The sequence below is a fragment of the Aulostomus chinensis genome, chromosome 2, assembly GCF_037954235.1.
Source record: "Aulostomus chinensis isolate RoL2024-O1b breed Wild chromosome 2, RoL_Achi_v1.0, whole genome shotgun sequence".
Taxonomy (NCBI): Eukaryota; Metazoa; Chordata; class Actinopteri; order Syngnathiformes; family Aulostomidae; genus Aulostomus; species Aulostomus chinensis.
The window spans coordinates 19,512,661-19,721,000 of NC_141321.1; the positions used below are offsets into that span (position 1 = coordinate 19,512,661).

The 208,340-nt window shown below is 40.7% G+C and overlaps 7 protein-coding genes across 15 annotated transcripts; 3 read left to right on the forward strand and 4 right to left on the reverse strand.

Moving 5' to 3' along the window:
- Positions 1–4,735: 4,735 nt before the first annotated feature.
- Positions 4,736–105,699, reverse strand: sbf2 (SET binding factor 2). Of its 3 annotated transcripts, none has more exons than XM_086183056.1 (42): positions 105,564–105,699; positions 90,409–90,494; positions 68,500–68,637; positions 63,420–63,554; positions 61,991–62,101; positions 60,770–60,875; positions 55,548–55,680; positions 54,223–54,331; positions 53,778–53,891; positions 53,215–53,292; positions 52,924–53,037; positions 51,981–52,109; positions 51,607–51,705; positions 51,310–51,514; positions 51,073–51,182; positions 49,872–50,021; positions 43,138–43,206; positions 33,869–34,039; positions 33,381–33,652; positions 31,778–31,950; positions 31,436–31,509; positions 27,813–28,008; positions 27,284–27,408; positions 26,332–26,507; positions 26,067–26,200; positions 25,738–25,939; positions 25,169–25,365; positions 24,243–24,383; positions 22,193–22,276; positions 20,241–20,315; positions 19,056–19,234; positions 18,342–18,518; positions 17,849–17,950; positions 13,520–13,705; positions 12,416–12,542; positions 10,952–11,079; positions 7,811–8,035; positions 7,622–7,729; positions 7,352–7,542; positions 6,563–6,650; positions 6,357–6,488; positions 4,736–6,108 (listed from the first exon to the last, which is right to left on the reverse strand). In XM_086183056.1, the coding sequence occupies exons 1-42, from the start codon at positions 105,616–105,618 to the stop codon at positions 6,010–6,012; spliced, it is 5,703 nt and encodes a 1,900-aa protein (XP_086039182.1). In that variant the 5' UTR covers positions 105,619–105,699; the 3' UTR covers positions 4,736–6,009. The 3 variants fall into 3 exon arrangements, with proteins under 3 accessions (XP_086039182.1, XP_086039172.1, XP_086039191.1); XM_086183046.1 differs by having other exon boundaries at positions 7,352–7,545; XM_086183065.1 differs by lacking the exon at positions 20,241–20,315 and having other exon boundaries at positions 7,352–7,545.
- A 3,444-nt stretch (positions 105,700–109,143) lies between these two features.
- Positions 109,144–111,674, forward strand: adma (adrenomedullin a). The gene is made up of 4 exons (XM_086194562.1): positions 109,144–109,292; positions 109,876–109,984; positions 110,109–110,234; positions 110,358–111,674. Exons 2-4 carry the CDS (start codon positions 109,890–109,892, stop codon positions 110,659–110,661), a joined length of 525 nt encoding a protein of 174 aa, XP_086050688.1. The 5' UTR covers positions 109,144–109,292; positions 109,876–109,889; the 3' UTR covers positions 110,662–111,674.
- Positions 111,675–118,156: 6,482 nt separating this feature from the next.
- On the forward strand, positions 118,157–125,970 carry ampd3a (adenosine monophosphate deaminase 3a). 2 transcript variants are annotated; one of them, XR_015109842.1, is made up of 15 exons: positions 118,157–118,629; positions 119,853–120,075; positions 120,180–120,348; positions 120,490–120,655; positions 120,745–120,964; positions 121,068–121,197; positions 121,270–121,464; positions 121,878–122,009; positions 122,086–122,249; positions 122,638–122,764; positions 123,184–123,347; positions 123,530–123,650; positions 124,018–124,211; positions 124,294–124,404; positions 124,503–124,548. XR_015109842.1 is itself a non-coding variant. In XM_086183129.1 (15 exons), the coding sequence occupies exons 2-15, from the start codon at positions 119,855–119,857 to the stop codon at positions 124,677–124,679; spliced, it is 2,271 nt and encodes a 756-aa protein (XP_086039255.1). In that variant the 5' UTR covers positions 118,158–118,629; positions 119,853–119,854; the 3' UTR covers positions 124,680–125,970. The 2 variants fall into 2 exon arrangements, 1 of the variants encoding a protein (XP_086039255.1); XM_086183129.1 differs by having other exon boundaries at positions 118,158–118,629; positions 124,018–124,191; positions 124,503–125,970.
- Positions 124,841–128,993, reverse strand: lyve1a (lymphatic vessel endothelial hyaluronic receptor 1a). The gene is made up of 6 exons (XM_086183147.1): positions 128,800–128,993; positions 128,537–128,720; positions 128,309–128,448; positions 127,388–127,540; positions 127,181–127,253; positions 124,841–127,042 (listed from the first exon to the last, which is right to left on the reverse strand). Exons 1-6 carry the CDS (start codon positions 128,885–128,887, stop codon positions 126,859–126,861), a joined length of 822 nt encoding a protein of 273 aa, XP_086039273.1. The 5' UTR covers positions 128,888–128,993; the 3' UTR covers positions 124,841–126,858.
- Positions 128,994–130,083: 1,090 nt separating this feature from the next.
- Positions 130,084–156,971, reverse strand: irag1 (inositol 1,4,5-triphosphate receptor associated 1). Of its 6 annotated transcripts, none has more exons than XM_086183076.1 (25): positions 156,840–156,937; positions 156,693–156,745; positions 155,932–156,622; positions 154,283–154,466; positions 150,800–150,837; positions 144,963–145,163; positions 141,861–141,967; positions 141,703–141,764; positions 141,058–141,231; positions 140,388–140,453; positions 140,195–140,244; positions 139,928–139,984; positions 139,155–139,610; positions 138,996–139,062; positions 138,059–138,179; positions 137,906–137,936; positions 136,901–137,041; positions 136,539–136,670; positions 135,424–135,577; positions 135,192–135,241; positions 134,853–135,047; positions 134,208–134,269; positions 133,505–133,627; positions 133,206–133,334; positions 130,084–131,920 (listed from the first exon to the last, which is right to left on the reverse strand). In XM_086183076.1, the coding sequence occupies exons 3-25, from the start codon at positions 156,394–156,396 to the stop codon at positions 131,758–131,760; spliced, it is 3,228 nt and encodes a 1,075-aa protein (XP_086039202.1). In that variant the 5' UTR covers positions 156,397–156,622; positions 156,693–156,745; positions 156,840–156,937; the 3' UTR covers positions 130,084–131,757. The 6 variants fall into 6 exon arrangements, with proteins under 6 accessions (XP_086039202.1, XP_086039227.1, XP_086039210.1 ...); XM_086183101.1 differs by having other exon boundaries at positions 156,693–156,706; positions 156,840–156,929; XM_086183084.1 differs by having other exon boundaries at positions 156,836–156,872.
- Positions 156,972–163,090: 6,119 nt separating this feature from the next.
- Positions 163,091–170,774, forward strand: ctr9 (CTR9 component of Paf1/RNA polymerase II complex). The gene is made up of 23 exons (XM_086183160.1): positions 163,091–163,269; positions 164,089–164,187; positions 164,319–164,558; positions 164,641–164,758; positions 164,847–164,936; positions 165,566–165,822; positions 165,913–166,020; positions 166,110–166,346; positions 166,425–166,643; positions 166,762–166,945; positions 167,020–167,108; positions 167,191–167,376; positions 167,464–167,551; positions 167,631–167,779; positions 167,869–167,985; positions 168,077–168,222; positions 168,304–168,375; positions 168,699–168,834; positions 168,977–169,126; positions 169,213–169,361; positions 169,440–169,533; positions 169,629–169,741; positions 169,821–170,774. Exons 1-23 carry the CDS (start codon positions 163,225–163,227, stop codon positions 170,206–170,208), a joined length of 3,474 nt encoding a protein of 1,157 aa, XP_086039286.1. The 5' UTR covers positions 163,091–163,224; the 3' UTR covers positions 170,209–170,774.
- Positions 170,775–172,408: 1,634 nt separating this feature from the next.
- On the reverse strand, positions 172,409–185,224 carry eif4g2a (eukaryotic translation initiation factor 4, gamma 2a). Its single transcript, XM_086196244.1, has 21 exons — positions 185,102–185,224; positions 178,953–179,059; positions 178,766–178,822; positions 177,652–177,777; positions 177,381–177,483; positions 177,159–177,290; positions 177,006–177,072; positions 176,768–176,919; positions 176,565–176,675; positions 176,151–176,333; positions 175,903–176,041; positions 175,648–175,811; positions 175,447–175,554; positions 175,217–175,315; positions 175,016–175,120; positions 174,720–174,935; positions 174,374–174,632; positions 174,081–174,285; positions 173,796–174,004; positions 173,590–173,711; positions 172,409–173,441 (listed from the first exon to the last, which is right to left on the reverse strand). Exons 1-21 carry the CDS (start codon positions 185,222–185,224, stop codon positions 173,376–173,378), a joined length of 2,853 nt encoding a protein of 950 aa, XP_086052370.1. The 3' UTR covers positions 172,409–173,375.
- Between the last annotated feature and the right edge of the window lie 23,116 nt (positions 185,225–208,340).

Consider the following 208,340-nt stretch of genomic DNA (forward strand, 5'->3'; position numbering starts at 1 on the left):
TGTAGATTCTCCTTTCTTCTCTTTCTCTGTCTCCACGGGTGACCATTCTTAAATGATGCACCGGGACATTTGACAAACCCTCCATGCTGTGAGTAGTGCAGAGGTGAAAGGTGAAAGACTCCAGTTTGGTTTAAAAAAAAAAAAAAAAGGCTTTATATTTTGAAGTATGATCCTGCTCACAGACAGATTAACAAAGAAACAGAAGGAATTCAGTCGGTATTCAAAAGAATGAAGAGCTGATTATTGATATAATTCAGAAAGACCATTGCAGTATTTGTCTCCATTTGTTTTTCTGCTGCCTGATTAGCAGATTGCTCACATTTCCTCTTAAAGATTTATTTATATCCCAGAAACGGTGGCGCCATTTTTCAGACTTTCTCAGAATTTGAAGTTCTTAATCTCCGCGGCTAACTTTCACAAGCCCTCGGCATCCCAAAAATAAGGATACATCTCACTGTCTCACCCCTGTCACATGTGTCCGAAAAGAATTCTAATGCGCAGAACCAATTCATCTGAATCTGCTTCAAAATATCCTCATGGAAACTGATTTTGGAACATTCTTGAGGATTGTTTGCTGGTGAAAAAATGTCTGGCAGATGTGTTTTTCGCGGCTAGATGACTTCCCACAGTGACCTCACAGCTCAGAGCCGCTCACATGGTTGAATGGACTCTGGGTTTGAGAAACTGCGGGTCACTTACAAATGAAAAACATCCGGGGATGGGTGGGTGGGGGTCAGATAAATAGGTGCACCAAGGACGCATGGGTTGGAAGAAGTGCCCCCTACAGCCATGAATCAACTATATGATTGTGATTTTCTATTCGTGGCTGAGTGGGCGGCATCCGGAGAAGATCATCTCCCAGCGAGACCCCCGCTGACATCATTCTGATTTCAAGACACCCAGGAAATGGAATCTGCTACACAGCCTGCATTCATCGTAGCTGCAGGGCTACATGGATAATAGGATTTGGAAGACCAGTAAAATAAATCAGTATCATCTGTCATTGGAATATTTTGGGGGCCGCGGAAAGGCCAATCAGCTTATTTTTCAAGCTGCATTCTCGGACCAAACGCGTTTGCTGCAGCTGCGACTGTACATGAGCCGCGCAGCATCCAAAACCAACAGATACGTACAATCTTTGAATTTACAACCTGCTTTTGATTTGTCTGTCTTTGTTTTTAAGTGAGACCTTTTCCAGCCGAGCGAGACTAATCACACTGATGTTAGAGAAATATTTAGGCGTGTTACACAAGACAGGAATCACACAGCGCCGCAGTTTAAAGCAGCGCAAGGAGACGAGGCGCTTTAATCAGTAATTTGTCTCAAACTTCACTGGAAAAACCCGCCGGTGGAGGCTGAAGTGCGGCCTAACGCACGGCATGGTTATGTAACTCATCTGACATCTCTCAGATTGGATGCTAAAGTCATTTGCATGAATCTGGAGTGATAGTTACAGGAATTTAACGAATGAATCGAATGTCTTTTTGAATGAAACCACAATGTTCTCCTCCTTGGAGGACTTGATTCCTGTCGTGCCATACCACACGATCCTGCCGGAAAACTTCCGCTGCACTCATCTACTCGCGGGCAGACGTCCTAATCTCCGTACCCGAAGGAAGAGGCTAAATATGGAGAGAGGGTCCAGATGTGGCCGGGCCTGCACCTGCTGCGGGTACGAGCCAGCTGGGATCGTGTCCTCTCTCTACCCCCCCTCTCAGAGACAAACCTTCATGGGAGCTCGGGAGTCAACACCGCCAACCGGGCGCCACAGAGCCTGAGCTGAGGCTCATATTCGTCGCTGACGCCCATCATCATCCTCTCCAAGCTGGGCCGTTGGCTCTCGCTCGCAGCAGTGTCTGATTACCTTTGATTGGGAGGAAATCTTTAATATCTTGTAGGTATTTGGCCATAAATTGTTGCACAAATTCAAAAATATGACCCCATCAGGGGGGCAGGAGGGGTCTGTACCAAACTCACTTGCAATCAGCTGAAATGTTTACAGCCATCAGATGGATTTACTCAAGAGAGACTTGAGTATCACTGAAGTAGAAGAACAAAAGTGAATGCCTGTTCAGTGTTTGCTCAGTCGATAGTGACATCAGGAGTGGTAGAGAAGTTACAGAGCAGGTCAGGAAGGACCACTTTGGCTGCGCGGACGAATCGATAGAGAATTACATCTTAATCTTGGTAAGAAACCTGCTGAAACAGCTGTGCACGTCCTCCTTTCATCCCCGGGATGTGTTAACCTTGAACAGCTGGCAAAGATATCAGTCTGGATAAAGCTGATGTTTCCATCTCTGGAGCCATTAATGTTTAATAAAAAACATCATGTTTTCATGCGGATTCTAATTGTAATCTTCTTCTTCTTCTTCTGTGCACCACTTGGTGTCTCCGAGTCTGAGTCTGTCTCTGATTGCATGTTTGCCACAGTTGTGAATGGAGGCACGAAGGAAACATTTCTTGGAAAGTTTTCTGGAAAGTGGATTTGTGCAACGTCTGGAGGGAAACTTGACGAACGAGCCTGCTAAACATGTTAAAAGTCCATTTTTACAGCATTTTAGTGTATTTATACATATTAACGTTTATAACCTTATCGATCTTATTGAAAAGAATCACAGATGCACTGCTGGGGGAAAAAAATGCGAAAGTCCTACCATAGAGGAAGAATACAACCCATTTTGGCAAATACTTAAGGAACTTTCCTGCACGCGTCTCTCCCTGCATCTCATATATTTCTCTGAACTGCAGTGATACCTGCGGTAAATTAGTGCTGCTGTGCAAGATCAGACGAATCCAGCACCAACGTCCCCACATCTGCCAGGAGTCCCTGATATTCTGTCAACCTGAAACTGAATAAAGAGGATAGACAAAATATTAGGCCTCCAGAATGACAATTAGAATAAATCAAGGTGTCTCAAACTGATTCATCATGGAGGCGGATTTATGACTGGACAGTTTTATAGCGCTGTATTAGTTTTATCTACGGGTACTTAGGTTGGGGATGATTGGGAACTTTTACACGTTTGTAGAGCCGCTACACACACGTGCAAGTGCACAAAGGCTATTATGTGTGTGACTGATATTTGTGATGTCACAAATCCTGCTCATAGGCCCGCCTCTTAAAATCGGACCCACAAGGAGCTCGGAGAGAACTGACGCTTTCGTGAATGATTTTTTTTTTGTTTGTTTGTCCTGAAACCAGATGATTTAGTAAACAGGTCAAAAACATACCAACAAAACATAAAAGTAATGATTATTTACAGCTTCTGCCTTAACCAGGCAGGCAATCAACCGACTTCTAACTCGGTCTGACTGATCAGAGCCCCAAGTGTTGATTCAAACATCCAACATTACAATGCAACAAGTTTTACTTCTCCGTGTTTCTCAGATGAATGAGCACTGACAGTTCAAAAAAGATACAACACAATTATTTTCAAGGAGGAATATCAAGATCCTGAGTGAGAAACGCTTTGACACACAATACCAGGCAAACGTGATACATTATTATTAGTCAGTATAGGAAATCTGCCTCAAACCATTTGGTGCCTTTTCATTTTGATTATGCCTGGCTTGCTGTTTGTCACTTGTAGGGAGAATTATGCAAAAAAAACCAACCAAACAAAAAGCACCTGACAGAGTTAAAGAAAACTGGGAGGAGGGATGGCACAGGAGCCAAGAAAGGACCCACTCTGAATCACGGGTAGAAGCGTTCTCTCTTTTGTTCACACTGAGATAAGACATTGAGTTGAAAGAAAGTTCAGACGCTACACCGTCCTGTGGTTGAAGTATTGTTGTGAACGTATCTTCTCACACAATGTAACTGCTGAAGTACAAAAAAAAACGGTACGTGTTCTGCCTCATGGCAGCTGCACGCCAGCCTTGTGATCTCAGGGCTGTCACGAGGGAAACGAAAAGGAGTATTTTTGTTCAAACTCAACTTATGTCTTACGTTTTTTTGGCTTCTACAACATGATTTACGTTGAAAGTTATCAAAGTGGAAGGTGAAATAATATCAGTTATCACACCACATCATGAGCATTAATGTCCATTCAAGACATGGTTGATCGATGGAGGAGTTTGAAGGGAATTATTACAGTTTATCCCACTTTGCAAGTGTGAGAAACCAATAAATGACTCAAGACCAACTGTGTTTGTATATCTGGAACTCTGAAGTTATGTGAAACGGCGATATTAGGCTGCACAGTCAGCTACCAATGGCTCCAATAACATGATCATGACCGTATATCCAAAACCAAATCTGTATGTAACGAGGTGTCGCTTTGGCTACGGGGGCTCAACCTCACATTCTGATTGATTGATGACACTTTGTCTCACCCTGTATAAAACTGAGGTTACTAGTTTCAGTCTGAATAATAAACCGGGTTTTAAGAGGTCACGCTAAGTGAAATCTAAGCAGTTATCGTCACCATAGCAACCTTTAACTGCTGTTGGAACCCCCCCCCCCCCCCCCCCCCCCCAGACTGATTTCTGGAGTTCGCTGACTTCTCTGTCAATTCCGATTGTTTTCACTCAGTGTTTCTTCAACTATTTCTTACTCCCATGGTAAACTCAAAGATAGCCTGAGAAAAAGTGTCTCCTTATTTTTTGTTGAAATGATTCTTATTTTATTTTTTACACGATATTCCTCCTACTTTTAATTGCACAAACAATCTGGCCCACTTTCCCAACCGGTGACAGGAAAATAAACAAAACATTTACACAGAACTACAGGTGGTTTCAAGTATGTTTCATTTATTTCCAAAATTTAGTGTCCTCACAAAAACATGGCACAATGATACAGTAACAAAAAAGAAAGTCTGATATCTTTTCATGAGTAGTTTCATTCTATTGTTTTTTTCTTTTAAATGAAACTTCATCGGATGCAAACAAACAGAGCAGAAGAGATGAGCCCCTCTGAAAACCACACGGTTCCACGCCTCGTGTTCATTTTTGCTTCTTTAAAAGCCCTTAAAAAGAAGACAAATATGAACCTGCCTGGATAACAACAAACGACAGCAACGTCTCCATTTCATTTTCAGAACAATGGTTCATCACAAACGAGGAAGAGGCCACTCAGGTATTTGCACCAAGTAACGACACATTAAAAAGGACTTGTTGGTCACATTAGAATTAAGGTTAGAAAAGTATATCCATGATCAGTACATACAGGATTGTAAAATGAAATGTCACGTTGGGTATTTACAGAAAAACATGAAGCCACCAGACTCACACAGTTACATGTTTAATAAAATAATTTACATTACATGAGACAAGCTTTGTTATGCAGACGTCAATAAACATTCAACAAAAAACAAGAAAAACTCCACGTATTTAAATAGAAAACAAAATGTCAGGTAACTCTTTTGAACTCACTGTGCAAATGTTTTTTCTTCTTGTCTGTCTTGAGGAAACGTCTTCTGTACATTGTGAGTGTAATGCCTGTAGCCTCACTGTCTGCATCTGGTAGAGAATCGGTTAGGAGTGCATACGTTTGAGCTAAGTGCAAACAAATTGCTTTTTTTTTTTCTCATGTTGTGCATTAAAACCTCTGAGTTTTTGGCGGTTCACACAATAAGCAGCAATAACCTTCCTCGTAGCAAAATAGAAATTCTTTGATAGGCTATCGTCTATATTTTAAATTCTAAAATTGAACCCACAGTTTGAATGGCCAGTGATATTGCTTTGATCTATTTACAGCTTAAGTAGGATAACCTTTTCCTTGGTAGTGCAGCCTCCTAAAACATCAGCTTATCTTCAGGTCCTCCCTGCCGGAGGCGCGGCACAGGGAGCTGACAGCAGAGAGCTGCAGAGAGACGACAGCTGACGGCAGGTGGATGAGTGAGGAATGGACAGGATTCACCCTCCGCTACCAGGCACTTGCTTCACTGTGGTCCCCGAAATTAAAGCCATCTGAGCTGAGTGGTTGTCGTGTCTCTGCTATCACCCGCCTGATGTGTCACGTCTAATGTGCGCCATACCACATGATAACCAGGCGCCGAGCGTTGCCTATCACGCATCAGAGATGCAGTTCTGGATCTTGTCCATCCACAGCTGAGCGCTGGGAGCGTCCGAAGCACAGAAGTTGTAGACACGCTTGCTGGTCTTCAGCTAGAGACATCAAAAACACCTCAAATATAACGCAGAGTAGAAAAGACTTCAAACGTTCCCGTCGTAACCCATGTTCACCGCCACGAGCAGTTCGACTCTACTTTCTTTATGCATTTGTTGCTCAAGCTTCAACATACAGATGTGAACCTGTTATTATAACAGCAATCTACCATGGATCAGGCGCTGGTTAGAAAAAGGTTGGCGCCTGATATAAATGATGCAGCGCAGCAGCACCCAAGCATACTCACATCAAAGAAGGCCTTCTCACTGATGTGTTTGGGTGCTCCGATTGTGGGTGCAGCCACCATCACAGACTCCACCTCCGCCAGGTCGATGTGGCCTCTACAGTTCGTGTCCTCCCCGGTGTCGTAGTACCTCAGCTGTGTAAACACCCGCGTTAACACTCAGCTCACCATCGGCGAGCTCCACCGTGAATGTAGCGCTGCTCACTCACCTGGTGTTTAGTGATGTCCAAAACAAACCAGCGAGGTTTCCAGCCTTTCAGCAGCGCGCCGCGTTTGTAGAGGATGCCCTCGTACGACCTGCGGACACACGTGGCGACTAAGTGAGTCTTTACATGCACTCTGCTGCGGCCATATTCAAACTGGTCTCTCATCAATGGATGTATTGAAGGCAGAAGGAACTCTTTTTGTACATTGTGTTCCAGATGTGTAAAGAGGCCAACAGTGGGTGGCTGGAGAGCTCCCATCTGTTCTTTAGAGATTTACATCTACAAAAGTGCTAAAACCAGCCAGAACCCTTCAACCTGCCAAGATTTTACTTTTTTTATATCCAAAAAGACAAGAATATCAAAGCTGTGTGGATCAGTGATGAGCTATTCACAGAGAAGTTTCCAAAGATCCCATCAGGTATGTAAGAGGAAAAAAAAGGATGGATGAAGTGATTTATGACTAAAGTCATGCTGATACAATGAAATACAGAAACTGTGGTGGAAGTTTCAAATATTTTTATCTGCAAAACACGATTTGGAATGTGAAAGAGGAAGAAGAAACTAAGTAAAAACATGACGTAGATGCTAATAATCACTGGTCCGATTCAGAGAAAAACATGCAGCTATTAGAGCCAAGAGACTGTACTTTAACCTCCCACACCCGCAGTTTAACAGAGTACAGACGATCCTTGCAGTCATGACACACAACATACCACTGCGCTGAGTCAAACTGGACCCCGCTGGCCTCCCAGTGAATCCAATGTGAACTTCTTCTGAGGGTTCACCACCCACCTGTTCTCCTCGCTCTTGGGGGTGAACTGGTTGTAAAGGGTTGCAGCGCGGCGGTTGATCCCGTTGGATGTGGTGGTGCTGTGGTCTTCGCCCAGTCCGCTGTCTGGCAGGTGCAGCATGGAGCGCCGCTGGAAGGCCTGTAGGCTGGACGTGGGGATGAGGCCTGAAATGGATACCGACTGCTTGTGGAGCTGCTGAAACACAAACAGATGAATGAGTGGAGGGAAACATACGGCGTCAAAGAGTTTCATTCAGGTTGTTGAGATTTACATTTCCTTCTTGCTTGAGGTCCTCCTGGATGCTGATCCGGACTCTCTCCAGGGTGGTCTGCCACCTCTCGGGGGTCTGGTTCAGCTCTAACTCCAACTTCTCGATGTCCTGCAGCAACAAAACCAGAATGTTAGCAGGTGTGACTTCTGTATCACAACAAAACAGACACAGAAGTAGGCGGGCGCTTACAGAGAGTAGTTTGGTGATGGCGTCGGGCTGGGCGCGGCTCACGCTGCTGTAGCAGGGCCACACGATCCTCCTCCTGCTGTTGGAGATTGTTTCTGCCTCCTCGGCGCTCTCCGACCTGGCGGCCATCATCCTCCAGTCGTAGCACGGCCCCGTCGACAGCGTCTCATCCGTGAACAAGTCCCATTTATTCAGGCTGGGGATGCTGATCGACGGCTTCAGGATCACCTGCAGGTACCAACGCACCAGGCTGGATTTACAGTCCCACGTCACAAGTACAGGGGCTTGCTGAAGTATTCATACCCCTTGAACTTTTTTTCATTTTTTTGTCACATTACGACCACAAACAAATAGATTTTATTGGAATTTCATGTGAAAGACCAACACAAAGTGGCAAACAATTGTGAAGTACAGAGAAAATTATACATGATTAAAATTTTTTTTAACTAATAAAAAACTGAAAAAGCACGGTGTGCTGAAGTATTCAGCCCCCCTGAGTTAAAACTTTGTGGAACCGCCTTTCGCTGCAATTACAGATGCAAGTCTTTCGGGGTTTGTCCCTCCCAGCTTTGCTCATCTAGAGACTGAAACTTTTTCCCATCCTTCTTTGCAAACCAGCTCAAGCTCAGCCAGATTATATGGAGGGTGTTTGTGAACGACAGCGTTCAGATCTCGCCAGACTCTCTATATGATTTAGTCCTGGATTTTGACTGGGCCGTGCTAACACATGAATATGTTTTGTTTTAAACCATTCCATTTGGCTTAACGTTTGGCTCGTTGTCCTGCTGGAACGTGAGTCTTTTGCAGACTCCAACAGGTTTTCTTCCAAGATTGCGCTGTTAGGCTCCATGCATCTTCCCATCAACTCTGACCATCTTCCCTGTCCCTGCAGAAGAGAAGCATCCCCAGAGCCTGATGCTGGCACCACCATGTTTGTTAATGGGGATGGTGTGTTATGAGTGATGTGTAGTGTTAGTTTTCCGTCACACATAGATTTTTGCGTTTAGGACAGACGTCTAATTTTGGTCTCATCTGACCAGAGCAGCTTCTTCTGCATGTTTGCTGTGTCCCCCACATGGCTTCTGGCAAACTGCAAACGGGACTTCTAATGGTTTTCTTCTAACAATGGTTTCCTTCTTGCCACTCTTCCATAAAGGTCAGATTTGCAGTGCACAACCAACAGTTGTCCTGTGGACAGAACCCCCCTCCTAAGCTGTGGAACCACAGTTCGTTCAGAGTCACCATGGGTCCCTTGGCTGCAACTCTGATCAGTGCGCTCCTTGTTCGGCCAATAGGTTAAGGCGGACGGCCGTGTCTTGGCAGGTTTGCAGTTGTGCCGTACTCTTTCCATTTCCGGATGATCGATTGAACAGTGAGATGTTCAAAGCTTGGGAAATCTTTTTAATACACCTGCTTTAAACGTCTCCACGACTTTACCCCTGACCTGTCTGGTGTGTTCCTTGGACTTCATGATGCTGCTTGCACCCAAATATTTTCTTAACAAACCTCTGAGGCCATCACAGAACAGCTGTATTTGTGCTGAGATTAGATCTCACACAGGTGGACTCTACTGAGTCATTAGATCAACATTCGATCATTCAGCAATCATCAGGCAAATTCAGAAGGCAACTGGTTACACTCAGAGAAAAGGGGGCAGGATACTTTTACACACTGCACTTTTCAGTTTTTTTATTTGTAAAAAAAAAATTTAAATCATGGATAATTTTCTCTCTACTTCACAATTGTTGTGCCACTTTGTGTTGGTCTTTCAAATAAAATTCCAATAAAATATCTTTATGTTTGTGGTCCTTGTGTGACAAAATGCAGAAAAGTTCAAGGGGTATGAATACTTTTGCAAGCCACTGTAAATCGGCCTATAATCAACAGCAATGTCTTTTCTACCAAAACCATTTGTAAAAGCCCACAAATCATATGTTTACCACACTGCATCCTAAACAACAGATGATGAGCTAAGAAGAGGAGAAGATGCTTCAGGTTGATGCTGAATAACATTCACAGATTTCTGCCGACACTGATGAGGTACCAATACATCACGCATCTCTCAAGTGTCACCTTTAAACTGGGAATTTGAGACATGCTCCCCACCCCCCCCCCCAAAAAATTTTCTTGACATTTTACAGACTCAAGACTCATTGTGAAAAATAATTATTTCATATCAATCAATGACGAAAATAAGAGAGAGAGAGAGAGATCGAGATCCAGTGCACGACACACATGGACCATCATGTTAGCAGCAACCACTTCCAGTCAAACGGGAGGATAAAATCCCTCAGCGTCCTAAGGAGAGCAGACCTGCTGCAGACGGAGTCGTGTGGGAACTTGTTGTGTTGACCTGGGATGTCAGTGGCAAAACAAGCACTTGTAGTAGACGTACGTGGATGCGGACGAGTGCCCCGTGGGATCAGCGTGCAGCTGTTACACACTTGCTGTTTATAGCAGTGTTGCTCAATATTGGACTGATCACATTCATGTGTGTCCCCATTTAGGCCCAAAAAGTAGAGCCTGGGATTGAGATATTTGAACTCTAATAATATGTATGTACTTGTTTTAGAATCCTGCAGACAACATGTAGCCAGATCTGGAGATGATGCAGGAACAAGAGCCACTTAATGGTTTTAAGACGTATACATAATAAGTGGATTTTGGAGGATTCTTTAAACTCATATTAGGAAAAAAAAAAACAAAACCTATTTAAGAGTTTAAAATAACAGAAGTTTTACTGAAATAAAAGTGATTGACGTGCAAATAAAAATGAGCAGCTCATGTCAACGCTCAGGCTGGTGGTCTAAAAATGTGAGGAGACTTATTCTTTATTCCAAAACACATCACAACACCACTGAAACTCCAGCAAGATTCTTTTTGTTTTCAATCAGGCTGAGAAGCAAATATGGGCAACCAAACGACTGTTCATTTCCTCCAGTCATTCCTCTACAGAGAAACAAGTACATTCTCTCACTGAAAGCTGCTCAACCGATGACAGAAAACAAACAGACTGAAGCAAGATGATCTATCTATCTTATTGTTTAGAGCTTTTTCTCAACGGGAAGAAGAATGTGGTTTTATTCATGTCAACACCTCTAATGCTGAATATTTATCATCCCTGACCGAAGGCCAGACACTCACGTCGATCTCTGAAGGGCTGTAGAGATAGTTGAAGAAGATGGGGCTCCTCCGGTGCATCCTGTTGATGCACTCCCAGATACAGATGCCGCTCCGGGCCTGCTTGTCACCTTTATCCTCGAACAGCAAGCCTGCCGACAAACACAAGATGTCTGCATTAATGTAATACAGTAGAACTGGAATTGATCTGAGGGTGAAGAGCGAGCGTGAATGAACATAAACACATTCTTATATGTACAGGTAGCAACATATTCAATAGGAATAAAATGAGCTGTTATGGCTTGTTTACTGATCAACAATGTTAATCTTTTATATTTCATTTGTGTTCTATTCATCACTCACAAATTTTTGAGCTGCTATAACATGAATTTCATAGTTGAACAACCGACAAAGTCCATTGTATCTTCATGTTTTTAATTCTTGAAAATCAAATATATATTCTGAGATTTCTCCCTTTACCACACAACAGTTTTCAAACAGGACTAACTAGTAGTGTCTTGAACTAATCTAGAACTGACAGTTACACTGCCGCCTTGATGCTTTCGCCTCTGCCTTAAACATGAAGGATAGATGAGATTTGATTGTAATGAATATTTTTTTGATGTAATTAGAATATGTTTTGATTTTAATTACTTTCTTTTCTATGTTTTTGTAAATCTCTCTCTCTTTTTTTTTTAACTTATTCTAAGAATGTATTTCATTTGTTTGAAGAAATTATGTTTTTCAGATTTTGGTCCAGAGAGATTCACATTTTGTTCCATCTTTCATCAGATCCACTTCTGTGTTGTAAACAAACGAAACACGGTCGTAGAGTTCGTTCTACGGGGAGAAAACTTGTGAGGTGGAAAATTCCGTTGTATCACAGACGACACCTGCAGCGTGTAGCGCTCGCTCTGCTAACTTGATTATCTCTGGTGTTAGCATCTCTGCTCGGTACCTTTGAACATCTGGGTGTGTTAAGTGTATCAAATACAGCATCTCCTGTAAAACCCACAATGCATTGCAGTTTCTGTCCTACATGAAGTCCATCACTGTGGTCCAGGGGAGCTCTCACACCTTGAAGTTCTGTTTGGGTCAAACTGAAAAATCGGAACCAGATTCTGCAGGTGTGAAAACGCCCTCATCTCTATCATGATGAATAGATAGTGGATCGTCCTGTGCTACGGTGCTACTGGCAGGAACGATGCTGACCATTCATTTGCATTTGAACTGATCATTATTCATTTTGACACTGATCGGTTCTTCAACTCTATTAACCTTCATGTCTGCCGGGATATTCTGGCCGAGAGCTCCTATCAAACCTCAGTAAAAATGTTGTTTAGAAAAATTACAAAAAGAGATGAAATGTGGTTAGTTACACCACAACAGTATAAAGCCAATGGTAACATAACTTTTCCTCAACATAATAAAAAGAGATTATATTAAAAAGAACAACCCCTGCTGGTTTGGATGGGAATGGACACTGACCATGTTCCAAGCGCTCATAGTCAGAGTCCAACAGGAAGTTCTTGAAGCGGTTAGAGATGTGATGATAGGCCAAGAACTTCAGATAATACTGATTAAACTCAAACTCCAGAGGATGTTGTTCCAGAATCTGCAAGGACACAAAGATAAAGACAGTCAGATCGAGAGTGAGAGAGCAAGAGAGCAAGAGAGAGAGGGAGAGGGAGCGATGGAGTAGGAGAGAATGCAACAGCTGGATTGTATCCTGGCGTTATAGCTTTACATCTCTCTAGAGTATGAATGACCTATTAGGAACAGGAAAGAACTTCTCCTGTCCATGTGGGGGCAAAGTTTATATCAAGTGAAATCATCACCACCAGACACAATCCAGACTGAGCCAGCGGGACAGCAGCTCCATTGTTCCCGTCCAGCGGTGTGAAGTGGCCATCAAGAGAGACGTGTTGAATATTTGAGGCCACCTGGGTCTATTGGCAAAAACAACAGCTGTTTTGGAGATGAGGCACATCTATTTTCAGCTCTTGTCCGAAACCCCTCTCCCCTCTGTTTATAGCTCTCCAGACCCCAGGACCCCGGCCAAACTGTCATTAGCTGCCAAGACTACACTTTCAAAAGACAAATGCAGAAACTATGTGTTGATGTAAGTGTATGGGAGTGGGTCTGGAAGTCCCCAAAGGCACCGTGAAATACACGAAATCCTCTAAAGTTAGTATTTCAGCGTGGACACCCCCCTGCCAGCACACCCCACCATTCCTAGATTCCTCTCAATCCCCTGAACTGCAGTTTTCCACATGTTGTTCTAAACATGCACAGGGATGTGAAGGGATGCTGAAACACGCGAGAACAGACGATTCAACGCTGATCTCTGGGTTCACGGACCATCTGGGCAACAGGCTCCCTGCACGCTCCCCGCTGCACTACACTGTTGAAATTACATATCGAGTCAACAGTATGCAACGCGCAAAACTAAACCAAATGTATAGATGATGACAGCTGGGTTTCTTGCCTTCTTCACCCCCTCTCGCTTGTCCTCTTTTCAGGAATGTGATGAGCTCATGTCAAAGATATGAATGCTGCTGAGGGGAAAGTGGGCAGTGTTTGATGCCTCACCTGATGAACACAGTCCAGGAACTGCAGGAAGATGGGGGTGAAGCCACTACCCTGGCTGCTAGGACTCAGGTTGCTACGCTGGCTGAACTTGTGGCCGAAGGAAAGCCATTCCTTCTCCAGCAGAACCTGAAAACCCTCCAGAGTCCGGTAGAAGGGATCACTCAGCAGCTGCACCAAAGACACCACCTGCAGAGAGGGAGGGAGAGAGAGAAAGAGAGAGAGAGAGAGAGAGAGAGAGAGAGAGAGAGAGAGAAGAAAAAAAAAACAACACACAACTGTGATATCAAATAAATCTGTTCATAACACAGATAAATGGAAAAGACAGATAAGATGCCGCAACACTTGGCAGAACAATAAAACAGAGTAAGGTTTTCTCTTGATGAAAATAAATAGTGTTTCTACAAAAACAAGGGGGCGGCACAGTGGTGCGGTGGTCAGCACTGTCTCCTCACAGCAAGAAGGTTGCGGGCTTGAAACCTGGCTCGGGCACGATATCTTTCTGTGTGGAGTCTCCATGTTCTCCCTGTTCCTATGTGGGTTCTCTCTGGTACTCCAGCTTCCTCCCACAGTCCAAAGACATCAAGAGGGGATGAGGCTGATTGATACTCTAAATTGACTGTAGGTGTGACTGTGAGTGTGAATGGTTGTCTGTCTCTATGGGTTGGTCCTGTGATGGACTGGTGACCTGTCCAGGGTGAACCCCGCCTCTCACCTGAAGGCTGCTGGGATAGGCTCCAGCCCCCCCTGACCCTTAACAGGATAAATGGTAGAAAATGGATGGATGGATGGATGGACAAAAACAAGGCTTGGTCAAGCTTGTGGGTGAATGTGTCCCAGGTGTCGTCTGTGGGCCATGAGGGAATTTTCTGCTCTTTTCAATTTGGTTGCTGTTGTTGAAGTGTACGATTGTCACATGACTTATTACAATGATAATTACTTATATGATGATAATGATAAAGGTGTGTGTCATTAAGATTCAGATCAGTTTAACTGGCCACTTCAAGACTGACCCAAAAGCAGATGCTGGAGCACACAATTCACTCTAGTACTTTCATGTAAAGGTGCAACTGACATTTCGGCAAACTGCTTGTGACTTTCATTCATGTTTGGTGTTTCTGATGAGTAATCAGAGATGTATTGTAGTTCTAAGCAGGCCACTAAATTCATCAGCCTTGTTCTGTAGACACTATTCTCTGTTGATAAATTATCCTGAACCAAAAACATCAAGGACGACATCAGCAGCTCTAGATGAACAAGAGGAGAATCTCATGTCATGAAGTGCATTATGGGTCCATTAGAGTCCAGTCAAACAATCTAACTCGATGCAACTTGTGCTGATTAGACACATGGCCTGTGGCCACCCAGCAACATCCGTGCTGATAAGGCTGATCCTCCCATCCAAACAGAAAGAGCGTGACATGTGTGCAAGTATTCAGGGAGCAAATCTCTTATCGCAGGACTGGATTTGTCAGTTATCAAACAGAAACATACAAACATATTATTTCCTGTTTCATCTCTAGTTATTTGTCAAATACATTTGTTACTATAGTTGATATTGAGCATTGTACTTGTGGTAAAATATTCACGCAGTAATCCACTGTTGAGGATGATTGTCATACTACTTATGGTGGTAAAAATAAATCGTGGGTGACATCAGCAGATATGTTGTTTGAGGAGCATTCCAGAGAAGAAGAAATTTAGGCATGCAACCACTGCTTTATTTTCTCCTAAGTCATACAAGATTGTGATGCAGCACACTTGTGTGTTACAAGCCCTCTGAAGTTGAACCCAGTGGTCCAAAATGTCAAAATGATCATCTGCTATCAATAACATTTATATAACAGTGGAGCTCAGAACACTTTAGCTCAACCCACAAAACACCAGTTGAGAACCCCTCATCTACACATGCAATACGTTTGGCCCGCCTCCCTGCCTGTGTCACCTCCAACACAACTAATGAGCCCTGACACGTGTGGAATGAGCGGGATCATGCCGTCCCCATGGGGTTAACTAGTCCATCCAACCCTGAGTGATAGGGAGAGCCGCGTGCACCCCGGAGCAGCAGTAATCCTGCTAGATTACAAACAGACTACAACAAACGGAGAGGAGAAGCGGAGCATGAGAAAGGAGATGGAGGGTAGGATGGAGGATGAGTAAGAGAAACAAAAACCAGGGCACAGAAAATAACTGCTTTGTTTCTTGTCTGCTGGGGGTCTAAGGTCAGTGGACAGCAGCAGGGGAGCCAGATTGTATGGAGTCCATTTTCCTGTGTGTGTCTGATCAGACCCTAGTACGATGGAGTCGGGGGCCCATGGAGAAAGATGCTCCGGGTCTAACACGTGCCTGGCATAAATGATCCACAAACTGTGCTTTTAAACAGCAGCCCAGGGCTTCACAATCCCTGTAAACACACTTTCAACACACACACACACACTTGCAACACAAACATGTGCTCTCAACAGATCCACATGGAAAACATGAGCAAGTAGAGCAAACATGCGACGAAATGCTGAACGCGGCAGCAAAGGGATACTGACAAGTGATCAGGATAGAAGCAGACTTGTTGTTTACATACCATAAAATCAGAACCATAAACCTCGCTGATTAAAATCAGCACAAATCGGTGACATAAGACTCAAAGACTCCAAACCTTTTCATTATCCATCTTTGCTTAGTCAGGTCAACAGTGACACAACTGATTAGAAGATGAGTAGAGAATGCAAAGGGGGGCAGATTTATGAGTCACACAAGGCCCATTCATAAGTGGAGTCAGGTCCTTAAAATCCCTCAATACCTACTGGTCCTTGTTTAACTCTAAAAAGTTACTTGTTTCTGCTTTGGATCTCCAGCTGATCATTTGACATGAGTGTAAGAATGTGTGGTGGAGCAGACTTTGACTACTGTCTCAACATCTGTTTAAATACAGGGACTGTATTAGAGATGAACAGGTATGAGGCAACATCCAGGGAGTTTAAGAAGAAAAACACTTGCAGCAGGATTACACTAAAACTACCGGGTCAAAGTTCCCTACACTTGGTGGAGGTTTGAGAGGGTGAGGAAGGAGCCCACTAAAGTCTGCAGCAGATCTGCATCACAGGGCGCATTAGCTTATGCATTTGGAAACATTGTGAAATATGGTATTGAAGTAATACTGCGAATGGAAGGGTAAGACAAGGTTTCAAAAAGTATTGTTGAACTCATCTTTACCGAAAAGATTTTGACTATTGCAAATAATTTTGTGCCATGACTCCAACTGACGAGATGCTACCTCGCACAAACTAAGCAGTCAGCATTACCACGGCAACCCTCCACGCTGATCCGGATCTAGATGTGACTGATTCTCTGTTGTCTGTGGTATTAATCAAACACTTAAGTGACGTTTCTATCACTTCCTTGTCCATCTTAATGCTTGTTATTGGTGAAACACACAGTCTCATCTCATCGAAACAGTTTATAGCAAAAAGTTTATTGAAGTATTTTGTTTGTTTCTGTCTTTCTTGACACTTTGTATTTTTCTTTTGTTTGCTTGTGTCTGTTCTCTGGCAGTGAATGATGGGATTTCTTTCCAAAATGAAAAACAATAAAAAAGTGCATTAAAACAGTTACCCAACAGTTCCATTTTTTTCAAATACATCACAACAGGATAAATACTTAATAGAGTGGCAGTAACTCCTCAGGACTTTTATTGGTTTCTAAGCAAACAAATGAGTATCTTTTGATCCAAGTGGTCCATGTGGTCTTTTTTATCAGCTGCGATGCTGATTAAGAGGTTGGCAAAATGTAACAACATCTGGACCACTGGGTATGTTTTGGTTACATACACTAACTTAACACATCCCTCTCTTCTTATTCATTACTTTTACCTCCGCCAAGGAAGTAAAACTGTTGTTACCCACATCTGGTGGTCTGACCACAGGATTATGCCAAAAATACCATGGTGGTTTGCTGAAAAAAATAGGTGGAAGGATGTAAAAAGGAAAAAGGCAATACATTTTTTCGGGCAGCTCTATTGAACTTAATGAAAAATGCATTCTTTTTGACACGGGCCTTGGCAGAAATCTGGGCTGCACGGAGCTTTGACAGGAACTCTGAAAAGACAATTTCCATATTTCTCCTAATCTCTGAGGTGTCACATTTGCAACTTAAGCTGACCCATTTCACAATATTTCAACAAATTTTCAAATGTGAACTGAAAATGCATGTACAGACAGACTAAGCTTTGCACCATTTTTCTGACTCACTTCCTTCCGCTCTTACACATTGTAAACTTCTATGCCTGTCTGTCTTACTGCGAGTTTACTCATAAAGATATGTGTGCATGTTTCTCACTTGTGTAGTGATGTCCCAGCCATCCTCCAGGCTGAGGAGAACAGATGAGCCGCTGTCCAGTAGCTCCACCAGAATCAGTGCCAGCTGCAGGATCTTGTGAAGCTGAGGGAGATTAACATATGTGCAAGTGAACACACACACACACACACACACACACACACAACCAAAATTAATCTTAGCTGTGCATGGACTACCATGTTTGGTCTGCTGGTAAATTACTAACTGCTTATGGTGGGTTTCCCACAGACAGCATTTTTTGACAGTGGATGATATGTTCAATGTAAGGACAAAGGCTGCAGGGGGTCAATCAGATAACCAGCATGAGAAGAGCTCTGCTGATATTTCATTGTTGTAAATCTGGTTCCCTTGGGAAAATGGCTTCACAGTGGATTTATCCATCATGTGAAACTAGCACACAGAGCTGGACTGCGGGGTCATTCTCACACTACTTTCAGGGGCCAATGCTGGTAAAACATATCTGGGGGTTCCTCACCTGCAGGATCCACTCAGAGTCCTCCAGGTCTTTGAGGAATGAGTCCTCCAAGACTGATAAGTTGGAACTGGGAGCGCTGGCCCTAAGCAGCTTCTTGAAGGACGCTTTCACCTGCCGTGTGTCTATAAAGTCCACCGGTACCAGTTCACAGTTCAGAGAGGAGTCTACTCTGAGGCCCTGCACAGACACACAGACACACAGACACACAGACACACACACACACACACACACACACAGAGTGTGATCAAGAAACATACACAATGTAGCACAGTTCAAAGGACTGGAATACAAAGGACCATCAAGAAAATTCTGCTGCAAGAGCCTCTCAGGGACTGCAAACAAGGAGGGTGGGGAGTGACCCTGGATGAGTGGACATAGCTGTGTGGCCTGGGTGAGGGTGTCCAATGAATCAAGACCTGACAACTGTACACCCCCTTGTTCATCACAGGTTGCACCAGAAGCTGTATGTAATACTAGCTAACTGTAGAGTATTTGTTGAATTACTACTCTCCATTCTGCTATTGGAAACAAATGACAAGATCCTGTAAGAAATGTCTATGGATTTTTTTTTGGGAGGCTGCTCTTGCCTCCATAGAATAAAGAATAATGTGAAATCAAATGACAGTTTTATTTTGTTGTGTTAGACAGAAGTGGGGCACAGCATATTTTCTTGTTTCTAATTAATGATGATGATGTCTTTTTCTTCTTTCTCACCCTTAGATGGGACTTTTCTCCAAAGATGTAGAGGGCAGCTTGCTGTTTGAGGAGCTGAGCCTGCAGACTGCTGCTTCCTGCAGGGGGCGCCAAATCCTTCCCTGCCAGTCTGGCACCCACGTCTCCTGTGGACGGGTGCTGGCTGAGTCTGCTGCTGGAGCGCAGGCTGGCCCACATGCCTGCAAGCACACAAATGCAGACCAAAGTTAGACACACACACAAACACACACGTGGAAGCTTCAAGTACAACACATGCTGTCAAAGAAACTAAGACTGAATGTTGAACAACACATGCTAACCACATTTACATGCACAGCAGTGCAAGGGCGATTAGGTGAACACCTTCAGTCTTTCTCTCCACCAACAAAGCAGCTGCCTCTGTGAAGGCGGGAAGATATTAGAAGCAGAAGTTCCTGGCAGTTTTTTCAAGCAACTCCATAAGCCATTTCTCTGGAATTCAGCATGCAGGGAACGTTAAGTCATTGTTTGGAAGGCCTTTCACATTCAAGCCTTCTAAAGTTGCATTCCTGTGTTTGTAGCATGTTTGCTGGCTCCCATGTTTTTACCAATGTCAGCTTCTGCAACTAGAGGGGTTTTGACTCTTTGATTTTGTGCAGACATCTTATAAAAAAAAGTCATAAATTGTGCATTTGCACATTCCACGTAATTTATTTACTGTCTGGATTGGCTATGAATCAGATTAAGTGTTAAAAAACAGAAGTCATGACACACAAAAAGTGCATTTACATCAATTTCACACATTAACAGAATCACCCTCCTTTTGAGCCAGATTTACAGATGATAGGAGCTGCCTCCGTGCTGAAGCACACGGTCAGAGGCGCCTCATTTTGTGTGATTCATGACTGGTCTTCCATGACGAACAGCTTCCTTCCCTCCTCCGTCTGGACCCGGTTCCTAACTGACCACAGTCGGCTTTGCTGAGCCAACACATTAACAATGGAAGGGCCAAATTAGAGCAGCTTCTCTGGTTTGTGAACAACCACAAGTCCCAGAGGAGCACTCCTAAAGTCAGCGGTGATTTGCCTCACGAGGAGTTTTTAGCATGGTGCAGTGTAGTACGTGACCTGGTTAGTCCACTGGCTGTGCAGGTTAGAAAGAGGAAAGATGATGAAACTCAGGGGAATGCATTAGAAAGAGGAGGAGGATGAGACCGTTACACTATACCTGGATGGTGGATTCTCTCCTTAGCGGCAGGTTTTTGGTTTGAGTGTGTGAATAGTTTATCTCTGTACTCAAGCACTGGGCAGTTGTTGTGTACAGGGGGGAGGGGGGAGGTAGAAAAGAAGGTGAGAAGGGCATGAAACAATCATGTCAACATCATACAGACATTTGAGCCTGGCATACATCCAACCCTGTTAACCCTTTCAAACCACAGACATAGTTGGGCTTCAATGAAGGTTTGAAGATGAGGGTCAAAGTTCACAAAAATGACAGGATGACACATTTGCTAAAATGATCAAAAGAATGATTGTGTGATTGTGATGAATGCATGAATAATGAGTCTCTGAAGATATGATGGGTGACGAGGCAACCAGTTTGTCCGTTGCAGGTGTCACGTGTTCTGCTCCAGCGTCAGGTGGGTATCAGACTGATTAGTAGTCATGCAGGTTTGTAGACGTTACTGTCAATCATCAGAATGAATTGAAGGTGGACTGAGTCCCTTTGCACTAATTTCAGTTACAGCGTTCACTTCTGCAACAATATTCTTTGTCCCAGAAGAGCTGGCAAAAGAAAATATTGCTACAAAATCCTATAATCTTGTTTTTTGAGATTAAGAAGTCTGGTAGAAAGATAAGCAATATAACAAGGGAAAGTAATCAACCTTTAGAGGCAATCCAGATCGAATTGTAGATGCTGGCTAATGAGGACCGTTCTAAGCTATGAGGGGTATTAGCAGTCCATGTGAGACGGTAGAGAGAAGAACTTTTCCACTTTCTGAAATCCTCTTGACTGAACAGTCATCTAGATCTAGATCATCTAGATCTAAAATAAGCTTTCTGAATCACTAGATCTAGATGATCTACATCTAGTGATTCAGAAAGCTTGTTTTACCCTGCTGAAAAGAAACCTTATGGAGAGATTTTGATGACCCAATTTTGCGTCCATTCTGGTTGTATGTTTAGCAGGTGTGTGACATGTTCTGCTGTGTTGTTCCAGATCTTTTGAGTTGTTGGTCAAATGTATGAAATGCTTGGTGTTTCATAGAACAATTTAACTACAAACTTTATCAAATTACAGATATTTCAATTTTTCTTAGGTGGAGTTTAAACTGTCTCTGGAGCAATATCAAAATGATCGTATATTTTCTGAGTTTGATATAAATCAAACCAATGAATATGTTCCATTTTCTGGTCAGTGTGAAACAAAGTATCACTCCTTCACAGAGGAGCAGCGTCAGCAACTTCTCAGTTTAACAGTAAGTAACGAGTGTTGTGCTCAAAAACTAGAAGTTATACGTCAGCTCCTTCAATGTTTTGAAAGTCAGTTTAAGAAAGCTTTCCACCTTTGACCTTCATCTGAAGTCATGACTATCCTCTCGGACACATCAAGACGAGAAAACACTGAGTACTCATGGTTTCCTTTGACGTTTTCACATTCCTCTTCACACAGTCATCGTGACTGAATGTTGCTGCGTGTTAAGATGATTAAAGAAACACACAACAGGTTCCTGTGACTGGCTCTGGATTTGTTCTCTAATCAAAAAACATACAGATCAAAGCTGAAAAAAGTATTCTTAATTTGAAAAAAAAAAATTCAACCAGGAGGACACAACTGCACATTACTGTATGTGTCCTAACTTTGCATCTATGCCCTATGCAGGGAGGTCAGATTTCTTTCTCTTCTTACTCTCACTTTCACTCCAAGTGATTTTTTTTGGCTGATATTCACTTGCCATTCTTGTGCTTTAGAGAAGTTCATGTTTGAAACAACTGAAAGTACTTCTGAAAGTTCTTACTAAATGCAACATAAAGTATATGCACGTTAACAAGATTGCAATCATTTGTTGCCCATGCTCCTTTAATATCATACTTCATGAGTTGCAAGCTTGTTAAAGCTCTAAGTTTTGCTGTTTTAGCACCAGGACGTTTGACGTCATAATCACACAACACACTCACCTCCTCTGGTAAAGCTGTTTGAAAACGGGATGTCTAAATGGACGGGAGCCATCTTTGGTATCCTGGAAGTCCTCCTTTCACTGCCTGCAGACAAACAGGAACACAAGTGTTAGTCAAGGTGTTTTTTCAAACAGTATTACCATCAAACAGACTAGATGACAACTGTGCACCATAAAATAAGTGAAGTTTATATACGCCTCTAAGATGCTACCAAATTAGCTGTATCAATTTCATCCTACTTGCTTTTTAATCTTCAAAATCCATTATTTGTATTCAGCACAATGACAATAATAATACATAGAGCTTTAACTTTCCTACTGGGTAAATATACCAAATGGTTAAACGTATGTGCACATCCCGGTTTTGGTGCTCTAAATGTTCAGGCTGTTCAGGATACAGTGGAGTCAGAGGAGATGGATGGGCCGCACCGTGACCCCGGCTTGTCCTGTGATTCTTACATAACCTTTTATTGTACAAATTTCCTTCCAAATGTTGCAAATATCAGATACAGTATTCCTTCCACACTGTCTGTCTCTGTCTCATAAACACACACAGCAGCAAGATAAGTAGGTGAAAAATAACCGATGACCGGGGCAAAAAACAAAAGGGATGAGGAAGAGGAGAACAAAAATAATTCAGAAGAGTGCAAGTTTGCAGTTTCTGTTGTTATCAAAAGAAATGCACTCTACATGGCCTCTTGTCCCTCACAAACAAACACCAGTCTTTCTTTTTTCCCACGGCACAGTCAAGGCCACACATCACACAGTGAATTCAGGTCGGGCGCGAGCACGAGCAGTCAGGTGACATAACTTTGCTTTGAAGTAACCGAAGCCCAGAGTTTTGTCTTACGGGCGGTAGTCACATTGAAATTTTCATTCAACATTGTGATGTTCTGTGTTAACATTTACCAGTTTATACCTGTATATTAATAGTGCTATCATCAAACAATTGGTTATTTCAGCTGGAGTTTTTATTTCTAAAGGTGATCAGATATTTTAAGAATATCGTATTAGGATCTAATATGATATTCTTTTACCATTTTAAATTTGAACCGAAAGTTTAACAAATGAAAAAACAAAACAAAACAGGGACTTCTCAATAATTAAACCCAGCCAGAAATGGACAATTCAAGATACATAAATCAGGCTGACTGTTACTGAGAGACCAGAGCAGGTTGATCCAGACTTGACACGTCCGCATTAAGTGGGAGCACTGAGCAAAGAATTACAACCCAAATGAAACCAAACAGGACGACAAAACAGTCACTTCAAATAATAACATGAATGATATCATATTATACTTTTGCCTGATACACTGCAATACATCATGAGCGCATGAATAGATCATAAAAACCAGTTGACAGAGAAAATAATTTGTTACTAAGAAGACTGGCCAACATGGTCTTACGCATCATTTAACTGAATTAGTGCAAAATATGATGTTGCTACTTGAACAGCCTGACTATTTCAGACACCGACAAGCACAACATATTTTAGATTTCAGGGAATTATTACTGTTAAATAGTAACTACCCCTGAGAAAATTGGTCCGCCAACTTACATGTAATTCCACTTACATGTTGACGGTGTAAAGCATGGCATCCAGGTCTGTGGTGCCTTTGAGGCTCCGTTCAGGGTAACAAAGTACTCTGTTTTGTTTGATTTCAACAGACCTTTCTCATGTCAGACAGTTTGACTTGTCAAATATAAAAGACATTGATATTATTGATGGTTGCATTCCATTTAGGTGTGCCAGCTGCAGGTCACCAGGACTCAATGGAATGGGGTCATATTGAATGAGTTACACCAGAGATTTTCTTTTTTTCCCTGGCAGGAGAAGAAAAATGTCTTGTTGCTAAACGCCTTATCGGAGACGTAAACCAAGAAAAGTCCTAAAAATATAGCAAATTAATTTCTTCCAGACATGAGGCGCCGCTTTATCTACATCTCTAAATGATCTGAGGAGAAGATGAGAACTGTGAAGAGAGAACAGAGGTATTTAGCGTCATCAAGATAAATAAAAACAAGACGTGAAGATTATTATCCGTGTACCTGGTGAGAAGCCAATGAGGGAGCGGTTGGACAGGGTGTTATGTCCGTTCATCTTGAAGTAAATAGGGATGGAGTTGAGGATGGCCTGCAGGTACTTCTCTTGTTCAAGACTGCTGGATGAATCGGAGGATGATGCAGGGGCTACAAGCAGAACTCAGCATGTTACTTAATCAGGAAGAAAAAAAAACCCAAACTTTTATAGGCACTAATTTACAAGGCGAAAGCTCCACTGTTTTGAAGCCAAAACATCAGATTGTTGGGTGTAAATTTTTCCTCTAAGACACAAGAGTTAGCCAGCTTTTTTTCTTCAACTTTACCAGTTGGCTCAATCAATGAATAACATAAAGCCTGCACATGCCAAGCCACAGACATTTATTGGATCACATTTTGATCCATCTTGGATCTTCGTTGGATCAAAATCATTTCATTTTCACCTGACGAAGATCCAAGACCGCTTAAAATGTCAAATAAACTGCTGTGGTTTGGAGTTAGAGTGCAGGCTTTATGATACTCACTGATGCTGTATTTTCAATCTTGCACCTACGTCATGTGCGTGGAGCTACTCTCCTGCAGTTGGCTGAATCCATCATAACATAGGAGGCTTCTGTCTGTATGTTCCGAATCACAGCAGAACAAAAAGACCAAGGCACAGGAGTCTGAGCATAAATATTCATAATATCTCAACTTCTAAGAAAGGCAATGGAGGGTTGAGGTGAAAAAAACTGAAAAACATCTTATTTTCTTCGAATGGAAAAGCACCAATGTTATGTACACTGATGCAATGAGGACAAAAACAAGAGGAGAACATCGCTTTTTTTGTCATGTCATTAAGAAATTATTTATCTCTGCCAGTCTGCAGTTTTGCCACTCATCATATTTGCGCACGCGCGCGCACACACACACACACACACCTCCCTGCTACCAACCTGTTGAAGAAGGGTTCTGTGACTTGAACAATCCCACCACACTCTTGCCGTGGAAGCCTCCAGAGCGCAGCAGGACAGCTTTAGTACGAGGATGTTTCCAACACACAACAGGCAGCCGGTTGTGTCTGTAGCAACGTGCTACTTTGTGTAAACTGCTGTCCTGTACAGCCTGAGGAACCACCAGCAGCCCTGGGTAACTGAAGAAAACAAACAGAATATTTATCACTAACATGCAAGCATCTGAAAAAAGCCAGTCTACAAATGATAAGCCACTAAAATGCATCTGTAGCAGATGGATGCAGCTGATAGATGCTTTCTTATATCTAATTTACAGAGAAATGGGATTTTGACTGTTCATCACAGCATCTGTGTTTCTGATTAAACTGCTGGATTCAAAGCTAGCTGTCTCATCAGTTAAGTCAAACATCTGTCTGCCAGGTAAAGGAAGACTCCCACTTGAGATACTCAAGCTTCCGACAGGCAGCAAATCCTGGGAATTTATACGCTCGACATTACTGGGTCAAAAAGATTCAGCTGGCAGCAGATATCCAGCACGGGAGGTGGTATACCTGCGGCAGAGAGAGTACAGTCTGTTCACGGCTGTGATCCTGAACTGCTCGCCTGACTTGGAGCGAGATGAGCTGGCAGTGATGGTGCCAAGGCCGAGACGCTGGTAGTCACGGAAACAGGACTGCTCCACCAGCTGCTCCATGGTGGACTTCTCTGATGCTCGCAAAGTGCTGCTTGGTGGAGGCTCACCATCATCTGATACTGGAAGACAAATACAGGGTTAATAATCTACATTTTCTTCTGTCAGCTCTTCTGTGTCTCTCACACACACATCCAGCAGTGGATCTCCTGCAAAGGTTCCTGCATGTGTACATGCTTTATTTCTCACTTGAAATGTCATCGTCTTCATGCCAGGTCATTCTGCTGCCTCTGTCATTCTTCTTAAGTGTGGTCTGGCTACCGCGGCCCATTGTGATCTTTCCAGCCCTCTTTGCTCCCTTGACAATGGTTTTGGATAACGTTCTGCAAGGAGGATGGAGCAGCAGCTTAACATTGGGCTTTAAATGTCACATGCATTTATTGACACGATCTAATATTTGAATCAGCATTCTGTTTCTAAATCCCTTTGCAGTTTGTAAAGCTGAAGTAGAAACCTGAAGCCAGTGTTCCTCTCTTTTTGCTTTGGGAGGATGAGCTGAGGGGCAGTTTGTCCTGCAGCGAATGCAAAGGAGCTGAAGATGGATTGTGGGTAACGGATCCGCTGGAGGTGCTTCCTGAAGATCTCCACCATCTCTGAGCTCACCTCCTCATCAAAAGCAACCTTTATCAACTGTAAAGAAATATGACTTAAACTTAACATGATTCTTTTAGCAAAAGGAACAACTGCTTATTATTTTACTTTAATGTTCTCCCTGACACAAGCCATCTCTAAAGGCAGCTGCTCAGATCCCTTTCCATCTAACACCCAAACATTTGCAAAAACACGAGTACCCTCTATGTATAAACTCAGGATCAATTAAACAGTCTGTGTATGTTTTCCACCACATACACCAACACACATATTCCAGACTGAGTGTGGAGGAGATCGTGAAGTGACCAGCTTTTAAGAACACAACATTATTCATCATTGTTAGTAAAAAGACAGGAATGAACCATAAAATGTTTTGAGTGTTGAGCTAACAACTCAAAACACATGCTTGGATGAAGAATTTTGCTTCCATTCTGAGAATCAAGCTCAGGTCCTCAGCATTGAGCCCTCCAGCAGACGAGCTGTGCGAGGAATAGCAGAAGTCACAAGATCATTTGAAGATGTAATTATTTGATCAATAGAAGATATGACATCTTATACCTGAAATCTAAGGAAATGAACTAAGTTGCTCAACATGCTTAATTTGTGTCAGTACTGGACTAGAGATGATGTACTTCTAGAGTGCACGGTGCATGGCCAGATCTTGTGAGTTTCTGTGACACTTCAGTGTTAGAATGTTAGGAAAATATGAAGCTCATGACCATGATGTGAAAGAAATCAGTCATAAACTGTGCTCAGGACCTGCAACCTGGTCTCTTGAAAAGGGAGCGGAAGTAAAGACAAGTTTCGGTGTTTACCTGGAAGGATGCGGAGCGGAGCTGCAGGCCTTCCTGCATGATCTGCAGTTGATTCGGGATGCTGATCTTCTTCTCTTTGGTTAGCGTGGACACTGGGAAAGCTCTGATCACTGCCTGCTCCCCCACTGAACACAGGGACAAAGACCAGCATCACATGACAGAAACAATTTCAGCAGTTTTGATAGGGACACAACACATTAGACCCCCAATGATAATTCTTATGGTTTAGGAGAGTAAAATCTATGGTTGCAAATCATAGAAGGCTTCTTACCAAATGTAGGAAATATGGAGACATTATATAAGAAAATTGGCAGGGAAAGATGATTTCAGCTAAACATAAACAGATGGGATATTTTGAAGAGCCGGCCAAATTAGTTTGAAATTTATGTTTGGGTCTCCGATTACATGACAAGGGAAAAAAAACAAAAAACAACAAGGTAAAAACAAGACTTTCAAACACTAAAAGACAGATACCGATTACGTTAGGAGCAAAATTTAGCCAGCTAGGGATGTTGTCTTCGTGAGTTACCCAGTGGATCATGAGGGATGCCTTTAAAGATGATGCGGTAAGTGGTGAGAAAGAGTGCTCCCTCTGCTGGCAAGATATGTGGACCGCCCAGCAGACCTCCAGTGGCCTCCTCTCGGCCATCAGGATCCAGAAGCACCCGCAACCCCTCCGACACAAACTCTTCTCCAGGAAGCAGCGCTGGACGCATAATTTTAGGCTGAAGGGAAGAAACATAAAAAAGCCAATCATAACCAGCTACATACACACAAACTGAAAATAACTGTATGTTTAGTGTCAATCAGGTAGTCAAAATGAATGAATCTGTGAAAACGTGAGTCAGTAAATCAGATTAAAGGAAGGAAACTAATCATCACCATAATGTCAAATCACAGCACTGCAGGAGCTCCCTGGACACACGTAAGCTTCACACGCACACAAGCGTTTTGAGAAAGAAACTCATGCTGCCTGTGAGGAAAGATTCGGATGCTCGACTTTGAGCAAAACTCAAACTTTTACAAGTATAAATGGTTCTCTTCATTCAGTTTAACAGGTGTTATTTTAATGTTTGTTAATAAGCCATCAACCTGTGAAGATCCGCAGGTGAAAAATTCATCTATGTGCCTAAATCTGGCCCATTTTTACATGGGGACCCAAGTGCTCGTGTTTATTAAAGTGCATTTTCCCTTCATTAACGAGACAGTCATCTCATATGCTCATTAATTTGACAGGTTCTTAAGTCATTCTCCCCCAGGGGTGGAGCTATTCAGTTAAAGTTAGCTAAGTACTTTTACTACTTACTAAGATCCTTTCAACTATTAACTTCCTTCATATTGCAGCGGTTGGCCAATTTAAATATGCAAAAACATAACTGTATAATATTCTTTCATCAGTCTTATTGCATATCTATGTTACATGTATGCAGCATCTTGCATTCATAATTCTTAAGGCACACTACATTAGGCTTGGAATCAGTCAGCAGGCCGTTCCTCAAGAGAGCAAAATTGGAAATGTTATAATATATATATGACTAAGATCTTGAATGTCCCCCATATTGTGTTTTCTCAGTGGACAGAAGTTACCATATGGCAGATAGTAGAAACAAACGATGTAAAGTAGGACTGTTGTAAGCCACTATATGTGTCTGCACCTCATGTTGCTTCAGCTCCTTCTGGCCTCTAAAGCCAGAAGAGAAACACTCAGTTGTTCCACTGTCACATACATGAATGAAGAGGAACATTAGATCATTCACAGAATTTCCCATTAAGGCCACAGCCAACCTGTGGGAGTTGAAGTCTAGCCAGGAGATAATAAGACTTTCATGAATCCAAAAAGCCTGAGAAGAGAGTCCCTCAGTACCTCATTACTGCTGCAAGCTCGGCTTCCTTTTCATTTCATACCGAGGTCCAACCAGAGTTGCAGCCACCTTGATTTTGCGTTTGAATAGGTCAAAGCACTTTGTATGACTCAGCTCCACAACCCACCTGGATCTTATTGAACACAAATGAACTGTTAAGATGTCCCAGTTTGCTGCAATCAAATGCTACTGTGTTGTCAAGTCGTGTTGAAACAGTAAACTTTTCATACAAGTCTTATTAAATGCATTGGTGCAGCTCTGCAGTTCACATTACGTGGAGTTTTTAAATTTTGTGTCTGTGGCAACACTGAGAAAATAATTAGCTGGTGTATCTAGTATTCACTAAATCTCCCCATGCCAGCAAAAGAAAATCTAGTTTACTTTGCCACAACATGAAGTACTTTTACTGGTCGATATGTATTTAGAACTACCATCTGTGCTGTTGTGATTACTTTCATTTCAAATAGGGGGAGACAAAAGCTGCACACAATAAATAGCTTTAAAGTGCATTGCAGTTGTAGCAACGAACGATGATGGCGAGGGACGCAGCTCATCTGAATTGTTATTGGCTACAACTGGAATTCCATGTTAATATGTCACAAAACTCTGTGTGATTTTTTTTTTTAAGTTATCAAAACACGTGAAAACAAAAGTATGTGAAGTGTACAATACATTCATTGTCGCTAAGCTAACTAGCAGTCAGCCATCTGGTGGTGATCTGGGGCTCCAAAATGCACCACAGAGAGGAGAGAAGGGTATCGATTTGCTTGTGTGGCTCCAAAAATGATAGACAAGAAATGTGTTTCCCATCGTGCATGCTGTCAGTGATGAGGTTTGGTTTGAGTTACCATGGTTACAAATATCAAACCGGGAAGGGAATGATGTGATCACTGGAACTGACAAAGAGGGGTTGATACCAGATCTGACCCTTGTTATGGGTTTGAAACAGGTAGTAGAGCGCACTTTCAATGCATTCACTGTTTTAGTATCATTGCTGGCATTTCTAAAACGAATCTGTCTTGTCATTAAGCCAGAGCTCACATTGTTTATGCACTTCTTAGTATTTGGCATGGTGCTTACAGCTATAGCAGTCCAGGTATGCCACTAATTCTAGCTGTTGATCTATCCAGACAGCTCACCACGGTGTCCAAGTTGCTCCCAGTTGCTTTGTCTGTGTGTATGAGTGTGTATGAGAAGGATGATCAGAATCTGGCAGACAGAGCATAGCAGCATCCAAAAGACCAACTGGTAAAATATGAAAGTGCAATGATGACTTGAAAACATTGCAAGAATTTAGCTTCCTGCACACTAGCAGCAATCCAGACAAAATATAATGACCAAATGTGAGTAAAAACATTATGAAAACAACTGCTGCTGAATACAATACCTACACTGAGTATCGATCGAGTATTATCCTTTTGACTTTTTCTGAAGTCTCTTCTGGACTCCTATAATTTGGTGCAATCTCCTGTACTATATTATAAAGTTTATTTATAATAAAACCCATATACATTTAACCATCATCCTCTTTTTATCACTGATCTACATAACTCTCACTATAAGTGCAATGCAACTGCAGGATAGATGCATTGTTCTTACTGTTTGTCTCAATCATCAACCGTGACTGAAACAACCATATTCCGGGACATGAGGAAGACCCATCAGAAAACAAAATAATTGCAGTGTCTGGGTTTCAAAACAATCTCCTGAGGCAGTTAGATGTCTAAAACTGATGTGAAAAATTATTTTGAGTAAGCAGCTGTTGAGACAATGTGACCTTCACAGTAATTTTGAGGAACTGTATCAGAACTACTGCAGCTTTCAGCTTAACATTTTACTGTAATTTAACTGCAATAAATGAATCAAAACAAAGCCGTTGCAAGTACACCATGATGCTGATTTTTACAAATGAACTTTTATGGTTTGTTAAGTCCTTCCATAAGACAACAAGAATACTACTTTTGAAATCCAGTTTTTGTGAATGGATTTTGGATTTGATCAGCTACAGTTTAACATGGCACAAATCTTATATCTTGTTGTATATGGCAGAATACACATCCAACCGTATTCAAATGGGGACTAAATGTTATATTCATACGACTTCATGCAAGTAGTTCAAGCTTATGATAAATCAAAGTCTCTGTCTTTTCAAAACAAACATATTCAATTAACAATAAGATGTTGCGAACATCATGTTGAAATATTGCTGACAACAACTACTGCTCGTTCATCTGAGTCCAGCACACTAGTGCACAAAGAGCTTAAGTCCCTGCGGTCCAGCGGCACTCACCTTCTGAATGGGTGGTAACCTCCTGCTCTCCCTGTGAACTGCCTCGAGAGCTTCCATCTGCATAGCAACGATGCCTGTGGGTCAGAAGTTGAGGTCAATTACCATATGTCCACACACAAGCGCACGCACAGAGCTGGTACACAGAAACACATGTACTTACACACAGTCTTACAAGCAGAATGTGTATTTAGAGATTTGAAGGTCATTTAACGTGTCAGGAGTTAATCAGCTCAGAGGCCTGTGTTACTCTTGGCCTGAGCTGAGAATACACACCTTACTCTTCACTGAGCTGAGAGAATTAGGACAGCGGCAGAATGTGAATGAACCTGCTGAGTGATGTACCTGGGATCATGCTGTGAAGGCTCTTGATGTGTTCCTGAGTTACTCCACTCTCTGTGCACACCTTGTCAATGAAGCGGGCGACAAACCTAACCACAGAGTTGGCCACGTCGCTCGTCTCCGAGTCCTCAAAGCCACTTTCTGTGTCAAAGCTCTCTGCCACGCTACCAGCAATGCTGTAAAACACACATAAAGCATAAACATAATGTGGGTCACGCCACCGAGATCTCATCTGAGAGCTGGGAGCGGTGTGTTGACAGAAATGGATTTGAAAGTGGACTGTGATGAGCAGTGAAAGTGAGAGTCATTTTTAGTCAAAGTGTTGTTGCCTGGATCCGTCATTCAGATTCTATTAGCCAAGAGGAATTTTTCACATGATGCAAACTTCCCACTGGATTTACAAATACTCAGTGATGAGATCCAAATGTCCTCTGTGAGAAACAAACAAGTCTGAGACAAAAATGAAAGAAAAAAAGAAAAGAAAATGGCCACAAACAAATTCTTGGCTGACTCCTCATTAGAACAAGAAACAAATAATAAAATATTGTATTCTTCAGGTTCTTTGAGAGTAAAATACACCAACATTAAAATGTTAACATTGTGTTCTTGAGACCTGCTCTTCACAGGTTTATTTTAATTTACTGTTTCTGAAACATAAAATCACCTCCGCTGCTATTCTGTTTGGTTTGGGGGAGTACAGTGCAGGCCCATTACACACACCCTGAGGGTTCAGGCCCCTCAACCACTGGCCAGATGCTTGGCTGCAGGCCAGCATCAGCCTGATGGTGAACATCTGAGGCCAGAGTCTTAATGTTGTGTCTCGTATGTTGGCATTAGTTGGTGGCTTTTTTTCATCTGATTGAGTCTTTTTTGAATCGTGGCAAGTGTGCTTCAGCAATCAGTGCCTTAAAATACCAATACTATGATTATTAATTATAACAATATCCTTTTAAGGAATTGAAGTGACCAGAATGGCAAATGAATTTCTTCAAGAGGTCAGGTTCAACTGCAATTTTTTTGGCAACACAGCAGTCAGCCTTCATTGGTGCAAGTACTTAGTGGTTGGTTTGAAGTGTCTTTGCCTTGAAATGCCCCCTACAAATAAACTAGCCTCAGGACGACTATGGGGCTGGACAATGAAGACCTCCAGTGTCCCATTTGGCTATATAGAGCAGTATCATGTAGACGGTGAGTTACGCCACAGCCGCCCATGTACTTATCATCACCTTATTTAGACAGGAACAAATAATCCCTAATCACGAAACCTTGCCCAGAGGCTTCCCCCATATAAGACTGATCGTTCTACCTTACAAGTGCTGAACAAGCCATAAAAATGGTCAAGCCAAGCAGGTTTGATCACATGGATGTTGAAAATATGGGAAACACAATGTAATAGATCCTGTCACATTTAATGTGATGGAAATCTTTTTAGTAAAGTGGGTTGTAGAGAGAATCGTGATCCACTGCCACAGAGCAGTCAGGGTTAAGACTCTTGTTGTGGGAATGAGAGAAGGCATAAAGCTACTCCTTCATTAATTAGGTGAAAATAATAAATCAACCCCCCTCTCCTCATCAGTGAAATCTGATACACCATCACCCTCCTGACCTGTTTGTGACAATGCTGTTGCTGCCACTCTCCCAGTCAGCAACTGGAGTGTTGCGGAGCAGCTTATTCTTGCTGGTGTCCAAAGGAACTAGCAGGTAGACCATGAGGCTGGCGTAATGGATGGCCTGGCTGAACACCGTGCTCTCTTCATTTTTTACCAGCTCCTGTTGTTTCTCTTTACTCAGGCAGGGCCACGAGCGAAGCTGCTCTGCCGCCAGGTCCATAGCCGTCTGCTCCTCATCTCTGGCTACTGCAGGCACAGGGCCCACATCCTGTAAAGGTCAGAGAAAACAGCTGGAGCGAAGTAGCAGGAAGTGGTCAAAAGCAATGTGGGACTTTTAAAGTTGAGATTCGTTTATTAATTCCGCAGAATTGAACAGTATTTTTCTTGTGACCCTGTTTCAATACTGCTAAGACTAGAAGTACTACTAAGTGTTGCTTTATTGATAAGTTAACAACTCCAAAATTGGAGTGTTTCCTCAGCTTACCTTATGCCTGGCAGTGATGCCCCCCTTCTCCCCTGGGGTGTTCAGATACAGGGCTCGGATCTGGCCCTGGACTTCGCTGTAGAAAGTGGCTTCCCAGAACTGCTGGTTGGTCCAGACGGGATGGTCCTGTATGCAGGTGTACGCAAACTGGTTCACCCCAACAACCAATTTCTGCAAAACCAAAGTCGTACAGACAAGACAAATTAAGGAAGCCACATAAAATGGATTACAATGTGAGGCTGGTCAGTTTCTGACTAATGCAGGGCACCCTAACAGATCCTCCCATTCCCCCTCACAACAATGTTTTCTTGGGAAAATCTGTGTGACACATGTAGTCCTTGTAAAAATGTTTCAATCCAGAGAAAATGACTGATTAATGAGCCAATTTAAAACATGTGAGCTGAATTTGTGCCTTATGAAATGCCTATTAAAGGTTTCAAAAATTGAGAAAAGTTTAAAAAAAAGTTGATACATGGCATCCATCTTTCTTTGATAGTTTATGTCATTAACTGTTGCAACAGATAGAAACCAGATGTACTGACATGCTTCGGAGGAGTGTTATTGTTCACTATTTAAATTGGGGTTAGAATGGAATTTGTGTTTCGAGATACTGACACTTCAATTCAATGTTTAATCCACTTTGCCCTTCCTCAGACCTCACACGTGCACAGTAGAGGAGAAGAAAAAGAAAATGTGCGTCTGTGTTTTTACCATCAAAATCTGATCAGTTCACCCTTAAGTCCAAGTGAATGTTTGTTTTAAGAAGTTCCCTTCAGGCATCACTAATCCATTACATTCAAAAGAATGGGACGGAGATTTAAGTGTTCTGATGGATAAAGAAAATACCATGATGCCAATTCAAACACGGAAAACATACAAAATCATTTATAAGGGAACAACAAGATACAAGTAAGTAAGCAAGTATGAAAATCAATCAAGGAATAAGTTCAGAAATGAACAAAGAGCTCAGTCAGATCTGATCTGAAAAGGGCCGTCATGTCCTGTTCAACAATATAATTATAGTGTTTAGTGAGGTAGCAGGGTTTGAAATTATAATACTGGATTGTCTGCATATAATGATAATTTGTGGATCGTATCAAATCCGGTGATGTCATCAAATTTGTATTTCTTAAGGCAGCAGATGGCAAAAAGCTGGATAGCAGGCACAAAGAGGAGGGATAACCACAGGCAACCCTGTCTTGCCGAGCTGTACAATGAAGAGGCAAGCAAAGGTATATTATTGGGACTGTTTTAATGGATTTGCACAATTTAATGTAAAGCATTTAGGAGCAAGATAAGCCTGCTAGTACAAAGTGGTCATATCTTTTTTTAGGTTTTCAGTTATAGTTACCTCCAGCAAGGTGGTCGTCAGATGGCTATTTTGAAATTACTCATCTCTTGCAGAGGTGCATTTCTTGAAGAAAAACAAATCACATTTCATATGATCTAAACTTGACAATATTCTGTTGGCTGAGTGATTTCCCCTTTAATATTCCATGAAACAAATCTGGTATTATAATTTCCCCTGCTCTTAATATTCATGTTCCAAAAAAAGCAAGAAAGAGGAAAGAAAGAGAGGAAAAATATTGCTGAAAAAAGGCTATCAAAAAATTGACAAGTATCCCATAAAACCCCCTCACAATCCCTACAGGATCAAGAAAACCAGCTCCAGTGTCCCATGCACTTGGTGCCATAAACCTAGCGCTAACACAAGTCACACAGGCCTCAGTATCACTATCCTCCTCTCACCCAAGAATACGTGATTATAATATACTGGTGCAGCCATGAAACCGTAATTAATTTGATTTTTCTCTTAAATTTACTATGTGAACAAACAATTTGATACAATATTATGTATATATTTGTACCTTAAAAGCTACTTAATGGTTACAACCTCTACAGTCTCTCATATATTCCCTGATCTGATTTCTTTTGCAGTGATGAAACTGACAGCTGCTGCTTTCTAGAGAAAACATAACCTTTGACAACACTACTTTTGTTCAATCCATTAGTTACAAATGTCACTTTAGAATCTTTCTTGTGGGGTCAATACAGGATCATTTTTTTATCAAGTATTTTTATCATCAAACGTTTAGGCTGCTGTGCATGCTTCTAGACGAAACAGCCAGAACTTTGAGAAGTGGGAAACTAAAAACCAAGCCAGCTGTATCTAAAAGTCATATTAATCATTTTCCAAGCCGTAACTTATGAACAGATAGTGACACATCGTGGAGCGACAGACCAGTCTTCTCTATTTCAGTGTCTTGGTGTATTTCGAAACAGCTTTTTTTTCTTTTTTTTTTTTAAACCAGTGGGGGTTGGGGAGAAAAGCACCTGCTGCTTGCAAAAACAACCCTAGAAGGTAATGTGTGGTCCTCAGCTTAAGGCATGGAAGCAGATTGATAGTGTATAACACCAAGGAGCAATGTGGAGGACACCACAAAACTGAGTCTCAACCAGAGTGACACAGTGTAAAAAAACAAAAAACTTGCCACAGAGGAACATTCGCCAACTGTCCTTCTCCCTGTAGAGTCTGACACGAGCTTGATATTAGATCAGCTTCTGCTTTCTTTCCCCTGAGCCTGACACAATGCAGTGGTTTTCATTATCACTTCATAGTTTACCCTTGAAGGATGAGAGCTGGAGGGGTTACTCTAATTATTACAGACAGAACAAAAACAGCTCCATTCCCAGTATGATGGGCCAGAAGCCACGAGAGCGGAGAGCTGGGAGGACACGGGGTGAACACTGAGCCAATGCCCATTAAACCACTTACATGCAGCTCGGCTAAAATGCGGGACCTACTTGTGCTTTGTCTTGGGTCATGTGAGTTAATCGGTGTTCAATAATTTAATGAATAATATTAAAAGAAATATGTTGAAACTAGAAATACTGCATCGAGGATGTTTGCCTCCATTGAATGTGTCTTACTTACTACTTACTAGTGGGCGGCATGGCTCAGGGGTAGAATGGCCGTCTAGCAACCGAAGGGTCGCTGGTTCGATCCTCGACCCCGGTGACCATGTCGAAGTGTCCTTGAGCAAGATACTGAACCCATAATTGCTCCTGATGAGTAGGTTGGCACCTTGCATGGTAGCCTCCACCATCAGTGTGTGAATGGGTGAATGAGATGACACTGTAAAGCGCTTTGAGTACCGCTAAGGTAGAAAAGCGCTATATAAAATTGAGTCCATTTACCATTTGAGTCCATTTACTGTTATCAAAATGTACTAAAATAGGCGATAGGCTCGTTCATACAGTTTCCTTTATTAGTATACAAGTATACTTTATTGCCCCTAAGGGGAAACGTCTTGGGGACAGTGAGGGTCACTGACTTACATGAAAACACGACAAAGCCCGAGACCAGACGTGTGTGACGGATTTTAAAAAAAACAACAAAAACCTACCTCAGACATTTAACTTTTTAACACTAACACAACATGGATATCTTTGCAAATACGGATTGTTTCAAAGGCAAACCTGCCCAAACACACTATCTTACAATCCAATCTGCTCCTGCCATAAATAAAAATTTCTGTCCAGTGAACACTTGTGCCATGTAATGCAATCTTCCTCCAGGCATACCTGAGATAGGTTGGTGTAACAAACCAAATCTCATCATTAACCATGTGTGGTCTGCTCCCATGGACCTGACAGTAAATAATCTGCGTGCTGCAGTGCAGTGGTCGCCAACCGACGCATCTCTGACTGACATCGGGCCTTGGGCCAGGCTGTGTAAAACAGGTTGCCCCCATTTATCACGTTATTCAACATTAGTCACGTTCCACACATACACAGAGTATACAAGGGAGAGATGCTTGCACCTGACAGCTCTGATGCAGCAGCACTGTCATCGGAGGCCGAGGGATACGTAACCTCCGTGACTCAGGGCTCACAATGATGGTGAGTTTAGTTTTGATTTTCGAGTGTTTTCTACAGAAGGTTGAAGACTCTATTATGCTTTTACTGTGCCTATAACTGTACTATAAGGTGTGCAGTATATGGAGAAATGCATGGTTCATATGCTACAGTAGTAGGTGGTTATAAGGAAAAATACAAGTTTTAATCTAAATAGAATTTTCTAATGTGTGGTTTTTCATATTGAATCAGTGTTGATCTTGACCTGTGACCATCCAAACATGTTCAGTTCATCCTTGAATCTAGTGGTCATTTTTGAGTTATCTGATATCTCTAACATGATAGTATACTGTACAGCTACTGCTCTATTATTATTATTATTATTAGATTAAAAAATTGAAAGTGACCAAACCTGGTGCTGTGGATACATCGTCTCACTGCAGGCTGCCCACACGTGTCAAACTTAAGAGGATAAATGATATATAATCAGAAATAAATAGTGACACATATGCTAAAGCGAACTGCATGCCTTTTGTGTGGAGTGGTATGTGTTCTGTAGCAGATGATGTGGGTGTATTTGCCTGTGTATGTGTGTAAGCAATTTGTCAGTGTTGTCTACTCTCAGCCTGGTTGTACTTTTCTGACTTCTCAGATATGTGCAGGTCATTTTGACCGAGGTATAAAAATACAGTGATCTTACAGAGACATTCGCAAGACAGATGGGCAAGGAGGAGGACAGGGAAGGGGAGAATAAAGCAAAGGGAGGAGGAAAGGATATAAGGAAGTAAAGATGAAGGGGAAGGGGGGAGTATAGCACTCTCAGACCCATCTGGTTGTGTGACTTGACTCGTGAAGAGGAGGAATGTGGGGTTGAGGGTGAAAAACAAGCCAAAAAACCACAAGGGGAGACAGAAAGGAGAAAAGGCTGTGTTTAGGTCAAAAGGAAAGAGGCTATCGGGGTTTGGAATCTTGTTTTGAACTTTGGGACATGATCCCAAGGTTCATAGTATGATTGACTGCGGCCTCCAAACATCAGCTGGACATCACACATGTCAAACAGGTCTCCAAGAGACTGAGAGGTGGTGCGTGTTGTCACTGTAGGGGCCGTGTGCTGGTGAGTGAAGGCAGTCATATCTGATATGTCACCAGCCTTGAGGCGGCGACATTATTTAGAAGCGTTTTGAAAGAATTCACAGCATTCCTGAAGAGCAGATACAAAAAAACAACAACACTCATTATTTCTGGACAAGTTCTCTTTCGGAATGTGTTCCTGACCTGAACACAATCCATCTCCTCCTTCTTGCAATTCAACAGTCAGTCGAGTCAGTGTTTCGTGAGGAAAACTATTCATGTGCTGAAAAAGCTTAAATTAAAACAATCGATGAACAATATTCAGTCATGCAAAGGCCAGTTAGACTGAAAAACAAACCTATCATGGTATCTATAGGACATAATCCTGTAAAACACAGCGTACAAGTAACAAAAATGTTCCAAATCCAAGTAAACACAGATACGATAAGTCAAGAGCTGGACATCTCTGAGATATGCAAGGGGTCACCCAGTACGTCATTTTCCTCACTTCCTCGAGCTGCCAAATCTCCTCGTGCATAAACGACAGCTGAAAGAATGCTAACAGTCAAGTGCTCATCCACACTGGTGTTTGGGTTTCTCAGTTGATGTTGTAACCAATGTGATGTTCCCGAAACCGAGACATTTACTACGGCAAAACATTCAAATGTAAAACGAAATATTACACATGGCTGCAAAGGGCAAAATAACAACTGACTCAGATGTCAATGACATCCATTCATCTCCTGATAAACCCATCCATCAGTAGATAATGAATGCCAGAGGAACTGATCACAGATTAGGGAATCACAAAAAAATATAAAAGCTCACCTCTAACAAAGAGCCACTGTACAAAGGTCATGTGGCTTTTAGATACACTTTACCCACAGTAGACAAATGGCACCATCCATGCATGAGCTGGACTAAAAGATAGTTTGCAAATCAGTTTCACCTTCCTCTCTGTTGGATATTAACTTACATCTATCAAACGCTCATCCATAAGAGGGGTCAAGCAGAGGGGACACCGAAGAAATGGGAAAACCAGCTAAAGATAGAATGTGGGTCAATAACATAAGTTGTTCAGTGTCAACATATTGCAATAAAACTAAACACTGTCTGTCTCTGGCAGTGAGGACTCTGGGAGCAGACAGTTGTCGTGCGGTGGCGCTTCCCATGTTCTCTGACCAGGAGACTCAAGGGCCATGGGGACAGTACCAGCGTAAGCATGAACAGTGTGAGCTCGCCAAGTTCAGGCAAGAATACCAAACAGGGACTTGACCAAGGCCTGACTCGAGAACTTGGAAGACTTTGACATGTGGTGTCTGAACAGAGATTTTTTTTTTGTTTTTTCAACAAATGTTTGTCCTCTGCAGGACCAAAATAATCTTATTCCTGATTAATATTTGCAAAAAACTGGCCATATGACGCAGGCACGGATGGGTCTGCAACTGCTGATTAAAGAATAACAGAAATTGATTTATCCTCATATCTAAATGTCTTGCATCACGAGGAATCAAGAGGAATCAAGGGAATCAAAAGGAACACTCCTACTTCAGTTCAGTTTTGAGATAAACTGTGCAATGTGGTTCAAAATTAATTTGGATTTGTTTTTAAGCGTGTCAGAGCAGGACATCGTTTTAAGCAGGTCAATGATTTGATTTTCAGCACAAAAAACCTGCTGACTTCGAAAAACTTGACATCAATGTCACATTTCCTCATAATACTTACAAGTAGTCCAGCCCTCTGGAACAATGAGTTAATCCATTATGATCTTATTGAAATCAAAATATGCACCTCAGGCTTTATTAGCAGTTTGAACACCGAGATGTCAAAGTCGATCAGTCCGACTTTAGCTCAGCTGTGAAATGCAGGCTGATCGCTACGTTTAACATCCAAGAAGACAGCTCTTATTAAAAATATGCATTTCGAGCGACAGCACGACAATAATTTTGACCACATGTTCCATAACAATGGTGTCGCGACAGGTTTTTAAATTAACAACCGAATATATAAAAGTCACAAAGGAGCCCTGTACTGTATTTCCTGTGATTTTCCAGGCAGAACTCCCAACAATGTCCCAGCGATTCCTTCTGGGGTGAAAAGAAAACAGCACCACAAAGAACTGAGTTTCCTCACTCAGTTCCACTCACAAACATTAATTATTTTCAGTGACTTTCAGTCTGGCTGGATTCAAGTGCTGGTGGCTGCTCATTTGTCAACTGTTTGCAAGTGTCGCAGTTGTATAAAGAGTGTCTCTGCCTATGTTGATGTCATGTTAGAAAGGACACAGAGGCATTGGAGAGGTCTTTTGAAACATGAGATACTACATTATGAATATTTTAAATGCTTGTTAAAACAACTGCCAGCTCTCTTAACTCATCCTGTTATGCTTGCTGAAGTGTGGTGGTGCATATTGTTCTTTGTAACGCATCCAACTTATGAGACCAAACTTCAAAAGTAACATTATATAATGCACGCATTTGCTCATGTGGAAAATAAAAGAAGCTGGATGGAGATGTAAAGAACTATGTTAAACAGTTTAAGGGATCAATGGCGAGAATTCTGCATCAGTGCGTTTCAATCCACACCCAAGATGACAGCTGCTGGGAACCAACAAGGATGCTCCATTACCAAACTTTGTTTTTGTCACTTTCCACTGCATGATCTTTACGCCACTAAACCAGAGATTACAGAATTTTTTTGGCACTTCCCCTCCTGACCTAAGTTCACTTTTCACTCTTTGGGTAAGGCAGAACTCAATCTCGTCATCGGTTCCAATCATTCGTAATTAACCAAAAAATGTGTGCTGCAGTCTCAAAATATACTTCCTTCTTCTAATTCATCATTTCTGTTATTCCAGCAAAATCAGTATAACATTGCTTCATAGTGACTAACACAGGAAAGTTGTTATTTTTATGAAACAGAGGTATATGCCTGTGAAATGATGCAACAAATCTGCGCAGCGCTAGAAACACTGCCATTATTGATTAACATCCAACACTGGCCACACTAAAAGCAACCATCACAAACAGTTTATCTGAGTGAGTTACATCAGCTTGTGGCATGTGAACAGCATGAGTCATGTGGTGCCAGACAGCAGGCCAGGTCCCAGTCCGGCCCATCGGGGTATGGCACTGGTACCCAACAAAAAGCCAATGCGGACAGTTGTGTCTGTCCCCATAGCAACAGGCGAGCTGCGGGGACATAGTTGCGGTGAGCCCTGCAGCTCCCCTCTGTTGATAGTGTGGTTTGGAAAGCAAAGGCCACGGCTAGTTGTCTGCACTCAAAGGCTACAACCTCTTCTGCACTCCAGAGTCAACAAGACTCTCTAGATTTTTGAGGCTGATCTGATATGAAATTTGGAGAGGTACAAAAAAATATCTGATATTTCACTTCTTTCCGTGAACATAAAACTAAAATACTCCGTTGCCAGTGTTCCCTTTTCTTTATTTTTTTGGAAAGTTTTGGGCCTATGACGTAGAACAAAATCCTACATGTCACAGGTGGAAACTTTGCTTTTCTAAATGACTTTAAAAAAAAAAAAAGCAGTTCATCGAATTTCATAAAAAGTTCATGCACTTTGTGATTAAGTTTGGTTGTGGCAACTATTTAAAGTTGGAAAATAAAAAGACCTTTCACTTGCAAGAAGAACATGCAGAGATATGTGTCTGAAATGAGGGTGATGGCAGGCTGTGACATGAGGGCAAAAAAAAACAAACGAGAGCAGTAACTTAATAGGGATCTTGATTGAGCTGCTGAGTACAGGTTCATACACAATTTACCAACAGATTTCCATGATTCTGCCATATGTTCTCTAAAGTCCCTGCTTGCAAGTGAAAAATAAGTATAAAAATTCATTTCAAAATTTACCACAGTATATTTAACTAGAATGACAATGAAGACATAATGACAGTCTTAGGTTTGCTACAAAATAAACATGAAACAATGAACCAATATAGACTCATCATAGTGGTTCTTGACTGAACCACATATACTGTACTCTAATGTTAGTACGCAGATATTTGTAAGGGAAAACAACATTTCCAAATATGTCAAGCTTTATTTATTTTACTTAACATTTCTCCAGGCCTGGAAATTGCAATTTTCCAATTCGATAACTTTTCCAGTTTTTTTTTTTTAATGACGATATAAAGCTCATGAGTAGTCCAATTTGACGCAAGCTTTAGTGTGGACTGAATGAACAAAGAAGCGTGTCTGACTCTGGAAAGAGGAGAAACAGCAGCACGTCGCAGCAGTACATTGATGCTTAAGAGAGACAATTTGAGAAAGACAAGCCTTAAATTGAACCCACACACCCATATCTTTCTTTTTAATTTCCTTACCCTGTAAAAGGCTGTAGACAGGGGCAGCAGTGCAGCAGCTACTGTGTATTCCTCCGAGCTGGAACAGTCCTGTGGGTTAAACAACGGGGAACAAGTGAGAGCAGGGCAGCACACAGCAGGATGCATGTTACATGTTACATGGCTGCATTAACACCTTGCTCTTCAGTGGAGGCCCAAAGAAAGCATGTTCCCAAAAGTGAGGTCTGTCACTCACTCACTCTCACACACACACACACACACACACACACACACACACACACACACACACACACACACACACACACACACACACACAAGGGCCTGACAGAAAAACTGCTTGTCTGTCAGTTTTAGTGAGTTGACAAGGAACCATTGCTGTAATGTGTTTGTTTTTTTTCATGTGTTAATGAAACAGATGAGGAAATGTGTCTTCCAGCAAGTGACTGATAAAACTACAGGTGGGGGTGGGAAAGAATCTGTCTGAGGCAAACAGAACTTCCTGTTACATTAAGACACCCTGTTCCTGGTAAATGTCAGAGAAAAACTCCAGAAAAAGGTTTCAAAGACTCGCTGTGCCCTGCCCCAATGTCTAACATATGCTTTCAATAGCCTTATATAATCCCAAAAGAACAAAAGTGCAAAAGAATGCACCGGTCTCCAATTTTCGTTTTGTTTTGCAATCTTTGAACTACACTGCCATATAAGTCACATGATGTATCATCAAATTCATAAACTGCTATGTCCACTTATCAAGCACACACAACTAGTTAGAAAACAAATTGAAATCTCTTTTTATATTTTGTTTAAATCAAAGAGCAGTTGTGAAATAGTCTGTATTTGACACACTAAAGCCGTACAAAAGTCATACCTGCCAACATTCCAGTTTTTCCGGAGTTTCTTCCAAATTTCAAGACCTTCTCCAAGCACTCTCACTATTTTATTTTATTTTTTTTGTCTCTTCTGGGAATCTTCCTTGATTTACATGGGGCCTTGAACTTTTATTATCAGTGCTTGTCATGTGTGTCTGATGTTACAAATCTATGAAACAACATACACACACAATCCTCATACTACATATAATTTGAACTCATCTGTCACACTAAAACCTGGCAACACAAACTGACTCTGCGCTGGATGAATTAGCTTGCTAATTTAGCTTTTGTCAATATCAGGGCAGCATGGCGTTGTACCTAAAAAAACAAGTAAGTCTCCAAATTTAAGCAGAATTTAGCTGAAAGACATAGTCAAGGGCCAGTTCAATAACTAGAGCTGTGAATTTATTTAAAAAAATGTTATCAACTGAGTCACAATATTTTTAGATGAAAAGAGTAGTATTTAGATATTAAGTTAGTACACAAATATATGTGTGGGTTTTGGAAAGCAAGAAAACCAGTTAAAGGCATGATTTTCTAAAAACTTCATTAATATCATCTGAGTTTAGACTAGAATCTCAATTGCAGAGCAAAAAAGTCTCGGGCAGTGTTGTGCTTGATTCACTTGGTCAATTCCAGAGCTGAATACAAGAGTGAGCAGCGAGTGACTGCTCCTTCCTTGTGAGAGACTCACTCAATTTTGAGTTCCACAGTGTTTGCTGGATAGATTGAAATTCCTGACCATTTGACAGAACACGGCTAAAGGGCAGTCAAACCTAGTGGGATCTGTTAGTGTGTGTTGCATTAGGACGCTCTTCCTACCTTCTGCTAAACATCCATGTTTGAAAGAGAAGTCACAGTCAACCTTGGTCTTCTGATAACTTTCCTTAAAGTTAAAATGAACTCATTACCTATGTTTCTGAGACTCATATAAAATCCCACATGTTGAAACCTAAATATTTGCAGGTTTCCAGGATTTTTCTATTTTCCAGGTAGAAGAGGCGGCACTTTCAAGAGGGCGAAATTAAGATGAAGAGTACATTAAGAGGTTTAGAACAGGGGACTTAGGGGCCCAGACAAAAACTTTAAGAGATCACAGTGAACCATGAGAACAGGAGAAAAGTTGGACTCTGAAGTACTTCATTCACAGGAAATTGGTACTTATCTGAGCTGAGCTTTGTTGGGATTTATTTGTTGAACTCTAGTGAATGAGCATGGCCAGAGGAAACCTGAATTAAGACCATGTACAAACAACTGCACTAATTCTGACATACCCCCACCCCTTCCTAACACCTTATTTCTTTAGATGTCAAGTGAAAATGCACACATTCAGAAGTCTGCAGGTCAGGATTTGAGTTTTTCTAAACCTGCAACACACTACAGGAGTGTTTAATGTTGGTGAGATAAGAAGAATGCTTCGCTTTCTGATAGTGGCCTGTAATGGGGGCCTCTGTTACTGCCATTACTCACGAGATGAAAAAAAAAAAAAAACAACAAAAAAAAACCCAACCAAAAAAACACAAGAATGTACAGAGAAGAGAAAATGCAAAACACAAGTTCCCCAGCTACAGATGAAAGTCAAACCCCCTGCAGAGTGATCAACACAGTTTCTGTTTTATTTTTCTTGTCACTTGCATTTTTCTTTGTTGCGATAAAATGTCCCACTTTGGATCAGCACCAAAACACTGTTTACCAGCAGGTCGCGGAAGTTCACGGAGCCAAGTCAAAACAGAACAGCAAGTGGAAATGCTCACGCAAAATAAAAAAAAGGTGGATATTTAACAAAAAAAGAAAAAGAAAACGAAAAAGAAAAAACGACTGGAGTTCAGTATATCACCTCATCCGTTCCCTGGAGCAGAAACATGAGGTTTTCCATACAGCAAGAGGCCATCAGTCCCAGTTCAGATACGTAACGTCACAAGCTTTGACCTGATATCAAAGCTGCTTTAACATGTCACATTTCATGTTGAGTAGACGTTATCAGGTTTACTTAAGCTAACCTTGTTATCACCTGAAAACTCCATCTTAATGTACTGAAACCAGGACTGATGACAGCTCAAAAGCTTTGGAGATGAAATAACAAAGGGGACTGATAAGCTGTAACCTCCACAGCAGACGGAATGAAAAGTGAAAGTTGAGAAGTCAAACAGAGCAGCAACACATGAGGAACTAGACTAGGGGTGCCCAAGCTGCAACTACTGGAGAGCCAAAACGGAAACTTAATGGAGTAAAATACTGTGTTATTAAAATACAAAAGGTATAATAAAATTAACATATATAGCTTAACAACTTGACTCTGCATGCTTCAGTCCCAATAAAATATAATTTTCTATGGTGCTTCTACGATACCAAATGTAGATAACCAGGAGAACACAAATGTGCGGAAACATACTAAAACCAGTTCTTTACTTAAGCCATGGCATGTATATTCCAGACTGATGTCCTGCACAAAGTGTTCCCTCCTCTGACTGATCTAATAAAAAAAAAGTACATTACAAAGAAATAGTTGGATTTACAGTATATCTTTTATCTTTTTTGTGTGAATTATTAAAATGTTTTTATTATTACAAATGTGTTCTTAACCTCAACTTGTTGAAGGCAGGCCAATTTGGGCTTGGGGGGCCCACTTTGGGCAGCCTTGAAACAGACAAAGGTGAGTGTATTGTATTGGGACTGAGCAGGCAGGACAGATCCACACGGTGCAGGGTGGGGAGAATGTGTTAGTTTATTTGGAAGTTCAAGGATTGGCGGAGAAGAGGACAAGGACATCCCGCTGTTGTCCTTTCCTCCTATTATTTACTGTATTTCTCACCATTCTTGGCCTCATACTGGAAGCAGCATACAGGCTATGATGACTAACGCAGCTATTCTATCTCAGACACGTATACAGGAGGCAAAAACAAGAAGGTTGAGCATGTGACAGAAATGCAAGAGGATGTGAACAAAGAATGACTTCCTGTATGCTCCTGAGAGTTTTGCACTACCTGGGAATGCTATAAAATGAAGTGGCACTCATGCCATGCTTTAACAAGACTTGAGTGGTGAAATCGCTCAGCTCATAGGTGTTTACTGTGAACTTGAAACCTGCATCACTAATAGGAGAGCAAGCTGCATATTGGAAATGTGATGAGGACATGTTTACCTGGCCATGCTGGACATCCTCGAAAAACAGACATCTTAACATGGGAATGATACCCAGTTGTGATTCCCACTGACCACGTTACATAAGGCAGTCCATCAAGGCCATGAAGACAGATGGAGCCTGTGTTCTCACAGAAAGGGGCTAATTTATGTTCTGAAAAAATGTACAATGAAATCATCTATTCACTAAGAAAGAAGATGTTCTGAGCAGCAGGGCAAATGTGACATGGAGTGAAACTATTTGACAAGTTGCCATAGTCTTTCAGGCTCCGGGGGGGGGGTGGCAAAGGGTACAGACTCCACTTCATCGGTCGTCTGTAATTCAGACTGGAGGACAATCAGATTAATTGGCTTCCTAAAAACACGTTTGTAAGGTGTGTTCTTGCAGTGTTCCATGTCAAGTTCAAGATCATGTGGAACGTATGGACCCCATGAAACTCCCACCCCAATCCTCTCACAGTAAACTGCCGTTGCGCGTGTGTTTTTGAGCACCATCATGAGGCCCTCAGCCATGAGAGAGCAGAGCACAGAGGGCTCATAATCCTATCTGACAGGAAATGTTTGGGATGCCAGGATACATCCACAGCAGGACTCATTCCCCCACATGGCTTGTGCAAGAGCTAGGACGCTGAAGACTGCGTGCGCACACACGCATGCACACACAAATAAATGTGCAATTAGCTCAAATACCTTCATGGGGGTCGTTAGTGTGAATGATTCATGGTAGAGGAACAGAACAGATAAGGATAACAACCACTGTTTAAACAGGAAAAATGTGTTACCGTAAACTTTTTCAAACTCAATCCAGAGAATGTTTCAACATTCCTTCCGAAGACTGGCAAACTATAAAGAGCAACTATACGAAAGCAAAACAATGTCCTGACAAGGTACAGGACCACCTGATTCTAATATCCTAACATTTGACCTATTGTACATTTTTACATACCACTACCTGTCCTGCAAACGTTGATTGCAACCAGAAAACTCTTTTGTAGCCCGTGGGTGACAGTTTAATGATAAATGTTGCAAATGGTCTCATAATGATGATGTCATTGTGAGTCAATGTGTCACATCAACACTGATGCCAGAAATCCTAATGAGGCATCATGCTGTCATTGCACAAAGAGCAAGCAACATTTTTTACAGAATAGGTCACTTTGGCTTCATGAGGAACTGAGCACACACCCACACCCCCCACACACAACTGTGATAGCATTTTGGGGGTCTTACGTGGCTGGGCGTTGAGAGAAAGGGCAGATTGCAGGATATGTAAGTAATTACTGGCCCAAGAAGCTTCTATTTATATTTCTTTTACAGCTCATCTGAGACAAATCCTTCAAAATCAAGCTGATGGGAGAAATGAAAGTCCAGAACAAACTGCTCGCTTCAATCTAAAAGAAATAGAAGGGATTACAAACCATGCACAATAAAACAAGCTAACAAAAACCTGTCCCATAGAGGCTGATCGTGTCTGTTTACCAGAAGTTCACCAAATCTCTTCTCCATGTGTTAAATTATGACTTTTTTCCACGTGTGGCTGTGAGTCTCGAGGGTTATTCTACAGCATGCCGGCAGGAGTCAGATTATTAAGAAGAGATCAATTCAGCAAAGATGATGAATTACTGTGTTAATACCCCCTGGTATCTGTAACATCTGCATTTTTTTTCCAGATGTGCGTGACAAGTTTTTAAAGGTGTCCTTCATTAAAAGTGTGTGTGTGTGTGTGTGTGTGTGTGTGTGTGTGTGGATGTGTGTGTGTGTGTGTGTGGGGGGTGCTTATTTTGTGCACCACCAATTTCATATGCAGTTTTTAAACATAAAAAAAAAAAATCGAAGGACTTTTTAATCTTAGGCTTTTTATTGTCTGCCTGCAACGAGGGACGCCTAACTCCATTTGCAAATCAATAGTTTTTCCATGTACACAGGCCATCAGCACTGCACTGACCGAATGAAACGTCAAACGTTCTTGTGAGTTCCTGGCCTGGGCAGATGGTGCTTTCTATCACTTGGGGAGGAAAAAGAATGACTGGAATCTAAAGTCACTCCATAAAAGCTGCACTCTGCAAGGACTGCTTAAAATGATTCAAATCCCTGGAAAGGGGCTGATTCAAGGCAGTAAAACATGAAGAACTCTCAATAAAGTCTCGTCTGCTCTGGTTGAGTGAAGCCTTATATTCCCCCTTATGAGCTGCACAAAAACATCACTTATTGTGACTCCTCCTAGTGCCCTCACGCCCTCGGCTACATTTCAGACATGCTATTTAATTGATAAACAATGAGCAGTATTGTTAGGAGTCATTTATGACATGCTGCCAGACTTATGTAAACAAAGACGAAGTTAAATAACGGAAAAGATGCAAAAGATGAAGAGCAGGGTTGAACTGCAGGTTATGTGTGGAATAGCCCAACTTACATCTTGGTTTGGCTCAACTACAATTAGACCTGTTGATCATCAGGCCATTATTCACTCACCAATGCCTGCTAAACAATGAAGCAAGGCTTGTATGAGATACTTAAAATAGTGTAGAAGTCAAAAATCCAACATGGCTGCAAATTGAAGTAACAAACATTGACAAAAATGACAGATATCAAGCTGAGTCCAGTCACATGGACAAACATAAAGATGCTGCTGTTGGTTGCCAGGTGCTACATGCAAGTTCATGACCTGTAAAGATCCTGGGTGCATGTGATGATTGAGGTACGTGATTCATATTCACATGGTTTCTCTGTATTGAATATTACCTGGAGCGCACAATTCATCATCCGAATGATGTAGTCAAACTGCTGGTGGTCCAGTATGGCACGATTTTGCTGGACATGAAGACTCAGCTCCTCGGTCAGACATTGGCGAGCTGCTTTGCCTTTGAGGGCGCGCAAAGCAGCTGGAAGAGTCTGTTAATAGACAGATGGACAGAGAATGTTTAGGGTTAAGAAACACTTCACATTGCTTAATCCTATCCATCTGAATAGTACCTCCACAGAGGAGGTTATGCTTTCACTTGTGTCAATTGGTTCATTTGTTTGGATTATGTAAGATTACCACAAACATTTTCAATTGGCGGAGGGCAGCATAAAAGCCAAGGAAAAGGCTATTAAATTTAGGAGCAGATGGAATTAACATAGCAAAAGAAAAAAAACAACTATTTTGTCATTGACTGCGGCATAGAGCCCTAGTAGTTGCCCTATTGAACCACGTCTTTAAAATTAAAAAGGTTGTGGTTAATTAAAAAAGAACAATGACAGATACAACGATTAACACACTAGCTGGACTGGAAAGCATCTTGAGAAAGATGGCTTTTTTTTTTTCTTGCTGCTAACTGATGAAAAGACCAGATTAACATCACAAAGTTAAAACAATACGTACTGACACAGGATTCCCAGAATTTACTATGTATGGTTAATAGCATTCACACTGACCATTTGGCAGTGCAGGATTTAGAGTCTCATTGGGAGTTATGCATGAATGTTATGCATTCATTTACACAGAAATGCAGGCTTGGATTATATAACTCCTATATGAAGCCAGTGGGATGCATAAAGCATAACTGGCCAACTAAACATGTTCTACACACTGGATACATACTGGGGCTAATGTTCACCTGTAACCTCACAAGCGTACATGTGGGACACAGTGAGGAAAAAAAGACATCCTAATCAAATACAAAAACAGAAGCAAGGCCTGATTACACTGGATGTTAAGATGACCTGCTATGGGACTTTAGCAAGACAACAACAACATGGGTTTATGGTGTGCCTGATTACCACCTTATTCTGACTGTGAGATGTGTGTGATGCCAGCTGGGAGACATTGCGTTGACAAAAGTGTAGAGAGATCTACAACTCTACCACAGCCTGCTGGATGAGTGCAACCCAAAGGACGGATTCCTGCAGCCAATGAGCCCTCTGAAAATGAATTCTCTCCCTCGATGAAGGACAGTTTCACCTTTTCAGTCTCCAGGGTCTTGTTGTCAAAGATGAAGGAAATGCAGTTCCTCACCACCTCTAGCCTGCGAGCGCTGTTAAAAACGGAGCCGATCTTACCCATGATGGATGCTGGACCGCACACACAAACAAGATTGTGTGAGAAATCAATGCACAGACAAAACAGATTTTATGAGTTACAGACAGATTCTTCTGGGTCATTCTGGGGTCTGATCATAAAGCAGCATATGGTCCGTACCGACGGGTGGTCCAGCTGGTACAACACACTTCTTCTCAGTTCGTGTCGATGGAGGAGCATTGGTGTGCTTTGCCACACCCTCCTGCACCAGCATCTCCACCTTATCATCACCCAGCAGGGGGAAAGGTACCTGGTGCACCCGCAGGTGAGATCCCTCTGATGGCCGAGGCACTTTCTGGAAAGCCATATGGGGGTTTGGGTTCTCCTGCAAGTACATTTGCCGATACATATCATAAAAAAATGAGAATATTTGTCTTCGTCAACAGTACAACATACACAAATGAACAATGATCTTACATTTCTGTACAGCTGCTCGGAGAGTTCCCTGATGTGCTTCTGTAGCTTTACAGGGTTGACCTCCTCCGCCCTAAAGCTGTCTATGTCTAAGGCCACCAGCTGCAAAACATAGAATAAACAAACAAATAAATTAAAAAAAAAACCATTAACATACAGAGTAAAATGGGATTTGATCATCTGGCAGAAAGCATTCAAAGTTTTTATTGATGAACAGTATTTTGATACTGACCTTATCAAGCAGTAAGAGTATCAACCAGATGTGACCAGCACATGTTCAAAACAGTTTCTACGTCATTTCAGTATAAAAGATGGTGTAAAATGCCTCATAGGTGTTGAGAGGTGAAGTGGTGTGAAGCTATGTTACAGTGCAGTACCTCATCAAAGAGATCGCAGGCTCGGTAAGGTGGACCTCTCTCTGAGACAAAGCCAGCGAAGGCCATACCATCCAAAACCTTGGTCAGGAAATCATTCTCTATGAGGCCTCGCTGGCCCAGAAAGGCAGTCTGGATCATGTCAAAATTACAAAAGTTAATCTCACTAAGATACAGCTGATACAAAATGTTCCATATGGCTATCATGCAGCAAACATTAACTAAACTACTATAAAAAATAAATATTTTTTGCACGTTAAAATCTGCCATAAATATCTCAAAAACACCTAAGACAAGTATTTTTAATGTTGAAATCAAGGTTAAGTTCTTCAGAGAATGCAAAAAGGCAAATAAATCTGTTTCTAAATGACTACATGCAAATGAATTTAATTTACTTTATGTGTAATTATTTGAGCTTGTGGCTGGAGGAGATAAAACAAACTTCACTCAAGCCTTCCCCACTCAGTGATTCCAGGCAAATAAGCTGCTTCATAATGGAATCCATGTGGGGTACTTTGAGGGTGATGTGATGAGGGGTTACCATGGATACACCACAGACACGAACAAACAAAAATCCCGGTGCAAAACAAAAATGTAACCCTAATATGTTTCATATGGCTTATTGCCGGGCCTTGCCTAAGGCCTAAAGTGAGAGGACTGTGTCCGAGGTTTGCAAGAAACAGTATCATGACGCAGGCACATTTAAAACAACATGCATGAACAGACACACACACACACACACACACACACACACACACACTGACAGGTTTATCTATTTCAATGTAATTCCACCCTCACTGCTGGTCTCTAGCTAAAACATTCCTGGCAGATTAAAGGAACAATGTGTTTACTGAGCAGTTTAATCAAAGGGTCACAATGTGGAAAAATACCATTTTGTGAAAATTTTGAATGCTGCACCAGGAATTTCATGCCGTCGTTATTTTACCTTGTGAAAGTGAATAACAGGTTCGGAATGGATGCGGATGAGCTGCAGGCAAGACCTGTAGCCCTGGAAGAGTTGTGCAAACAGCTTGAGAAAGACAGCCCTCACCTCCTTGTCCTGGAAAAACACACACACACACACACACACACACACACACGTACACACACGTGGTGCGTTGTTTTATCTTTAGGGTAACAGGTTACAGTCAGTTAGTGCTGTAACACCAAAATTTCTGGGATGAGATGCCATTTCTGTGAAAAGGAGGAGGAGGCATGTGATAGGACACTAACTTACCAATAACTTTAGGTTGGAGGGTGCAGTGCGAGGCGGAGGGAACGCATTGTCTGCTATCTCCAGATCTGGGTGCAAAACCTAAACAGAGAGTGAGTTTATCTGCAGATTATTTATTGGACTGTCACGCAGGAGTTACTCTTATCAAGAGAAACTTTTAACAAATGCAACATTCCTCGAATGTGATGAGAAGATTTAATGGAAAAATAAAGAGCATCAGTTTTATTGAGAGGTCAATAAAGCTTGTCTGGGGAAAACAATTCAAGTTCAACAATCCTCGAATGGGTTGTTTTTAATGCTTGTGTATCTGTGTGAAAGATGAACTCCTCGACATGTACTGATTCTAAAAAAGACACGCATGTTATTTGGTGTTTGATTTTAGGTTTGTGAGGACCGTTAGAGGAAATAATGACACTTCCTTCCACAAAGGGCAGTTTGAGGTTTATGAGTAGACTTTAGGTTAAGTTAAGGTAAGGAAGTGGCCTGTGCCGTCGTGGTTTACCTTGGGTGCAGTTTGTCAATGATTGTCCTCACAAAGATGGCTGTGCAAATATGTCTTTGCTTACCAGGGACAGAGCAGTCTGTGTTTGATGTAGCAGAGGTTCGGGGAGGAGAGACAAGTGGATGCACTCTGGGATTTTGATTGTTCCTCCATCCAAGTCAACAATAATAACATCCAACTGGTGAACACACACAAAACACTGACAGGTCAGGTGGTTTGAACGCAGCAGGAGCGAGGACCGTGAGGAAAAACACGTAGGCCTGGTGAACCAAAACCAGCTAAATCAACATTTAGTGGAAGGGCAGATGACTTAATGCTCAAGTGTAAAAAAAAAAAAAACCCTGAAAGCAAAGAGCTGGTGAAATTGAGTCTCTGTTTCAGGTAGGTAACCACGGATCAACACTTGGGATTCCAGTATTTGTTAATAGCTGTCGAAAGAAACTAAGCTATCTATTATCTTTAGCTGTAAATGCAAGGGAGAGATACCAATATTACACATCGGTACCCACCAGATCCTGGATCTCAGTCTGAAACATGGAATGCACTCCGATGATGAAGGGAGTGGGTGAGCTCAGCACCTCCAACAGCCGTGAAGGAAGAATAGGGATGTATGGGTAACTAATCATACAAGAGACAGATGATAAAGTGTAAGTACAATATGACAAGAAAGAACTGTAAAATGAAAAATACTTTCCTGCAGGGAAATGTTTGTTTGAATTCACCTTATGAGAACATGGCCACTAAAATGAGTAAACACACTATTTGTGATAAGAGACTGCATGTGGAACTCAGATGATTATAAACTTTGCAATGAAACTGCTTACAAGCCCTGGAAATTTTATATCATCATCGTTTACCAGAAAGACCAGCACCCAGCAGGAAAAATCAGACATCATCTTTGACTAGAGGTAAAAAGGATGTGAGTAAGTAAGTAGAGTGATGAACGATAGACAGACAAGTAATTACTTCAAGTGGGTAAATAGATAAATAAGTAGGATGTAGAAAAGATAATTATTGCTGTTCATTTGCAATACACTAACTGAGCCTCAACATACAGGATTATGGGATGCAGAGAAAAGAAAAAGTTTAGATGAAGCAAACCGGATGACCAAATACTAAAATACCAGGATAAGAGTGACTGGGGAAGTAGAGCAGGCTGCTTGATGGCAGACTCAAGATTTGGTCCCATACTTAACACAAACAATCCCAGATTCAGTGTCTTTCAATAAACAGCCACTTGCTACAGAAATTGCGATGTGCTTACCAGCAAAATACAAATTTTGGTTCATCCATCCATCCATTTACTCTACCACTTTTCTGTTAAGGGTCACGGGGAGCTGGAGCCCAGCTGACATTGGGTGAGAGGCGGGTTTCACCCACCCCCCAGTCCGCAAACTTTAATTCACAAATTCTAAACGAATGTTTATCACTTTATAAGGAAGACATTTTGACATAATGCTTTAGGAAAATGGCAAGTACATAATATATTCCCTATCATATATCATCTGTTTTAGTGCTATTGGGTGAACACAATAATCTGGCACAATGCACTTATTTCATAAATATATAACTGAAAAAAAATGACTCAGACTTCCTTCTCAAACTAATTTCCTGTCAGATGGACAGTGATTAGTGCAATTTTGGACAGGGAAAGGAAATTAGTCACATGTAAAATTTCTTCAGAAACAGCGTGTTGGAGAATTCATAATCTACAGAAGTTATAAATCAAGTAGCAAACATCTCCAGGAAATGCAGCCGTTTCTGGAACTGAATAAAGCAATTAACAAAGTTAATCATCAGATTCCCCAATCACAGGGGTCAAACAAATACTTACCTGTATTTAAGGGGAAACATAAGAGCTTCCAGGGCACGACATGCCTCTCCAAGCCTCTGGTAACTGGTGGAGTGGAACAAAACTTTGTGTTCTGTCAGAACCGCAGAAAACAGGCTTAGCACATTTTGGATTCCTGGATGGCGGAAACAAGAGAATATGAAATTAATGAGGAATTTGTTGAAATGAGTCTGCCACATTGTTTCAGATCATTCATCAAACAAACATTCAAATCTATTCTTGGGGGATTGTGAACCTTAAACACAGATTAAAACAAACAACATTCCTATGGGAGAGCTGAGCCTATTTATAACGGCTTAAATAGTAAGTACCAACATTCGTAAATATACAGTATTCTGTAATTTTGGCAATGCTACGCAGAGAAACCATACCAGTCATTATACCCACGGTTGTTGTGCTACTACTGTACATCAGATTTTTTTCAAAATACTCAGTTCTGTAAAAACAAATGATGTATGGATCAATAATCTGCAGATTGGCTTTACACAATTCATTCAAACTAACTTTTTAACTATTTTTACATGTCAAAATAAAGTAACATCTGTGAGAAAGCTGTCTAAAACATCCAAAAACCTGAGCTGTGCCAATCAGGAGTAAGTTCCAAGTAACTGCTCTCCACTGATTTTTAAACGTAAGCATGTTTCTTGTGTTCCTCCGCTTCTGTTCACTTCCTGCCTGTTGGATTTATGTTGCAACTGTGTGGCTGTGATTTTAGCCAAGACATGTTAAAACAGATCCATCTATACATTTGACACATTGCTGCAAATGATTTCTTGTACGACACAGTTCAATGCTTCAATACCTTCATGTATTAGTGATGCTGAAAGATCATTACCAATAGCAATGACAAATAAATGGCATCATGAGCCTGTTTGCTTGGTTATTATACAAATACAAACAAATTACTGATTATTTTGTGATGTGTATTTCTCAATTCAAACATTCAAACAAACTAGCACTAAAACCCCCACAAAAACAAACCTTTGCAAAGTATTTTTTTAAATAACATTTTTTTCAATTCAATAAATAGCAATAACAAAAAATATCTTACAGAAAACCTCTTTTTGGCAATATCTAAGCAGTCTAACTCGAAATAAAAGATTTTAGTTTTTTTAGTTTTTTTTTTCTTTACTGTTATATAATATCACAAATGATGTCAATAATCACACAGCATTTTTGTGCCAGTGCATCTGTCATAACTGGACTATGTGCGCACTTTACCACTTAAAAAGTAACATTATTTATGAAAGTATGATTTATGAAAGTGCTGAGTCAATCCAGACAACAACCCTGATGAGCGTTATAATCACGGAACGCGATCGGTGACATGTACACGGCTATTTACAGCCACGTAACCTGCTGGACCGTGATAACACATTTTCACAAGCACATGCGAGCAGTTCATGTGATCCGCTGGATGTAAGCCTATGGGAAAAGACCTCTCGGAGAGGAAATCACAAATTCTCATATGGTATAAATAATGTTTCAAATACCTATGAAACAATAAGGAAGAATTCTAAGTTTACAGTTCCTGTTATTGTTTCCCTTTGAGCAACTGACAGACCAATTCATCACACATCGGAGCGATTAAGAGAGGAACCCTGGCAGACGTATCCGTGCCACTGGGGGCGCATGGGTCTGGATGTTTGGCTGCGTGAGAGGAGCATTTCACTGATAAACAGGAAACTGAGCGCAAGCCTGAACACAAATATCAAAGATTATTAAGTAGGGTTCATCTTACCTAAACGCAGCAGGTCCAAATGTGATTAAAGACTCTTTTTAGCACTTTTTCTGGACTTTGCTTGTCTTTATATGTCTCTTTATTTGTCAAAAATGCATGCAAAGTGATGAGTTTATCACTCATCTGACCATACTGAGGTTAGATTTATAATCCAAATCTGGTGTTTACTTATCTAATGAAAACAATCAAACATTTCCGGGACCTAAATTAAAAAGGACAGCAACAGTCCTGGACAACAGACGAGTCCAAGGAAACAAACAACAAACAGCAGGCCTGTTGATGGCTGGTTTTATCTCGCCCAGAGGGGGATGTACTTCCTGTGCAGTGTGACATGCTCAACACACACATTCCTCTCTGATGACTCGGGTGACCTGCGTGCACAAAACGATGTGCCGATCGGCCAGGCTGCACACATACACGTCAATCCTTATATGGACAAGAGAACGACGTAGTAAATGGAAATGGTAGGCTTGCAGTTGATCAGCTGACCTCAGGTGTCTCCCTACCTGCTAGAGGAATTCATTTATAAAAGCTGAAAAATGATTTACTTTTATTTATTTATTTATTTGCTACGAGGGCTCGACTTTCTTACACAATAAAAAAACATATATATGAAGTGGGATCCCATAGTCAAAGTGGGATTAAGAACTCAGCCAGTAAACAGTCTGTCCTTGTTGCTACAGCAACAGGAGGACGGACAACAGAGATCCGTCTGTCCCTGCATGATCAGAATGGCAGACGAAGCCATTAAATGTCAGCGGATGGAAGAATGCAATAACACCGTTCAAGAAATAGGTTGGTATTTTAGGAAATATGCTTATTCATGTCCTTGCTGCGAGTTAGCTGAGAAGATCAAACCCTCTTGTGTGTCTGTAAAAATACATGTGACGCATCAAGAACGCCAGGAGACAGAGCATGCAGCCACTTAGCACCAAGACTGGACAGCAGGAGTAACAGATCCTCTACCACTGTTCAAAGGCAGGGAATATGCCAAACAACACTTCCATAGCTCAAGTTAAAAATTATGTCTTCTTTGTTTAAAAAAAAAAAAAAAAGGTGGAAAAAAACAAAGGTGTGAAAATGGGATGAGGTCTGGGGCAACCAGTTTCCCCATGGATTTAGCATTTATGCTAAGGTAAGCTACACTGCTCTAGCTTCAGCTGGGCATTTCACTAACCCAATAGAATTTTGCTCAGCTTTCTCTGTATAACCAGAGAGAACAGTACATGGTGGTTATAATCACCCCCACTCCCATTCAATCATCATGGCTGGAGTTGAGTGTGATTTGAAATGTATGATTCAGAGAGATTTGTGAATTCTTCTTATTGATTCAGATATTTTCTTAAAATGAATTTACAATATACAAACCAGGTGGTCATGTAATATTCAAAAGATATACAAGACAAACAGAAATAAGTTCATTACTCAGGACTGGAGTGTTGCTTCTTCACGACAAGATCATTTGTATTTGGGATGAAACTGAGCAGCTTAGATTCCCATAATGAAGTAAAAGTGTCCACTGCAAACAAAACTATGCGCTGCCTACAGGAAGAGCATCTGGCAAGAACAGGACGGCCATAAGCATAAAGCTTCTCGAAAGACCGACACATACTCAGTGATTGTTCCAGCCACTGTGTGCTCAAGCAGTACATGTGAGGGAGAAGCTGCAGCGTAGTTTTGACTGCAGGGAATTTAAGTTCATTGCATTGTGGGCAACATGCAGCTCATCCCAGATTCTTGTATTCACACATTTGGTAGATCCTCTCATCTAACATTAGCAACATGTGAGTGAGGTGTTTTCAGGAATTTCCCACTATTCCTTTAATATTTATGGAGTATACGGCCATATTGACCATAACACATTCCACCTCTTCAACACATATGAGACAGGAGAACTGCCAAGACATCGATAACAATAACAGATTCTGTGCACCTTTCCAACACATAACTGTTCTGAAGCTGCTTTGAGGACAAACAGGAATGTATGTTCAGTGCTGATAAATGAAAACAGGCTTATGAAGATTGAAGGGACGTGGTCAGGTATCATGCCAAGAGTGTTTTGTTTTGCGTGTGCAGGCTGGCTGCAGACGCGTGACTGCTACATGACCTTAATGATACAGTATGTGTGTGTGGAAGTACCCCCCCCCCCCATGCACTCTGTCCAAACAAACAGTGTTTGATGGTGTTAATGAATGGAGGAAATAAAATCAACTCAGTGTTGAGGCACATTCTTCCAATCAAATGAGGCTAGATGAGGGCCAATTTTCCATTGCTAGTCAAATTTCAGGTGAATCGTATTTAATTTAACATTGAAGGCTGACTGATTATTTGAAAATGAGATGCAAGTCTAACAAAATGAGCACTAGCTGCATTTACATCCTACTGCCAAACTTATATTTTAGAAAGCTGAGTAGAATCATAGCTTTCTAAACCCAGTTGAGCTCTACACGAGTCACTGTGGATCAGGAATCTATTACCTGTACAAACTGCTTGTATTATATACAGTTCACATACAGTATTGCACAAACATGGCAACGTGAAACCAGCAAACTGTATCAAATCTTCATCATGTGCTTGTTCCAGCTCAAACAAAATTACAAAAACACTGATGGGACTAAACCGCTAAATCTTGCCTGAGACATGTTTGGTGTAGAATTAATCAGAGTTCTTAAAAGCTTGTTGTAAAAGTCTTAACAGTGCTGCAGTTCACCACCATGTGATTTGCAAAGTAGAATAGGGCTTCTAAAAATCTGAAGAGGATAAAGACTGAATTAATGGAAAACACGTCATGTGTCACACACATAAAGCTGCTCTATGAAATCAACTGAGGAACATAAGAAACTATGAGGAAAATATTCAGATCTGTTAAGCATAGCAAAAAAATAGCATTTTTTTAAAAATACTGAGTTTGGCTAGGGCCACCTGGGAGGAGGAACGCACTCTCCAAGTGGATTTTTCACCATGAGACCAGAGGATCTTCCCATCAAGGCTCAAATGCACTAGAAGCATCTTTGATACATCAAACTGCCTTGGTGCATCTACTGCTTATGTCCTGTCTTTGTTTGCGTTGATTACCTTAAGATGCTGACCCAAATTTTAATTTTATTTTTCTGCCCGTTAAAAGTGACAAAGAAGACACCTGCAATTTTCTGAGAAATCCTGAGATTCTTGAGGTGAAAAAGCAGCAGCATAACAGAATCACAACCCTGTCTGCAGCGCTTTTTCTCATCAGAAACAACTGACAGATGAAAATGCTATGTGGACATGGGTCTGATGACAGTGATTCCAGTAATGTGACTCTGAAATCTGATTTTGAGCAACACATGCTCTGTTACTGCAACATGGATATTGAAAAATTTTAAAAGAGCTAACACACCCACTTCATGTTGTGACTCATGATGGTTCCTTCCTTTTTCCTTTCTCATGATTACTAGTTAGTAGTTAACAAAGTGAGGGAACCAACCCAGCTGCTGGAAGAGCAGAGCAACACTCTTGCATGTGACAGGCAATGTATCATTCAGAGGCGTCTGGATAAGCTGCCGGTCTCCTGCTCCCAGGCTAAACAGCTTCTGTAGGAAAAGGAAAGCAGTACAGGTCAAGAAACAGTCATGGAAAAATGTTAAACCGCAAAACTACAAGGCAGAGCAGCTCTGTGATTGACACTCAGCCATGTGGTTCGACAGAATAGCGTCTTGTGGCTGTGCCAGATCAACATTATGCATGTTGTTCAGTGCTACACAGACACTTCAGCTGCACAGATTAAATATTAGAATAGCAATTACATTTATTTAAATTTGTGAATGAAATAAGTCATTTAAAATGATCTTTGCATAAAAAAACCCGAAGAATACTTTGAATGAATGTGCACTCTGTAGGCGTGCAACACTGATCACTAGTTGAGTCAAACTGCTGGCGCAACTGTTGCACTTGTCTCTGAATAGAGGTTTTCCAGAAATTACAAAAAAAATAAAATAAAAGGTCTTAATTGATACAATGACATTCCTGTATGTTCAACAAGTTGGTTTTTCTTTTGACAAATGTGTCTGTTCTGATAATGAAGTTGTGCCGAAAGGCAAACTTGAGGAGTTGTGAGTGGCGTCATGCTGGCGATTGAAGGACCATACCACACTCTCCCCTCTGACAGTGTTTAAACTATCGTTTAAACACAATGTGAATTCCTACCTGTGATGAGGATTTTTCCACAGTGGCAGCAGTTAAGATGCGGTTTCATTTTCCAAAATGATTGAGACATGATTCAATATTTTAGGGAGGAAATAGGTCATCAATTGCGTAGTTTACTGCAATTACAGCCTCAAGTTTACACATTTGGCCCTTGAATTGCATTTTCAGCATGCATTTGTCTATAGAACTGCAATCACACTTTAATAGCTCTGTTTTCTTCTGCCTCCTCTAGTCTGACGACTTCACTGTGTAACTACGGGGGGGGGGGGGGATTTGAGGATATGTTTAAAAAATTACTGTCTGAACATCTGGCAACATCTGCACAAGACATTCCTGTAGCTGAAGCATTACGCTGTAGCAATCACGTCCACACATAGTCAGATTGACTCCTCTGTGTCCTGCTCTGGTTTGTATCCCCCCCGCCAGGTAAAAGCCAGTAGCAGCTGAGTGGCTGTGGACATGACTGAAGTAGTTGTCTTGTAAAAAAGTAGTTCAGACGTACCTGGGATCCACCAGCAACAGGAACCTGGAATATAAAGAGATTGGCTACCAAACCCTCCAAAGGGAAACTCAGGCTGTCGATGTGCACCGTGTAGATCAGACCTAAACAGCCCTGTGGGACGACGAGTACAGCAGGTGTTATGGAAGGTTTACACTCTATACAGTATATCATGATGTATGAGCTTCATCTCAAAAATTTGAGCCTGCTGGTTTATGAATATGTGATGGCATACACCAGGATAGAAGTATTGTTTATGTAAAGGTGGGTCATATGCTTACTATTTACTACTATTTGTACTTTTTACAGTATTCGTATACTGTAGATGAAGAAAAAATTATTTTTTTTTTGGCCACAAGTCACATCAGCACTCCCTTTGAGAGAATGGCTGCACAATTTTTGAAAAATATAAAGTAATTGTGATTATTTTGTCTCAATTTTCTGAAGGCATTATTCTTATTTTCATTGAAAAACATTTAAATGATGATGTGATCGAACAAAGATGTTCCCATATGATGTGAATGTCTCTGAAGCGCAGCAATATAATTAAAAATTGTATTTCTATACACATTTAGCATGTAATAAATATTCCTGAGATTAAAAAATTGCAGTCGGCCATATCAAAATTTTAATTACATGTCGCTTAACTGTGCAGCCCTTTTTAGAGTTGCACAAATACAAAAATTAATCTAAAACAGTGACTCTTTCCTGTCTACCATCAAATACTGAACAAAACCAGTTAAACTGGCTAAAGAAAAAAGAAACCTGTAGTGAAAATGTACCAATACCATCAGGATTCATAACACAACGCAGGATAAACACACAGAACGGTGTAAAAATACTGTAAAAGTGCAAATAATGTTTGAATAGTAGAGGTACAATATTGAGATATGAAGTATTTCTTTTAATACAGAGAGTATTTTTAACAACATCATGGACAACACAATATGGCACAGTTCAGTCATATTGCTTTTACAGCATTTTAAAAAAGAAGTCTATCACCCACCAAGCGGTTCGTGAAGTAACACACCGGTGATCTTGAAGAGCACGAACACGCCATGTTTGATTAGTGTGTGATATTCAGTTGAGACTCTCTAGACTCTATGGTTGTGGCCTAAGAGGAGCAGTAGAGCTACGAGTGTGGCTGAGTCTGCTGCGTCCGTGACCAACTTACGTGATGGAAAGATTAGGAGTGCTTATGCCGCTGCCTCTCACTGACTTTACTGAGGTGTGTGTGTGTGTGTGTGTGTGTGTGTATGCCTGTGTGTTTATGTACAGCCAAACTCAGTGGATAGTACAAAGCAGATTAACATCATCTCCAAAAGGCTAGATAAAAGCACAGATTTTTTTTGAGGGGGGGGGGGGGGACCCCAAGTATTCCTTCTAACAAAGTATTTTTTAATGAAGATTTAATCATATGGTGTCTTCTTACCCTGAATATTTCAGGATAATCCAGCCTGGACACGAGAATGAGGCTTTTTGGTGCAAACACTTGAGCTGGTTGGATCAGGCCGTCCTCCTCTGCATCTTCATCTTCATCTCCATCAGCCTCGAGACTCTTTGATCCCTGAGACATTAATAAAGAAGCTATTTTAATTGAGGATTTCAACAATGTGCCATGGACTTAAGACTGTGTTCCAAAGCATGCCTGCACAGCTGAGCTCCCAGTTTAGCTCAAAGATTGACTATGTACCTTGCACACCTCACATTTTAAGTACCGTATGTGTCCAGAGGAAAATAACTGGAATTTAGTTCTTTAGTTCTTCCAGTGTATTCACACGTGGCTACATGGAGCAGTTGTTTTAAAGTGGAAGGTTTTGCTCCAGAGGTTCCTTCATTTGGCCAAGCACGAGCACGGCAATCACCCTCAGATGTGGGACAGAACAAGGAAGCAACTTAAATTAGCGAGAACAAAAGCTGGTCAGGCCATAAAATGGTGAAAATCCTCCTTAATACAGATTTACGAAAGCATGAAATGATCTCATTTCCCAGTCCATCCACACAGGACACAGTTGCGTATTCCGTTGGATTCACTGGAAGAACACAATGGATATTCTAAAATTATGATGTTAATAAAACATCTTCCACAAGGAGCCAAAGAACATATGAGTGGATTTCCTGACTAAAGAATCAATATGAGATTAAATTAATGTTTCTTCTCTCCCGGTCCCATACTAACACAGCAAATGCAAAACATCATAGACTCCAGGGGCGGAACAAAAAACAAACAAAAATGCTTGTGTTTTTGATTAGCAAGATAATCTATCGTTTCCAATTAACATTTAAAACAATATCGTTAATCATAGATCAAAAGACTTTTTAAACTGCTTCTACCCTAAATTTACTGAAAATTCCTCCCATGATGTATGCATGGATGTCCTGATCAATCTCAAAGACCAAGATGGGGTTCAAGCAAGGCCTGCTTAACTAATCTGAATCTGATCATTTTATGTCACGTCAGGTGTCCCACAGAGCTGCAAAATTATGAGTCCATCAATAGAACATTAAACACCCAATATCTTGAGAATTGATCTTTTAGGGCCTTTTATCGGCAAACATGCTAGTTTTCAATGCTTTAATGTAAGGCTTTTGTGGAAGTTACGACAGAAAATAAAGATTCTTTGTGTTTTAAACAGTTGGATGACTGTTTAATTTGTCACTTAGGGAAAAAAAAAACCATTCATACAATGGGGTTTATACAGTGGTTTCTATCAGTGTGTGCATAAAAAGCACTTTCATGTATGAAAGTCTGGTACAAAAAAACAGGAATGTCTCTTTGCGAGGGTGCATCTCTAACACGGGGCTGTGACCTGGAGGTCTCCCTAGAGTCTACCTTCATGCTCTCCACTCTTGAGTTGAGTTTTGACATTCTGGAGGTAGGATCGGTCATCATGTAGTGAAAAGGTCATACAGTTGTATTCTAAGTCACAGCAACGGCTTCAGTCTGGTTCTAATTGTGTCCATCATTGATCCTCTATCAGGACTCTGATTCACCCACCTCTCCGTGCTCATTCCTCGCTAAAGCCCTTATCAAAATCTGGTATGTTTCTCCAGACAGTGAAAACATGCCAGAAGTTCTTCAGCATCTTGGGACTAAGAAGTACAGGATCAAAATATCCCATTCAGGTTGGGGTTATATTGCACCATTATTCTTAAGATTTGGTTCAATTATTAGACAAAACACATTCCTCTGCCGCCTGTTGGGGCTCTCTCTGGAATCCAGCTGGGCAGATAAGGATGTCAGTTTAGACAGTAAAGACTGCACAAACACCCTCACGTTTCCAGAAGTTCTTCAGTGCCGTACGCTGAATCCAGGAATGTGTGTTTGTTTTGCTGGAATATAATGCCTGAACAAGGCCAAATATAGGCTCATTTCATTGTTAACATAACTGACAGAAAGGCACAGAGGTAATGCTACTTCTCTCCTACGTATATTTATTTTCAATTTAGAGAAGAGAATCATTTAAATTGCAAAAATAGAAACTTGTATTTACTGAACAAATTGAATTTTTAAATTTGTATTACAAAAGTTGATAGGCACCTTTTCACACAATAAATCTTCTTGGGAATGGGATGCCCACATTACACTAGAGCTTACTGTCTACTGATGTTTTACTCAAATTAAACTATCATTACTGACAAGCTGCATTTTCTGTATTTGGAGCAACTTCCTGTTTCTGGAACAGAGGTTGGGCTCAGATCAAAAGTTTTGGCTTACTTGACAAATCTGCGAGTTTCCTGTAAAAGACGAAGACAGTAAGACAATGTAGGAGGAAACTACACACTGAATCAAAATTTTGTTTTAAGTCAACTTTTAGAGATTTCTGATGTGCTGTGCAGATGTTTGATTCACTGCATAATTATTCAACTGTTCCCACAAAAATTACCAACATGACTCATGTGAAAGATTGCAATTGTTTGTACACACTGTAAACTCATTCAGTATTACATACCGAAGCAAAATGAACAATACAACTGACTCAACAACAGTACTTCTGATGGAAACAAGTGGGTTCTGAGGACTTTATTTTGTCCTTTTGTAGACCTAAAATAAATATTACACGTGTTACATGTGAAAACTTTTCTGGCAAACAAAAACACTAAACATCAGGATGCGTAATCAAGTACAGCTCTTCTGTTGACGACAATTTATGCTTCACTAAATCCACGTGTGAGGATGGCAGCAAGCAGAACGACGAAGATTAATGTTGTGCTGAATAAGACCAAATGTGTACCTGAGGGACTTAAGCAACCGGGGACAAGCAACAAAGATGTTTCTACTACTCAGTTCTCACCCCATTTCAGAGAACCACTGGGCTATTTTTGGTTCCTTTCTATCTTTGATGTGGCAATTTGCCTCAAATCCTTCCTCTTCTGATGTTTTTGAAACACTGCGGAAAAATATTATTGTGCAAACAAGAGGGATGTCAGTAGTTAAGTTCTGATTCACACGACAAGCTTTAATTGTTACATTAAGAGGAGAAAATAATGTCTTACTTGCATTTATCCGAAGAATAAATTCCACTGAGGTGACTTGTGAACTTTGTCAGAACTGACATGTATTTTCTTGTGCACGACTGCATTTCAAACTAAATTTGAAAATGTTCCTAACAGGAATGTGATTGATCACGGCCTTCCATATGTGAAAGGATGTGAAGTCACGGTGGGCAGAGTGACAGAAGTCATTTAAGGCCTCTTACAAACACAGTGAAACAATTAGCTGTGTACTGTGGGGGTTGTTGGCGGCTAGAGACTTTGACGAAATCATTCATAATTATAAAATAATTGAGCCCAAACAAATCTGTTGTAATCTATAATTCATTGGGTTTTTCCACATTCGTGACCAGTTATTGGTAAATCAAATGAAAAATACTGAAGGGAATCACAGGTCAATCATCTCTTTTATATCATCATCCCTTGGCTATTTATTTGGCTGAATCCAAGCAACCTTTTGTTTTCTTCAAATGCCTTAAATTCTGGAATACGTCATCCAAATACACAAATTCCTGAAAGTATAAAAGTGCCAAAGAAAAAGCAACCCCCCCCCCTCCCAAAAAAAACCCATAAAACGTTGGAACAAGAAGAACAGAATGATAATCATCTAGATGGCTAATCATGATATCCCTGATGGCTTCTAATAGTCATAAGAGACACACACGAGACTGAATATAACCTTACGCTTATCATGAGGGTTCATAAAATTCAAACGTATCCACATGATGATCATTTAACAAATGCCTCTGGCTGGTGTTATACTTTCTGTGTCCACGAGGGTTCAGTTAGAGAAATGTCCTCATCAGCGCATGCATGCATACGTCTGTGGAGACTTCTACACACTGGATGACAGCAACAGTATGTACTCATTAGGGACTGAATAAACTGTAGACAGTCTATTCTGAATACCCTCTAAAACCACAAGCATCAGAGAAGCTATGGTATGTTTTCTGCCAGCAGGTTCCAACATATTTATCAGTGGATCAGTCATCAAGCCTGTGTTTTTTGTTCCCAAGTGTTCTGCCTCCTGAATCATATGACTGGCTTGAGTTGTGGATGCTGTAGAAAATGTTTGTTTGCATATCTGCAACAACAATCAATACATCCATTCCGTACATGTGTGGAACACGGACTCTAGGACGTGTAGATAATAATATTAATAATACGTGTCCTGGGGATCTGCAGCTGTCTTTGCTAGTTTCTAAGAAGAATACCAGCCTTATTAGGAGGAAAGGGAGGAGTTTACAGTTTTGACTACAACAAGAATGATGAAGCCAGCAAGGATAATCAGGTGTGAGCTGGTTGACTAAAAATTACATGGGCTCCTCTTGTGTATGGTTTTACTCTCCATTTAGGATCCTTATTTGTTCCAACATTTCTAAAATTGAAATGCTGAAAGCAGGATTAGGATACTTACTTCAGTTATGACAGTTGACTGGTGTTGTGATGTGTTTCAGTCCATTGAGTTCTTAACAAAGCAAACAATTTATGTTGTGTGCAACACACATCACAAAGCCAATATTTGCCTTACTTTATAAATGGGAGTTGGCTCACTGGATCATTTATCTTTATTACCACCTGTATTTTTACATTTATCTTATCGGTAATTATCCATCCATCCATCGTCTGTACTGCTTTTCCTGTTGAAGTTCACTGCTGGAGCCCATCCCAGCTACCATCTAGCTGAGAGGGGGCACCAGTCCATCACAGGGCCGGCATTCAGAGACAGACGAACTTTCACCCTCATGTTCAAACCTATGAGCAATTCAGACCCCAGTTTATCTAACTGGCATGTTTTTAGACCGGGAACCTGTCGAAAACCCACGCAGACACAGGGAGAACATGCTATCTCCTCACCGAAAGGCCCAAGGTAAGCTGCTGATTCAAACCCAGAACCTCTCAGTTCTGATACAACGGATGAAAACATCACAGCTAAGTGCTCAAACTCATTCACACAAGGATAGCAGGTAGTTCAGGATCATACAGCTTGGCTTGAGTGTGTATGTGTCCAATCCTACCTGCAAATTGACCTCAGCCTCATAGAAAGTGAGGCAGGAGCAGTAGTGCCTGTCTGAATCGATGTCGGTCAGCACAACCGTGAAGAAGGTGGGCGCTTTCCTCTCCCTGGACAGCCTCCAACCTCCAGGCTGGCAGAACTGCAAAGACATTCAATAAATAAGAATCCATGGCCAGAAATTTACAGCTGCAATAAGAAACCTTTGTGATGCATGCTGAAGTTTAACATGATCAAGTTTATTTTTCATTACTGTTGATTTGAATTGTTAGGAGCAATACGGTTATGAAATCCCGAGTGACGTTCTGCTGGTAACCTTCCTGAACTTTAACGGGACAGGACATCATGCTTTTGCCAGTATATTCCTACGGCCCCATAGAGAGCACTGACGGGAAGTCCTGTTTCAGCGCAGCCATTCATTACACTTGCTCATCAGAGTGGGCAGTGACAAGTTCTGGCACTTGAAAGTCATCAGTGAAGGTTCAAGGGAAAAATGCCTCATCTAATTAACTTTCTGATTGTAAAGGAAGCGACAACAACCCCAAATACTCATAGGAATATGGTGATTTCCTCCTATAGGTCAGCCTGAGAATTGAGCAGCATACCAGGTGGGAGAAGCATCAGGTAGAACAGTAGAAAAAAATTAAGTTAAAATCTAGAGTGGAAAAACAAACATTTATAAACTCCTGTCATGACCAATCAGGGGAAAAGATATTGAAAATGTTATAATATTACTCTTAAAGTGACTGCTCTGATTGCCTCTGATTGGATTCAAGTTTTTGGTTTTTTTCTTTTTTTTGGTCATAAACCCACGGTCTGAACTGTGGAGAATACGTGAGACGGGATTGTATTATAAAAATATTATCCAGCTCTTCCAAAATCTTCCTGGAAAAGCTTACTACCTCCATTTCCAGACACTCAACACAAATCAACTACTTTCAATGTGTGACAAAAACTGAGCCCTTTTTAGCCAATAGTGTGGACACTGAAACTCAGAAGGACTGTTACCATAATAAATAGCATCTCAAACAGGTTTAAGGTCTCGAGGCAACAGAGTGTGTGAGTCATAAACTATCCTGACACAAAACATCTGCTACATTTGAGAAAAAAAAAAACAACACACACACACAAAAAAAAAAAAACCCACACAAAAATTTGTTGGATACAGTTTATCCGTGAACTGATACTATAAATGATTTATCAGAGATACGGTCCTCACACAGAACTGACAAATATCATTTATTTCATTTGATAATATCTCTTGCCTACTGTGGAGGCCAATTAATAAAACCGTCTCCTATAATATTGTTTCAGTCATTGATTATGAGGATTATTTACAGACACAAACTGGGAAGGAGAGTGTAGCGATGAAGACAGGCCAAAATATGGGAAGCAGGCTGGCATTTGTTTGTGTCTGGTCTGTCTCTGTTTTTGCTGGAGGCCCAACTGGCTCAGCTCCACAAGGGTGTTTAGACTGCTCCTCCGGGGGTTACACGGGGGATCATGGAGAAAGACAGAGGAGATTGGCTTAAGGAAGGGTGAGCTCCAAACAAATGGACTGATGGACAGATGGATGGAACGCAATAGGGAGAGAGCGAGAGAGAGTGGGGTGAAGGGGGAGGATCAGGATGCCACCATCTTTCAACAGATACAATAGCTCACAGGAAATCTGTTAAACCTGCACTGGGGTGTTGCTGTGTGTGCGTGTGTGTGCGTGTGTGTGCGTGCGTGTGTGTGTGCGCGCGCATGTGTGTGTGTGTGTGTGTGTGTGTGTGTGTGTGTGTGTGCATGAGACCCAAGGACAAGTGCAGATAACTGTGATCCTGTGCTAAACTATTCCAAGTATGCCATTCATTGTTGTCAAAAACAGATAAACAGCTTTGCGACCACATACCTCTAAAGATCACAGGCGATGTAACATCCTGTGTGTGTTCTTTGTGTGTGTGAGTAACACACATGGAGGAGCAATGGTGAGGAGCGAGACACCCCTGATATTAAATCTGTGTTTCCTTTGAGCCATTATCTGGCTTGGGGGTCTGCAGGGAGAAACTAGAGGACTGGAGCAAGTTCAAAGACACTTAAAGCAGTCCAGTGTAAACTACTGTATTTTACAAGCAACTTACAACTGTCCAACCAAAAGAGGACTGATCATTCAGCCTGAATGTTGACGGAGAAACCCTACGCAGGGGGTCTGGAGGGAGCGGCTCAAAGAAACAAATACAAACCAGGCAAAGTGCCAAATCCATGTACTTCTCCATTTCATTTTCATCTTAACATGTTTCATGCAACATAACATGACATGCTTGAACTATGTTTTCATATTATCGGTTAATTACTCTCGTGATTACTTTCAATCAATATTCGAAGCATGGACATGTTTGACAGCATATAAACTATTTAGATTTCAGATTTTTTTTCTTGGTTCTCTAGAACTTATGTAAAAGCAGTAGGATTGCAAATGCCTTTTGCAAATGTTGTTTATCATTTGAATTCAACTCAGTACAACTTGCGTGTAAACAGGGAAAATATGCTTATGCTATTTGTTTAAACATCCCGACTTGAAAAATTAAGTCATTTGCATTTTAGTCAAACATCGCACCACATGTGTAAACACACACACACACACACACACACACACACACACACACACACACACACACACACACACACACACACACACACACACACAGCTACATAAATCCTGGCACACAAAGGGGATTAAGATGCGATGATGAAGATTTGTAATATATGTGACACAACAATGGAAGTTTATTACGTCAGGTCAGTCTGCAGAACATTTATTTACCTTGATGTATTAGGGGATGTTTTCCTGAGAATTAGGCACACAAAACACCCATGTCATTCTCACACATTTGCACCTGGAAGTAGCCTGGTAGTAACACAGGCTGACCTGTTGCCCACTGAGCTCTGAGGTTTATAAATCTTGTTCAAAGGTGCATCTGATGTGCTGCTGAACTGATATCTGATTTTGCTGGTCAAGTGTATAAGATGAAATCAGTATGATTTAAAGCAAACCAGTTGGTAAGACTGCAACGTTCATGTGCTTTTTTGGGGTGACAAGACCAGAGTTAGTCTCAACAGAATTTGGGGGGTTTGAATCAGATGGTAAAGTGATCTGAAATATAATGGTACCATGCTATCTGAATTCCAAATAAAACTGTCTAAATTATATAGTTTTCTGTTTGCGTTTTGAGACAACAGGACGAGAATGAAATAGGGACTGAAGCAGGTTTGTGTACACAGAACAAAACAATGCCCCCCACTGTGATCTGAATTATACAGCACTGTGGTGTTCTGTGAAATAACTCATGACATTTAAACTCAGCAGCATCAGTGTCTAGAGTCAGTGAGCTGTTCCTGTGTTCCCTTTTACAAATGTTGATTTGCCAGTGGCATGTTTCGATCCTCACTGACTCCACGTACCTATACAGAAAACAAGATGCAAAACTTGAACAGGCTGTGTCAAAGGGGTTCCTAACCAAGCTGCTGATTTTTATTACACTGATATTGCTGGTCAAAATCACGATATCAGTTTCATAGGTACTCTGAATTCAAAAATGAGAATATGTCTTAAGTGCTCCCTCAGTTGCTGTTTGGAGTGATGCTCTTCCCCGCCTTCCCTCAGTGAACAAAAGGGACAGAAGGCCTTCCTTTGTCCAGACAGAAGTTTTTGAATGGTTGAAGGTACAGCAGTAGCTTACAATACCCTCGTTATGTTTTGTGTTAGTGGTAAAGCTCAAGCCTAGATTTGCACTGTTAACCTTGGACCTGAAGCTCAAAAGTTGTTTAGGGCCTTTATCTTTCTCTAAGTCACTAAAATACTCCTTTCATAATATTCACACTAGACAAAAAACCCACTAACACCCACAAACATCTGGCTTTTGTCTTCGAAGGGAATGGGTACAATCGCCATTCATTCCCGGGTCAAATGACTGTGCAGTCGTCAAGGGTATTTACAGGCTCCAGCTCTGATCAGCAGGGACAGAAACGGGACACCCGGTTGGACACACTATTTTTTGCTCCTGTTCTGGCATGAAGACTGCACACAAATACCACAAACACACCTGCCTGTCACCTGCCAAGCAAAGCACTGTAAAACACGTGCCTTGATTATTTTTTATTTCAAATACAGTCTACACCAAGCGAGGTAGGGCTGTGCTAACCATGCAGGCTGAATGGCTGCTGGGCTCCGACTCTGACAGGAATACCAACCCGAACATACAAAGATGTAACAGATCCGTTTTACAGGTCAGTATGGCCACAAGGCGTCACATAGAGCACACAAGAATTATAAAAAAACAAAACAAAAGCCAACTGGTTTCCTGGCAGTGTGGGAAGGCCGAGCTGACTAAGGCCATCAAACAGAAGCTTTACTGTAAATTCCGCTATAGTGTGACATACTACAGTAGAACTGGTGCAAAGTTCAACACGTAGGAAGGATAGCCTTTATGCAGCACACACACGCGCAGCAGTGGGAAATGACATCTCCTGTTCCTAAATTAAACCGTAGTCAAGTGACAAAGGAACTCTAGGACACACTGCTGTATTGATGTCAAAGCCGAGAAAATTGCTGCCCTCCAGTTAAATCCTCTGCATCACATCATGTGCTGCAGACCAGCATGACTGACTCCCACCCAAGTGCACTATTCACCTCCTCAGCCAGTGACACAGGATCTGCAGTCTGACCTGCTGAGCATCGTAACAGCGGAGTGCTGGAGGAGCAGCACCAATAAAAAGAGAAAACCCACCCCAGCACTGCCTGATCAGGACAGAGCGGCATTCTTATACTGTGACGACTCTAATGCCTGGCCGGGCCGGCCCAGGCCAGATATAACTAGGCCAGCAGCCCTTTCTGAGGATGACTCAGGACAACTGAGAAAAGAATAGTATTTTATGGCTGTTTCTGATGCAATACATCTTTAACATGAAACAGGAAACTGGCCTCTTTCAAAGGGATTCATACTCCTCTGAGGGACTAACCGTTCTAGAATTCCTATGAAGTAAAAATGCGCTCAATTCCAGAAAGCTTGTAAAAGAGGCTCTTTTTATTTCACCATCTAAATAAGTTACAACTCAGGTACAAGAGTTCTTCCATGATGTCACTGCACAGCAATTAAAAAAAAAAAACACGTCATACATATTAATCTTATATAGATAAAAACACCAATTTGAATACCTGACACAATAACCCTGCTACAAGTTCTCATAACATCTCTTCCATCTGCTTCATAAAACAAAAATGCAGTATTTATTGAGATGTAAATATCAAATACAATTCAAAAATATTGCCCAACTCCTAAGTTTAATAAACTACTTTTGTAGCCGTTGAGCAGTTGCTGATAGCATTTTTCCTCAAATTTGGATCTTGGTCCCCATCAATCATTCCACCCAAAACACGTCAGAAAGTAAGGCCCAGGCTGAAACAATAGCACAACTATCCTTAGAACTCCATAAATGAAACACGTCCCTGTCAGAAATGTTCAGCATTGGTTCATATGTTATGGGTTCTGTGGAAGATTAAAAATGAATGTGGATAAACACTTGAGAACATATTCCAACATTTAAAAAAAAATCTTGTCACTGAGCCAGAAGATGTTGGAATTAAATAAAAACAACAACAACCTGAGAGGGTTATCCATGCCTGCAGACCATATGCCTGCAGCCAGCACCGGTGACCTCTGAATCTAAAGGAACAACCAAGACAATGTGGCCAGGAAAACATGCACTAAACCATGCGCTTCCATCATCCTCTTCCTTCTACCTTGTACTTTCCCCACTCATTTGGAGGAGTCGCATGCCAGGAAGACAACACAATGACAGAAAGAGCATTGAGAAGTGTCAGGGGACAGTGAGGGACCCGGCAGGGGGGTGGGGTGAGAAGGTCAATGGCGTGCTGCCTGGTCAGCCGTCCTGCTTTATCAGGTCTGCAGGATAAGTAGCGGACAAAACAACCAGAGACGGCTGCTCTGGCCAAGAGCGTCTGGCGGACAAACATGCATGCAATTGTCCTGACCCCTCCCCCTGCCCCTCCTCATCCACCTCCTTTGCTGGAGGTCAACATGATGAATGCAAGAATTAAAACTGTCACCAAAGCAACCCTAATTGAACTGTTTAGCGGTTGCGGTGAACTGATTTGTGGTGCCAAACTTAGCTCCATCATCAAGTACTAAGCTGAGGTGGCATCTCCACCTCCACCTCCATTCCTCAGCTTCCCCGCTGTCACCAACACTCCTGGTTTCCCTTTGCTGATCTGTTATGCAATGCTGAGCACATGTGGTTCATTTTAGGGATAGATATTTTTAGATGGCCATGATGGACTGGACCACAAAAATTAAAAAAATGTCTAGTCACGCAGGACAGCAAGAGTCATCTAGCAAAATTGAAAACTGTTCTGAAAGCAATTTCAAGCTTCATAAATGCCATATGTGTAAGAAATGTAACACCAAGCAAAAAAAGGTTTTAACTTTTAATGTAAATGTAGAAAATGTTTTTTTTCGACCGACGAGCTCATAAGGACAGCTCCCCAAACCCCCACCATTTCCCCGACATCCCTTGGGAAGATTTGTTCACTTCAAGATGAATACTGGGGTTGATTTCAAAACACAGCATAAATTAAAAGCATACACTTCACCACATGCAACCTAAACACAGAAATACTTCAGAAGGAGATTGTTGGGTTTTTTTGTTGTTGTTTTTTTTAAAAAGCCCCTCTATAGAATTAGACGCTCCTATACTTTAATCAAAGCACTGTCAGATCAATTCATCCAGTTAACTCAACATGAAACCTGGAGCGCCTTGGTGATGTTTATGGTTGGCATGGAGGGCCTAAACATAAAACGGACTTCATTATGTGAAAAGGAGGTTAACAAACACCATATTTTCCAAAACACAAAAAAGTTGAATCACAGTTCAATTACAAATTTGTGGTTAAATATAGACATATATTGAAATTCTCTTCCAGAAATTCTGAAGATTTTCCCAGCAGATTCTGGTTGTAAAATTGGGATTAAAAACATGCTTATTCCAATAATTCTCCATTGCCTTATCAGAAACTGTTAAAACTGAAGCCAGAACAGGGATGTGGCATTTTACTCCGTCAACCTACGCCACTATCCTAGAAAAATTCAATGACATTTGCAAAAGAATGACCTGGCGTACTAATCATTTACTTGTCAGCACCTTTACAAGATTAGATAAGATTCGTTTCATGTCCAAGCTGTTTGATAACTGCAGAGCTTCACCAATTCATGAGAGGTATTTTATATTAAAGAGAGTGTGTAGTCTGGCTTTGCAGTTTAAACATTACGTATGTAGCTGAGGTAGATAAGTGACACTGACTCACTGCAGTGCACGTGGTTACACAGATTATAAAATTCAAACAAAAATATATCCGAGGTACTGGAATGCATTTTCACGTGATACACAGCAACCACATGTGTGCTGCACCAACAGAATTATACTGATGGCTTCTGGGATGAATGTGTCTACTGTATGTGTCACTTCATTAAGCTGTAATGCAAATGTTTACAACCAACCCATACTGTGACCTGCCACGTGACCACAGGTTGGGGCAACATAATGCAGTGCCAGCTGGTTATCTGACAACCTGATGCCCGCTGTGATTCCAAGCGTTCCATGTCCCCCTATGCTATGTGCACAGCTGCTATATACAAGTGGGAACTCATAAACCATGATTCATTGAAAAGTTAAGATATTGTGATTTGATTAATGTACCACATTGACTCAAACATAACCCTCTTTCAGACTAATGAGAAGTTATCAACCTAAGACAGATCACTCCATAAACACCCACAGATGGAAAATATTTATGCAAAAAGGGTTGTGGTACCAATATTACTGTATAATATAGGTACTATGAACACAACAGCAATAGTGATTTTTTTTAATATCACAATTATTATCAATGTTGATATATCATTACAACTGTCGTCCAGAAGAGCCAATCCAGTAAAGTGTTTTGTCTAAAACCCACTTACACAAATACACACGGCTGTCTATTGAGTCAACTAAAATCAGCTGGCAACTTTGATTACTATCCATTGTAATCAGCTCATGTTAACTGTTTGGCATCCATAGCAGCTGCTTCTGACCACTTTGGAGCCACCCTCTTGCCAAAAAAAAAAAAAAAATCACAAAAATGACTACATCATGCCATTTACATGGTTTCTACAAAACTATACCCTTGTGCAGCAGCAAAAATTTGTTTATGACTATAATGAAACTGACACCGTTTCTATTTTTAAATATCTCTAGATATTACCGCTCCTCCCTATTTTGAACTAAATTCAACAGCTCTACTGAATATACTGTACAAGGCATGAGACACGTGAAGAAATGGTTGGCACCAGTCACATTGGAAGCCTCAGTAACTCGGATGGTGCTGAATACATCAATAAAATAGTCCTCAGTAATGGTGAGAAAATTCCAGAACCCTGTGTTCTTCCAGACCACAAATAGATTTAGTTAATGTCCAAATGGCCAGGATACAAATCCTTGGATGCATGAAAAACCTGCAATTATTTAATTGTGGCATGTGATCCCCTTGGAATATTAAACATTTTAAGCTCTTCTTTTCTACTGCGCAATAACTCCTCCTCATCTCTGCTTCTTGGCCCTTGCTCCTCTCTGATGGGGCTACACAGACATCCGTCAATTTCGTAAAAAAGTAAGATCATGGTGGCCTGTAGACATACAGTAGGCGACACAGGATGCCTTCATTACAGTTCAGTTTGATCTCCACTATTGTAATCGCATCTGGCAAATACCACGTTGCTGCAGCTTTTTTTTTTTTTTCCTATTCCCACGTGAAGATCCGTCAACATTTTTATTCCATCTATAAGAAAACACAGAACATCAAAACAGTCTCGTGAGCACATGGAGTGATGAATGAAAGCGCAGGGTAAACAGCTTTATCCTGATGTTGTAGACCAGTACAATGGCTGTCCTACGTCAGCGTGCTGAGCTCCGGCCTCTACAGCGCAGTAAGATAATGGCTGATAATGACCTGGCTCTGAAACAGGTGCTTCCTCCAGCGCCTTGTGGGGGCCCTAACTCAGTCATTCTGCAGAGGCCAAAGTTTCTCTTTTACTGTAAATCAGCCAAGTTAAACCACAGCAAACTGTGTTTCTCCAGAGTCATGAAAGCTGTGTGAGGTGTAGAAATGACCCAGTGTGCTGTGTGTGCTCACAACCAAGGGTTTTCTCACATAGAGCTTCATCATATATCGATCAAAATGGTTTATATCGAGGGGTTAAAAGGAGCCTTATTCATAATGATAGTAAGTAGAGAAATGACAGACCTCCCTTGCTCCAGTAACAGTACGTAGTAACCTTTGGAAAATAACATGGAAAAACAGTATTCAAATGCTGAAATCACTCTTCAAATAAGTATTCAGTCACATGTTTACTGGCTATATTGGATATCAGTCCTGTTGCATGTGAAAACAAACCCTTTTGTAGATATTGAATGAAAATTTTTTTTTAAACGCACAAATATTATTGAGCATGAAAGCTATCGCTGGTGTTAAATCCACATTTATCTTATAGCAGTATATTTTTAGCATAGTATTATATAGAATCAATAAGGTAAATATTGATTAAAAGGCTGAATATAGGCATTAAAAATCTAATCATGGCAACATGTCTTTAATCTGCAGAGCCAAAAGGAGCAATTGTTTTCCCAAAAATGTGTCACAGCTGAATGAGGAGGAGGAGTGTCACTCTTCCTGGAAAGAAAAAATAATGCACAAGCTAGCTAGCTGAGGAACCTTGGCACATGGCCACAGGAGTGACACATATAGTTTGTTGTTCTCAAACAATCACAAAGAATGTCGGTTGTGACGTGATTGAAATGGGATGTCCAAACTCACGTTCCTTCTCACAAGCTGCCACATCATATGTGAATGCAATTAACGTTACTTTCCACAAACGTTTGAGGATGAGTGTTCCAGTTTCAGTTCATACTGGATTTAACTTGCTATTGAGTGATAATATATTGATGCATTTGACATCAAGTCCAACTTTCACTCTGAGGCATAAGGCACTAATGTTCTTCAAGTCATGGAGGAGGTAGTTTTTTCATGTACTCTAAACACTCCAAAGAAAACTGAGATCCAAAAAGCATCAAATGACATTTTTTATATTGAACATTGATACCTATAGATGTTTGCTCAGTACCCTAGACTGTTGAGAATACCTTCGTGAAAAATATAATTTTCTGACAACACATTATGGAGCTAGCTAGTTTGTTGTTAGCTTAACTGTTGCAATGAGAGAAAAGAAGAAGCGAAACGTTGTCAGTCATGTCGCAGCATATTTCTGGTTTAGCACAAACACACCTAGTTACGACTATGCAGAATGGAACCACACTTGTGGTTTTGTAATGTTAAACAGAAGCTGAGCGTAAAAACCCTCTACCAGACCTCAGAGACCATGCTGTGCTTCAAACCCTCAAAACCTAACAGGGTTTGACAAGCAACTAACACCGCCATCCTTGGAGCCCCACGCTACTACCAGAACAGCTAAAAATGTCAATGAATGGCAGTGATGCGATGTACTACAACACCATGTTATTATGCTGTCAGTGGATATGAGTGTTCCAAAAGAATCTATTTTTCCCATAGAATTCAAAACACCTCGCCCAAGTCAATACCAATACCCTGTCTTAAGTGAACCGCACAGTTTTGACCATACTTAATATGTAGAATGCAAAAAAACCAAAATCAAAATCAAACCAATACTAGAAAAAGTTGCTGACAAGTCTTGTTTAAGTAGCAAGGATGACTAAAACTGGGCAGGCATTGATCAGCTATACAGAGGCACTGGGCCTCATTCATGAACGCACAAATTTATTCTCACTATTGTACTTTTTTAACCCTCAATTTAGTCTTACAGACAGGAAGCAAAGCCTGCTGGATACTTCTAACTCCTTGTTCCTGACGTCTATTGTGTACCTCTTGTAACTGGCAATCACCCAGGCTTGTAAAGACTTTAATGTAGCAAGAGGTACAACAATAGAGGTACAAATAGCCATCAGGCTTTTTTTCCTATCTGTAAGACTAAATTGAGGGCTAAAAAAAGTACTGCAGAGTCGAAGAACAAATTTGTGTATCAAAACATTTCATGAATGAGACCCAGTGAGAGAGTATATGGATTTTTCATTTAGGCATTTGTACTTTAAAAAAACGACATTATATGTAGAGCAGGAACACAGCGTTATTCAAAAAGACTTTAAAATACAGAAATGAAGTTACATTTCCAATGACCTTCTTGTAACATCATTGAGATGCAGGAGATTAACAATTATCAGTATCAACTGAAACATCCTTATCATGCGCCCCTAGAAAGAGCTGCATGCCATATTTGCGAGTTGGAGGGCAAAGGTAAGTGAAAATGTTCGTAAGGCAGTCACTTCTTGATTCCTCAGGCCGTGTCCCTGATGGGCCTTTAACCTTTTTTGACAATGCTCACCGCCACCACCCCTCACAGTCAATCTACGGATTCAATTTAACATCAGTTACATCATTTTCCATACAAGGAAAGATTTACAGGATACACATTTCATGTACTGCCGAACACATTATTACCGAGTTTGCACAAGGCTTCTTTACTGCTGTAACAATGTGGTGGTAACATATCTTTATTGCCTGATTTTAGAAAAGTCTCAAAATACAATAGCGTCTTTCATAGTACATTTTATTTTATTTGTGTAAGAGATTAATAGGGATTATTCCTTTCGTACATAAATAATAAAAGCCTGTCAAACAAGGGTGTCTCTCTCATTCTCTTATCACGTTGCTCCGTACATTCTGCAAGCACTCAATAAAGCTTTTACTCTGCTTTAAGTACACTCTACTGTGGTTTCATATCATCCTGTCTATTCCCATTTCTGGGACAGCTCACGGTGCTTTTTCGACATGGAAAAGTCCTGCCTGCTCAACAGCACCAGTGTTGTTTCCTGATGTGTTTTGCTGCACTGACACATCAAACACTGATTACTCGTGTGGATCTTCCTGACAAACACACGATCCCATTCTCTCACTGGCTGAAACAGCATCCTGCAATCTGGAATGCACTGTTTAGTTCTTCTCCTCAAGTTTTACAAACATCTTAGGACCGACGTGCAGTGCAACACATCAAGTCATGGTCACCTGAATGAATCAACCAAAACAATTGGGCTGCATTCTTTAATCTGCCTGCGGCATGGAACAGAGCCTAAAAATGACTAACCATATCTGCTGGGGATGAGCAATACCTCTGAGAATTGCCATGAACTGCTTATTCAACCTGCTACAAGACCAGATGAATGACTCCTTGCAGCACCGAGGCTGATTCTTTCTCCTGTGACCCTGACCTTTACCCTAAAGCTCAGGTCATGTTGGATTCAAGTCTAGAATTACTCTGTGAAAAATTACTATCTAAATATCTGATTAATTTGCGCAGTGCCAGCAGTCACGTAACAGACACATACGACATCATCAGTTTACACATATTCTGAATAACTTGAGCACTCTTGCCGGAGGTGCAATCCACGCGCTTGATTACAAGAGTGAATGTGGGGAAGGGAAGAGTTCAAAGAGTCAGAGTTCTTGACAAGAGAAATGGCAGTCATGTTTACAGTCTGGTCAAGTCGGGTCAAATTCCTCCATCGGAGGAAGTGAGGCCTCGCGAGGAATTTTCAAAATTCGATGTTAATACATTTATATTACAAGAAAACAAGCTGGGGTGGGAGGTGGTGTGATGAATACAGTACAGGTGTGGATGTTCAATTTGAGGTGTTCAGCCTTGTGTACACAAGGCTGAACACCTCAAAAACAGAACAGTAACTAAGTAAATTCACCTTGCATTCATACAAATGATTGAATTCTCACTGATTTTGTTTCGGAGAGGTGGCTGAAGGATTCATGTTTATTTTCATTCATTGCAGAAGCAGGGATCATAATAATAATAAATATAAATTAGAACTGGAACCTCATGGTTCTAGTCCTCCTCCAATCACTAGGACTTCGGTTCGTAGCCCAACAGTTAAACTGAGTTTGCCATCGAGGACAGAACTGACTGATCTCGTTGTCATTCTTCCCAACTTCACTAAAAGTTTTAATTTCAGGAATAGTTTTTTTTTTACTTAAATTTTAGATTCGTCACCAGTGCGATATTATTGATTTTTGACATATAGTGACATTGCTGTTGTAAATCTTACTCATTTGGCTGAGAGACTGCATCTTTTTGAAACCTACTGAATTGTAGAGATTTGACTGATCTATGTGAAGATTGGAAACTTGGTCTGATGGGAAAATGTACTGAAATCATAATAACAAAGAATACAAAAAATTTAAACAGGAAACACAAAATTTAGGGAAAAAACAGAATCTGGATTTTAAAAAATATGTCTATTTAGGCTTTTCCTAAGTTACCTCAGTAAATGTGCTAAAAAGTGTCTTTTTTTCCTCTGATAAAACTCTATGTCACCATAAAATTTAACTTTGATCATCACCTCATAATCCTATTAGACATTTATGTTAAGTTTTGACAACATCAATGCATGGATTGCTGAGTTACAACCAAAAACTGGTTTTGTGAGATCATTGCTGGGTCAGAGTGGACATAAACATCAAATTGGAAGACACTCCAATGAGGTGATGGATCAGATGCATACAACTGTAAATTTATACACATGCTCAAAAAGAAACCTCAGTGTTGTTTTCCTTCCCAAGTGCCTAAAACACAGCTTTATAAACATTCATAGTGAGTTTAATGTGTAGAATTATTTTTTCATTTTATTTAATTGTTTTCCTAGTTTTGTTTGCTCTTATTTCCTGGACTCTATACAACCTTATGAACACAAACACAATCTCCCTATAAAGAGCTCACCATGATGCAGTGACTTCCTGAGCCCCAACTGCCTCTTCCTTGGTGGATCTCTGTGAGTGGGTGGAGCTGCAATGTGGGGCACTTCCATATTTGTTTTTGGTTTTGACCATTTGTATCAAATCTCTTTTTGTCAGTAACAATTATGGCTACCGGTGGATGTCTGAGTAAGCAGTAGGACAAAAAAGCGAATGACCGTCATGGTTTGTGGGCAGAGGAACAGCTCTGCTTGAGTGGAACAGAAAACCCACAGCACATACTGCATGTTTGACTGGGCTGGTACAGGATTATTATTGTTCGGCGCTGCAGCATCTCACCCACAGCCACAACATGAAGGCCAGAGGAAAGAGACAATATGACGCAGACACTCGCCTTTTTCACTGTTAAGACACCTCAAAATAAAGGTTGCAAAAGGTGACAAGAGGTCACTTCAAACTTTGAAAACAAACTAAGAAATACGTCAAGGGGGGATGGCGTGCAATATATGGAAGGTCAACAAATCCCTTGAGGATGTTTCAGTATCTGTGCTCAGAGGGGTCAAACTCACTGCCGACTATGGTTTCTCATCATAAATACCTAGTCAGCAGAACTACAACAATTATTTGTATGGCTGAAAATTCAGTTATAGCTGAGAAAAAACATAAAATTCAATTTGAGCTGCAATAAGCCACAATGTATTTTATTGCTTATTCATTATTTTTCCAAATAATTTAGAAAATGATTCCCAAAACCCAAGGTTACATTTAAAGCAAATACACATTTCATTTTACATTATATAAAGCTGCAAAAACAAACATAGCTTCCCATATGAGAAACCAAACAGCCAATAATTATACCTAAAATGATGAGTCAATTAACAATCCTCCCATAAGCTGACAATTTTTGAAGCACTAAATTAAATACGGCTACACAGCAGAAAACGTACAGACCTTTGACCTACTCAGACAGTAGGTGAAGATCTCTTTACACTGATTTCCTGTTTGTTCCAGGCTCTTACGACTCTACTGTCATCTTGAACAAATTAACTGATTAAGGTTCAAATCAAATTTTCCAAATTATCAAGATTGACGCTGTGTAATCAGACAGACATTTTGGTTTTCCTGCTGGGAATCATGAGCTCGGTGGAGACAGCAGGAATGAGTCTGCTGACAGCACATTGTCTGCAGGCTACATGTAAAACTCTGACCCTCATGTTCAACACTGAACTTTGCAGTGCTTTGGAATGTGTTTGACCTCCTAGGCTACGTTGACAAGACATCTCTCTTCACCCAGCACACACACACACACAGTGAAGGCCAAACCAAGCATAAACATAAACAGCTATCCATTTCCATTGCATGGTACATGGCGTCATATTTTAGAGACGCTCTCGGCTCTTTAGGTTATGATGAAGTGGTTTTGTAACCAAACACATTTGTGTGGTCAAGATGAGTAAAGTATGTCAGCGTCTCTACATGATGTGAGGTCTGTTTTCAAATTAATGATTCTGAAGATACATGGACTTGACATGCAGACAGTTTCCAAAACCATACGTTATTTACAGTATGTGTATTTCTCAACATTTAGCTGTCAAACAAATAAGAGACATTTCTAGTTGTGGTACAAGCAAAATCAATCATTAAGACAAAGAACTGAGTGAAATCCCTTAAATTAATCTAACAACTTTATGAAACGGCATTTTTTTAAATGATCAGCAGTAACACTATTAATTTAAATTTTATGAGGGAAAAAACTTCATACATGATAAAACTAAATGTAAAGCAAGGGCCACAGAAATATGACATCATCCGATTCCAATCCGTACTGTTCTGAAATATTGACTGTTCCGCAACCTAAGTTGTACGACATTTCATCACAATCAAAACAACGTTATCCCGCTAACAGACGGTGGTCAGATTACCTCCTTGAGAGAGGTAATAAATCATTAAACAATAATAATAAAAAACAATACATATGCCATATGTGTTTTTAGATTTCAAAACTTGACATTCCAATAACATTAACTAGCATGGGGTAGGAACACAGATTTTAATTAGTGCTACAGAGTTTGTGAAGGGGAAATCTTTTTAAAATGTGAGCTCAATTTGTTTTATGCACTTCTAGTATTACATGCAACAAATGGCATCAACGAAAAACCTGTTCTCATAAAGTGCAGGCTGCTTGTGCTAAAATACAAAGCATTCAGGTTTAACTGAAGTTGGCTTGGAGATTTACAACTCACTCTGCAAGCAGGTGTTGTAACTCAGAACCTCAGATAGGAGTCTGTGTGTGGGACTGCAACTTCAGTCACTATAGACTTAACAAAAGAAACATAGTCGTTACAAAGTGCAACAGTCAGAAAGAAAATGCCCATAAGGAAGAAGATATCACGATTTGATTTGATATCTTTTCATTTTTGCTCTTAACATTTTAAAGGTCTCGAATGTCCCTCAACATGTGAAATGAAGCATACATATATACGTATACACACACACACATATATGTACTGTATACATGTGTGTATATATGTATGTGTATATATACACACATATATGTACTGTATACATGTGTGTATATATGTATGTGTATATATACACACACACACACATATATATATATACATACAGTATACACACACACGTGTAGATATATAGATAGATAGATCGATAAATAGATAGATAGGTTCAAGTGTGTTTATTGTGGCATGTGTGCTGTACAATGCAGCAGCTCTGACACCAATGCCAATTTACCCAGAAAAACAATAATGTAAATCATACTTTATTGTGTTGGTACTTGTATGGCATATGCGTACTATTTCTTTGCTATATTTAGCAGTAATTAGGGCCCTATAATTTCCGCGATCGCGGAATTGGGCAATAAAAACGGAATTAATTTTTAATGCGGAATATCGCGGAAATGCTGTTTTCATGAGACAGAGGAAAATAAACCTGGGGAATTGTTCCCGGGGGTCGCTATTCAGTGTGACACAACCCCTACCCCAGTCCCTTCCGAAAACAAGATGCAAACATGGCGCTCCCCCCGTCTGCTAAAAAGCTGGGCAATACGACGCTAACGCCTAAATACAGAGCTGAGCAGTACCCCGTGACTTCTATGTGTCAGGTGACACGTAATTTTGTACATTTTGTCAACACTCTGTTGACTGGAAGCGGAAAAATACGTGTGATCACCTGCTGTCCAAAAGTCATATAAAAAACAAAGAAAATCATCGCGCTAACGCGAGCCAGCAGAACACGATGATGATGATGCAGCAATAAAGTATTGAGGAAAAGTGCAATAATGTGTTGCCTCAATGAATATAAGGTCATTTCTATTTAATTAGTGTGCATTTTATTCATAAACATTATTTAAACACACTGTTTTGTGGTAAAATATAAGTAAAAGGTTAAAAAAAAGGAATTCCATAAAATTAAAATGGAATTTGGGAAAAAATAAAATGGAATTCATGGGGCCCTAAGTAATGTAAGTCATCTCCCTGCATTTCAGCAAATGACTTTTCTTACTTAAACTGAGCTCAAATCTCATTGCAGGGGTCATTCAGCAGGCTAGTTTTGCTTTAATAAGTCATTATTAAATCTCTGTGGTTGGAAATGCATGTGTGCTGTGTTTAGAATAACCTAACAAAACAGTAAGATGATCAGATTCAGGGGAAACACCTGCAGCTCTAGTACAATCATCTGAAATCAGTAACATTGAAAAAAAAGGGGCCTGTCATATAATCATTAAATTAGGTTCAAGTTAACTCTTAGTTATCATTTAGCAAAGCTATCATTTAGCTCAGCTATATTTCACGTGATCTAGTTCTCTCCAAGGACGGAGAAGAACAATACAAACCAGAAGCGTGGAAACTTTTGCGGTCATTTTGAGTTAGGGGGAAAAGATGTTAACGTTGCATCAATGTACCAAAAGAAAATAGGTCAGCATGAAGAAAACACCACTCCAGATAGATGAATATGTTTAGTAGCAACGATTTAGAAATGTTGCGGTTGCCATTTGCTTGCTGTATTTGTGCGGTTTTATATTTTAATATCTCCCATGTGACAATCCTACAACCTCCAGAACGTCCCTTAATGGTATTCAATGAGATTTGTGCCTTCATATTGGAGGGCGAAGAGCTGGAAATGCACTAGGTATGCAATATACTGACCTCCATCTAAAGACATAGCTCATCCATAACAGATGAGGATTTGAGCTGGTTCCTATCATCACTTGCCTGGAAAGATTAGAAACACATTTTTTGCTAGCACAAGTTGTAAACGCTCTTTCTTGGTGCATTCCTCATCTGTGGTTATTTAGTTTGCTGGGGGCCTGTTGTGACCACAGAAAGCTTTTCGTGCTCAACTTCACCCACTGTTTTCTACAGATGTGTTCTTCAGTGTTTGTAAATGAGTCATTTTCTTTTTCATGGAGTAGAGAAAATCTGCAAATAATAATGGTTTACATACCAGCTCAGAACAGAGCCAAAATGCAAATTGCTTAGTGGGTCTGTTAAACACTATGGTGTATCTTCATTAAAGCTTCAAAGTTGGAATTCCAGTCACTTGGCTCCTGACCAAAGTTTGTCACACATGACCAAGTAGTAGGAAAGCAAATTTTCTGGAGCAGCCCCCTGCTTTCCTCTTCTTGCTTACTCCACAGTGTACGTGTGATTGGGAAGTGACGAAGAAAACATATGAAGCTCATTCAGCATGTTATCCAATGTTCTACACTCCACTCCTACTTATAGTTTCGTTCAAAACACAATCTGCCAACATTCTTTGTAAATATGCAAAACATCTGCCAAAAATATTCGTTGTAACATGCAACTATAAAGAAAACTTTTAATACATCCTCTTGTTTCCACCCGGAATATGCCTTATACACCCCTTGCACACACTTGGGATTGTACTGTGTCTCAATTTCAGTCAACACTGACACATAATAAAGAAGCATAGTCTGAATCACCTCAGTGAAAAGGAATACACACACACACACACACACACACACACACACACACACACACACACAATGGTATGCAGGTCCTGAATGACATCTGGAAACACTAAGCTAATAGATTTAGCTTAACTTGTGGCAGTGTTTCTATATTTAACCTCTATGAAACCATGACAGGATGCTTGAGAGATGATGCTGAGTGGAGAGTCACTGAGAGGTTGGAGGCCAGTCCTAGGGTTTCAAAAAATGTAGTGCCCTTAAATTCATTTGACACTTCATCTGAACAAACTTTTTTTCTGTTCCTTTTTTTTTTTTAACTGATTACTGGCTATTAGCTTCTATGAGACATTACGCTCTGCTGCAAATCTTTAGACATTAATAATCAAGACAGTCTTCACGGCGACCAACAGGCTCAGTGGGCTACACAGGAAGGAGTCTGCATGCGATTAACACCACCCACTCACAATATGTCTATTTGTGTTGGAATAACAGGCTCACTTGTCCTCAACTGCCTGAAATAAATACCACAGCATAAAGACGCCGTGTTATAATAGTATCTCTTTGACCGCATCTGGACACAGCCAAGATTTCGGTTTAATTTTAGTCTGCGGGCTGTCATTTATCAATCACTGAGGGAAAATGTTTAAATTCAGAAAATCCGATGGTACAATTACAACTGTACAAAACACTCAAACACTGTGTAAAAAGTCTCACATATATATGCCTTTTTGCAAGGGCTCTTTTCTTGGCTGGACCAAAAAACAACAGCCCCTCACGCCTTGTGTTTGGATTTGTTCTCTTCATTTGTCTTGCAGCATGGACATCTGACCTGTATTATGCAACTTGTTGACCTCTACACCTGCTGTGTAGAAGTGCTCTCTCCATCACTTTGGCCCCAACACAAAATTTCTCCAGTTGTGATCTCTGACCCATTAAAACATCGACCAAACACAAGAGACACTTTACATAAGAAAGAAGAGCCCAGATTGATAATAATCCATCAAAAAGTTGTTTGGATGATTGAGTCTGGTCCAAAGTGGTGAACTTAATGACTAGCATGATGGGATCAAATACATGAAAAGAGGACACCTGGCTTTAGCTGCACCCATAGGTGCTCAAAACGAAGTTAGGCCCGTGAGCGAAGCCTGAACTGAAGATGATTTAAACCAACATTTTCAACAAAGATTTTTATGGATTTACAGATTCTTACCCCTTTGTTCTCTATGTGCATCAGAATAAAACTATAAATAAAGAATAACAGCATTGCAGGCCATCATCTGAAAGTGTTACCAAAAATTGAGTAAGACAGCAGTATGTGATGATTAGTATTTTTGAGAGATCAAGTACTGTGCTGGGATCTGGAGTCGTCTCGCTGTTTTCGCTCCTCGCTCACTGCCAAACCCAGCGTGCTTACTTATCTGCAGAAGCCAATATAAATGAACAAAACAGCTATAACACAGGCACTAATGTCCTGCTGTACGATACTGTTAACTGCTAATGTTGCCCTGGAGATGGACAGTTTTTTTGTCAGTCCTGATAAGCAAATATTTGTCCATCCATTGCCCTGTCCATATAAGGGTAACAGACCCCCTGTTATAGACCCACAAGAGCTGCTGTCCAGAAGAGGAGGAGGCAAGTCAAGCTGAATATTGCTGAAGAGGAAAATTGAGGCTGACTGACATGGAAAGCAGAGAGAAGAGTGGTTGTGATGTAAAAAAAAAAAAAAAAAAGAAGGAGAAAACAGGTCTCCTAATTAGTGAGAGCAGAAGGCTATGACAGAACCTTGAGTAAACAGACACGAATTTATCTGCAGCAGGAAATGCCAGTAAGTGCTGCTGGAGGTCCAAAAGGGGAATTTAACAGGGTGTCATCTGTTTTTTTGGTTAAAAGTTGTCATAATTACACAATGTCACGGAAGTGTATGCACAGCACAAGTTGGTCAGCTGACAAAAGGTGAAGAGATCCTCACTAACCAGAGAACACTGTACAACCACTGCTCATCACACATTAACTTACAGAGATGTTCTATTAATAAAAAACAAAATGGATGTTGGTCTCAACAACAGACAGCGCAGACTTTATTCACATACAAAGTGATACAATTTCCGTTTTCACAGTCAATTTCAATTTAACAGGTATTCGGGGGGGAAATCCATGATTTTTCTCAAGTTTTCTCGCTTTATTAAAAAAAACAAAAACAAGACACACCAGGCATGGAAATTCACACCTTTTAAATTCCTTGAGCTGTTGCAGATTTTTCATGACTGAACTCTATAAATCTTGTATTTTTAATGAAAATTCGACATTCAGAGGCAAAACAGACGGTAGAACACTAATTTTTTGGGGCACATTCATCTTTGCCAAATCCTCTCTGAAGCTGACCAAAAGTCTGTCATCTCACTGAGCTCCTGCAAAGTTTTGGCTGATGTCACAACAACTTTGGGAGCTATTTTGTGTTCATGACTGATGACATTCTTCCCAGGGATTAACCAATGACTGTCTTCATCAGGTTTTCTCAACAGGGAGTTATGGTATTTGTATTTCTCTTATAAATAGTGGAAATGTTGTTAAGAAAAGACAGACTTAAGTGTATCACGTCAATCTGAATAAAATACTACCAACGCTGACGAGCCTCCTGCTGAGTTGAGCAGTACATGTCAACAGTGGGCAGGAGTGGTGGGAATCACACAGTCAGAATACAATACTTCGCCTGAGATAGTACTATTAACACAGTAACTGTAATAATGGATATATTGCTGGATGATTCATCTACGTATGTTGCGTCATGCTATCTGCATTACTGAGAAAGAAATCTACGCCTATATATCGTATACTCATCATCTGCTGTTTCTGTGGCACAGAATTTGATAATTGAAAGTGAAAAAAAAGTGTGTTGTTTTAGATCAAAGCTTCTTTAACACACCAAATGCCACACGTCAAATTGAGTGAATCCACAAAAGTTTAATAACAACATAGATATTTACTGCCAGTGTATCCATATCACATTACATGAGGATGTACCATCTTGGTGTTCCAAACCTGGTGAGCTGAAAATATATGAGACAGGTATCACTCACCATCTCCACCCCCTGAGGGAAGGCTGTTCCCTCCCAGTCCTTCTTGGGGAATCGCTGAATGATCTTCCCACATCCCTCTCCTGAACCTGAGGGTCAAGAAAAGATGAAGATCATGGCGTCAAAAGCATATAATTAAGCCCCATAAACAGTATATGGTGGGGTGCTAGTTTCACATTATTAGAGCATTTTTTAACATCAAATGATCAAACCAATGGATAATGATCTATGATGGAATACAACACTTCTTCAAACAAATCCTGAGTTTGGACAGGGTGAATTTCAAGAACAATAAGGCATGATTATACATACAAGTCAACATTTCAATATCATGTTAGAGCTTGGTGAATAACAACAGCTTGGTGGCCATCCAATATCTGTATTTTCATTCAGAGATATCACCTCCATAAGAATTGCATCTGGCTCATTAATATAAAAAAAAGTAGTGATCCAACTTCTACTTTCCTTTCGGAAGCTGCTTCTAAGAGTCACACTTGCTGATTTTCTAACAGTAAATTAAGTAATTGCTGGTGAAATCTGGGAAAGTCCCTGTTATGGTTTTTGACTGAGTTGCTCATATATTGGGACTTTCTCATATGTTCCATTAATACTACTATACGAAAGCAAGACAAAATCGGTTACATTTCAGCTGAAACTTGAAATTGTGGAAAGACAAAGACTACATTTAAATGCACATCATATATTCCTTTATCAAGTGGATTACGCTTATATTCCGATCGTGCACCAGTCATGAAAACACCTGCCCAATTAAGCTCATATTCCAGTAATTTAGATTTCAACATTGGGTCTTATTCACACATTAATCGGAAAATGCCCCTTAACAGAATATTTCTTTAGTATGATGAAGGATTCTGCACACGTTCAACTTACAAGCAAACATTTCCAAACCTTTGGTGGAAATGAGAATTGTGGTGCTGCCGCTAATTTGAGTGGTATGTTTTACATGTTGCCATGACAAAACCGAGATCAAGGTGTGGGATTCTAACACAACTGTCAGGGAGTGTTTATGTAATTACATTAGATGTTCTCACTGTATTTGAGACTGTCTGTTTATTATTTTTCATGTGATGTCTGCATTTTTGTTTGCTTGCATGAACCATAAGTGTAGTGAAGCATGCTATTTCCCCATGTGCAAAGAATAGTTTATGCAGAATACGCCAAGTAACATGTGAACGGGAATATTCTCACAGCTGTGTTCCAAATAAACACCTCATTCGGAATATTCCCTTGACCGGAATTTAGACCTTAATCGGAATATGCCGTCAATCACAGCATAGATTATCATACCAAATATCAGTGAATTGTTATATGTTTGTGCTTTATGAGCAGTTCTTCGTGTGTCAACTTTTTAGGAAATGAAGAGGAGAGATTGTCGTGGGAGAGTGTGCGGTACTTGTTTAGTTTGAGAAATGGAGTGGGCATCATGCCACTCAGAGAGTAGTCTCACACAGCCAGACATCCCTCCACTGCACTGTGCCAGCACAAGGGACACGTCTGGTGCTTGTTTATATACTTCTGTTTGCTGAATATCTTTGCAACTACTCACAGAAAGACCTGAGAAGGCCTGCCTTCTTACATTTTCACAGGTCGCCTCTAGCTAGCTGAGACATAGCGTGGGTGCAGACAGAAATAATCGCCTGATGGCTTCTACTTACTTCATAGTGTTCTGGCAAATTAACTACTCAGACAGAAAGAGACGAGAGTGCAGAGGAAGAGAAAACAGAAAAAAGTAACAATGACAGTTTAATGATGCCAAATTTATCCCTTATTCACCCACAGATTCAGGCTGATTCAGTTGATGTAGCTGCATATGTACATTAGGCCTGATGCATCTCCAGACATCAGTGAATGACAGACTATATATACACACTTTGTACAGTACACACACATGAACACACACAAACACATTATTACTGTCAACATATTGATATACGACTTGAACATTTTTAGCGATCTGAAAACCTTATTAATGGAAATTGAGTCCAATTAAGGAAAAATACCCCTTATTTACAATGCCAAAGAAAACAGCCTTTTAAGGGTTGTTTCACAATATGTAATTTGTCAAAGTGTATTGTCTGACCCCATGACTTCACCTCACCGTTAGTCTAAACTCTCAGTCACACTTTGACAGTTGGGAGAGCCTATCTATTTAACGGCCAAGAGAAAATGGCCTCCAATAATGAGAAATTGAATCCATGTGCCCCACTTATATAAATTCACTCAGCTAGTAGGGATGATGGGTTTATGTTTATGTAACCAATGGAGGCAAAAATTTAACACTGAAAGCAATCTGGCTCAGTGGTACCGTCACCACATTCTGTATGCCAATTTTAAGATTCTTCATTATTTTCGTTTAACATTAAGGATTTATTCTGATTCAAAATGCAGGTCTTATAAAGAGATTTCAACAAGAACTACTGGCTTGCACTGAAACCATGTCAAATTACTATGAAAATGGCAGAGATGTAACAACATGTGTCAGATTGTATGTGCAAAATACAGCTTCATTGATGCAAGCGGACAGATGGTACTGGTAAGCGGCTGGACATCAATGGTGGATAAATCAGTGTGGTGCTAAGTGTTTCAATGCATCTCAATTTGACATGATAGCCAGAGTAAAGAAATGACATGACACTAAAACATTCATAATGAGAGAATGTGGGAAACATTTAAAAGACGGATAGAAAACGTTGCTGCAAAATGTGGGGAAGAGCAGAGACATACAGCCTCACTGATGTCCTGATCCACATCCCAAGAACCCATAGAGCCTCACACCTTCAAGTATCAACAGGAAGCATGGATAACATCTTCCTCTGCATGGTCAGATATCACGAAAACACAACATGCTTCACATAAAACACTTAAATCTCATTAACGTCACTAAAAATCTCCCGTCTCTCTCGATCGTTACTGGAGTTAATCTATATATATATATCTATATCTAGCTATATCTATATCTAGCTATCTATATCTATATCTATATCTATATCTATATATATAGATATAGATATCACGCTCTCTCTCTCTCTCTATATATATATATACTGTATATATCCCTGCCGCCTGCGCGCACACACACACACACACACACCACACACACACACACACACACACACACCCCAGGACAATCATCCGCTACACATCATCACAATGACCATGTTTCTCAGTGGCCGGCTGCAGCCCTCCTGCTGTCAACATCTCACTAGAAACCTTGACCTCAGGCAAACACGGTGACTAATTCATCATACTAAGACTGCTGGACTGGTGTAGCTTGTATCTTTCTTGTGTCCGTGTGTTGGTTTGCATATGTCAGAGCTGCATGATGGTTCTACTTTAAAATTTGTTCACCTGGAGCATGTCAAGACACAGCACGGAGGCGGTGCTGGTAGAGCACCAGTCTGTCTGACCGTTACGTGTCTTCAGGTCTTTACAGCTCCTCTAATTGAAATCGTATGCTTCCACTGCTCCAAGTTCTAATTTTCGACCACAGATGAAAATAAATGACAGAATTCCTAACATTCCATGAGGCTACTCACTTGTATTAAAGCAAGCTGTGCTTTCAAATGCTTACCCCCCCTGATATAAAGAACCCCATCATTGAGGATAATAGAACCCAGGCCCGAAAAGGAACATGTTAATTTGAACATCCGCTGGAAGGATGAAGAAGAAGAAGAAGAAGAAGAAGTTTCAAATAAAGTTCATTTATTTATTTATTTTTAGGCATAATCTTCATAAACCACAAGTACAAAACCTGTCAAGGGTCAAGGCACGAGTGTAGGTGTTTAAAGATTGTGGCTCATTTCCAGCTCCATACTGAACAACCTGTGCGCGCGAAGTGGGACAAAACAGCACACAAAAAAAAGAAGGGAAAAAAAGGAAGAATTACAACTGATTTAGAACAACCAGCCTCAATACGAGATTTGAAGAAAGAAGAGTACGTATGTATCCTTTAACATTAGCATTACCTGCCACTTCAAACTCTTCAAACCTAAAAAAACAAATACAGTTAAAATCCATTCTTGTAATACATTTTATGATGTCTGAATGCCATCTGTTTTGTGTATCAGTGAATAAAATAAAAGTCTTCTTGGAATGATCCTTTTTAAATGATGGATTATTCTATTTTCCACATCGATGAAATAATCGTTCCCTTTCAGAACTGTGATAGCCCTTCAATTACTCTTCCCACCTGTTATCTCCTGACAAGACTGTGCGTCATAGCAACATGAGGGAGTAAAGCAGATACGATGCTTTGCTGTTGGTTTTCACATTGTTTCATTTGGAATGATTTGTGACCACAAATCTGCAAAATATACAACATACTGTAAGTCTAGTCATTTTAGACATTTTAATATGGAAATGTTACATATTTCAAGCATGAAAGTTCTTAATAATGTCATATACTGTTGATTGATTACACATAGTTATAGCAACAAATGAATAGCCATCAAGGAAAGGTTGCTCCTTCTTTCCTCCTTAGAAGAGATGTTTCTCCTCTTGGGGAAAAAAAAATCATTTTGCTAATTTATCTTAACTGTTGATACTGTTGATCAAATCAGCCAAATGCTTGTTTTACTATGTATGGCCAAGCTAGCTGGAGATTCTGCCAATTTATGTAACTTTCTCGTCAGCCTCTGACCTTACTTTGGCTCAGTCATGCAGACACGCATGCGCACGCACGCACACACACACACACACACACACACACACAGTATTCTGGAACAAATTCCGAGATGATGAAACAAAGAACTGAATTTACATCACACCATTTCAGCAATATACAAATGGATGCATGAAGTCTTCAGGGCCATTGACAATGAGAGATATCGCATACAAATGAATTTGTGGCAAAAAATGTTGCTCAGTATAATCATGTTTGTTCTGTTCGTCACATAGAGAAGCTCCCTGTAACCAAATGAAACTGACACATGTAAATTCTATATCAATCGGGTCTTCTTCCAAATGATTGTTATAGTGAAACCCTATTTAGTCTCAGTATCACAGTTCAGTCATTATATGCTACAAAATGTCTTTTCCCCCAGCATCATTATGAGGAAGCTAGAATGTTCTGCGTGGATTATAAGCAAAGCAACGTGGTGGGATGCTATTTGCATGGCGAAAGCATATCACAGATTAGCACACTTGTGGCATCATGAAACATTTAGGAAGCTTTCCAGCTTCCAAACGGAGCTGCTAGGCAGGAAAAAAGGCATGTAGAGATACCACTAGAGGTAATGGTAAGGTCAAAATACTGAGAAGAGTCATGTTAGGAAAGTGGAAGATTCCAGACATAGCACATGTACACAGAATTTCCTTAGTGACTCTTTTGTTCCTTGCCATAAATATGTTGTTTGTTTTCAATAGAGAACAATACATTAATGACAGATTTTTTTACCAGGCTCTCAAAAGTAAAAAAAAAAAAAAATCCATTTTCCAGCTTTCAGACAACAATGTTGCTTCATTTGTACAGCATCTGTTAAATATACTTCGATTGATCACATTCAGGATGAGGGGTGCCTCATGCATGACTGTGTTCGAATTTCTCTCATAGATTTGTTGTTAAATAGTAATGACAAAGGAAAATATGAGAATTCTATGTGTCATTCATGAAACTTGCAGTTAAATCACTTCTGAGCCCAATTCTGATTAATCCTAAACTGCCTGGCAATGTGCTATTATTTTTAAACATGAGGGCTGCAGATGTACGTGCCAAACCACAAACCATCAAACAATCTGACGAGTGTGTTGAACGGCAGCAGGTAACATAGACGAAAGAAATGAAAGGAAAATCAGACAGGAAAATACCATCTAGGGGTAGCAAATTATTTTCTCCTCTGCTACTGAAAGTTTTCATTCAAAAAATAAGTCTGTTGACTGTTTTTACATGGAGTTAAATATCCAAGTTATGAGCCTCATCCCTGTCTTCGTCACATTCAGGTTATGGTGTTTACATGCACACACAGAAGCCTGAATACTGATATCCCAGCATGCATGATAAGTATTAGTATTCCAGTTTCTGATTACAGCATCTTATTTGTGGAGGCACTGTAATGTTTATAACTTCACAGAACAAACTGCAGTTATTTTAAATCCAAGGAAAATGAGACCACAGTGGCTTAGCTCTATTAACATGGTATATTCACCTTCTGATGGGTCGGAGGGTCCATGAGGGTTATAATTAGGGGGCCGCAGCAGTTCAGTTTGTATTGTGTTTATTGTTTTTTCCTGAGAGGTAAAAATGCACACTAATGAATGTTCTATCTTAATATAACCACTGAAGTGTCGTGCAGTGTGAATATGTGTGTGTGTGTGTGTGTGTGTGTGTGTGTTGGGGGGGGGTGTTTAGAGATGGAGCCTTGACGTGCATGGGGCAGTCCAGCAATGTCGCAAACATCTTTTTATCAGGGTTGTCAGCTGGGTTATAAACAAGACCAGTGATAATCATCTTAAATAAGTATGAAGATTAACAACTTTAAATTAATTTACAAATGTATAAAAATTGTTGTCAAGTCCATTTTATTCGTATAGCGCCAAATCACAACAAAAGTTATCTCATGACACTTTACAAGTAGAGCAGGTCTGGCACCACGCTCCTTCAATGAATTTACACCCAAATATTCTCCATGAGCAAGCACATCCTGCAACAGCAGCAACCAAAACCTTCCTTTTAACAGGCAGGAACGTCGAGCAGGTCATGTGTTTTCTCTTTCCTTTTATCACCATTATAAATGTCAAAAGCTTTGGCTGGTCAAGAGAACTCTCAATTTAGGTCTTACCCAAGAACAAACAGGAGGAACTGATGAACGCTCCTGAAGCTCTTGACTCGTTTGTGTGGTGTAGATGTGGGTCACTTTGACTGTCACTTCATATTAGCAGCAATTACATCACCTCAAATTATTGATGTGGGTCACATGCTTTGGTGACATAAAGGGATGACCTCATGTTTTATTTTATCACCCGCATACTAAATGTCATATTTTACTCTGAAATGTCATGACTAAAACATCCCCATCATAAATTTAAGCATAATTTGCATAACCATTGAAGTCACAAAGGTCTGATTGTACACAGCCTTATCACCAGACTGAGCGTTGAGCTACTGGAACAGTAGCCAGTGGAGTTTCCCTAGTTATCAGCTGGAACTCACAACAAAGAGGAAGGAACTCCTTCATTGTGGTCAGGATACCACTCACCACAAAATCCAACCATGAGCTGCCAAATGTTAAAACACAAAACCATCAATAAAGGAAGAAAGACTAAGATGTAGTACTGACTCTTGTTTCGCTGCTGGTGTTTGATTTGCAATCAATGATTGGCTTTCTTGATACAATCTTCAAAAGAATACAATTTGTTACTTCACTGTTTATCGTTTTACTAAAATTACAGCTGCACATTAGTCAGCATTATCAAAATTACAATATGGACAAGTACAATATTTAAATTTGATGTATGTCATGTGTCCCAAAATTAGATTAGATTAGATTCAACTTTACTGTCATCCTACATGTCACAGGTACTAGGCAACAAAATGCAGATCGTATCTAATCAAAAGAGCATAAGAAGGAACTGAAGAAAATAAATAATAAGCAATGACTATGGTATACAGCATGTATAACTATACAGTAAGCTGTTAGAAAGGAGGCACATGAAAATGCAATGCAGGTGACTGCAATGTCAGCGAGGGTCCAGAGGGCATGAGGCCGTGATGTGTGTGAGTGATCACCTTCATCAAATCAGAATCCAGTTCCGGATCAACTCCAAAATCAAATTGACTGCTCTTCAAACTAAATTATCAGCCTAATACATTTCACCAGTATCAATCCACAATTTTTTAAGTATGTCTGCAAACAGACCAACGCTGGTGATCAGGGGGCCTCATTCGTGAAGGGAATTATGGTCTGAATTCTAAATGATTTTTGGGCCCTTGAAAATACATTCTTCAGCCAAAGCCAATGGGAGAAAAAGCCATAGTTTTTCTATGGTGAATAGGTCTGACCCAAATACCATGGGTTTTCCAAGGTTCAGGTGAAAATCTGCCTCTTAGTTTGTGCTTAATGCAGCCAACTGACAAACAAATGGCACAGATTGCATTATCTGCTCGGCAGAGGTAGTAAGAGGTAACAAAGATGTTTATCACTGAATAACAAGACACTGGGAAGCCCAATCTTGTACTTCTGACATTAATTATTCTTAATATCAATTTTGCCAAATTTGCAAAAGAATAATGCAGACAGACCAACCAAACCACTCTTCCAGAATGAGTTTAGGTCACTGCTGAAAGACCGATTACACAACTTGACTTGATTTAAACAACCAATGATGGAGAAAACCAACCACAACACATGGCAGCACTTCAAGATCTGGTATCAAGAGATCAACATCTCCAGCTGCTGGAGTTTCTGCTCCTTAAAGCCGATACATTCAACCAATATTGACTTTGTGGCCTTACTTCACCAAGTTTAAGTACTTGCTAGGTTAACAGATGAGTTTCACCCATCACCTTAGCATAAGTAAACACATGTCAAGTGTAATCTTGAACCCATTATGAGGAGATTTGTGAATCTTGTTTAAACAACCCACTTTCAGACAGAGGTTTAGAGAGTTTATAAAATTTAATCTGATGATTGATCAGTCCAAATGCTTTATCTATTCTTAAATGGAGAAGAGATTTCACATGGAACCAAGGATAACTCACCAAGTGGTCAGACCACAGTGGAATTCCTGCAAAATGAATTGAGTATTCATTTTTCTGAAATAACTATGTTTGTATTTTGTTCTGGTGTATTCAACTCAACAAAAGCGTAAAAGAAATTTCAGTTTCAAATCTCACATTTTCATTTCATGGTTGAATTATTCAAGGCTAGAAAAAAAAGACCAACCCCCCCCCCCCCCCCAAAAAAAAAACCCTGTTATTTCAAGTAATTGCTGATGTACGTCCCAACTGTGGAGTAATTTCCTGAACTGCCTAGATCATCGTTGTGTAAAGAAAATGCTATGACAAGCTAATCAAAAAAATACGCTAAATTAAACTGCGAGGCCAAACTGGTGCAAACCGGCACAAGCTTGAAAGTATTTTATTGTTTGAATGACAGACAAGAAATGTTCAGATTGTTAGTAGCAAAATTAACATATTTAGGAAGACAAAGTCAAAGGGCAGCTATAGGAACCGCTCATAAAATTTCCCATTAGATGCAATAAGGGAGCATAATGGCAGACAAACCTCTCAGAACTTCACGGGTCTTTTTTGGTTTAAGAAAAGATTTTTTTTTTGCCCTTGGGTGTGACAGATGAGCCAGCATTAAAAACAAGCAAATAAGTTTTAACAGAAAGCAAATTCATGAATTCTTCAGAAGATAAAAGCTAGCAGGGTCTTGTTTTCGGTACGACTATTACAATAATGCTCCAAAGGCATTTATGAATTTCAGTCACGCCACATTACCCTACAGGCTGGTCAAGGATTGACTCCATGTTGAAAGCGTCTCTACAAATAAACATCTTATGACTCATAGCAAGATCACACAGTCAACAGATTTGTGCAGATGGAAGTATTTTCTTGTAGTCAAGGTACTTTTTTTAAATTTTTATATTGCATGATTGTGATTGGTTACATAAGCCATTCCCCAAAATCCAATCCAGAGAGTAACACAGAGTACGGATTGGGTTGTGCGTCTGTGAAACACATTCCAAAAGCTGTTTGATTCAATAAAGAGTGGTGATATCTATCCAATAAACTGAGAAAAGCAGCTGGGCAAATTCCTTCACTTGGCAAATAACATGGTGAACAGCATGCCAGACCAAATACAACGGCTTGCCAATAAACAGCATCCTACTGCAAAAGGAAATTACAGATTTACAGGTTTCAAAAAAAGTTTTTTGTCGCTGGAAAGATGTTCTTTTAATAAAACTAGGCTACAGTGTATCCATGCAGGGAAAAAGGCTAAAAATATGGCACAAATATTTTTAAACTTGTTGTTTCATGACCAGAGGGGTTGTCATATTTGGCAAAAACCAGAATGAAATGCGTAGAAGCCTGAGAATTCTGAAAGGCTCATAACATTCCTGTTGTGCCAGGATCAAACTACACGATATTTCTGTCTTTCACAATGGTTTTGTCAGATTTACCATGTCAGAATTGGCAATTGTGGTAAAAGCCTAAAAATTCTTGCCATGTCTTGGTCGGGTGACTGGAAAAATCTGCAAGACCCACTGTAGTGCGCCGTCGACACAAAACCTTACTCATGTTCTGGTCATCAAGGAGGAGGGGCAAGAGATGTGATGCTGGTGGCCTTAAATTCCCAAAAAAAAAAACAATAATAGTGCGCCTGATGGCATCAAATAGTCTATTGTACAACGATATGCAAATGTTCAGCACGAAGGTTACAGAAGACTGCTAGCCCAGTATAGCTTAGCCAGGCAGTTGCTCACTGCGTCCCTGCTATTTCTGGCCAACAACTATCCTTCTCGTCTCTGTCTGACATCAGTGGGGCAGGGTATTGTTGCCACTGTTTAACAGACTAAACTCCTGTTTTGCTGATCTATGCTCATAATCCAGCATGGAAGTCAAAGTGTGTCAGTCAAGAATCAAGACCAAATCATGTCTCAATCTGGTTGAATTTGTGTACTCTTCACCTGGGATCAGATTTTTAACAATACTGTCATGGCTGGTTCCTATTGTCAATTGCAGGTTCAACAAAAAATGTGTGATGCATTTTTTTTGCTATCAAGCAAACTTTGAAACAACACAAAGTTAGAAAATGATGAACAATTATTAAATTTCCCATGTCCAAAAATATCACAGTTTCCCACAATGCTAAATTATGTAATTATTTATTTCAGTTACAATGACTCTAAAAAAGAATAAAACTTTTTTTGCTGTGGGATGGAAACAAAAAGTCTAAAAATTTAAGAGAAAATGAAAATGAAAATAATTCACTGGTACGTAGCTCACGACACTTAGCCAGAGGGGAGCACATCATGGTCATGTTCCCTTTTAACTTACAAACAACATTCTTGTTCATAAGTCGAACAGAAAGGAAAGAACAAATAGCATACATTTGATAGGTCAGCAATAAACAATCAAATCCAGTCTTCATTTGTTTTAGATCACATTAGCTTCCAACTCGCACATTGATTCGACCATTATGTGCCTTTCCAATTTTTCCAAATAGGTCACCTGTCTTACATTGAAAATATCACGAGGTTCTTTCATGAGACATATTCCTTAGATTCATATTCATTCCCAAAGGGCTACGTTTTTTAGAAAGGACAAAGACACTTTTCTGCATTTGCAAATTCATACAACGTAATAAAAAGAATCTAGAGAAGATATTAAAAAGATTTAGTCTATATTTGCTTAACAAAATCTGCACCACTGGTTAGATGGTACACGTCAGCATTTCTTCAAACCAGATTTGGGCTGCATTAACATGACAATAATCTCCTTGTATAACTAAGGTCGCTATTTCATACGAACAGAACTCCATTTCCTGTGGCTGTGATTAATGCACAAGCTCATGTACGATATAGGATTGGATTTTTCTGGCACTGATTTAACACTGACATTCTGATTCATCACAAATTGGAATACAGCCTGTTCCTCAACAGATTGCATGCTTAGCAGTGTTTGCAACTGATCCCTCCATGGTAAGCTAACAATGAGAACTGGGTCAAGCCAGTGGAGCAAAAGCCAGAGCCGTGCAGGAAGCTTGGTGACCCATGTTGGGATCCCTGGTTTAAATTAACGAGCAAGGTGGAGAGAAAAAAATCTGTTGTCTAGACGACCAACTGCACATTACTGACACAAGTAGTTGCAATAACTCTTAATGAACCGCTCTGAAAGACAAAGGAAGTAATATTCAATCATTTGATTTTTCACACTACTTAAAATTACGGGCTGAAATCAATTTTCCTGTCTTTTGATCTCCTGTTTACAAACAAGAGCATCTCTGCAGTGCTCCTCCGCTCAGGAATTAATATGCTTCATTACATTGAGGAAAACATAATAAAAGCAGACAAGCACAATTCAATAGGGAGTGGGGGATATTTTGGTCCTACTGAAAGGCTTACTAGTGGATGAGGCTTAACCCTGTCACAACATCCTAACCAAGCAGGGAGCAGATTTTCAGATGGAAGATGAATGAAATGAAAAGACAACATAAAGTGTTTCAATAAGGCCACCATGAGTCCCTGGAACTACTTCAATGCACCTTGGAACAGATTACACAAGTCTCTGGAACTCTACTGGAGAGATGGAAAGTCATTCTCTCTAAAGATGCTGTGATGATGGATGGTGGTGGAAAGCGCTGTTGCACTTCTCTCTTGAAACTTTTCCTCAAACAAAAATACAAATCATTGAAAACGTAAAGTAAAATTCTTGACATCATTACAGAGCTGTATTTCTAGAGTTGTGTGGCAGTGGCTGTGTGTTTGTTTGTGTGTGTGTGTGTGTGTGTGTGTGTGTGTGTGTAGGCACCTATTTCAATTCACCACGAGCGTGAATTGCGCTCCACAAGCATGTATTACACTCCATGCGCCAATGGAACCTCCCATGTGCGCACAATTCAGTGACCAAGAGCGCTACTCTTTACTGCAGACACAAAAGTCAACAAACGGGCGGATGAGTTGCCGCTGTCAACAAAGCAGGAGCACCAAGCAAAATATGGCAATATTTTGCTTCATAGCCAATAGTCATGGCAAGCCCAAGAACACCACAATGCCCAATATATAACAATGGATTTGTTATTTGTGTGATCTGTTTCAACAAGTACACCTTAAAGCATCTCACACACAGACATGCCAGCCAATGACTTTCTAACCTGATCAATAGCCTAATGACATTATGACTTTCAGTCAAATGAGTAACAGATTCTGTGACATGTGTACTGTTTTTATAGCATTTAAGGTGTAACATGTTGCACTGTGCACAGGTAGTAATCTTTGTGAGGATTTATTTTGGTTACAAATAAAATGTGCTGCTGTGAAGGAAGTAAGTCTTATCAAATATTTAATGACTTATATTTAGGGAATTCTAGTGTTTATTTTAGATTATTAAACTTTTTTAGCATTATGATAAATTTGTGACCAAAAAAAACTTACAATCATGAACAACACTTAAAATGAACCACAATGCATAATCAGTGGATACCTTAAATACCACTTAAAATAAGATTAGAGCAATGTTCCGATCCAACTTTTACCAGGTTAAACGCTCTCACCAAATACTGATTCCACATTATTGCCAAAGATTCAAGGCAGTTTTGATGCTGTTTTTGGAATCCGAGCAACTCTAAATCTCTCTAAGTCAGGTGAATGCCAAGGCCATACCATGTGACTCACATCATCTTCACTTTTCTTTCTCATAGATGAGGGCGTTAGAAACCAATCATTATAGGACAAAGACACTCTCTAAGAACAAAATGCCATGATTCCTCCCTCTATAGGGACCCAAACGAGGCAGCAGAATACCGTAGTCATTAAAGCATGACAGATCTACTAGTTCCCCTCACTGTAGGGGTCAGGCAAACCTGACAAAGAGTCACGTGGATTAACCCATATCATGGGTTTCAAGTGTGCACTATGACAACCTCAGTTTCTGGCCCTTTTACTGATGTCTTTGTTCCTATTAAAACACTCGCCAAATGAGCATCCTTATGATTGCACTTCCTGCCTCCAATCCACAGCAGTAAATCCCCTGTCAAATTCCTCTTTTCATTTCACCATCTTATTCCAGAGCTGATATCAACTGACCCCTTCTGAGGGTTTTCCTTAATTTATCATCCTTCTCTGTGTCACTTTGTGTCTCTACCATCAACTTCACATCACCATTGGCCAGTGGATTAAAAAACAAACTCGTGGTCCATGTATCTTTCTGTGGTGAGACTGTCTGGATTCAAATTCATTCAGACTCCATTGATGTCGCCAAGAACATTTTGTTACTGGAGTACACACACACACACACACACACACACACACACACACACACACACACACACACACACACAAAAATAGAATAAAATAAAATCATTTGACAGTTGGCGCTGTGATGTATCAAGATGATGAAGGACACTGTTTATCTATTGTGCATAGAAAGCTATGGTGACTGAGCGGATTCAGCTGCTCCTCTGGCCCCTCTTTGACACACATGGTGCTGGAGGGATGCCACTGTAGGAGGCAAGGAAGTTGAATTTGTTCCCTTATGGCACATTACTGGAATATTTCACTTTCTCCAGAGCAAAAGTTCTTATGGCGATGATCTGGCGAGGTTTTGAACAAATTAAAAGGTAGTATTAGGAAACATTGGGGAGGAGGAAAATGTCCACACTCTGAAAAAAAAAAAAAGGGGGTTCTCCTCTATTTATCTTTCTGTTAGTACTCAGAAATCTGTGCTAATCTGTCCGGGAATGGAGCTGGAGCTGAGGCTCCACATGTAAGCAAGAGGAACTTCCTGTCCAACCACTGATCAACAGTGGAGAGGGAGAGCTGCTGCACTGCCTTCCCTCGCAGCTACAAGTTACGCCCATTATGAAAAAGTTGAGCTCCCTTCCGGCAAAAACAAATATAACGTAACAAATCATTGACCAGAGCTTCTGCAGCTGGTATAAATAGACCCAAGCAAAATATGCAGGACATGCAAGGGGAGAGATGGGAATACTCCGCAAGTAACAAACAAAACATGGATGCAAAGCCTGGATATAAATGCTGCTCAACTCTTTTAAATCAGCAAACCATTTAAAACCGAGAGCTGGGATCATAGGTTCTTTTAAGAGCGTTACACAGAAGATTTGACCCCTTAGATAGCAGTGAAAGCAGTCCCGGACCTGACAGGAGCACGACCAACAGGGACAGGATGTGACAAATTTTAAATCCAAGGAAAGTTACGATTGATTCCAGTCAAATAACACAATGAGTAAATAACCAGTGAGTCTCCAACAAACATGTGAATAATTGTAAACACAGTAGCTGCCTACCGGATGATACACAGCAACGAGCGGGTTAATGAGAAAAAAGAAAGTGTTTCCAGTCTCCGTTAGCCGCGCGGCTAAGCTAAGCTAATCGCAGAGCTAGTAGCATCAACATCATCACACTGACTGTCGGACCTGGACATAATCCCTCTGCCTCCGCCCCACCGCCAAACTTACCGGCTTTTTCCTGGTCATATCCCACGACAATAAAATAGTCAGCCAATCTAGCCATGTCTTCCGCTTTTCCCGAGATATACCAACACAATTCAGCATTTTTCCTTCTTCCAAAGCACAGCCATTTTTGACAGAAGGAGTGTCAGTGCGCTTGCGTGCAGAGGCTGAAGACATCCATGGGCGTGGGCCCTGGAGTTTACAAATACAGCTCTGTGCCCCTCAGAGAGACCTCTAAACACACACTCAATTCACCAGAATAATCCGATATTACAGAGTAAGACTGTGAGGAAGACATTTATAGTGCCATACAAAAGAAACTGAGGTCAGGGTTCCCAAAAGAGGCACAAGTCCTTCCCACAATAAAATGAAATAGAAAGCAACTGCACAATGCAAAACTTTCATTTAATAACTTCAGAACTGTTGAAACATGTTGCAAAGTGACCTTAATGCACTGTAACCTTGTGTGTGTTTTAAATGCCTTTTTTATTACTGCCAAGTGTTAGAATTTAAAGGCAACCTATCAGTATTTTTCTTTCTACAGTGGCTTAACTCTCCATTTCCGTGACTAGGAGCACTGTGGTACCCACAACCAGTTATCATGAACACTGATTCCTTTGTCTGGTCTAATTATGATTATGAATATTTTTGGAGGCTCTGGGAGTTTCTAGGAATGAAATAACATTTGGGGAGAAAAGACATTTCTGTCAAAGGTAACTGACATTCATGAAGACAGAATTCTAAACACCATATATTATAGCAACCAACCTCCCAACACTTACTGCCCTTATTTCTTATGAGAGTTCTTAGCTTAGATTTATCATCAGGATTGAGTGCCAGTGGCACTTCAGTTGTGGTTATTGAATTTTAAGTGTGAGTCAAAAAGAGTTGAAGCTGCTTAAATTAAGAAGAAAGGGGGTAGCGTCATGAAATCACATGTCTTTCAAGCCTTACTTATCAAATCTAATCAAATTAATTTCATGGAAAGCATCATCTGTGCTCTATGGCTGGTGACATTATTTGGAGGTTGTCTGTCTCTGTGACTGTATATACCTCCCCGTGACCTCAGAAAACATGTGTTTGACCGTAACCAAAGAATTCATACACTAATCATGACAACATTTCACATAAACCCCTATTAGAATGAAATGATTAGCTTTTATCCAAAAGTCAATGACATCAAGCATTTTCAGACATCATATCTCATGTAAATTGTAACACAACAGGGGGGTGGAGACATAAAAGCTCTGGGTTTTGTTTTGAAATGCTTCCTTGAATTATTATTTCACAAACACAGTGAGGGACAAGGCAGCCTCCTGCAAAATTTGAATATTTGTGAAAACAGTCGCAGGAAATAACCCTTGGAAATCAGGACCCCAAACAACCATCACCATCAACAGCAGGAACACAGCAAACCATCTGTACTACATTTTCTCTCACTCTTCATGTCTTTTTTTAACATGTCTAATCCTAGATCTTTTCTGTGAGTCTCTCTTTCTCTTCCCACTTAATATTTGCTAATGAAGGAAACATGAAGACAGAGGTGAATAAAGAGTTGAACCTGAGCCAAAACATGAAGAAATACACACCGGATGTTTGCACGTAGTGTTGATAATTACACGACAATTATGAGAGATTAATGTGACCTCAAACAACAAACATTTCCACTTTCATCGCAGCGCTATAATATTAATGAATCATCTTTCAAATTTCTGCCTTTGGGCTTGACGTGTTTTCTTTTTCCTGGCACTCACGAGGTTAGTTGCTCAGGTTTCCTGCCACACACACACACACACACACACACACACACACACACACACACACACTCGCATGCATGCATACACATACACACCTGTAAACGAGAAAGGTACGACAAACACTGTCAGTCATCCTATGACAGTAAGTTCACGGGGGACAAGCAAAATATTTCTATATAAGGAGGCAAAGAGCAGCAGCGGTGTTTTGTTGTCCTGATTGCACAACTTCTCTTTGTTAACTCTTGTACTGGGATTACATGTCTGCCGGAGGCAATTATCATTAAAGAGTGCTTGCTGGTTTACAGCACATGTGTTAGGCATTTATGTATTATTTGAGTGTAAAATATGATACCATGTGTGGAATGAGGTCGCATAAGATATAAATATACTCGAGGAGGTCAGTGTCATGGACTAAAGACAATAAGATATGAATTATAGGATGCTGATATGATCGAGTGGAATGTCTTTGCCTTAATGAAGAAAAACAAGTGAAACTGAAAGAAGAAATCAAAACTGAAAGAAATGCATCGTCTGTAAAAATGTAATTAACACCAGACCTTGTACTCACACAAATTTCAACACTGGTAAAACCAGATTTCTTTAATATTTACAGCATTTCATCACAGGTTTTTGAAGTACAGATAATCTTTTCATTACAACATGAAGATCTCAGATTCATGTGCCTTCACCAGCTCAGGGTCAACTGGATTACGGCTGTAATAAACAAAAAAATGTGTTATCGCCCTCGTGAGATTGCTGTCTTAAATGTTATTAGAAGCCTTTTCGCTTTGTGTCCGCTCATTTTGCTTTCATGTAAACTCATAGGGATGTTGCTTGCCGCGTGCAGAGTGACTTACAGAGCTGAAGTCAAGTAATGTGGGGGGTGAGATCCTCTGAGACATAGAGGCAGACTTGATGGCTCTCCTTTTATCAGCCCATAGATTCTTGTGTATGCATTCCTATAAGGAGAACCGAAAAGTCTTATTACTTACTGTCTAAAAGCAACAAATGAGAAGAATTATTTAAAAAATGTCTGAGCCAATATTGTTCATGGATTATTGTTCGACTCCATTTTCTGACTCTTGATTCATTTTAGATAATTGTAAAATTCCATTTCACACCAATCCACATAGCAAAATAAATGACATGGTTAGCCTACAGTCAAATATTTGCTTTGCACAAACAAATACATTATATTGGGTTTACGGTGAGACATACTTTACTATATTTAATGAGTTACCCAATGCTTGTCTCTTTACCAAATCTCAAATTCATCATCCTGTGTGTTTTCAAGCTGACATGGAACTTCACCGTGTCAGGGAGTGCCTTGAAAAGTAGACTATGGAAACATTCCTTAAATTTTATATTACACAATTAGCCCATCGGACTGAAAGGAACGCTAACAAAAACTAAAGTTAACCAACCCTGAAGTTCAAACACAACATTTTCTGGTGATCTAAGCTGAACATAATGTACTCCACAGTAGAGGGAGTTGACTTCACTATACTTCATGATTATTTTAATCCTGCTAATTGTACATAAAATGATTCTTTTTTTTTAAAGAAGAAAAAAAAGAATTTCTAGAGAATGTATCAAAAATTATCTTTGAAAAAGAAATAATTTGGAAACTGCAGCACTGCTTCTTTTTATCATAACATGCTTCATGACTATGTTACAGTGTAATTCTGTATCTTTTATCTTTGTATTGTGTTGCATTGTTGTACTAAGCAAGCAGCAGTACAGCACTAATGCGCTGCATGGGGTGGGGGAGAGGATGAGAGTCTGTGTGTGTCCGTCAATGAGTCCCTCCCACCTCCTGTATAAAGGCTCCCTGTCTGGTGTGTAGGAGCTATTAGCAGAGTGACACAGCTGCCTTACAGAACCAGAAGCAAATTTCAGAAAACCTGTGGAGTACTCTTTTGAAGCTGACTCTAGAAGAAGAGCTTTCTCATCCCGCTGAAGAATCAGAGAATTTCAGGTATGCGCACTTTCTTTTAGAGACATCGCTGAGATTTGCTGTTATTCCAGCTTGATGGCTTTATCTTTGCTTCTTTTCTTTTTTTTTTTTTAGGTCAGGGCACAAGTGTGTAGACAAGGACAGGTTATCTGTCTGGTTATATAAGCAGTTCAGCTCTTAATGTATGCGTCTGTGCTGGAGCTGAATTTAACAGTGCACATCACAGAGTTAATTAATTGAGCTAATTTTGTGCTTTTTAATCAAGGAGTTAGTAGCATTTTAGTTTTGTTTGAGCTGTCCTATTTTGGACCCCCTCATCGGAAGACAGTGTCCTTCACATTATTGGTCAGGGCCCCAAAACCTGGTTGTAGATTTACTTAACTGAGAAAAAAAAAAATCTGACCTTAGCTTAACATCTTAAATAAATGAATGATTAGTGCAAATAACTTGGATTTTGGACTCTTGTGTAAGCAAGCACCATGGTGGTTCTTATGAACATATGGTACATGAGAAAACTGCATAGTGAGAAAATCAGGAATTCAAGAAGTTAAATATTAATTCATAGAATGAATAAATAACTGAATGTTTTCTTTTGTCTCCACAGGAGGTCAAGACAAGATGAAACTGATCTTCCAGTCCTTCCTCTATTGCTGTCTAATGGCAACAGTAGCACACTGTGTGGAACTTGAAGTGAATCCCAAGTTGAGAAAAAGGTGAGTTAATTGATAAGTGATTGGTTTCCTTCTACTTGGGGCAGCCTGCCGAATCAGTAACAGCAGCTACCTGCCCACTGAATTAACTTCCTAAGATTAATGGATTTTTTTCCTCCCCACCAAGGCTAAGCATATGGCTTGGGAGCAGACTGAGACGAGATCTAGACAGAGTATCCGTGGAGAAGACTGAAAACTCTGAGCACCTTGTCAGGCCAGAAGATATCAGGGATACCATGCTGCCACATTCCAGGTAAGACCACTTAACAGTCCGACTAAAAAAAAACAGCACGATGACCAAATAGATACACGCATAAATCACCTCAGAAATGAACAGCTTGGATTAATGTCCCTTCTCTCTCGCACTGTCTCCCAGCACTGAAACCAATGTCCGAACCAAGAGGTCTAAAAATTCTGCCAACCATTCAAGAAGACAGGGTTGTTCGCTGGGCACCTGCACAGTGCATGACCTGGCGCACCGTCTGCACATACTCAATAACAAGCTGAAGATCGGGAGTGCCCCTGTTGACAAAATCAGCCCACAGGGATACGGCCGGAGGCGTCGTTCCCTTCCAGAGAGCAGAATCGCACTGCGGCTCGAGCAGGGCAGGCTGAGGCCCATGTGGAGCAAAACGGATTCACAAGTTCACAGGCTTGAAGCTCTCCTGAGACAGACATGAGCGGGACTTTGATTTGCAAGAAAAGTTGGGAACAAAAGCCAGAGAGTCGCTCAGAGTTAGTGTCCTCTCAGCTCTGTTCTAAAATTCTCCAAATGCCTCAGACTTATTGCCAAGTATTCTCAAGCACATTTTTCCAGGCATGAGGACTGAGTCAGAGCAAGACTGGGTACACTGAGTTTCTCTGCTGAGCCTCGCTGCTCAGCGCTGTAGAGCATGCAAACAACTGCAGCTGGCGTACAGACACTGGATGGCACAGCGTGGAGCAACTACAGGTGCTGCTCTCTGCTTGGCAGAGGGACAGGAAGAGTGCTGATATCTGGCCAAGTGGAGACATCCTCTGGCTTAAAGAGGGAACTCTAACATTCTTGGACTTTACACATTTCTTCCTCCAGGCCAGGACTTTGATAAGTGCTATCCTCAAAGGATGATACCAACACGTTCCATCAAACTGTCAGTACTTGTGAGCACTTTTCCAGTTGGACTTAATGTCAAATAAATCATCAGGAAAAGACATCTTCATCACAATGTCAAACAGGAAAATACGCTACAGAGTTACAGAGTTGTGAATCTCTAAATCAAGTTTTGGACACTGTATAAAGGAAAATGCCTTAGATTCTGTGAGATATGTGCCAGTCCATAATGGATTGAAATATACTTGAAATTGTTGTTTTATGTACAAAAACATGTGCAATCTATATATTTTTTTTTATTGCAGGTATATGTATATATGAATTCCCTTATTTAAATATTATATAGAAGTTACATTTAAGTACTTATGCAGATAAAACTATTTTTGTACAGGAAGAAATATACAGTATATGGGCATTGTAGCTATTTTTGTCATTATTCTTTGTGAGTGTGTGTACGTGTGTGTGTGTGTGTGTGTGTGTGTGTGTGTGTGTGTGTGTGTGGTAATAGGATATCTGTTTTATGGGTATATTATATATTTGTAAATGTGTTCTATTTTATTTGTGTCAAAGCAATAACATTGTCATTTAATAAACATTTTGCATACAAAATCTACACCTTGTCCAGACTTCCTTCGCTCCCGACTCTCGTAAATTGAAAGTGGCACTCTATTGTCTAGAGTGCAGCAGGACACAGAGCACCTGGTCTCTGTTAAGTGATTACAGGGTCTCATTAAAACCTCCCCTCCTCTCACTACATTCCCTTAGTTATGACCCCCCCCCACCCCACCCCCCCGAAAGAAGGGCTAGACAGAATGCCAGGCACATTCCTACTTGGTTCAGCTCATATTTGTTGGCTCACCCCACATCACAGAGCCACTCCAGAGGGCTTTAGCCCATCTGTATTCAATGGTAGATGATAGTTGGGACACGACGACAAGGAGAGGGGAGGCATCAAGGAAAATGCTCCAACAAAGAACTGATCACGACCTCCATATTCGAACGGACCCCACCAGACTGCACAGCACTCAAAGGCTGCAGACCCACTTTTTACGTCTTCTTTCATATTCTTGTGTGAGTCCAGACATCTAAAACAGAATTTTTCTTATCAGGCCATTCTCACATTAAAGGGGTAACACTGACAAAAGCTGAATTTGCCAAATTGCAAATGCAGTACAAGGACAAACTGAATACTGCTTTGTGATGGACCGTGAGGACCCGGAGAGGGAGGTCTAGGCAGTAAGGAGGTGGTGTGGATCCAATCATGAAGGAACAAAGCAGTATTAAGTCAAACTAATCAGATCATTGGGGTGAGAATTTCATTAACACTGGGTTAGTTTATTGTGTATTTGTCTCTAGTGTGACTGCTTCACTTTTGGATATCCACCTGCTATCATAAGCAAGAGTGGAGTTCATATGCATACACAGATAAAACCTTGAATACACTCATGCATGAGGAATGTGCATAGACACTATGAATATTGGCTGGAGACTCAACATTATGTTCTTGTTTGAACTATAGAGCTGTTCAGAACTTGCAGTGTCATTGCGAATGACTTATTCAGTGACATCACGACATCGTTTCTCAGTTCTATGTTGCCATCTAGTGATTATGAACGGGTAAATCAATGAAATGTGACCTTTGATTCTTCTCTGTAAGAGCAACAAGATCAACAACATCCAGTAAATTTTAATTTTTGTTGTAAATGATCAAGAAAAGGTTATTCCTAATCTTTCATGATTAAGTAATGAATGTTTGGCACGTAAATGGTTACAGAAAAGTCAAAAATCAATTACTTTTGTCACATCGCAGTGCGATTCTGCTCTCTGGAAGGGAACATTGCACACACAGTTTTCCCCCCTCAACTTTAAACCGAGCAAATGATTTTAATATTTTATGTATACTATGACCAGGCTCACTTCACCATCATTTTCACTACACACTTCAGCTACATCATATTACAGTATATGCATAAACAGTTTGACACACAAGCAGTATTATTATTTATAGTATATGTATCACAGATTCAGCATCTATGTAGTTTTCTGTATTTGTTCTGATAGCGCTTTGCATTGCGGGTACTCAACTTAGAAAAAGTTCTGTCAGGTGCTTTTTTTGCAAAAAAGAAAAAAGTCATTATTGTAATATTAAATATTAAATATTGTGTATGGTAAATTAAAGTCATAATACTTAAAGAAAACCCCCTTAAAAAATCAATAATAACTTAACATGTTGACTGAATTTAGGGGAAATCCATCCATCCATTTTCTACCGCCTATCCTGTTAAGGGTCGGGGGGCTGGAGCCTATCCCAGCACCCTTCAGTCGAGAGGCAGGGTTCACCCTGGACAGGTCACCAGTCCATCACAGGACCAACACATAGAGACAGACAACCATTCACACTCACAGCCACACCTACAGTCAATTTAGAGTATCAATCAGCCTCGTCCCCTCTTGATGTCTTTGGACTGTGGGAGGAAGCTGGAGTACCAGAGAGAACCCACACAGGGAGAACATGGAGACTCACACAGAAAGATCCCGTGCTGGAGCCGGGACTCAAACCTGGAACCTTCTTGCTGTGAGGCCACAGTGCTGACCACTGCACCACCCAGCCGCCCTTTAGGGGAAATACTGTGAACAATTTAAATAATACAAATGTGCCATCTAGTGGCTGGTCAGATAGAAAATATATTTGTGTTTGAGGAATAACAATTGACTGTAGCTTCTAAAAAAACAATACCACCAAACACAAACAAACAAATGGTGAAAAATAGTTTCAGGTGTTAAAAGCTTAGCCTGAATGGAGCAGGGCCTGGCCCAGTCACTGTGCCTCAGCCATGTGAAGGAGTCACTCCTTCAGTAAGCCAATGATCTGATGACGCCAGTGATGTGATGACAGCATCAAGAGGAAGGTGAACAGGTTTAAAATAATACCCTTATTCAAGGACTTGTGCTAAGGTCAGAGTTGTATATTTTCTCCTACTACTGTGCTCTGAAAGTTATAACCTCCAGCAACAAGATCATCAATTCGTGACATGCTTCACTTTTCAAGCTGAGAGAAGAGGAGGCAGATGTAGAATTAGTTGGAGGGCTTTGCGGTCAATCAAAGTGATACAGGCACAGGGCTAAAAGTCACACCTCCAAAGCCAATTCTAAAAGTACCCTGATAACCTGGGCCGAGAGGATTAGCCTCGTAATCTAAACACTGTCAGGCTAAATCAGGGACCTTTCCTATGGCGGCAGCAGTAAATCTGTGTCCTCTCCTGTTGATGAATGAACTGCTCATCCTGCTCTACAAAGGTAGCAGAAACAACGTTTGGACTTGGGTATGAGCCTGATGTTACCACTGCCACAGGTGGCTTTTATTTTCTTTGCAACCACAATTAACGTGTGGAATTAAGACACTTAATTTTGTCATGACGTACTGATGAGGCAAGTCCTCATTTATGTGCTGTAACTGTCCTTATTTTAGTTGATGAGCTTAAAGAGGCAGGAGTGTGTGTGTGTGTGTGTGTGTGTGTGTGTGTGTGTGTGTGTGTGTGTGTGTACGCGCTCGTCCGTGTGCGTCAGGGTTTTTAGCTTGGAAGCAAATGAGTCACCCCAGTAAAGATTTATTGTGTATCTCATCCCAAAAGGCTTCCTTCCTCACATTGTTGTTATTGGTTTCTACTCTGCTTGTGTCATGTCTCATCTACATGCAACAAAATTCCTGCATGAGAACAAAACATTCACAGTTAGCCAAGAATAAGGTTATTATTTAATTAAAAAAAATCGGCAACACAGAAGGTTTGGATGCATGCACTAAAGGCATGTTTACCTGTTTGTGTATAGGTAAGAGCGAATTTGTTGTATGGTGGTCTTCTATCCGTCTAAGCCCCCTAAAAGTATAGGTATTGATGTACCACACCTCGGTTATATCCAGCAATATTTACAAATAATAATAAATGAAGAGGGAATACAAATGATCCTGTGAAACAAAATACTTTTTGAAACCATGCACATGGATTGAAGATGAAAATCCAATGCTAGCTGGTGTCCATTAGAAGTAATGCACAAACTGTTGAAAAAATACAACAAACAACCTTCACCCCCCAGGATTCTGCACTGCTCATCAGATCATTACTGGAGTTCACTTTCTGAGGACTACAGAGAAAACCAGCCTACACCAAAGGTGACTTCTTTTCAACAGTTTGTGCATTACTATGCACCATAGAGACACCTACATGGCCCCTCTAAGACACACGTAACTACAGAGGAAAATAAGTTTTAAATTAAATTTGATCTAAATCACGCATGCAACGGTTGTAAATGAAAACAATATTATAGACTTGCATCTGAATTTCAATTATGTCCCCTATTGGTTTCCATTTCAGTATGTGTGTGTACGCTGGGGTAATTAAAGGGTTAAGGATGGAACGACGTGCACTGCAGGGGAGTGGGATGAGATATCAAATACAGTTCAGTAACGTGGCTGCAACAAGAGCCCAACATGACAGATGTTTAGATTCACTCGGTTTACAAGCACTTGCGAAGCTGAGGTGAGTGAACCACTGATACATTATCTTTTTAGTCTTCAAATCAGCATTCAAATTCATTGGTTTATTAACAGTTTTGTTATACTGCATGATGCGACAATGTAAATAGCTTAACTATTTAAGCATTGTAGAAGAAACAACACTGGGGACACGGCTATAAAACAGTGGATGTGGCATATGTTGATATCAAATGGTGATGTCATACAGTGGTTCATCGAAGTCTCAAGTTTAACACTTTGACATCACCATTTCTTTGTATTGCCACACAGATGATGTATTTTTGATAGCAAACCAAGAAGTTAGCATCACCGTGACTTCCCTTGAACAAAAAAACTTCATTCGATTTTTGATATTGCCAAAAATAAACTGCGGTAAACAAGATTTATTCGACTTTAATATATTGTCCCTGTTGATAATCTTCACAATGCTGGTAATGCATTCACTAGAAATATCATTATGCAATGAATGAAATATGTTGTTGACTCATGACTTTAATGTCATCACAACTACCTTCTGTATTCTCATTCTTTAAGTCTGCATTCTCGTTAAGCCATTTAACAACCACAGTTTTTAAGACACAAAAGCTTTGTCATTCATGAGTGCAGTATTGCCGATATGTGTCATGTGGGAGAACAAAATGTTGAAATATAGAGGGAACCAGACTTTCAACAATAGTAACGTACTTTCAGGTCTCAAGACTCCATCATATGCCACTCTATTTGGATGGAAAGGTACAAGTGAGAGAGAAACAGACATGTTGCCATGGTCACCACGACTGGATAACCACACTCTGAGGCATTCTCTGCTTTATTCCTTTACAACAAAACTAATTATAAAATGTGCATCATGCTGTTTTGAAAAAGAGATGAAACTAGCAACTGAGACCATAAACTCCTTTGGGAAAATGGTTACAAAGGCTGGACATCAATGCAAAGAACTTCTCCCCCTGCTGGCCATTAGAATGAGCGCAAGAACCAGAATCTCTGTCCACTCGTTTTATACAGTCTGGTCATGTATTGGACAAGTACTGGAGAACTACAGTAAGTGAGGCTGTTTTGCATTCATGGATGTTCACACTTCCTTCACATTCATCTTCCACAGGCCCTGACCACGAAGAAGGATGAGAAGAGGAGACACGCCTCTGTTGAAGCAGCAGTCAAGTCCCTGCCTGGGAAAGAGTGAGCATTCTTCTTCTTCTTCTTCTTCATTCTTTCACTATCTCTCTCTGCAATGCGGTGAATGGCTTTTCTCAGATTCAGATATGACTTTGACAAAGAGCTAAGCCACTAACAGCAGTGCAATGTTTGAGAGAAGCCAGAGAGGATGATAAGGGAGACAAGGATAGCTAGCTGTTACTGAGGGTAGAGTTATGAGTGGCTGGGTCTGGTAATGGCTTCGGGACACCTTCTATAGGATTAACTCAAGAATTAGGAAACCATGAATGAGGATGATGGAGATAAAATTCAATCATACCCACAACTCCACATTTACGGTACATTAGAACAGACTGGAGAAAGCACACACCCACATCAGTGTGGAGCGAGCACCATTAGGTCACTCAGCACATTAAAGTCTAATGATGCTTTTAACAGAACTGCACCATAATAATATCAGATCAATGAGAGGCAGGATGGTGAAATACTGAATAAAACATGTGGTGTACTTTTAAAGAGGTGCTAACTTCTTATTAAAACAGACAGGCTCTATCATTTTTTTGGGTCACCCTGGAGCAAGGCTGAAATGTATTTCTATTACACTTACAGATCCACGTATTGGGCTGTTTTAAATAAAGTGTCAAAATAGTGTGAATTTTCAAGCTATATGTCAACAGGCTTATAATAAAGGGATCCTGTAACTTAAAGTGTTTATTCTGAGAGTTAGTAAAGAAAATTTGATATGATATCTGGCTGAGGAGATCTAGCTTCATGCAGAGATTTATAATTCAAGAAAACTTCAAGCTCAGCAAATTCTGAAGTTTTGATGACTGACAAAATAAAAGGTTTGTAAAGTTTGGATCGGGGAAATGCAGCACTGCAAATTTTCCCCATTCATCTACTTTCTAGCAATTATCCAGGTTCAGGTGGCAGAGCCAGCAGGCTGAAGAAGGTCATTAAAGGCCATCAGAAGCCCTCAGTAAAGGGATTATTTTACTTGACAGATAAATCGAGGAGAGTTTGAAAGGATAAGTGTGAAGATGATTATAAATAGCTGAGCAATGGATATATAATGAGGAAGAAAGAAATGGAAGATGCTTCTATTTCCTGCCTCTCAAAGCAAGGTTGTATGAGGTCAGGATGTTCTTCCAGACAGAAAAGAATCTACATTTCTGTGAAAAACATATTTTATCAGTTTAAATGGCAAAGTAAACAAACCGGAGCCTGATTTAGTTTGTAAAATAACTGCATCTGAGATGGAGATGAGGAAAATAACAGACCAGGTGGACCTATGACTCAGCACCCCACTATCATGACAGACAGTTCATGTCGGTATGCGGAGGAAATATCTGAATATTTACATACAAAAAACATACATAATACGCTACAACGACAAAAATGTAAATTACTATCTGATTCAACAGACAAAAAAAAAAACCCAAAACAGCTCACAGCTTTTTTCCCCGTAGTCTTTGTTGTTAAGCATGTTTGATAAAAGAAAAAATAAACAGCTAAAAGATTAGCTTCCCTCTATCCTAGCCTTCAGTCTAATTGGCATGTTGTCATGGTAATGAGGAAGAACGTAAACGTTAGGGAAAAGAGACGTTTAGAGTAGAGGTCGCGAGCTCAGAGAGTTGATAAAACGTTCGTTCTTTTCATTCTATCAAGTCCTACACGTTATACACCTGATAAAACCAAAAACCGATGCTATATCTCCTTAGCTCCCCAGAAGCACAAGCTCGTTAATGGTTGTTGGTCGAAGTTTTTGGTTTTGTTTTGTTTTCCCTTTCTGGTTTAAATATCAACAATGGTACGACCCCTAGTCCTCGTGGGGACCAGAGAGCGATACAGCAAAAATTGGTCATTTCTGAGGTAGGTAAAGGCTGGGCTGTCCAGGATGAATGGAAATCAATGTTATGTCCTAACAATGACTTCTGATCAAACCTGTGTGTGTGTGTATGTGTGTTTGTATAACTGTTTTTGTGAGTACCAGGAAAAGGGGAGGGCATATTATGGGGTTTAGTAAATAATTCATGAAAACATTATCTGATCAATACAATATTAGGAGTCTATCTCTATTCCCACTGTGCTGTGCTAAAAAAAAAAAAAAAAAAAATCCAAAACAACAGCAGCAATGCACTCAGCTGTTGTCAGGATAGTGTTGTGTGTCCAGTATTATTGGCTTTCTGGAAGCACCCTGGAAGAAAATTTGCTTAGATGGCAGCACTCGAATTGTCTCTGCTGTTGCTTCAGCACTAATGTCCAAACTGCTGTCCTATACTTTAGTATGAGTGCCACACTATTGTCTCTTTGCAGCAAGTTTCAGAGTAGATTGTGCTGTATGTCTTATTGAGACGGTGAAAATTAGTTTCCTTGTGCACAGAGTTTTGACTTCAATGTCAAATTTCAGACTGTCAGTGATACAAAAAAATAGTGTGACAGGGTACCTTGGAGACCCTGAGACAACCATGAAAATAACTTGGAGTATTTCTTCTTTGTCTTCCTTAAATAAAAGTGTTTCAACTTGGGTACGAAGGCCTTTGACATATGATAACTTGTTAAGTCTTAAGAGATTGAAACAGAAAAACAGACAGTTTGTTTACCACAGCGGTTTACCACCACAAAGATCTCCAAAAAAATAATGGTGGAAAAAAACAGTACAGCTTAGTAAGAAGTAACTGCAAGAAGTGCATTGTGGATATAAAAAAGGCAATTCACAATTTCTTGTCAAAAAAAGTGATGGAGTCATGACTCTAGTTTCAAAGGTTTTACTTGAGTATCACAGAGGGTTGTTGCTGGGACAGACAGTCTTTATAGGCTGTCTCATTTTTAGAAACTGAGATGGTTTATTTGTGTTATCAACAGATAGGACATGCCTCAATTTTTGAGGAAAAAGAAAGCAATAGCCTCCATGAGTAGTTCACACTTACCACATCGAGTGGTGATGCTATGTTGTTCTATAATGTTCTGAACTCAAAACCTCATACAGAAGGATTTGTTTGTTTACAAAACAGAGCAAACTGGACAGGACAGGCAGAGTCGTCTGTTCGCCTGTAACTGCCACCAGTCACTTTGCTATAGCTTCTGTCTTGCAGCTATGCCTCGACAATTCCAGAAGGTAACTCTGAGTGAAGCAGAGGAGGAGACCCAACTCCAAGCAGAGAGGGTTTATGCAACGGCACTGAAAGAGGAAGACAATAAGGATGCATTATCCATGTTCACTGTACCCGAGGACTGCCCCATTGTCCTGCAGCAAGCCAAGGAACATGAACTGCTTAAGGAGCTGGCAGAGCAGCAGTCAGAGCAGAGGACAAAGAGGTACAGTAGGCCTTGATATTGGTCAAACACCCAATCAGTCCCAAATGATGTAGCAGCTTAAGACAGTTTATACCAATCACCTAAATATGTTGCATATTTTGCAGGAAGAAAAGCCTCAAGATGATTCGTTCCCAGTCGATGTCCCTGCAGATGCCAGGAACTACAGATTGGACCCCTTTCTTGTCCCCCAGCTCCAGCTCCCTCTGCTCATCCGTGGCAGAAACCTGCCCTGATTACCAGAGGGTCACCATTAGTGGTGACTACTGTGCAGGAGTAAGTACTGTGAACTTTCATCTGTGTGCATTGCAGTTATGATAGAAAATAAAGTCAGCATTGAAGGTCATGTGCATATTGTGGTATATTTGCCCAGCGGTGAAACCATAGACTTATGTGTCGTTTTTGTTCCCCATTCAGATCACAGTGGAGGACTATGAACAGGCAGCGAAAAGCCTACTTAAGGCTTTGCTTATTCGTGAGAAGTACTCAAGACTAGCCTATCACAGATTCTGCAGAACCACAGCCCAGTTCCTTCGCAGCGCTGAAAACACCGGATGGAGTGAAGACGATGAGGTCCTACCAGGTTTGAAGATGCACTACTTGAAAAGCTACTCTCAGAAATTTTGTATTCCAGCAAATAATACAGCAATAGAATCACATGTTTGTCCCCAGATATGTGCCCGTGCTCAACAGAGGGTGAGGATCCGTACAGTATGGAGAACATCCCCGAGAACCTGACCTATCAGCTAAAGATGAAGGATGGTGTAGTGTTCGTGTATGACAGCATTGAGGATGTGGTAGGAAACCAGCCACATGACCTTCCTTACCCAGACTTGGAGACGTTTGCTGTAGATCTTCATCACGTGCTGCAAATGATTGCAGATGGACCCACGTAAGTTGCAAAAAAAACAAAGTGCTGATGGTAAAATATGCAATAATAAACACTTATTGACACTTTGCACCATTTAGCAACCCAAATCCTCTCTGATTTTCAGGAAAACCTACTGTCACAGACGTCTTAATTTCCTGTATTCCAAATTCTACCTGCACGAGATGCTCAATGAGATGGCTGAGCTGAAGGAGCTGAAAGGTGTGCCTCACAGAGATTTCTACAACGTCAGAAAGGTGTGTACTCTCCCTGTGAGTGTCAGAAGGACCCAAAAGCCTCAGCTGACTGACGTTTCTTCTTTCAACCAGGTGGATACACATATTCATGCTGCCGCCTGCATGTCTCAGAAGCACCTGCTCACATTCATCAAGAAAACCTATAAGACTGAAGCCGACCGTGTGGTGTTGGAAAAGGCTGGACAGAAGATGACTCTCCAGGAGGTTTTCCACGGCCTCAACATGGACCCCTATGACCTCAGTGTCGACTCCCTGGATGTACATGCTGTAAGGAAGGAGCAAAAAAAAAACAAAACCATTGCTCGACATAAATGCGTCAGAATTGGATGCTAAATTTAAATAAATTCCCTCCCGTGAAGCATTCCTGATATATCCCATTCACGTGGGATCATATTCATGAAGGGTAACAGCAGCCTTGACCTTTGACCATCTAATTGTTGATCATAATCATGGGAAGAATAATTGGTTTATCAGATATCTCGTAATCCGATAATTAATATCTGACTATCCTGTTCACATGACCACTTGGAATAATCTGATATCGCCTCCAAAAATCCAGAAATGATTGGTTTCTTAGTGTGCATGTAAATGCGCTGCTTGAGTCCAAATTGATGTTTGTGTGCATGTAATTACTGACTGATTTTACTGTGGTCACAATTATGGTTTGCATCTTTGTAAAGGGGAGGCAAACATTCCACCGGTTTGATAAATTCAATTCCAAGTATAATCCAGTGGGGGCCAGCGAACTCAGAGAAATCTTCCTAAAAACTGACAACCTGCTAAATGGAGAGTACTTTGCACGCATCATCAAGGTAAACATAGTCTTCCATTTCAAGCTGAAATCATTGCAGGGTCATTTTTGGTCACAGCCTTTCCCACCTTTAACAGGAAGTGGCCCACGACCTGGAGGAGAGTAAGTACCAGCATGCAGAGCCACGTCTGTCCATCTATGGACGCTCTCCAGATGAGTGGGACAGCCTGGCTAAGTGGTTTATTCAGCACAAAATGCACTCTCCGAACATGAGGTGGATCATTCAAGTGCCGAGAATATAGTGAGTGTCACAAATAAAAGAAAAAACAACAACTTTTGTTAAATTCTTAAAGCCCGATGAAAAACTATCACTAACGTTTTGGGAAATACACTTATTTGCCGGACAAGAAGATTCAGTACATACCTTTCTGTCCTTGTTTGTGCAGCATTTGATGACTTTTGACACGTATGCTCACCTGCCCACCCACAATCATTCATTGTGCTAAGCTAACTAGCAGTCAGCTGGTTTCTGTGGGTCTCTTAACTCTTTAGGCACACAGAGGAGAGAAGGATATCTACCTTCATGTCTGGCTCTGGGAAGGATGACAGATATGTATATTTCCCAAAAACTTAGTGTGTTCCTTAAACATGAGAACATGTTTTTTGATTTTTGTTTAAATTTGTTTCAGTGATATTTTTAAGTCCAAAAAGCTGATGCCGAATTTTGCCAAGATGTTGGAGAACATATTCCTGCCTCTCTTTGAATCAACTGTTCACCCGCAGGATCACAAAGAACTTCATGTTTTCCTCAAATATGTGAGTTGGTCTCTGAATATGCATCATAGTAAAATCGATGGAGCCTCTTGGGTATTAGGAATATATTTTTGATCAATTATAGTTTGCCATTCATGTCTTATAATTTGAAATTTAAAAAGAAATTTAAATTTTGAATTAATTCTCCAGCTTAGACAGAACAGCTTCATGTACTGTTGCGACATATGAATGAACTGAACAATTTGACAACTTACTAATACAGTTTTACCCTTCATGTATCTGCATGCTTTGCATTATTAACAAGTTATTTATGTATTGTACTGTGTTTTTGGATGTGTGAGGTGTGTGTTTTTCTATTACTTAGTGTTTTTAAACTTTGTCTTACAGCCATGACAAAAGATGAATTTCTGTTTTTCTGTTTGGAACAGACAATAAAGTTAATCTTATTTCTTCTTGAGCAGGTATCGGGCTTCGATAGCGTCGACGATGAGTCCAAACACAGCGATCACATGTTCTCCTTCAGGAGCCCAAAGCCCCAGGAGTGGACTGGAGATGACAACCCTCCCTACAGCTACTACCTCTTCCATATGTATGCAAACATCATGGTCCTCAACAATCTCAGAAAGTAAGACATGACTCCTTCATTTTCAAAAGAGCTCTGCCCAGAGACGGCTCGAGGGAAACACACTCTGGGTTCACAATTTTAGCATCACAGTTCATATCCATATGTGCTTTTCTTTGAATACAGGTAGAAGCAGAATACTACAATCTTGACATGTTCATCATATCCTTTTGTGTCCTATTTAGAGAGCGTGGCCTGAGCACATTCCAGTTTCGTCCCCATTGCGGAGAAGCTGGCTCCATCACCCATTTGGTGTCCGCCTTCCTCACAGCAGATAATATCTCACATGGACTCAACTTAAAGAAGGTTTTGAAGAAATATTTCTCTCTATAGAAAATATCAGTGGAAACACAAAAACACTGATACTGATATTGGAATCTCAACAATTCTTAACTCCTGACGTGCTTCTTAGTTTTTCCTTTTTGTGTAATTTACTGTCCCTTCAGTGTGTTCAGGTCATGTTTATGAGAATCTGGGCAGTAGTCTAATGTTATTAATGTTATACTTTACAATGGAATCCTAGTTGAGCCAGTTCATGAAATGACTTATCAAGGAGGAACGCTTTTGATTTAGTCAGTTTGGGGATGTTTCAGCTGAAGAATAGCTGAATACACTGGTATGTATGCAGATAAAAGCTTGATGGTATTTCTTTTTAAACCTCTGTGTTCCTTAGAGCCCCGTGCTTCAGTACCTCTACTACCTGGCCCAAGTCCCTATTGCAATGTCTCCTCTGAGCAACAACAGCCTGTTCCTGGAATATTCCAAAAATCCTCTTAAAGAGTTCCTGCACAAGGGCCTGTGTGTGTCGCTGTCCACAGATGACCCCATGCAGTTCCACTACACCAAGGTCAATAAGACAATGTACAGGTAGTCTCAAAGGGTCAGTCTTTATGTACTCAACATACTTTACAGTGTGGTTATGGTACTTTTTTACTGTGTCCTGTCGTAGGAGCCACTGATGGAGGAGTACGCCATCGCAGCTCAGCTTTGGAAGCTCAGCACCTGCGATGTGTGTGAAATAGCCAGAAACAGTGTGCTGCAAAGTGGACTCTCTCACCAGGTGCAGTGACACTTTCCATTCCTTCAGTCGTTTCATTGACTCAGCATTGATTCTACCTGTGTTCCCCCCAAGTGACTTGTTCTACTGGTTCTTTAAAGGATAAGAAGCACTTCCTAGGGGCGAACTATCTGAAAGATGGACCAGAGGGGAATGATATCCGTCGAACCAACGTAGCCCAGATCCGTATGGCCTACAGACACGAGACACTGTGCAATGAACTGAGCTTTCTTGTTGATGCTGTTAAGTCGGAAACTGTGAACTATATTTTAGGGTAAACTGACCCACATGTTGTAGAATCCAAGCATCCTGAGCTCTTCATTAATTAAGGCCTTTGCACTGGACAGTGTGTGAGCCCAATTGAAATGCAAAGAATTATTTTCCGTCTCCCAAATGAACTGCCTTTATGAGGCCTTTTCCATGCTCAAAACTGCACAAACATCGAGCTTGGTGAAAACTTACATATTTTATGGGTTACATACATGGAAATGCAAAATGGCACGATGGCATCCCCTAGAAGCTTTAAAAAAAATCACCTATATTCACCCATATGCATGAAACTTGGTAGGCTCGTCAACCATGTCAAGACCTATAAAAACCACGTGGGTCCTTGATGCCAAATCAAGGAAATCCACTATTTTGACAAAGGCCTCCTTCGATCTTCATCCAATTCTCTATTCAGATTCTGTCAGTGTGGACTAGACCCCTGGGTGATGTTAACTTTCAAAGCTTTTGTGGGTGTGGCAGGACAGTGGATTATGATTCACCATGAGAAATGAAACACTTACAACTGCTCCCCATACGTCGGCTCTGATTAAAACTTCTCATGTTTGATAGACCTCCCGCCCTGAAGACATCCAGGGGTCGATATTGACTCTTAGTTAAAGTGCCTCCTGATGGTGACAAGAAATGACATATTTTACACTGACAGGTCTTGTGTTTAGCCTGTTGATCAAATACAACTTGAATCTGGTCAAAGACCCTCAAAGCCCTTGGGAATGAACCCCAGTGAAAACTGACTTTTCATTACACGTGAGGTTGATGTTCACCATGACGTATTAAACTGTTATAACTTCCTTCCAGATGGTCAGATGTTCACGAAACCTTTCATACACCTCATGCCTGGTGATGTATTATTTGACTATTTAACAGTGTGCTGTCTTCACCTTTTGCACAGCAACATAAGGTACGGTAAGTGCGCCTACTCTAATGTCACCTGGTTGACGCAGGAAGTGAATGAATCTAAATGTTGGGTTTCATGAACTGCTTCATCTGCCGAGCCACAACACACCCCAATGGCCCAGAGGTGCAAGGGCCCGCTTACAGCCGCTTGCGGGTTTCTAGTTATAGTTTGTCTTTATTTTGAATGTGCCAATGACAGTGATGATGAAAGGAAAAAATACAATATCCTGCCATTAAGAGAACCACACTAGCAAGCTGTCCCAAGTTGACAACAAGAGCTTTGGTGCAGACACTGGGATGATTGATTGCACATCTCAGAGGTTTGGACAAATGCTTTGGAAACCAAAGATGTGTGAGATAAACGCATACAAACCTCCTATGTATGAACATTTGTATCTTGTGATTTTTACAGTTACTGTATACACTTGACAGTCAAGAATTATGTTCAAGACAGTGTTCTTCGAGATAAATCTGATAACTCAGATGACTAATACATATTAGGGGGATGTAAAAGTTTGCTCTCGTAGGCACTGCACTACAAGGGTAATAATCTGTGACACGTCCCACGTGTTACATGAGTTGTTCAACACATTAAAGAATATCGCAGAGTAAAAGTTCCTGTCCACTTCATTATTTTGCTAACGTTACTGTTGTGTAAATGTGAGAACATAAAAAAATGCTGACATTTTCTCTCTCTCTCTCCTTTGGATAGCTTGTTGTTAGAAGGGCAGCATGGCGGCTCAGTGGTTATTATTAACACACTGCTGCCTCACAGCAAGAAGGTGTGAGTTCAACCCAGATCCCTTCTGTGAGGAGTTGGCATGTTCTCCTCGTGTTTCCCCACCATCAAGTACATGTATGTTAGGTTAATACTTTTATCCTTTGTTCCCAGTTGCAGCTCGTGGTTTCTCACTACTCTGTAGAGGATGGGTCAATGCAGAGGACAGATGTATCAATGCACAGTGACAATAGAAACTTTTTAGAGGTTTCAGGGATTTTTGGATGGGCACTGACATGTAGACAGTTTGGAAGATAGTGAAATTTGTATATATGCATTTTTTTTAACCTTGAAAAGTGGCAGAAATTTTGCACGTTTACTGAATATCTGAACCAGCTTTGATAAAGCAGTAAAAAACCAAACAACCTCCTGTCCTCAGAGATATTGTGTTGTAAACATCACCATCTAGTGGCGATCTGTTGGCATAGGACATATTAACAACAGTTTTAAACATGCAAGATAACAGTCTCAAGGCCCCGGTACAATGTCTTAGCATTTTAACTTGCAGTGTCATCAAGTTTTATCCTTTCATCTTCTAGATCAGTGTTCTCAGGCTCCTTTATCCTCTCGTCCTCCAGAGCAACTTTCTCCGGTTCCTTAACCATGGTCACACTTTTCGGTTCTTCTGTCTTCATGTACTCCTTCTGCCGTTTCAAATCAGAGCTCTCAGATTTCCTTTTCCTGTACACAAAGCGAATGAATTAACAAAATAATATTTTCCATTTCAAATGAAATCTGCTTAAATGTCTTAGAAATCCCTTTAGTGATCAACTCATTTATTTCCTAACCCCTTGTATTTTCATCAGAAGAGCAACTCACTGTTTTATGTATGCAATGATGGCTGCTGCAAGAAGTAGAAGGGCACAGCTGCAGGCGATAAGCGCTGCCTTCCCTAAAACATTGACATGGAAATGTTATGACAAAACTAAGCAGGAATCATAGAAAAACGCATCAACACTTGTACAGTATAAAGTGACAAAAAAGCTTCTCACAGCATGAATTCCACTGTGAACAAATGTGTCGTACCTCCAGCAAAAGCCTGTGCAGTAGCGACGCTGTGGGCTTGTGCTGTCCAGCTGTCCGTGTTCTCCAGCAGTGACAGGGAGGAGGTAGAAAAGGAGGTAAGGGGGGACTTGGAAGTGAGCTGATGTTTAGCATCCTCCAGTTGTGCTGTCTTATCTGTGCATGTCAAAAAAAAATTATGAGAAATTACGTCTAATTTGCGGAATAAAAAGTTCTTGTGCAGCATGTTGAAGTTTTTCACATTTCATTTGTTTGAAGTTTTTTTTTTATTTAATTTTTTATACTGAATGAAACAGATGTTACCAAATATTTAGTTGGAATAAAATAATCCCTTTAACGTCAAATAACTAAATGCACTGTGAATCCTTGATCGTAGGAATCAATCAATTGATCCATAAATGTCTTGAAGTCCTTGTATTGCTTTTGGCAGTTCTTCAAAAAGTATTAAACTATTCTAAATTCAAATAGAATACATTAATATACTCTCAGTAATTAATACTAACTTCACTCCATTACCTAAATAATGATCATTTAATGATGAAAATATTTCCTTATTTTCCTAATACTTCAAATAAAGTGTAGTTCTCTGCTGAATGGTTTTCTGTCAGATACTTCCTTTGCTCTTTCTTTTTCAAAAGGTTGTTGAACTTCTTGGTGAAAAATCTTTTCAGATAAAATTAATTATTTCATACAGACAACTTGTCTATGCTAAGAACAAGTCTAGGGCAAACTAAGAAAAGTTGCAGAGGGTATGTAATAAAATGTACTGAAAAATGAGAATACAAATCAGCTTTCTTTTCTTCAAAGAACTTTGAAAAACAGGTTTGTCTTGCAGCATTCATGATTTATAAAACGTAATGTACATTGTCAGCGCTTCTGAAATGAGTAAATGGGGAAAAAAACAAACAATGGAAGACATCTCACCTGATTCATTAAAACAGAAGACATCAAACTTATGTGTGACAGCAGCTCGCCATGGCACTAAACCTGTCTGGTTCTTGCCACAAACAGTAACAGCCTTGATGCGAGGAATGACTCCAAGTTGCTCATCCACCCACCCGTACCTGAACAAAACACAGCATGCAACATTTTAGCGGCCGTTTGTGAAGCATTCCTTTCTGTTGCGTGAGGTGCAATGTGTGGGGGTCTCACCTGCATGTTTCAAAACCACTCCTCAGAGCCTCCTCTATCTCCTGCAGTGAGGCAATTCTCACTCCAAGGGACGAGCAAAGTTGTCGAGCTTCAGAGACATTAAAGGCATAGTGGGGCTGGTTGAAGGAATTTAAGGCACTAACCTGAAATACTCCAACAATACTATGATTCCATTTAGGAATAACTGGAAACAACAGATGAAACATTCCCGTCAGATTTGATCTCTCAATACAATTTAGGATGTTAATTATTTTATTGCTTACCTGTTAATTGACTTGTGTCAACATTTTGGCTGGAGATGAGTGGGGCGGCGGACAGCAGTGAGGCGATGCAGAGCCAGATCCTGTGCATGACTGATAAAGGTGGAAACACATGAGCTGGGAGGATGACAAGTGCTGTGTGCACTGTGTGAGCCCAATATCTGGGTTAAATAGAGGTGATTCTGTTCGCTGGAGTGTGTGGACAATGTCATTTCCAGAAAGCAAAGGAAAAGGAAAAGGGAAGTACAGTTCACAGGTCCCATCAAGAGTCATCATCTGTTCTGAGGTCAGGGCCCAGGAGAACAGGAGATAAAATACATCAGTCGAGCTGCAGAAATTCAGGCTGAAATAAAATAAAAATGAAATAAAACTCCTTCAACTTAAGCTAGTGCTTTGTACTCTGAACAAAATTTAGGCGTAAAGGTGACATTAATGATATGGTTACCACTTGTTGTCAAAGAATAATAGATTTTCTGTGAATGACATGTGACATTGGGCACTCCATCCAAATGATTTCCTCCTGTGGGACAGTGCTCCACCATGATTATGTCCCATATCCTCCGATGCTTCCACCATAACATCTCCCCTCAAGTTCTGATGGAAGGAAATGAGGCAAGGAATGCTGACGAACATGCAGATGTGTTTTTGTCAGATATTGTCAGATATCGTTGAGTTGCACGATGGACATAATAAATGACAGTGGAGGGGGGATATTAAAGTTCAGCATGGAGCTCAGAGGAAAACACTAAACATGTATGAGATTAATTTGACTTTAATGGTTTCCTGACAGAATTAAACAATACAAAAGTGAAGTTCATGTTTTTTTTCTATGTGCTGGGAAGTGAACACTGGCATTGTGGTGATAAAGACCTTATGACTACATAGTGGGAACAATAATAATATATAATAATAATAATAGTTAATGGATTTCATGATACATTACCCTGTGAACACAAAATCAAGAATCTGAAACTGAGGCAGCTAAACAAAATTCATCTTCATCTTCAAAATTCATCTTAATTCTGATATTTCCATCCATTTTTCGAAGGGGGGGCATAAAAAGCTTCCATCCATCGTTCTTCTGCTTATCCTGTTAAGGGTCGCGGGGGGGGGGGGGGGGGGGGTGGAGCCTATCCCAGCAGCCTTCAGGTGAGAGGCGGGGTTCACCCTGGACAGGTCACCAGTCCATCACAGGTCACCAGTCCATCACAGGAACAGGGAGAACATGGAGACTCCACACAGAAAGATCCTGTGATGGAGCCAGGACTGGAACCTGGAACCTTCTTGCTGTGAGGCGACAGTGCTGTAACCACTGCACCACCGTGCTGCCCCATATAAAGTATCTGACATGAAAAATGCATTTATTTATTTATCTTTCCTGCTGAGCGATAAATGAGAAGCTATTCATATTGGTAAGATAGTACACATAGCCAGCCATCTTTTAGCAAGCTAGCAAAAGTACAGATTGGAAACAGCTTGACTTGGTCCAAAAACAAGACAGCCTGACTAAACTCCATGGACGCTATTTTTTATATCACTCTCTGAAAGATCTCATTTGCCTTGATGGACTTGCTTGATATTTTAACCAACTGTTCAACAAGACAAGATGCTGCATTTGTATGATCTGAATTTCTCACTTCGTGTGGCAGCTCTAGTAGATTATTTCTTTTCACAAAATCTTTGATACATGCTTTAGTGTATTTTAGCTGTAGAGGTATATCATTGTTTCACTGGTGAGTGGGGTTGAATCATGGTGCGAGGATGAGCGTGCCACATTCAGCAAATACTCCTGTAGGCAGCTGAGCATTGTTGTATTGCTTATCACTTTTATAGCTGAATTTTGCACCTTGGCTCATTGTTTGTTGCCCCTCATGACTGGCTGGCTCTCACTGCTCATGTAAAGGTAGGGCCGATGTTGGTCTAGGAGTGACACCGGGCCACAATGGTAAAACAAACATGTTCCGATGAGTAGAACTCTGTTCCTGTCATTTGAACCGAAGAGCTGGTTAAGCAAAGCTGTGACTCTGGTGTTTTAAGTTTGTTTTGGTGCATATCAAACTATCAAGATCTGTCAACTCCCATCCTCCTTGACAGAGGCGGATTCTCTGTTTCCAGTCTTGGTGCTGAGCTTCCTGAGTTTTCCTGTTTCTTAACTGTGTCTCAACAAGAATGTAAATAAATCCCTGAAATGTCCAGGTATTCCTTTGAGTTATCTGTATTGCACGAGACGGATCTCCTTTGATAGCTGCTCATATTCATCATGGCTACGTCCTTTGTTTTTTTTTCCAGGACCCTTTATTTAAAGGTGAAGTGGCAGAGAACAAACACAAGGAGACACACACATGTGCAGAAGATAAAAATAAGCCTCATCATGCCATCTACAGCGTGCTTTCATACAAGTAGAAAAATCTGTCAGTGATCTGAAGACACAAAATGGTACCAACAAGAAACACCAATTGCAAAAAATATTGCACTTTAGAAACTAATTTAGAATTTGCTTATACTTAAAAGTCTTTAAATACACAGCATATAAATTTAAAAAAGACAAATAAAACTGCTCTTTATTTTCTATAACCTTAAATATGAACTGATGGTCACTCAAGGGCTTTTATCATCCGTTGGACCTGAGAGGATATAGTTTAACGTGGAAATAAATATACACTCTACAATCTACGTGGCATGTAATATTTTCTATCACTGTAATTTGTCCCTAAACAGAACTGTTTTTTAATTTTTTTTAATTCTAACAGTCACAAATGACCTGTTGACTTTCAAATCCAAACAAAGTTATTACTTAACATGATCCATAAAGTGTCCCAAAATGCTCTTTGACCTGTGGGCTCTAGGGTCGTGCCTTCAGGTGAGTTCAGCTGGAGTGAAACGGTTTGTAGTGACCGTTTCTGTAGTGGTGTTCTTTGGTTCAAACATCTCAGTCTTGACTTGGATAAAGTGCTTTTCTTCTTACGTGTCCGCGCGTCTGTTGTAGCGGTCACTGAAGAATGTGAAAATACTGATTACCAGACACATCACCAGAAAGACAGTCAGGGCCATCCAGAGAAGTCTCTTACTCCAGGGAATCTTAGGACAGACACGAGCAAGAAGAACAAGCACCTCCTCCATCCTCCTATGGAGATAACACAGAAGAGAGTTTCTGATATTGTAAATGTGGTGTGTGTGTGCGTGTGTGTGTGTGTGTGCGTGCGAGTGTGTGACAGAGTGTAAATCTGGTCTGTGTACAGTGTGTTTTCCTTGTCCATTAACATAAAATGATCTCTGATAATATTATATACCACAAAAAATAGACACAGCAGACATTCTGTTTTTTTGTCTTCTTGCTGATAATGAATATGATGTGGTAATGATGATGTAATATACATTTGGCCACAAACACAAGCCTGACCCTGACACCGGTGACATACAACCAAATAAAACACATCATTAATGTGAATCAAAACTCTCTCTATGCTTGAACACTGGGCATCACGGAAATAACACATCCCAGTTGCCATGCCTGTGACAGCAACCTTACTTTGACCACCAAAATATTTTCAGACAGATGTACTTATGCATGTCGTACGGCCAACCTGAAAAATATTATACCTCAAAGCTGACACTGGGGTGGAGGCATAGAAACACTGAATTTTGCTAATATGAAACAACAATGAAATTTGAATGACAGCATTCATATAAGGTGAGGGAGGCAATAAAAAGGTGTGTCAATTATTCCCATTCTGCTACTCATACATGCTGATTTGGATGTCTTTTGTCACTTGACATGTAAGTTATTGAAGTAAAAGAAGGAAGACTATATAATGAACAAACAAAATACATGTAAGAGGGCAAGGACCCCTAAACTTACACAAATTACACCACAGATTCCCATTTCTGTGTCAAAGCCATGACCAAAAATATTCATTACATTCTGTCATCGTGTTGCACAGGAATGAAATTCTAATAAAAATAAATTATGCCCATATTTTGCTCTAGACCCCCAGAAACCCTCTTGAGGAACCATGTTGAGAGCCGCTGCTTCTATTACATTATAATTATTATCATTATTAGTCTAAAAAAACATTATTTTGAGCTCAGAGGTAGAGTGGCTGTCTAGCAGCTGAAGGGTCGCTGGTTCAATCCTCACTTCCCCTGCTGACCATGTCCAAGTATCCTTGAGCAAGTTACTGAACCCCTAATTGCTCCTGATGGGCATGCGATGGACCGGCGACCCATCCAGGGTGAACCCGCCTCTCACCCAATGTCATCTGGGATAGGCTGAAGGCCCCCTCCCCCGCAACCCTCAACAGATAAGTGGTATAGAAAATGGATGGATGGATAAACTGAACAACACAGTTTCTGTTGGGTCAAAGCTTAATTTGCCTGAACAACAAAGAAACTATTTAAGACACATTTACCTGCTTGTCTTGATCTTCTTTCCACTCTCTTCATCCCTAAGTTTTGATTCTAGAAGTTTCTCTGCTGCGTCCTCCTCTTCCTGCTTTTCCTCCTGTATTGCTTTGCTCTGCTTCAGTCCGTCTTGGTAGCTTAATTCAAAATGTCCATGTTCATCAGTGAAATCTCTCCACATACAGTAATCAAATACAACCTCACCGTGTTTACTGATATTTAGAAATGTCTCTACATGACAATCATGAGACTAGACACCTGTAAAACCACATCGTAAATAACAGGTCATAACGGTCGAAGGCCTCACCCTTTCTTGTACGCTTCCTCCTCAATCTTTGCCTTGATCTCGGCTCTGATCTCGGCTCTGATCTCCTCTAAGTTGACTGAGGGCTTGGCTGGCTCAGTTTCCTGCTCGGACGCACTCTTTCCACTGCATTGTTTCAGATAGGAAAGTACAATTAGGCCTCAGATACTGACAGAATCACAACAGCATCATAACAACATGGCCTTGTGGCAATAGCTGAGCGACAGCGAGGCAAAAATGAGCCGGTATGTTCTATGTGTATTACTGCTGTTTTGGGCTTTTTGCAGAACATCCAGCTCAGACGCTGGAGAGCTCACTTTAGGACATGGATCCTACGTCTGGACTTTGTCAAACTCTTGCACAAATGTTTAGATTATGAGCCAGGATAGCCTATCCATCATCTAGGAGGGGATTTGATTGGGCTTTTATCCTTCCAAGGATATTTTCACCTCAGTGGGGCTTTTCTGCCTGGTAACACATCCTGAAGGTTACACAAACATACCGAAAGTCCCATTGCAGCACAAAATGCTTTTGATAAAAGTGATTACAAGTTCAGGCTTTTCTTGGCCCATTGTTTAAAAGACTGAGTGGCAACCTTGGGAATCAGGCAATGGTATGTGGACATAATGTACATGCGATAATGTGGTGTGTGTGTGTGTGTATGTGTATGTGTGTGTGTGTGTAAGTAAATGTACACGAAACATACCATTCGGCTGCCGGTTGTGTGGTCTCTGCTGGAGTGTTTCCTTTCACATCACTCGCTTCACTCTAAAGAGAGAAGAGTAGAAGAATCTTATTGCTCTCTAACGATAATAAAATGTTAACAGATGAAAGACAAACGTTGAAGTTAAACTACCTCTATTTAAAAATGCCTCATTACAAAAGTTTGAAGCAGCTTGAAGAGTGTTAAATTACTTGTTTTGCAGAAAAAAGACAGCTTTATATATTGAATGATATTGCGAGATGAAGCTCCTCTATGTTAACAGCATATTTTGAGTTTTAAACATGGTATTGTCAGCTGTCAAATAAATGTATTAGAGTACAAACACAATACCCCTAGTATTGTCGTGGAGTAAAAGCGTGTAATTATTTTCTTTTTACTAAAGCTAACTTCTTAGTGTATTTAGTTACTGCCACTTATGATAGTCAAAATTGCTATGACTAGTTGATTGTAGCAATACAAGGCTGACAGTTTACACACACATATGGCTTACATATCCACCTTTCAACAATGACGTTATCGGTCAGAAAAACGTTCTGTTCTCGACACATATCTATCTACACGTGTAAAAACTCCCATCATGAAATACTAGTTATCTTATTATTTCAGTTCAGGAACAGGAAGACCTACCAGAACAGGAAGAGCAGGACCTGTGGTGGATCCGGCACTGGGACTTGGTGTCGAGATAGGGCCGGCTGCAGCCGGGGCCTGACCTGGGGCCTGACCCGGGGCCTGACCTGGAGCCTGACCTGGAGCCTGACCCGGGATGTTCAGGAGGTTAAACTTAGGTACCACTGCCACACTCACCCTGCGTCTGGGCAGAGCCTGCAAAGAGCCCCGTGAACAAGAGGCAGACCAGGAGAACAGCATGAACTCTGGGATATCTTTGGCCTTTCATAGAGGTGTGAGAATGAAAAAAATAGAATGTTTACTAAAACAGGAAACAGATTTGATCACAAATTACTTTACCTTTCCAAGGGTGAGAGACATGGATCTTGATGGCCGTGCAACCCCATCATCTTTATGAAAAACAAATCGCTTTTTTATACAATGCGTTACTGAAACTGCTGAGCAACCAATAACACATTGTAATACCAGAACCAACAAATGATACATTAGAATACCAGGAAAGAGTGAAGTAAATACCCTCTGCCTTTTCCTGTGCTGGATCTAAAGGCAGACATCAGTCAGACCGTCTTACCTCCAGCATCGGCGGACCCTCCATAACAACGATTTGAGTTCTGGTTGGCCAGCTTTTTAAACTCCATCAGTTCAGCATGATCCTTCTCATACGTCCTCTTGAGGTTTTCCACATACTGCATCATGACCTCGGTGGCCTTGTTCATACGTTTCTCCTGTGGTGAAATAAGAGTCCATTCAGAAAATCCTGCATTGGACTGTAGGAGCAAAAACAGTTATCCAAACACTTAAAGCAGAGTTTGATCATGTAGGTGCCTCATGTTGGAGATGTGCATTTATTTTGAGAACATGACCACATGACCAGACAAAGGGATAACCAAGTGGATATTTACAGCATATTTATTTCAGCAATCTCATGCTTTTAAATACCAAGATCATACGCTGTGAAGCCGGGCACTGATAGAACTGAACATTGCTGATAATATTTGTGCCACTGAATATCATATTTAGCTTGATACAGAGAAAAGACGGGAAAATTGAGTCATGTGAGGCTCTAAATAGCTCTGGACCCAGCAAAAATCTAACAACAAAAAAAGATGTTTACTTTGGCTGCAATGAGGTCAGACATGATATCAGATAAAACCTTTCACAATCCAATCTAAAATACAAACGTTTCAGTGGCAGATAAAGATCCCCACATGGCGTTATGAGCAGTTGTGTTTTATTCCATTAAATGTCCATCCATCCATCCATCCATCCATCCATCCATCCATTTTCTTCTACTTTTCCTGTTAAGGGTCGCAAGGGGGCTGGAGTCTATCCCAGCGGCTTTCGAGAGGCGGGGTTCACCCTGGACAGGTCACCAGTCCATCACAGGACCAACACATAGAGACAGACAACCATTCACACTCACAGTCACACCTACGGTCAATTTAGAGTATCAATCAGCCTCGTCCCCTCTTGATATCTTTGGACTGTGGGAGGAAGCTGGAGTACCAGAGAGAACCCACACAGGAACAGGGAGAACATGCAGACTCCACACAGGAAGATCACGTGCTGGAGCCGGGACTCGAAACTGAAAGCTTCTTGCTGTGAGGTGACAGTGCTGACCACTGCACCACCGTGCCACCCTCCATTAAATGCATGTACCTTAAATAAAGGTCTGCTTGAGTGTACCTGTCGCACCGCTCCAACTATCTCTGCTCTACTGGAGAGCCGAGTGGCCAGGCGATGCAGCACTGCTACAGTCTCCACGAGCCGCTGGTAGGCTTCCCGCTGCTCCACGTTCTGCCACTGTGGTGACGTCATCTACAAGAAACACAGCATCTCTTTCTCACATCCGCAGGAAAACACATCAGTGTCCTTTTTTCAAAATCTACCATTGATTTGAATTTTACTCGAGCAAGATAAATATTAACTGTGGAACACTTCCAAGAAACATAAAGCAGATAATTGAGCACAGAAGGGAGACAGAAGGAAATTTGTCCAGTTTGTCCTAATCTAAAATGAGCTGATTTGCTTTGTTTTCTGAGACTGGCCTTCAATGCTCCTTTGAATTCTTCTAATTCTTTCTCCGTGTTTTCCTCAGTCAGGTTCCTCTCCCTCTCGGCCTGTTTGAGCCGCGTCTCCAGGGTGTAATTGTCATTACGAAATGCCAGAGACAGCTGGACAAACGCATTCTGTGGTGAGGAAGTTAATGCATTAGAACCCTCAGAAGGGCACATTAAAACACACACACACACACACACACACACACACACACACACACACACACACACACACACACACACACACGTAACCCAGAGCTTACTAATATGTATATCCCGGTTAAAATGCGAGTGAGAAGGAGCTATGAGATGAGCCTGAGGGACAAACTGACGTGTGACCTCCTGGTGTTTCATGATCAAAGCTGGCCTGCACAGTTTTCCAACATACACAGGTCATGGCTGAGGGGAAATCTACGACCTCTGACTGTTCTGATCCAGACACATTCCCTGGGGACAAGCGAGAGGGGCTGTAGCCCGAGCCAGGCAGCGTCACTCATGTTTGCCATTTCTCCACAGGAAATTACCCTGAGTCTCTTTGGTCCGATCGGGACAAGCAAACAACCTTCCTGTTGATAGAACACTGCCAAATCCACGGAGACATTATTTTTTATGACTGTGTAATTAACTACTTTGGTAACAAAACAGTAAACTTTGGGCTACACATGGCAAACGTTCAAGAGTGTGGAACAATACATTTATCTGCAGTCTGAGACAAAGATACCAGTCAAATAAACCGGTTACTTTTGTTTGACAGTAAAAATGGAAACAATTACACCTTAAAAATATTGTGAGGAAGCAATCAAGCTCTCTAGGTTTTCTTTCTAACATTTTGATCGATAACTTTGACCAAATGATCCACGCTCAAGAACTCAAATTATTAATAAAACTTTCAGCACATGAATGCAGTGTGACTGGAGATCATTGGAATGATTTGTCTGATGTATTTTTGTTTTCAACTTCAAGAACCTGTAGAAAATCTCTCAAGAAGACACCAACCTCAACTTCTTTTTCGGTGAGAGGAGGAGCGCTGGAATGAAACCAGAGAGATCTATTAGTGCGGTGAGTAATGAAGGTACACTGTATAACCGCTGAGTTATTTTTAAACCCTCAGCAGAAGGAAACAAGTGGAAAAGCAGGTTGATTACACACCAGCCAGGTAGACCTCGGTGAAGCTTGAGTTTTCTCAGCATCACATCAGAAATGTTTGGCATGGCATCAGACTTTTCCCTCTTCTCTTCGCGACTAGTAGTGTTTGGGGTGGCAGGAGGTCCTGGCAACACATGTTACATCAGACTCACTGTTTCTGAGTTGAGTCTAAAGGGCTTTGGTGCACTTTGTAACTGTTGAAATCCAATAAAATATGTGTAGCTTCTTCATAGCTTGCTTGATAGTTCTAATATGTTTCATCAGGTCAGTTGAGATGATATTTAGCTCTTAAAGTGAACATTTTTCTGTTTGAACAATTCAGTTTATTCTGTCTGGAGCAGCGGCGCTCAAATATCTCCCCTCCAAGGGCCAAAAAGAATGGTGGGCCACGGGCCGAGGGCAAAAATAGAGTTGTTGAAAATGCAAAATGGTACAAATCCCCTTATGAAATATCAGTTCAGCTTAGTTGAAAAATAACGAATATGTTTTTACATTTTTTTTTTTAAACTTAAGGCATCCAGTGTATGGCCTGAAGAAATAACAGAACAACTCACGCAAAGTGTCAATCTGCCACTGCATCAAATCATAAAAAAATAATAATTAAGGATCCTACAGAGAACATTTTATATTTCAAAAAATGAAACCTTTTAAATTAGTGTTTTGTCTTTAGCTTTGTGTCAAGTCTTACAGAGTAAACTCCTTCATGATGGTCTGTGACAAACATATTATAACAATCACGCCACCTGCTGTTGGGAGCTGAAAACAACATTACTTTCATTGTTACAAGTTTATCACAAATAAGAAGCACAGAGGGAAAAACAACACGAACATCTTTTTCTGGACTGGAGCAGATTTTCCCTGATATTCAGGAAGTGAACACACCCCCTGCAACTTTCTGCGCTGTACTTACATGATCAAGCGGGCCAATGAGGGCACTTACCTTTTTCCTGTTCAGCAGCTTCACTCAAGTCTGGCAACTTGCTTTGGTTGCGTATCAGCTTGTGCTCCTGCACACAAACACACACAAGTGCAAGGCATTGTCTTAGCAGTAGTTGAAATACCAACCAGAACAGAAGGCAGTGATGACGCTTGGCTTTACCTCTCTGATCTTGGAGAGTTTTGGTGTGGTCCCTGAGGGGGTGAGCAGGTCCTTGTGTCCTGGGGGTTTGAAGACTGCATCCCTGGGCTTTTCTGAGAATGTGTCCTCTGCTACTGGAGGGAAAGCAGGGGCTCCATTTCTTGAATTGATGCCACCGACAGTATCCCAGGAAACAGCTCTCATTAGAGGGGGAAAAGCCCCAATCGTCTTGATCTCTGCTGTACAGGGGGCTTGTTGAGTCGGGGGTCGGGGGACGGGCTTGGCCACTCCTGTGGCTGGGGCCTGGCTGGGAACTCGGCCTTGACCCGCTACATCCTCAGGTTTATTGACTACTGGAGGACTTTTAGGCACAGAGGGATCACAGTTCTCCTTCTGCACAGCAAAACGAGGTGTTAGAGTCCCCGAGGAGACTTTCCTCTTCTCAGAGGGCTTCCAGTCCGCCAGCAGTCTGTTGCCCTGAGGGAAGCACATGCACCACTACATTTAATACACTCAGCAGCGTGGTGTCATGTCTGCGTGAACAGTGAAGTTATCAAACTCCTGAGCTCTCAAAACTGTTATCAGGCATCAAACTCACTACATAAAAAAAACAACATTTGTACATTTGAGCCACAAGCTGAAACAACCAAACATTGTTGTTTCACTCAACACAATGATGACAGTGTGTAGGAGGTTACTAGCTTCTTTTGTATAGCTTCATTTTCTGCATTTAGGCAATATTCATTTGGACATATTGATGAAAGGAAATGAAGTGAGGGGATCTGTTATCTGACCTCCTGATCCTGGGTCTTCACATCCGGCTGCTCTCTCGCTGAGGGAACGTCCAGATGCTACAAGAGAGGGCAACTTAGAACCTTTTTTAGTGATACAAAGCATTCGATTTCATCTGAGTCTGGCACAGCTGCTCTTGAAGCAGGAGGGAATTCAAAGTGTTTTACACAAGGAATAAAATTTAAAAAATGCAGAGACAACATTGAAATAAATCACACAAATGAGGGAAAAGAAGATCCAGTTGTTGTTTATCTATAGAAGCTGTTTACCTGACTACCAGACTGTGCGCTGACGTAGGTCGGCTCTGGGGACCCAGCAACTGAAACAACAGAAAACAAACTTGATTCTGACAGAGTCTGACAAGAAAAAAAGAGGAAAAAAGAGGGGATGTCTATGACAGTGTAAAAGACACAATGTAATACCATCATCAGTGTGGGTAATAAAAATACACAAAAATAATACCAGTCTGAGGCGCCGTAGACACTGGGCTACCTCTAGAATTACACTGTGGAGATGGTGGAGAAAGACCTGGATAAAAACAGAATTAAATGCACATCAGAGCTCATATAATGGTATTTCCTGGTTAACTTATATACAAAAACAAGCTGTTTAAGCAAGAGTGCATCACATTGCTATATAAATGAACATGCCACACATCAAAGCCCTCGCCAAACCACATCTCATGTTTTTCATATGATATGGAGTTTGGGGCTGTGGTGAAATTCCTACTGAGAGAAAGCATACTGAGCATGCTTGTTGGCCCAGACAGCAACTCACTTAAGTGAACCTAAATGGGGTTCAAAAAAAACCCACTCACAGTTTTTTTAGATTTTCCAAATGTTTAAGAGCAAATGGATTCAATTCAGACAGTGAAACAAAGCATTTTGTTTGCGGCTGCCTTAACTAAGCATGCGTGGATGGTTGTTGTGATAAGTGTCACCAGCAGAGGATGGAGACAAACATGCTGCATTATAGCTATAAATAGCAAACTGAAAAAAAGAAGATTATTGCATACCCAGACATCCACAAAACAAGAGAGAAAATATTCAAAATGTCAAGTAAAACTGATAAAAATAACATCAAATGAGGATATTTTTTAATCATTTAATTGCGATGAAAATACATTCTTTACTTGTGGGGGAGTCTGAAAGGCTGCTGGTGGAGCGGCGGCCGCGGCGAGTCAGGAAGCGGTCGCTGACCTTCTTGGCTTGTTCAAGGAGCTCCAGATTCTTCAGTCGATCCTCTTCAGAGAGCTTCGGCTCTGGTAGGCGATCCTTCACCAGGTCGATCACATTGCCTCTGCTGTCTGAGAAAAGCGATACAAGCATATATTTTTAGCACATATTTTTCATCGGACAGTTTTAAAAATACATAAACATTTATGACATATTTGAGAATTGCTCCAGCACAAATGAGTATTGTTGGATGAGATGGATGTGAGCCAATAAATCAGGTGGGGATGGCTGGCTAAATCTCTTTCTTCAATCCTCCCCTCAGAAAAAGGCAACGAGCACAACATCAAACACTAGGAAAGCAACAAAAGTATCTCAGGCATGTGGGAAGACACACCGGCAGATTCATCTCTCAGGACACCGATGACCAAACTTTGTCTAAATTTGGTGTTTTCTGTCTGAACACAGAGCATGAAAACAGCACTTGGCTCTAACATCTATGGTTTGTGGGGAGAGAAAAATCACAAAAAGCAGGTCATTTTACTGAGAAAGACAAAGATGGAAAGAAAAAAAGAAAGGTTAACTTGTGTATAATGTTTACTTACCAATGGTGGTAATGGGGCCTGAAGAGGAGTTTCTAGCCAGACGAGATCTGGGACTGTGAGGCCTAAAGGAGGACACAATAATACAAAGAAACATTTATTTTTTTCCACTTGCTCACCAAACTACCTGCACATGTGTGCTGTGGATGACAGGCAATCACCTGGCCTGCTCCAGAGGACGTCCATCTTGTTGGACAATAGTAGCCTGCTGGGGGTAGATGATAGTGGGGGCGGTCATGACAACAGCTCGGTTTTCTGCCGGTGTAGACTGTAAATTGAATCGCAGAACACACATGAATTATATTCTCTTGTCCACAACATAAAGAAACTGGTAAACACCAACCAGTTAGCATGGGCAGACCACCCTGTTTTGTGGCCCTGGGGTAAAAAAAAAAAAGAAGAGCTGTGGGCCCCTGTGGAGTCCCAGTTCCTCCAAGTCTCATTCCATTGTGTTGATGACCTGCAGCATTACATGGTGGTTCTTTACTTATCTTTTGAAATTACATGCCAACTGACAATAGACACTCAATTACAATCCTTACATGTTAATGTTGGTTTAATTAAATAAATATTTCTTAATAACAGACTACCTCTTCTTTACATTCGCTGTTGGAAAATAACATTGCTTTTGTTTCATGATGTGTCAACACAGGTAAGGTCTGGTGACCACCATGCAATGCAGTATTAAAGATGCCTTATGTAAGATTTGGCAGCAGTCAAATTCATATTCCGAGCTCCAAACAGCTAGGAGGCAGGATATGACCTGAAAGGTATCCACCACTATCACAGGGAACTTTAACAAAAACCAACACATACAATTAGCAATACACAAATATGTCAGGGTCTCAGCAGCAGGAGCAGCAGTCATGAATTACACAGCATTGGTTGATAACTAAAAGACTGTAGATACATGTTTCCTCCACATGAGGGCAGACCTCAGAGATAAGGTGAGACATCTGGAGAGAGCATGGAGTAGAGCTGCTGGTCCATCCCACCACATTCAGTCACTATCACCCCTTGAGGTACAAAGCAGGATTAGGAAGCAGGACAGTCCAATGCTAGCTGGTTAGCAAAGCCAGATAAAGCCCCAGCGGTCATGGTCATTTCACAAGTATTCTTCTCTGAGATCACCCTGGCATTTTCAGCAAGAGAAACAGAATCTGGTGGTTTTGCATCTGGGGACAATGGATTATTCTAACTGGCGGTGATGTGATTTGATTTGTTTACAGCGAAGCAGTGAGGCTGAAGTATAATTCATAAAATAAAGAATCAGAACTTTGCTTCAGCTTTGGCAAACTCAGTATTTCTATAATTTGATTATGGTAAACTGGACCAACCTCATCTGCATTAAGGATAATTTATGATTATGTAATGTCAGATATGTTGCATGCTAACAACAACTCGATGTGCTGTATCTATCATCACCCGAGGTGACAGATCAGCCTCCCTAGGCTTGAACTAGCAGCTAACACCCCCACTGCTGCTGGATTACTCTCTCCACTGCAGGTTTGTGTCTGTTTGTTTCTTGATATTTAATCAAATACATTTAGGAAGGTGCAACACACAAACACAAAAAATATATTTATATAATCTATATTATATATATATATAAATCTATATAAGAATCTGATGAGCAAGTTTTACATTAAACAAGTGAAGAAGTTGTCAAATAACCTCAAAGGGTAAAGCCGCCCCCCCCCCCCCCCCCCCCCGGGAAAGTTGGAGGAGGAGGGGAAGAAATACACTTTAAAAGGAGAAAATCCCCCCCCAAAAGCTTTTTAATGTATGCAAATATAAGTAATGCTCATACAGGTAGACACAAGAGGGTTGTGTTTCAAAGAGCTTCAGACTGACAGGAAGGAGTCCTTCACAAGTCTGAGATCAAATCAGCATTAAACCAGTGTCAAACATGAAACCAGACTCTTTTTAAGCTGAAACTTTGCATTTTCAAAAATAAAAGGCCATTCAGATTCTGTTTCATAAAATCAAGTCATGAAAGGTTGTATAAAATCCTGACTGACATCAAAGATGAATTCCCATGTAGAACCTTAATGAGAGGAGTTCTTCTGAAGCCGATGCTACAGATAGGCTGCAGAAAGACCACGGCTGTTCTGTCACCACAACGGGTACTTTTGTACTGTGATACTGTCAGCATATAACCTTACGATCTGATTACACAGCTTCATCACATCCTGCAGAGATGGGATATTTTTAGTGAACCCAACTCTAAATCTGATGTTGTTCATTCTGTAGTCACCAAAGTACAGCATAACTTTAATTAGTTGGGTGTTTTTATGATATAAGCGGCCAGTTTACCTAATTGGAAAGGCTGGAAAATGATTCTTATGTGTACAGCTGCCGGTTTCTACAGAAGCTGAGATGGCCAAAATTGCAGTGATTTCTCTATGCCAGTACCTCGCAGGTTTTGTACAGTTATCCCAGTTAATTTATTTTGTCCATGATATCCAGACAGACAATCTCTCATAATCGCAATATAACGGCATAAGGAAATTAATTGTAAGTACAGCCTTTTTAGGCTTCCGTGAGTCTCTGACTGTGCTGATACTATTGTTTGTATCTGCTAAAGCTTTGAGATATCAGCTCTGATATTTGTCAGCTCAAGTATACACAGCGTTCACATGTTTGAAAATCATATTCAAGAAAAAAAAATTCAGTATGAGAAGATAGCAGCGTCAGAGTACATTAGAAATATACATTATCCAATATCCAAAATACATTTTATTTTATTTTGGGGGTTCATTTAACCTGCATTGTATAGCCAGCGACCACTTTGTGCAAAACATTCATTTTCTGATCCTACATATTGACATTATGTGGAGATTCCGACAGTAAAACCTCAGTAAAAGCACAACTGACTGAACTCTGTTGAGACTTCATGCATGTGATTCAAAAGATTTTTTTTCTGCGAGCAGCTTGACCACATCTGAGTTACTGTAATTTATTCTTCATAGACTCATAAAATTTCCAAGAATCAGTGGAATCTGAGCTGCACTTAAGCACAAACACATAAGTATGGAGTCACTAGAGTTAAGAATGTCCCAATATGGTATCCGGAATATTTACATGTTTGCTGTCTGGTCCCCTCTCCTGCCTCAGTTCGACAGACACATATATAGCTTTTGTAACATGAAGAATCAGAGTCAAACAAATGTGTAGAATAGGAAGAAACAAGAAATTGAAGCGCACCTTTTTGAGGGAACCTTTAGCAGCAACACAGAATATTTGATGGCGTGTTCACTCACTGTACTGGGAGAACTTGAAGAACTGTCCAGCTCTTCGGGTGAGTCTTCCTCTTCTTCGGGTAGTGTGGGCATGGCAGGGAGCAGCGGGGGGCGGGAACGGGTGTGGGGGAAAATAAAAGGCCTCTCAGCAGCACAGGAGTCACTGGACTCCTTGTGGTTATGGTGCAGTAGAGATCCCTGAGGTAAAAGATTCTCCTCTTCCTGGAACAAAATAGATTTTTTTTTAAACTTTTCAGTCTGTTAAGAAAAAAATACATCAGCTTCTTTAAAAAAAAAAAAAAAAAAAAGGTTGAAAGCATAACTGAAAATATTCAAGCAGCAAAGGAACAGTCACAGCATAAACAAACCTAAAATAGCCTCTCCTGCTCACAACAGCGCCATTGGTGAATGTTTCTAACAGACTGTCACTAATTTATTGGATAGAAAACCTCTGCTTTTATATGCTTTTTAAATGTCCCTGAAGCTAAATTGACATGAATGTACTCTCACAAGACTGAAGCCCAACTAGAAAGCACTGCGAGAGCTCATACCGCTGCTCCTGTGAACATTGTATCATCAAAATCTCTTCATACAGCTTCTCTCCAACTACTAAAAATAGATGCTCTGGACCATTTCAAGGAATTTAATCTAGATTTGTCAATGACATAACCAGAAGAATAATGCTAATAACTACATCCTGCTAATGGCCCAGGACAGTCTTCAGGATCCAGGATTCAAGATTTGATCCAGATCACTTGTTTCTTGTAATATTACCCATCTTTCCATCAAATTTCAACAAAATCCTTTGATTACTTTTTGAACATATCCTTTTAAAAATATATATATGTAGCCCCATAGTGGCCATAGAGAGAAAAATATTATGTTTTGAGCCTACAAGATACAACTTGTTCTCTCTATTTAGTTATTTTACATTTTTTGAAGAAGTTTTAAGTCTCTCTCACTTTATGGCCACTCCAGTGTACTAACACACACTGGTCATCACATTACTACCTTGGTGGAAGTGTAAGCATGCATTTTACAAATCAGTTTTATTATATAAGGTGAAACGCAACATCTAATTTACTGTTTTATCGATCAGCTGAGCCAGTGATTAGCATTTTTCCCTCTCACATGACAGTTCTGTGGATGTTAGCGGAGTCACCTGTTGTCACTACTCTAACATAGAACAACCTCACTGAGAGACTGTTTGGATTCTTCTAGACTGAAGGACTACTGTTGTGTATTTGGTTGATATTTTAGGTTGTGGCCAAACCTTTAGAGTAACTCGCTCTCGCAGGCAAAGAGCTCCAGAGGGAGGATGTAGAATAAAGAGGGGATTGTAGATACTCACATTATAGTTGGACCAGAACTTCAAATACTGACGCAGAAGGGAGGTAATTTTGTAATATAATGATAATGATGATGATATGGCAACGTAATTTGTGTAAGTGAAAAAAACAACAACACTTCAAACAGCATGTAAAATAGAATGGGACAGAGAAAAGGATTAAAGCTCATGTTCTTTTGATAAAGGCTGCTAATCTGGAGGCTTAATGATTCTTTTCATTAGCCATCATTTTTGTTGTAGTAGGCGCCTGATACACTTCCAGTAAGTGTACAATGTGAACTCACGATACCGGTGAATATTTTACATTCCAAAGCAGAAGTAAAGCCCGTGCTGTGTTTAACTGATGTTTGCTGTCAGCGTTGGATCACAGCTAAAGAGAAACAGGTCTTGGTTTAATAAGTATGATGCATGTATGTTTGTGTTTGTGTGAGTGTGTGCGTTTGTGTGTGCGCGTGCATGTGTGTCTGCAACTTGTTAGAGCGCTTTCTTTGAACTCATCTTCTCTTCTATCAGCAAATGTATGTAAATCTAAACAGAGTAGATTTAACCCTTTGAAGGGCTCCACAAAGAGACCTCCCATCGGTTTGTATATATATATATATTTTTTTTTCTTTCATCAGCATGCAGGTAAGTGTTTTGCTTACAATACTTTTGTTGCATGCATGCATTATGCAGGACAACTTCTTGGTCACTTCACAGTCAGAATATGCAGAGTGTTGCTCTGTGTCATTAAAAACACGCTGCGTTTTCTCAAGAACGTATAGCAACCGAGAGGCTGAGTCACTGGGGAGGAAATGGGTTGTTTAGCGACCTCCCAGTGAGTAACAAGGATGTTTCCTGAGAACAGGAATACTGTCTCACAGGATTATGTTTATGTCTCTCTCTGCTTTTGGTTACATAATTTTTGAAACAACTTTGTGAGATTGCTGTTGTGTTTAAATGCTCTACAAGTGTTATGCTCCACCTGAGCCCACCTCTGACTTCTGAGGTCATGTTTTCGGTGCAGTTTTTCTGTCTGCTTCTAAACAGGATCACACAAACACTGAAAGGCCAATTTTCACTAAACTTGGTTTTCCTCACTGTGCAGCATTTGTTTACTCCTTCATGTAAAATTCAAATGTCATTAGGTTTCACCTCTCACTCTGCCACACACTGCGGTGTGAAGGCCTGTTCATCACTGCTTGCAGCTTTAATGAGGGCCTGACAATGCCATAGTGGAGGCTTTTTGGGGAATCACCTCCCGCATCACTGGTGGCTGCCTAACCTAAACTCTTCATCCATTCAATAACCTCCTATTTTAGCCTTCCACTTTCTCTACAACTTTTTCTTTTTGAGAGTATGTTAAATACAGACAAGAAGAACAAATAAATCCTCGATGACCGATTCCATTCTTTGTATATTTGTCACTTTACCATGGACAAGAATGCCATGCCATTTCTGTGAGGGACTTCCAACGAACAAATTTGCAAATGCTCTTTTAAAGTGGATGAAGAAGAAACATAAACATAACAACAAAAAGAGATTCCAGCCAAGAGTGAGGGAGGCTGGAGGATGCACAGTGTTTCCCCAGCACTCGATGACCCTGAGATAAACATTGCACAGTAATTGAATCACTCAGATTACTTCCTGTTACAGAGCAGGACAGAACATGCACACCTGAAACACAGAGCCTTGTAGGACCTTCTTGTTCTTACACAACAAGGAAGAAGGAAAAGGTATTTGTTGATTAGGACCATCAGAGGTCACATTACTTCTCATGGCAGCCAAGCCAAGCAGAGGGATACACGAGGACCGGCACCCTCCTCCACGTCATGTTACATAAGCCTGCTCCCTCCCTGCCAGATTTGTTTAAAATTTAGTTGTGTGAAGTACAGAGCACAGGGCCAGCAGAGGAAGTGGTTGCTACACATTCAGAGATAACCAAACAGGGGAAATGTGAGAAAGAAAATGAGACTGATGGATGAACAGATGTACAGTCATTAAATCCACTGACACTAACTTGCATCAATACATTATCAGTCTTAAACACAGTTGTGCTCCCAGACAAAAGACTACATTATGTAAACACACCACAGACAGCAGTTACAAGTCAGACCCATGACTCTCCAGAAACACACACACTTACACACACATTTGACACTTCTACAAACACACTGACAAAGCTCAACCTGCAAAAGTTGCCACCTGAAACCATCATCACCTCACAAAACTGAAGTTGTGAGGGCACGGGCGTTACCTGAGTCCACCGCTAGTGCTGCAGAGATCCCTCCACTCAGACCGGCACAACACAAACTGTCACTCTCAGTCTTTCGCTCTGAAAACTTCTCTCGCTTCTGAGTTTTTCCTTCGTTCTCCCATCCCCTCTGTTCCCTGTCTTTTTTCAGCGGCAGCCTCTCTTTCACTCCTGGGAGCTTTGACCATTTAAGGAGAAGGGCTCTGTATGCCTCTTTGGGCTGCTCTGTGTGTGTGTGTGTGTGTGTGTGTATGTTTGTGTGTTCTCAGGCTACTGATCATCCCTAAACTAGAAGCTGAAGAAAGTAAGAATGTTGTTTTAGGAGGAGGAGAATAATGTGTGGTTTATGTGAGGGCTGTCTGTGTGAGATGAGTAGATAAACTGTGTCTGTCCCATCTGTGATTGCGCTGCAGGCGATGAGGGAACTAACCATCCTCTAAGTCCAACCTCATCATTCAAATTCATTAGCTTGGTAAACTGCATTGTCAAATCCTGTAAGATTTGTGTTGATCTGGAGAAATTTGACTCCTGAGTGCTGATGCCATCATCTTTTTGCAATCATCCTCCATGAGGTGGTGGTTGTGGTGGTGGAGTCACATTGAACACAGCTGACTTTCATAACAAATTACAGCATCACAGTTCAAGTAATCCTGAGTGAGGGAAATCGCTTATCAGTGAATCAATTTGTGCAAAATGCGAGATGTTTTTTATTTAATTCAACTCAAGTTAAAATCCCTTGTTACTTACTTGGACACTGAAAGTTTTGAAGTTGAACCCAAAGCTAAAATATATATATATATATATATATATATATATATATATATATATATATAAAATGCATGTTCAAGTTAAGCTATCGAGATGTTATCAGACAATTAAAGTATTGCAAGTACTAATGCATGGGATATAGTTGTGTGGTGGTGGTATCTGGGTTCAGTCTGAGCTGTAGATGTAAAAGTGGAGAGCTTCCTCAAAGTCAAGAAACGTAACATTGCAAAAGCCCCTTGTAATTGTTTGTAAATGTACAGCTGCAGTTTAACTCCTGCTGTGTGTGTGCGTGTGTGTGTGTGTGTGTGTGTGTGTGTGTGAGTGTGTGTGTGGGGGGGGGGGCAAACACAAACACTGCCTGGTCATGATGCATCTGATCCGATTAAGACAGAAATCAAATTCATTGTGAAGAAACAGCTTGAAGTAGCTTTGGCTACGTAGTGCTAACCTTACTTTAGCGAATGTCATGTGGCTGATTCAGTGGTGGAGTGTTATCTGTGGTCAGAATCATCACTGTAAAAATAACTATAAACGTAATGAACAGTGTTGAAATGTTATCAGTAATCAGACATCTCCAATTCAAAAAGATGGAACTTGTTGATCATAAGTCATGTGTCCCATTAAACAAACCTGGTTATTTCACTCCCTCACACATAATAAAGTTTCAGTAAAGTGTGTGAGGGTGCATTTTGTGTCTGTAATTTAAGACTTCTGTCTTGAAACTCACATTTGCTGTGCACAGGGAAATGTGTTTTTTTCAGTTCAAGTAATGTCGTCTTTCAGATAAAAAGCAATAACTTTATTACTGATATGTTTGTTTCAGTGCAGGCTTTTACAATTTTATTCTCTATCCTCTGGTCTTTCTTGTCATTGTTTCACTGGTCTTCCATCACCTTTGCCACACATTAAAGGACCCACTAGTAGGATATATAAACCTGCACCTGAGTGATATTCAGGTTTTGGGTAATAAAGTAACATTAACTAATCTTTTAATGGAACACATATAAGGCTTTTTAACTAGCCAACACAATGCTATGCCAACTGACAATGATCAGTCTGAATCTCTGCTGGATTACTTTCTTGTACAGTGGAATGAAATTATGAAGAAATGAGGCTGTGTGGCAGAAAAGATGTTCTGATGTATCATAGCAACTAAAGGGGGTAAAAGCAATATGGACATTGAACATTGTCCAAATTTAGGATCAACTAATTACAAAAGTCTTTAAAATATGCATAATCTATCTGCTTTAATAAGTTTTAATGCCAAAATATGACACATTATACCTTTAAGTAGAGCATTTAAACATGTGCATTTCTATTCCTGCTCAGGCAAAAAGACTCATTTTACATCTGTGGAGTGGGCATCAGGATAATGTCTAATACAAATACAAATATTTCCAATAAGCCACTTCAATACACACATCATGCTGTACTACTACTACATGCAGTTGTGCCTCTGTTCAGAACCAACATGCTGTTTTAGAGAAGTAGAGCAGGAGGGAGTCTCACCGTGTCGCAGCTGCCTTGTCCTGTTCCACCTGTTAGAGCTGGACAGACAGAGAACGGCTGATTTGCATTTAACAGGAAATCATGTGCAATGCAAATGTCATGAGGCGCTTACGCACACGGATGCACACAAAAGGAAAAAAAAAAAGAAAGAGGGGAACTAATTACATTTTCTGTCCTGTGAGGTATATGTTGGTGTGATTATTCGTCTGACTGGTAGAACTGCAACTCTTGTTTCAGGAAATACCCCACCCACCTACCCCATCTCTATACCCAGGGGCAACAATAACCTGGCAACCGTGTCAAGCACATGAGGTGCGAGTTCCGTTTGGCCAAATGCTCTTAGCTCGAGTAAGAGCTATTGTGTCATCTACCGTAGCTGGTAATGTGCGACAGAGGCATTAAGTTGAGCACACCAGAGTTTAACGAAGATACTTCACCCTATAAAAAGGACGATCAATGACACCAGTTCTGTTAAAAAAAAAAACTACTCACTGTTACTGTAACTATTATCACGTCACTTCGGCTAGTTTTCACTCTAAGAGAGCACACATTGGACCATAAAATACGTGGATTGATGCAATATTTCAATGGTGAACAGTAGAAAACTGGTGGCAGGGGTTCTGTCCTCATTTCACCTCACGATGTCGGATACTTTGGTATGTCCCACCACAACAGAGAAGGTATTTTAATCTGACCTCACATGAATCAAGTTGCTCTCTTCCTTCATAGATTCCCCATCAAAGAGCAGAGTGTTTACAGGCCCGAGTACACCGTATCACCGCGCACACAGGCCATTAGAAGACCACGGTGTTTCTAAATTATTTACATTGTCTCCTATTGATCGTTATTCATTTAGAGCCCAACAACCTCACTGTGTGTTCTTTTAAACTGTAACATGAATCCTTTTACTCCGTTGTAATCCCTTGTAGTGTTATAGTAATGTGACACAGTTGATTTAATATCACATATTAGCCTTGTATTTGTATATAGGCACATAAAGGAGGAGTATAAATAGCTTTAAAATCCTAAAGGAGTTGAAGAGACTGTCTAGATGGCATCGAAAACACAGACAGCATCCACAAGGGTCCTGAGAGACATTTAAAACTCAACATTTATCACTCTTACAACCTCGCCAAGGAGGTCCTTGGTGGTGTCTGTGTGTCAACAGGGTTACACAAACTCAACCTGACCAACTTTCACCAAAGCTGGCAGAGGAGTGGAGCTTTACATATCAGGGCAGAGTTCTAGGAGCTAAAAAACATAAGCTTTATTGTTTTGTCTTTTATTCCACGACGGCCTCTGCAGTGATTTGCTCCATGAAATACATTTGTGACTGTAAGTGTATGCGTGCGTCATTGTTGGGTACCGTTCAGTTTGAACTTGGACTGGTGAAAGTAAGCAATGGTATTTTGTTTTACTTGACTTGACACTGTGAGAAACAAAAAAGAGATTTCCTTTATGGCCTTCGAGAGGACACTCAGAGAGCATGAACCTCTGCCATGGTGACCTCAGCTAAACCCAACGTAAAATAATACCATTTTCTTACTTTGTTAAGTGGAACTGCGGAGGAATTTATGGGTTCTTCCTTGACCCGTGCCTCACCTTTCAACCATGTTTTATGAAAACCCAGCTTGTAGTTTTTTTTTGTAGTCCTGCTGACAGGTAAACTGCAGTGTGAACATTCCCTCCTTGGAGGAGGCCATACATCCAAATGTCCTCATCTAAATATCCAGGCCTGCTGCTAAAGTGTGCAAAACAACACTCTTTTGCTTTTGGGGATATTTTGTATTTGGCCAGATGTTTCCTCAGATAATATGTGTGTCCATGTCAACTTAACATTTTGGATTTGAAATTTTGCAGAAAATGTTGTCTGCATTTGTCTGGGTTTCAACACATTGCGGTGATGACATCACATGGTCATACTCTCTCCTTCCCCTAAAATACTAAACTTCCAGATGTGATCTTAGGAATTTGGCATTGATTTATCATGAATCAGCAGTTTTATACAAAGAGGCTTTGGTCAGTAGGGCTGAGTTCTGTATCCAACTCTAGACACGCCTCTTTAGAATTTGCTGTGCACTGCTGTTTTGTGTATAGTGTTTTGAGATGATAAGTGCTGTTTGCTGTATTTCCTGCCTCTTGTTTTACTACTTTTGTTCTTTTTAATGTCAACATTCTGCGGGCCATCAAATCAAAATGAGGCTTTTGGTTAAATGTGATACATTTAATTGGACATTGAAGGAAATTACTTATTCATAAATGAATCTTGTATTCTTCTGAGTGACTAAGTGGAGAGATACCACCTTCCTCCCATGAATTATCCAACACTTTCTTCAACTGGAGGTACAGTGACATTAAACTGGCCTCTACAGAGTTGCAGCTGACAGTAAATCCAACTCCAAATATTTACTGTCCATCACTGTCCAATATTTCTTCATTCTTTGGATTCTGCTTCCGTCATTCAGCAAAAAAGAAACCCACACCAACATGGCACTGAATTATGTCAGCTTCTATGAACATAAACCAAGAAGCGGACATGCAGGACGTCTCTCAAGTCTGTATAGTTTGTCAATCTGAGGCCTCTGGGAAACCTCTCACATCAAAAATAAGTAAGACTTCAGAGTTATCAAGATACTCTCTCTGGGGGAAGAAGAGTTTGAGCCTTCCTGAAGCATGAAAAAGTTGGATCAATATGATTCTGAATAAAAAAAAAAAAAAAAAGATAAAATCCAGAAGCATTTTTAGGATCAATACATCTCAAAGAATATTTATCCTCTTCTTCCAGAGAGAAGATAAAACCATTCAACGTAGCAGAAACACGACCGGCTCAACAGGCTCCGTCTGAGGGAAACAAAACTCACTCATTAGCTCGTTTAATTCAAAGAGCTAATGAGTTTGTTTTGTTATTATTGTGTTAACTCAATAATTAACACATTATATTTTGTCTGTTTATCATGAGAAAAAATCTTACTGTTGCAAAGGATTTCTTGTGAGGGAGCAGAATTTTTTTTGGAGGTGTTATGACATTTTTGGGAACAAGCAAACATAATGTGTTAATTTCTGAGCGCTAGAGGTTTGATGAGGTTCAGAGGAGTATGGTGCTCTTGGACACAGAAGCAAAACTAGCCGTTTCTTTTTTGAAACAACAAAAACATGATTTAGGCACAAATTCATACAACTATCTGCAAGTGTTATCAATTAATAGTTGGATGCTAAATATACCTCACCCTCCCTGCCTCCCCATCCCTCTGCCTCCCCTAGTTCTCCTTGTGGGCTCTGATAGATGGCATACACTCCCTCAGCGCTCATTCTCTCCTCCTCTTCTCCGTACCAGCTGCTGTGTGCAGTGTAAATAACTGCTGCTGCTATTTTCAGACATCCTCTGGGATAACCGATAGAAAAGGAAGCAGCTTTAATTCATCTGTTTCTCCCAGCATACCCTGTAACCACTGAGGCTATATTTCTGTAAGGCGGCCATCTTACCATTCATGGGAAGCTGGGAAGGCTCACTGACTTCTGGGACCACAGGAGAGGGAGGGGGAGGAGGGGGATGGGTAGGAGGAAGAGGAGGAGAAGGCTCTGCTCGGCCTCTGGATTCAGCCTCTGTTTCAGTGTCCATCATGAACGCTGCTGGGGTCGGATCAGCTGGCAGTTTGGGAACTGGCAGCTTCAGAAAAGGGCAAAGAGAACAAATAGATCTTTTCTGTCCTCCTGAGATTTTGAGCAACGGAACGACTTCATACCTGTCAGACTAGACACTATGAAACTTGTGTATTACTGCTGGCTGATTCCAACTAATGTTATTGACATTTGTCGATTATGCCACATTATGTCAAAGCACTCACGCATCAGCACAGCTCCTCAGTGTTATGAATTGAAATAAATGTTAGAACATTCTTGATTGCTGTGGTTCTTATGGTAAGGGACAGGACCCCCAGCTGGAGTCAGCCTTTGAGCCTAAGAGGTCATGAAATAATTATTGCAATGATTTTACCTTATCAAGCTTGTTTTTGGAAAGAATCCAGTGCTCTGTATAATGTAAAAGGGTTAAAATGTATAAATAAATTCTGTGTATTTGTAAAATGTGGAGATTTGACTGAGAAGGCAATAACAACTTTTTGAAAAAAAACCCCATCTAATTTGTGAAATTTGACTAAGCTGCAAGATTACAGCTGCTCTTTTTTTCTTCTTTTTCTGGCGTGTCATCAAAACATCTCAGTACATTTTGAAGTAAAACATTTTGAAATGGAAAAACTACTTTCAGGACTGTAGAACATCATTTGCATGCTGGGGTGTATCTGCAGCACCACTTCATTTAGAATGGTATTTAGACACATTTTGTGAATATTGCACTTCCTTAAATTTGGATATCACACTGGGCAATATTATGATTCTCTAAGCTAGTCTATATTGTTTAATATACATTGTTACTGTCACGATCCCTGTCTTGTGGTCCTGTTTTATTTTGTAGTCAGTGTCCTGTCTTCCTGTGATTACCTCATGTGTCTCACCTGCGTTGATTGCACCACCTGTAGTTCTTTCCGAACCTCTGTCTCGTTTCCCCAGTGTATTTAACCTCTGTGTTTCCCTTTACCCGTGTCGGATCATTTTCAGTCATTGCCGGTTGTTTTCCCAGCTTCTTCCCATGCTCCAGTGTAAGTTTTGGTTTTGTTTGCTACTTTGTATTTTCTTCAGATGGTACTTGGAGTTCCTTTGTTGTACTTTGTCTTTTTAATCATTAAATACCGCTTTTGTTGAACACTCCTTGCCCGCTGTCTGCATTTGGGTCCTGTTTTCCTCCACTACACTGACAGTTCAAACCTAAAATGCAACATGACTTATTCAGTCTGTTTTTTCCTAGTCTTATCAACTCATAAGATGACCAATTCTTATGGTTGACAAGATAAAGAACCCAGAACTCCTTAAGTCCATTATTTTAAAAACTGCTTGGACCCCCATTCCATGGTGACAACATTTTGGTATCAGGCACTCGCCAAGTTTGCACAAAATGTTTTTGAAACTAGTCCATAAAAAGTTGATTTAAAAAATTCATTATTTTAAGTGAAATCAAAGTCAGATACATGTATAATTGAATTTAGACCTTTGAATTAACTTGGGTTCACCAGACAAACCTGACTGGGAGCTGTTTCTGTCACCCGGGCCTCCAGACTGCTCAGCTGCTTGTCAGTGTGGGCTGCTCGTCCCACGGTCTCCTCAACCCTCTGAGTGATGTGCTCCATCCTCACTCTGACCTGGCTCACCCTCTGCTCGCTCTCTCTCACCAGCTCGGCGGTCTTCAGGGCCCTGTTCACCATTGCCTCCATCCTTCTGAGGGTGGCCAGAAGTCCGTCTGCAGTCACCCCAAGCTTGGTCGGCTTCTGCTCTGATACTGGTCCACCTGGGATCTGCACAGGGTCTGTAGCCACTGCTGCATTCCTCTGCACCTTCACAAGCGTCACTCCAGCTCCGTGTGCTGCTGCTTCCTCAGTGTTGGTTTCCTTATGGACAAGATGAACTCTACTACTACTTTTTTGCTCAGCTACACTTTCCTGAGCAGATTTGAGAGAAGCTTGCAGGCAGCAGACCTGCTCCCTCATATCAGTGATGGTCTGCTCTGCCTGCTGGGCTCTTCTAGACTGGGCCTTCACTCCCTCCACACTCAGGGCTTTCCACCACTTTACAACAGCCACCTTGGACTGCTGGATCTGAGTCTGGTTCTCAGTCTGGCTCTGCTTTTGGTCTTTCTCCTCGGATCTCAAGCGCTCCTCCACCTTCTCAGCTTTCTCCTCCCACACACACTTCTGCAGCTCAAAGTCCTGCAGCCTGAAACCACCACCACAGCTTTATAAACATCTTCTTTACAGTTACCAAAGGGTACTAAAAGTGCACTTACCCCCTGATAGAGTCCTGGTAAAGTGTTATGTAATGGAGGTGCCCATAAATATACTGTCAAAACCAGGGACACTCCTCAGAGCAGGTATTAACATCAACCAAATAGTCTGTTACCATAACAGAGCAAGGGAGATAAAAACTCACATACACATTGACAAGCTGCTGCTTGAGGCTTGCCTGTTGCTGGCAGAGGTGGAGAGGCTCAACAGCAGCTGAGTCCTGTGTGTGAGATGTCAAAGATTTATTTCACATACACTGCCTGGCCAAAAAAAAAAAGTCGCCACCTGGATTTTAACGAAGCAAATAGGTACGAGCCACCTATTGGATAATTACTGCAGGGGCGGTTATCTTTCAGCTGGCAAGTTATTTAACCCTAACAGGTGCAATGAGCTGCTTCTAGACAACTATGTCGAAAGACACATCCCGTGGTCATGGACAAGATGTTAGTCTGTTTGAGAAGGGTAAAAACATCTAGGAGATTGCAGAAACTACTAAAACTGGGTTAAGAACTATCCAACGCATTATTAAAAACTGGAAGGATAGTGGGGACCCATTGTCTTTGCGGAAGAAATGAGGCCAGAAAAAATCCTGATTGTGATCGGCGATCACTTAAACGTTTGGTGAGATCAAATTGAAAAACAACAGTAGATCTCAGGGCTGTGTTTAATAGTGAAAGTAAGAGCATTTCCACACGCACAATGCGACGGGAACTCAAGGGATTGAGACTGAACAGCTGTGTAGCCTTAAGAAAACCACTCATCAGTGAGGAACTGGAGAAAAAGGCTTCAATTTGCTAGGGAGCATAAAGTTTGGACTCTGGAGCAATGGAAGAAGGTCATATGGTCTGATGAGTTCAGATTTACCCTGTTCCAGAGTAATGGGCGTATCAGGGTAAGAAGAGAGGCAGATTAAGTGATGCCCATCACGCCAGGTGCCTACTGTACAAACCTATGGAGGCAGTGCTATGATCTGGGGTTGCTGCAGTTGGTCAGGTCTAGGTTCAGCAACAGTATGTGCTCAAAGAATGAGGTCGGCTGACTACCTATACTGAATGACCAGGTTATTCCATCAATGGATTTTTTTCTTCCCTGATGGCACGGGCATATTCCAAGATGACAATGCCAGGATTCATCGGGCTCAAATTTTGAAAGAGTGGTTCAGGGAGCATTAGACATCATTCTCACACATGGATTGGCCACCGCAGAGTCCAGACTTTAACCCCATTGAGAATGTTTGAGATGTGCTGGAGAAGACTTTGTGCAGTGGTCAGACTCGACCATCATCAATACAAGATCTTGATGAAAAATTAATGCAACACTGGATGGAAATAAATCTTGTGACATTGCAGAAGCTTATCGAAACAATGCCACAGCGAATGAGTGCCGTAATCAAAGCTAAAGGCGGTCCAACGAAATATTAGTGTGTGACCTTTTTTTTTAAGTGGTGACTTTTTTTTTTTGGGCCAGGCGGTGTACATTCATATATGAGTTCATAATATACATATCTATCACACCCACCCTGTCAGGATACTTGCTGTGCAGTAGATGAGCTATTTCTGCAGATCTGATCCTGTGGATGATGCTCTGAATGTCACCACTGTCTGTGTGGAGAGAGGGAAGGTCCTCCAGAGCTCTGTGGTGCTGCTGCAGAAGGAAAAGGGAGAGCAACCTCTGTCAAGGCGAGATGGAGGCTCTGTGTCATGAATGGTAACCTGTAACCAGAAGGCTTTCCTACTTGCTGCATGTCCTGCATCTCACTCTGCAGGGAGCGGAGGTTTGGAGCATCCCGACTGTAGAGACTCTGAGCACTGATAGAGAGTCTGTCGTACCTGCCAGGAGAGAAGCAGCAGCAAAGCAAATCTCTTATTTATTCACAGCATGTAATGAAGACAACATTTAATAGACATATTTAGACAAAATGGCAGTAGTAGGCCAGTTATTTGTGCAGTATGGTTGTTTTGTATAAGTAAACACTCAGAAATACCTCAACAGAAGTTGGTGTGAATGTTCCTGTAACCTCATCAGCTCTGCCTGCAGACCCTGAAACGCCAGCACAGGGAGTCCAAATAGAGTTTTAAAACAATTTAATATAAAAAAACAAGTGAGACTCTTGAGATTAGTTGAGTCACATTGCATTTTCTTTTTTAAGACTAAGAGACCCGTAAAAACTTTGTACATATTTTAATCAGAGAATAGAAGTTAAAAAATGAAAGTAAAATAATAATAATAATAATAATATATTGTCGCAAGGTGTTGAACAAACCTCGATGATGTTGTGATTTTCCACATGAGAGTTCTTCATCTTATTCATGACAATTTCCTTCTACAAAGGATAAAACAAAAACAATGAATGAAATAATCCAAATATAATCAGCTGCTTTTACCCGACAAGTTCTCTGAAGAACCAACCTTTGTGATCTCTCTGTCTCTCAGAGTCAGCAGAACCAGGGTTTCTTGAAGTTCAGCCTGGAAATGTTGAAGTCTTTAATCTCACAAAACCCCAAACAGAGACAGACGCAGGTGTGTTAACTGAAATGTTCCTACCCTCAACTCAGCATTGACCTTCCGCAGTTTGTTGACGCTGTCTTCAGAGCATGTTCTCTCAAAGCTGAGTTTTTCATTCTACACCCACATGAGCAGTGTGTTATTACATTAAAAGTGTGTCAGCTTCAGTTTTCTTTACATTAAATTTGAGATTAAACAACATTACCTTATCTTCAAGCCTCCTAATGTGAAGCTTCAGACATTCCACTTGGTTGCTCTGCAGACCGAGAAAGACACACACGCACATCACAATGAGCTCCTAGTTCCTCATAGTCGGTAGCTCCGCTTCTATTCACACTGTGGGGTGTACCAGTTTGGTGCAGCTGGCTTGGGTGCGACTGGCTCTCTCCTGGGCCTCCTTATAGGCCCGACGGGTCTCTTCCAGTTCCTCTGTTATGGATCGGGCTCTGACTGCTGACCGCTGGACGCTGCACACACAGATCAACATGTTTCCTCTGGTTCAAACAAATAGTTCAAGTCACTGTAGTTGCATTTTATACACCAGATTTTACAGGAGGAGCGACTGATCCCCCACATGACTCACTGGATTGGGAGGTTTCATAGTATGAGACGGTGCCAAACCTGAGAACAAGATGCACCCTCACGCTGAGCCTCTGGATGTTAATGTAGATTATGTCATCTGATCTCAGAGACACGCAGCAACAGAGCCGAGGTCGCCTCATATGCTGCTGAACATCTGCGGGGTTTCAAACTGTTGGGTGCCCTTGACCCTCAGCTCTCAATAAACTGCAGACCTGCATTTGAGGCGATTTTGCTAAAAACAAACCTAATATCTGAGAATATGCTGGCTGACATTCAGATACTTTTCACAAGGTTCTAAAAACACAAGCGATCTGAGCCAACATCACTGATCGGAACCAAGAACATCAATGAATAATAAAATTGATATGAATAATTTACAACTTTGACCTTAAGGAAAGGAAATAAGAACAGTCATGGATAAATTAGAAAGATATCAAACAAAAATGACAAGATAATGCCAAAAAAACTTGTCAAATCCTATCAAAATTAGTAACAAGAAAATTATATATTCATATATTTAAATGTCCAATTAGTGACGCTATGTTAGATGTGTTTGAATGCTTTTGAAATGCTATTTAAAACAAAAAAAACCTTTTCACATTTTGCAGAGGACTCCTGGACCTCATTTCAAGAACTTGTCCTTTACTTCCAACTACACTAAATACATTAAAGGGTCTGTCCTCACATATTTAATGATTTATGACTCCAGGAAACTGAGGAGGAGAGAATTTTCCAAAAGTACGTTGGTTACATACATTTAACCTGTTCTACATTGTCTCCTTTTCAAAACTGATATCACAAAATGTTCTTCCCTTTCGTTGAAAATCTGTTACGAGATGAATTTGACAATGAACCGCTCAAGAAACAATTTCATACGTGAAATGTTTTTGAGAGGAAGTAGAGAGAGCTTCTTGTGTTTGGTGTCTGAGCAAGGATGTAGGGAAATCTTCACCTGGCCAGCTTGGCTCGCAGCTCAGTGAGCTCCAGAGTGAGCTGGAGGTTGACATCTTCACACTGAGTCACTGTCCTCAACAGACTGCTGTTCTGTTCGCTCAGCTTACGATGCGCACGCTTCAGTTCAGCCACTGTACCTGACAGCTCGCCTCCATCACTGAGGACAAACAAACTGTTAGTGAGTAAAGAATGAGAAGATTACAAGAGTTTATCACATGGAGAAAAAAAATAACTAACCAGGCACACTGGTGGCTATCAGAGGAAGCATCTTTGCTCTGAGAACAGGAGAAATCCAGATCTGAAGGGAAGTCTGGGTTAGTGAATTACACCTCTTCTGATACTTAGAAGTCCTGATCAAAACAGGGACAGCTTACCATTAACAGGCCCGATAGAAGAGTCTGGATATGATGCATTACCACTGTCCACATCAGTACTGAGCAACCGGATGATGGAGAATAAACAACACAAAGATCAAGAAAATATTCATTTGCCTGGACGGGTCACGCAACGTCTGTTCACAGGTAATCTCCTCCTTTGTGTACCAATCAAAATTGACATTGACATGCTTGCTTTAGCTTTAGGAGGACCACCAGTCTCTCTCTCTCTCTCTATCTTTTTCCTTGTACAGCAATCTGTGAAAAAGAGTGCTAAGGTTTTAATGCTTTTCTCATAACCTTTACAAAGTGCATTCAAATTCCCATTTGTTGGATAACTGAATTGTGTTTCAAAGCATTCTACAATTCTATATTTATCTTTAAATAGAGTGTGTTTGCAAAAGCTTTGTATCCAACATATTTGAATTGATAATGGCATTAGACCTTTGATTCAAATAACACACCGAGTCATTCAGTATGAAGGCAACAGTTTTGTCTCACTTGTCCTGGCTGCACTGGGCGATCCACTCCCTCATAGTCAAGTGGAAGATCTCTCTGCTCACTATCGGGTTCTGACAGTCCGGGTCCAGCAGGTGCCGCAGGGCAGCCAGTCTCTCCTGCTCTGGACTGTGGGCTGTCATGGTCTGCAAGTACTCTATGAGGGTGGAGGCCAACACCTCTCCTGAGGACCAGAGAGAAGCAGGAGCTAACGATTCAAAGTCCATGTTGGTGTTTAAATAGTGTCGATATAAATCTTTGTACCTGTGTTGGCGGTGTTGCAAGCATCATACATGATGTCAAGCAGTTCATGTTCTGAGAATCCACTTGTCCCACAGCCAGGAGACTCCCACACTAGACATTCAGGGATGGGTAACACTGAGCTTGCATTCATACACAGGTGGTTCCCATGTAAAGCAAAACTAATTTTTGGATCATTTACCATCGTTGCTGTCAGACATTGCACTTGTTTGTCCAGAATCCCTGGACAGCAAACGGGCTGCTGGATGGTCACAATCCTGCATGAACTGACATTAAAATAAGGTTCAAATACATCTTTAGATTAGAGGTTAAGTGAAACTTTTTAAAAATTTTTACTTACATCTATGCAGGAATATCCAGTCAAACACCCTCATCTTGTTTTCTGGTTATAGTTCTACAGAAATTGTGCAGAGATACAACATGAAACTGAATAAAATAGTAGATAAAAATTCTTTCAGAGCCTAAAGAGCTAAACAACATTTAAAATTGTACAAAAGAATAGCCAGTTATGTGTGTTACAATCACAAGGATGGTCTATTGAACATTAAGAACCTTTAGATAGCATTACAAGGCCTTACATCTTACCAAACAAGCCATTTAACACCTTTTAAAAACAATGAAATTATACAAATAAATTCTTACGTCTCAGTCCAGGGTAGTTCTTCTAGAAATAAAATGTATATTGTTAAATGTGTCTAAATTGCATTGTCATTTTGCTCATCATCCTGCGATTCACTGCTGTGAGAGTACAAGAAGTCCTCAAGATGCTCTTGTTTTCACTGCTTCACATCAAAACCAGCTGACAGGCCTCCTCCCCATCCCCCCCCCCCCCCCCCCCACACACACACACACCTCATCTTGCTCCTTCCCAAATGCTGCCCTACAGAGGTCTGTGCCATTGGTGCACTTAATGCATTTCAGTTTAAATTAATGGGTTTGAACTATCAAAAGTCTGTTCAGCATATTTGAATCCTGAGATAGTTAAGGCTAGTTTGTTTGGTTGATATTAATTTGGTTTAGAGTGCTGTTTGCTAGTCATAATGTGGCAAGGGAAATCACATCCAATAAGCTGCTGAAACTAATTGAGTTATCTCAAGAACTCATTTTCATTTACATGATTAGTTGAAAGTAAAACTGGTGCCCAATGTCTTAACCCGCCACACAACCATAGCACCTTGCACCGGCGGAACACTTTCGAGTAGTGAATTAATCCAGCCGGACGACATTTCGGCTGCACCATCCGTGTGTTTTTCCTGTCGGACGCCAGATGTAACGACCGACCGCCAACAAACAGTTAGCTGACGGATTTTTTTGTTTGTTTACATAAACCAAACAGCAAGTGCACGTTTCCTCCGTCGAGATGTCTCGGGGGTCTATCGAGATCCCTCTACGGGACACGGACGAGGTAAAACTCGTCTAATATGTTTTATCTTCTGATTGTGGACTGACTGAACCTCGCTGTGTTGCTATTCAATGCTAACATCAGCTAAACGGGCATTAAGTATTCATATTACAAGAATAATAACCTAACAGACCTGCGTGCAGATTTTGAATATGAATTTCAGTACTATTTTGAGCTGCGAATAGAATGTGTATCCGACGGTTGCTAAATGCAGTTATCCGACAGTAGTCGAACTGCAAGTTAGTAGCTCATGTATTGGGATGCTTTAACACCATAAATGCTAATAAGCTCATTAACAAGTAAACAACGTGACCGAGGTCATATCGTAATTCATAATAATCATATTACTTTTAGTTATGACAACTTGAATAAAAGCCTCAGGTAATAATAGACACCCAGATTAAGGAAACTACTCCGATTTTCAGGCCTGGAGATGTTTTTGAAAAAAATACAAAAAAAAGGAAATTGTGAAAAATCTGATATATTTCCTTTACAGATTTTTTGCATGTCTGTCTGAATGTAATGAGAAAAGTCTGTTCTTGTTAACTTTGACGGATTTTATACATGCTCCGTTGTTTTATGTGGGTAAATAGTGATATGAATTTCTCATTGTAAACAAATTTTTCATAGAATATATGTTCATTTTCCTCAAAGATGTGGAAAAGTCTTGGAAAGTATCGGTTTAAAAAACAGTGTCTCAACCGTGATTGAAACATTCAATTTTTGATTTGCGAATGTTTTGTCATGTTGGAATTTTGCTTCATAATAGTTAGAGTAAACATTGTTAAGAACGTGATGACTTGAATGAGTTGTGTCCTGCAGGTTATCGAGCTTGACTTTGATCAGCTACCAGAAGGAGACGAAGTCATCAGTATCCTGAAGCAGGAACACACACAGCTGCACATATGGATAGCTTTGGCGGTGAGTGGCTAGAATTCACCCCACGGACACGAAGCGCTGAATTTAAAAATAGGGCATCTTAATAATCAATTGTATTTATGATTTTTCAAGTCTTAACAGTATGTTCTCTTTTTTGTCTTTCTTTATCTCAGTTGGAGTACTACAAGCAGGGCAAAACTGAGGATTTTGTCAAGCTTTTAGAGGCAGCTCGTATCGATGGAAACCTGGACTACCGTGACCATGAGAAAGATCAGATGACCTGCCTGGACACACTGGCAGCTTATTATGTCCAGCAAGCACGTAAAGAGAAGAACAAAGATGCCAAGAAAGAGCTCATCACGCAGGCAACGCTGCTCTATACAATGGCTGACAAGATCATCATGTATGATCAGGTACGAACAGTGACTTGTGTCTTGAGTGTGTGATATCAGCAAATTCCTCTGAAGCTCAATAAATATCTCTTGTCCCATTCAGAACCATCTGTTGGGAAGAGCTTGTTTCTGCCTTCTGGAAGGAGACAAGATGGACCAGGCAGATGCTCAGTTCCACTTTGTCCTCAACCAGTCCACTAATAACATCCCTGCCTTGCTAGGCAAGTTGAATACGACAAGAAAACAGATCATAATGACCACTGTGATTGATTCATTGAGTGACATAATCTCACTCTCACTATTCAACAGGTAAGGCTTGCATCTCCTTCAATAAAAAGGATTACAGAGGAGCGTTGGCATATTACAAAAAGGCTCTACGGACAAACCCAGGCTGCCCAGGTAAGCACGTTCATGTCATTATCCTGAGGTAGAATATTTTATTTGTGCACAAGCTAAGATGAGGGCTCATCCAGTCAAGAGAACCTGGAAAAATCAAGAAATTTGAAACGCATCATTTCCAAGCCCAGAAGAGATTTTGAAACAAATAAATAAGGCCTGAAAATGATGAAACAAGTAAAAACAAATAAACAAAAGTATATTGTGTTTGGTTAAGGTCGACTCTGGAAAACCTCTTTTGGTTAATATTGATTATCGTTAAGATAATGTGTATGTCATATGAAACTTACTCTGGTAAATTTTTTAACAAAATTTTTCTGTGATCCATGTGTCAACAAATTTTCCTCACAGATGTGGAAATTCTCATAGAGAGGTCACGGGAATATATTGGTAAAAATGTGCATGGTTCTTGAGGGCGACATCCAACAAAACTGAACCTGAATCAAATCAATAGAGGGGAAAAAATCCATCTATGTTTTCTCATTGTCTTTGTACATTTACCAACACTAAATAAATTGAAATGAGCATCTTTGCTCTACCATGTCTGTTATTATTGCATTTCTTCTAGAAAGTGGCATGTATTGCAGATTGTGTCATATGTAGTGGTCTCTCTCTCTTCTCTCTCTGGCTAGCTGAGGTCAGGCTGGGGATGGGCCACTGTTTTGTAAAGCTCAACAAACTGGAGAAGGCTCGTCTGGCCTTTGGTCGAGCCCTAGAGCTGAATTCAAAATGTGTTGGAGCTCTTGTTGGGTTGGCCGTTTTAGAACTCAACAATAAGGAGGCGGATTCCATCAAGAACGGAGTCCAGCTCCTGTCGCGGGCCTACACCATCGATCCCAGCAACCCCATGGTGCTCAACCACCTCGCCAATCACTTCTTCTTTAAAAAGGTAGCAGCAGGCGGTCTGGTTGTCCTTGTAAGACTTGCTCAACATCAATGGACTCTTCTTCACAGTGCTGTGTTTCCTGGTCTCTGCTAGGACTACAGTAAAGTGCAGCATCTGGCCCTCCATGCGTTCCATAACACAGAAGTTGAAGCCATGCAGGCGGAGAGCTGCTATCAGTTGGCTCGCTCCTTTCATGTGCAGGTAGGATCTGCACCAATCCTGGAGCAGCTAGTGTGCTATTTGTCTACTGTGTTACATCTAATGTGTGTGATATGTTTCTCTTCCTTCAGGAGGACTATGACCAAGCCTTTCAGTATTACTATCAGGCCACTCAGTTTGCCTCGTCCACGTTTGTATTGCCCTTCTTTGGCCTGGGACAGATGTATGTGTATCGAAGAGACCGGGAGAACGCGGCACAGTGTTTCGAGAAGGTTTTAAAGGCCTACCCCAACAACTATGAGACTATGAAAATTCTTGGGTCTCTCTACGCAACATCTGAAGATCAGGAAAAGAGAGATATCGCCAAGGTATGTCTGTTGTGTAGTGTCAATCCTCCACGTAGCCTTGCTGATATTGTTACGATTAATCCTGTTCTTGCCTCTTAGGGTCATTTAAAGAAGGTGACAGAGCAGTACCCGGATGATGTGGAGGCTTGGATCGAGCTAGCTCAGATCTTGGAGCAGACTGACATCCAAGGAGCACTGTCAGCCTACGGCACAGCCACCCGCATCCTGCAGGAGAAGGTGCAGGCCGATGTTCCACCTGAGATCCTCAACAACCTGGGAGCTCTTCACTTCAGACTGGGCAACCTGGGAGAGGCCAAGGTAGCCGCCAGTGCTCGGTTCAGCCGGTTCAACCCAACAGAGGATGATGGGTTTTTGAATGGGTTTATTTGCACAATGTTCAGAACATTGTTGATGTTTCATGTCTTTTCTCCTCCAGAAATACTTCCTAGCATCTCTGGATAGAGCCAAAGCCGAGGGAGAGCATGACGAACACTACTACAATGCCATTTCTGTCACCACCTCCTACAATCTGGCCCGTCTTTACGAGGCCATGTGCGAATTCCACGAAGCTGAAAAACTCTACAAAAACATCCTGAGGGAGCATCCCAACTATGTGGACTGTAAGAATACAAAGCATCACAAATTTAAAGAGAATTCTATGAAAGGCTAAACCTTTTTGTTTTTTTGTCTTCAGGTTATTTGCGTCTTGGTGCGATGGCCCGTGACAAAGGAAATTTCTACGAAGCCTCTGACTGGTTCAAAGAAGCTCTGCAGATTAATCAGGTACGTTGTCTGACAGTCACCTTTTAATGGCGTGTGATGCCCAGCTCTCTTCAGTGTAGTGTGATCTTCTCATTTGTTGCAGGACCACCCAGATGCCTGGTCCCTCATAGGGAACCTTCACTTGGCCAAACAGGAGTGGGGTCCTGGTCAAAAGAAGTTTGAGCGTATTCTGAAACAGCCGTCCACACAGAACGACACGTACTCCATGTTGGCTCTGGGTAACGTGTGGCTGCAGACTCTGCACCAGCCCACCAGAGATCGGGAAAAGGTGCTGATGGCCGTTTTTAAAACTCAAAAGTATGACTATTCAACGATAGAGCACTTCTGTTGCTAAATAGCGTGTTTGTCTCCACAGGAAAAGAGACACCAGGATCGAGCTCTGGCCATTTACAAACAAGTCCTGAGGAATGACGCTAAGAACCTCTATGCTGCCAATGGCATCGGTCTGTTTAACGTTCGTCTGGCCGCGTTTATACTCTCTGTAGATGGATGTTGGGTTAAAGCAGGGTTTGTTGCATCCAGGTGCCGTCCTGGCCCACAAGGGCTACTTTAGAGAGGCTCGTGACGTGTTTGCTCAGGTGAGGGAGGCGACGGCAGACATCAGCGACGTCTGGTTAAACCTGGCTCACATCTATGTGGAGCAGAAGCAGTATATCAGCGCCGTGCAGATGGTAAGGGTCTCTCATGTCTGATCACCATCAGAAATGGTTGGTTTGGTGTTTTCTCTCTTATGTGTCGCGTACCCTCATCTACTCCGCAGTACGAGAACTGCCTGAAGAAATTTTACAAATATCAGAACACGGAGGTCCTACTTTACCTCGCCAGAGCGCTTTTCAAGTGTGGGAAACTTCAAGAGTGCAAGCAGATGCTGCTGAAGGTGACATAAGAAAATACAGAAGATAGTTATTGATATTGATTGATGATCAGCTGCGGGGTCTAACTTGTCTTCCTGATGTGCTTCTGACAAGGCTCGTCATGTGGCGCCCAGTGACACGGTGTTGATGTTCAATGTGGCGCTGGTGCTTCAGCGGCTCGCCACCCTGGTGCTGAAGGATGAGAAGAGCAATTTGAAGGCTGTGCTCAGCGCCGTTAAAGAGCTTGAACTGGCTCACAGGTGAGTAGCATCATCATCTGACCTGCCGGCTGTCCTGTGTCTCCAACTGTGACGTCATCTCCCTTCTTTGTCCCCGCTCAGGTATTTCAGCTACCTCAGCAAGGCTGGAGACAAGATGAGGTTTGACCTTGCTCTGGCTGCTTCTGAGGCCAGGTCAGTCTGAACTTCTCCCTAAGACACACACACACATTTTTTTTTTTTTTATTAGGGCTTCACCTTTCTGGATTCGTGCTCAGTATTAAGGTTACAATTTTGTTCATTATCACATTGACTGAGTCTGATTTAGGATGAGCTTCAACTTCAAACAACAGAAATTGTGCTTCATGAACCTGAACATGAGAGCCAGTCGGTCTCTTGTCTTCCTACATGTTGTTGATGTCTGTTTATGCGTTTCGAAAAGGTGTTTTTACTGGAGCTGTTTTATTTAGTGTGTGTTGTCATATCACTGGCGGTGTGGGTGCATTGTGGGATTGCAGGCAGTGCTCTGACCTGCTGAGTCAGGCTCAGTACCATGTAGCGCGGGCCAGAAAGCAGGATGAGGAGGAGAAGGAGCTTCGGGCCAAACAAGAGCAGGAGAGGGACTTGCTGCGCCAGCAGCTGTTAAAGGAACAGGTGAAGAGCTGCTGGAGATGTCATGGAAATGATTTTGGGGGTGATGATGAAGTTGTCATGTTCCATGACATTATGACACAACTCTGAGCTACAGTGAGCTGCCTCTTATTAATTTGATGGGTTGTCATCATCTTGTCACCAGGAAGAGAAGCGAAACCGAGAGGCTGAGGAACAGAAGAAGCTCCTGGAACAGAGAGCTCAGTATGTGGAGAAGACCAAGAATCTGCTCACCTTTGCTGAGGGATCAAAGGAAATGGCCAAGGAGAAGAAGAAGAGTAGTGGTGGAGGACGCGTACGTGTCAGCAGAGATGTCACAGCGGCGTCAGCAGAGATGCTTTAACAGCGTGATTAACATCACTGTCTTCTTTTTTCTCTAAGCGGAAGAAAGGAGGTGACATGGATGAATTTGTCAATGACGACTCAGATGAAGATTTGCCTCTGAGGAAGAAGAAGAGGAGAAAGGGCAGTGGGAGCGAGCAGGAGGAGGGTGAGGATGGAGAGAAGAAGTCACGCAAGAGGAGGAAGAGGTCAGTCAGCTGCTGCCATGAGGCTCCATGAAAATTCCATAGCTGATGATGAAGATACTCAGTTACTCTGTCTTTCAGACCTTCGAAGGGAGACCAGGACAGTGACGATGAGGAAGGAGGATCTCAACCCAAGAAGCATCGCAAACCCAAAGAACGCAAGAAGTTTGAAAAGGTTTATTTGACTTTTTTGTCGTTTAATTTTATGACGAAAAGTCTTCTTCAGGCATTCAGTATTTTCTATAAACCGAAGCTCTGTATCATTTTCAGCCCCAGCCTGAGCGTCTGCCACCTTCTCTGAAAGGAAAGATCAAATCGAAGGCTATCATCTCCTCCTCTGAGTCTTCGTCAGATGAGGATGGACTGAAAATAGCTGAAGACAGGTCAAAGCACAAAGGGACATAAAACAGTAGCTTCAGGAGATGAACAGACATTGACGTCTTTTCTTTTCTCCCCTCACAGGAACCAAAGAGACAGCGGTTCAGGATCTGATGATGAAGGTGGTCACAGGAAGCGCATTGCGTCCGAAAGTGACTCCGATGCAGGCAGGAACCGCTCTGGCAGCGAGGGGGGCAGCCCTCGACGCTCCGCAGGCTCCGATGATGAAGAGTCTGGCAGCGACAGTCCGGTGAAGAAGAGGAGGGTGCAGCATCAGTCTGAGTCGGAGCAGTCAGACAACGAGAGCAAGAGGAGTCGATCAGGATCAGAGGATGAGTCCAGGCCCGGTTCACCCGTCCCTGCATCAGACCGAGGATCTGAAGCAGGTTCAGACAACGAGGGCTCTCCTCGCCGCTCTGAGAACGGGTCAGAACCCGAGGGGTCAAACAATGAGGACGAAGATAGCGATTAAATCTCCCAACAGACTTTTGCTGTGACGTTGACAGCAACTCTCCTCACCTGCATTTGGGTTTCCTGCTGAGAGCAGGGATTTCTGTCCAGACCTTTGAATTAGAATAGAAATGTGTCATGTCCTTTTTTCTTTTTTCTTTTTTTTTGAGAACAGCATTCTGGTTTACTATTCCTCACGTCTAATTAGAAACGTGCTTTAACTTTTTTGTCAAAAATAGATTAAATGTTTTGAAGCAAAGTAAAACTTGTAAACATCTATTTTCTGAGTCAGATGATCAGATAAGTCTCTGAGCCCAAACTGGTAAGATCATGCAACAAAATATCAAATAAAGACCATTGTATAAGATTCTTTTCCTGTGTCCCACCATCTTTGAGCCAGATGAACGATGACAAAATACAACTTTTGGATGTAATATTTCCCAATGAAAAAATTATGAAAGCTAATTCGCTAGCTGCTGTCACCTTGCTCATGAGCCATTGAATCACTGACTCAAACGTGGCCGGCACTTTACGCCACAGAAATAAGTAGCATTCTCAAATCGTCGCTTATTCATTTTTTTAGTCCAAAATGCTTTTTTTTTAATACAGCAAATCTGGAGTAAGTTACTTTACCGAAACATTCCATATCAATAACAGGAATTCATACTAGACTGTAAATATAGGATTCATCTCTTTTTAATACATGTTTTCTGTATTTTTTTAATGAAAAATTCAGTGTAAAAGTCACATCTTCACAATCTGAAAAATTCAGCATTTTTTTCAATAGCTTTCATCAAACAAGGAATAGAGGACAGTGGTGCAGTGGTCAGCACTGTCTCATCACAGCAAGAAGGTTCCAGGTTCGAGTCCCAGCTCCATCACAGGATCTTTCTGTGTGGAGTCTCCATGTTCTCCCTGTCCCTGTGTGGGTTCTCTCTGGTACTCCAGCTTCCTCCCACAGTCCAAAGACATCAAGAGGGGACGAGGCTGATTGATACTCTAAATTGACCGTAGGTGTGACTGTGAGTGTGAATGGTTGTCTGTCTCTATGTGCTGGCCCTGTGATGGACTGGTGACCTGTCCAGGGTGAACCCCGCCTCTCACCTGAAGGCTGCTGGGATAGGCTCCAGCCCCCCCACGACCCTTAATAGGAACAAGCGGAAGAAAATGGATGGATGGAATAGAGGCCACACCACCAAGCCACTGCTGCATGTACTGAAAGAGCTGTTAATTTTTCAAGAGCTCTTAAGTTACATTGACTTAGGACTCCAAATCATTACGAGTTATTTGCACTGGACTAGAAATGAAGGCGACTTGAATGTAACTCTTAAAATTGCATGTTAATATTTACCATATATTTTAATTCAAATCATTTTTTTTCATACACTGCCAAAATTAATTGTTTCCATTCTTCTCAAAAGTTTTCTTGTTAAGTAACAAAGACTCACAAATATCTGATATGATCTGGCAACTCCTTCAGTTTTGTCCGGCCAAACTCATGGATGCACCATTTTTGCCTTCAAAACAAAATGCTCTCCAACTGTAGCGGATGCCTGATTATTTAGTTTACTCTGAGATATGAGTAATTTGGCTTCAAAGTTCAATTTTTCTCTTCAAAGTCACCGTGAGCTTTAACATTTAGGTAAATCTGCTCGTCTTTGGCGGCAGCAGCAATTATTTTGAAAGCAGCTGAAAGATAAAGTAGCAGTTTTACTTCTCATTCTGCCTTTTCCTGAAAGGCTGCTTCCTGGTGATTGTTGTGAACCTCCAACACGATGATGCTCTTGTACCCGGATGAAGCCTATTTTTTGGAACTCACGCTGACCCGACGAGCCAATCAGGACTGGAGTGTAGTCACTGTTCACACGTAGGCGACTTCAGGAAAGTGCAAGGAGTCCGAAAATAACGTCTAATTAGGAGTTGAAGATCAGTCTGATTAACCGTTAAACTTTATTCAAGGTTGATTGGTAGATGTACACTCAAACTGCTAACACTTGACATTACAGTGACACTCCAAAGAAAGCAAAAGGTCTTGACAAACATTACATTCTTTGTAATTTCATGAAGATAAAAAGATTTAAAAACCTGACAAGTATGGCTAACAGACATTTCCCACTCTCGGGTGCTGAATGAGTGAAGCACAGGAAACCGAGCTTTGGCTGTCTCACCATGGTTAAAAACGGAGACATTCAAGTATAATCAGAGATACTTTTAGAGGTATATTCATATGAACCGATAAATTAAAAAAAAAGAAAAAGAAAAAAAAAAAGGCCACAGAGTCATTCCACGGCACAAAACTTTCATACTCTTGCTGTACTAAACTAAAGTGGGAAACAAATACCATTGTGCACATAAAACATGTCATTTTACAAACACCAAATCCTGATAAAAGATCCCCCTCCACAGTTTTAACAAAAAACATTTCCTCGCCGTTTTTTTTTCTTTTTGGTGGGAAAAAAAAATTCCAATAACCACACTGAAATCTAAAATTATCTGGCATTATTATTAAAAAAAAAATAAATCCTGGAACTATAACACGAATACGCAAATATCTTTAATCTTAGCGTTAAACTGTGGCATGCTGAAGGAGAAGCTCCGCCCCCTAGCAGATGAATGTGAAGTCAGCCTTCAGCACAGTGAAAGCTCCATATTCAACTGAGGGAACAAAATCTATTCAAAGTGGAGGGTCGGAACATTCTGGAACCCAGCAGCCAACAACTGTCATTTCAGATTGTTTTGTCCAAAGAAATAAACAATAAGTATGTTACTATTGCAACGACTCATGTTGTTTAGCAAAGTGCATCTAAAAACTGATCGACACATGCAGATAAAATGAGACAGTCTCTTTGCAATATTTGTTAGAGCCTTTTCTCTTTTCTTTTTGTAAACAGTGTTTAAATCATGTCAGCACTTGGTGACTCCTACCTAATTAACCCAAGTAGATTAAAAAGTATAAATATCTGCTGTAGGACATCAGATTTCACATAAATACAATAAGATGGTGATGCTGGTTTGATATGGTTAAAGATCTCAAAGAATTGTAACAGTGGTTGAAGAAATATCTATGAAGACAAAGGGGAGGGGGCTCAAACAATTAACACCACAAGGAGACAAAAATTACAAAAAGTTAAAAAAAAAAGAAAAAAAAAAGTGTTGCATCCTGACAACAGGTTGACTGTGGCCTGTTCCTCAGTAATCCTCATCCTCTGACTCCTCATCCTCTGCAGTCTCCAGCCAGGTCAGCCACTGGTTCACCTGCACAGTAAAAAAAACACCACACACACACACACACACACACACACACATTAGACGTATGATGTGTACACAAATACATGGGTCCTACCAGGAGCAGAGCTGCTCACTGCTAAAGAGTGAGAAAAATAACTCCAATTCATGGACGTACCTGAAATAAGGCTTTTCCTTTTCCTGGATATTCTTGACTGATATCTTCTTTCCATGAAAGGAAGGCTTCTTCTTCAATTATTTCCATGTCATAAAAGTTGACAAAGTAGCGCAGCAACATGCCTGGAAGAGGAAAGCAACACTGAATTCAGGGGGTTCGTTTTCACACATTTAGCTAAACGGGCCTTGGCTTCTAACTGTGTGTACCTTTGGGGAACTGTTTAGCATTGCAGTGGACCTGCAGAGCATACAGGGCGTTGACTTGCAGGTCAACGAGGTCATGGAGAAACTTCTGCATTACTGGCTTGAAAGACAGCAACAGTTGCTTCTCCTCATCCAGCTGTTCCTTACTGGGGGACGCAAACTGCTCTTCATCATCATCCGGGTTCATTTCATACGCAATGTACTGCAAGAAACTGGCAAACAAGAGGACGGTCATTAAAGGGTCAGGATGGCATGGGATTGGCTGATGTAACCGGTTCTACTGCTAACCTGGTGGTGAGGATGTTGACAAAGCCCTTGTCTGTGTGGAGTTTGGGAGAGATGTTGTCTTTGATCCACTTGTAGATGGACTGTGGAGATGGATCTACTTTGATCTGCTTTAGAAGCTCCTTCTCCAGTTTCATCAGAGGGAACAGGAAGCTGAGACCTTTGCCCTCCAGGATCTCCAGCATTCGGTCCTTGTTTTGGTCAATTTCTAGAACAAAGAAAAGTCAACACAGTAAGAAGCACTGACATCCAACACTTCCACTGACAACTGGACTCCTCTCAATAGTCAGACATACCAGGGAGCATCTTCTGCATGTTGACCTTGCTCTGCTGGAACAGATCAGCCAGCCAATCACGATCCTTCAGTTTGACCATTTGCTGCAAGCAGAGCAGGAAGAGCGGGAAATGGGTGCCGTTCTCCAGCTGATGAGCCAAATCTGCAATGCTGACCAGGTCAGCAACAACAGCTCGGGCTACAAACTGGGCCAGGTAAGATTTCACCAGCGGGACTTCTTCCTCAATCTTAGGACACTGGTCCAGAACACCCAGGAAGGCCTGATAAAAATTGCAAGACATTTAGAGCAGCGGTTTGGGATTATCAAGGGAAGAATACAGTATATCAGCTTGAAACCCTCACAATACCTGCAGCAGGTTGTCGCTAGTGACCAGGCTCTGGGCGAAGAGTTCATGGATCAGGGTGCTCACATGTTCCTTATCCTCATCTGAACGATCGAGGGAATAGATCACGATCTTGTTCAACATTTCAGACAGAAAGTGCTTCGGAGCCCTCATGTCCCTCACAGCTGTCACTGCCTCATCCATCTTCTTGTTGTTCAGGTAGTCCACCACCAATGTCTCCTAACAGGGGAAGGAGCGTCAAATGCAGTGTGTCTTAAGGGCATATTACATGTTGGGGACTGAACATGTGGAGAACTTACAGTCATTTTGCACAGTTCTTCCTTTGTAGGAGGCGCCTTCTTATTGGACTTGGCAGGTTTCTCCTGAATGGGAGGAGGATTGGTTTTCAGGCCGAGCTGTTGAGACTGAGGAAAGAAAGCCTATTGAGTTCTTGTTTTCTTGGCTTGTCATCCCCATCTGAAGTCGACAGTTTATGTTTTATTCATTTGAAAAATCGTTACCTGTCCGTGGGCACTTGGAGGAATCAGTGTCATCTGTGGCTGTAGCTTTGGCACTTTGTTTTTATTTACGATGAAAGACTGCGCAGGCCTCAGACTGATCTATGAGGGTGAGGAAGACCAAATGGTTCAATTAAGCATCCCACCTCCTCATCAGTTTTTGAGGCTCAACATAGACTTTTCCTTGGACAGGACACGAGCAAACAATTTTTACTAATCAGAGTTATTAGTACCTCATCTGCATTGAGCTTCCCTTTCTTGTTGAATCGTGGAGCCATATCCTTCGACTGCATCTGCCCCGAGAGGTTCTGCTTATGGCTGAAAACTGGTGAACCCTGCCCCTGGGAAAAATGCACACAGTGAAAGTTAGTAATGTTAATAACTCACCATGCCATAACTAAGGAAAACCCTAACCACAATCATGTGGCACGTACCATATTTGGTTTGATGAAAGGTTTGCTTGCTGTGTCAAACTGAGGCTGATGTGAACTGTTGTTCATTCCGACATGGCCATTGTACATGGGGTTTGTGCGGTGACGGCCCATGGTGGGGGAATAGTGGTCCTGAATAACTCCTGGACCTGTGCCAATGCCACCTCCTGCCCCCCAAAAAAGACAAACATCATTAGAGTATTGAAAAAGGTTGTACATGGCCACTGTGCTCACGAGGGGGGTGACAGCTTTATATACCAGGCATTTGTCCAAACATATCAGCCAGCCCACCGAGGGTCTCCTTGTCATATTTTATCTTTGAGGGCAGGAAGGAGTTGTCCACAAAGAAGTCGGTTCGCATTCCATCAGATGGAGGTGGAATAAAAACACCTAAATCCTGCGAGGCACAGAAGTCATCAAGTCAGAATACGTCCAGAGCAGTAGATTATCAAGTGTGATATCGCAAATAACTGATAAATGAAAAGCCATCAAAGCTCAAAGCTCACTTTTACTGCTTCCTGACGAACTTGACTGATCGTCTTTGGTCCATTGTCAACATACGCTTTGCGAGGCACCCAGTTGTTCTCACGCAGCTCCACTGTGTTCTGTAGCAGGAAGCGAATCCTTGCTGGCAATTCCTTGTTGTTTGTTAAGGAATACATGCGATCGAAATACTGATCCATCAAAGACTGGAGGAAGAAAGCATTTCTCATTAAAAAAAATTGACATGCATACAGCATTGACATGTTCCCTCTTTTACAGAAAATAGGTTTAGCAAGCAGCCGACTGATGACAGTGCAAGATGAAAGACAATGTGTTTGTCCACCATTGTCATGCTAAGCTAAGATCTCAATGATTTGGGGAGGTTGGAGATCTTTAGAACACGATATTGATCCTAACCCCGATACCTAAACACTCACCTTAGCCTTGTCATGGTCAAGTTTAGGCCCCACAGTTTTCATTATCTGACAGAGGCATTCCAGATCTTCTCCCATATCCTTAAGTTGGACTCTCTTCTTCTTTTCCAAAAGCTTAGAAAACAAACAAACATTTCCATCAGATTCAGACATCACATTCAGGAGTGAGGAGTACAGATAAAAGGTTTGTAATGTGAAGAACTTACTGTTTTGATGCACTTATGAAGGATAGATTCATGAATAAGGTGAAGTTTGCCAAGTTCCCCAATGAATTTGATGTTGCCCAGCATTTTAATCTTTGCAATCGCACGCTGCTCCTCCTCCTCAGAGGTGAGTGGGTTGTCATGTTTGTCAAAGACTACAGGGGGAGAGAACAGAAAAGAAGTTATCTAAAAATTCATGTTATACACGACAAAGAAATGAAAATGGATGTCATCTACTCACTTTCAACATTTCTGGCACGGTTCTCAAACTCATCTTGAAGCTTAGAAATCAGAAGCCGTCTGAAGGTCTGTATGAGGGGTGAACTGATTCAGAACATGTGCACGCAGGCAGGGAATAACGCAGTAACAGGAAAACATGTTTACGCCAACTTACAGTATTCTGCTTTTTCGTTGCTTGATTTTCTGTTGCTGTATCTTCAAAATTGGGTGCATCTTCTGACAAGCGTAGACATAGTTGAGCGTATAACTGGCTGTACTTGGGCTCTTCAAGGGCTTTGTCAACAATCTAAAGGAAAAGAGATATTACACAAATTATCCATCTATTTTAATAAGATACATGAATAAATATGGGGGAGGAATTGGAGAAAACTCTTACCAATAAGATGATTCCTTTTAAGACAAGTTTAGAATCTACACCCACATTGAGGAGCTCCAGGCACAGTTTGTCAAACTTCTCAGGAGTCAGCTTGTTAAGTATGCTGAGGAAGAGAAGGAGGAGGAGAGGCTTAATAATTAATGCTTACACAAGACAATATAGCAAAAACATGTATTGGGCACCGATTAATCTCTGATCCCAATGTGAGTAATAATGTTCTGTAACTGATCCATGAAATGCCACTGGAGTGGAACTTTAAATAGAAACTTACCCTCTCACTTTCCTGAAGATTGCATCACTTTGGCCTTTCTCATAGGAGGAGTTGGCCTCTCGTCTAGTGCTTCGAGAAGGTACCCATCTCTGAACGCTAGAACCTGGGGTTTTCCCCAGGGACTCGCTGTAATGGACAACCAATGTTACTACATGAAATATTTGACAGAAAACATGACCTCATGTCACAGGTACAAATCAGACAACTGAAGTTACAATAGCAGTTTGTTTGCAAATTGTTCAACTTATAAGCCAAACAACTTCCTGATCATCTTGGTGAAGAAACCGTAGTGAAAAGGCGTTGCTTTATTTACATACTTAAAAGATCTTAACAACAGCCTAGCTTTATTCAGCCTGGATCTACGATGGTTCAGCTTGTTTCATTTAAGGCCGAATGTACAAATCAGACCAAGTTTTACTTTTCCTCGGCAATGACTGGGTTTTTCCTGCATGCAATAAAAACCAGGTGCTTTACCCTTAATATAATCCTTACTTGCAATTGTTTTAAAAAGCTGAGTTTCAGCAACAAGCTATTCAGACCAAGTCAATTTTTTGATATTTATTTAGTAGTTTGATGCTGCATACAAGCTGGTGTTTTACATACTTTTGGCCAGTAAGGTTCATCTGTTCAGTACAATCACCAAACACACCTCAGTCAATGATTATGTCATTGGAGAGTAAATATCCCTTTAGCTTACATGTTGTCAGTCATACACACGTCATGATAATGAATTTACTAGAATCTCTGCTGAAACGGTCAAATGTCATCTTTTTTTTTTTTATAACCAATATAAATTTGTGTGTGTGTGTGTATTTAAGTGTTTATTTTCGATTTCACTCCAATAGTTCTCAACTGAACCACCACTAATGTGAGAATCTAAACTCAGTTTTACTTTATAAAATGTATCCAGGCCTACAAATTGCCATTTTCAAATAGCTAGTCCGGGATTCTACCTGGAAACCTGTCCTTTACAGCAGGGGAGTTTTATTCAACCATAGAGTTGTAGACTAACCTATAGACAACACTGCTCTGAGAATTAAAGTAATCTATGGTGGACACCCCTTTTTCCATATGTGCAAGTGCAGATAATTAATGGAAAATTAAGAAAAATCACCTGTTGCCGACAGTCTTGGGATAGTGCTGAGGTGCACCCCCACCTCCTCCCCCTACACTGTGTTACAAAAGAAAAGAAAACGGATCAACTTAAGTTACTGAAACGTGATAAAGTGTAGCAGCTATTTCCTGTGTGTGGGGATGTTCTGGGATATGTCACAGGAAGTAACAGGCAAGTGTTTTAATACCTGAAACGAGAAGGACCCCCTGGTGCAACGACACTCTCCACTTTGGCGGCTTGACAAAGAATATTTGGAAAGAATAAAGTTCTGGAGGGGAGACTAGGAGAGGCGACCTGGAAGAGGAGGGAGAAAAAACGTTAGCCATAATTCCCGCTAGGTTCGAGTTATTCATAAAAAAAAAAAACAAATAAACAAGCGAGTTTACGAAAGTGACAATTGACTGGCAATGAAAGTAATGTTCATTTTTATGTTAGTTTAACGGATTCGCCACATATAGAAGCACGAGCCCGTACACGTGCCCGTTAACACGGGGGCTCAGTCTGATGCTGGCAGGGTCAACCGAGGGGAGCACGCGCTATGCTAACTGATCGCTTTCGCGATCAACTCGTATTTCCCCCCCTAATGTCAATCTTAATTTAATGACCTTGAACTAATAACCCAACACTAGTTTTAAACTAGCATGATCAAAAGTATCCTCGATAACCCCAAAATCACCATTTTCGCGACCGGAAGTGCCACAAAAGGACAAAAAAGGGAAAAATAGATCAATACAAATTAATAACAAGTGCCTCATTTGAGGTGATCCTGAACGATGGAACGTCATTTTAACACATCTTTCTTTAATGAAAACGACTTGTCTCTTAACAGTTTCCACTCCGGAATCCGTATTTAAACGTTACAAATTAAGTTACGAGGGCATGCTCAATTCCCAAATAACGTCAAACGACAAACGGAATTATTTGAATTTAAATCAACAGTCAACCTAAAACAAGGAGCAAAAATCCCATCAGCTGATTTTATGAGGTCTTTGTTCAGAAACCGGATGTCCAAGCATAGTGACATCGAGGGATTGGCTACGTAGGCCGCCGGTGATCTCACCGCCAAACAACTCCTAAAAAACAACCCAGTTTCTGAGAAGGACTGAGTGGGGAACTTCTTTAACACAACTTCCTACGTGAAGTAGGTCAGGCCAGAATGAGTCTGTATTAATCTAAGATTAGCATCAAATTAGGTCAGTTGGCTAACGTTAGCCTGGCTAGAAAAACACCGAAACCTCTTACCTTTACAAAAAAGACGTCAGCTTACTGGTTGTCTTGTTAACTAAGATAGAAAAAATAAGAAAGAATGAAAAAAGAGATGAAACACCGACGTTTAAAACCCAAAGAGGCTTTGTATTGTAAATTTCAAAGTTAAAAACGACGGCTTAGAGGTGAAGGCTAGGCTACTAGCGGCTGTAAAGAAAGAATGCTGACTGGCTATGTACGTAAGTGGTAGTGGCTTTTTGTGTGGGGGTTGTCGGAAACGTCATCGTCCCACCCCGTTCACGTCACGAACAGCTATACTAGGAACCTTTCGCAATCCAGACAACTCAAGAGAACGCTTAAGTATTTCAGCTGAAAGAGGTTGCTCTCTCTTGTGCTGACAAATATCAAGGATCCATTATCAGCGACATGAGGCAGTGTTTGACTCCCTTTTTTAACCCTTCATCAACAGCTGGTCATTGATAACACCGAGGCTGTTTACAGCGCCATTCAGAGTTTAAAGTGTGAGCAGCCTTCAGTGTATTTGAAAATTTGATTTGAGTATTTTATTCACTTAAATCACGTTATTCACTGTTTAAAACAAATAAACACTCAACATCCCCCCCCCCAAAACCCCCCCCCCCCAAAAAAAAAACATCGATCTAATTGATCCCACCTTGGCAGACACCAACATCCATCGTCGTCTTCCGCTTAGTCCTTACTAGTAAGGGTCGCGGGGGTGCTGGAGCATCTACAGGCAAGAGGCGGGGTTCACCCTGGACAGGTCACCAGTCCATCAAAGGGCCAACACACAGAGACAAACAACCATTCACACCTACGGTCAATTTAGAGAATCCAATCAGCCTCGTCCCCAAATTGCATGTCTTTGAACGGTGGGAGGAAGCCAGAGTACCAGAGAGAACCCACACAGGAATGGGGAGAACATGCAGACTCCACACAGAAAGATCCCGCGCCCGAGCCGGGACTCAAACCCGGAACCTTCTTGCTGTGAGGCCACAGTGCTGACCACTGCACCACCGTGCAGCCCCAGACACCAACATTTACAGGCAAATAGGCTGCTTTGAGGCTACACACACAAACACACACACACACACGCACGTCCAATACAGTGAGATTGTTAAATCAAATTTATATCTGGGCTGGCCAAATGTATACTATTACTGGGTTATCTACCAAATTATTGATGTCCCTCCACATCTGGACTGATTCTGGTTCAGATACTCAGATCATCTGATTGGTTGGCAGCCAGCACTCGTGTAATACAGCCAGAAGTGGACCATAACTGACTGCTGTTACGCTCTCTATCTGCATGGAAACGAAGTACGCTAAACATAATTGTGAGTAATCAGACTGTAAATGGAAAACATTGCTTCTGATGCTGAAATCTTATTCCTTGCCTATAAATTTACGTGACGATATCTGTTTAAAGAGGTAGGAGGAGTGTAACTAATGACCTTCGTGTTTGTGAAATTCAGGCAACTCTTGGTTTCTTTGTCCATTCAGGTTCTGTGAGCCTTTGTTGTAGGCTGGTACACTTTTCTGTGTCTAGCATATTTCTTCAGTTCTATAGAGAAGAAATAGATCCCCGAAGAATAGGAGGGAATAGGCGATACTTCAATGGTCCTCTAAGGGAGACTTCTTTTGGTCACCCCTCTGTACAGTGAAGCCCAGACCCAGGAACAAGGGGCCAGCTCATAGGGAGTTTGATGTATGATGACATGGGACTTCAGCTGAAAACACCCACAGTCGACTTCCCAAATGTGTGCATGAACTTACTTGGAGTTTAATTTTGAATCTGTTTCACGTTTAATAATAAAGTTGTGAAAAAAAATTGATACAGAAATAAATTGCAATGTTTTTAAGACACTGTCTTGACACTACAGCTCGTAGTATCAGTACATAAAGAAAAACAACTTCTGCTCTTGTAGACGACACTGTATTGCTAAATGCCTCCCGTTAGCTCCCTGCACTCAGTCCTATTTAAGTCAGATGATACACTGTTGTGGGCTGCTCATCTTTGAAAAGTCAAAATTTGGGTGCAGTTTGGCTTTAAAGCCAAATGAAACAAATATGATGCACATATTATTAGACTATCCAGGTGGTCCACAAGTTGTCTTTTCATCTCAATTTGGAAATTTTTAGGTAAATCGAATACCGCAATATCTATATTATCATGTTGCATCAACTCACAATGTATCCCGATAAAACCGTCTCATGCGTGGTTCTTAACAATATGCAGCCCTATTAAAGGCATAATTTAAATGTAACCACAAAGACTTCCCATGCTGCTAAAGTCCTCCAGCTATCTCAGCAACTACTGGTCACATTAGTCTGAAATTTGCATAAATATTTATGGCTGCCAGATGATTTCTGATGACTTTGGTGCCCACCTGACCTTTCTAAAACTAATGGCATCATTTCCATAAAATGTGCTGTGGATTTTCATGAATCCCCAAAGGAGGAATCCTACTGCTCATGGTGATCCACTGACCTTTCCTGTAGCACCACAATTAAACTAAAATGTCAATCTATTTCCCCTTTTTCAGTGTAGGCTTTTAGAACTATTTCAGCCCTTATGCTCACAGAGAACTGAAAAATAAGAATCTGATGCCATTTGCATTTTATTTCGAGGCCTCATTCTGTTCAGCCGAGTTCTACATGGGAAGGACAGACAGTCTCATACGACACTCCCTGGATTGTGTGTGTGTTATTGAGAATAACTTCCGTCTCCCTCACATTGACTTTGTAAGATGAGTCACTTCCCCCTCCTGCCAGTAACTGACTGCACGCTGAAAACAGGCTGGTTCTTTGTAACTCAGATTACAGTGCACCGCCCATTATGTAAAGTGAGAGCTCTGCTGTATTATCACTCACACATCTACATGAGACAAGAAACAACTTGAAAGAGTCTGTTACCAAAAAAAAAGTGTTACCCCTGAGTGACTATAACCCTTTTTAGAGGATTCATAATGTCCAACAAGTTTAATGTTCCCTTCTGAAATTGTTTTGAGATGTCTTAAATCCTGAGGTTATTATCTTGAGTTGCACGATAAAATAGTATTGACAAAAATAGAGGAAAGTCAGAAGCTTTATTATCAACCTGTAGTCCCTTTCATAATTATTATTATCATCATCATAACAATAACTTTATTTATAAAGCACTTTTCAAAGAGAAGTTCTAATGTGCTTTACAGACATTACAGGAAAACCGAAATAAGTACAATAAAATCCAACAATTATGAAAAAAGTTCTTGAGTAAAAATGAGTAGTGAGAGGAGATTTAAAAGTGGATGCTAACTTTAATCATTTTTAATGACAGATTTCAACATCATGAAGATACATGTTGAGAGCTTTGTAATAATGAAACCTTTCCCTCCATTTTTAACCGTCTTCTGACCCCTCAGGTTGTGACCTCTTTAGGGCCTCTGACCCTCAGGTTGTCAACTCACTGTCACGAATTTTACAAATATTTTAGTTGATAGTGAGTGCTGCTGTGTGTGCTTGGATGGATGCACGAATGAAGCGTCAAGGAACAACACGATCACAATCCCTGACCATACCGAACTGAGCCTTAGGAGTCCAAAGTCCTGCTGGCATGATCAAATCACGTTATAAGGTCTGCTGATGCAGTGATACATGGATCAAACTAAAATTAAAAACATTTTAAAACCAATTTTAATTTTAATTTTTTTGGGAGGGGGGGGGCTTATAAGGAGTATTAAAAATGGCCTTATAGACCTCATCTATAAAGAGCCTAGTTTCTCCTGAGGGTTGAAGGATTTGTCCTCGCAGGTATTGACACACACATGTTTATACACCTAATCCCGTCACTATCAAAGTTTGTTGGTTTCAGCATCATTTCCCTGTAGGCCCAGTGAGTGATTTCTATAGAGACGTGTCTCTGTGCCCACACTTGCTTAATGCTGATTACCCTGAGGGTCATCAGTCATTCATCAAAAGCAAAATGGAGGCTGTTGTCTGACAGTAAACACTCCAGTCTGCAAGTTAATTAAGCCCAGTGTGCCAATAAAGTCAGCAAAGGCTTTGCACTCAAGGAACAATTCGGATGTTAGCTGTCATGAAGCTAGTTATCATTGCATTGCAGTGGTTTGCTGCTCCTCTTTGATGTGGGACTCAATCATCTAATGATGCCTTTCAACCTCATTATAAGCAGAAAGATGGTGAGCACAAGCTATATTTGAACATTGACAATAATATAGGCAATTAAAAGATCTTGCTCAGCAAGTTTTTCATCTCTACATAAGAAATTAACCGTTGAGATAAATTTGCACAAGTATAAACAAACAGATTAAAAGTTGAGTGTATTAAACACTTAAAGAGACCCTATCATGCTCGTTTCAGGGGCTTTTAATACAGTGTTGGATCCCAGTGGGGCACTATTGAAAGATTCGATCAATAAATAAACTCCACAATTACCACAGATTGCAGTCTGTATACTCCTCTATGCTGTCTCTTCCCTGCTTCCATCTGAAATGCTGGGATTCAGTACCCCCCAGCCCACACACACACACACACACACACACACACACACACACACACACACACACACACACACACACACACACACACACACACACACACACACACACACACACACACACACACCTTCTCCGCCCCAACTGTGCCTACCCTGCTGAGATTGGTTAACGTATCGAGGGGCCTGCTCCCCCTAACACGCCTCCTCTCACATGCAAGGAAGTTTTCTCACCCAGTAACCAGCATGTTTACAATTTTAGCATTTAAAAATGTTGACTTTTTCTGTGGCAGAGCAGGGTGGGTGGCAACACCACTGGGCACTGAGACCAGAGCCAGGTGAGTTGCATATATGGAGCTTCCCCTGAAGTTGTGATGTAACAAAGTGGGACTTTTCAAAAGACTCTCCAAATTCGATTGTTTTCAGCAGTGCAGAGCTGCCTGAAACTGCCCCCCGGATTACGTTAACACACGCCTACCTCATGATATGACACTTCCACATTCTCTAGAACAAGTATCCAACATTTAAAACATATTTATAATTCTTAAAAGCTGGAAAGGCATATGAGGTCCCCTTCAATTCTTGTGAGGAGATTTATCCTGTGAACATTGAAGTACCCCAGGTAAAGGCACCTGCAGCTGAAAGCCTTCTTTCTTGCAAAAGGGTGATTTAAGCTCAGTGCTAGATACTGACACAGATATAGACATGAATAGAGCCTTCTGTTCATACTCTGTGTTCATTTTGTCCATATTTGTTCACATTTCTTGAAAGCTAAGGCTCATTCAGGCTCAATTAATATATGAAAGTTAGCACAAAGATTTCAAACGACGAATCTGTCAGTCACTGCCCGTATAATTCCATCCATCCATCCATCCATCCATCCATCCATCCATCCATCCATCCATCCATCCATCCATCCATTTTCTTCTGCTTATTCTATTAAGGGTTGCGGGGTGGGGGTGGGGGGGCTGGAGCCTATCCCAGCAGCCTTCAGGTGAGAGGCGGGGTTCACCCTGGACAGGTCACCAGTCCATCACAGGACCAACACATAGAGACAGACAACCATTCACACTCACAGTCACACCTACGGTCAATTTAGAGTATCAATCAGCCTCGTCCCCTCTTGATGTCTTTGGACTGTGGGAGGAAGCTGGAGTAGCAGAGAGAACCCACACAGGAACAGGGAGAACATGGAGACTCCACACAGGAAGATCCTGTGATGGAGCCGGGGCTCGAACCTGGAACCTTCTTGCTGTGAGGCGACAGTGCTGACCACTGCACCACTGTGCCTCCCCCCCCCCCCATATAAACATGGATGTAACAGAATAGATCCACCAGAGGGCAGTTCAGAAAATAAGAATCAAAGTTTCAGGAAGTTTCTGTCACCAAGTAGGACTGATGAAAAAGTTTTTGTTTTTTTTTTAGAGAAGAAGTACAGCACAAAAGGTATTTTTCATAGGTGCTAACAATTCATTGATGAATATTTATAACCTGACAATATTGAAAATTAATATTCAGTTTACCTTGATTGAGTGTGGGATTTGACTGGACATTAACAGAACTGTAACACCTCTCCCTACTCAGCCCTGACTCTGCCCTCATTGATCTGTTGAGAAGTTTTATTTCATGACTCAAGTTTTCCATGATTGAATGAGCTCTACAATCAAGAAATAATAATCATTTTAATTCAATGAATCATACAAATCAGACAAAGGCCTCAGGACAAGCTGTGACAAGCAGTGTGTTTCTTGCCAGAGGGAAAACTGGCAATTCAGCAAGTTACTAAAGTGTGGCCTTTGTCATTGGCCCGAGGGAGACAAAAGAAGTTTCCAAAAAGGCAAAAACACTGATGAAATGAAAAAGAACTCTTCAGTTGTGAGTTGTTCTCTGTCAAAGATGCAGGATCAATCTGCACCACCTGTACCTGCGGGCATCATACACTTAAGTTGAATTACTTGTTGAAAGATTTTTCATGGATAAAAATGAATGAAACCATACAGAGATCCTTTCTCTGTAGAACCTCCTTCTGATTTATGTTCCAACCAATCATGCTGAACATATGGCAAAATATCAAAGTCCTAAATTGTTCATGTAGAGGAGGAATCAGGGTCCTTAAGCCAGCGTCTCTGTGTGTTCTGTGTGGAGTGCCTAATCTGGTGCACTGATGTGGTGCTTGTTTGGGTAACTGGCTACCAAACTGCCTCCAATGGCTTTGACCTATAAGATATCTCATAAAAGGAGAAAGTTAACATGTAAGATGCCCTGTGCTGTCCTGCATGTGGATCAGGGGCTGAAAAAAGTTAACCTTCAAGATGTGGGCCCAGTGCCACCAGCGGCTTCTCACCTGCTCAACAAGGATGTCCTGGACAGGAAGATGTTACCTTGACAACAAAGATTAATTGTTGGGAGCTTGTTGTCCTCTCCAATGGTGAGTAATCATAAGCAAACACCATTCGTATTTGCATTTACATTGAGACGTTACTGTTTAGGCTTACTATTATTTTGTCAGTGAAATCAAGGTCTATGTTCAGAGAGAAATGTGTATTTATTACATGACACCATATAGGGCAATTTGGAATTCATATTTCATAATTAAAAGACTTTAAAACATTTTAGAGTTAATGTAAATTGGTCTGCAGGAAAATTGCAGTATATTTTGACTTTTTAAACCATAACATGTCAAGCCATTTATAAAAGAATTTGAAAGCTGACTTTAACCTGAAAGTATGAGGACATTTGACATGTGTGCAGCATTTTACAGCTTTAATGAATTAAAAAGCCAGCAGATGGCGCTGCAGTGCTTCCTGGGACTTTTTGTTGTATTTAAATACAGGCCATCCTTCCTGCTGAATGTAACAGTTTCTGTATAACACCAATAAGTTTCTCTGTGATGACCAGTGAGCCAATAGTATGTAAATCTGATGTTTTTAGAAAATATAGCTATATATCATGCATTTGTGAGCACAAGACAATTCAAAATGAGAGCAGAGTAGTATTTTTTTGAAGTTAGCAGAGACATATTGAGATGGACTCATCTTCATGTTGAGATAGAAGATAAAGTATGAGAGACACGTCCCAGATGCTGCTGGTGGAGGAGCAGATGCAGCAGATGGTTGATGGGGTCTCCCTGGATCTCCTGGAGGTCAGGGTGAAGCATGACGGGCTGCTGAGGCCGAGCACACTCTGATGTACATAAATACAGGCATTTAGGACTTGCATACTGATATTAGTGGGCTCACACACACACGCACACACACACACACACACACACACACACACACACACACACACACACACACACACACACACACACACACACACTGCTCCAGCAAATGATGACTATATTTTGAAGGTGCAGACAGGCGAAACATAAAGATTATGCATGTAATTTTAATTGTCTTGATCAGCATCCAGGTCTGATAGGCTCATGGACAGTCAGGTGTGGTGATGTTGTATATGTGAATGTAGGGATGGAGAGGAGAGAGAGGGAGAGAGAGACAGCCACTTACTCACTGAGGAGTGTGAGTTCTTTCTTTTTTGCTCTGCTGGCAAAGGTTCATTTTGCAGTGTCTTCATCTTGCCAATGTCTGCATGGCTGCTTCTATTCAGTCAAAGCCAGCAGTAAAGTACTTAACACCAAAGTTTCTAGCAGACTATCTGAGCAGCCATAGTGGGCAGCACAGGTGACTAATTACATTAACGACAGCTCTGTTCACAGCAGACACTTTCAAAGCAGGAAAAAAAGCAGTTGCGATTAATAACATGAACAAAGGCTCCATTCCATGAATTGTCCCACTAAATCATGCCAGTAAGAGAGAATACACAATACCAGACTGCAGGAGCTGGCAGATCTAAATGGAATGCGGCCATCTTTAATGTTAGCTCCAGCAGTGCTCCTGGTTTGACTTGTCAGAATGTCTGCTTTGATCAAATCATCCCTGATTTAGATCCATGTGTTTGACAGACGAAAACATTTGCTGTGATTCTGTACTGATGTATTTTGAGAATTAAATGTTTGTTCATGTATAAATGATGGATGCTGACTCAAAAATCAATCCTAAAAACCTTTGTTTGGACAAACCTGTGTAAAACTGAATCTGTTGAAATGTGATGTAATATTTCTTTGGTGTGCGTGTTGTTTTTTAACGATAAGTGGTTCATTTCAAATTGACAAATGACACATGTAAAATTCAAAACGAGGAATGCAAATCCACTGCATAATGTATGCAAAATGTAACATTTGTGCAGTGATGTTAAATATTTATACAAAGACCTTTCAGTATGAGCATATGAAATGTCTTTTTAAAACCTGTACACTGTGAAAATGACATAACTTAAATCTCAGACTTAATATTTGTCCGATATTCAACTTTTTTGTTAACTGAATATTCACATTTGGCTATAATGTCCATGTACAGCACAATTTCACTTACATACGTATGCGCACAGAGTGATTTGGATTTTACATCTACAGTTGTGAATGGTTCAACAGGTTTAAATTTCATCCATTACAGAATCAAGACAGCAGGGAAAAATCCTCTTTGGAATGCAAATTTAATTGACTGAACTCTCCGCATAAAGAACATGAATCACATTAAGAACAAACATAGCTTAGTTGAATTATTCATAAAAACTGGCCTAATGGATGCCGTCCCCCGGGGCAATACCAGCCCAGCACAGGTTGAGTTATAAACTTCCCTGACTCACACCTATCGTTGCCGCTCTCATCAAAGAGCTTTATTAAGGACGTCTCTCCTTTATTACGTGGATTTCCTTGCTTGCAATCGCACCTCCTCCTGTTCATTGTTAATGGAGTTGTTCGTATATAGCAGGGAGGGTGTGTGTGTGGCTTTTAAGCTCGCCCGTACTGATCGTGTATTTAATATTCCATACACACTCTGTATGAATATGCTGAGGTAGAGCAATGGTTGCTGTTCTATGCGCCAAATTGTGTTGGGCTTGAGGGACTGTCTGAGTCATCAGTGACAAGCCCTGTGTCTGATTTGAGCAACGCTTACAGTCTATCTGGGCTCTTCCTGGGGGCCCGATGATATTAGCATGAGATTTGTTGGAGAAGCAAGCGGTCCCTGGGGTGGCGTTAAAGTGTTTCCCCTGAAATAAGCCAAAAGAGTAAAACAGACTACATACTCAACATCTTATATCTGGTGCATCACAAAAGAATTCATAATTTAAATTTATTTTTTCTCCACGGTTCCCCCGTTTTGACTATTAGAAGAATAGTGTGACACCGCTGAAGTTCGTTCTCACCCTGAATCGTGCTAATTACGAGGCTAAAGCCACCAGATGCTTTGCATAAAGACTGAAAACACTGGTCAAAAGCAGTAAAAATCACCCTCTAATGCTCATGCAAAATCCCCTCCAAACTCAGTGATGAATTTTATATCACATACAGTCTGCTTAAACAAAATAGTGTAAAAGAAATACTATTAGTCTTGTGACGAAGTCACAGCTAGATGCCTGGCAGTGATGGCAAGACTCTAGGAATGCAAGAAAGAATGTAAAAAGTATTCACTGAGGTCCACAACTGATTTAACTCTAGTCTTTTCAAGCACAAGTTAACTTTTTTGGTTGAGAGCAGACAGGATATGAGCGGTAGGAGTAACACGTAGCAGCATGCTGTACAACAGGATCTCATAGACTTACGTAACATGCCGTGAAAAGTAAATGTCCTCTTGACATTGTATCAGGTGTTGGTAGTACAATATGTTTTGAACTTTATTTTATTATTACTCTCTCATGGCACAAAAACACGACTGGTTAACGTTAGTAAAACATTGCCGAGAAGGCAGTGAAACCCAGTGCTGTTAAAAGGACTTGAATTCTGATTCTGCAAAGTTAGTCTTGGGAACAAAAACCACTTGGCTAACATAAGAAAAGCATTGGTTAGATGGATGTTGTGAAACACAATGTTCTACACAGGACTTGAATGTGACTAGAGGCACGAGGAGATGTCAGAGAGCTTACAATTCTAGGACACATTTGGTGCGGTGATCATGGACAGATTACCCACCCATCCTGAAGGCAGGAGGTGGTCAAGTGCTCACTAATCCAGGTTCTGAGGCATCAGTGAGGTACAGCTTCCCCGAGCCAGGAAAAACAGAGAAGGTTCTGCTGCTCTTGTGAGAAAACCAGTCGGTCTAATGAACTGTCTGCCTTATAGGTGTAGTCTGCTGGTATTGTTCTGTCAGGATAAAGAACAAATAGGGGCTGGAGAACAGCACCTTCCTTCAACTTCAAAACACGTAATAATGCCATTTATCAAAATCGTTCAGTGGCAGTGGCACTGAAGCGCAATGGGCTGAGTAAAAACAAAAGGTTTACTAACTGTTAGAGAAGAACTTTTATTGCAGGGGGTTCAGCCAACTATTAGAGGCCTAATGCAAGAAGACATTTAAGAGAAATAATCTAAAGTAAAGGCAAATGTGGCAGGAATCCTTTTTGCTTAATGTGTCGAGCAACATTTTAATAAAAGCATCTGAACCATTAAATAAAAAGTTAGACGAGTCGTCATAACCTCATACACAATGAACACAATCATCAGATACTGTATTAGCTGCCCTCGCACTGCTCCCGTCTGTATTTAGAAACACATTATTTATAATTGCTTTTGTCACTGTAGCCTTGAATCATGTCTATGAACTTCTGATAGAGAGGATAAATAGCTGCGAGCAGTGCCATTTACTCAGTTACATCCTTGAAAACCCACAATTTTCTAAATAAATAAATAAGGCTAGAATGTTTTTACTTGAACAGCGAGGATGCTAACCCCAGGGGAGTCATGCACTCATTGAATATGAAGCACAAGGAGGAGCGTATAGATGTGTTTTATGAATTGTGTGTGAATCTCATTTTTGCTCTCTTAGAAGTGGTGCTTTTGTTGATAAGCATATTTTAAAAGTCCTGACTGCAGATATTGTTTTCTCAGTCAGGTTTATGAAAAGATAACACACAACATGTGAGTGCGTTGTTGTTCCATAACAGCTTTAATCATAAATATTAAGTTATTGGAATAATATGCTTTTTTTTCCCTGTTTTGCTGGAACACTTTGTATCAGCCACTCAGCATTAACTCACATGAACCAGGCAGAAAAAAAGCGCTGAGATTTCAGGCCATCATTCAATCACTCACTACCCCCCTTTTTTGGAGGTCCTTTCACCAAATTGCTGAATATTCATTATCCAAACAGGGCACATTGGAGTCATCGATATTGCTGATCCTGGTTTATGGCAGCCCTGGATTTGACATTACTGAATTTATGCTAAGACTTCTCTTTCCGACCACTTTGGGTATATGAGTAACTGTGCTGCCTTTCTGCTCAATAATACTGCCTATGTTATAAAGTGTCAGGACATATTTATGTTAATCTGCATCAAGTTAAAGAAAATAATCCCCTTGGAACCTTAATCACACATATATAATCATGTAATTTAATGAAACAGTTTGAAACACTGGGATTCAGGGATTTGTGGAAGTACATCAAACTTTTTTCATAGCTTTAAGGAAAAACAAATTATTTCAAGAAACGCCAGACAAATCCTCCTTTTTTCAATTTGATGCTTCTCTGTCTTTGCTCCCTATCACCCACCCATTTGTCTGTGCAGGTTGAGATGTACTGGCACTGATAGCTACATGGTACAGACTTTAATTTTGTCCCCGGAGTGTCTTACGCATGTTGACAGATGTCTCCCGGCATAGACTCAGACAGGGAGAGATCCCAGTAGAGTGCAGTGACAGGGTGACGGTAATGTGACCAGGCCTGGGAGTGTCTGCTCAGCACACAGAGAGCTGACTACACCTGTATTTCTAGTTATCTATCTCTCAGCCTCAAGTCTGCAGTCTCACGTCCAGTATCAGTTGCGGTCGGTCAGCACTGATCAGAGTCACTGTAGCTGGGTAAATGGCTACAGGACCTTTCGTGTTGATGCTTTTCAAGGTACGCTAGGCTCAGTATCTTATAACAGATAAAGACATGTCACTGATTTGGGATTCTTTTCCTGATGCCGTTCAATTTTCTGTTGTATTTTTCCCAGTTCCAAGTTCAAAATTTCACTTGGAAGCCCTCTAAGATACCTGAGGGTCACCGAAATCACAATTTAAAATGCTCCTTATATTAATATTATGAACCCTCTGATGATAAATAGATAAATATATAATACATTTTTAGCACTTGTCTTAATTGTGTTGCATTAAATCAGTTTTATGCACACTGTATATTGTTCATCTTGTCGCCTGTTGCATTTTTTTTTAAAACTTTTTCCCTCTTCTTCAACTGCAACTCAGCCATCTCAGGTAAAATGTCACTCCCAGTTCTGACCTCTGAGTTCCGAGGTAAAAGGAGCATGTCATGAGTCTCCCTCCTGAAAATCCTGCTCTCATTATGGACAAAATGTGAGTCTGTCTGTGTTACGTTGTGATAAGGAGGATAAAATTCTACCAAAAAATGTGTGAAGAGTGAAAATTGAGTGGAAGAAAGAAAGAAAATTGTGGCCACGTGAATGAGTTGCACAGATAGATTTCAGCACAATCTAGTACCATCCCACTGCAAGTGTGTGATGTCACCAACCCTAACCCCTGAACATCCCATTAATTAAATGCCATATTTCAAGTTCACATCTTATCCATCCTGATCCATCTTATTAGAGCACAGTGTTAACAAACATTTATAATTAAAGTGTCCTCCCTGTGTTTTGGATGTGCACCAAAATGTCCACCCCTTTACCTCTACCACAGACTGAAAGCTGGCACCAAACACTCATCACGCTGCTTGACCCTAGTCATGTAAATGAAAGCATTAACGTCTGCCTCTCAAAGAAATTTTATATTGTGCACTGTTCAAGTATTTGATCTTGTTCTAGCTGCCACATAGAATCACACTGTTTGAGTCATCCCCCCTCTTAACGGTAACTTTTTTGAATTTTCATAATAAAAGCTGCACAGCAAGTGAGTACATGAAAAGACTATTCATATCCAGTAAGAGTAGTTATCTCACAGAGTATCATGACCATGACTATAAAGGCGTCCAACTGTTGAAATATAGTGCTTAGAGTTACAACTATTTGCAGCATTTGCATATTCTGTGTATAAACATGCTACTGAGACACATACACATGAGGATGCACAGCCATTGGACATATAAGCTGACACTGAGTTTGTTTTTCTCTGATCCCCCTCATGACATTCTAAATGTGCAGTTATTCTGCTGATGACACCCCTCCGGTTATGAGCGACGAGCATGTTGTGAGAAGTTAAAATGACTCTGTAACAGAGGAGGGTATGACCATGTCACACAACATGCAGGATCCCTTTAGATCAGTCATGTCACTGTGTGTTTTTTTTTGGTAAAAGGCACACTGGTGTGTCACTTCCCATCGTGATCAAGTCAAAGACCCAAACTCTGCATTACTCATCATCATTTTGAGGCCATTTAGAGCTTCACTTTGTTTGACAGGACGTGAAGTTGTTCCCAGGCGATGTGTTATGTTTCTGGCCTGCCATCACGCTGATTTGTTATACCACTTGTGGTTGGATTTTGAAGACGTTTACGCTTGCGGACAACTATGCAGAGATGGCTGTGTTTTTTCCCACAGTTTAAAAAAAAAAAAAAATTTGTGAACACTTTTGCTGCCAGAAAAGTGTGTTTAAACGTAGCCGAGGCAAATATCCTAATTTCACAACACTGTGGAGAAGCCAACTAAAATGTTGCAGGGTCATGATCATTCCCTGAAGCCCATTACACAAACCCAAATTACTGCAAGTGCCACATCTCTATGGGCCTAATAGACCATCACGCTTCTATTTGGGGATGAAAAGTCTCCTCTGGCTTCGCTACAGTATTTAACCTCGAATGGCTGTTGGGACTAACTGTACTGCAGATTTGTTCAAATGTATACGTCAATTTTGACCAAATCGATTTGTTTTATTACATTCTGAAAAAAGTGGATAGGGCTTGGGGTGAAGACAATAAAGGTAATCATTCCTAGATGAGCAGGATTCGGTGAAAGCGTCATATTAACATGATTGGGTACATTATTTTGATATGATAAACAAATATTATCTTCATGAGTCTATTTGCTTGGTTAAGAAGAAAAATGTGCACAAATGACTGATAATTTGGTAAAAAAAACAATAAAATAAACATTTGTGCAGCAATTAATAATTGAAGCTATTTTGTGGTTGTACTGTATTAATGCACAGGCTGATCGCACAATGCAAATTATCACAATGTAGAACATTTTCAGTATTATAGCGGTATTTCATATGAGAATCTCTTTGGAAAATCTCATTCCCTGTGTTTGCTGTATTACAAAATAAACTCTCACACTGTCACAGGCAGTTCTGAAACTTGTTCATCAAGTGGGGGGTAAATCAACTGGGACAAATTGGCTCATGGATGATCAAATCATTATTGCGGTGTTATGAAACCAGTGTAACTGTAAACCAGTAGCGCAGTGTGTGAAAATCTGACTCACACTACGCCCACCTCTCTCATTGAGCTACAATGTGAATAAATGTTTGCTTTGTTTGTTTTTTTTTTCTGTTTTCTTCCACACTCCTGTCAGTTTTATTTCTTCTTACGATTCTCTTGAGCGCAGATTTTCGTTTCCTGTCTTTGAAAGTAATTTAAACACACGTGGGGGCTGTAGGCGGGATGAAAAATCTTCAACGTATTAATGGGTAGCATGTTTGATGTGAGAGTGGCAACATTACCACATACCACCAACGTGCCACCTTGATGTGTTCCTGTTTGATCCCCTCAGCCGGCACAAAGAAGCCATCCCAGCTGTGATGTGGCAACTTCTTGTTTGACTGGACAGCAACAGGATGGAGGGCTGGCAAGTATGATACAGAAGTTCATGGTCCCCATAGGATTGAGGTTAATGACTTTGATAATCCCCCTGACTTTTCATGGCAGCAGCACCAGCCTGACATTTTGGTTCAGAGAAATGTCTGAAAGACTATGGGATTTTTTAAGGCATGACATTTGAAACTTATACCCCCGCAATCACAGGGAAAGATTGTTATAAAAATGAAACTATTACTTATCCAATATTTTAATCAACAGTCAAACCATAAAAAAAAAACACATTACAACTGCAGGGGGAATTTTTTCTTCCGGCTGCCTTTAGCTAGTTTCACCTTGTACCTGTTTAGGTGACAGACTTGGGAAGAAAAAGTGAGAATTCAGACTGATCTCTCACGGAGATTCTTCTCATTATAGATAAGAGTGACAGTACCAGTCTGTCATGTCAAAAGCAATTCAGAATCCTGTCATCTCAGTTGTTCTAAGGCATTTCTCTTACTGGACAAACAGATAAATACTCTTCTCTCCTATCTGTGTGCATTAAACAGAGCTTCAGTCCTATACCAGATGTCTCACTGCCAGTTAGCTTAGCTACATTGAATGCTAGCAGTGTGTGTGTGTGTGTGTGTGTGCGTGTGTGTGTGTGTGTGTGTGTGTGTGGGGGCACATCTCCAAAGTCAACAAATGCAGTGTTCTCTCTTTGCCTAAGGTCCCTGCTTGTCTGGCACTAAACATGATGGACAATCAGCATATTTTCTGTGTGTTTGTGCTTTTTTAACTTATCTTGCAGCGTCAGCATCTAGCTGCATATCGTAGCACTGGCTATTTTCCTCTCCAGTGGGCGTGGTTTTCAGAGCATGACACCTACACTCCATATCTGTGCTTCATTGCCTAGCATCGTCCCAGTGAGTAACTGACTCAGTAAATGACAATATGGCCTTAAACATTGTCTTCTAGCACTGGCCCTGACTGCTGGCGCCACGACAAAAACACTTAATAATACAATAGAGGCATTACTTTGTCCTTCAGGAAAGATTTTAACATTATAAGCTCCAGTGGTGGAAGTAAACGACATCACTAACAGACCTGCTGGCTATATTGGGGAATTCTCAATCAAGCACACAGAAACAAAATACACAAATTATTTTCCCTTCAAAATGTAATGAGACCTTTTAGCACAGAGTTATATTTCAATCTGCAGATGGCATAAGGAGCTATTGGTGTGGAGTCGGGTCAAAAGCTGTGACCTCATCTAACAGTAAATCAGCAGTTTCTACTCACGCTCATGTTTTGACTGAATCAACTTTCTTTGATTAGCCGACTCACAAGTCTCCCTAAGTCGCTCGTGCTCCAGTTGTAATGGTTCTCTGCTTTTTGAATTAAGAATCCAATATATTTGTGGAAAAACAATTATTTAACGGCATGATAGAGGATAAAGAGATTGGAAAAAGCAGCCAGTAATTACACCATGCAGGTGCAGAGACAGACACAAACAAAGTCGTATCGGTAGCATTATTCATTTTCAAAAGCATTTTGAATCATTCCAACATTCCCTATTTTAAGTCTCACCTGAGCCTGTGCCAAACAAACACGAAAATTGTTGCATGTTTCCACGCTGTTACTGTGGTGTGGTATGTAATTAAAGATGTTGTGGTTAAATTGGGACAGTGTGAGTCTTGGAATTCTTTGATAGGAAGCTCGTATTATTTTACAAAAATCATCATCCATCATTCTTGGCATCAAGTTATTTCATACTGAAAGTAAAATCTGTCTTTGCTCGATGTGAAGACATTGTTCTCTGGGTTATTTTATGACACAAATGACACAACAATTTGCAGTCTGTCCAATCTGTTCACAGTTTCAATCATCACATTAGAGGTGTTAATCATTAACAACAGCCACTGTCAAAATTATACAGTTTATTGATGTTGAATTAAGTTGGTAATGAATATTCCTGTTGCTCTGAGTTTTTCTCCACCCCAAATTAGATTTTGGTGTAGCGTATCATAGATAGAACCTTTTCTGAATGCACTGAACATTGATGTGAACAACTGGGTTATAAAGATTAAGACACCCCCTGCACAGCAGTGTTGCCAGTGGATGCCAGCTGGTGCAGAGTGAACCAGAGTAAACCAAACATAAAAAAACAACAACAACAACAACAACAAAAATCCAGCACAAACCAGGATTCTTCATCAGATTTGTACTGATGGCAATTATGGAAATGCTGAATGTGTATGAAAAAATGTCTGCTGGTGTGCACTGGATGTTTGGTATTTACTTGACTGTGGGTTATTAATGTTTTAGCGTCTGTGAAATGCTTCAAGCTGCATAAATGGTGATAATTTTGAAAAGAACTTACACACACTTGAACTCTTTCAGAAATCAAGTAGCGAGTACCGACTTTGGCTCAGTTTTACTTGGTGTAGGAACGAGGATCTGTCTTAGGATCTGGATTAAACTTGTTCATGTTATATGGAGGTGAATGAAAACGAATGTCCATCCATTTTTAGCCATTTGTCCTGGGAAGGGATATTACTGGAGTGAGGAGAACCAGCAGATGTTGTCCGTACAGTATGTCCTCCGAACTAAGTTTGCCCCAATCTCTCCTCGGCAGTGTGGAGGAGCAGCTTTGGCTGGATGCCAGGGTCCTCTGAAATTGCAAATCCCTCATCCTGTCACTCCGAGTAAGACCAGCACCTTTGCCGAGGCATCTCATTCCAGGTACTTGTATAGGTGACGGTCGTGAAGAGGGTCGGTCAGTAAATCAAGAACTTTGACTGGTGATTTAGCGCTTTCTTTACTTCCAAGGTCTGATACCAAGGTGTGCAGTGCATGAGTTGCAAACAGCCATTTATCAAAGCTATCAATCATTTGATTATTCATGGCCTTGCTCATGACCTCATGGGACCCTGCTCGCTGTGCCAAATACAGACAAATGAGCAACCTTACATCTCGGACCCAAAGTCAAAGAGTTGAGCTGAGGCTGAGTGCATCCTGGCCAAAGTGCAGTGAAAGCAGATGCACGGCGCTGCTTTGGAGTCAGTCTTAATGTGATGTCCTAAAATAACAACCCTTCTGCAACAAATGACAGTTTCGGTGTGTTTTTATGTGAGAACGACCGCTCACGATGTGCATGTCTGTGCATTTGACTTGCGCGCATGCACAGATGCTCGTGGGTGTTCATCGTCATGTCGGCCCCCTCATTCATTAGCATGAGCTCATTAGCATTTCAAACAATTTCAGCATCTAAAAATCTGTCACATCTCTTCTTTCTCTGAAACAAGATCAGAGTTGCTCGGCCTGTGTCTCATGCTGCTCAGACAATTTGTTTTCATTGAGAATGGCAGAGTGAGAAGCATGTTAACTGACCTCTTGCAGGTTTGAACTCTCACAAATGATTCGAGAGCCCTGTTGAGAAAGGTCTAAATCAGTTATCCGGGTGAATAATCCATGAACAGCCATTACTGGTATCTTAATTAAGGCCTTTTTTATGTTTATTATGAATATATGTTTATTTAGCCATCTGTTTTTAGGAAAACACCATCAGAGGGCTCCAGCATTTGCTCGTGAATTGTTTTGTTGTACGTTTAGTTTTTGTTGACAGGAATTCTGATTAATTTTGCAGTGTAAAAAATTCTCCATTTTTTTTTTCATCTGACTTTGAACAGCCACACCACAGCAGTAACACTGTGGTTATTAGTAAAGTCAGTTTTAAATGCTGAAACACTGTATTTAACTAAGTCCTCTTATGCCATGTAAGCTTGTGGTGTAATATATGCATCATTTCAATTGCAAATGAGAACTGGTGGCAAATAGGATCTAAAAACATTTGTTTTCGCCATGGTGAACAAAAATGAGGACTTAAGGCCAGATTTAGATACAAAGAAGCATCCCATTCATTCTGAGGCTGCTGTTTGCGATTATGTAGAGCCCGCTTTACAAAAGCAGCAGCTAATTACACGACTAATCTCTGCATGTGAAGGAGAGCTCAAAGGCACATTTCAGTGGCAGATTCGTACGAGATCAGCAAAAGCAATGAAGAAATTAAAATGTCAGCTGCTGCTTACAAAACCAAAATAAAAACATTCAAAAACAAAGGGCAAAGGGCAACTAAAAGTCATACAGTTCTTCTAAAGAGAACTAGAACCAGATCCAAAAAAGTAGAGCCACACAGGCAGTGAACAAAAATAGTTTACTCCTAAATAAATGTACACATCATAAACAATGAACATCTTCATTAGGACTGTGGCCCCAAAAAACTCAGAGTTTCAACCACAAAGGGCCTTTGTCAGACTTTTTTTCTTTCCAGAATGAAATATTCTGAGATGTTTTCCTCTTGGTTGTTCCTCTAAAACCCTGAGTGCTGTCTTTATACAGATGTATGATAAAGATTTCTTTTTCTGAGAGCAACGAACTGCTGGCTGAAGGACCTGTGTATGTAGGAGGATATATAGGAGGAGGCAAAGAAAAAAGCATTAGATGTGCTTATATAACCAGAAAATCTGCTTTGAAGCTCAGAATCTGGAGCCATGCTGGAAATCGACTATTGTATGATTCTTTCTTTCTTATTTTGTATTACTCAAGTAAAATAATGGGATTGAAGCTAATGACTTCCACATCATGTGAGCTGGTTACCAAATACAAAATATTATTGCTAGACTGGAAAAATAAGAATAATTTATAGTTCCATTTTACTGATATTTCTATTCTACATGAATATTCTAACAGTGACTCCAGATCAATTCCATGCATACATATAAACATACACACACATAGGACAGCAGGTTCAGTTGATCTCAGCTTGTCCACTTTCACCGGTTTTGTTGTTTATTTGACGGTATTGATCCTGGACAAAAAGTGGTTAGTTGTATCAGACACGACTGAAGATAAATTCCATAAAAGCTATCGCAAGTAAAGAAGCAGCCGTAGTAGAAGTATTCCTCGTCTTTGAAACTGGGTGTGATGTGCTATCGAGGGAAGGGTTACAGTCAGCGAGGTGTTGAGTGAAGTGAGAGTTGGTTAAGAAAAAAAACAAACAAACCTGTAAATTGTTAGCAAGGAAGCTGAGCCTCGATATGAGAAGCAATCTGTTTTCCGAGGCTCATTTAATGGAGTTCTGAAAGGACAGTCAGAAATGGACTATTGATGGATTCTCCCCTGCAATATACTATGGATTATAGCTGATTGTGTAGTGTGTACCCTTGATAAGTTCACAGCCAGGTGGTCATAGAAATGAGCTTCTCTGCGTCTCAAGCACATAGCATTAGATTATTGCTCTCCATCTGCTTGACAGATGCCTTTTGGGGGGAAATAATTAATTTTTCTAGGTCAGCATGTGTGTTTGGAACATCAAACAAATCCAAACATGAAAACGATTTCCAACATGGATTTAAACAAAAACTACAAAGGATTTCTTTTACCTTTTTTTCTTACACCTTAGCTATCACCTATATGTTTCAAATGCAAAAGCGCAGAGTTGCTTAAACTTCTGTATTTTTGTCTTTTCAAACACAGGATCGTGTGTGATACTCAGAGGTGCCATGACATGGTACAAACTTAGTCAAGTTTGTGTTGATATGAACCTCCCAGCATAGATACTTTAAAAATAACTGGCAACAATATGAAGTGATTCCTTTATTATTGATTTTACAACGCATCTTTTCACTTTAACGCACGTTTAAATATTTTCTCCATTGTTTTTCTTTAGCATTTCCTGTGTTTTTTTGTTTTTGTGTGTTTTTGTGTGTAGGAAATAATGTGCAACATTTGCTTGTATGAAAAGTGCACATGTGGCTTTATTCGCTTAAGTTTTGATTGCCAATTATGTTTTTTCAGTAAAACTATCGATTGTTGTCTTAAAAAACTGATTGATTATCGTGTCTTCCTTTAATTGCTATAATGTGACTGATATATGTTTAATTCACAATCAGATCATATCGAGGGAAACAGAAACTAAACGCTCTTATAGAGAGAGAAGAGAAGGTTTGGTGTTTTAATGTGATTGACTGTGTTTCTCTTGATTTATTGTTTAAAGAGTTTAGAGAAAAAGACACTGACTTACAAACTGAGACAGTGAAGAGGGGAGAAGGAGACAAACATTTTGATTGATTGTGTTAGACACACCCAAAAATTCTGCAACCACTTGATTATTATTTCCTTGAGAAAAGAATTCTCTTTCATTTCAGAGTCTAAAATTATTTTTATAATATTCAGGATTGTGACATTATTTCATTTTCTATATGTAATTTTTCTATCAGCCAGCCAGGGCCCTTCTGTGTTGTTTGCATGTTCTTCCTCTGTACTCTGGCTTCCTCCCACACGACAAAAACATACTTGTCAGGCTAATTGGAGTAAATTGCCTGCAGGTGTGACTGTGAGAGTGCGCGGTTGTTTCTTTCTAGATGAGGCCCTGCATGGGACTGGTGACCTGTCCAGGATGTAACCCACCTCTCGCCCAATGACACCTGGGATAGGTTCCAGCACCCGCAACCCTAAAACATGATCTGCAGTACGTTATATTCCCATTCACTATATATATATATATATATATATATATATATATATATATATATATATATATATATATATATATATATGTGTGTGTGTGTGTGTGTGTGTGTATATATATATGTATATATATAAAATGCTTATCATATATAATGTGAAAAGAAATGATAACTTACAACCTGAACACTGTGTCTTTCTGTTCTTAATCTGTATTTTACAGAATTCTGTTTTATGGTCCCAACCCTGATACCTGCAACACATGCAGGACGTAGGAGTGTTTCACATGTGTCACACATAAACCCAATCCAATCCAAAGTGACAACTCAAATGTGTATAATTTGCATATTCATTGCACAGGGACATCTATATGAGATAGCCGGTAAACTCAAAAGCCTGCAAGGGTGGATCTTGTATCAAAAGCAGCTCTTTGCGCAGGAGGACAAAGCATATTAAATTATCTCATATATAAATAGATTATCTTGCCACTGCTCACAAGATGTCTCTCTCTTCATTGCCGCAGGAACGGTGGGACGCAGTCCAGATCCAGATCGCATTGATTAAATATTGTTGGAGAGCATCATGGACTTTGGCCTACTCTACTCATTTAGATGAATGTGGCTGTCTGACATTTCTCAGGTCAGCAATGTCAGAGCTGGCTATGGTCAACGAATGGTCGGACAGATGACTTTTGTTTAAACAGCAAAGGAACCATTAATACATGTCTGGACTATGTTAAACAAGATGGAATCACCCTTTGAGTTGTGATAAAAGTTTGGTTATCTCACGCTGTCATAGTTAGGAAAATGTGTCCTCCATGACAGGTTTACAGATTTACATTTCTGTGTACAGATGTAGATCTTCCCAAAGGGCTAACACAGCCATTATCAGCCAAAGCAGTTCTATATCAATGAATTATGAAGTCATTGTAGCTCAAAGATAAATTCACCATAAATATTATAAAACATTTATTCCCATTGTCTAAATCAAGTGTTTGGACGAGGAGAAATGAGAATGGGAGTACAGTGGATGTCATGTTATTAATTACTCCCCTGATTTTGAGATATAAGTTCAGTGATAAGATACTGAGAGCAAACAGAGTCCAGATAATACAGTCAATACCCATTTACACTGTTTAATCTGTTTACAGGCCTGTGCACGGAGCCTCATCCATCACTGTCAAACACCAGTTAAATTGTAATGGATAACATGTCACAAACTCTCCACCTCTCACTCCTTAAAAGCTCACTGAAAATAACAGCAAAAGTAAAAGTGAGTCGAATGAGATCACAGAAGAGGAAGTGCACTTCCAGTTTATTTTCAAGTCTAATTTTCCATCTATATTTTATACCCTAAGTACACAAATATCAGTGTACCAGGAGTATTCTCTGTATTTGTTCTACTTCAGTGCTTCTTGTCCCTAAATTGGCCTTCTAACTTTTTGCTCAGAGCAAATAAAAATGTGACTTCTCCACTTGTTTACTTCTGGTTGTGCTTCTAAATTATATTGTAATTATACAGTATGAATATATCTATCTATCTATCTATCTATCTATCTATCTATCTATCTATCTATATCTATCTATATCTATCTATATCTATCTATCTATATATATATATATATATATATATATATCATATTGTATCCCACCCCTTGACTATCAGCTCTAACAATTTTTTGTTTTTTAAATGTATTTATCATTACAATCAGTACAGTTAGAATCATTGTCTTTCTTTTCACTACAACACACAACACATGAACTTAAGAAAATACTACTACTTTACTAGTTCTGGTCCACTTTTCAGTTTTTGCTTCACATTTTGCTTTTCACTATGAAGTAAATTCTGTTTGTAATGGAGCAATGGCTACAGAACAATGCCACTATCTTCACTGAGACTGGTTCACTAAAAGCTTCACTTTCACTATCCTGTCAAGAAAAGCTTGAAATGTTGAACTGACATATCTAATATTCATTCAACAGTTTTGGTGAATTTCATTAAAAACGAGTGTGGAGTCAAAACCTGAGTACATTTACCAAAGGTTTGCCTAAAAGTAGAAAATAAGTTAAACGATTTATTTGACATTAATTGAAATAGATGGATGAGTGGTACATACCTGATTCCCTGATTGTATCTGCTAGGACACAACACTCATTTTAAGTCCAATTGGGAATTGTATAAAAATAGTGCGGCATTTAAAATGTACGTAATTAAAAAAATCTCCCGCCTGGTAAGTGGTGGATTGACTCACTTTCAGTCTTTGTTTTGTTACTTCATGCCTCCACCAATTTCTGCCCTCGTGTGGATTATTTCATTTCCGCTGTCACAAACCCCTCATTCACAGTTTCACCCTTTTCTTTTTCATGAACAGATACACTCAAAAACAAATATATTTGTCTGCTGCTTCGTTTGCATAGGTCATCTTGACGCATTCAAGTGTGACATTAAAGGGATGAAGATGAAAGTTAAATCTGCATTCGGCAATTACATCCTGTCACATCTTTTCGGTTAATATGCTCACCTATGGAGGGATGCCTGGGGATGTCTGAGAATATGCAGCTTTGGACTTGTAGCCATGGTAACACAGTTTCAACTCAAATTCACTCTCTCAGAAAACAATTAACAGTGACATTTATCCACATGTGAAGCGTTTTACACCCACATGCATTGTTCTGACAAATTTGTTCCTCTCCTCTAACGTTTACTCTAACACTGTTGTCTCAGTCTCGATTGAACATGAACAATCATCTTTCTTATTTTTGGCTGGGTTTATGTTTATTTTCACTCGATAGGAATTTCTGTGGATCCCAGAGTCTTTTTCTCTGTGTGATGTCCCATTTGCCCTGAAGCACTGGCATCTTCCCTTCAGCTACACGTGCCACACCTGCTGGGGAGACAGCAGAGAAAACCTTCCTCTATGGATCCTACAGGGCGTTCAGATAGTTTCACCTCTGACAAGCTGCTTCCTTTGCCATATGGTATTCAAAACTCAACTGATTCCCCTGATCACACTCCATCTTGTGCCAGGAATATATTCCTCATGCTTTTATGTCTCTGAGCTGGGGCAGAAAATAATGATATGACATGATAGGTTGCCTCTGTGAGCCTTTTCCCATAAGAGAGAAGAGGATGAATTATAGAGTTAGAGAGGCACACACAAACGCATGCACACACACACGCACGCACGCACGTACGCATGCATGCACGCACAAATTTGTCTTTAAGGGGAACCTAGAAAATCAATTCCACCACAAAAGACTAAATGACGCACTACATTTTAAATAATCACAAGGCACAGACAAGGACAGAACCAATGGGATTAACTGAGCTGTTGTGGCATTCAACAAAGGAAAGAAGCCAAACTACCAATGATTATCAAGAGTAACATCGTGTTTGTCCCCCACAAATAACACAGCGTGTTTTAGTAGCGATTTAACATTTCCATCAAGGTTAAATCAGATCAGCGTATTTCTAGAAACGAAAGAAAAGAAGCAGCCTCTTGCAACAAATTGCTCATATGAATACAAATTTCATGATGCTCATTCTGGAACGGCTGGAAATGGAAGTTATGATTCAACTCCAGCAAGTCAAAGACATATTATTGAAATCATACCAGGACTCTTCTGGGATACAGCACGCTCATGCAGCTCCATCAAAATGTGTACAGTTTAATTTTACCACTAGTTTTAAAAGGACTTTTAGCCTCTGCAGTTCACATGCCACGCCCCCCCCCCAACCCCCCCAAAAAACCCTGCTGTTAGATTAATTTTGTGGAAAAAGATGATGTGTAAAATCAAAGAAGGTGGTAAATATATTTACTATAATAGAATATTAAACCTTAAAACAGCCTGTGAAGCTATTACTTGGAATTAGTTCAGAATTAAATTGAGTTCTATATTTGAAGTGCTTCACTACCCTGAATTACCTGAAGTGTATCGTGCCAGCTGTGTTCAAGGGTTGCATGAACGTCATTTATTTTCTCTCTCTCTTTTTTTTTTCATTCAGTGTTTTAATATTGGGTTCTGGCTTCGGCCATTATCAAACTCACACACCCACTCAGTTCGTTCACCAGCTTTTTAATGAACAATTGAACCTCCAGGTCAACCATCAAATGCTAAGAAAATTAAAAAAAAAAAAAAATTGGATTTTAAAAGAGACATGTTGCTAATTTTAAAGAGCAGTTTTTCTTTCACAACTTTGATTTTATGAATAATAATTCAGTCTTAAAGACTAGAAGCACAGTGTTGGGTGTTTGATTGCAATACAGTTATATGTTAAGTGAACTCTGGATAAATTAAATCATAAAACAAGAGAAGAGCAGTATGTTATTCTCACTCATCCAGGAAAAGTGTTAGAACCCACTGAATTGAATCCATAAGCTTTCCTTTTTAAATAGCAGGAATATGATCTATACATAAAATTCAGATTAAGATTTTGTCAAAATGACCCAAAACATAACTAACACTTAAGAATTTGTTATAAGCAACGTCTGCTGTGAAATCCAGTGTGTGTGTGAGAAAAGACACTAATTGTGGGTAAAAATTATTTGATATTTTTTACGGTAAATTTCATAGATGATATGCAGCTGAGAAGAGCTTTGTAGTTAAAGAAGAAAATAAGTAGATATAGCATAAGTAGATATTAATGGACTGATGATGGAAGCTACCATGTTAAGGTGCCAAGCTGTTCATTAGGTGCAATTCGGGGTTCAGTATCTTGCTCAAGGACATTGTGAAAGGGTCTCCTGGGGAAGCGAAGATGGAATCAGCGACCCTTCGGTAGACAACCACTCTGCATTCGAGCCATGCACTGAGGGGGGGGAATCAAATGCAGCAGAGGAATTTCCCAACTCATGTTACAGGATGAGATACTTTGACATGAAATTAGAAACATTTGGTAAGATAAAGAGAAGTGGGATGGAGGATGTGTGAGGGATGTGTGCGTGCATATGCTTCCTGAGGGAAAGGGTAGCATGATGGAGCACTGTCACTGCTGTTGAATGTGCACTCTGGCTGGCATACCAAAAAGCCTGATTCTCGGGTGTTGTGGTTAATGTGCATGTTTGATACCCAGTGGACGAGGGCTTGAGACCAGAGCGGTGAGCGCCCCCGCCTCTGGAAACCCTTCAAAACCTGATAACACTCTTAAAATGATGGAATTAATTTTGGGAGCATTTTTAAATCTCGGTCAAACAGTGTTATTACTTAGAGGCAGGAAATAGGAAGCAGGGTTATAGAATGACATGGTGACTTTAAGCAAATGCACATAGAGTCTAAATTCAAAGCTGAAATTTTTCAAGAGCGTACCGGAAGGCGATCAGGATTATCGGTCAAATAAAAAATGTAAGACTGTGAGCACTGTTATGTTGGATTTCTCTCATTGAAAAGTTTGGGGATCCAGAGGCGCTCTTGTTGCATATATTAAGATGTGTAAGTGAGGGAGGTCCTTTTGATGAAAGTGGGTTTCCATGTATATTTAATGGCATGGTCTGCTGAGTTCTGCTTGAATGTGGATGTTAATGAGTACTGGCATTTTGAAAACAGGCCGCGCCACTCGTCTCCTCCCCAGGTGCGCACGACAGCCAGAGCAGGGAGCAGTCCTGTTTGTCAGCCTCTGCATTTGTCCTTACAAACTGACTACATCATTTCCGTGACACCCAACTTCTGAGACAGTGTATGTGTATGCACACATTAAAGCGCATGTATTCTCATCCCTCAATGACAGGTCTCCTGTAAAGTCGAAGCAAGTGGCCTTTCAAGCTCTACACACGGCGACGAAAGGCATCATGTCCCAGTGTGGAGGAAAGCTTTGCCAATTTCATATAACATGAGCAAATCTGCAAAAGTATGGACATAGATCCACACGCTTACAGGAATACTTGAAAACTGTGTTGCACTTCTATTTTTACTCAATTACCCATGATGCAATTACTGCACAGCTTCACTGTCTTGTTGCTAATAGGACTGCCAGCCTCAGAGACCAGCTGAGTGCTCCTTCTTATCTGGGTTTTTATCAGTACAAAAATTTATGCCTGAGCCCAAAAACACCTGGAATCTACTTGATGTTTCAACCTGTTATGGTGAACATGTTCAGAATTGTAGTTCATTTTTTTGCTGTTTATTGCTGTTTGCGTTGCTAATCTGCTCTCTGTGTCCCTTCGATGAGTCTGAGCTCTGCTGTCCGACCTCCCTGAGCGGTGGGATGTCACTACTGCCTGATCGTCCACTCAGTTATTACATGTTCTGTTAAACTGATGAGGACCCGTAGGAATAGACCAACCTGGACTTGACTGTCCTGGTCCAAAGTCATCATATATGATTGCAGGTTTTGATAATGAAGAAGCTAACAGCCAGTTATGGGCATGAATCAGAGCAGCATTTCCAGCACCCAGTGTTTTTATGGACTGTTGGAAACACTTCTTTCTTTCAATTGCAACCTGTGGCATTTTTGTGTTTGTTTTTTTTTGGGGGGGGGGGGGGTGGTTGGGCAAATGAAGTCAAGTCAGTTTTATTTGTATAGCACCAAA

Coding starts and splice junctions, on each gene's coding strand:
- sbf2 (XM_086183046.1), bottom strand. CDS start 105,618: ATGGCTAGATTGGCTGACTATTTTATTGTCGTGGGATATGACCAGGAA. Junction 31,951..33,380: donor AACAGCATTGTCACAAACAG/GTCAGGAGGGTG, acceptor TGTGTTTTACAG/CATTGCTGGTAGCGTGGCAG. Junction 31,510..31,777: donor CCTTCACAGCATGATCCCAG/GTACATCACTCA, acceptor TCTGACCCACAG/GCATCGTTGCTATGCAGATG.
- adma (XM_086194562.1), top strand. CDS start 109,890: ATGAAACTGATCTTCCAGTCCTTCCTCTATTGCTGTCTAATGGCAACA. Junction 109,985..110,108: donor AATCCCAAGTTGAGAAAAAG/GTGAGTTAATTG, acceptor CTCCCCACCAAG/GCTAAGCATATGGCTTGGGA. Junction 110,235..110,357: donor ACCATGCTGCCACATTCCAG/GTAAGACCACTT, acceptor ACTGTCTCCCAG/CACTGAAACCAATGTCCGAA.
- irag1 (XM_086183092.1), bottom strand. CDS start 156,396: ATGAGGGAGCAGGTCTGCTGCCTGCAAGCTTCTCTCAAATCTGCTCAG. Junction 140,454..141,057: donor CCTTTCAGACTCCCCCACAA/GTAAAGAATGTA, acceptor GTTTTTATCCAG/GTCTTTCTCCACCATCTCCA. Junction 133,628..134,207: donor ACACAACCGGCAGCCGAATG/GTATGTTTCGTG, acceptor GAAACAATGCAG/TGGAAAGAGTGCGTCCGAGC.
- ctr9 (XM_086183160.1), top strand. CDS start 163,225: ATGTCTCGGGGGTCTATCGAGATCCCTCTACGGGACACGGACGAG. Junction 167,552..167,630: donor CTATGCTGCCAATGGCATCG/GTCTGTTTAACG, acceptor TGTTGCATCCAG/GTGCCGTCCTGGCCCACAAG. Junction 169,127..169,212: donor AGAGTAGTGGTGGAGGACGC/GTACGTGTCAGC, acceptor TTTTTCTCTAAG/CGGAAGAAAGGAGGTGACAT.
- eif4g2a (XM_086196244.1), bottom strand. CDS start 185,224: ATGAACACAGAGTATGAACAGAAGGCTCTATTCATGTCTATATCTGTG. Junction 175,812..175,902: donor TATGTTTGGACAAATGCCTG/GTATATAAAGCT, acceptor TTTGGGGGGCAG/GAGGTGGCATTGGCACAGGT. Junction 173,712..173,795: donor TGCTAAACAGTTCCCCAAAG/GTACACACAGTT, acceptor TTCCTCTTCCAG/GCATGTTGCTGCGCTACTTT.
- ampd3a (XM_086183129.1), top strand. CDS start 119,855: ATGCCTCGACAATTCCAGAAGGTAACTCTGAGTGAAGCAGAGGAGGAG. Junction 122,010..122,085: donor ACTTTGCACGCATCATCAAG/GTAAACATAGTC, acceptor CACCTTTAACAG/GAAGTGGCCCACGACCTGGA. Junction 123,348..123,529: donor GTCCTCAACAATCTCAGAAA/GTAAGACATGAC, acceptor TGTCCTATTTAG/AGAGCGTGGCCTGAGCACAT.
- lyve1a (XM_086183147.1), bottom strand. CDS start 128,887: ATGCACAGGATCTGGCTCTGCATCGCCTCACTGCTGTCCGCCGCCCCA. Junction 128,721..128,799: donor TGACACAAGTCAATTAACAG/GTAAGCAATAAA, acceptor TGTTGTTTCCAG/TTATTCCTAAATGGAATCAT. Junction 128,449..128,536: donor AGTGGTTTTGAAACATGCAG/GTGAGACCCCCA, acceptor TGTTTTGTTCAG/GTACGGGTGGGTGGATGAGC.